The sequence below is a fragment of the Sitophilus oryzae genome, unplaced genomic scaffold, assembly GCF_002938485.1.
Source record: "Sitophilus oryzae breed Bouriz unplaced genomic scaffold, Soryzae_2.0 scaffold_1297_pilon_pilon, whole genome shotgun sequence".
In the NCBI taxonomy this organism is placed as follows: domain Eukaryota; kingdom Metazoa; phylum Arthropoda; class Insecta; order Coleoptera; family Curculionidae; genus Sitophilus; species Sitophilus oryzae.
The window spans coordinates 13,377,840-13,666,197 of NW_022145945.1; the positions used below are offsets into that span (position 1 = coordinate 13,377,840).

At 33.0% G+C, this 288,358-nt stretch overlaps 6 protein-coding genes across 12 annotated transcripts; 3 read left to right on the plus strand and 3 right to left on the minus strand.

Annotated features, from left to right (window-relative positions):
* Nucleotides 1-9,534: 9,534 nt before the first annotated feature.
* LOC115874826 (chymotrypsin inhibitor-like) lies at nucleotides 9,535-12,743 on the plus strand. The gene is made up of 2 exons (XM_030890124.1): nucleotides 9,535-9,732; nucleotides 12,469-12,743. The coding sequence occupies exons 1-2, from the start codon at nucleotides 9,669-9,671 to the stop codon at nucleotides 12,639-12,641; spliced, it is 237 nt and encodes a 78-aa protein (XP_030745984.1). The 5' UTR covers nucleotides 9,535-9,668; the 3' UTR covers nucleotides 12,642-12,743.
* Nucleotides 12,744-17,423: 4,680 nt separating this feature from the next.
* LOC115874455 (chymotrypsin inhibitor-like) lies at nucleotides 17,424-20,625 on the plus strand. Its single transcript, XM_030889609.1, has 2 exons — nucleotides 17,424-17,571; nucleotides 20,388-20,625. Exons 1-2 carry the CDS (start codon nucleotides 17,505-17,507, stop codon nucleotides 20,558-20,560), a joined length of 240 nt encoding a protein of 79 aa, XP_030745469.1. The 5' UTR covers nucleotides 17,424-17,504; the 3' UTR covers nucleotides 20,561-20,625.
* Nucleotides 20,626-22,399: 1,774 nt separating this feature from the next.
* LOC115874456 lies at nucleotides 22,400-23,564 on the minus strand. Its single transcript, XM_030889610.1, has 5 exons — nucleotides 23,291-23,564; nucleotides 23,044-23,231; nucleotides 22,857-22,989; nucleotides 22,635-22,795; nucleotides 22,400-22,560 (listed from the first exon to the last, which is right to left on the minus strand). The coding sequence occupies exons 1-5, from the start codon at nucleotides 23,423-23,425 to the stop codon at nucleotides 22,476-22,478; spliced, it is 702 nt and encodes a 233-aa protein (XP_030745470.1). The 5' UTR covers nucleotides 23,426-23,564; the 3' UTR covers nucleotides 22,400-22,475.
* A 265-nt stretch (nucleotides 23,565-23,829) lies between these two features.
* LOC115874827 (delta(3,5)-Delta(2,4)-dienoyl-CoA isomerase, mitochondrial) lies at nucleotides 23,830-27,815 on the plus strand. 4 transcript variants are annotated; one of them, XM_030890127.1, is made up of 7 exons: nucleotides 23,830-24,101; nucleotides 24,159-24,291; nucleotides 24,345-24,433; nucleotides 25,472-25,719; nucleotides 25,773-25,936; nucleotides 27,231-27,357; nucleotides 27,610-27,815. In XM_030890127.1, exons 1-7 carry the CDS (start codon nucleotides 24,038-24,040, stop codon nucleotides 27,706-27,708), a joined length of 924 nt encoding a protein of 307 aa, XP_030745987.1. In that variant the 5' UTR covers nucleotides 23,830-24,037; the 3' UTR covers nucleotides 27,709-27,815. The 4 variants fall into 4 exon arrangements, with proteins under 4 accessions (XP_030745987.1, XP_030745988.1, XP_030745986.1 ...); XM_030890128.1 differs by lacking the exons at nucleotides 25,472-25,719; nucleotides 25,773-25,936 and adding exons at nucleotides 24,488-24,735; nucleotides 24,788-24,951 and having other exon boundaries at nucleotides 23,834-24,013; XM_030890126.1 differs by lacking the exons at nucleotides 25,472-25,719; nucleotides 25,773-25,936; nucleotides 27,231-27,357 and adding exons at nucleotides 24,488-24,735; nucleotides 24,788-24,951; nucleotides 25,163-25,289 and having other exon boundaries at nucleotides 23,834-24,101; nucleotides 27,610-27,802.
* LOC115874828 (dynein regulatory complex protein 8-like) lies at nucleotides 27,274-38,966 on the minus strand. 2 transcript variants are annotated; one of them, XM_030890130.1, is made up of 5 exons: nucleotides 38,820-38,966; nucleotides 36,098-36,335; nucleotides 34,635-34,845; nucleotides 27,861-27,993; nucleotides 27,278-27,411 (listed from the first exon to the last, which is right to left on the minus strand). In XM_030890130.1, exons 1-4 carry the CDS (start codon nucleotides 38,848-38,850, stop codon nucleotides 27,868-27,870), a joined length of 606 nt encoding a protein of 201 aa, XP_030745990.1. In that variant the 5' UTR covers nucleotides 38,851-38,966; the 3' UTR covers nucleotides 27,278-27,411; nucleotides 27,861-27,867. The 2 variants fall into 2 exon arrangements, with proteins under 2 accessions (XP_030745991.1, XP_030745990.1); XM_030890131.1 differs by lacking the exon at nucleotides 27,861-27,993 and having other exon boundaries at nucleotides 27,274-27,411.
* Nucleotides 38,967-50,379: 11,413 nt separating this feature from the next.
* LOC115874829 (proton-coupled amino acid transporter-like protein CG1139) lies at nucleotides 50,380-197,018 on the minus strand. 3 transcript variants are annotated; one of them, XM_030890133.1, is made up of 5 exons: nucleotides 196,743-197,018; nucleotides 77,080-77,141; nucleotides 63,433-63,576; nucleotides 53,609-54,427; nucleotides 50,380-51,385 (listed from the first exon to the last, which is right to left on the minus strand). In XM_030890133.1, exons 1-5 carry the CDS (start codon nucleotides 196,770-196,772, stop codon nucleotides 50,974-50,976), a joined length of 1,467 nt encoding a protein of 488 aa, XP_030745993.1. In that variant the 5' UTR covers nucleotides 196,773-197,018; the 3' UTR covers nucleotides 50,380-50,973. The 3 variants fall into 3 exon arrangements, with proteins under 3 accessions (XP_030745993.1, XP_030745994.1, XP_030745992.1); XM_030890134.1 differs by lacking the exon at nucleotides 196,743-197,018 and adding an exon at nucleotides 154,187-154,259; XM_030890132.1 differs by lacking the exon at nucleotides 196,743-197,018 and adding an exon at nucleotides 112,457-112,768.
* Nucleotides 197,019-288,358: the final 91,340 nt, after the last annotated feature.

Here is a 288,358-nt window from a genome sequence, read left to right on the forward strand (position 1 = left end):
TATAATTTTCTTCCATGTACTTTTAACGTTTTAAATGAAATTTTGAGGGTAAAAGTTACTATAAAGGCGACATATTTTAAAGCTAAAAAAATGTCGATATATTTATCAGGGATGTGCATATGGGTTATCATTGGAATATTTTTCTAAAAAAAGCATGTACGCCACTGATTTTTTTTTCTCTTCTTAGCGAAATAGTGTAAGCGGATTAATGACGATTAAAAGTTGTCTCTTTATATTTTGTGGATTTCGGCCTCCTTTTGATTGTCTTGATCTCCTCCAATTTGTCTTAATCCAAGTCTAATAGCAACCTTTAAAAAAAATAATATCATTAACTTGCGAAAGTTTTAAATAAGTACTCATTGATTCCTCATCAAAAATATGAAAAAAAGTTCCTATAAACATGGGTATGGAAATGCATAGTTTTAGAGTTACAGGATAACTTTTTAAAATTAGGTTTTTTGTAATTATCTTAAATACCATTTATTTTTTTATTTAAAATTGCTGTAGGTTCGACTAATAGGTACCGTATGACCGAAAAAAAAAACGGCGTCAGCGATGGCTATTAAATGAAGATCGCTGTCATTTTATATGTAAATTTATATGGGCGGCATCGATCGTCATTTCCCAGCCAACTGGACGCCGTTTTTTCTCGATCATACGGTAGTAGCAATGTTTAATAATAAATTAGGCAAAATATATAATTTTATTTTTATTTCGTTGGGTCTGGTGCACGTTAAAGTGTACCCTATTATAATGGTACACGGGAAAACCGGAAAGCTTTTCGCACTAAGTAATGCCTAGCTATAGCCTGGTCACAAAAGCAGCTGTGGCTCCAATGGTAAGGCAGTCGTTTCAGGACCGAGGGGTTCCAGGATTCTCACAAATATAGAACTTTTTTATATTTTTTATAGCTGCCGATAATACACAATAAAATACGCCGTAGGCGTGTTTTGATTGCGTTGGCTAATCTCTGGGGTTAATTTTTTTTGTTTAGATTGCACGTTTAGAGTTTCGCGTGCACCGAAGTTTTTTTAGTACACGTTAACGTGCACCTAGATATAGCGTTTTTATTTTAATTTTATTAATTGTGATTAATAAAACTGCGTTTATCTCATCAAGGAGGCCGAATTCGACAAAATATCAAGAGATAGCTTTTAATTGGCATTAAATGGCATACACAATTTTGATATTAAAAAAAAGTCAGTGGCGCACATGTTTTTTTTTTGAAAAATATTCCATTGATAACCCATATGCACGTCCCTGGTGAATCTGTCGACACTTTTTTAGCATTAAAATGTGTAGCACTTATAGTAACTTTTACCCTCAAAATTTCATTCGAATCACTAAAAGTACTTGGAAGAAAATTATAATAAATCGAAAGATTATTTAAGACTTTAATACCCTGTAGCTAGACGGGTTGCATAAGTTTAGGGTTGTAAAACCCTAAAATTAAGAAAATTGGCGATGATCATGTTTTTTCCCTGGACAAATATTTACCTTATTAGTTAACTTCATTTAGAGGTAGGAACTGTGGGCAGGAATGCCATCAGTTAAACTCTTAGGGTACAAACATAGCCCACTATGTTTGCATCGCGGCGAGCATCGTATCGAGATCGAGATGCCTCACTATTATGTAGGTACCCTTAGATTGTTAAACTCAAGACTACAAGTCACTCTGTGACCTCACTGTATCATCCAAAATGTATGATGGATCATCATCATATATTATTATGTTACCATGTAGCATATTGGACATAATTATTTTATGTTATTAAAAGTATGCCACTGGTTTTTCCGAACACAAAAAAAAATTAAAAAAAACCATTATCACACTTCCATAAAATATTTATATTTTTGTAATAAATAAATTAGCCTTAAAGCGTCTGGTTAAAACGTTTATATTTTTGTATAACATAATGTATGCTAATTGGAAACAAATGAGCCACGATATTAAATTCTATTTTAGTCTTCGATAAAAATATGTTGTTTCGTTTTTAAAACAATAAAAATCTACCTTTCATTGCATTCATTTGAATCCATAAAAGATAATAATATTTACATAATACATAACTTACTATATTTTATATCAAAGGCCGTGAGTTGAATATTGAATATCTTTTGTAGATATATCATCCTTTTGTATTATAATCTGAGATTATAATGCATATTTAGAAGTACAGTAGGATCGAAAAAACGGCGTTCAGTTGGCTTGGAAATGACGATCGATGACATTCCCCTCTGTCTTCTAACTATTTTTCAGATAAGATCAAAAAATAACCGACATATTTTACTCTGAAAATTAAAAAAATATCGACGGTTGAAAGGAGAAACTGCTAATATGCCACTTTCGTAACTTCACAGAAGACTTGTTTGTCTGTTTTATTTTGAAACTCAGAGAAAAGAATTTATTCAAAATTTAAAATGTTTAATGCGCCAAACCATAGGATTATTAGGAAGCAAACCTAAGTTACATCGACGCAGAAAAATTCGCTGATTTCGATAACTCAATTTCCACAAAAGTGGCGTATTAGCCATTTCTCCTTTCAACCGTCGATATATATTTTTACTTAAATTTTTAGGAGGGGAGTTAGTCACCGCCACCTTACAGATCTACTGTGTTTTCCCCTTTCTTGAGTTATAACGAGTTATAACTCATCATACAGTCTCAAGGCTTTAACAAAAGCCAGTATCTGAGACGGCTCCACAGAGGCCAGCTCTCCATCCTTGACATCAGCCGTACCAAAGTTCATGGCACGAATGGTCGTCGTCTCGGCGCACTCAGTGATGAGGTGTTTGGTTTGGTTTCGTTTTTAGAAACCCCGTGACAATCCGAAGATTGTTTTTACTTAAATCAAGGAAAATCTTTGATTTTTCTCGGTCGTAGGTTCTGAGGAACTTTTTCGAGTGTCTTAGACCGTTGGAGGATACCCATTCCAAGTTGCGGTTGGAGTCTTCCAGATTCTTCAGTTCCGCTTTCAGTTGGTTTCCGCTTGGAAAACAGAACGGTTCTGGTCCGGTTAGTGGAGTGTTCGCTTCTTTCCTAGCTAGATCATTTGCTTTTTCATTCTATCCCTTGGTGAGCAGGCACCCAGAGTAGGGGTATACATTCTCCTAAATTTAGTTTGTTACCTATATATTTTAATGTTGCTATATTATCAAGATATTATGTTTTTTAACTAAAAATTAAAAAACAACCCATTTTTAGCCGACCATACCAATAGGTATGGTAGGCTATTAAATTCACTCAAAATGAGTTATTTGGGTCATAAATGACCTAAATACAAAATATTTTCATGGTGTCTGTCCGTCTGTAACACGATAACTCAAAAACCGCTGAACCGATTTTAACTAAATTTGGCACAAAAAATACTGTGGCACCTGAGAATCTGGGCATTGGTTTTGGTGGGGTGGGGGTTGGTAAGGGGTATGGGAGGGGTTAAAATTTAAAAAGCGTAACTCCAAAATTACAGTAGCTAGCGAAACGCGGTTTTCAAACTAAGATTTGGAATAATATTTGCAACAAAATTTGTAATAACATCAAAATCAGTCAAAGTCGCAGTTTTTGAGATATTAACATATTTTAGTATGGGCGGCTATACGTGCCTCCAGGCACCAATTTATTTTCGGAAAATAGAAAATTTTCAATTTTTGGGGGAGGGCTCATAGAATCCAGAAACATAGGCGTGTTTCTGTAGTCGAAATATACCACCCCTAAAATATTTGCACTAATTTAAGGTTCACCCTGATATCTTTTTCAATTATTATTATTATTATTAATTTTCTGCTTAAATAAACAATAATAAAGCGTTTTATTTTCACAGCGGTTACGATTTTTTGGAGATATTCACATTTTTCCATAAAAATAAAATCAAAATTAATTTGTAATTTTTAAAAAGTTGCGTTGGTGATGCATACGCAAAAATGAAAAAGAAAGCGCAAATTTTAAAATTGTTTTTAATAATACCAAATTTGATTCTGTAAGCCTTAAGTTCTTCCTCTAGGAGATGCGAGGCCTTGTCGTTTGTTGGAAGCTCCTAGTCAGGTGCTAGGAGGAATTCCCTCTAACACGTGAGCTGGGTCTAAGGGTAAGAACATAGTGAAGCGACGAGCATAGCGGCGAGCAAGCAGCGTGATACCTTAGATTAACAATAACGTGATACCGTGTCGAGCAAGCCTCGATGTGCTGAAACATAGTAGAGCGGTGAGGAATAGCGAGATACTTGTGCAAATGTATTATTTTCATTTACTTATTGATAATTTAAAATGTTAACAGTGGCTAAAATTCTGGGCAGTAGTGTCGCAAACATTTGGTTGATTCGAAACCAACAAATTATAAGGTGTAGTAAACATAAAATTTTCAAAAACCGGAGTTTGTTGCGAAATTGTTGCCACTTCATCTCATAACTTATCTAAAATGTACCGGTTATGGTGATTACTATCTTTTTGGTCCCATACAATCTTTCTTACAAACACTAAATCTATTAATTTTTGGGGATCCATCGTTTTCTACAGCGCAACAGAGCGACGAAAACAAAATTATTTGAATCGATCTCGCCGCTCGATCTAACCGCTCGAGCAGATCGTTTTCCTATGTTCACACGTACTTATCTTCACAGGTTTGTTTTGGGCGCGATGTCGCGCTGCTTGCTCGCCGCTATCCTCGTCGCTCCACTATGTTCTTAGCCTAACGAGCATCTCATTGTCTTGTCCCTGGCTATAGTGTCGTGGCCAGCGAATTGTATCAAGACGTAATACGATGCCGGATCGGACCATATGATGTGACAAAGAAAACTTATTGAAAAAGAAAATTTATACTCTTGATATCATGGGATGGGACTACCCTGTCCATTATACCCTCCACTGTCTGTGGTCATGTATCATGAGCAGAGGGTGTGGGGGTCTTAGCTTAACCGCCCGGGCCCAGACTAAGAGCAGACAACCTCACGAAAAACCTAAATCCTATGATGGCGTAACTAGGTCAAAGAGATGCATGGCTAGATAGAAGACTAGCCTCTACTGGTCTCAATCTTGGGACACCAGGGGACAACCCATTGTATTCTGGTCTCCCTTACTATACATGCGGGGATCTGTTGAAATGGACAGACTAGCCCTTGCGGTGTATCACCAGCTTTGCCAGAACTCCAGTGGGAGGACATCGAGTTGGCAAGTAATTTTGTTGGCATCAATTCGAGGGAGGAAGGCCATGGTCAGGTCCTCACAATAGGGATTGACCTCAAATCCAAGGAGGGAATAGAGAAAGAAAGATATATTCTCTATTATAGATCCGGGACTACATTGGTATGAGGTTTTAAGGTCGCAGGGATTAACCCCCTTCCATAACTACGTTCTACAAGCCTTAAGTTAAAAAATGTCTATACCTCTGTGGCGGATTCATCTCTCTAAAAAAGTACTATGGGTATTTCGCCACTGTAAGAAAATCTACAAAATAAAATAGTTATTTTTTGTAAACACTGCTGCGTTAATCCAACGGAGACTATTTGTCAGCAGTGGCTTACTAATAAACAAATTTGCCTAACGGACAAAAATATGTTTGACGTTTCGGGAAGTATATCTCTTTCCGCCAGCTTCAAACTTCATACTTTCTGTATAGTTATTTTTAATTTGTTTTTAATTACGTAATCGTAATTTATACGTTTTTACGTATACAATTTACGATTAACTTGATATAATGTTATTTTGACAGAACGTCAACGGCTTTTGTAGACGTATCTGTTTAAAAAAAACTAAAGTGTTCTCGAATAGATATTTTAAATAGTTGTTTTCTTTGTTCTTTGTATTTTTTTGCATCCGACGACGGAAAGAGATATACTTTCCGAAACGTTAAGCATTTTTTTGTCCCTTAGGCAAATTTATTAGTAATTGCCATTGCTGACAGTTAGTCTCCGTTGGATTAACGGAGCAGAGTTTACAAAAAATAACCATTTTATTTTGTAGATTTACTTACAGTGGCGAAATACCCATAGGACTTTTTTGAAAAGCCGTAAGTTAATTAACTCACTAAAATTTGGTGTGGGTCTCATGTTCAGAACCAGAGATACAGTACATACATCGAAATTATATTAACAGCTTTAATTTATCAGCCAATTTGTTCAACTATATAGGTACACTGAAGACTGAAGCGCCGCTAGTATACACAATTGCCTCTTCACAAAATAATAACAATAACAATGTCAATTTTCTTTATTCCACAATAGAGTTTAAAGAATTATTATTCCTGCTAAATAAACATGATTATTTTTTAATTCTTGGGAAAAAAGCAAGGAGCGTATTTTCCTCAACACAAAACAAATATTTACATTCTTTATTGAGACGACAGGTTCATTAATGTTATTGTTAATTCAATGCCATCTTGTCAATCCATGTAAAATACAGAGTCCCATGGTTGCTCACCTGTTTAGCAAATAATAATTATCAGACAAATATAACACCTACTGTTTATACTTATTCATTCAGTAGCGTATCACAAGGTTTTTTGTCTCTTTATTGTTATGTATCATGAATTTTATTTTATACGTCATTATAATTCAGCATTATAATCCAGTTATTGAATTATAAGTTGAATTTTTATTTTCGTTATACTTACTTGGCAGTTATTTATATACAGTTCTAAAAGTAGCTCTCACTTATTTCTGTCTTTCGCTTATATTCTCCACCTTACTCTTCGCAACTCTTATCCTTCTCAAGTCCTCTTCTACATTATTTTTTCATCTGGTTCTTGGTCTACCCCCTCCTTCTCTTTCCACCTATTTCACGTCTCATTATCATTCTCTTATCCTTCTCAAGTCCTCTTCTACATCCTTTTTCCATCTGGTTCTTGGGCTACCCCCTCCTTCTCTTTCCACCTATTTCACGTCTCATTATCATTCTAAGAACTCTGGATTCAGCCATTCTTTCAATTTGTCCCAACCATCTCAATCTTTGCGCTCTTACTACTCCTATTATACTTGGTGCCCGATATATAGTTAATGCTTTAATTCTTCATTTGTTCTTCTGGTCCATATGTTGTCTGGTCTACCTTCTTTCCTGCAAAAATCTTCCTCGGTATTTTTCTCTCCCAAATCTCTAGCCTCGAATTTTCCGTTGCATTGAACGTCCACGTTTCACATGCATACAGCACTATTATTGGTCGTATCATTTTTAAGCTTCTAGAGATGTTCTTACGCTTAATAATTTTCTGAAATGCGCTAACACATCGATTTTCTGACATTATTCTTGCCACAATTTCCTGAGTTACATTTGGTTTCCTTATAAATACCGGTTCCTAGATATGTGAATGTATCTACTTCCTCAAATTTGTATCGTTTCCCTCCCTCAGAATCTATTTCTAGACATCGTCCCTTCTCAAAATCCCTATCTGACCCACTCCATAAACTTTTTCGCCTCGTTTTCTTCTCATTAAACACTAAGCCTACTTTTTGCGCTTGATCTTCTATAGTTTTTTGGTCACCGAAATCAGCTCTTTCCGATCTCTTGCCAAGATAATTAAATCATCTGCAAAGACTAGGCATTGATATCTTTTTGTATACAGAAGGCCCTCTCTGTTTATTTCCGCATCTTTTATAACTTTTTCTAATACTACACTAAACAGTACTGGAGATAGTGGATCCCCCTGTCTTAATCCGTCCCTGATTATATATTTTTCCGTTGTTTTCTTGTTTACTTTGACTTCATTTAATGTCCTTGGAGTGCCAATTTTATCATCTTGGTCAGTTTCTGGATAACCCCTAATTCTGCCTGCTAGAAGTTATTACAATAAAATAATATTCTTGAAGTGGGTATGATCATATATAATTACATTATTTAAATGTATCAGTACAATAAAATAATAATAATTTTATTAATAAACCAATAATACTATATATTATCGAAAAATAATGGCGTCGCAGGTGTCTTTGAAATCACAATCGACGATAATTTTATATGGATCAACGCCTATTTGTCATTTATTAATAATTGACTAATAATTGAATTAAAAAAATAAAAAAAAATAATTCTAATATAAAATTTTTGTCTTCAACATGTTCCGGTCTTTCACATACGGAGCCATCAACAATGATTGAAATAGGTGGCTATTCTGATTTTTTTCTCTTTTGGTTGGCAATACATTTAAGAAGTTCGAATATTAATCGGCTGTTATTTTAGCGTTAAAACAAACTAAAAATTAAGTATGATTTATATTTTGACTATACAGGGTGTCCCAGAAATAAGTGCAAGCATTTTAAGGGGTGGTAGATCTTGATAAAAAAAACATATTTTCTCTTTACCGTTTTTCAAATAAATCCAAAATAACTTCGTTATTTTGGACTTCTTTTGAACTGACTATTTCCAATAAAAAAATGATTTTTTGCTGTAATTTTGAGAACCACTGGATCTTTTCTGGATTTTTTTTCTTGTAAATTTATTCTAATACCTATGTTGCCATATTATCAAGAAATAATGTTTTTTAACTAAAAACTAAAAAAAAATTCCAAAAAATTCTTCAAAAAATTTCGAATTTTCAAAATTTTTTCGCGAAAAGAACCTCATAGTCGTGTTTCTGGGGTTGAACTGTACTACCAGTTAAAATACTTGCACTTATTTCTGAGATACCCTGTATATAAAGTTTAAAGTCGTTTTCCATGATCATGCGAGATTAATCAAAACTAGATGAGAAATTAATGGGTTATTTAATCTGAAGGATTTCTAATTTAAGTATTGTATACGTGTATTAAAAAAAGTTAGTTTGTTATAAGGCTATTCACAGTTAAAATTTGAAATAGTAGTAAATACATCTGAAATTAGTAGTAAAAGTTCTACATATTTTTATAAATGTGAAAGGCAAATGTATCGATAATTGAAAACTTTCATCTGAAGTAAGTACACATAGACATTTTTTAAGTAAACATAGTTTAAATAGTGCAATTGTAACTAACTCTATCCATTAAAGGGGTAAACGATCATTTAAAATATGCACATCATAATAATGTATGAAGACACTCCTTTTATACATTTTAAGTGAAAAAAATTAAACTACAAAGGAAATGCATGGAAAGATTCGAGGTGTAACACGGACGCATAAGTAATAATAAAATATTAAATTGTAATAAATGAATAAAACGTTTCGAGAAGTCCCGGGAAGAAGCTAGTAACTTTATATTTTACACATAGATTTTTTTTCTTTAAATATTTCGTTATTTTTGAATACTAGAAAACAAACCCTTAAAATTTAACTAAATTTTATTGAGACATTTTTCCGTACAAGTAATCGATAAAGTCTAAAGACACATTAAGGCACTGATATATTGTGTCTCCGAGAACTTTTGACCTTATGAAGTGTGTATTTTTACTTAAAAAAGAGATATTTTTATTTATAAGTGTTTTGAGTGTCAACAAAACAAAACTTAAAAAAAACCGGAAGAGTATACCTAAATAAACTCCCAATAAAAATATAAATACAATTTTACCATTATTGTTTATTCAATGGTACACCACTGTTCTGTATAAACACACGCTTCGCATAAAAATTGAATATAAAAGAATAAAAAAATCCATCTCGGTGATCATATTCTAAGTAGATTAAAAACCGCATTTATCCGCAATAAGTAACTTAGTAGTAATTCATCAAGAAAATAGTTTGGGTAGTTCCACGAATCCACACAAAAATTACCATGAGAGTAGTACTAATTATTGCAATTACTATTGTGGTTCTGTTACACAATACAGACGCTGACGGTGAGTTATCGCTTTAATTTAAATAATATCTGTTTTTTTTAAATTTTTATGGGATGAATATGTGAACGATTACCACAGGGGAATAATATTGATCTCCCGATTAAACAATACAAATTTTTATACAAAAATTGTATTCAAGTGTTAAATGTTTGAATTAAAGAACATAAAGATTAAATTGTTTTAAAAATTTGCTTTTTTCGCAATTCTATAAGATTTGTCAGCATTCATGGGATACAGGGCAAAAAAATAGATTTTAACATTGCAAAAATTATAATGGAAGAGCCAAGAGTTTCTAAACGAAAAATAAAAAATGCTTTTTAATCCAATCTAATAGAATAAATAAATGTATTGCTCAGGCATCTGTAGAGGTAAAGCCTCGGTTTGCTACAAAGCTGTACCGCTAAAGAGCGGCTGTACCTTAGCGGCCGGTGCTGCCATTAGTGTACCTAGTAATTCATCCTAGGGGGGGGCTAAGGTTGAACCCAGGGGGGACATGGCTTTTTGTAAAAAAGTAAGAATAATAATATTAAAAAATAAATACATTTTTTGAATAAAACGGGTCCATGAATTTCTCTACCAACAAATTTGATAGACCTGGTAATCATCTCGTGTTTCTGTAGATTACTTTCAAAGAGAATACCTACAAATTTTATAAAAAAATAAAAATTAACACACGTTTTTTGAACAAAACATAATAATATTAACTAAACAAAACTAGAAAAAGTCATCTACATCATAAGAAAATAAAAATTAATATTTAACCCCAAGAGTCTTCATTCATTCATAATTCAAGTCATTCTTCCAGCAGTACCTGGCGAGGGCCCGGCACAAGAGAAGCAAGCCCTCCATCTCCGACATCAGTCGTACCTAAGGTTGTACCACAGTTTATGGTACGAATTGTTGTCGTCTCGGTGCACTCATTGATAAGGTGTTCTGGTGTTTCCCCATTTTTCCCCACAGAATCTGCATTCGCCGTTGTTCCGTTGTTTCTCAGCTTCAATTTACTGAGGGGTTCGCTGAGGAGATAGTATCCTGTTAGAAACCCCGTGACAATCCGAAGATTGTTTAAAACAAGGAAAATATTTTTCGAGTGTCTTACACCGTTGGAGGACTCCCATTACCTAACTGCCAGGTTACGAAAGGAGTTCTCCAGGACTTCCGCTTTAAGATGGTTTCCGCTTGGAAAGCAGAACGGTTCTGGTCCAGTTAATGGAGTTTCTAGCTAGATCGTTTGCTTTTCCATTGCCATTTCTATACCTTGGTGAGCGGGCACCCAGAGTAGGAGGACTTTATTTTCTTTACCTAATTTGTTCAGATTCTCTAGGCATTCTTTACCCAACTGCTGACTGATGGTTACTGAGTTGATCGCTTTTAGTGCTTCTAAATCCCTTTGTACAGAGTGGCCGCTTCAGAAAATACTGTGCCGTTTATTTTTTTTTGAGCGGAAAGCTTTGGAAGAAGATTATGCCGATTTGTAAGTACAAACACGCTTTTTAGCGGCGTAGCTCGCCGTCAAATTTATATGCTCATATTTGAAGTGAAACTTCTTCTTACTTCCGTCTGTCTGTCTGTTCGTTTGAGGACTCTATTTGGGTACCTACCTCTATTCACGTGCCGAGTTTGGTTCCAATCGACCCATAACTAAGAAAAATCCTGATGATTTCGTCCATTTAGAGGCATCGGTTCGAAACGTTGAGGGCGTCATCCCGTAGCCCGTCCCGAATTATGTCGAAATCAACCCACATTTTTCTTCAATATCAAATCCTTAGTCCTACCCTGATGAAGATGTAAACGAAACGTTTTATCCAAATTTGCAGGGTGGGACCGTGTGCACCGTCACTAACACAGCCTACCCACCAAATTTGATCGCGATCGAACGACATTAACTTTTGACGTTTCTTAAGTCAAAACTACTTGTTACAGTGACACGGTCAAGTTGGCCTTGGTGTATCGACATACCAAATTTTATTTAAATCGGACGATTTTTTGATTTGATTTATTGATGATGGGGTTTCGTAGTGCACGAAACGTTGTCAAAATATCATGAAGAAATGGGCTCATTCTCAAGACATTCCCCGTTTCAGCCCCCTAGCTCACATAGTGCCCGAATTACGACGCTTCTGTCGTGTCAAGGCCATGTCATGTCACGGCTTTGAATTTTTACTCCCAACGACGGCGACGTTTCACTTCAAAAATCGTATACAAAGTTCAAGCTTTTAGGTTTTATATCATTAAGTAATTGTCAGGTCATTATGTAAGTAGTCATTAAGTATTTGCTAATTTGAAGTTTGACTTCATGTAATGTAATTTTTACAAAACGTCAACGGTTTATAATAAACGTACCTATCTGCTAAAAAATATCATATTCTCATTGGTGTCAAATGCCATCTATACCTGTAGGTTCAGAATAGAGGCTCCCAAATATTTTTTCTCGTAGGCCTTCCAAAATTTTACTGGATTCGGTGGTAGCAGCGGTACCCAGGGGGTACTACATTTCTACCATATTCTCAAAACGCGTCAAAAAATGTAAATATTAGATCTGATCCTGTAGTGTTTTGTGACTAGAAAATAGTTAACTGAAACAGAAAGCTAAAAAATATAATTAGTTACCAATTTCTTGTAAAAAAATCACTTACTAATCTGATGGTTCTTTATGTCTAAACAGATTTGCATGTAGTACTTTTATTGAAATGATATTGTAATTTATGTAAATTAAACATTTTTTTCCTTTTTTAGAAAAAGAATGTGGAACCAATGAAGTGTTTTCCACATGCGCATCTGCCTGCCCGGAGACTTGTGGAAAGAAAGCGGAATTTTGTATATTGTCTTGCCAGCAAGAATGTGTTTGTAAGGAGGGCTATTTGAGGCATGCCTCAACAGGGAAATGTGTCAAACCGGATGAGTGTTAAAATATCAAAATTATGTTATATTTTTTATATTCTGATGTTAATTTTGTTACGTATCGACTTAATACAAAAGTAAAATAATAAAAAATATTGTATTTAATAGAATTGTTGTTTGTTGTTTACGGTCCTTGTGTGTCGATGCTGTAAGGCTACGGGCTCATATGCAGTGGCGGACTAAGTCTGTCGGGGGCCCGGGGCGGCGAAGCTAAATGTGGCCCCCGGTCTGTTCAGATAATTATATACTTCTAATGTACATTTTATAAATATTGAATGACGTTTATAGTGGTTGACAAAATTCAAGTATTTATACAGGGTGTCCCAGGCTGAGCCTGCATTAGAAGTTTCTAGAGAACTACAATATCTAGATACGAGATTTTGTGCATATCATTGTTTCACAACGATATCTATCGATTAAAAATATTTTCAATATGGCGGCACTTTCGGAAGTACTGGAAGTTGGCAGCAACTTTCTTATTTTAAATGGGTGACCCCATTTTTTATTACATACTTAAATTCTCTGTAAAACTTTATGAATTTTGGTATTAAACACTCTATATCTAACGTTAACCGTTTTTGAGAAAAAAAAATATTTCTGATTTTTGGAGGAAAAAAACTGCCTGTCAAAAATATGTACATTGGCGTAACTAGGGGGGTGCCCGGGAGTGCCGGGCCCCCCAAGATACTGCTGGGCACCCCCCAGAGTAATCTTGAATTATGACTCTTGGCTACGGATTAATTTTTATTTGCTTTTGATGTAGTAAAAATGAGGTTTTCTAGTTTTGTTTAGTTAATATTATTTTGTTGTGTTCAAAAAATGTGTTACGGGAACACGGCTTTGATAACCAAGTCTATGAAATTTATTGATAGAGTAATTCATGTAAAGGTTTTATTCAAAAAATGTGTTTTTTAAACTTATTCTTCATTTTTTAAAAAACAAAAGCCTTACAACTATACGCTAATGAATATGTATATAGCCTAAACGTCAAATTTAGTGATTGCCACCATATTGCCACAGCTACTGTACCATAAAGAGAAGACATGTGGCTATCTATGTCAAAAATTAAATTGTCCGAATGTCATATAATAATGGCCGCAACTGTCATGGAATTGAGTGATTAAAATATTATGATTAATCATTTTTCTCAAATGGAAATCCACTTTTTTTATTTCACTCAGACACTCACTCGACTGTTACTTTTTGACTATACATGTTCCTGTACCTAAAATAAATCGTTTTTAAGTTATTTAAGATTTAGCTTTAAAGCGTGTATTTTTCTAGATTTTAACCAGTAGCCTATGACAGTATATTATCGATCATCATTTCCAAGCTAACTTTGCGCTGTTTTTTTTTGATCGTACGGTATATTATTAAAAGATCAACTATTAGATATCACTAAAGAACGAAAATACGGAGATATATTTATATAAATACCCTGTTTAAACTTTTAAGCAGCAGTATTTATAATATAGGAAATTCAAATAATTCATTTTGTGACAGATGGAAATAAATTGTCTGACTGTTTGACACTTAATATGCCAAAGGAAGCTAGATAAAATCAAGAAAAATATACGTTTTGAAACTATATCTTAAATAACTTAAAAACGATTTATTTTAAATATAGGAATATAGGAATATGTCTAGTTAAAACGTAACGAATTGTAAAACCTTTTCACTAGTGAAATAAAAAAGTGGGTTTCCATTTGAAAAAAAGTTATGATAATTTTTAATCGCTCAATTCCATGACAGCTACCGCCATTATTATATGACATTTGAACAATTTAATTTTAGAAATAGATAGCCACATGTCTTTTCTTTATGTCATAGGGGCTGTGATAATCACTAAATTTGACTTTTAGGCTGTACAAATTTTTTTGACAGGTAGTTTTTTTCGTCCAAAAATTTTAAATATTTTTTTCTTAAAATTGCTTCCAGGGAAATACCGCGACAAAATATCGCGATTTTGTAAGTTCTCCAAGATCCGAGGGGCCTCTTTGCTGTCTCAGGCCCGTGGCCCCCGTATACTAAAGACTTCACTGCTCATCATCGGCAAAGAAGGGGAGAATACAAGTTATGCTGGGCATTGGTTGTAGTTTAAAATGTTTATTTAGTAAAAATAAGTAATGAAACCATTGAAAAATAACTTGAATAAAAAATTACTTATTAAGATTTGGAGGCCCCCTTAGATAGGAACTATCGAAAACAGGAAATTGCCATCCTATCCGATAGTCAAGCAGATTAGTCAAGCTCAACAAACTAGGCAACGAAAATAAAGTCCGCCTACTCTGGGTGCCTGCTCACCAAGGGATAGAAGGCAATGAAAAAGCAAATGATCTAGCTAGAAAAGGAGCGAATACTCCACTAACTGGACCAGAACCGTTCTGTTTTCCAAACGGGAACCAAGTGAAAGCGGAACTGAAGAATCTGGAAGACTCCATCCGTAACTTGGAATGGGTGTCCTCCAACGGTCTAAGACACTCGAAAAAGTTCCTTAGAACTTATGACCGAGAAAAATCAAAGGTTTTCCTTGATTTAAGTAAAAACAATCTTCGGATTGTCACGGGGTTTCTAACAGGACACTGTCTCCTCAACGAACACCTCAGTACGCTGAAACTGAGAAACAACGGCGAATGCAGATTTTGTGGGGAAAATGGGGAAACACCAGAACACCTTATCACTGAGTATGCCGAGACGACGACCATTCGTGCTATGAACCTTGGTACGTCTGATGTCGAGGATGGAGAGCTGGTCTCTGTGGAGCCGTCTCAGATACTGGCTTTTCTTAAAGCCCTGAGACTGTATGATGAGTTATAACTCGTTATAACTCAAGAAAGGGGAACACACAATAGATCTATAAGGTCGCGGTGATTAACTCCCCTCCTAAACATTCTACATTACTAGAAGAGGGGGCCCGGGACGGGCCGCCCCTTCCGCCCCCCCTTAGTCCGCCACTGCTCATATGCAATAATTTTAAAATTAAATAGTCTATAGAAAGAGTTGGTTCCAATATTATACAAAATTGTGTATCTGTGTCACATTTTATAAATTTAGCATACGTTTTCTTTTTCTACCTCAATGGGTACAGGGTGTCAAAAAAATAGTGTATCTAACTTCGGTGGGTGATTCTACAGATAAAAATAAAACAAAAAGTCCCTATGAATATATGCCCTAAAATACTTCCCGAAGAAATCACAGCCCAGAAAAGCTTAAATAAAAATCGGTGTAAATAATAATAATACAGGGTGTCCCAGAAATAAGTGTAAGTATTTTAACTGGTAGTATATTTCGGCCTCAGAAACACGCCTATGAGGTATTTTTTGCGAAAAAGAAAAATTTGAAAATTTGGAATTTTTTGATAATATGACAACATAGGTTACTACCTAAATTTACATGAAAGAAAATCCAGGAAAGATCCAGTGGTTCTCAAAATTTTAGCAAAAAATATTTTTTTTTGGCTTACTTGAAAAACGGTAAAGAGAAAAAATGTTTCTTTTGACAAGATCTACAACCCCTTAAAATACTTGCACTTATTTCTGGAACACCCTGTGTAGAGTAAAATTCCGTAACAGCCCTGAAAACGTACTTCCAATTATGGTATAGTACTACTGGTGGTACTTCTTTATCCTGTGGTAACAGTAATTTCAATAAATGAAAGGGCTAGGACTTCTTTTTATCTAAAAGTCTATCTCGTCATTTAGTTCTAAACAGTGAACGGTTTTCAAGATATTTGCGTTTAAATGTTCCGATGCATCGATTTTAGCATTAGCGAAATCAGAGGAGATTAATTTATTTAAAATTTCTTTATATTTTACCGTTTCACTAATACTAAAATCGCAATCTTTAAACGCATATACAGGGTGTTATTGAAATGGTGTAAAAAAACACCATATGGGGGGTGATAGTACTCCTAAAAATAGTAAAAAAAGTTCCTATAAGTATAGGACGGAAAATGCATATTAAGGGAGTTAGGGGCACTGAAAGGGTGGATTTAAAAAACGGTTGTTTTGAAATTGTAGGCTTAAAAAACGAGATAAAATTTCGAAAAAAAATGCTCTGCCATAAATTTTGACCCTAAATCAAATGGTGATACTGAAAAATTATTTGGAAAAGCGGACAGGGTAGTTTTTGCAAGGGTAGGGGATTGTTTTGTGAATAACTTTTTTGAGTTTATTTTTGCAACGTGGGTGCATTTTTTGAAAACTACATACTTTTTCCTACAAAAAAGGTACCCTTGTTGCACATCGCCCAGAGTGATGGTTTTCGAGAAAATTGAAGGCAAAGAGTTTGCTCTGATGGGTTGCTAACTCAACATAAACTTATGAAAGTTATGGCGGTTCAAAAGTAACCAAGTAGTTAATAAATAATTAATTGGAAAATCAAAATTTCATGATTTTTAAAACATCTTATTGCTATTTTATTTCTATTATATATATATTACAAAACTGCAAGACTTGCAAGAGTCTAGCAGCAAGACCAAGACCAAAACTGGACCCTCCAAGACAAAAACCAAGACCAAGACTATATACTCATTTCATTCATATTTTAGAAACAATAGTTTCAAATAGAATTTTTTTGGCTAATTTAAATAGCATTATTACTCATTCTAATTAAATTATTACTTATTTAACCCGCCACTGTCTTCGACCATTTTAATATCTTTGTCTTGACAAAGTTCGCTGTAAATAATATATATGGTAATAAACGATTTTCTGCATTAATTGATATACATATTAACACAACAACAAAATTCCCCTGGCCCACCTGCTATATATAGTACCGTTTTTTAGTTACCATCGTACCAGTTGATCGGTATACTTCAGCGAATAGTTGTTATTTGTCCATCAGGAGTGAATTTCATAAATACAATCATGAAAGCAATAGTGATCGCTACGATATTATGTTTGTCGGTTTTTGTGAGTTTAGCAAATTCTCAAGGTAAGTTAAACTTTTGGATAAAGTAGAATAAGCAATTTTTTGATTTTTCATATTCTTGTTTAATTTGAATAAACTTAATTTTTTGGTATAATTACACGCAATTATTAAAAAATACTTATTTAGCATTTTTTTTGTTTCATTTTTAAGTAGGTTAATTATTTTTTTAAATTATTTATGCAGTTCAGTGCAAATAAATAAAATACCTTTGTTTCAAATAACGGCATTTTCAGCAAATGTAACAATTTGGTAATTTTTGATACACTCAACGAGGATTTGCATCCTCAGTGAACAAGCCTCATATACAGGGTGGTCTGTATACAGTGTCACAGATGAAGTCCACATCACATGGAACTTTTCTCCGAAATTTATTGACTTTTTTTATTGACGGACTTATTTGAAAAACGGTAAAAAGAAAATATATTTCTTTTATCGAGATCTGCCAGCCGTGAAAATATTTGAACTTATTTAAGACTCACCCTGTATAAGTATTAATAAAGTTAAACCCAGTTTTAACCACTTTTCGGACATATGTACTTAATGATTTAACCAAAGTCTCTGTAAATAAGAAATAGAATGGCAACACCGCATAGTTTTCTAAATAAAAATAGTGTCCTATATGCATAATTTTATGCTGAATCTTTGGGTTGTATATTAAAAAACTTAAAGTTTTATCATTACTTTCTTATTGGACACCCTGTAACAACAACATATTTCTAAACTATATATGCATCTTTATAAGCCATGCAACATTTATATCAAGCTCTTTCTCATACCTTCGACATTAATGGGTCACCCTGTAGAAACTGGATTAAAAAAATTAAGATCTTAAAATAAAAAAAATGTTTGGTATATAGAGGGTGTCCCTCTTTTGGAATACTACTACTGCATTGTAGTAGTGTGTAGTTGTATGTAGTAGTACATATTTACTACTACTATTGCATATTTTTGGAATCAAAATATGTTAATTGGACACAATTTACCTCTACAGGGTTGTTCACCACATACGACACAGAATATTGTAGCTAAACGATCAGATTTTTATAAATTGTAAGTTTTGGGTTCGTTGAAGGACTCTTAGAGCTACAATTTAAAAATATTTTTACAAGATACAGAGTGTACCAAATAAGTAAAAAATATTATAGTTGTATTTTTTTAAATAGAACACCCTGTATATTATTCTATTTTTTGATTCTACGATTGAAATAAAGGTAAATTTGATTAAGGTTTATCACACTTAAACCTTACCGTTTTTTAAATACTTTTAATTTTATGAAATTGCAGAAAAAATTTTAAGGCTTCATTTCTCCAAGGGTATCAAAGTTTTTAATACTAAATATTTACTGACGATTATTTATTGATCAGATATTGTGTTGCAATAATAAAAATTTGACTACCAGAGTGTCCAAAAATGTATATTAAATAATTACTAGCTTTAAACGGCAATAACTTGTTTAATTTAAATAGAACACCCTATATATTTTAGGTGAATCAGATGCACAATATAATTGTCTATCAAATTATATTATACCATTTTTACCCATCTCTTCAAGTTTTCGTAGAAAATGCATTTTCTTATAATTTAGACCTCATTTATCACTATACCCATGGAATATTGACATTTCAGATTTTTTTAAAGCAACATATATGTACAAAATGTATTGCAAGCCCATTGGTATACAAAAAAAACTATTTAAATCTTTGTGAAAGAGTATACCAATTAAATATACATATCCATTATTTCCGACCAAAAGTTTTAGTTAAATTAATAAAGTATTCTAAATAAATGTGTGTGTGAATTTGGCTCAGAATCAATATAATAATAAGTTATGAAGATGAACGTTTCTGTTTTTATAAATAAGCATTCGTCAAAAAATGAAATAAAATATATAAAGTGTTACTTTTTACCACACTGTCTAAAACACACACAAAATTCAGTTTTTGAGTATTTGGAGCAAATATTATTAATCAACGTAAACAGTCAATTAACGTAGTTTGAATGCTGGGATCATATTAATTGGTCCTTGTTAACAAAAAATATTTAAACAGTTTTTTTTTATTTTTTAATGAAATAAGCGAACTATATCGACAATATTAGTATCTGTACTCTTTGAAAATTTGTTACATCTTTAAAAATAATCTAAAATGTCAATATTTCATGGGTATAGTGATAAATGAGGTCTAAATTATAAGAAAATGCATTTTCTACAAAAAATTGAAGAGATAGGTAAAAAATGGTATAATACAATTTGATAGACAATTACATTGTGCATGTGATTCATGTAAAATATATAGGGTGTTCCATTTAAATTAAACAAGTTATTGCCGTTTAAAGCTAGTAATTATTTTTTAAGTCAGCTTTGGAGGAAAAACATTTTTTTCTCAAAAAGTATGAGCGTTGGTGTTTTTTTACAAGAGATAAAAAATGTAGTAAATACTGGAAGAACCATTTACGAAAAAAAATCGGTGGTTGGTGGAAAATATTTCTACTAAGATATAGGGATGGGGGTAGTTTTCACCCTTCTCGTACCTTTCTTTGGTTTTTGTGAAAGTCAAATGTGTAAGCACTTAGCAAAACATAGGCACCACAAATCTCATTCAAATACGAGTAACGGTTCTTAAAATATCTTAAAACAATTGTTTATTTTTTTTAAGTTTGCTGCCCTCTAGCGGTCAAACGAAGCACTTTTGTATAGAGGTAAATTGTGTCCAAAGGACTTATTTTGATTCCAAAAATACGTAGTAGTTCTGTCCACTGAATATCGGGACATCCTGTATATCTCAATTCAGTAATAATTATGACAATATTATTTTTTCAGCATGTCGTGGACCTCATGAAGAATATCTAACATGCGGATCAAGCTGTCCGCCCTCATGTTCCAGAAGAAATCCAGGCGCGTGTATAGCAGTATGTAAAAAGGGTTGTTTCTGTAGACGAGGATATTTAAGACAAGACAGAACTGGTAGATGCGTTAGACCGTCGCAATGTTAAACCGAAATTATATTAAAACAAACAAAAATGTAAAAAATCATAATAAATATATATTTGGAACTTTACGATTCAAACTTATTTTCACTCTACGTAAATTACTAGTGAGTAAATGGATTTGGTTAGGAAAAGTTTCAAATAAAGTCATACTATATCTAAGTATGACTTTATTTGAAACTTTAGTTTCAGAGTTATAGTAGATCCTATAATATAGTAGATACATAGGTATTTATATACGATTTTTACGATTAATGCAAGTGTTTTATTTTAGAGAAAAATATACAGGGTGTCCGAATATTCCGTGGACATAGAACTACTATACGTATTTTTGGAATCAAAATAAGTTCATTGAACACAATTTACCTTTATACAAAAGTGCTTCGTTTGACCGATAGAAGGTATCAAACTTTAAAAAAATAAACACATTTTTTATATTTTAAGAACCGTTATTCCGATTTGAATGAGATTTTAGATGACTTTGTTTTGCTAAGTGCTTTAATAATTGACTTTCACAAAAATAAAAAAAAAGGACGGGAAGCGTGAAAACTATCCCCACCCCTACATACATTTTGGTATAAATATTATCCAAATCCACCAATGACAGAATTTCTTTTCGTAAAATGGCCTGGTTTGAGTTGGCTACTTTTTTTGTTTCTTGTAAAAAAACGTCACATCGCATATAGTTTTCGAGAAAAAAATTCTTGGAGAATTTATTTTTCGAAAGTAGACTTACAAAATATACAGATAGTTCCAATATTCCGTGGATATAGACGTATTTTTTTAATCAAAATAAGTTGACTGCACATAATTTACCTTTATACGAAAGTGCTTCGTTTGCCCGTTAGAGGGCATCAATAAGAAATAAACCCGAATGTTAATTAATTTAAAATTTGTTATTTTTTAAACTTTTTATGAAGCTTATTATCAAATATAATTTGTGATATAATATAAAATTCCATAATATTCGCCAACTAAATTATTAGAGCATAATAGATTTTATGCGCCTCCGTAGCTTTTTGTGACAAAAAACACTTTTTGGAAATCTGCTTCGGAAAAATAATTTTTTTCCTCAAAAAGGATGTGTGGTGACGTTATTTTTACAAGAGACAAAAAATGTAGCAATTACTAAAAAGACAATTTTAAGATTTATGTAGAGGTGGGGGTAGTTTTTACCCTTCCCGTATTTTTTCTTGATTTTTGTGAGAGTCAAATGTTAAAGCAGTTAGCAAAACATAGTCACCCAAAATCTCATTCAAATCGGAATAACGGTTTTTAAAATATCTTAAAAAGTGTTTTTATTTTTTTAAAGTTTGATGTCCTCTAGCGGACAAACGAAGCACTTTTGTATAGAGGTAAAGTGTATCCAATAAACTTATTTTGATTCCAAAAATATGTAGTAGTTCTATGTCCACGGAATATTGGGACACCCTGTATATACAGATAATATGAAAATCAGTAATTTGAAAAATAATATTAACATTTAAAAAACAGGTACTTACTGAATTCTGGTTGTCTTCACTAGAGGGTAATTATATTGATTTTTAAGCCATTTTATTGAGTTAACTTGCAGATTATCGTGATTTAAGTCAAAAATATAGACTCAAAGTCATAAAAACGACTTAAATAAAGTTATATTGATTAAAGTCTTTACAAAAATGACTTAACTTGAAATAAAATGATTTAAGTCAAGGACTTAAAACAAATCGTTTGAACTTTATATTGAAATTGACTTAATTGAAATTGAAGATTTAAAGCATTTTGATTTTAAAAATTACTTAAGATTTGAGTCTTTTTAAAATTTAAAACTGTACACCTGTACAAATATAATAAAATTATTATTTATCAAAATCTTAACAAGTAGTTTTATTTAGCACATAATCACACTAACATTCACTCCAACATATTTTATCTAAATGTACTATTCTGGTAGCATGTCAATACTGATTTCCTCCTCCATATTACTTGGAGATGTTTCCAGTTCTCCTATCATGTCATTTGACTCACTACAAATATAATAGATCATATCAATATCATTAAAAAAAAAAGTGGTGTTTATTTTTATTTTTTTTATTATTACCTATCTAATGAGGGCTCGTTGCTGAACATTTCTGTAGGAACAGTTGGAGGCGCCCTTTCTGGTACTAAATCCAAGAAACTCTGAGATTGCAAGTGCCTTTCTACTTCTTCAGGTGTCATGTGGCCATCCGAGAGAACATTGGTTGTAGGGACGTGCAGTTTCTAAAAAAATAATTTATTATCAATAATAATTATATTTAAAATAAAAGAAAATATTACTTACCATCGATTGATGAACTTGTTTATTTGAAGAGCGGGAATTGGCAGGTCTCCTCCTTTTCGCTGATGATACCGACTTCCCAGCACTAACATGCTGTGATGAATTATTGTGGGACGAACCGTCTGACACTTTTCTCCTGTAGAAATATCACAATACACAATTCCGTAAATAAACCTTATTATCAAATTACCTTTTTGGCGGTTCAACTTTTACTGCTGGCTGTTCATCTTCTGAAGACTCAGTTTCATCCGACTCGGAAGTTGAATGATCAATTTTCTCATGTAACAATAACCGATCCAGTAGAAACGATCTGTCTCTTGTCACTTGTAATAATTTTTTTTGGGCAGTGCGAAGGGCTTGCTGAAACGCCTCATTTTCCTATAAGAGTACATTTTAAAACTAAACTTACGAGTATTATATTAACTTTTATAACATACATAAATGAGGTTCTGAAATTTCCTCTTCAAAAATTTGTATTCCTTCTTGAATTTCGATTCTTCAAGAGCTTGTTCCTCTTCCTCAGCCTGTGCTGCTTCATTTGCAATGGATCTACAGTACCACCCATCTAGCATTTTTGCTTAAAAAACAATGGTAATTTATGTTCGACCAATATTTAGCGAATTAATTATTAAGCCTAAAAATAGGCAGATAAACAAATTATTATAATTACAAAACAAAAGAAATTAAACATTGAACTGTCAAAATTTCTAGGTTAATTTCTACTCAATGAAGATAGGTTTAAATACGAATTATATGTATATGATAATGAAGGCCACAGCTGCCAAGACTATTCGGCTGAAGCTTTAAATACAAATAATATATGATATTTAAGGCCACAGCTGCTAAGACTATCCGGCTGACTGATAGAAATATATTATATATGTTTTTGTAGAAGCATATTTTTGTAAGTTTTATATATGTTATTATGTGGTCAAGATTCAAAGTTCAAAGTTCATCGCAATTTTGTTTTGTTTTGCCTTTAATTTTTAATATTGATCTGTGATATTGATTAATATTAATTCACAAATACCTTTAACTTGAAATTTATTAACCAATAAAAAGGTATTTCGAATCATTGATAAAATATTTGTTTTACATTAATTATAAATGATAAAGACTCTGGTCAAAGGTTGATCAACTCTTTCCAGATTTATATTGGGGTAGGTTTATATTATTTAAACAAAATGGTTTTTCGGTTAGGCTATAGAAAATTTAGTTTAAAGATTGTACAAAATGTATTATACTCATGTAAGTCTTCAAACATTTATGCAAATATCTTAAAATATGAGTTTACAATTTTTTTAGCAAACATTTCCAAAATGTCCACGAATATTCCACAATTCGAACATTTGTCTGTTTCTGTTCCAAAGGAGTTTGTCTATCATGTAGAGCTAAATAGGACAGATAAATTAAATGCAATGAACAATGCTATGTTTAAGTATGTATTATTTCTTTTTCAATGCTTGTATTATCGTTTACATTTGTTTAAAGGGAAATAACAAGATGTTTTGAGACACTGAGTGATTCTGAAGACTGTAGGGTTGTAGTTTTAAGTGGATCAGGCAAAATATTTTGTGCAGGTAAATTATATAATTATTTTATACTAGGGGCATGAAAAAAATTGTTTATTGAAGGAATTGACTTAAAAGACTTTGCCCAAAACAGTTTACCAGCAGTAGCTCTAATCGAGGATCCTGCACGTAAAGCTAAACTTTTATATCAGCTCTGTACATTATATCAGAAAAGCATGTCATCTCTTGAGCACTGTAAAAAACCAGTAATTGCTGCTATTCATGGAGCTTGTATCGGAGGCGGTGTAGATTTGGTAACTGCTGCTGATGTACGACATTGTACAAAAGATGCCTATTTTGTTGTCAAAGAAGTAATCTTAATTTGGTAATAGAGAAATTATATATGATAATTAGTAATTTTAGGCAGATGTGGGCCTGGCTGCTGATATAGGTTCGTTACAAAGACTTCCTAAAGTTATTGGTTCAGATAGTTTGGCAAGAGAGTTGTGCTATACTTGTAGAAAGTTCCCAGCCGATGAGGCACTGACCAGTGGTTTGGTTTCAAAAGTTTATAATGATAAAGATACGTAAGTACATAGACCGGTACTTATATAATTAGTTTGCTGTTGAGTTTAAATGTTGTTTTTAACATATAAATAACTTAAAAATAAAGTTTAATTCACTTTAAATCAATATATATGTTATTTTTAAAATGAAAAAAGGCTTGCATACAATTAAAAAAAATCATCATAATGAAGAAATGGCAAAACACCAAATCCACTAGTTTTATTTTTCCAGGATGTTTGAATCTGTAATCAATATAGCAGAAGATATCGCAAAAAAGAGTCCTGTGGCTATCCAGACAACAAAAGCTAGCCTAGTATTTTCCAGAGATCATACTGTGGAAGAAGGTTTGGAGCATATTGTGCTGTATTTTTTACAAGTTTTGAGTTGTATTTTGAGGTTGAATAACAAGATGTTTTGAGACACTGAGTGATTCTGAAGACTGTAGGGTTGTAGTTTTAAGTGGATCAGGCAAAATATTTTGTGCAGGTAAATTATATAATTATTTTATACTAGGGGCATGAAAAAAATTGTTTATTGAAGGAATTGACTTAAAAGACTTTGCCCAGAACAGTTTACCAGCAGTAGCTCAAATTGAGGATCCTGCACGTAAGGCTAAACTTCTATATCAGCTCTGTACATTATATCAGAAAAGCATGTCATCTCTTGAGCACTGTAAAAAACCAGTTATTGCTGCTATTCATGGAGCTTGTATCGGAGGTGGTGTAGATTTGGTAACTGCTGCTGATGTACGGCATTGTACAAAAGATGCTTACTTTGTTGTCAAAGAAGTAATGTTAATTTGGTAATAGACAAATTATATATGATAATTAGTAATTTTTAGGCAGATGTGGGCCTGGCTGCTGATATAGGTTCGTTACAAAGACTTCCTAAAGTCATAGGTTCGGATAGTTTGGCAAAAGAGTTGTGCTATACTTGTAGAAAGTTTCCAGCCGATGAGGCAGTGACCAGTGGTTTGGTTTCAAAAGTTTACAATGATAAAGATACGTAAGTACATAGACCGGTACTTGTATAATTAGTTTCCTGTTAAGCTGAAATTTTAAAAGTAAAGTAATCAATATACAGGGTGGTCCGAACTGTATTCCGGAAACTTCGGCAGCATATTCTACAGATAAAAATAAGTAAAAAAGTTTGTATAAATGTATGTCCTAAAATGCTTAGTTTCAGAGATACAGGGTGTAGAAGTTTCATTTTTATTTCGATTTTTTATAAATAATTTCTGAAGTAACGTAAATATGTGGATGAAAATTGCTGCTTAGGAGTTTTTTGACATGAGTAATTTGATTTTGATGTCAATATGACTCCTACCTGTAACTCCTACTAGTAGAGAGCGCCACCTACATGTGTTTTAACTGTTTTGAAGCGTAATAACTTTTTGTCCGTACCTGTATAAAACTACTGAGTGAAAAAATATACATTTTCGTGATTTTTTACATAAAAAATATCTCTTCATAAAAATCGCTACTAGCAACCGTTCTTAAGATATTTAGAATGGAATGGTCAATACATGTCATTATTGACGAAAAATAACACGTTGAGTAGATATTGTAGTTATTTCACTGATATAATAAATTTGGGAAATTTTTATTTTTTTAAATTAATCATAAATTGTTATGCAAAAAATGATGATAAAACAGTTTCTGTTGAACTTTTGGCACAAAAACATTTCAAATTTATGATTTCAGTCTAATAACTATTTAGTTAACATGTTTAATTTATGTCAGTGATGACAGGTATTGATAATTTCTATTCCAAACATCTCGAAAACCACTACTCGTAGCGATTTTTACCAAGAGACCTTTTTCACGTAAAAAACGTCGTAAATGTATATTTTTTTACTCAGTAGTTTTATACAGGTACGGACGAAAAGTTATTGCTCTTCAAACCAGTTAAAAAATATGTAGGTGGCGCCCTCTACTAGTAGGAGTCATATTGACATTAAAATCAAATTCCTCATGTCAAAAAACTCCCAGACACCAATTTTCATTCAAATATTGACTTTACTTCAGAAATTATTTGGAAAAAATCGAAATAAAAATGAAACTTCTACACCCTGTATCTCCGAATCTAAGCATTTTAGGACATACATTTATACGTATCTACTACATACATTTATTTTTTTATCTGCAGAATATGCTGCCGAAGTTTCCGGAATACAGTTCAGACCACCTTGTATATGCTATTTTTAAAATGAAAAAAAGCTTGCATACAATTACAGAAAAAATCATCATAATAATAAAAAAATGGCAAAACACCGAATCCATTAGTTTTATTTTTCCAGGATGATTGAATCTGTAATCAATATAGCAGAAGATATTGCAAAAAAGAGTCCTGTGGCTATCCAGACAACAAAAGCTAGCCTAGTATTTTCCAGAGATCATACTGTGGAAGAAGGTTTGGAGCATATTGTAAGTGTATTTTTATGTTTTTTGAGTTGTATTTTGAGGTTGAATTTCATCAATCTGAAACAGACAAACAGTATGTTATAAAAGTGGAATGATCAACTTGCCTTTGGTTTTATAGTTAAAAAAGTTAAATATTCATAATTTAATTTTCCATAAGTATCGATTAACTGTCATTAAACAAAGTATAGTTAATCATAAAACTTTTTAATCATATTCTGGATAAGTAGGTAAAAAATAACTTTAAAAATATTATAGGCTCTTTTGAATCAATTGATGTTACAAAGCGAAGATTTGGCAACAGCCGCTACTGGACAGTTAATGAAAGATTCAAATATTCAGTTCTCCAAACTATAAGTATGTGATTAATTTTTATTTTTTTATATTATTGGTTATATAGGTACTCAAATGAATTTTATAAATAATATATTATACAGAACTATACATATATTTTAATAAAATTTGAAAAAAATATTGATTCATTTAATAAAAATACTAAATAGGTATACTTGGATGTTATAAGATATTAGCAGCATTTTTTAAATAGGAGGACATTCTACGGGTCACGATTACAGGTGGGGGTTTTTCAGCTTCTACCCTGTCAGCCAAGTTATAAACATTATGTTCGCCTTCAGGTTCATACTAGGAGAAGGAAAAGGTGAAAAAGGGATTGTACAGGGTGTAAATGGAATAACTGCCATTATATATTCTGGCAAAATTTGATATACAGGGTCCGGCATTAGTGCGTCGGGCATCTCTAGCTCCTAGAATAAAAAACTTGGGAATTTTGTTTGTACTGGGTTTGTACTTGAAAGTATGTATCAGGTGGCCAACTAAGAATGGACGCCGGCTGTATCTCAGAAACTACTTATCATATAACTTTGGGAAAAAAATTCTAATAAGCAAATCGACCAAGAGAAATCGCTGGAAATTATTTTCAAGTTCGAAAAATGCCCGCTAGGGGGCGTTTCGCCAATCAGAAAACAGGATTTTTCTTAAAAATATGCACGTGAACAGGTATTTTAAATATTGCTGTTGTAATCATCGAGAAATTTGTATTTTTTTTGATTTCCACAATTTTTATATTGCACTTTTGCATAAAAAAATAAATAGGAGGCTATATTTCTTTTTGAACAGTTAAATAAAGCACAAAATTTCCAAAATATCAGCGCAAACCGCAACTTTCTATCTTCTCTCTAACCGGAGATATTAAGAGAACAAATCATGTTAGGCTACCGCTTAGGATTATATGGTCTAAAAATTATAGTAGTAGGCTAGGAAACAAAAAATACGTACGAGGTAAATTGGTTACGTCAAAAAATCATAAACGTGTTTATGTAACATTATCATCCATCCATAAAATTTTTACGAATTTATTGGTTAATTATATGTAAGTAGTTCTCAGATTAAAATGTCTGAAAGTCGGATAATTAATAATTTTATTAAAATTTCTAGGAATTTTGTGCCGCCATATGGTCGAAAACTAGGGGTTTATTTCATGTAACGTCATTTAGTTATTAATCCAAGTTTGTCCTTGATTTCACTTGTTTTCGTGTTTTACTTGTTTTTTGTTATTTATTATTATATTATAAAGTTTATGTCGTTTGGGCCACTTTTCATATAGCATCGAACGAAGGTGCGAATCTTAACAATATGTACTACTGGTCCAAATCTTCCCTCGATGCACGTAGTTTAGCACCAAGACCGTTGGTCGGTAAATGTTTACGCAGGAATTCTAGGATGGCGAACGACTGGACTTTTTTAATTATCTGAATGAAATGAACTATTTATAATTTCAAAGAAATGAATTGCCAATTTTGTTAGGGGATCCATCATGATGAAATCGCATTTGTTGCAAATTCATCAGCATGAATGCAGTTGATGTAGTTGAGGCAGTGGTGCCGCTTATTTTGCTATGAATGTGTGGGGCTTCTTGGATACCACTTACTTTAATAGATAGAGAGATGCTGGAGAGGCATATTTCCATGGCTAACATGGATAAATAATAATTAAATGGTATTAAAATGAAATTAAAATATATGTTTTGATATTTTGACGTAACCAATTTACCTCTTTTTGTTTCCTAGCCTACTACGATAATTTTTAGGCCATATAGTCCTAAGCGGCAGCCTAACATGATTTATTCTCTTAATATCTCCGGTTAAAGAGAAGATAGAAAGTTGCGGTTTGCGCTGATATTTTGGAAATGTTGTGCTCTATTTAACTGTGCAAAGAGAAATATAGCCTCCTATTTAATTTTTTTACGCAAAAGTGCAATATCTGTTATGATGTCAAACAACGCCCTCTAGCTACCACGAAAAAAATTGTGAAAACAAAATTTATACTGAAGATCATTAAGGAAGAAAAGCTCTTTTAAACGAGCCCTAGTTTGTTTAAATCGCGTAACCTAAACCAGAGTTATCCTTATTTTAATAAAAGCAAGTTTAACCTTCCCTCACCACTTTATTTTATGAGATAGAGCAAAATACTCTATATAAAAATAAATACAAATTTCTCGATGATTACAACAGTAATATTTAAAATACCTGTTCACCTGCATATTTTTGAGAAAAATCCTGTTTTCTGATTGGCTATCAGAGAAACGCCCCCTAGCGGGCATTTTTCGAACTTGAAAATAATTTCCAGCGATTTCTCTTGGTCGATTTACTTATTAGAATTTTTTTCCCAAAGTTATACGATAAGTAGTTTCTGAGATACAGTCGGCGTCCATTCTTAGTTGGCCACCCGGTACTGGGATGTATCTCAGGAAAATGTTTTAATTTCTATAGATAGGGTGGCTCAAAAAAATGTGAGTGGATCGGGATGATTTTTTTTTAAATGGACCCCCTGTATATTATTGCATTTTTGGCTTCCTTTCAAATCACTTTACATAATTCTAAAATATAAGTAAATATATTTCGATAGTTTCAGAGATATTAATAAATAAAAGAAAAAATTCAGTCTTAAAAAAAAATATTAAAAATACAAGAACTGTCCTGAAATCAAGACTATATTAGATATGTACTGTAGATGGCCTGTACTTACTTTGCTATAAATATGGTAAATATCATAAATCATACAGGATCTTAAACATTCTACGCGAAGCTTTCGAAAATATAAAATAAGTTTTCTTCGTTTTTTTTTAATGGAACACCCTGTATATTATTTTTCAATAGATGGACAATTAAAAAATGAACAATTTTTGTATTTACAGTTATTTCCAAATTTTTACCATTTTTGCAGATATCCGCGGTTTTATATTTAATATGGTATTTTCCACAGTAAATTCAATTCAAAGCCACCCAATGATTTTTTGCTCGTATTTTACCGTTGAAAGAGCCATATGAAATAATACTGCGTGTATCTGCGAAACCATTAAAAATTTTAAAATACTTTAAATACCAAAAATGTTCATTTTTTAACTCAACAATTTTTTAACACTAATAAAAAAAAAAGAAAAAAAAAATATTTTAGAAAGTTTGGCGTTTGATTTAAGAATGCGATATTTATAGCAAAGTAAGTATAGACCATCTAAACCTAATATAGTTTTGATTTCAGGACAGATCTTGTGTTTGTAACAATCTGTAAAATCATTTTTAGAGAAGAAAGTATATATTTTTATTTATTTATTAAATCTTTCGGAGGTCGCGCTTTATTTGATACATGAAAGGTCGCGAGCGGACTCTGAGTCCGCATGCTGAATTCAAGAGGTTTTAAGCGTTGCTAGTGGTGTAAAGACATAAAATAATATGATAATCAAAATAACAATTATTTATTGACTTGCTTTATTACAAATAACAAACATAAAATATATAACATAAAACACGCAAAAAACAAATTAATAAATATTATTCAAATACAAAAATAATTTATAATAATGAAAAAATCCCCAGGTAGCAGAGGGTCGTCATAATGACGTTATTTTTTAGTCATAAGTAGTCGCAACTCGTCTGTGGTCTAGAAATGACGTCAAAATCACGTGAAAAAAAAGACGTCTTAAAGACGCCCCAAAAATGGCCTCATAATGACGTCATAAAATGGACTTCATTATTATATTTGAAGTTACAAATAACTGAAATTACTTACATTTAATAATAAAGTCGTTTAAGACATTTAACTCTAGATCATCATGATCATTATGATCTAGGGACCCACTAGGGATTTAACACGACAGAATTGTAAATAATATAAGGTCCTATAAGGTGCATATCAATCCGTATAACAGTGATTACAGAATATTTGTGTGTGCTCAAAACATACGAAATTGTGACACTAACAGTTGGACTGTTTTTCCGCCTATTACAATTCTGTAGTGCCGATCCTCTGTTAATACTGTATTCAGTGCTTCAGTATCTGAAATTTATTTTTCATTATCGGAATTTATTTTGGCCCTTGCTTTTCTATAATATCCACTTCTCGTTCTTCCTTTTCATTGTCATGTTCAGTAGTTAATTCGTTATCTTCGTTCAAACAGTCTTACATGAGCTGTTGCAATCTTTCTTGCAGAGTACATCTAAAAAATAATACTTATTTAATAAAAAAGTCGATTATTCACTTTTTTTTACCACAATTTGCTCGTTTTCGATTAAAACAAATCAGTGAAATAACTTACCTTATTCGACAGTATAAAATTATTGATGTAAAAATAGTATCACAAACGGCCGCGCGCGGACTGGCACTCCGCATATGAGTATAACAAAATACTAACTACCCTAAACGATGTGCAAATGTACACTTCTCATAAAATATGCTGAGACGGGAAGATACTAAGCAGCGCAGCATCTGATGTTTCCAGATTTCCGAATTATCTCTGAAATTACCGAAATATATTTACTTATATCTTAGGATTATGAAAAGTGATCTGAAACGAAGCCAAAAATGCAATAATATACAGGGTGTTTCATTTAAAAAAAAAGCATTCCAATCATCCCAATTCACTCACACTTTCTTGAGCGATCCTATAGAAGTTAAAATATTTTCCTGAATAGTGGAGTGCCCAGAGACTTTTACCTCGGAATTCAATTACTGTGAATGCATTAACGTGAAACCGTCTGTATTGTGTTTTCTAGATAAAATACTAAAATATTTACCCATTTTTTTCAGTTGCCTTTAATTTTTTATTTTAGTAAATTCTTATTTATTTCCTTCTTAATTTTTGAATTTTTTTAATTTGTTTTTTAAGTAAATTTATTGAAATAAATGAATCTAATGCATAAGCTATACCTATTCTGCTTATATTCTAATCATTGAAATTTTGATTGAAATCGAATTATACACGGTGGCGCGGCATACACGACGCGGTTTTTGCAAGGAGAACAAAAGTTTGTATTGAAGTTAAATTTTGTGAGCTTATGTAAGTCAATTTAAAGCATTTTCTAAAATTATATCGAGTTCTACAGGGTGCCTCAAAAAAAGTTACACATGAAAGTTGTGATTTTTGTTATGGAACACCCTGTATATTAATTGATTTTCGGATTCTGGTAAAAAAATAAAGGCGAGTTTCATTAGAAAAGTATAGGATTAAAATGTATAGTTTTTGAAATATATTCACCGGTAGGAAAAATGGACACAAAATTTTTCTAGTGGGCTGATTTTGATGATTTTTTAAGCATTGTGTAGCCAAATTATTTTATTCTCTTTCTAAATTAAACATGAAACTCCCCATCTGTTAATTATACGAGGGAAAACAAAATGTTGATATTTCTGTGAAAGTTTGAAACACCCTGTGGAATATGTTAAAACAGCAAGAAATTTTTTTTTAAATCATTTTGTCATTTAGATACATCCTTTCTCGATAGTTTGTTTTTTGGTTCATCTCATTAGCTTTAGTTTTATTGGAGATATTCGCTTTTGAAGAAGACACTAACATTTTTTCGTAATTTTGACATTAAGACTATGCCTTTGCTTTTGTTCCTAATCACGAAATCTAGTAAGTTCTGGTCCCGAAGCAGGCCTTCTTGACATCATGCTTCTTGCTTCATTTAGTCTTCTTCTTGAATAATTAAGGCCAGAAATGCAATAAATTGTCAGAGATTAATGGAGAATACGAAAAGACAATAATTACTGGCGGTATAAATGGACTCGATAAGGAGATCAGCACGAACATCAAGGATGGATAGAGTACGAAACGAGACAATTAGGGACAAAATGGATAGACAGAAACGAGACAATTAGGGACAAAATGGATAGACAGAAAACTATAGTAGAGGAAATAGAGATTGTCCAACTGAAGTGGTATGAACAAAAGTTGTGAGAAGGATAGACAACACGCAAACGGCACTAAACTGGCTTCCACAAAAGAGAAGGAAACAGGGAAGACCAAGGGAAAACTGGATGGAGGGTGTCAACAAGGCGATGAGCTCAAGGGATCTGCGTGACGGAGACTGGGATGAACGAAACCAATGGCTACTAGGTATCGCACAACGTCGAAGGACGTTTTAAAAGCGATTCTTATATTATATAGTCTTCTTCTTATAGTCCGTGAGTTAATATTTACGTTCCTTAGTAATTCATTATAAATTTAAAAAGCTCGCAAACGGCGCGGCGCCGGCGGTTTCTTAGCGATAAACTTACAATAAGTCAATCGTCTCGATTAGAAGTTCTTATACGAAAGTTCCTGGACGTCTAGATTGACGTCCCCATGGACGTGGTTATAATTAAAAAGTCACTCAGTATACTCTATGGTATTAAGGTATTTTTGGAACCGGAATTTTATAGCATATTCACTAAACTAAACAAATATAAAACATTTCATTTGAAAAACTAAAACTTGAGAGTTGAGAAAAAAAATATATTTGACTCACCCTGTATAGCTATAAAAAGATTTTTGAAATGTGAGCTACCATTAAACACATATTTTGTAAAAGGTTTGGAGTGAAAATCTCAAATAGACATCCTGATACAGAGCTTTTCCGGAAAACGGAGCCATATTGTATGTATGCATTTGTATATGTGTGTTTATTTAAATACTAAAGTGAAAGCAACGAATTTAAATGGGTAAACTTTGTAATATATATTATTAACAATACAATGCAAAAAGTTTTATATTCATAAAAATTCGTTCACAGTAAATGAATTCCGAGGTTTGTATCCCATAAAGGCTTAAACCACTCCACTAGAAATACATCCTCGTACATACTTTGGGTTTACACTTAAACAAAATTAATAGTTTTTTATTCTAGGAGCTACAGATGCCCGACGCACTATTGCCGAACCCTGAGGTTTTTCAGAATAGTGACTGTATTATTGACTGCCTAGCTATTATATGAGACATAAAATCTTACCATCAATTGATTGATGTAATACTCGTATGGTACTGTTTGAGTATGAGGATCAATAGCGATTTCGAGCATTTCGTCCAATTCATCCTGATTAAATGGTTCTCCGCCCTGTGTCATAAGGGTAGAAACGCATTCTTTTGTTAAGAAACCCCTTTGTTCGACATCTACTGTATGGAATGCTTTTAGTAGTTCCTCAGGACTGGCCGGCTCATATCTGTATCATTTTAAATTAGTAATTATGATGTTAATTGTTGTTAAATTTAGGATTAAAATGTAAAATTCGATTAAGGATAGTAAACGAATCAGGAAAATGGAATGAATCATTGGTAATCTAATGGTACGGCGAATGCCAGGGTTGCCACCCGTCCCGATATTGTCGAGACAGTCCCGATTTTGACCCAAAAGTCCCGCGTCCCCACGCAAAGCCCTAATGTCCCGATTTTTATTTGTTTAATAGCCACGTTTTTATTAACAGATTGATACTCTGTTTAATGAATATTTTCGATAATAAAGACTTGCGTAAATGAAATTTGCCAAAAAATGATATAAAAATTATAGATAAAAAAATAAAGTATTTTTAAAACTAGAGTAAATTATATGCCTTCATTGTGTAGGGTTTGATATTTATATTATATTTTCACGTATGATGTTGAAGTAGAAGTAGACAGACGCTAGAAATAGATGTTAAGCTGATTAGAACAGAACTACAAATCTTATTTAATTTTAATTATCGCATATTTTAACACTAGACGCTCGTTTCGCTAACCACAAATTTGAAGCTAACCATCAGTTTTCATCATCTGCTGATGATGCTAAGCTGGTTAACGAAACGCGCGTCCAGTGTTAAAAGTAAAGTGTTTAATGGAAATTATAGCGCACTTGTAGGGATTAAAGCCCGCTTGTGTATTCTAAATATGTTATATTTTAAAGTATTTTGATGTATTGTGGTGAATTAGTGTTTTATTTTGCAAAAAAATGTTCATTTAAAAATAATTAGATAAACTAATAAAAAAAAGATAATAAATTAATAAAGCCAATTATACAAATTATACATATGGAACTTTTGATTTTGTTTAGGTTTTGTTTTAGTTGTTTTAGATTTAATTGATTGTTTACTAATTTTGTTTTCAACTTTTCATTTTTTATTTTTACATAATTATTTATAAATTTCGAATAGTTTTTTAAGTTAACGTAAAAAGGCATAAAATATTGTTTCAAAATCCGATGGGAATATTAAATTTTACACTTAAGAAAAAAGGTTGCACTAGTGCTGTCCCGATTTTTTAAATACAAAAGGTGGCAAAGAATGCAGAACTAATACAAATTGTATTAATCAATATAATCGAATATTTCGAACAGTTATATTAGTTCCGTAGCCGATCCGCCATGTCATAATGTACTACTTTATTATAATGAATGTTAGGCAGTAAATAATTTTATGTAGTAAATTTAAAAAAGAAACATACTTGTGTTCAGTGATAATTTGTGAGATATACGGCAGGAATCTGGATAAGTGGATGCTGCCGGCCGTTTCTGGATCTTCCACGGCTACTATGATTTCTTGGACTTCTGCCTCGGTGGGACAACAACCCAAACCTCTCACTATGGTACCCACTTCTCTCACATCAACTGTTTTATTGCCAGCGTGATCAAATACCTCGAAAGCATCGGCTATGCGACGTTCTAAGTCGTTATTGATTGGTACTGGAATAGTTACAAGATGTTTAAAATCAATTAAATACGAACAACAATCAAAAGCGCCAAATGCCACACGCTTCTGGTCGGACCACTCATATGAGGAGCAGATTTTCTAAATGCATTTTGTCCACTTTTTAAAATTTTCAACCACAGTTGGTATTGCAAAGTATTATTGGTATCTTGAAGTGCTGTATATGTTCATTGGCGGTTGTCATGGCCAGATGAAGTGTTTTTTTTGTGTACTACAACTTACTATTATCACGGCATAATTCTTATATGTTTTTTATCAATTTTTCGATACTAGTTTTTGGGTAAGTTTCGATTGCAAAAAGCGTAGCTGTTTTTCTTTGTTTGTCAAAATTCGAAAATGGATAAAATGCATCTAGAAAGTCTGCTCCTTGAAGATATTCGTATTATTTTGTTTCTAGACGCTTTAAACGCTCGATTTCTGTATGTCCGTAGACTTAAGGTGTCATGATGTGCTAATAATGCGTTGAATAATATCTCAATAAGGTTTGGACTGCGCAGTCCAAATCTTGAGGTAAAACGGTATGTCTATGATGACTTTTAAGTTTCGCGTGCTTTTGGGAGTATAATTCTTTTTTCTCGAAGTTTTTGTAATTCTCTGTAAAAGTAAAAGTAGTCTTAAAGTAAAAGTTCTCTTAAAGTAAAAGTAAAAGTTAAGGTAAAAGTAATAAAGCAAAACTTCAATACGCTGGTGACTGTACTCTAGTTGCAAAAACGTTACCGCAATTAAAGAAATGCTGAACACATACAGGTTGTTAATTTGTTTATTACTCGCGGCAAGAGCTTTATGGTTGGAATATGGCAATCTCGGCCCACTCGTCGATAGCGACGCGACGGGACGAGTCGGCAGAAAACCCTATAAGTGCATGCGTTCTCAATAGACAGTGTTGCCATTCTGTTCCCCTATAAGTAACTGTCCAGTTAACAATCTGTATACCTGGGCATATGAGGCTTTGGGCCTTAAGTTCAACATTGCTAAAACTAAAATTATGTGCACTCACCCGGAAGATCATAACAATGCTATAAAAATCGGAGAAGAACTATTGGAATATGTCGCGGAATTCAATTACCTCGGCGTGCAGTTTGATTTCAGAAAAGGCCGATATCGACTGTGCAATGCAGCACAGGATTAGCAGCGCCTCAAGAGTATTCTGGAAATTAAAAGACAGGGTTTTCTATAATCATGGCTTGAGTACAAAAACGAAACTTGCAGTTTGCCGAGCAATAATGATCTCCACCATGTTATATGGAAGAGAAACCTGTGTTGCGAGACGAAGTTGCAACAGGGACCCAACTGTTAAGAATCATATGGTACCACCATGTCTCAACCGTATCGGTCCTTGAGAAAGCTAGCTGAGAAAGCGCTGAAGTCCTGATTACTAAATACAGCTGAAGATGGGCTGGTCATGTATGCAGGATGCAAGAAAATCGCTTACCGAAATCTCTCGTTCACTGTGAGCTTGCAGACGGTACGAGGAAACCATGTGGACAACTCAAAAGGTACAAGAATATTTTCCACGAAAAATTAAAAGGGATAAGCATGCAGAATCAGTGGGAGGAAGCAGCGCACAATAGAACCCAATGGAGAAGAATTGTAAACTCAGTAAACAACGACCACCAAAAAGTAAAGAGGCAACAAAGTAATGAGATTTTGGAATGTAAGTGCAGAAGAGAGATAACATCACGTATATATATATATATATATATATATATATATATATATATATATATATATATATATATATATATATATATATATATATATATATATATATATATATATATATATATATATATATATATATATATATATATATATATATATATATATCGGGCTTTTCAGTTGCAGAAAAGCTCATGAAAGAAAACGCCTTGCGTAACCATCTTCTGATGCATGTTAAATATTCGTCAGCTGGCAGTAAGTACTGAAGCAAAAACAAATTCTAATCTTTTGTTTAGTGTTTGCCGTAGTGATCAGCAAATGCAAGACCAAGACCAAACTCTCTTGGTCTTGCAGGGTCCAGTCTTGGTCTTGCTGCACGACTTGCAAGTCTTTGGGCCACTTTCTACATAGAGAATATTTAAATAAAAAGTATTTTTAGTAATTTAGCGCAAATGAAACTTTAAAGAAAGAAACTATTCGAATATTTGTCTGCAGAAAATTTGTATTTTTAAATATATTGAATCAGCATTTCTTCCTTTAACGTTTTATACATTAGTAGGGAAAACAGCATTTGTAATAAATTAAATCAATAACTTTGAACAAATAAGTAATTTCTTATGTCACATAAATGTGAAAATAGATGCAAGACCGTAAGAGTCTTGCATGCTTGGTTTTGGTTTTGTGGAAGTCGTGCACCGGTCTTGATTTTTGTGCAAAACCTAGACCAGTCTCGCTTGATTAAATTTATTCATACTTATGCATAGTAAAAGTAAAAAAAAAACGTAAATACTGAAAAATACCTGGAATCGCAAGCTCTTCGTCATCATCCATAATTTTGGAACAAATATAATATATTTAGTGATCCACAGTAGTGATCTAAACAATGTAAAAAGTAGAGTAGAGAGTATTTAATTTTGACGTGTTATTAAGCAACAAAATAGACAACATACCTGTACAAACCAGGTAGTAGAGTTGATTTTGTTAAAAACATTAGAATACAGTATGAGTTATTGTGGCGTTTAAAATCATATTGATTTATTTTGGTGTATATGTACAGGGTGGACCATTTTGGTTGTTTCTATAGGGTATCTAGAAAACCGTGAGAAATATTCAATTTTGATACTGCAGTCTCGGGTTCTTTTTTTGAAAAAATCACAATGGTCAACGGATCGTGGCTATCTTGATCGGTTTCGAAGCTACAGTGGGTTTCTCAAATTTTGTACTTTTTGAAGATGTTCGATAGTTTATTTATATCAGCAACTACGCAAAAATGAATTAAACAATGTAAAGGCACTTTTCTGTGTAGAATGCAGTAGAGTAGTCAGACTTTTTTTTTGAAAAAAATATTTTTTTTTAGATACTAACTATACTTATGTTTTTTTAATGACTCTGTATTTGATTTTAATGACTCTGTATTTGACTGTGATTGTATTGTTTTATTGTATTGTTTTAATGACCCTGCATTTAATGCGCTGAGGTTAATAGTTAACTTAACATCTTTTAAAAGCACCAAAATTTGGGAATTCCCCTGTAGCTTCGAAACCGATCAAAATAGCTACAATCCGTTTGCGCTCCGTGGCGTTTTTTAAAAAAAGAACCCGAGACTGCAGTATCAAAATTTGAATATTTCTCACGGTTTCCTAGATACCCTAACCCTATAGAAACAACTAAAATGGTCCACCCCATACAGTATGTCCCCGGATTGTCTTTACAGGAGGAAAACCTTTTTTATTATCGACATTTCTAGAAAAATGCATTCTTCCTAAAAACATTTACTTGTTCTAAAATGGTTAATCCCGTTTAAAATTTTTCAAATTTCCATACCGTTTAAAAGAAAACTAAAAAAACATGAAAATATGGGTGAATTTTTTAGTCCTAAAAGTCAAAACGCGCTGAAACGCGTATGGTAATAAAATTTAGATTTCATTCTTTGATAGATGGTTAGTATTAATTTTGATTTAACGTCATATTTTTTGCTATGTAACGCTCTATAACAATAAAATGAAATTCAATAAATTAATGTCTTGCCAACTCTAATATTTCCCAGTGTGGGAACTGTAGCGGCCGCAAGCTTTTCTACAGTGGCGATGGGTTGGGGTGAGGTGTAAGTTTTGAGCGCCACGTGATTACGCTACAGTCCAATCAGCATAAAAAAGAATACTTCTACAGTTACTCTAATCACGAATAGTAAGTGTCTAAATAATATTAGAAGCCAACAACAACAGGTTCAATAAAAGTTCTAATTTAGACAATTATGATTTATTTTAAATTATTAAAAATGATTTATTTTAAACTAAAATATTGATAATCTAGAAAAATACTTAGCAAACGCAAGAGCTTGGAGAAGCTATCAATAAAAAAAATATACACATTTTTTTTAATTTTCAAAGTAAAATAACTCTGTTATTTTGGACTTTTTTTGTTTAAAAATTGTTGGATTTTTTTTATTTAAAAAAAGGCAAAGAGAAAATATGTTTCTTTTATCGATATCTACCAGCTCAGAAAATATTTGCCCTTATTTAAGACTCACCCTATACTATACCGGGTGCGTCTCAAAAGTGGCTCACCCCCTATAACTTTTTATTTTTTCAGATAAAACAATGATATTTGGTACCCAAGTAGCAAATTGTATTTTATAAAGGTTGTATAAACAGCTATGTGATAATTTTTATAGGATACCTCAATTCATATAACGTGCTATATGACCGTAATATGATAGCTTTACAACCAAAAAAGGCCCATTTTTATACAACCGTTTAGTAGTATAGAAGTTCTATAAAAAGAGTATACAACTCTTATGCAACTATTTTACACTGCGTTATATGACTATTATAAAACTAGTTTTATTGTGTATTACGTGGTCACATCTAAGAAACAGAACAATAAAAACATTTGATTATTTAGCGAGATACAAGAGTATTTTATTTTTTACCGAAGAATATTAGAAGCAAATTATATTTTAAGCGTGTCGTAAAATGAATCAAGAGGATGTGGATTGTTAAAAAGGAGACTTTACTCGACAATGAAAATGGCGGGTAAAGCCAGAAGGTACAACAAATATGTAATATAAAAAATCATTAATAGGGTTTGAAAAGCAGGGACAATTTTAGTTGCGCCGAAAATTTTACTGGTAGATTATAGGTATGTATTTGGCAAAAAATTAAAGCGCTTTAATTTCGATTAAGGTTTACATATAAATTTAAACAATAAAATAAAATAAAATTTTCAAAAATTCTTGTTTTTAATTTAATTAAACACTATATTACTGTATGTGGGAATCTTATTACAAAATAGTTCTCAAAAATAACATTTTACAATGTATTTTGATGTTTTTAATTTTGCTTCATATAATGGCGGCTATAGGCCAACAAAAATTCTGCCTTAAACATGGCGAATTATAATGCAACCATTTTATTATAAATGAATCCCTTAAATAAGTCTTTGTTGTAAAATAAAACGGTATAGGATAAATATCTATCATTACGCAGAATTTCCAGGCACTATTTTGGACATATTGAGATTTGTGACAAATAGATGTTGCCAAATCTCATTTGATTAGTATTTAAACTAACAAACATGATCAGATTTTCATGGATTCATACACGCAATGCATTTCATGCGTGCCCGACGAGTGAGCGGCAACCTAAGGACTCGGAAAAACAACAATAAAACAATACAAACATTACTACAGTAAAACTTTTACATCAACGTGGCAACAATGCTTTGAAGAAGCCAGACAACCCGAGAGATTTTGGCTTTTGAGAACCCAGGGAATTCTCGGGATTATTTGCCGTAATTTCGAGGAGTTTTTTCTTACATGCTCTTTATTATATTAAACTACCACTGCGTTTGTTAACTTTTTTCCAACTTTGTCCAGAATTCATAATAACTGTGATTGATTATACTCTTACGTAGATATTACTTTTGCAACAACAACAATAACAAAATAAATAACTAGATATACCATTTAATTTAAAATGAGGCTATATTATACATTACCAGTTTTATAATGCCGATATTACAGCGAATTTATTTTGTTAATCACAATTTTATCATATAAGGCTATATAACTGGTGTTGTATACAGCACTGTAGTTTAACGCAATAAAACGTTATATCATACAACGTAATACAACTTTAATAAGAAAAGTTTAAGTAACTATTATATGATCTTGTGACTACTAGTTATATGAATATTATAGAACTCTTACATGGTGGGTATAAGAGTCTAATAAAATAATATGTTTGTTATCATATAGCATTATCTTATTAAGTGTTATATCATACTAAAAGAAATTATCGTTTAATGCGTTATAGGATACGTTGTAAAAACCACTAGAAAATAGTTTAATATGACAACTTTTATTAAAAAACAGAATGGTCGAAACCAAACGCTTAATAAAATCAAGCAGTCCTTAAGACAACGCTATTCGACTGTTATAAAATAATTCAATCCTTTTAGAATTTCTTTTTGCTACTTGGGTATGTTAGTATATCACATAAATTGGGATTGATTGACGTATTCAATTGTTTTCGGTCACATGACTACAACTTTTGATTTTTAAATGGCACCCTCGGTATTTTTTTACATTATTCGATAAAAAATGACACTCTGAATCGAATGGCATATCATATGTCAACTTTTGACATTTTGGCATATGGTTTATTTGAAATTATAACATGTGGTCCATAAAGACAATTTGACTCAAAATACCAAGTATGTGGTATCAAATTATTCGTAAAAAAATGCTTTTTCCAAATATGCTAATGAGCCACCCTCGTTCCATTTGAAAAAATTGAGATATGATTAAAAATACGATTTGGGCATCTTTTAATTGGCCAGGACAAGACACAAAATATTAGACGATCAAATCTATTTTTCCAAGGCTCCTTGATTAAAAATTTGGGTTTTAACACAGCCATGGCACTCTAAAATAGAATTTGTTTTTGAGTGACTATGTCAAAAATTGACATATGATATGTCATTCGATTCAGAGTGGCATTTTCTATCGAATAAAGTAAAAAAATACCCAGGGTGTCATTTAAAAATCAAAAGTTGTAGTCATTTCCGGTGAAACCGGAAGTGACCAAGAACAATTGAATACGTCAATAAATCCCCAATTTATGTTATATACTAACATATCAAATCTCGTTGTTTTATCTGAAAAAATAAAAAAGTTATAGGGGTGAGCCACTTTTGAGACGCACCCGGTATATATAAAGTAAAATGAGTTGTGCTTTGTTATATCTATGTATTTTGCTGAGGTTCTGAAGAAATTTAAAAACGTATAAAATTAAAATTATTAAATGTACCTTTAATGTATAAAATCTCATGGAAAATTAATACTATTTATTACCTTGAATATCTTCTCCGTCCATAGTCTGAATCAATCGTACTATATAGTGTAAATGTTTACTTTATATTTTTTTCATGATATAGGACAATGATCAAACATCACCATAGCGACGTAAGGTATATAGACTATTTCCTTTTAAACCACAGCTTATTAACTAGCAGCTGGTTATTTTAGTTTGCTTTTGAGTATAAGCTTAAATTTTCAAAGTAGGTAAGCAAAATATTCGCCAAAAATCATTGTAGGTCAATAATTGTTATAAATAGGTACTAAATGATTAAAAAGGTCCAGTTGGCTAGGAAATGACTATCGATGACAAAATACCGATCATTAGCCATCCTTGACGTAGTTTTTTTTCCGATCGTATTGTCTGTTTGTATCTTAACTTAAATAAAACACCTATACTCATATTTTGAGGGCACTATCTCTTCAAAAATTTAGTCCACTATTATAGGTATTATATTTCTTTATATTGACGACGCTTCAGTTTAAGTCAGCCAATAGTTTAATTTCTTTACTCATTTAAAATTTTGTAGTACCACATTTATTCGTATTTTTTCTTTTACTCTTATGGATAAATAATAATAATAATAAATAACGCTTTATTGTACAAAAAGCCAAAATAGCTTCATTGACAAAGCATTTACAAAACAAACAAAAGCACAAAAAATATACAAATAATAAAAAATATCATTCAATACAAATCAATTCAAAAAAATTTACGTCATTAAAATTACAAATAAAACATACATGGACGTTGCAGAATACAAAAAAAGGCGTATCAATAAAATTTTACAATAGGAAAATTGTAAATGGATATAATCATGTAAGAGTTATAATATATTAAATATTAAATACTAGACCTTTAACCAATGTGTGAGATGATCAAAATTTTAAAATTCAAAATTGTTCATGATTAAACATATATATCAACAAAAAAGTCGTTCACCGCATATCGGGCTCTCCTCAGTAAGTATGATTTAAGAGCTTTGCGAAATGCGGGAAAGATTGAAAGCGACTTGATATTCAAAGGCAGATGATTGTACATTTTTTGGCATTGTACAGTATTGAGCCTGTAACTAGTTCTGAGCTCGGGGTTGGCAAGATCGTGCTCCGCATTCCTAAGTGGATAGTTGTGAGATGGCCTTTCGGGAATAGCAGATATGTGCTTGCGGATTAAGCAAACGGATTCAAAAATGAATAAAGAAGAAAGAGTATTTTGAAATTTTTAAAGAAATTCTGGCATTCTCTTTTGAAGTTTGAAAATAGGATCAAATTTTTTTGCGCAGCTGGATCATGATCAGAGAAACCTGAGTGAAGGACTCTACAGTCAACGAATTCCGGGTCAAAAGACGACACGATATAGTCTATAGTACTAGAACCAGTTTTAGTTATTCGAGTTGGTGAGTCAATATGCATGAGTATACCAAAAGAATCAAAAATAAATAATGAAATTTATTTTGTTAATATTTATTTTTATATCATGTTACAAAATTTATTAGGTCGGTATTTTAAAAGGTTGGTTCTTGAGGGTCAACTTTAATGCTCTTTTTCTATTAAAGAGCTTCAACAAGTTGGGCAAAGAAAATAAAGTCCTCCTACTCTGGGTGCCTGCTCACCAAGGGATAGAAGGCAATGAAAAAGCGAATGATCTAGCTAGGAAAGGAGCGAACAGTCCACTAACTGGACCAGAACCGTTCTGTTTTCCAAGCGGAAACCAGCTGAAAGCGGAACTGAAGAATCCGGAAGACTCCAACCGCAACTTGGAATGAGTGTCCTCCAATGGTCTAAGACACTCGAAAAAGTTCCTCAGAACCTACGGCCGAGAAAAATCAAAGGTTTTCCTTGATTTAACTAAAAACAATCTTCGGATTGTCACGGGGTTTCTAACAGGACACTGTCTCCTCAACGAACACCTCAGTAGGCTGAAGCTGAGAAACAACGGCGAATGCAGATTCTGTGGGGAATATGGGGAAACACCAGAACACCTCATCACTGAGTGCGCCGAGACGACGACCATTCGTGCCATGAACTTTGGTACGGCTGAGTCAAGGATGGAGAGCTGGCCTCTATGGAGCTGTCTCAGATACTGGCTTTTGTTAAAGCCTTGAGACTGTATGATGAGTTATAACTCGTTATAGCTCAAGAAAGGGGAACACACAATAGATCTTTAAGGTCGCGGTGACTAACTCCCCTCCTAAACATTCTACATTCTCTATTAAAGAGCTTGTAAAAACTGAGGAGGGTCCCGCCTGGGACCCACTCTTAGTCAATAAAATACTAATACAATACAATGTGTACTACCAGTCATAGCCTATGCATGCGAAACCTGGACACTTAAAACAGACATTATAAGGAAACTGCAGGTCGCACAACGCTCAATGGAACGAAATATGTTGGAAATAACCAAAAAAGCCCGTAAAAGAATAGAGTGGATACGACAAAAGAACTCAGGTAATAGATGTCATCCACAGAATCAAATCCCTCAGGTGGCAATAGGCACGACATCTGGCAATAAGGACGGACAACAGGCAGACCACAAAAATTAAAACATGGTACCCACGAGGAATTAAGAGACCTAGAAGACCTACAGCATGGATAACTTGGGCCTACATAGCCAACAATAGACAACAATAGGCCCAATTACAAAAAGAGTATCCAAATGTTTGAGGGAGGCTACACTTTTTATTCTTAATCTAAGGGCTACACCATAATTGGAAATGGTTGAATAAGCTGAAAACTTTGAGCTGAAAATGATGATGATGTCATGATGAATTATACGTCATTCAATTATTTATTGGTATTGTTAGTTATTTGTTCAGGGAATATTATGAAATAAAACACCTTAAATTCAAAATTACCAATCTATTTCAGAATTTAAAAATATGTATTTTAATAACTATAACTAATAAATTTGCACTAGAGCGAAATACAAAAAATGTCACTATAAAATCTATTAGGATCCGTGTTCAGAAATTAGTGTCGTCAGGCAAAGATGTGTCTATATAACAAAAATATATTTTTTTAATACAATAAATGTACTAGGAGAAATTTGTTGAAAATGGAACCCTGTTACATCCTTATAAATTCGGACTGGGCGGTAGGTTTCCTATTTTTAAAGGAAACTCACGACCTAGTCCATGGAACTTGGTTTTATCCGATGCTTACACAGAAATATTAAAGTATGAGATTCTCAAGACTCAAGTTTCATTATATAGTTACATTTTCTCCTGTGGATTTTTTGAGTTATAATTATTATTCTAGTATAAAATTAAAATTATTAAAAAAATGTTATGCTTCGTCATTATCCTTTCAAGAGCATTTATTGTCAATAATTTCTAAAAACTAATTTAGATAAATAAATATATCAGATATTTTTATCCAGTTGTTAAGACTCAAACCAGTTATACAATATCTCTGAAACTAATAGTCTTTATATGACTCTGATTTAATGAGAAAAAAACAGCTGATATACTACTGAAAATTCTGTGTTCAGGTATACATTTTTTAAAGGAACATATCCAAAGTTTTCCATTGTCACATCAATCAAGGCCCTGCAAATAAGGCACCGTTTCATACATATAGTTCCTTTGGAACCAAATTCGTTTCAACTGTCGCGTCTCAAAAATTAGCTTTCGTCAGCAATAATACTGCTACTATTTATTGTATCTCAGGTTTTAGCGTAATGCGTTTAACAAACGAGACTAATAATAAATTAATGTTAATTTAAGCCACTTTGGAGCGATCAACCGTTGGTTATGGTTGACAGATAAGCAATGCTTTAAACGTCAGTTGTCTACCGATTGTTTGACAACTGACGTTTAAAGCATTGATTAACTGTCAACCGTAACCAACGGTTGTTTGCTGGAAATTGGCTTTAAAAATGAAACGGTTACGAAAGATATTAATAGAGACGCTACGATTTGAGCTTATTGTAGAAAAAATCCTAAACCTATAATCACAATCACATTAAAAAAAACTAAAATTATAATAATTATTATAGTAGGTAGTTTTTTTATGGCCAATGATATTCTCTCACTATCGAATATGATTCAGATGGAGTGTATAGGTAACATCGCCATTACTAAAATCTAAATTTACGGTACTAAAAATTTTTTAATATGGTCTAAAAACTTCCCCAAACGATTTTTGAACAAATACAATAACTTTTGAGATACCTACATAATGAGTTTTAGTAAAGATAGAGCTCATAAGTATCTTAATCTTTAAGTAAGATACAAAGATAGATTAAAATATTATGACTCTTTGTAACTCTTTAATTTTGTATAAAAACCAACTGTAGTGCTTAGAATAAAGAAACACAACGTGGAAAATCTGTAACTTTTTCTCTGAAAAATATAGTAAAATTGGCTATGTTTAAAAAAAAATAAATAGAAAAACACCAATAGTTTTGACCTATCATTTTAATAAAACTCACTATTAGTAGTCAGCAAAAGAAATTATTTGGAGAAGACTTTATATCTAGAATGTTTAACCATCGTTCAACGTTACGTCATATATTTTGTCGAACTCTCTCAATCACTTGCCAACCAGATGAAAGAGATTGGTGACGTCATTAAGGCATTTTGAAAATTACTGCATATTATTTTTAGTAATTATCATTGTCATTTGATTTAGGTTTATAATTTTATTGACGGACATCAATCAATGTCAAAATTAAAATTTGATTGTTGCTGTAAAACAAAATTCTATTTTTTTTATTGCAAAACGCCTCAAAGATTTAACCAAAATGAACGAGAGTTCATTGCTAAGCTTATAAATTATTTTTCTGGAGAAAGAGACGTTGATAGAACACTCTTGGCCCGTGGACACAAAAAAAGGTGTAATATTCCTATGTAAATTACAAATTGATAGCGTTTCTAAATAACACAGCGAGTTACTGATGCTTTAGAAATAGGAATTTCAACAGTCCAAAGGATTGGAATTAAAAAGATCCGAACTGATCGAGAGTTCAAGAAAACATGAATAAATACCGAAAAAAACGGAACTCGCTCAATCAATAATATAGGAACGTACTTAAAAATTTGAAACAATATGAACTGATCTCAGACACACGCTAAAACTCATATTTGACAAATAATGATGACGTAATGGTGAACGATGGCTGAACAGTCTTTACCTTTATTGGCTAAATATTGTTGTTTGTAAGTGCCTTTATTTAAACTGTTATACATTATTTATAACATTGCTATATGTGCGCTGTCATATTTTTAAAATTTTAATCAAAATATTCTTTTGAAAGATTGCTACATGAAAAAAGAATTCTGAATTAAATGTTTCTTTTTTCAAAGAAAATAAAAATATAATATACAAATTAAAAGTTATTATTTCTAATACTGTATGTACTATAGCAAAAAAAAAGCACTCAATATGAAAAACAAAACCGTTTGAATTAAGAAGTAATATTAAAAATTATTCTTAAATAAGTTAAAATAAATAAATAAAATGAGTTTGGAAATATATGGCGATGCTTCCTTACTAATAATAAATGAATTTTAATATACGTACTACGCAACGATCACTTGAGTGAAACAATAATAAAATTAAATCGAGCTGAATACCTATGTTGTTCTCTATCTCTACCGGTTTAAAAAAAGAGTCATCACAGATCAAACTACTGTTAGGGTAGTCCAAAACTGTCCTTAATTTTCTAAACGCATAGCCTATATTTATGTTTTGGTAAATTTTTGGCTTTAAAAACGTGTATTCGCTATGCTGCGTCCTTGTTTTTTTTTCGGAATATACAGGGAGACCCAACTCTTCTGAAACATCACAATATCAGGTTTTCTATTTCGGATTATTGCTTGGGTAAATATTAAAAATTTACATGCTGCTTGTTAAAAAAAGTTGTTATTTATTTATAATGTTAAACTTATTTTGCCCGCCCAGTAGTCTTGTCATAAAATTCCGATTCTAAGAGTGGGTTAATGTCATTTATTTTTTAAACTATATTTGTAATATAACCAATTCAGTGTGTAATATGATCAATTCAAATTTTGTGTGCTGTTTAAATATATTTTTCCTTCAAAAATTGTAAAGTTAACTACAGGGTGTACAGCGTCTACAGGGAATTGCACCCTTTTCAGTATTTAACTTTAGAATTGCTGAAATCAGGGCTACTTTCGTTTAGCTGAAATCAGTTATGTAAGAAATATTTGCTTATTTAGTATTTGGAAGCCTTTCAAAATAAAATGTCACGAAAATTTTGTTTGGATGAGGATTTGAAATGTAACATTGTAATACGGCAACACTGTAGTGTTGCCGCTTCATACTAAAAGTGGTAGCATCTTTGTTATTAAACGAAACACCCGGTATATTTTTATATTTTTCGAAACTACTTCCATATCTCAAAATTTTTCTGTTATACTGACCTATACCAATTTTTAATAGTTTTCGAGATAAAAAATAAAAGATGTATAAAATTGACAAATAGAAATAAATAATATTTTTACTCTCCCTGTGTAATATCCAATTGGCTTATTTAGACAGATCGAATACATCGACTTTCGTTAATTTATAACTAACTAAATTTCAGCTTTAAAATTCATGATTTTACCAATGCTTATTCACGACAATGTTTTTGTCAATTTTACACATGTATTATCTCAAAAACTGTTAGAGATAGCATAATAGAAAAATTATGAGATATGAAAATAGTTTTAAAAAGTGTAATAATATACTGGGTGTTCTATTTAAAATAAGAAAAACACTTTTCGAATGATGCGGCAACACTGTAATGCTGAAAATAATTTAGAAAGACGGAGCAGGTGTCTTTATGTAAAAATCTAAATTTTCAAAAAAATCTATATCTAAATCATCGCCGTAAATCACCCTATATGTTTTGATACTGTTTTATATAAGTGATTTCAGTTAAAAAAAGCTCACCCCACGTCTTAATTAACTACTTTCGAGCCTTCATTGATAAATACTATTTTTAATTTTATACATTAAAATTAATAATAATAATAATAATAGCTCCCGTATATAGAGTTTAACGCCTTGGGAGTAGCAAGGTACAGCTTGCCATGCTAGAGCCGTTCGGTATACAAGGAAGGTAATGTGGCTAATACTACGCTTCAACCGTCTATTATTACTATAGTTATATCTATATTACTATAGTTAATCCCAAGTACTCATTTAAGGCTTACTTAAGGAGTTGATCTAGGTACCCAAACTGTTTTTATTTTATTAAAAATAGTCGGCTGATTAAATGCCGCCTGTAGGATTCAAACTCACAACCTTTAGATTGGTAGACGAGAGTACTGTACTTCTACGGCACCGGACACCCTTAAATTAAAATTAATTTTATAAAAAATCTTGATTTTTCAAACAGAAATCTTGATATTGACTATTCGACGACCATAATTGGGCCACCCTGTACACCGGTACTTTTTGCTTTAATATCAAATCCGTCCGATCTCTCCTAAACGTGCGAGGAGTCGTCAAATCGTCACTTCCTAACGATTTGGATGGAAAAAGAACTTATCCAACGAAAACCCCGAAGCTGCCCCGCTTCTACCGAATCTCCACGACTCCCCGCGATTTCAACCCCGAATAGCGCTCCTATACAGGGTCCTCCCTCAGTACGAATCGATGATCTCGATGATGCTGACGTAGGTGCCGGTCACGAACCCTACCAAGCCGAACAGGATGAGGAACAGGTTCTTGTACAGCCTCCAGTTAAACCTGCCTAGGCCCGGGTTCTCGTAGAACGTGATCAGATCAATGGCTGCTGGGAAGATGAGTCCCAGCATCGATAAGCACACGGCACCGACCAGGGAGATGAAGGCGCCCAGGTTGGGGATGAGGATGGCCAGGATGACGGTGAGGATGACGAGGCAGATCCGGATGGTGTTGTTGGCCAGGGTCTGTTTGTTGGCGCTGAAGTTGTTCTTGACCGCTTTCCAGATGATCTCCATGGGTACGTAGAACTGGAGGGCGTAGGTGAAGAAGATGGCGACGGCGATCATGATTTTTACGGATTGGGCCAGGCTGCAATATTAAAGGAAGACAGTTAATATCTAGGAAGTTTTCAACAAAAGGTAAAAGGTAAGATTTAATGTCTCTTTTTGGATAAAAACAGAGGTTTATCTCGCTTATTTCTAAAGATATAACTATACAGGGCGGTGACAATTTTGATGCTCAACATTGGCATCTCAGAAACTCTCAGCAACGAGAGATAGGAATACGGTTAAATGTTGAACATTTGATTTTACATCTTGATTAGTTTCGGATTTATATAAAAAAAATTAAAATAATACGTTTATTTTAAATGATAATATCATCAGAACTATTGTATCTATTGCAACGTAAGTTGGTAGTTTTATATTTTTGACCTCGGTATGCCATTCGAGATTTCGCACAACAACAGTCAAGTTAAGGTTTTCTTACGGCTGCCATTTTGAAAATTTTTACTATTAGACAGAGCGAAAAAAGTCTATACGGTGGTATCTCATTTTTATTCATTATTATGTAAATTCACTAAAAAAAATGTCAAATATAAATGTCAAATCTGTACGCACAAAAATTGTATAGTAGAGTTCAATACAGGTCAATACAGAACCTCAAATTTTATTGTCAAGAATGCCAGCCCATACGTTCAAAGAATATATTATTTGTGGTCTGATTTCTCTTATTAAATGAGGATTTTTTTTGCATAATAATGTGAATTTTTTCTGTTAAATGTACCAGAATTTGTAAATAAAGATTCATCTTCTTCTTCTTTCAGTGCCTATCCTCAATGGATGTTGGTAATCATGTTGTCCATATAATCCTATTAACATCCGCCCTGAATAAATGTACGGTCGTCATTCCCGTCCTCTTTTATATTTTTCAGCCATGATGTTCGTCGGCGTCCCTGACCTCTTCTACTATCTATTTGGCCCTGCAGTATTAGTTGGATAAGTTGGTATTTATCATTACGCATCACATGCCCATGGTATGCCATTTTTCTCACTTTCACATTATGTATAATTTCTAGTTTCTTTTGCATTCTTTGGATCCAGGTGTTGCTTGTGACATGGTAAGTGTATGAAATCCTGAGCATGCGGCGATAGCACCACATTTCAAAGGCTTTCAAGCGTTTAGATGTAGCATCTGTCAAGGTCCAAGCTTTCACTCCATATGGAAGCGTGGAGAATACGTAGCACCTTAGAACCTGTGTTCTTATGGCAATATTCAGGTGCGTATTGCATAGGATCTTTCCAAGACGCAGTTAAAAACGGTTCTGGCTTTTTTTATGCGGCATCTGATCTCTCGTGAGTGATCCTATTCCTTGTTGAGGCTGCAGCCCAAATACTTGTTACTACATAAAGATTCATCCGTCTATAATATTTTTTTTAGAAAATAGGGGGCTTTTTGAACACTTTCCCGAAACCAATTGCAAAATTCTAATCTTCTCTTGTGATCACCAGTATGCAAAAAAATGTAACTTTGGTACACAATTAAAATTAAAGTTGTGATATTTATGTTTTTTGATAATTTTCCCCACAGAATCACTACTTATACAACACTCGCGACTTATTTTACGACTAGAAGTTTCCAGATTTATTTCAATCTGAGCTGGCACATTAATATCATTAAGCCTTTTAAAATATTGCCCTCTTGTTTTTTAAAGCTAACATCAACTGCTAAATTCCATGAAATCCTTGCGAAAATAGTACGATTAAGCTGTGTCTTAGATTTGTGTCAGGATACAATGTTCTATAACTTGCGCACGCCATATCGCAATTTCTATTATTTTTTAAGTAAACTTCATACATATCTCGTGTTTCCTCACTTGTGAACATATTGTTGACTGTTAATACACTTTACACTATCTACTGTACATTGTTGTATCGAGATTTGACACTTATAGGGCAAACAAAAATTAACTTGCTGTCATATGAAGTGTCAATTGGATTTCCAAGGCAGAGAATTTTTAAAAAATCTAAATTTTTTAGTGAATTTTCATAATAACGAATAAAAATTAAATACCACCGTATAGACTTTTTTTCGTTCTATCTAATAATATAAAAATTCAAAATGGCAGCCATAAGGAAACAAAAATTTGACTGTTGTGCGAAATTTCAAAGGCTTAGAATATTTCTGAAAACGGCATTTAATTTGCCGAGGTGAAAAATATAAACTGTCAACTTAGTTGCAATAGATACAATACTTCTGAAAATATTGTCATTATTTATAAAACCTTCAACTTTTAATAACACAAACACTTACACTTCATCTTGAGGTAAATTCAACGTAACACTGCCTTCAGTTTCATCTCCGTATTTCAAGAAACCGAAGAAACCTGTCGAGGCGTAAAGGACAACGACAAAGAACATTCCGGTGTTAAGAACTCCAGGGCAGCCGATGAAATGATGAGGGTTCTTCATGTTGTTTTCCAACGGCATCACTACACCGATACCTTCCAACGCGAAGATAGCCATTCCGAAGAAAGTAGGCAGCTTGGTCACACTTTCATAAGCCGGCTGCGAGTCAAGGCTTGGCAGATCAGAGAAGATGTAGTAGAAAGTGATTCCCATTCCTGTCGCGACTAGAACGTTAGCCATCATGGACAGAGGCGAAAGATATTTCAGGTTCTTGATGAGGTTAGTGAGAATGAGGAGTGGTAGTAAAGCAGCCATGTATATCCTCAAATCGTAATGCTGTTCTACAATAGTATAGTAGTCGACGACTTGCTTCAAGTTCTTGGCCACGAACATGACGTAGACGCAGCAACAACCGAGCAGGTCGATGACGAGGAACATGTTGATGCTGGCCTTGGCGAACTTGGCCCACGGCTTGAAGGCGGCCGGGCCTTCCGAGAAGGCGACTTCGGCCACTTCGGCGAACCCCAGGCTGGGGACGCGCGTTCTTCGGCTCAGTTCGTGCGCGCTTCTAACTAAGATGTGGACGCAGTAGGTGCAGATGGCGCCGATGGCGAAGGTGCAGATGAGACCGAGGAAGAGGCCGGCGTTGGCGAAGGCGAGCGGCATGGCGAGGATGCCGCTGCCCAGGCTGCCTTTGAGCAGGTGGATTAAGGTATCCCAGTCTCTGAAAATTAAGAAGAAAAAAAAATTAGATGAAGTGAAGATAAGCCCTACAATAGGATTGCCAACCGTCCTCTATTCCAGAGGACAGTCCTCTTTTCTCTCAAGTATTGAAAAAGTCCTCTCTCACCAAATTCACAATATAAAAAATTTCGTCTATCGCCAAAATGCTTAATAAAATTGTTAATTTGGTATAACAATATGTCTCGCTAGTCCCACTCCGTTCGTACGTAAAAGAAATATTTATGTACCTACAAGAAATATTTGTGGAAGCGACGCATTTTTAGCTTTTTTATGTTTACTTATTGTTAGCTTATATTTTGAAATATTTTTTTTAGAAAATTGATTTATTTTTACTTTATTTTACAATTAATTAAGTTTTGAGTGTAAATATTTTTGGGAAAGTAAGAAAGACCATCATAATATTATGGTATAATGTTTACATGACTTTTTCTTGATAACTTCAAAAATTGTTTGGCCTGTGGCACTTTTTTACCCTCTATTTTTTATTTTGAAAGTTGGCAACTCTACCCTACAATGAAGCACATTTTCTTAATTAATCTACAGGGTGGTCCGAACTGTATTCCGGAAACTTCGGTAACATATTTTGCAGATAAAAAGAAGTAAAAAAGTTCGTATAAATGTATGTCCTAAAGTGCTTCGTTTCAATGATACAGGATGTTGAAGTTTCATTTTTCTTTCGATTTTTTTTCAAATAATTTCTGAACTAACGTCAATATTTGGATAAAAAATGGTGTTTGGGTGTTTATTTACATGAAAAATTTGATTTCGGTGTCAATATGTCTCCTACTTGTAGGGGGCGCCACCTAAATGTGTTTTAACTGTTTTAAAGAGTAATAAGTTTTCATCCGTACCTGTATAAAACTACCAAATAAAAATATACATTTCCGCGACTTTTTACGTAAAAAAATGTCTCAATAAAACAGTTTCTGTTGAACTTTTGGCACAAAAAAATTTAAAATTTATGATTTCAGTTTAATAACTATTTAGTCAACATGTTTAATTTATGTCAGTGATGATAGGTATTGATCATTTCGATTCTAAATATCTCGAGAACCATTAGCGATTTACCAAGAGACATTTTTTAAGTAAAAAACGTCGTAAATGTATATTTTTCTACTAAATAGTTTTATACAGGTACGGACGAAAAGTTATTACTCTTCAAACCAGTTAAAAAAGGTGTAGGTGGCGCCCTCTACAAGTAAGAATCATATTGACATCAAAACCAAATTTTTCATGTCAAAAAACTCCCAGACACCAACTTTTATCCAAATATTGACGTTACTTCATAAATTATTTGGAAAAAATCGAAATAAAAAAGAAACTTCTATACACTTTGTATCTCAGAAACTAGGCATTTTAGTACATACATTTATACGAACTTTTTTACTCATTTTTATCTGCAGAATGGGCTGCCGATGTTTCCGGAATACAGTTCGGACCACCCTGTATATTAATATTAACTTAAGCTTTCCATAGATTGTTGATAAAACATAATAGGCTCGGAGTTAGCCTACATATGAATGGAATTATTGCAATACTTTTTGAACTTCGTTTGTTGTTTAATTATCACGAACTTATAAATTTTTTGTTATGCAAAAATTTTTGCATAAAAAAAAATATTTTTTTTTATTTGAACTCATCGACTCAGAAATTGGGAAATTTATTATTATTGTTTCCAATTTTCGGGAGCAGGATCCCGTTTATAGTAATCCCGGGATAAGAACCTATAATCCCGGGATCCTGGGATTGACTCTCAGAATGAGAAATTTAATCTAAGGAAATATTTAATAAAAATGCAGCTACATATAAAAAAAATAAAAAAGAGAAAAGGGCTTTATTAAAATAGAAAAAACAAAGTAACATTCAAGTTCAGTAATTAAAAAATACAATTCTTGTTGCAAAAAAATAAAACAAACACGGAAATATAACTTTTAGATATTGACGTTCTGCTTAATATGAATAAAACATGATCTTGGAAAGACTAAAGTCGAATTATTTGGTATTTAAATTTTTCGAGATTTTCGGGATCCCTGGATTTATTATTGGGATTTCGGGGATAAATATACACCGGGATTTTAAAAGTTACTACGGGTTTTTGCACTAAGTTACCAATGTCAACAAGGACGGACAACAAATCTTAAGATGTTACCATATCGACATGTTTGTAGCATGTTAGTCGACATGTCAATTGGGGAATTTTTATTGTGAACATTTATTGACATTGGGCTAATTTTTTTCAGGATTTGTTGAAGGAACTATTTGAAAAACCATAGTAACTTCGCCGGACAAAATAAACTTTCCAATTGCCCTGTCGGACGAATCAGAATCGTAGATTTCGTGACGAAAACTGTTTTCGAAAAATTTCGCAGAGGAAAAAAGTAGCAGATTCGTCATAATTAAGCAACACAGAAAGTTAAAAATGTATTTCAATAATTCTACTCATATATCATGTGAGATAGCCCTCAAATTATATTTTTAAAGCAACATAAAAAAACGTATGGTAGACTAAAATATGCTTTTTGAAACCCACCTTCTAATGTGTCTTATAAGAAAAGTTTTCAACCAACTGTTTTGCTTTTTGTCCTTTTTCTTGGTAACCATAGAATAATATAATCATAGGTAACATTATTGTTATGCTGTGATAATAATAATATGACAGTGGTAGTCCCTTCCCTATCAGTAGACAGGTTTTACTTATAAAAACAACGAACAGTAGATTAAGTGCATGAAATAAGATGATACCTAACTATTATATATTATGTTATAATTAATTCAATAAACATTATTGACAAGTAGGACTTCTTTCTTTGTTACGTGATTTCTTTATTAGTTAACTATTCTTTTTGTTTCAAAAGTATTAGAGGTGTTTATAAAATGGCAGAAAATTACATGCTATTCAACCTTACTGTCGCTAAAACTGTACAGATATATATTTTTAGGAAACTGTAGTATAGATATAATACGTATATTTTTAGGAAACTGTACGTCGCACAACGGCTCAATGAAACGAAATATGCTGGGAATAACCAAGGGAGTCCGTAAAAGAATAGAGTGGATACGATCAAATACACAGATAATATAGGTCATACACAGAGTCAAATCTCTCAAGTGCAAATGGGCAGGACACCTGGCAAGAAGAACGGACAACAGATGAACCACAAAAATTACAGCATGGTATCCACGAGGAATTAAAAAAGCTAGAAGAAGACCAAACCTGAGATGGGACCATGTAACTTGAGTTAAATAAATATGAGATAATCATAGGGTATGTGTCCTCGAGTCTAAAATTTGGTAATCTAATCAGAAGATATACTTGTAAGCCATTTAACGTACTTTATAGATACGAGCAAACACCATTTAGATGCAATTAACGTTACATAATTGTTGTAGTGATGACGTTTAAGCTCTTGATAATTTCTGTTCAAATAATTATATTGTTTTTTTTTAATATTTAAAAATTGTACTAGATACACTAAACAGTTAGTTTAACATCATAGTATTTTACTTATTGGATAATACATTTTTGCAAAAAAAGTTTTTTTGCATAGATGTCTAATTATGTTATTTGTTATTTAAACTAATTTTTTCTATAGACGTAAGAAGCAAAGGACTAATATAACCTTATAAAACGGGGTGAAAAAAAATGATTTTTTTTTATTTTAATCAGATTTTTTTTATTTTAATCAATTTTCTATTTAAATAAGTCCTAGCCTAAATGGCTAAATCTTTGTAACTCTACCCGATATTGACAATATTAACATTTCTACGGCGCGTGTCGTTTTTCCACATGGGTCACCGATATATTTTATTCTCTAAACTTTGCCGATGCCCCTATTTCCGCAAAAAAATCGGCCGCTTAGATCAAAGGGATTTTTTTGGAAATAGTCATGAGTGATGTCTTAAGTCGGAGAATAAAATTAGTACCATCTAATGTTCAAAGTGCAAAGTACTTATTGCAGAACAAATTGTCGGTAGAAATTTGGAATGAACTAGAAGATAAATTAGAGTAGGCGGAACTTAGCTTGATCAACATTCAGCTGTTTCAAAAAAGGTATAAAACAGCCTTGACTCCAGCTTATCTTTTGACATTCATTAGTCCTCGGGAATAAAAATACTAGCGTGTACCAGCGACTTCGTTCGCGTCGAATTAATCATTTGTAATGGTGATGATAAAGCAAAGCAAGAATTGCCATTACCATACAAACTGGATAAAATTTTCTCACATTTATGTCAGCATGAGAAAAAACAATATGGCGATATTATTATATAACTTGGTAATATTTGAGGGGTAGTTTCATCTCGTTGGAATTTGACTTTAGAAAAATCCGTTTGCCAAAAATAAGCTTTTTACGTCAAGCAGTTTAAGCAGAATCGTGGTTAAGAAATTACCCAACTTTTTGGAACACCCTGTATAATTTTTTAAAAAATTTCAAAATATGTAAAAAAAACAAATAAATTATGCTTGTCCAAGCGTTTTCCCGAAAGACTAACCGTTTTTTAAATAACAAATATTGTAATATTTGAGGGGCGTTTTCACCCTCTTGGAATTTGAGATTCGAGAAACCCCTCCTTATCGAACCCCTACACCCCACAGTCAAACCGTTTGCCAAAAATTAGCTTTAAACGTCAAGCAGTTTAAGCAGAATCGTGATTACTCAATGGTCATATTTTATGAAACGCCCTGTATAAATTTATAAAAAATTTTAAAATATGTAAAACAACAAAATAAAATATACGTGTTTAGGCGTTTTTTCGGAAACTTGACCGTTTTTTAAATAAAAAATATTGTAATATTTGAGGGGTGGTTTCACCCTCTTGGAACTGGAATTTCAAAAAATCCCTTCTTATCGAACCTCTACACCCTAGAATGAACCTGTACACCAAAATTGAGCTTCTTACGTTGAGTGGTTTGAGCAGGATCGTGATTAATCAGTATGTCAGTCACTTAAGGATTTTATATATTAGTATAGATCACCTGACATTAGCAAAAAACCTATAGAAGATATCGCAAATCACTAGAGTTTGCGAATGAAATGTATTCCAATACAGGATTTCTGGCATTTCACAATTTCAAAATAAATCTCTGCCATTTAGAATTATAATGGATTAACACAAAATAACTTTAAAAATCGGTCCAATATATTAATAGATGAGTAGATATTAGGGATATGTGTTGGTTGTAGTTGTAATTGTAAAAGATATTACATATATCAGTTCTAATTATTTTTCGATCTATTAAAGTATTTAAACATTACAACAGCAAGTGTAACTTTGTACTTATTTGATGAACAGATATAGGGTATATTTGACATAGGAATTCTTTTTTATAGCTTTATTAGGAAAAGTTTTTATAATTTTTACAGTTATCTTTCGATTTATCATAAGTTTTTAAAAGTCGATTTTTTTAATTTAAATTCATGATTAAAATAAAAAGAAACCGTTGATTTAAATCATTGCTCCCTGCTATGAACATAGACATAGACATAAATGTACAAAAAAATATGAATGTTTCACAGGATCTTTAATAAGCGATTATTAAAAATATAATAATTTTCACTAATTCCACAAAATAATATAATTTTACGAAAGCGTTTAGAGATATTTAATGATTTTATTACCAGTTTACAAATGAAATTAACCGTAAATACAATTTTGTAGTAAAATTCCATGATTTTTTCTTTCCAACTGCGCTAAATATAATGCTAAAATTGATAAAACCGCATGGAAATGCTCCTGAGTATACCTATACGCAAGTTTTTAATTTGTCTTATCTGACAAGAGTGACAGATGACAGGTAAAGATGCAAGACTAATCTTTCGATTTAACTGACATGTAAAGTGTAAGGTAAAACGTTATGTGTAGATGGGCCTTAATACTCTCTGTATAAACACAGTTTATATCAGGATGTATCTAATGTTTGATTAATATTTTCTCGGTACAAGATAAGGAAACTTAGATATGCGTCATTAGAAGTGTGTTAGCTATACGGCATATGGTAGAAATAGAATAAATAAATAGTCTAACGTGGTACTACTTCGCCGCTTTTTAAATTTATTCCACTACATTGAACTAAAGTTACAGACTACTGAACAAACATAGTGGCTACAAAATCGTTATTGAATGGGGTGTGTCGAAGGTTTGTTCATATACACCTAGAAAATATTAATAATCTATACTGAAATTAATTAAAAATCTAGGAGTTTATATTACAAAAAAAATGTATCTTATTGTACTTAAATTATTTTGTTTTAATAATTTATAGTTGTTATAATTTGAGTTATATTTAACTTTTTTTAAGAATTTCATGCATAACTGATATCTGAAATAATAGATTTGCTTTTGAATGGGCTGTGTTACTTAATGATATATAACATGACATCTTTATATTTTTATACTTATCGATTATCGATATGTGTTCTTTTCCTTCATAGGTTAAAATAATATGTTATAATAAGAAATTATTTATATGTAAGATGGTAGGCTCTATCGTATTTAAAATTTTGTTGTCGAACTTTTATTTTTAGCCTTAACTTTCAATTTCTCCATTCTCTATGGAGAATATCTGACCGATCTAAGATTCGCTGATGGCATAGTCCTAATTGCCAATAGTCCTGAAGAACACAAATTAACGGATTAAATACAGCAAGCAATAAAGTAGGTCTCAAAATAAATTTAGCAAAAACTAGAGTAATGTACAACGAACTGGTAGACAGAAAAAACATTTTACTAAATAACACAACACTGGAAATAGTAAAAGAATATATGTATATATTTGAGGCAACTAATACACAACTCTGGATCTCTGTTACTAGAAATTAACAGAAGAATTAAGTTAGCATGGCGTACTTATGGAAGAAACTCAATCATATTCAAATCTAGAATGCCACTTTATCTAAAGAAGAAAACATTAAACCAATGTGTACTACCAGTCATGACCTATGCATGCGAAACCTGGGGCGCTATTCTGTATAATCGTCGGTATCGGTAAGTTACCGACAGCTATCAGTACGTACGGCCAATGAGCGTCGTGTGGATTGTTGTTGTCATAGTTACCGATCGGTCCTATAGCAGATATCGCAAATTTGTACCGACGACTCTCGGTATCTCTACCGTGAGGTTGACAAGGGCACGGTAGAGATACCGATTTTCGTCGGTACAAATTTGCGATATCTGCCATAGGACCGATCAGTAACTATGACAACAACAATTAACACATTTTTACTATATATAAATACGTATCGAGAGCTGTCGTAACTTACCGATACCGACGATTTTACAGAATAGCGCCCCTGGACGCTTAAAACGGACATTATAAGGAAACTGCACGTCGTACAACGCTCAAGGGAACGAAATATGCTGGGAATAACCAAGAGAGACCGTAAAAGAATAGAGTAGATACGACAAAAGATCTAGGTAATAGATGTCATCCACAGAATCAAATCCCTCAAGTGGCAATGGGCAGGACACATGATAAGAAAGACGGATAACAGATGGATCACATAAATTACACATTCCCACGGGAAATCAAGAAACCTAGAGGAAGACCAAACCTGAGATTAGCAGGGATAACTTGGGCCCACATAGCCAGAATATAGATATGTGAGGGAGGTTACACCATAATTACAAATGGTTGAATAAGCTGAAAATGATGATTTTTTTTAATTTTAATTTTTTACATCTTTACAAATCTAAATATTTTAGATTTGAATGAAGGATACTTAAACCTCAATTACTTTGAAGAACATGGTAACCAAAATTGGTAATATTTAAGTGAAGTAAACCTTAGCTGAAGTTAGTCTGATAATCTGAAGGCCGAAGACCCCACTGCATTAATGCAATCAACGCCCATTGTATCAATGAATGCGCTTCTCGACCATCCGCCCCTTCACTGGGGAATAGGACAGAAACATGACTCTTAAAGATGGGAGATTCTATCGGGAGACCTCTACTCCCAATGAGTTTGGACCAAATAACCCCTCTTTATCACTACCACAAGCCATTCGAGGTGGATAAAATGGATCGAGGAATGTCGACAGATACAACATTCTGTTAAAGACCGCAGGCGGAACAGTAGTTGGAGTATCTAAGGAAAGACCAAGGGCAAGATTAGCCTTTTCCTTGGGTAAATACTCAACCATATTCCAGACAGAATATTCTTCAATGCGTGAAAGAAAATAACAGAAAAGCTTACCGAGCTATGCACATCAATATATGTCAGACTGTACTTAAGGCGCTTATGAACCCAAAAGTATCGTCGAGATTTGTTTGGGAATGCCTGTGTGAACTGGGAGCTCTGGCAGAAGGGAATAAAATTAAATTATTCTGGGTGCCGGGCCACACCTGCATCCAAGGCAACGAAGAAGCCGATAAAGTAGCAAGGCAAGGATCATCGGAACCCTATCCTGGTCGAGAGTCAGTACCGGGAATACCCTAATGTATAACCCGTAGAGCAGTAAAACTCTGGATCAGGGAAAAGCAGTATGTTCACTGGATAAGCAGACAGGGGCACAGGCGTAGCAAGGCCTTCATCCAAGGACCCAAAGACTATCGGATGGTAGATGGGTGAAGCTATTCTGGCAATCCTTGTACAAAATGGAGAGATAACATCGACAGCGATCATGAGCTATGAAATAAGCACTGATTTCATGATGGAGGTGGGAGGCTTATTGTACAGTCAGCTACAAGTAATATCTTTCTTTGAAACGAAAAATCAGATTGAATATCTAATAACACCAATTATTGTAGAGCAGAAAACGCAGCAATGAGAATGTTAAATTTGTGTAGCTTTCCAAAGTGCCAGAAAAAAATAAAGACAAAATCGTTGAAACATTTTTTGAAAGTTTTCGGAACATGGCGTTGCAGGGTTCAGCAAGGGGCAAATTTTGTATCTTTTCTGATTCACGAAACGTTGTACTGTGAATTTTTATATGGGACACCATGTATATATTAAAACAAAATCGGACTAATTAAAGATTATATACTTACGACGTGGGATGATCCACCTTCCTGTGCTGGAACGGATCATAATCTCCAGCTTCCGGGTCCTGCTTCCTGTTGTCAAATAGAGGAACAGTTGATCCATTTGCGGAGGCTGCTTGAACAGGTTCTCCAACTTTGTCCGCTTTATAACTGTAATTTGACAGAGATTAGACAGTACCTAACTTAAAAGACCCGGTTTACACGCACGTATGACTTTGGACATATTTTACTCTTAAAATTTATTTATTTAACTATATTCTTTTGATAAAACCTTATTTTTTAATTGAATATAATATTAATATATTCATTGCACATGTAGATGTAGGATATTGTCTCTGATTATTTGACAGTCAAATAAGTAACATACGATCAAAAAAAAATTGGTCAAGTGCAAGTCGGACTAGCGCACGAAGGGTTCCGTACCATTCATTATACATTAGACACTATATTATTATAAACTTTCTTTTCGATTTAGCTGAAATTTTGAATGCGCGTATAAGTAATTTAAAAAAAATGAAGAAACACATTACTAAAATTGTATTAATCAATAATAAATATGTAAAAAGTAAAAATAAATATGTAAAAATATGTAAAAATTTAAAAAAAAAACGATTAAAAAAAGTTGCCTTGACTAGGATTCGAACCTGCCTTACTACGGCTGCAACGTCATAGCAGCGTAAAGTCCTAACGCTTTAACCACGCGGCCACCGAGGACTTGAAAGATTCTATATAAAATTCTTACTTAAAAGATAATGTTTAGTGAAAGTACTTTTTTATTTATAAACATTTATTTAATTCTAGTTTTACTATTTGTTCTTCTAGCGGCAAGATAGATACATTATCTGTGAAAATTTCAACTGTATAGCAATAACGGTTCATAAGAGTAAGATACACCCTTGTTACAGACGGACGGACAGCGAAGCCTTAGTAATAGGGTGCACGTTTTTACCCACGTACGGAACCCTAAAAAAGTCTCAGAGTGTTTTTTGAAATGATAATCGATGATCATTTTTCTCCAGTCTTCTGTGTCATCAAAAATTGACATACAAACTAGGAAAACTGACTGAAAAAGTGTCCTCGTTTTAGTTAATTTAACTATTTTAAATTGGTATATAATATTTGAGAGAGATACAGTTTGTTCAACAAGAGAGTACCTGACAGTAACTGTTGTTGTCTGTCATTTTAATTCACAGGATAATTAATTTTCCTAACTCGTTGCACAGTCTTTTCAGTTGTTTCAATTTATTTTTCTATTATTTCCATCTATGTTATTGAAGAAAAAGATAGAATATTAACGTGGATTGAAAGAATTGATAATAACTAAACTCTCTTAAAATGTATTTCATTTGACATACTCATTTCGTTGTATAAAAAATTAAATTTTCATTATTAAGAAATTTTATTCTATACATTTTCTATACCTCTGATAGATAAGATTCACGGTACGTCAATTGTTTCAAAGGAGGAAGCCCTTCCTATCATGCTATTTCACCCTCATTGTTTTGTAAGAAGGGTTTGATTCATTCCTGAAAATATTGCCGAATTGCGTGTTGAATTGACGTAAAATTATGGCATTATTGTAAGAACTCCACTGCAAATAGAAAACAACAGTAAAAGAAAGAAACATTGAATGGGTATTTTAAAACAATCTAATAGAGTATTGGTATAAGTGACACAGATACCTTTATTTTTGAAGATATATTTAAAAAAAAATGACAAGCAGACAGTAGTATCGACTGACTAGTGAGAAAGAAAATATAGGAATTAGTGGGGTTGCAGTCATTAAAAAAATTACTTAATAGCTTATAATAATAATAATTACTTAATAATTTTTATGTAGTACCCTGTATATAGTATTATTTTTTTCGAGTTATTCTAAACTAATGTGGATATCAATATTTTGCTTCTGCAAATTCTTCCTGTTTTTATTTTCTTCCTTTACATTTTGTTAATCTGATACACTTTTTTCTGTAGTTTCTGCGCATGGTATTTCTTTTTAAAATGCAATTATTAATAAGTTATAAATTTATACATACAAATTTCCAGGTTAAAATTACAATAACAAATTTATTCATAGTCATTTCCGATGGTTGCTTAAAAAGTTTTATTTGAAATGAAATACGAGTTCAACAAAATGCACGAGTGCTTCTGCATTAATATATAGAATATTCATTGATATATAATTCTATTCAATTAAAGAATTATTGTAATTACTTTTTATGAAGCTTCGAGTAATCATCTGAACGTAATTCACTTTTCTTATTAAACATAATAAACTACTTAGCTTTAGTAGTGTTTACACTCACTACAGTTTGTTTTACTCAAAAGAATATAGTTAAAAAAGTACATTTTACATTACGTTACACAAATTATTTGAAATGTTTTAAATGTGATTGAATATGACAAGCCAAAATGTGGAAAAAGAAATATGCAGACAAATGCTGATGGAGCTAAAGCTTAATCTTTGCAAAAATATATTTACTTACATTAGAGCAGTGTAAACGGGGCCTTAAATATCGAGTTAGGATAGTGGGAGTAAGAGATGATTGAACAAAAATCAATAATATTGAACTAAACCTGAGTTTAGATAGGAATTGTTGGTTTGAAATGAAATTTCATGGAGAGGAATAGAAGTGAAATAAATTAGGCATTGTTCTTATAGTATCGAATTGGAAACACAAAACATATTAGAAAAAATTTATATTTCAAATAAAGGAAAGCATTCGAGAGTATTGTTTTTCAAATCTCAATCTCATACTAATTATACTGAAAAATATGATTTTATCCTTAATTTCTTAGTTATTAAAACGCTGCGAATGTGTATTATTGTTGTGGTGTCTGTTTATATTAGTACGTTTTAAAACAGGGTTCCTCAAACTTACAGCTTCACGTACCCCTATTATAATTCACAGAAAATTCACATTAACAACTAGCACACATCATGTTTGGAAAACCCTGTATTAATACATTGATTTTTTCAATTTAACTTTGTGGGTTGTTCACATTTAACTATATATACGTGAAATATAATTCAGTATACTTAGAATAACTTTATTGTATACCTAATGTTAGAAGAAATTTTAAAAAAATTACTTTTAATAGCTTTGGATGTAAGATTTGTAACATTTTTATGACCACCCTGTGGATCGCAAAAACGACGCCAAAGACGGCTGGGGAATGACAATCGGTGATACTTTTGGCGAGGTCAAGTCCTAGACTTCTTCTTTGTTTCTTAATGGCGCTTACTGCCAGTTGGCCTTAAGAAGGTTATCAATTATTTTTATTATTGAGTAAGAACTTCAGATTACAGTTGAGGGTTGGAACCTTTGGTGTTACACAGCAAAATAAAAACACTAAATCACCACAATACACCAAAACACTTTTACTTTTACACTGGACGCGCGTTTCGCTAACCATGTTAGCATCTTCAGCAGATGATTATAAACTAAAATAACTAACAGTTTATAATCATCTGCTGATGATGCTAACATGGTTAGCGAAACGCGCGTCCAGTGTAAAAGTAAAAGTGTTTTGGTGTATTGTGGTGATTTAGTGTTTTTATTAAGAACTTTAGCAAACATTATTTTTAAATGGTGTAATTGATTTTTTTGTAATATTTTTTCTAATATTTCTATAATTAGTGTTAATTTTTGACAAGTTTAATGTCAATTTTTAAAAAATGACATCCAGAGATTGACCTCGCTAAAATTATCATCCATTTTCATTCCCTAGGCGTCTTTGGCGCCGTTTTTTTTTCGGTCATACGGCAAATTAGGCGAAATTCGTAAAAAAAAAGATAAGTTCAATACAGAAAGCGATTATTAGAAAGGTACATATCAAAAAAATAAGCAAACCTAGGGATGATACAATTTAAATATCAGTTAGGAATACGCAAATTTGTATTATGCTTAGCAAAATATTTATCAGCAAAAAAAACTTTGCAAAAATACTATTTAAATACAATATTGACATTACTTTTGACATTATGTGTGTGATAGTTGTTTAAGACCTAATATAATTGTAATAATTCTTTTCAATCTGACATCATCCACATGACGGTTTGCTTAAGTAAATTTAGTTTGTTCGACAAGCAAGCAGTATTTATGGATTTTGTGAAGTTTAGGTTTATTTAATTTATTATACGTATACTATACGATACGATCCAAAAAAAAACCGGCGGCAAAGACGACTGGGGAATGACAATCGATGATAATATTGGCTAGGTCAAGCCCTACGCGTCATTACTTGGCCCGTACTCTTTGTTATTTTTTAATGGCGCTTACTGCTACTTGGCCTTAAGATGGTTGTAATTTGTTTTTATATTGAGAAAACCGAGTTTTAAATGATGCAGTTTATGAAATTGGAGAAAAATAAATTTTTGGAAATAGACTTGTGCGTCTGGAAACGTTCTATTCTTTTTTAATCTTTTTATAATTAGTATTAATTTTTGACAAGGTTTATGTCAATTTTTAGCCAATGACGTCTAGAGACTGAGCTCGTCAAAATTACTATCATTTATTATTTCCCAGCCGTCTTTGACGCCGTTTTTTTTTCTCGACCATACGGTAGCAATTAGATAGACAGCGGCATAAATTACAAAATATTGTAGATATAATATGAGTCTATAATAAGTGGAAGATTCAATCCCATTTTATTAACGCTAAAAGTTGGTTATATTAAACTGTGGTTAAGTACTTCCTTTATAGCCAGTTGTGTTTTTATCTCATTTTAAAACAGTATGTTGCAATTAACTAAAAAACAAAAGTTAATTTTGTATGTTAGGGTCCCTCTTTATTTACTTATTTTTTTGAATACAGTACCTTGTATTAAATTTGATTTGGAGAAAATCTTTTAAGGTTTAGCTAATGTTCGCTATTAAATATTTCAAATGATATTAGAAGAACAATGCCACCAAATCTTAGATTAAATATATGAAGATATAACAGCCCGACATCATAAATGTTTGAACATTTTGTCCGCATAATTAACACATCTTTTACCAACAAAAACGACTTTGTTTACAGAGCACAGCTTATTCAGTACCAGCCGGTCATCTTTGTGTGATCTTGAGTATCACATCATGGAAATCTCAACGAAGCTCAGAATCCGACTTGTTACACACCATAACATTATTGTTACAATCATCTAGGTAGATCCGCAGATTTCCATGAAAATAATTGCAAGCACAGCTTATTTGGTATCAGCTAGACATCTTCGTTTGTTATATTGAGTATCCGCGTTCATCTAGAATAGACGCATTCAGGTACACATGCCAGCAGTCAGAGTCAAAGTCTTTATTATTTTTTAAACAAAGCTTCAGTGGGGCTCATGCCTCTAAACTTGTTATATAGAGTGTCACAGTATATAGCGAGCTTTAATTTTTAAAGAAAATGTAAACTTAGATTAGGTAATTAGAAATAAAAAATGTATAGAAATGATGTCACCTCGATATATGGAAGAATTATACACTTAGATGCAATAAAAACGCAACAGAGAAAATTTTAGCCAAATTTAAAGTGTTATATTTGTTATTTTTAACCCTATTTTCATGATTCTTTTAGCAAACTGTATATAATTATATCAACTTTAATTCCTAAACTAAGCTTTTTATAAACTTTAGTATTTGGCATATTATACAAGGTTAATCGAAGGTTTTTTATCCTAACTTTAAAACACTCTGTGCAATAATTTCGTCTGTATAAATTTTCCTGAAATATAATTTTACTGTCAGAACCATGACTCCTGAGCATTTTGTTTGTTTATTCATGTCCAAGCTTGCTTTAGTTGAGTTTTAAGAGCGAAACGAACTGATCACCATCAATTTGCAATTTTTTCAATTATCATTACATTTTGATGTAATTTTTTAATATGACGAGATGGTTTTGGTGACCATTGTCGTAACGTCACATTATGCTGTATTGGATACTCTATAGTAATTTAAAAAAAAACGTTAAGGACTAACGATACAGTCCTGGTTTTAATAAACATTCATAACGATAAGAGAACTAACGATATTAAAGAAAATATCTGTCAAGTATACAAACAGAAAAAAAATTGTAAAAAATACCCTAAAATTTTGTATTGCCTCCCTTGGCTGCTACAATTGCCTGTATACGTCCGTTCATAGTATCATTGAGGCTGCACATGGCACATACCATATTGCGTTATGCTTTCCCATGCATTCTTCTTTAAGGACCAAGCGAAGTTCATTTAATCAAGATGGTACTGCTTCGCGACCTCTAAACTTCCTGCCAAGCATTTCCCAAACGTTGAACATGATAGGCAGTTCATAGTAGTATATAGTTCACAATAATCACCAAAGCCGCCTTGTCATATTGAAAAATAACTTCAAAAATAAATGATAATTGAAAAAATTGCAAATTGTTGGTGGCAAGTTCATTTCACTCCTAAAAATTAACCAAGGCATGTATTGACACGATCTAAAAAATAAAATACTCAGGAGACATGGTTCTGACCGTAAAATTAAATTTTAGGGAAATTTACACACGAAATTATTGCATAGGGTGTTTTAAAGTTAAGGTAAAAAACAACCCCTCGTTTAACCCTGTATAATATGCCAAATACTAAAGTTTATAAAAAACTGAGTTTACGAATTGGCATAATGAAGAAAGTTGGCATAATTATATAGAGCTTGCTAAAAAATTCATGAAAATAGAGCTAAAAATAACAAAAATATAACACTTTAAATTTGACCTTTTTTGACCTTTTTTTGCATCTGAGTGTATATAGTTTGCATCACACAAGCCAATATTTTTAACAGAGTAATTTTTCTTAGTGAATTTTTAATCTATCTCAAAGCGGAAACTATCGCCCAAATCAAATTTCACCTAATCCAATAAGTAAAAAATGTTCCATATGTAGGTACGCATATTTCCATGCAAATAATCGTAAGTCGACAGGCTGGTTATGAAAAAACTGCGATTTCGAGTATCGTCGATAAACGCTGATTCGTTAATAGACGAAGATCGATATTCGCGCCTGCGCTATAAAAAAAAGCGTTTGGTTTTTGGTTAGGTTGTAGCTGTATCTTTTCTATATTTAATCAAAGAAAAAAGGGACATATGCTGATGGAGAATGGAATTGAAGTGCAAAAAAAGGGCTAGGGCTAACAAAAATACTGAATCTTAGACGCTATTACAAAAAAAGTATGATCTGATTTTTTTTTCGTTTAATTTTTTTTTAGTTTAAACAAATAATATAATATATAGTAATAAAATAAAATTTGTGCAGTTGTACCGTAGACGCTCCAAAGGGAGAGAGAATTCCCGCAGCTCCCACTCAGCAGCATAACCTAGCTAGGCCTAGCTATGCCGCCGCAACAGCACACAACCACGAGGGCCGTACTTCTTATGAGGGCTCCGAAAACTAGACTTGATTGCCAATATTGATTGACTAAACTTATCAACAAAATATTATCAAAACAACACTATGACAACCATGTATAAACGCTTTGGCATCGTCGTATCTGCGCATGACGCAACGTATGGCAGACATCGTAAGAGAGGGGTGGGTAACCGACGTTGGTGACGTCAACGGTGTGCTAGGACTGTTAGATCAGACGAACACTGTCTCTAGCGATGGAAAATTAGTTATTATTACTTATGCAATTAGTTGGGAAACAGACTATTTGGCGTAACGAATGAGTTTTGACTTTATTTACACAAATAGATGTTTTCCAACAAAACTTTTTTTTAATTTTGACCAACTGACAATGTTAAGTATTTTATTTTACTATGAATGCCATCTAAAATACATTTTAACATTTGCTACAAAAGATTTTTAAAATGACAACAAATTTACTTGTCGCCATATTACGTAATTTTTAGCTATGCCTAATAGGTATAACGAAATTTTAAGTTTATGCTATATTTTTTTTTAATTGTAATAAATAACCTAACAAATTTCTTCTTTTTTATTTGTGTCAATGTAATGTCAAAATTAGGAAAAAATATTTTTATAATTATTCTGGTTTAGTAGTAGACTAAAGCTTGATTTTCATGCATCCGTTATCCGACGACATTAATTTTATTGGTTGAATTTAAAGATTTCGATTGGTAAGAAAATTACGCAGTTTTTAAATTTATTGCACTTTCATGCCTCCGTTTATCGGATATACGATTTCGCTGTTTACCTTTATTTCTATTAAGGTTAGATTAAATTTGTGATCATAGTATCAACGGATAACGGATGTATGAAAATCAATATATAGGATCCTATATCTCCTACGCGAAGCAAAGGGCTTCAGTGAAAGCTCTCCATCTGGTTCTGTTTTTGGCAGTTGTTTTGCTTCCTTCCATGTTGACCCTACTTGTTGAAGCTCATCCAGTATGGAACGTCTCCATCTTTGAGCAGGTCGTCCTTGCTTTCTTTTTCCTTGGGGATTCCACTCCAACGCTGATCTCGCTATATTACTATCAGGTTTCCGCAAAGTGTGACCTATCCAACCCCATTTTCTTTTGCGGATTTCAATGCCTACTTCTTGTTGGTTTGTAAGATGAAGCAGGTCGATGTTACGTATAGTGTCTAGCCAAAAGATTTTAAGTATTTTCCGCAAGCAGCGATTGATAAATACCAGTGGACGGTTGATGGATATTTTTGTCACTCTCCATGTCTCGCAGCCATATAATAAAACTGGTATGACGTTGTAATTGAATATTCTTAATTTTGTTTGTATGGAGAGTTGACGGGAGGTCCAAACTGATTTTAGTTGGCCAAAGGCTCGCTGCGCCTTCCTGATCCTGCTGACAATATCCGCGTCTGCGCCACCGTTTGCTGTTACAATACTTCCCAGGTAAGTAAACTCTTTTACATTCTCGACATGTTTGATTCCTACATTGAATGGAGTGTTGTTGTTTGTGTTAATGCGCATTGACTTTGTTTTGTCGATGTTTATGCTTAATCCTACTTTCTCTGCTTCTGTTTTTAGACGTCTGAGCATCACTTCCATGTCTTTGAAGGATTGCGTTGTGAGACAGATATCATCAGCATAATCAAGATCCGTCAGGTGCGATGTCAGAGTCCATTGTACTCCCCTAATATTTGCTGTGGCTTTAGTCAAAACGCTGTCGAGCACGATATTAAATAGAAGCGGCGATAATGTGCAACCCTGCTTTACTCCTGTCCCTAAGTTAAAACTGTCGCTGGTTCTACCGTTGTGCAGCACATTGCATTCTGTGTTTCTGTAGAGTTCCTTGATTATATTGATTAGTTCCAATCCAAATCAAACACCTTTTTCTTTTAGAGTTTTCCATACCATCGCATGGGGGATACTGTCAAAAGCTTTGACGAAATGTATGAATAATAAGAATAAAGGTGACCTAAATTCTATTGACTGCTCTATGATAATGCGCAATGTGTTAATATGGTCAATGCACGAGTGGTTCGGTCGGAAACCAGCTTGGTTCTCTCTGAGAGTTTAGAGAGGTCTCTCTATAGGAGTTTAATCTTAAATGAACTATAGAGGATATTATCTTTTGAATGGTGTTTAACAAAACAATACCTCTCCAGTTGTCACAGTTAGTGATATCTCCTTTTTTAGGGAGTTTAATAATGAGACCCTGTTTCCATTCATCTGGGATGATGTTAGATACCCAAGCTCTTGTAATTAGAGGATGCAGTATGTCTGCTGCTGTGCTAGTATATGCTTTGAGGAGGTCTGCAGGGACGCTGTTTGGGCCGGCTGCTTTATTGTTCTTAAGTGTTTTAATAGCTTTTTGTATTTCTGTTTTCGTTGGCGTGTCGCAGTTGATAGGCATTTCGATTGTTGGCTCCGGTTCCTCGTTGTCGAAATTTTGTTCACTTATTGGTCCAAGCAGGTTGCTGAAGTGTTCTTTCCATCTGTCAAGCTGTTCTTCAGAGGATGTTAGTGGTCTGCCGTCTTTGCTTTTAATAACTGTATTGAAGTTACTACGTTGTCCACTCAGGTGTTTTGTTATTTTGTACAGTTCCCTCATATTGCGTTGTTCTGCGGCTTTTTGTGCCTCGTTTGCTAGTTGTTCATGCCAAGCTCGTTTGTCCTTTCTGGCTAATCTCTTAACTGCTCTATTCGATACTTGATATTGTTGTCGTAAAGTAGTTTTGGTCTCGTGAGTTCAACTCACGAAACTCATGAAAATCAAGCTTAACACTAATTTACCATGATCACAGAAAACATAGTATATGTCATCTGTGATTGTGGTACGTCCTTATTATTCTGGATATGTTTCTACCTTAGAGAACAATAGTATTTGATTTCTGACAATACACACCTTGAAAAAAATAATCAGGAAAATAAAAACTGGTAGAAATATATTTGATATCAATTAAACTTTTAGTTACGTAATCGAGGGCGAGATTTTTAAATTCATTGTTGCCAACCATGGACATATTCAGTGCCGTGCTGACTAACTGGAATTTGAAAATTAAAATTTTTTCGCGCTGGTGATTCAGGTGGTAGCTCTGCTGTAAAAAATGTCAAGTTGCCGCATTTATTTATGTATTTTCGGACATTGTTATTCTTATTTGACACTTTAGTTTTGTATTACGAGTTTTTGGTTTAAATAAATAGTGTTGTGATACTTCAAGCTTTAGCTACTCATAGCGGTAAAAATTCATCGCAATGTAAATCATAGCTGTTTATATATTTATAGTTAATTTATTTTTGTTTCCTAAAATATTTTGATTAAAAGAAAATATTTAAAAGTGGGCGACGCTGTGCCGGTCAAGCTTAATCACGTGACTAAAAGTTTATTTGGTATGAACTGTAGATATTTAGTCCTTTGTGATGTTCTAAGCAGTAATGCAGATCTTAATATTTTTTTGATTATCGTGGTTATGAGTACAAACTCTTTCTATCCAGATTTCTAAATATTTATTACTTTTTATACTCTCCACTTTCCATATTTTGTATGATTATATTCGATATAGTCACATTATGTTCATTTGGTGACTATTATTAATCTAGTCTAAATAAAATATATTTTTAATTCAAATTTGTCATATTGACATGGAACATGGAGATGATCTAGGATACATTGTATTTAAAATTACAATCTTTGTAAATCTCCATAATTCCCGTAGTGTTCTTCTCTAGTTCTTTGCGAAATCAAAATTGTGTACAAACTACTATTAACTTCTTCAAGATTTCTGTTTTCTTTTGTTACAAGTGTCAATCTTACGAGACAAATATGTCAGTTACGAGACAAATGTGTCTCATAAGATCGATGGTTCGATAATCTAAGTATAGTTTATTGTATCTATTTTCCAAGTAATTATATAAAAAGTTGTCAGTAACTACTCTTTAGATATTTTTTTACTTGTGCAGATGATATAGAAGAAGTTCGATCAACAGCTATCTGCAGCGATTCATAATGTGGAAGGTGTGTGTATTGCATTACTGAATTTTAGTATTTTAGTATGTATATGTTATCGTTTTTAAAAACATTTTTCAAGGTCACTTCGCAATACAAAATTCTAGTATTATATGTATATTATCCATGTCTTGGTTCTTTTTTTTCTCAATATTAAGAGGCCGTCCTGTGCTGGAAACACTGCGACCTGTAAGGCCTGTTGTGTTTGTCCCCTTTCTATGTATGCACCCACTTTCCTATTCCTGTACCCTGCACGAACTTATGCTCCGATTCTAGACTTGTTTTCACATATAGAAAGTGTCGCTTGCAACCAACCTCTGTGCTCCGCTGTTTCAAGATCTTTAACGCAGAGTCTGCAGCAAAGAAGTCCTTGATAGAGGTTGAGCTGTCTCTTTAGTTTTCCTAACATATCCTCAAAAATTACTAATCAGATCAGCGTTTCTTTCAAGGCTGTAGACAATGTTTCAATTTTCAATTGAAAGTAAGCTACACAACTACGATGCTTTGGATAGTTATACCACTGTTATGTTATCAACTATACACTAAACCTGAGCATCTTAAGTTTTTATCCAATTTATACAGAAGCGATTTAAGTGTCAAAAACCAATTTTCCGGTAGATTATGTCACAAAGACTCCTGTATTGGTGTCCTTTAAAAAAGATTTTCAAGATGTTGGACCGTTAATACTGGAAATATTATCATTGTTCTGAATAAAAACAGTTTCACTAAATTTTCATTTCTAGTAGTAGACAACTTTAATCTCTGTCCATTGATTAACTTTTATGTTTTTGTCTATTGACTAATTTTAATATTATATTGTCTCTCTATATCGGAGAATATCTGTCTTTATTCATTATTCGGAACTTCTTGGAAAATGCACTACATTTTATGCATTTTTTCTAATATCATCATCATAATTTTCAAATTATTCGACCATTTACAATTAAGATATAGCCTTCCTCATATATTTAGATACTTTCTTTGTAGTTGGGCTCACTTTTGTCTGTTGTTGGCTATCCAGGTCCAAGTTTTCCCTGCTAATTTTCTAATATCATGGTCCCATCTCAAGTACGGTCTTCTTCTAGGTCTCTTAATCCTCACGGGTACCATGCTATAATTTTTGTGGTCCATCTGCTGTCCGTGCTTGCCAGGTATCCTGTCCATTGCCACTTGGGGGATTTGATTCTGTGGATGACATCTATTACCTGGGTCTTTGTCGTATCCACTCTATTCTCTTAAGGTATCTCTTGGTTATTCCCAGCAGATTTCGTTTCATTGAGCATTGTGCAACCTGCAGTTTCCTTTTTTTGCTAAAATATCGACTATATTTTCACTCACGTCTAAATATTTTAAAAATTCTTAAACTGACGTACTAAAATAAAACAAATGCTCTAGAGTAGAGGTGTCAAACTTGTGAAACATATTATCTTTAATTATTCTTTTAAAATGAAAGGTTAGGTTATTATCTACTTGTTAATGTGTGGTCTACGTGAATATTTGGCACATCTGCTCTAGATGAGTTAAATTTAATTATTATTAATTAATTTATATTTTCTATGTAAAGACAGTGTTCAATAATCAATTCACAAACCCGAAAAAGTCGGTCACCCATTTCTGTTATGATGTCTTTGAAAAAGACTAAACAAACTAACGCCATATTTTTGTTATATTAGTAACAACTATAGACAGTGCGGTAGAGTGGAACCAGTACGTGCCTGCATCTTACAGCTCACTTCACTCTATTCCGAACAAACATCAATATGAAGGAAATCTTAAAAAAACTTAAAGCCCAAGACAAATACAAAGAAAACGCCATGCCACGAAGCAATGATCAAGAATTCTTGAGAAATCAAGAAATGATATAGCAATTGTGCAAGGCTTCTTTTTTTCGTATTTCGAAGTTTACTCTAAGATCAGGTACGTAAAAGTTCCACCGTTTATTAAAATATAAGAAAATTAAGCACCCTAACAATAATACTAATTCGTATGCCAGCAGATATACATGGTTCTTTCAAAATAACAATATAAATTAAACAAATTATTAACAATTTTTTATTATCGGACAATAACTGAGAATCATTACCAATTATAGAGAAAAACAATATAAACAAATAACAGTAATATTGATTTTTTTTAATGAATAAACAAATTTATGTAAAAACTAATCTTACTGAAATACCTTCTCGTCTTTTGAAAAAAGAAGCATTGCTATGTTCGATGGATGAGTTTTTTGATAGGTTTTTATTTTGTGACAGAAGAAAAACATGGAACACCGTCTACTTACTTTGACATAATGACTACGTTTACACCGCCCGATTTTTCGTCTCTTTGGGCGATTAATTGGGCCTGAAACAGAAAAACAAGACATTAGAATTTAAATTAGACAAACACCTTTGTCCACTTGATTTAAATTATTTTAATCATTGATTTAAATAGAAAAAAATCAACTTGTTTAAAAACTTATGATAAATCGAAAGATACCTGTAAACATTATAAAAACTTTTCCTATAAAGCTATAAAAAAGTATTCCTATATCAAATATACCCGACATCGTCATCTACAGTTAAGTTACATTTGCTGTTGTAACGTTTAAATACTTATAGATCGAAAAATAATTATAAAAGGTCTAACATATAACACATATCCCTAATATATATTTATCTATTAAAATGTTGGACCGATTTTTGAAATTATTTCATGTGAATCCATTACACTTCTAAATGGCAGTGATTTATTTTGAAATTGTGAAGTGCCAGAATCCAGAATCCGGTATTCGAATACATTTCATTCGCAAACTCTAGTGCAGGACTGGTTTCTTCTGATGTCAGGTTTGGTTATATTTTTTTTATTCCCGAGCAGTAGCGTGTCGTGGATAAAAGGGAGGAGGGGGTGAAGACCTTAAGGGGCGCAATGATTATAATATAATATATAAAGGATCAAATAAATTACAAACTTTTTTTATATAATAGACTACATGAAAACTTTTTTTTTAATTATAAATTTGTTTATTAAAAAATTTAGTATACAACAAGTTATTTCAAACATGCAAGCGTCTTGTTTTAACCGATTTAAAAGAATCAATCATTTCGTCTATATTTAGATCCTGGGCTGTGTCTGCTTCAACACTGAGAAGTGATAAATAATTGGTTCTATCTTGTGTGCTGGTGCACCTCTGATAATTATTAATTCTTCCTAATCTACTGAAAGATCGTTCTGCACCAGCACTGTTGGTGGCTATAGTGTAAAAAATCCTCAGTAATGCACATAGAGATGGATATGAAGACTCTAGGTCATTGGAAATTAAAAGTGATAAATATTCGTCGGGTGCAAGTTTGTTGTCATCAGCATTAATTTCTTCTAAGAAACTGCAAAAATATTTTTATTCCTCAACTAAAGAATAATCCATAACAATCTATAAGACATTATAAATTGTCCTCATTGACGTCCATATCCCAATAAACAATTAAATTTTTGGCATATATTTAGGAAGTCTTCAAAACGAAGTTAAAATGTCTAAAGTACCATAAAACACTGATATCTTGAAATTATCTTCAGAATTTTGATGTAGGTAATCATTCTGGATTTCATCATAATTTTTTTCATTCTTCTTTGTCTTTTTGTGGAAAATGATGTTGACGTATTGCATTTATTTGCCAAAATAGTAGCCTGTTTTTTTTTAAATTTTCAAAATATTTTTCACTTCTTAATGATTTGAGATCTACAGTTACGGCAGTAATCATATGAGCATCTGTACATAAATTGATATTAACCTTTTGTAAGTGATTGGAGATTATATTAATTTTATTCAGCAATTCATTATAATCGATTATATTTCGGTTGGTGATTCCCCGAATTTACTTCTATTGCGACTGCTTTCCTCTTCTTCTTTGGCGGCGCCGGCGCAATGTTATGTCTAGCCATTGTATTTTTATTTATAGACAATGGTCTAGCGGTAGTTTCAAGTTTTAAACCCATATGAAAACTTTCGTACGTATTATACGCCTACTTCATTAGAGATTTAAATTATTACAAGCACTATGCAAGCATTATGTTATCTGTGATACAAGTAAACATTAAAAAACAAAAATAAAATGTGAGAAATATATACGTCATTTTTTGCCTTGAAGAGCTAAGGGTACGGTAGGGTACCGTTTGTTTTTGCGTTAAATTTAGTTTATCTATTTCTTTTTCAAAGGGCGCCAGGGGCGCCAAGCGCTTAGTTGCGGAGAGGGCATTCGCCCCCCCCCCCGGCCCCCTGGCCCCCTATACGACACGCCACTGTTCCCGAGGACTAATCAATGTCAAAAGATAAGCTAGAGTCAAGGCTGTTTTATACCTTTTTTGAAACAGCTCAATGTTGATCAAGCTAACTTCCGTCTTCCCTAACCAAATTAACTTTTTTCAATTATTAATTTTTTTCAAAATTCGATCTCTTTTTTTGAACATTTATTTAAATGTCAAAAGCAAAAGCCAAGAACAATCGACAACCCTGTAAGTATATTACAGATATTAATTCTACAATTTATTTATAATCCATTGGTTGTGTATATTGTGCAATGAGCTTTACTGAAATATGCATTTTATTTTTTTGCCTGCCACATAAATCCAGGTAATATATATTTTCGCTAATTTACTGGGTTGATTTATATCAATATTTCGGCCCACCTATATTTCGCTTGATTATAGAAAGCCAAAAGCTCGAGCATATGATTAGTCATCGTTTAGTAGGTTTGACTTTTAAGCCTAGAATAGGATAGGTTAAATAATGGACTATCACTCAGAGTAATAAAAAGTTCGTAATATTTAAGATTGTACCATCGAAAAAATAATTCATTTATCTCATAATTTTCGTATTTTTTGGTTTTAAAAATCAACACAAACACAACGATAAATTTTAGTGACATTTTGTAGAAAACTTACGATAACTTATTTCGATATGTCTTTTTACTGATCTGAGGAACTTCCGTACATAATTTTTAATTTTAGAGAGAGAGATATTAGTTTATCATATATAAGGATAATCATTGTAAATTTTGGTAAAACCTAAGTAAATATTTAGTTATAAAATTAAAGATACACATAACTATATGTATTACGTAAGAATTTGTCATAAAAACAATTGGATGATTCAAACAACATTACAAAAGGACTGAGATATATTTATCCACATATTTTATAGTTTAATCATATTATATGAATTGACATTTGTATAAAATTTACAAACATAGTGTCAGTTATAAAATTAGTTTTAGTGAAAATTTCTAGAATTAAAATATGCTGTAAACATTGCTTTAGTTGACGCTCTTTTAGTAACTTTTATACATGATTGTATTTGACATAATGCTTCGTTTCTATTGCATCAGGAGCTTTTGCACTAGGTAGTGTACACTTTTTATGTGTTGATTTATTACACAAATTTTTTTAATAAATAGCAAAACTATGATTTTCAAAGTACTAAAATTAAAAAAAAAGTTTTTTCTTTAGATAGAGCAGCATTCTAGATTTAAATATGATTGGGTTTCTTCCATAAGTACTTTATGCTAACTTAATTTTTTTGTTGACTTCTGGTGGTAGAGATCCTAAGTAGAACAAGTATCGTCCATAAAGTATCTAGGAGCCCTAGTTAACGACGCTTACGACCCCAAAACTGAAATTTTAGCGACGATCGAACAGGCCAGACGTACTTTTGCTTCCATGAAAACCCTCTTCTCCAGCCGAGAACTGCGCATACGTATGCTGCGTTGCTACATCTTTCCAGTATTTCTCTACGGCTCTGAGAGTTGGACACTCAATCAGACACTGGAAAACCGCATTAACGCTTTTGAGATGTACTTGTATCGCCGTATGCTGCGTGTATCTTGGATGGTTAGAGTGACAAACGAGGAGGTACTCAGGCGGATGGGCAAAGATAAAGAGCTCCTATCAACATTGAAGGAAAGGAAGTTACAGCACGTCAGTCACATCATGAGGGTTGATTGATACGAGGTGCTCAGACTGGTCATCGAGGGCAAAATTGAGGGCAGGAGATCAGTGGGAAGAAGGCAAAACTCCTGGCTTAAGGACCTGCGTCGTTGGTTCGGAAGAACATCGATCGAAATTTTCAGAGGTGCGGTTTCACGCACCATCATAGCCAGTTGGATCGCCAACCTCCCAAGGGAGACGGCGGCCTAAGAAGAAGAAGAAGAAGAGATCCTAAGCTTTTGTATTGGTTGTCCCAAATATATATATTCTTCTACTCTTTCCAGTATTGTGTTATTTGTTAGAACGCCTTTTCTTCAGACTAGTTTGTTGTACATTAATTTAGTTTTTGCTAAATTCATTTTAAGAGCCACTTTATTGCTGGCTGTATTTAGTTTATTAATTTGGACTTGTAGTTCTTCAGGACTATTAGATGGTTAAGATATTCTCCATCTATATTTAATCCTTAGCTGGTCTAGTCCAGTTGACGGAAGATTTCTTCTAATGTTGCTGTAAACAGCTTTGGGGATATCGCGTCTCCCCAGGAATTTGAGGTTGTGTGATATATCATTACTCTTCATTTGGCTTCTTTTTATATATTGGCGAGAGTTTCTATATGAGGCCTGTCAATACCTTGTTTCGCTAGGGCTTCTATTATTATTCTTAAGATTTATCGAGTCGAAGACCTTCCCAAAGTCTATAAAGGCCATGGCTAGTGGAAGTTCGTATTCTTTTGTTCGGCTGATAGTTTTTATAGTGTAAGTATGTGATCAATCGTGCTAAAGCCGCTTCTAAAGCCTGCTTGTTGTCGTGGTTTGAAGCGTCTAGCATGTTTTGTATTCTGTTGTTTATTATTTTTGTGAATATTTTGTATGTAACTAAATGGTAGTAGGCTATAGTTTCTGATGTCTTCTTCGCTGCCTTTCTTATGAATTAGAATTATATTGGCGCTATTCCAATCTTGTGGTATTTATGTACATGTAATAAAAAATAATGTTCACATACATACAAGAGAAAGTTTGTAGGAATGTAATAATAAGTTTGTTTCAATACAAGTTGTTTCTATTTATGCGGTGCATGTTTTCAAGGAATGTAACCCCCGCGTAATTCGGGAGACTCCTGTATTTCAATTTTAACACAAAAAATCGATTTCATTTGGACTTTTTGAAAAACACGGTATAAAATAACATTTTATTTTTGACATTTTTACAAAATAGAAACAGGAAATGGTGAAGTGGACAGTCGGCAAACGCCTGTAGCCGTCGCCTCGTATCCTAGATGAAAATACGAAAATTAGACGGAAAACAGAAATATAAATAGAACGAAAATCGGGGTCGACTACTTCGATTTATCGTGTTGATATCTGAAATGTGGGTTTTTCGTGAAAAATCCTTGTAACGAAATACATCAGCGAAAATCATTATAAGAATAACAACAAAAGAAAGGAAAACAGCAATAAAATAACAGCTTTTTACTAGGATTATGACCTTCGACTAGATCGAATTTGTATTGGTATAAGTTGAATAGAAAATATTTTTTCATTTTAGAGAAAAACACTCCTATAAATACACCGTGCTTTCTTTGCAGTATTGTATATCTCCGATATATCATTTAAGGAATTGTGTTATTATTGTTATCTTGATGGTCAAAGATATTCGTTCTAGAGGGTGCCTGGTACGCAAAACTAGAGCAACGTACAGCAAAGCAAAGCCTGTACAAAAATGCGACAATGATTAGAATAGTCATTGACGGAAACAGTACTGGAAGAATTGACAGCTCAGGGGTTTGGAAAAATTAAAAGGAAAATTCCACTCACCCAACTTCCAGTGGATGATCTTCCAATAACGTACAACTTTGAAAAACACCTCACTGTAGTATTGAACAATAAAAAGGATTGGAAGAGAGGAACATTTGCTTAGCAAATAAAAGACCATACATATACATATCTATTCATCAAATAAGCACAGTTAAAAAAATAATTGTAAAAGATCTAACATATAACACACACCCCTAATATCTATTCATCTATTAAAATGTTGGACCGATTTTTGAAGTTATTTCATGTGAATCCATTACACTTCTAAATGTCAGAAATTTATTTTGAAATTGTGGAGTGCCCGAAATCCGGCATTTGAATACATTTCATTCGCGAACTCTAGTGCAGGACTAGTTTCTTCTGATGTCAGGCTATATTGACTATATACAAAAGATAAGCCGAAGTGAAGGCTGTTTTATACCTTTGTTGAAACAGCTGAATGTTGATCAAGCTAACTTCCGCCTTCCCCAATTTATCTTCTAGTTCATTCCAAATTTCTACCGACATTTTGTTCTGCAATAAGTACTTTGCACTTTGAACATTATATGGTACTAAGTTTATTCTCGACTTAAGACAGTCATTATCTGCATATCGACATCATATTTCCAAAAAAATCCATTTGATCTAAGCGGTCGATTTTTTTTGCGGAAATAGGGGCATCGGCAAAGTTTACAGAATAAAATATATCGGTGATCGATGTGGAAAAACGATACCCGCCGTAGATATGTTAATATTGTCAATATCGGGCAGAGTTACAAAAATTTATCCTTTTAGGATAGGACTTTAAATAGAAAATTGATTAAAAACAAACAAATCTTTTTTTTGAATTTTAAAAAAAATCATGATTTTTTTGCACCCTGCCAATAAGTAGTTGGTCTTATTTTTGCTGGGGATAAGTAAAGGGCGCACAGTAAAACTGCGAGAGTATTGAAGTCATGATTACAAAGTCCCGCTTAAGATGGGCTGGTCACGTCTGCAGAATGCAAGAAAACCGCATACCAAAATCTCTGCTTTACGGTGAGCTTGTAGACGGTAAGAGGAGGCCGGGTGGACAACTCAAAAGGTACAAAGATATTTTCCACGAAAACGTAAAGGGGATTAACAAGCAGAATGAGTAGGAAAAATCAGCTCACAATAGAACGGAATGGAGAAGAATTGTAAACTCAGTTAACAACGACAACCAAAAAGTAAAGAGACAACAAAACAATGAGATTTTTGAATGTCCGGAGTGCGGTAGACAGATAACATCACGTATCGAGCTTTTCAGTCACAGAAAAGCTCATGAAAGAAAACGCCTTGCGTGACCATCTTCTGATGCGTGTCAAATACTTGTCAGCGAGTAATGGCAGTATGACAGTATGTATGGGGATAAGTAAATAAACATTTCTTTATTTATTTTTAAATTATTATCTATGAAAAATGAGATGTAAATAACAAACGTAAAAAATGCAAAATACCACAAGAATCTTGCATGGTGAGTCTTGGTCTTGCTTTTTGTGCTAGACTATGTGACTAGACTTTTGTGCTAGAAGTCCAAGACCGGTCTTATTATTAGCTTATTCCAAATTATTTTAAATATATTACAGACCAAATCAACTGACATAAAATATTATCTGGTTTTAGTGTTAAGTATTAGTTTAATTCATATAAACCTACACAAAAACTGTAAAGTATCTTATTTCACTGCATGTACCATATATAAATGATAAGGCGGCTGCTAAAAAAGGGATATGCCTTGAATGGCAAGACGAATGAATATCCCAAACCAGTTATGCAATTGGCCGCAAACGGCCTTTCACTTCGGTTTTTGCAAAAACAGTGGCGTAGGTATTGTAAATTATAAATTTTTCCGTACTAAATATGAAAAAAGGCAAAAAATAAAAGAAAAATGGAGAAAGTTGAAGTAATGATTCTTGTTCGTTAGTTAGACGTTTAGCTGATGAGCAAATATTTCATTTCCACCGAACTGAAAGAAAGTTTTCCTTTGTAGTTTTAAGCGAACGAGTCATTAACGCTGCCGTTGTTGTTTTATGGATGCTTCTTAGAAACTAATTAATATATCTGATTTCTATTTTCTTCAAGTACTATTTATTGCATTTTATTTAGTTTGTGAAAATACCGCATCGCAGATCTGAAAATAGATGTCTCTCGTTTTCCATTTTACTTTAAAGAAAAACTCGAATGAAACTTTAAAACTAAATTTCCGTTTCTACCTGGGATTCTAAAAAGTATTTTTTTAGTATTTTTTTGGTGTAAAAAGTTACGAAGCTATCTATTCATATAGGCCAGTCGCCAAGTATTAAAAAATAGCTTATGGCGGGAGCAAATCCGGACAAGCTAGAATAAATTTTATTTTGTTTAGTTTAGTGTAAGGAACCACGTGTTAAATTTGCACCACCCCCAAAGCCCGGATTTGGCAGCCATCTTGGAAAAAGTGGCTAAAATTCGGTTTATTTTTCATCATTTGTCAATAACTCGATTTCTATCAAATTAAGTGCAGAAAATGACCAAAATTCCAGAAGTCCAGACCAAAATTAAAGAAGAGGAAAAACTCTATAAAAAACGTTCTATGTACTTTTTCCGTGCGACAACCCGTTTCCAAGTTATCTCGGTTTAAACACGCTAAATATATTATAAGCAGTTATTATTTCCTCTATTCTAGGCAGTTTTTGTCTTTCCGAGAACCTTACTCTTTTTATTTCTCCACGCATTTAGTGGCTGCGACACCACATCCGCATTATACAGACAAGAAAAAATGAAATTCGCTAAAGTTTTACAGAATGAAAAAGAATTATTACAGACAGCTGTGCAAACTTTCAAAGCCCCAAACGCATCCCCAGAAGGTATAGAAAAAGCTGGAGAACGATTTCTTCTTCATCTATATGGATACAAAAAATGCGACTCATTAGATAAGTACAGATACCAGTGTTTCGTAAAATATATTACCAAAAGCTTACCAAACCTAGCATCATTACCACCGACCAAAGACGCAGCTCGCTTGCACTCCTTCCGTACGTAGCTATGGTATGGGAATGAAAAATCACCTCTAGATCGGAGATGGAAAAATTCAAAGAATGGGCTGATGCCCATTGCTACTTCCCAAGATGCAGCTCTCCAAGAATTATTAAATCTGATTTCATGTAAATGTGCCAAAGGTTGTAATACATCTTGTAGTTGCCACAAAGCAGGTTTGCGTTGCTCGGTAATGTGTGCACTTTGTCGGGCCAAATCATGTTCGAATAGTTTGGAGGTGGTAAAATGAGACGAAGATGAGTACGAGGACAATTTTCCTCTTGATAAAGATCAACGAAAAGAATATTCTCCACCTTATGAACCAGATCCGGAATATGATACAGATGTGGAAGACATTCAGAAAGATTATATTGAACAGCCAGTAACATAAAAAAAACGAAGGAACTCTGATGAACCTTCCACCTCAAAAGAAACCTATGTTGACGATATGTGGATTAGGCCTATTGGAAATGGGGACACCACTAAAAAAAACGCGCCGGGTACCTACTTTACCTCAAGGCAGCTCCCTGAGAGATAAGGCGGTTAAACTTGATTTTCCACCAGTCGCGCAACAATAAAAATTTAGTCCGTTATTGCGGTCATAATGCAAATTGCGTTCTTCCATTATGACCGCGACAGCAGGCTACTGTCAACCAGTAGCAAACAAGTTTTTAGGCTTTATGTATCGGGGGTGCCGCTCAAGGTGGTGTGGAAACAAGTACAGTTAACCCGGGATATATTGAACACGTACATTATATGAAACTTTAATTTTGTTTTCGTAAAATTCGATACTTTGGATAGTCGCACGAAAACAACCCATACAACGTTTTTATAGAGTTTTTCCTCTTCTTTAGTTTTAGTCTCTACATATTTTGCACTAAAGTTGATAGAAATCGAGTTATTGACAAATAATGAAAAATAAACCGAATTTTAGCCAATTTTTCCAAGATGGCGGCCAAAACCGGGCTTTACGGGGAGTGCAAATTTAATACGTGCTTATCGACACCAAAATAAACAAAATAAAACTTATTCCAGCTTGCCCGGATTTGCTCTCGCCATCGATGCACTTGCCGACTGGCCTATATGTACATTAATAAAAAGTGATCGTTAAATAAAAACATCGAGTATATTATTTATTTAATCCTCGTCTTCGCTGACGACAAAGTCTTAATTGCCAATAGTCCTGAAGAACTACAAGCACAAATTAAGAAACTAAATACAGCCAGCAATAAAGTGGATCTCAAAATAAATTTAGCAAAAACTAAAGTAATGTACAAAGAACTAGTAGAAAGAAAAGACGTTCTAATAAATAACACAACTCTGAAAATAATAGAATATATATACTTGGGACAACTAATACACAGCTCGGGATCTCTACTACCAGAAATCAACAGAAACATTAAGTTAACCTGGAGTACTTATGGAAGAAACTCAATCATATTCAAATCTAGAATGCCACTCTATCTAAAGAAGAAAACATTAGACCAATGTGTACTACCAGTCATGACCTATGCATGCAAAACCAGGACGCTTAAAATGGACATCATAAGGAATATGGAAGTCGCACAACGCTCAATGGAACGAAATTGGCTGGGAATAACCAAGAGAGACCGTAAAAGAATAGAGTGGATACAACAAAAGACCCAGGTAATAGATGTAATCCACAGAGTCAAATTCCTCAAATGGCAATGGGCAGGACACCTGACAAGAAGAACAGATGGATCACAAAAATTACAGCATGGTACCCACGAGGAATCGAGAGACCTAGAAGAAGACCGAACCTGAGATGGAACCATGATATTAGGAAATTAGCAGGGATAACTTGGGTCCGCATAGCTAACAATAGACAACAATGGGCTCAACTACAAAGAAAGTATCTAAATATTTGAGGGAGGCTGCACTATAATTAGAAATGGTTGAATAAGCTGAAAATGATGGTGATGATGAATCCTCGTCTACACATAGTGTTTTAATTTACTACCCGCTCAGTTATATCAAGCAAGAAAAACATCTTTAGCAATCCAAGGATGGAAATTTCCACAATATGGCAAAAACCTTTTGTGTATTGCTCTAGTAGCTCTATATAAGTTGCTCTAGTATATAAGCTCAGTAGTTTTGGTTTAGTATTCAGATTGGTTCATTGGTTCAAAACTAACAATCAAGTAAAACATTGTTGAAAAAAAAACGACGCGACGTTTGACTTGAGTTGAATTAAGACAGAATACCGTATAGACAGATGATGGGATCATTCAGTTTTACAACAAAACTGTCGTTTTGCCTACACTGAAAAATATATAGATAATATGGATATTACAGCATCTTTAATTAGCGAGTTTTAAAAACCCGATATTTTTCCATAGTTTCACAAAATACTGTAATTTTACAAAATTACTTAGTAATATTGAATTATTATTACCAAAAGAATACTTTCTTTTAATGAATTTTTACAAATAAACTAGCTATTATATACTCTATCTAAAAGATTCTGTAACTATAATTTGCAAATAATTTCATCACAAATACCGAAAAACAGCCTTTTTCAAGGAATGAATAAATCCCACAAAGGTATAGACATTAATGTTGCAACTAATTATAAAAAACAAAAACTTTAAAGTTAACTTCAATCTGAGTTTCAATAATTTTTGATCCCTATAGTTCATTTTCACAAGGTCCATATTCAGAAAATCAGCATTTTTTGTTTTTTACAATTTATTGTAAAGACATATTTATTGTTCATATCAAGTATGGAATTATTCTGTCTTACAGATGTCTTTCATACGCTGGTAGCAATAAACTATTCTTGGTACTGTATAGAATTTTTCCGAAACAATTTTTATTATTATGGTAACTTTATATCCATCCTTAATATGCGAATGTCATTAATAGTTGCGCAAACGTCAATATTATGGTCACACAATAAATAAATTTTCCGGACCCCTCTTAATTATGTTATTTTCGATCTTTAATGGTTTCTCCTATAACTTACAAGTTGTAAATATAGTTATTTTTATCCAGAAACATTGTTGGTTTCAGTATCAAACTTGATGATGAGATCTAATAGGCATTTTTATTTAAAATAGTTAAGTCAGGAGGTTTATCAAGAAATTTAGTATATTAGTATATAAAACAAATAATTTAGTATATAAAATAAAACATATTAGTATATAAAACAAAAATGTAAATTAATATATTTAAAATTATTGTAGAAACATACTAAAACGATGATTTGAAAAAAAGAGTCAATGAAAAAGACAAGTGATAACTTTTCATCTAACCCCAATGTCTATACTTTTTAAAAGGGGTTATTGAAATGTTTGTAATAACAGTAGCATCTTGATGTATATGGTTCGTTTGAAAGGTACATCAGAAAAACTGTACTTGAGAAAGAAAGTGTACAGAAGACAAGCAGATAACGTCCCATCCAATCTATTTATTTTACTAAAAAGTTTCTAATATTTTTTTAGTTAACTATGGATGGGTTTAAATATAAATCCGTCATGCGTCGTCTGTTGTTGTTTTAACCAGTTTTATTGGTTTATTTCAAAAATGACAGACCAGATTTCAATTTTATTGGTTTGACGGAACGATGAACGACAAAAGGACGCCGCGCCGGTGCGTATGAACTCGCTTTTAGGTTTTTGAGGCTTGTCAAAGTTTTGCTAAATTATAGGTTATAATTTTGTGTCAACCTATGTCAAATATCTGCGTTTTGGAAGATGATGCATTTTGATTCGTGTTATTACGTGTGTTTTGTGTCATTTGAAGTCAAGTGGAGAAAAAATCGAAGGAAAATTAACTGTAGACCCAGAGCACAGTTATATGTATAGTTAATAGGTTGCTGCCCAGGCAAAGTCTTATACACCAATAAAGTTACCATTTACCATCAATAAAGTTTGCATATCATCTCGTCGTAGATAAGTGCATCTCGTATATGGTAACAAGGATCGTACTAAACATATACTACTGGAGTAGCTGTAAAATTTCGACATCACACAATAGGTAAATAATGAATTTTAGTACTGCAGCAAATAATGTCAAAAGGTACTGGTTTAAACAAATTAAGATTAAAGTAAATTTGGTAAAATTTGGTAAGTGTTATTATTAATAAACTAGTTTGTTTTATTTATTCCTGTGGAATATTACAAATTTGTATTTGTACATAAGTTAAATTGATAAAAATTTAATAATAAATGCGGGAAGTTTCTTGAAGCTTGAAAGTAAGAAATAGTTATTTTTTATATTTTTTTGGTATGTTGTGTTTTGTTATTGTTTGTTTTGTATTGACACATACCGTTTTTTAAATAAAATAACTCGATTACATTTTTTCAGTTTTATAGTTTTTTTTCACAATATTTTGAAGTAATCACTTATCAGTCAAATTTTAAATATATTAATTTCCTGCTATGCGTTCCAGTTGTACCAACTCATTTCTTTGTAAAATAAAATAAACTACTTTGAAATTAAAATGACAGATACATCTATCACTGTCAAGGATCTTGTCGTTGGACAGACTATAGTCATTTCCGATGAAACAGGAAGTGAAGAAAACAATTGAATAAGTCAACTAATTCTGCGAGTTTTTGTTAAGCAATTGCAAATCTGAAAATAACTATATAAAAATAACCAAAAATCGCACGCAAGTTGAAACAGTACAAGAAAAGTTGCAGGACCTTATCAAAAATTCAACTTTTCCCGCATGTAAGTATAATTCCCAACTGTAAAACGGCCCTAAGAAAAATTATGGTTTATTGCAATATTTGCGGAGGTCATTGCATAAAATGCAGAACAAATTTCAATAATAGCTGATAAGCTTATTTTTTTATGTTGCATAAAAACACTCGAAAACAACAATGGCGTCTAGGTTTTAGCAACATAAACAATTACTTTATGTGTATCAACAAATTGCCTGAACCTGCTTTTTTATCAATTAATAAGACGCAAAATGTCACATTGTTGAACAAAAATATTTATATACACTACTAAGTACACACACGGGGGACCATATAAATTCGTATCAGTATTATGTATCTACGGTCTACTACTATTACCACAGATTACCTTTCCTGCCATAAACAATTGCAACTAGAATGGAATGTACTAACGGTACACCATTCTGTACATCGATGGTTTATTTTTGCTTACGGTTTAAATATTTGCGATAATGTTGTTTGGAGAGTGGTAAAATTAATCTAATTTTAACCAGAAGTTGTTTATTATTGTAACAAACACATATCATGTATTATTACAGTATAGAAAATAAACAAATGGCAGTTTTTTCTAAAGGTTTCCGCTTAGATAATTAACTAAATTTATATTTTTTGGTGTTTATTAATTTTCTCAAAATATCAGTAATAAAAAAGGTTTTCCTGATGATCAAGCTAACTTCCGCCTTCCCGAATTTATCTTCTAGTTCATTCCAAATTTCTACCGACATTTTGTTCTGTAATAAGTACTTTGCACTTTGAACATCTTTACTAATATAAATTCATATACAAGGCTAATATATAAAATCCTTAAGTGACTCACTGATTAATCACGATCCTGCTCAAACCACTCAACGTAAGAAGCTCAATTTTGGCATACAGGTTGATTCTAGGGTGTTAGATAGTTTGATAAGAAGGGGTTTTTCGAAATTCCAGTTCCAAGGGGGTGAAACCACCCCTCAAATATTATAGTATTTTTTATTTAAAAACCGGTGAGTTTTTCGGAAAAACTCTTAAACACGTATATTTTATTTTGTTGTTTTTTTAAGATTTTTTTAAAAAATTATACAGGGGGTGTTTCATAAAATATGACCATTGAGTAATCATGATTCTGCTTAAACTGGTTGACGTTTAAAGCTGATTTTTGGCAAACGGATTAACTGTGGGGTGTAGAGGTTCGATAACGAGGGGTTTCTCGATTGTTTTTTCTGATGCTGACATAAATGTGAGAAAATTTTATCCAGTTTGTATGTTAATGGAAATTCTTGCTTTATCATCACCATTACAAATGGCAGTTTTTTTTAAAGATTTCCGCTTAGATAATTAACTAAATTTTTACTTTTGGTGTTTATTAATTTTCTCAAAATGTCAGTAATAAAAAAGGTTTTCCTCTTGTAAAGACAATCCGGGGACATACTCTAGATTGAAATTTCAAATACATGACAATAGAATATTTTCTATAGAATAAAGTAAAAATACTGAGGGTGCCATTTAAAAATCAAAAGTTGTAGTCATTTCAGTACATACTAGATTTATTTTATGCGTCTACATATCCTTGATTTGACAAGAAATATTTTTTGTAGGTCAACTTCGGAAAAAAAATCTCAAAAAACTACTGCGAGGTGAAACTACAAGGATATTTTTGCGAAAAAAAAAATCTGTTGTAACAGAAATGGGAAAATATTTCGACAAGAATTTATATAGAGGTGGGGGTAGTTTTCATCCTTCCCCTATGTTTTCCGGATTTTTGTGAAAGTCAAATGTTAGAGCGCTTAGCAAAGTATAGATATTCCAAATCTCATTCAAATCGGAATATCGATTCTTAAAATATCTTAAAATGTGTGCTTATTTTTTAAAGTTTGATGCCCTTTAACGGACAAACGACGCACTTTTGTATAGAGGTTAATTATGGCCAATTATATATAATCCAAACTTATTTAGATTCCAAAAATACGTAGTAGTTCTATGTTCACGGAATATTGCGACACCCTGTATATCAGTGATATTGCAAATTATAGTTCTAGGAAAACATACTGCACATATTTTTTAAATGTCACTAATACATTTTCTAGGCAAATCATTCCTTTCAAAATGTAAGCAGTTTCTTTTGACCAGATCTAGGTATAACACCCGTCAAAATACCTGCACTACTTTTAGAACACACTCTGTATAACTGAATTCAAATAAATCGACCTTGAATCGATTGAACTCTAGCCTCAATAAGCGGTTTATTTTTTATGGTCCGAATTTGTTTTGTATACAGGGTGATCCACTGTCAATGATAAGTAATACCTTGAAATTGATATTTCTAACACTACATTTTTTAAAACTATTCTTAAATGAAACTATGTAAATCTATACGTTTTTTAAGAAATTATTTTTGCATATAAATTTTACTTTTTCACATGCCCTAGTAATCAAAACAATTTTGAATATTCCAATTTTGCTATTTTATAAAAGGCCTAACCATAAGGTATTTACCAGGATTTGGTATGCTTTACAACGAACGATTAAAATTGTTAAAAATGATTAATGGTCAAACAACCTATATAATATAATATAATTTTATATCTAAACTGTCAATTTTTTTATATGGTTAACTTAATGAAAAAAAAATATATTCTTTATGCTACTTCATGCTACTTTTACAAACCAAACCACACTTAAAATGTAACAGACAGTTTTTAAAGGAAAAAAATAATTATTCTAAACAGTTCTTGAATAAATACATAAAATAATAATTAAGTTAATTATTTTACACTAATAATATGATGAAATTATTGCCTTGCAGAAAATTTTCTTAAATTGGCAATAACATTTATATAACAAATTCTTGTAAATATTAATTATACAGGGTAAGTCTAAAATTGGTGAAAACATTTTCAGGGCTGGTAGATCTCGATAAAACCATATTTTCTCTTTGCCGTTTTTCAAGTCCAATTTAACCGAATTATTTTACTTTAAAAATGAATAAAAATAAAAATATTTTTGCCTAAATTTTGAGAACCACTGGATATTTTCTTGATTTTCTTTCTTGTATATTTATCTACAACCTATGTTGCCATATTATCAACAAATTCTGTCTTTTAACTTAAAATTCCAAAATTTCTTTAAAACAATTCTTTTTGCGAAAAAACCTGAAAAACGTTTCTGGGGTCGAAATGTACTACACCTAAAATATTTGCACTTAATTAAGACTCACCCTGTATAAAACGTTTGTTTTAAATTATAATTACTATCATACTGTATAACGATCGATTGTCGCAATCTTTCATAGCCATCGCTGACGCCGTTTTTTTTGATAATATCATATTTTTATTAATTTTCTAAATACCAATTTTATTAATTAAAACCTGTTAGAGATAGATCAAGAAAGTAGGTATTAAAATTTAAAAAAATATTATGCTTTAATACAGGTACTATTTACAAAAAGAAATGAAATATTACTCTTGTTAAAAATAGCAATACTGGTTAGAGGAATATCCATTACACAAATATTGAATCACCCTGTATATATCCGTCTGCCGAAATCCTATTAATAAACAAAAGTATGCTTTTTTTACTAGTCAATGGCACCGCTAACGCTGCGCTGTAGCTGCAGGATATAAAGGTTAAATAATATGACTCGTGTGAAGTTGGCACCCTTTTTTCAAAAAATGAACTGGAATTTGAGAGTTCTGGATAGATTTACAATAGTTCTATAGTTCTTGATAAGTTAGAAAAATAGTTCTGGTTAATTTCGGGAGATATGACATGGGGGTGCCAACTTCACGTAGCACCCTTTTTTTATTCTGGAACAGTTCTGATAGTGGAAATATATTCTAGAACAAGAGTTCTATAGTTCCTGACTATTGATCAAAATAGTTCTATTGTATTAACCAAGTTATGAACAAAAATAAAACGGCAGCCTGCGCAGTTTAAATCGATTTTCTAGGTAAAAATGCTTTAAAAAATAGTTCTGAATAGAGTTCTGAATAGCACCCCAAAAGTTCTATAAGATGTACTATTTGAATTTTTAAAAATACCAATAATTAAAAATTTCATTGATGCACGACTCTATAGATAGACATAAAAATCGACTTTAGGAAGGAAATGCAATGTTGAAAAACAGTTCTGGTTAGAGTTCTGAATAGCACCCCAAAAGTTCTATAAGATGTACTATTTGAATTTTTAAAAATACCAATAATTAAAAATTTCATTGATGCACGACTCTATAGATAGATATAAAAATCGACTTTACGAAGGAAATGCAATGTTGAAAAGCAGTTCTGAATAGCACCCCAAAAGTTCTATAAGATGTACTATTTGATTTTTTAAAAATACCAATAATTAAAAATTTCATTGATGCCCGACTCTATAGATAGACATAAAAATCGACTTTACGAAGGAATCGCAATGTTGAAAAACAGTTCTGGTTAGAGTTCTGAATACCACCCCAAAAGTTCTATAAGATGTACTATTTAATTTTCTAAAAATACCAATATTTAAAAATTTCATTGATGCACGACTCTATAGATAGACATAAAAATCGACTTTACGAAAGAAACGCAATGTTGAAAAACAGTTCCGGCTAGAGTTCTGAATAGCACCCAAAAGTTCTATAAGAGATACTATTTGATTTTTTAAAAATACCAATAATTAAAAATTTCATTGATGCCCGACTCTATAGATAGACATAAAAATCGACTTTACGAAGGAAATGCAATGTTGAAAAACAGTTCTGGTTAGAGTTCTGGATAGCACCCCAAAAGTTCTATAAGATGTACTATTTGATTTTCTAAAAATACCAATAATTAAAAATTTCATTGATCCACGACTCTATAGATAGACATAAAAATCGACTTTACGAAGGAAATGCAATGTTGAAAAACAGTTCTGGTTAGAGTTCTGGATAGCACCCCAAAAGTTCTATAAGATGTACTATTTGATTTTCTAAAAATACCAATAATTAAAAATTTCATTGATCCACGACTCTATAGATAGACATAAAAATCGACTTTACGAAGGAAATGCAATGTTGAAAAACAGTTCTGGTTAGAGTTCTGGATAGCACCCCAAAAGTTCTTAAGATGTACTATTTGAATTTTAAAAATACCAATAATTAAAAATTTCATTGATGCACGATTCTATAGATAGACATAAAATCGACTTTACGAAGGAAATGCAATGTTGAAAAACAGTTCTGGTTAGAGTTCTGGATAGCACCCCAAAAGTTCTATAAGATGTACTATTTGATTTTTTAAAAATACCAATAATTAAACATTTCATTGATCCACGACTCTATAGATAGACATAAAAATCGACTTTACGAAGAAAATGCAATGTTGAAAAACAGTTCTGGTTAGAGTTCTGAATAGCACCCCAAAAGTTCTATAAAATGTACCATTTCATTTTTTAAAAATACCAATAATTAAAAATTTCATTGATGCCCGACTCTATAGATAGACATAAAAATCGACTTTACGAAGGAAATGCAAAAAACAGTTCTGGCTAGAGTTCTGAATAGCACCCCAAAAGTTCTATAAGATGTACTATTTGATTTTTTAAAAATACCAATAATTAAAAATTTCATTGATCCACGACTCTATAGATAGACATAAAAATCGACTTTACGAAGGAAATGCAATGTTGAAAAACAGTTCTGGTTAGAGTTCTGGATAGCACCCCAAAAGTTCTATAAGATATTTGATTTTTTTAAAATACCCGTAATTAAAAATTTCATTGATGCCCGACTCTATAGATAGACATAAAAATCGACTCTACGAAGGAAATGCATGTTAGAAATTCAATATTTAAAGATGCATATTTTACATTTTAAAAAGGAACCAATAAATGATCCTTTTGCACTCGGTCGGCGGACCTTATCTTAATTTCTTCTGGGAAAAAGTTTTATGGCCTCTTGGCAATGGCTTTAAGGGTTTCGCCAGATGCGTGTGTTAGAAAGTAGTTAGTTGTTGTCTAGCATTTATAAGAGGAACTGTATCTTTTCACTAGTTTAAAATAAATTTAAGTTTTACTCTATTTTCTCGTGTTTAATTCTAATCACTGCCCCTGCAACTCTTGTTTTTTTTTCAACAATGCAATGTTGAAAAACAGTTCTGGTTAGAGTTCTGAATAGCACCCCAAAAGTTCTATAAGATGTACTATTTAATTTTTTAAAAATACCCGTAATTAAAAATTTCATTGATGCCCGACTCTATAGATAGACATAAAAATCGACTCTACGAAGGAAATGCAATGTTGAAAAACAGTTCTGGTTAGAGTTCTGAATAGCACCCCAAAGTTCTATAAGATGTACTATTTGATTTTTTTAAAATACCCGTAATTAAAAATTTCATTGATGCCCGACCCTATAGATAGACATAAAAATCTACTTTACGAAGGAAATGCAATGTTGAAAAACAATTCTGGCTAGAGTTCTGAATAGCACCCTAAAAGTTCTATAAGTTGTGCCAAATGATTTTTTTTAAATATTAATATTTAAAAATTTCATTGACTCCCGGCGTTATGCAGTATGTCCCCGGATTTGAGGAAAATGCATTTTTCATAAAGAGTTTTACTTGTTCTTAAATGGTTAATCCCGTTCATACTTTTCCAAATTTCCATACCGCTTTAGAAAAAATAAAAAAAAACATGGAAGTATTATTTAATTTGATCTAAGTCCTAAAAATCAAAAGGCATTTCTATGATAAATACTATAACTTCGACTAAATTCTTTGATAGATGGTTATTATAAATTTTAATTAACGTCATATTTTTTGCTCTTTTAAAATATCACACTTTTCGTAGTATTGTACTAAAAAAGATTTGTGCTTCTTTAACATTTCAAAACAGCAAAAAATATGGCTTTAATTAAAATTCTATGAATAACAATCAAAGAATGAAGATGAAATTATATTACCACAGAAACGCGTTTCGATTTTTAGGATTTTTCAACCATATTTTCATGTTTTCTTTAAATTTCTTTAAAACGGTATGGAAATTAGCAAAAGTATAAACAGAATTAACCGTTTTAGAACAAGCCAATATTTTTATGAAGAATGCATTTTTCTTTTTTCTCAAAATAGGTCTCATAGAGGTTGACTTTAAGAGCAAAAAATAATATTGAGTAATAGCAAAGTAATAGTCAGACTAGAGATTTTAATAACAGAAATTTTATAAAAAGATGGAATTACTTTGCATCTATAAAACTTACTTACTATATCGAAAATTTGGTTGGCTCTGATTGATTCTAAATTACGTGGCAATAAAACTGATTAAATGAATATTTATGTAACATGATATATTAATTTTTTCCTCCGTAATAGTTACGTTAGTTTTGTCACACTGGATATCGTTATTTGGTGTATGTGTAACTCGACACCCAAACAAAATACAAGGGCGAGTTGTTCAAGAAGTGGCCGATTCGTCCTAATAAAAACAAAGCCAGAGAATTTATTACAGAAAGGCTGCGTCTAAAAAATACCATGGCTTTAAAAATTATTGAGTCGTTATAAATAGAATATAAAGTATAGAAAGGTATTATACAAAGCGTTCTTTGTAAGAACGTAGGTATTTTTGTAAGGTTAAATTTGTGATTTAATTATTTTGCCCCTTTTGAGATTAAATTATATTTTATATAAATTTGAAGCTAATAAATACATGTAACTTTGCATTCGTACTATTTGTATTCTCTTGTTTTTCATATAAATATCAAAGAATCTCACAGAATTCTAACCAGAACTGTTTTTCAACTTTGCATTTCCTTCGTAAAGTCGACATTTATGTCTATCTATAGAGTCGTGCATCAATGAAATTTTTTATTATTGGTATTTTTAAAAATTCAAATAGTACATCTTATAGAACTTTTGGGGTGCTATTCAGAACTCTAACCAGAACTGTTTTTCAACATTGCATTTTCTTCGTAAAGTCGATTTTTATGTCTATCTATAGAGTCGTGGATCAATGAAATTTTTAATTATTGGTATTTTTAAAAATTCAAATAGTGCATCTTATAGAACTTTTGGGGTGCTATTCAGAACTCTAACCAGAACTGTTTTTCAACTTTGCATTTCCTTCGTAAAGTCGACATTTATGTCTATCTATAGAGTCGTGCATCAATGATATTTTTTATTATAGGTATTTTTAAAAAATCAAATAGTACATCTTATAGAACTTTTGGGGTGCTATTCAGAACTGTTTTTCAACATTGCATTTCCTTCGTAAAGTCGATTTTTATGTCTATCTATAGAGTCGAGCATCAATGAAATTTTTAATTATTGGTATTTTTAAAAAATCAAATAGTACATCTTATAGAACTTTTGGGGTGCTATTCAGAACTGTTTTTCAACATTGCATTTCCTTCGTAAAGTCGATTTTTATGTCTATCTATAGAGTCGAGCATCAATGAAATTTTTAATTATTGGTATTTTTAAAAAATCAAATAGTACATCTTATAGAACTTTTGGGGTGCTATTCAGAACTCTAACCAGAACTGTTTTTTGCATTTCCTTCGTAAAGTCGATTTTTATGTCTATCTATAGAGTCGGGCATCAATGATATTTTTTATTATTGGTATTTTAAAAATCAAATAGTACATCTTATAGAACTTTTTTGGGGTGCTATTCAGAACTCTAACCAGAACTGTTTTTCAACATTGCATTTCCTTCGTAAAGTCGACATTTATGTCTATCTATAGAGTCGTGCATCAATGATATTTTTATTATTGGTATTTTTTAAAAATCAAATAGTACATCTTATAGAACTTTTTGAGTGCTATTCAGAACTCTAACCAGAACTGTTTTTCAACATTGCATTTCCTTCGTAAAGTCGATTTTATGTCTATCTATAGAGTCGTGCATCAATGAAATTTTTAATTATTGGTATTTTTAAAAAATCAAATAGTACATCTTATAGAACTTTTGGGGTGCTATTCAGAACTCTAACCAGAACTGTTTTTCAACATTGCATTTCCTTCGTAAAGTCGATTTTTATGTCTATCTATAGAGTCGTGCATCAATGAAATTTTTAATTATTGGTATTTTTAAAAAATCAAATAGTACGTCTTATAGAACTTTTGGGGTGCTATCCAGAACTCTAACCAGAACTCTTTTTCAACATTGCATTTTCTTCGTAAAGTCGATTTTTATGTCTATCTATAGAGTCGTACATCAATGAAATGTTTAATTATTGGTATTTTTAAAAATTCAAATAGTACATCTTATAGAACTTTTGGGGTGCTATTCAGAACTCTAACCAGAACTGTTTTTCAACATTGCATTTCCTTCGTAAACTCGATTTTTATGTCAATCTATAGAGTCGTGGATCAATGAAATTTTTAATTATTGGTATTTTTAAAAAATCAAATAGTACATCTTATAGAACTTTTGGGGTGCTATCCAGAACTCTAACCAGAACTGTTTTTCAACATTGCATTTTCTTCGTAAAGTCGATTTTTATGTCTATCTATAGAGTCGTACATCAATGAAATGTTTAATTATTGGTATTTTTAAAAAATCAAATAGTGCATCTTATAGAACTTTTGGGGTGCTATTCAGAACTCTAACCAGAACTGTTTTTCAACATTGCATTTCCTTCGTAAAGTCGATTTTTATGTCTATCTATAGAGTCGTGGATCAATGAAATTTTTAATTATTGGTATTTTTAAAAATTCAAATAGTACATCTTATAGAACTTTTGGGGTGCTATTCAGAACTCTAACCAGAACTGTTTTTCAACTTTGCATTTCCTTCGTAAAGTCGACATTTATGTCTATCTATAGAGTCGTGCATCAATGATATTTTTTATTATTGGTATTTTTAAAAAATCAAATAGTACATCTTATAGAACTTTTGGGGTGCTATTCAGAACTCTAACCAGAACTGTTTTTCAACATTGCATTTCCTTCGTAAAGTCGATTTTTATGTCTATCTATAGAGTCGAGCATCAATGAAATTTTTAATTATTGGTATTTTTAAAAAATCAAATAGTACATCTTATAGAACTTTTGGGGTGCTATTCAGAACTCTAACCAGAACTGTTTTTCAACATTGCATTTCCTTCGTAAAGTCGATTTTTATGTCTATCTATAGAGTCGTGGATCAATGAAATTTTTAATTATTGGTATTTTTAAAAAATCAAATAGTACATCTTATAGAACTTTTGGGGTGCTATTCAGAACTCTAATCAGAACTGTTTTTCAACATTGCATTTCCTTCGTAAAGTCGATTTTTATGTCTATCTATAGAGTCGTGCATCAATGAAATTTTTAATTATTGGTATTTTTAAAAAAATCAAATAGTACATCTTATAGAACTTTTGGGGTGCTATTCAGAACTCTAACCAGAACTGTTTTTCAACATTGCATTTCCTTCGTAAAGTCGATTTTTATGTCTATCTATAGAGTCGTACATCAATGAAATGTTTAATTATTGGTATTTTTAAAAATTCAAATAGTACATCTTATAGAACTTTTGGGGTGCTATTCAGAACTCTAACCAGAACTGTTTTTCAACATTGCATTTCCTTCGTAAAGTCCATTTTTATGTCTATCTATAGAGTCGTGCATCAATGAAATTTTTAATTATTGGTATTTTTTAAAAATCAAATAGTACATCTTATAGAACTTTTGGGGTGCTATTCAGAACTCTATTCAGAACTATTTTTTAAATCATTTTTTTACCTAGAAAATCGATTTAAACTGCGCAGGCTGCCGTTTTATTTTTGTTCATAACTTGGTTAATACAATAGAACTATTTTGATCAATAGTCAGGAACTATAGAACTCTTGTTCTAGAATATATTTCCACTATCAGAACTGTTCCAGAATAAAAAAAGGGTGCTACGTGAAGTTGGCACCCCCATGTCATATCTCCCGAAATTAACCAGAACTATTTTTCTAACTTATCAAGAACTATAGAACTATTGTAAATCTATCCAGAACTCTCAAATTCCAGTTCATTTTTTGAAAAAAGGGTGCCAACTTCACACGAGTAATAATATGAATCATTAATATAGAAAAAGTAACGTTTTTTTTACACATTACTTAATATTATGATATTTATCTTTTTTATCTAAAACTAAGTTACTAGACTAGTCTACTATTCTGAGGCCTTTTGAATTACACCGAATACGATACTTTGATAGTAAATTTTATCCCTGATAAATAAAATAAAAATGAGTATTTGGAAAATTTTCCTAAGGATCATTTATATTTTTAAAAGATAAATATGTTTAAAAAATCTGCGTTACAAAACACGCTTGATCCACATTATGTTTTGCATCACCCATATTAAATTACATCAGAAACTCTAGAGCACAGATTAACATAGATTTATCGGTAAGATGGAGAAACTAAATAAAAAAAGGGGATGCATTCGGCACCTTTAAATATCCTATTTAAAGGGACCGAATACAAAGCGCATGTTTCAAAAAAGCTGTGTCACAGATTAAGTACTACTTCAATTAGGAATACATTTTTTACAAAAGGCAACAATGCATTCGAGAAAAAAAAACAAAGTTTGACAACACCATAGTCCTATTAAACGTTAAAGGATGAAGTAAGTGACACATCTGTAAGTTAATCTGTGTCTAGAGTTCCCTCTTCTTTTATTGAATATCTCTGTGTATACCATCAAAAATATATGCACTATCGTTTTCTTTAAGACATTTTTATTATCTAGAGGTTCCAAATCAAATTTGAATTATTAGAGAGTATACGTATTTTTTTCAGCTCCAAAAATAAAACTTTCTACCTACAATGCATTGCCTCATGGTTACCATATACACTTCGATTCAACTGCAGGTAAGGTAATTCCGGGAGAGTTGCACCAGCTAAGGGAATAATTTTTTAGGAAAGTGAGATTTATGATAGTATTTTTTTCAAAATTGGTAATGTATACTTGAGTATGTCTGGAAAGACATATGCCATATAGAATCCACAAATTTAAATAACAAAACGTCCAAACGACACTTAAGTAAAATAGTGTTTTTGGCCATCTCTCCCGATCATGCGGGTGAGATGCCCTATGAAAATGGGATTGATGCCCCAGTGCTAAAGATATTGAATATTGAATATTTGATGTCAAATTACCATTCTTAATTGATATAATTTTAAAAAAAATCTATAGTGTAGTGATATTTATGCGAATAACAACTAAATAAATAAATAAATAACCGTTAAAAGTGTTTTTATTAAAAATACTAGGAAAAAGACAAATATCGGTATTTTTTGGAAAAACGAGTTGCAGAAAAATGCAACATAAACTAGTTTCTTAGTTCTCGAACAAAAAATAAAACTTAATCATTCTTAAAACAAAACATGGGAACTAAATTAACAACACTCAATCAAAAAAATAAAACTAAATTCACAACTCTGAGTCAAAAAATAAAAACTCTTCTGGAAATCTCTCCAGCATAACATTCTTAATCTTACTTGTCAATAGGGGTACTATTGACTGCCAACTATGAAAAAATCTAGAAATCACGTTGTAATTGTTTCATTGCAGTTTTAGCCTTTTCTTTCCGTTTATCATCCCTCCCACAAATATTGCACTTAGGAATGTACATTGTGCATGTTTCGTGCATCCACTGAAAGCAATTTACGCACTGTACCCAGTCAACTTTTTCTTTGGTTTGAAAATAAGGTTCCAAACATTCAATACATTGCTCGTAATTGCTATCGGAACGTTTTTTCTTTATTGGTTGTTTTTTCTGTGGAAAAAGACTAGCCAAAGGAACATCATCAGAGGAGGACGATGAGCAGCTGCTTCCGCGACTACGTTTCTTTGTGCTGCCCTTGGGTTTCTTATCATTTGTGTGTCCTGTCAAAAATTGTTTTTCATTTCGAGGCTTCAAAATCTCAGCGGATTGTTTTCTTTTTTTGGTTTGTTTAGAAGATACTACAGGAATTGGACTAATATCTAATAAAAATTTCGACGGAGTTTCTTTACTTGTTCCTTCCTGTGATTCTGACGATGTACTGATTTTTAATTCTGGAGATTTGGAACGGGACTGTCGAGGCTCCGGCGATTCTGATGGTCTTGATGTTCCGGGTATTTCCAACGCGGATCGTTTTGAAGGCCCTGGTAACTGAGCGTGACTACTCGATGTACTTGGTAAGTTTGATATTATTGTAGAAGAATTTTTATTATCATCTGATACAACCATTTCGTCCGAAATGTTATAAAAATGATCCGGAATAGCTTCTGGGTTTAGGGGAAAAATACCAGTCGCCCTGAACCCTGAAAGTCCAATTTCCACCGAAGCTGATTTTCCAAATGCCTTTCCAATAATTTCGCCTGACTGAAGTCGAGTAATTCGTCTGCTGGGATGATTCAAGATCCATTGCCTAGATTCACGCTTTAGGTTGTGTTTTAAGGATTTGAAAAATGAGCGATCTAAGGGCTGCAACGCTTGGGTAGTATGACTAGGTAGACAGATTAATGTAATCTCGTTCTCTTCTGCGTAATCTATCATATCAAGGGAATTTCTATGCGACGAGTGTCCATCAAGAATCAAAACTGTTCTTCCTGGCGGTTTTTTTGGTACAAAATGTTCTTTAAGCCATCTCAAAAAGAGTACAGACGTTATGTATGAAGATTTTTGGTTCATAAAAACTTTTGATCCAGAAGGAAGGCCATCACCAAATTCCTTTTTCTCCCTTACTCCTTTATAAATTACTACTGGTGGAAGAAAGGTTCCCTCCGCGCTACAACAAGCAATGATTGATACATTCTCTCCCCTTTCACTAGAGATTATAGTATGCACGTCTTTGGCACCTTTGGTTGCGATAACGGTACCAGCCTCATTATTTATCTGATATCCGGTCTCATCCATGTTGAATATGTTTCCGGGCTTTTCAAACATGTTAAATTCGGTGAAGACAGTAGTTAAAATGTCAAAAAACTTTTTTGCTTCATTTCTATTCATACCCTCACTTCTAGCAAGTGACAAACCTTGAGATTTTCTAATGCTCAACTCTTTATTTCTGCACAGAAAAGATTCTAGCCAATCATAACCAGCCATTTGTGTCTCTCTATTGAATTTGTGGCGAATTCCTATTTTCTCGGCGAACTGGTATGCCAAACTTCGGATCGTGTCGCGATCAGGAGCAAATCCAACCTTTTCGAGTTTCTGAATATGGGTAACCAACCTTTTCTCATTTTCAGTGCCTAATATTCCCTGTGGACCAAGGGGAATAGCATGAACAATACCGGTTTGTCTTCGCCTTCGAAGAGTTCTTGAAGGAATGCCATAGTGACGGGCAGCTGCATTGATACCCATCTCGCCAGCTTTTATACTTCTAAGAGCTTCAACTAAGCTTTCTTGTGTCCATTGTCGTCTTTGAGGGCCGTCGATCTTACTTTTATATTTTGTCGGCATGACTAAAACTGCAAAAATTAATGTTAATTTTACTTTAATAAATAGGTGGGATAGATGCCCCGGTGCAACTCTCCTTTTATCCGGTAGAGACGCCTCGGGGCTTCTATCCTTTTGGTAGGGTATAGATGCCCCAGCCGCCATATTTGATATCGTTCGCAAACAACAAGTGGCTGTGGTTCAGACGTCACTACAGACACTGTTCGCCTGATATATCAACACAGACAGGACTTAAACCTAGTAAACTACATTTGACACACTTAATAACGCATGCATTTTATATATCACGAGTGATTTCTGTTGAAACCTACCTTAAATAGCGTAAGAATTCAAAACAGGCAGCCGGCGAAATGAACGTGACACAACATTATGATCTACTAACCATAATGGACGCGGAGGTAGCGTGGGGGCGCCACCTGTTAGTAAGAAGCAGAAATACGAATACTAGGGCATCTCTCCCGGTGGGTCAACTCACCCGGAATTACCTTATTCTAAAAATAGACTTTTTGGAACTATGTAGATACAAAAGACATTCATTTTCAATTGTCTCCATTAGGCGTATCGAACAACTTAATTTACATATAATTGCGATTCAGTCATTGAAAAACGTCAGTTAATCATGCATGAAAAACGGCGAAATATTCGAATACATTACCTAGCCCAATGTAGTAAGAAAAATAAAGAAATTATTAAATAAATAGTATAATATAATAGACGTATTAAATTATTTAAGAATTATTACAATACAAAAAATAGATTTTAGAGAAATCCCTGTTACAAAATCATTTATTACAGTCCTGTACATTTAAATTCTAATGTCGCTGCCCTGTGCTAAACGGCGAGCGTTTTTTCCTAGTTTCTTGATCGGATCACGTGATTTAAGGCTGGTTACATGCAAATTAGCACCGGTGACTAGCATTCGTCTATTTCAATTAAGTTTATTTATACCTGTCTGTGGACAGGACCGTCTTCAGGTTATCTCATAGCAAGTGTTAATTAGTTTAATTTTTTTTAATTGTTTAAATTCTGTTCAATAAGTTAGGTAGGATTTCGTCGACAGACGACATACAAAAGTCGACAGAAAATACAATTTAGGCTGTATTCTGTTGCAAAACCATGCGAACCAGACTGATAAACTACGGTAAAGAGCGGTTCCTAAATGGGTTTGATACGGAACAGTTTGGTAAAATACTGGAAATGCCAAATGTTGACGTTTTCTAAATTTCAATACCTTTATTATAAAATTTATTTTTTTATGCATTTTTAATGTATCTATTTTTCTTTTCAATGGAGTTTAATATTGAAAAGTACTTTATTAATGGACTCGTTAGGCAGCTCAATTGAAGATTTGCAGGTCCAGTATTAAAATAGATCAATAATAAATAAACAAATCTAATCAATATTTATATTTTTATAGCTTTATATCAAATAAACAAATCTAATCAATATTTACATTTTTATAGCATCAAAATCAAATTTCTCATCTCAAAAAACTCCCAGACACCAATTTTCATCCAAATATTGACGTTACTTCAGAAGTTATTTGGAAAAAATCGAAATAAAAATGAAACTTCTACATCCTGTATCTCCGAAACTAAGCATTTAAGAACATACATTTATACGAGCTCTTCTGCTTATTTTTATCTACAGAATATGCCGCCGAAGTTTCCGGAATACAGTTCGGACCACCCTGTATATGAATTATCGACATCATTTAGATAGAGGATAATTGAATTTCACTTTAAATTTAATTAATTATTTAGAAATATATTTTTCAATAATTTTAATTACTAATAACATTTATTGATAACGTAAAAAACACAACCATCAAATTATTGACTCTACCCTACATTATATTTTTACACGTCTTAAATAAAATTAGAACAGCAATAATGAACTGGAATTTAAGTCAGTCATATTAATTCCCTATCGCGATTCATTTAAGTTTGTTGACATGCTCCTTTCTTAATCTTTTTATTAAAAGGATCTCTATCAGTCATATCATTTTTTATCATATGGTGTATTGTCTAGATACGATTATAATTATAATAATGAATATTTGTGCAAATTATATAGATAAGTGATGAAATTATAAAATTACTTCTTAAATGGTTAAAAAGTAAATACAATTGTTAAATGTTTCCTTTTATTAAACAAGACGAAAAAACGATATTCTTGATTTAAGAACAAAAATCTATTTAAATTCAGGTCTTTCAACTTTATTCGACACTGAATGTTGTAATTATCAAGGTTATTGGAAAGTTTAACTATGTTACCGGAAGAAACTATATAATTTTGCATATTTAACCAATAATACAGGGTATTTCACAGTGACTGACAGAAATTTGAATGCATGTAAAAACTAGTAAGGTAGGGCAAAACAAAATCAAAAGTTTTGTACCACACATCTCGTCGCCTTTCTCACGAAGTTTATTACTAGGTAATTATTTTTTTCTAAAAATTGAGATCTTTTGCTGTAGATGTCGATGGTTCTCATGTAGATGTCGATGTAGATTGTATGTAAGAGAGGAAGTTAATCATAGCGACTTTACAGATCTATTGTATCCCCCTTTCTTGAGTTACAACTCATCGTACAGCCTCAAGGCTTTGACAAAAGCCAATATTTGAGACTGTTTTACATAGGTTAGTTCTCCATCTCCGTTATCAGTTGTACCAAAGTTTATGGCACGAATGGTTGTCGTCTGGGCGCACTCAGTGATGAGGTGATCTGGTGATTTTCCCCACAGAATTTGCATTCGCCGTTGTTTCTTAGCCTCAATCTCAGGTGTGCATTGAGTAGACAGAGTCATCACCATAGAATAACTAACTGAAAGAAATGAAAACTCCTATGTTAAAGCCAGGAAACACGCGCTCGACGCGATCCAAGCGGGCTACTGGCAGAACTAAAAGTTCGCGCCATATTTTATAAATGGACCTTTACTGCCAGTTCATAAGTTTTTTACTTATATTTGGTAATTTCAATCTAGATTATGAACTTATTTGTAACAAAACATTTTACAAAATAAAAATAATGTATTTTGATACAAATAAATTAATAATCTAGGTTGAAATTATCCCTGAAATTAGAATAAAACACGAAAAATTTGTAACTTGATTATTTTATTTTATAACATTGTTAATAAAATTACATATAACACATTCAACACTATACAAGTATATATAAAAGTTATCAGAATTTATACAATCAGTTATAAGTAATTATAAAAAAGGTTATAAATTATAAATAAATAATTCATTATATAAAAGACATATAGTTACCGTGAATATAATTTGGTATAACTTTAATCTCAACTTTAATGACCTATTCAAATAGAAACATCTTACAATTCACATTATATAATACACAAAGCCAAGGGACAAAATTGTTATTAAATCTATTCTCGATGACTCGAAGCATTTTTTTTTCAAATAAAACAGGACATATAGGGCTTATAAATAATACAAGGGTATAGAAAATATATAAATAAGTAAATACAAATATATTTTCAACCTAATGATTAATGATTATACTCGTTTAAATAAATAAATGATCTTTTTAAAATTACTTGTTTGTCTTTGCAAATTTGTATATTTAATATTTATCTAAAAGCGTACACTTACATAAATTACTGCACAACCTTTAAAATTAAGCTTTTAATATGTTATACAAATTCTTGATTCGATATAAATACACTTAAATAAAACTTTAAAATTAATGATCTTCCAAATTTCTGAGACAGCCATTTTGTTGAAAGAATTTGTTTTGATTATGAGAAATTTCATAAAAATTATCACAGGGATTAATTAATCTTATATATTGAAACTACTTGGCTTTTAAATTTAACAATCCTATCGTCCAAAATACTCTAAATTCGCAAAAATCCGTAAAATATTCCCATAAAAACAAATCACAATTCACTTCCACTTCACAGAAACTGACAGACATTGCCAAATATGGAATGACGTTTATTTTTCAATTTATTTTACTGATCTAACCGATCCGGTTCACTTAGAAATTAAATTTTTATTAAATTATTTAATTATAATTGTTTCTGGCGAAAGCAACTTCATATCAATGTTTATTCATAGGGTAACAAAGCACATCACTGTTAAATTATCAACATTTTATATAAATATTTATATTTTTCAACTACTCCAACTACTCCAATTACTCCACAGAGAATCAAACGAATTGTTAATTAAACTAAACTCTGTGGATGACTTGATAAAATCATGATGAAATTAAAGTCCCTAGATGAATATCTAGGGACTTTAGATGAAATTTCTACGCAGCGCCATCTATCCCTCTACTGGCAGAAACTCCGCCGTGTTTCCAAAATTCAAATGGCAGTTTCATCCGCCTGGTCATCACCATCATCATCATCAATCAGCCACTAAAGTACACTGCTGGACGTAGGCCTCCCTCGTTTGTTCCATAACTGTCTATCTTGAGCTATTTGCATCCAGTACTGTGGATACGCCTTAAGTCGTCAAGCTATCTGATTGGGGGACAGCCACTGTTCCTGAATGCATCATGTCTTCCATCCGAACCGTTCATTGTTTATCCTTGCAATGTGCCAAACCCAATTCCATTTTAAAGTAATTATTTTCTCTATGGCATCCATCGCTTTTGTTCTGTCTCCCGTACATCGATATTCGGTACTTTGTCTCTCAGAGATAGCCCCAATATTGATCTCTCAGTAGACAGAGTGTCCTGTTAAAAACCCTGTTACAATCCGCAGATTGTTCTGACTTAAATCAAGGAAAATCTCTTGATTTTTCTCGGTCGTAAGTCCTGAGAAATTTCTTCGAGTGTCTTAGACTTTGGGGGATTCCCACTCCAGGTTATGGATGGAGTTTTCCAGCTTCTTGAGTTCTGCTTTAAGTTGGTTTGCACTTGGGAAGCAAAGGTTCTGGTCCAGTTAGTGGAGATCCGAACCTTTTCTAGATAGATCTTTTGCTTTTTCATTACATTCTATCCCTTTGCGGGCGGGCACCCAGAGTAGGAGGACTTGATTTCCTTTACCTAGTTTGTTCAGCTTCTTTAATGTTCTTCGTGTAATTCTTTGATCTTTCAGAGATGCATGTCTCCATTACTAATAGTTGGAAAATATTAGCTGTAAAACTGACTACGTTGCTTTAAACTAATCCATTTTAGTACCACTTCGTTAGAAAGGCTACATATATAAATCTGATGGGATTAATGAACATGAAGCCATGTGCAGATCTTGCCAATCTTAAGAAGAAATGACAGGACACATTTTATGTTAGAGAGACAGTCTGGTAAATGAGCCGTTCTTTGTATTATGCAGTGATAAGCCTTTACATTTGATGAAGATCTATATGGAGTATTTAGTCTCTCATTATTTGATTGTAATCCAGAAATCAGAAGAGGACCTCAAAAGGTCTCCGTGCCACCTCAAAAATCTAATGTAAATCTCGCATGTATAAATAAAAGTTCCTTAATTTTTGTTTTTGAATCCGACCCTGTACAAAAATAAGCCTTCTGGGGCATTCCGATATACGAAAATAAATATCTAAATCTGTCCTGGAATGTAATAGATGGATTCATTCGTCCTATAGCGCTAGCTTTATATAACTTGGGTACACAAACTTAAATGGAATTAAATTAAACAAAATATTTTTCTATATTGGTTCGGTGTTAGTCGATAAACTTATTAACAATGCCGTGGCATGGCCTTGCATGCAATAAAATAGGAATAATAATTTTAAATGCAATTTAGCTCACTACCTGCTTTTTGCAATAATTTGGTACGAATTTTCGTCGCACTATTTCAGTAATTAATTTCGTTTTTAGACATTTTAGGTTTCATTTAAAATAAAATTAGTTTTTAAACCAACCAACCAAACCAAACCATACGATCGAAAAAAAAAACGACGTCAAATACGGTTGGGTAATCACAACCGATGATAATTTTGGCGAGGTCAAGCCCTAGACGTGACCCGTCTTGATTTTTCAATGGTGTTTACTGTCAGATGGCCTTAGGAAGATTATACTTTATTTCTATATTGAGTAAAAATTATTTTTAAATGATGTAGTTTAAAATTCGAGAAAAAATATCCTTTTTTAATTTTTAGCCGTCTCTGAATGAGTACTTGGGATTCACAATCCTAAGGTAATAATAGGCGGTTGAAACGTAGTGCTAGCCACATTACCATCCTTTTTAGCATGGCAAGCTGTACCTTGCTACTCCCAAGGCGCAGGCGTTAAACGCTTTATACGGGAGCTATTATTATTATTATTATTATAAAATAGCACATATTCTGTCATATTAATACTCTATTATATTTGTTAATATTAGAAGTAAGTATAAAACCCATTTTGTGATAAAGTTGATAAATAAGCGCCATCAATGTCAAATATTAGGATTATATGTATGATACCATATCGGATATTAAAAGTTGATAAGATAATGTAAAAACTGATACAAAAATCATAATACTTATTTAAAATGGATTTAACAGATAACATATTTCCTAGCATTATTTTATAATAAAATAATTTTAAAAAAGTGTTTTTAATAAAATTATTCAGTCCGTTCGGCTTAACGGACAGTGGATTTTTAAGAAGAAAAATCTACCAAAATACCGGTTTTAATAAGTAGTTTTAATGAAAAAAAATTGCGGAATATACAGTAAATTTTATCATATGCAAATAAAATTATGATACTATTTGACGCCTCCAATGAATTTTGACTGTTGACACGTTTGACTGTTTTACTATTAAGTTTTATATCTATCTTAATAGATGGTTATTTTCTCTTATCTATGATAGCTGCTGACTTAGGATGTTGCGAATACTTATATTTTCTTTATTTTTGTGCTTACAAAGTTTTGTTAAATGTTTGTGCTTAAATTAGGCCAATCCACGTCAGTATAAGGTAAAATTACTAATATCTGATGTTTTTAGTGAATAAAATGTCGGTAATATTGACTGTAAATGATTTTAAATCTGCACAGAATGTGATATTAATAAAGATATTGATACTTAAACGAAATATACTAGAAAAATCAAAATTTCAACAAATTCGGTACTGCGCGGCACGCCACTGTGCGGAGCTTTCGTCTGCTAAACGTCTGCAATAAAAAAATCTTCGCCCAGTACTTTTCCACTGGGGATGACGTCACCAGCACCAATACAACCATATAATCCTCCAGCTCGAGAGCGAGAGAGACCGTTAAAATTCCGTAAGTTCTCTAATAATAGTCGGCTTTCGTAGAATTTTCGAAAATTATACAGTGAGGGTAAGAAAATAAACTCCAGTTTTGAATCTCCCCGTATAGTTTTGATAATATTGTGATAATGCGATGATGTAATGTTACGTCAGATTTGATTTAAAATTTGTGGGAAACAAATGATTTCTGTAATATCTAGAAGATAATAAATAAAAAAATGTAGGCGATTTTTTTTTGGTAACTTGATATAGGTACTGTTTTTATAAATGAAAGTTGAGATAGTGGTTTGGGTTCGTGGGTTTTTAATTGCGGTTTGTGAATAAAACTAAAAATAATGTTCTAGGTCTGCTAATAAAGTTTATCTTTTTATATTTTTAATGAAAGTAAACCAAAAAACGACTTGCTAATGAGGCATTAAAGTTATTGTGAACATTGAACTGGTATTTTAAAATTCTGTAGAAATAACAGAGAATAATATTTTTTTTGTTTTAAATTCTATAACTAAAATAACGATCAGTTATTATTTTTTTTTCATTTTGAAAGAACACGAAAAACTGTTTTCATAAAAATGTCGCTTGCAGTTTTTTTCCTAAAAATCAACTAAAAAATTGATCCTACCTTATAAGGCTTGTGTAAAGCAGCGGAACTGTCGCTCTTTTTAACCATTTTGTCGATTTTTCTTTAGGGCTCGAAAGTAATCAAATAATCGTGTATCACAGAAATCACAGAGCGCGCGACAGAAACGTAACGTTGCTATCCAATTCAGAGACGGACTGAGAATAAAAGCGCGCCGCGCGCGAACCTATTCGACTTGGCCAAACTAGCGAGCGAAGGATCGCAGATGGCTTGGCAATTATTATTGGCCACCAACAACGCGAGGGGAAGGGAGAAAACACCAACGAAAAGCGTTCAAACCGAGAGTTTTTTGCGAACTGCCGTAATTCTGATATTTTCGGTAAATATATAGCCTCATCAGATTTTTTACACGTGACAATTGATGTTTTTACACGTGACAATTGCCCATTGCGTCACTTCCTAAAATGTGAGAAATATCGGAGATGATCGAGATTAAATCTCATCGATCACAATTGTATTTGAATCGTAATCGGGAAGGTATTTAAGAGGTTTAACACATATTCACATATATCTACCATTTTTAACTGAAAAAGAAATTGTTTGAAATAAAATCATTTTTTTAATACTCGAAAGTTTGAAGCACCTTATGGAATATGTTAAGACAGCAAGGAATTTAAAAACTATTTTATTATCTAGGTACATCGTTTCTGGATAATTTGTTTTTTAGTTCATCTTAATAGCTTTATTTTTGTTGGAAATATTCGCTTTTGAAGAATATACATCTCTCAATTCTACGATGGAAAACAAAATGTTGTTAATTTGGTGAAAGATTAGAACACCCTCTAGAATATGTTAAAAAGGCAAGGAGTTTAAAAATAATTTTATCATCTAGGTGCATGTTTTTTTTCGGGTTTTTCGGTACTGATTAATTTTAGTTCAATGGTAGTGCAGTTCATCAGTCAGAAAGCAAGGGATGGTTATTCAAAGTAAAAGGGATAAAAAATTGAGATTTTTAATGAAAATAATGTCAAATTATTAATATCAAATTAATCAGTCATGAGGAAATTAACATGAACACAAACATGAAGACAAGTAAAGAAAAAAGTATATAGGTAACATAAATTTCATATCAAACAACATAAACCAATTTAACTGAGTTTGAGATAAAAACCCTAAAATATTGAATTAAAAATGCAAATATCTATATTAAAACATAACATAATAATACATACATACTGCCATTACTCGCTGACGAGTATTCGACACGCATCAAAAGATGGTCACGCAAGGCCGTTTTCTTTAACTTAACATAATAAATATTATAGGAACTTCAAAAAAGAAAAGAAGCAAGAACAATAAGAAATAGCATCATTACTTATTTAGAAGAGTTTGATTTCGACCGCTAGAAAGTATCAAAGGACTTTCTCACGTAACAAAAAAATAATTTTTTAATTATTGTTACCGAGGCCTGGTTCTGTGATGGCCAAAAAGATCTGAACCCTATTTGGTAGTATTAATTAGAGTTTCCGGAACCGTACTAGAATATTTTCGTTCAATGATTGTGGAGTTCGTCAATTAGCAAGCATGGTTCTCAAAAGTAAAACCGATAAAAAATTGAGTTTCAATTGAAAGTAATATCAAATTATTAAGTCATGAGACAGTAAACATGAACACAAATAATGAACACAAGCAAAAAAAAACGAAAACACATAGGTAGCTTAAAAATTACATCAACCAACTTTTTCAATTAAACATGTAAGATGTAAATGCCTCTAAAAACATAACACAAAAATAATATACAGGGTTGTTCACCACATACGACACGGGGTATTGTAGCTAAACGATGAGATTTTTACAAATTGTAAGTTTTGGGTTCGATGAAGGACTATTAGAGCTACAATTTAAAAATAATTTTACAAGATACAGAGTGTCCCAAATAAGTAAAAAATATCAAAGTTGTATTTTTTTAAATGGAACACCCTGTATATTATTACATTTTAAGTTTCTACGATTAAAATAAAGGTAAATTTGATTAAGGTTTACTATACTTAAACCTTACCGTTTTTGAAATATTTTCAATTTTGTGAAATTGCAGTAAAAATTTTAAGGCTTCGTTTCTCCAAGGGTATCAAAGTTTTTAATACTAAATATTTACTGAAGTTTATTTACTGATCAGTTATTGTGTTGCAATAATAACAATAATACTACCTTATACAGAGTGTCTAAAAATTTATTTTAAACAATTATTAGCTTCAAACGGCAATAACTTGTTTAATTTAAAGGGACACCCTGTATATTTTACGAGAATCAGATGCACAATTTAATTGTCTATCAAATTATATTATACCATTTTTTACCTATCTTTTAAGTTTCCGTAGAAAATGCATTTTCTTGTAATTTAGAACTTATTTATCAATATACCCATGGACTATTGACATTTTAGATTATTTTTAAAGATGTACCAAATTTTTAAAGATACTAATATTGTCGATATAATTCGTTTATTTCATTAAAAAATAAAAAAACTGTTTAAATATTTGTTAAAGAGGATCAATTAATATGATTCCAGTATTCAAACTACATTAACTGACTGTTTGCGTTGATTAATAATAATTGCTCCAAATACTAAAAACTGAATTTTGTATGGGCATTAGACAGTGTGATAAAAGTAACACCTTAAAAATGATATTTCATTTTTTAATAAATGCTTATTTATAACAACAGAGACTTTAATTTGATAACTTATTATTATATTGATTTCTGACTCAAATCCACATTTATTTATAATAATTTATTAACTAACACAATTAAGTATGTAATTAATTAGTATATGGGCGGAAATAATGGTGTTATATTTAATTAATGGTATACTCTTTTATAAAGATTTAAATAGTTTTCTTTTTGCATACAAATGGGTTAGTAATATTATCGTTTTGCTAAAAACGATAATATTACTAGTCTGTACATTTTGTACATTTGTTGCTTTAAAAACAATCTAAAATGTCAATATTCCATGGATATATTGATAAATGAGGTCTAAATTATAAGAAAATGCATTTTCTACGAAAACTTGAAGGGATAGGTAAAAAATGGTATAATACAATTTGATAGACAATTCAATTGGGCATTCTATTTAAATTAAAGAAGTTATTGCCGTTTGAAGCTAATAATTATTTAAAATACATTTTTAGACACTCTGTATAAGGTAGTATTATTTTTATTATTGCAACACAATAACTGATCAATAAATAAACTTCATTAAATATTTAGTATTAAAAACATTGATACCCTTGAAGAAATGAAGCTTTAAAATTTTTACTGCAATTTCACAAAATTGAAAATATTTCAAAAATATATAACTCTATATAACTCTAATCAAATTTACCTTTATTTTAATCGTAGAAACTAAAAATGTAATAATATACAGGGTGTTCCATTTAAAAAAATACAACTTTGATATTTTTTATTTATTTGGGACACTCTGTATCTTGTAAAAATATTTTTAAATTGTAGCTCTAATAGTCCTTGAACGAAACCCAAACTTACAATTTGTAAAAATCTCATCGTTTAGCTACAATACTCCGTGTCGTATGTGGTGAACAACCCTGTATAATTGATACATTTAGCAATATTATACTAAATAATAAAATAACATATTTAATTGCTAATAAACCATTATAGAAATTTTAAAATAACTTCAGAAGTAAGAACAGTAAGTGATAGCATCACTAATACTTATTTAGATGAGTTTGATTTCGACCGCTAGAAAATATCAAAAGTTTTTCGCACGTAATAAAAAATATTTATTTAATTATTATTACCGAGTCCCGAAAGAACCAGGAATTAATAATTTCGAGTCTCGGTTCTTTTTTTTTGTTTCTCTATGTTAATTTATTGATCAGGTTGGATGTTAGATGTTGGATCCACTCATGGACACGTATAAAAGATGCAGTGGGGGACTAAGCCTGTCGGGGGCCCGGGGGCATATTCGGAATTCGCCGACACATTAGCCGCTCGGATTAGGTCGGGTACAGCGACGGACGGTTGATAAAGTTCCGACGTATTAGACTAGTCCCAACCCTCATGCGTCGGTGATTTACGAAAACGAAATACTTTTGTCTGCACATTGCGTTACAGTAGGTTATATATCGAGAACTGTTACTGAAAATGATACAAAAACAGACTTGAATAGAAATTATATTTAATACTAAAATTAAAACTATACAGTGTATTCCATTTAAAATAAGCAATATGATTTTCAAAAATTTCGTGAAGCAATTTTCAATTTGTCATTTTTAGTATAAAATTAAACTAAAATTTTGTTAGCTTAAAAAAATACTTTCTGTTAGATAAATATTAATGGCGAAATCATGGTGGATTACTCTGTATATTGTAGAAATTACTAAACAACTTGAGTCAAAGAAAAACATATTATCAAAAAAAAACATATGAATAGAAAAAAATTAAGACGTGTTTTCTTTTGGATTTATTACCTCCCAATCCCATATTTTTTAATTTTGTGTCTGAAAGAAATTGTTTGATATAGTTACTAATAATTTTACTGGACTGTCTATATTTCGGGAAGTTCTTTTGCGGCTTGGTTCCCTATTTTTCTTTTGTTTGTCATCAAAATGGTAGTGATAAAATCTCTTAAATGCTTATTAGACGTAGTCTTAGAGCCAATCTGAAAATGTTTTTGAAACTCTTTCAAAAAGATTTCTCTTCCAAACATTTAACAAGGCAGTTTTCCATTCTATAATAAAATAATAATAAACTAAAATATACTCGCTAACCAGTTTTAAGCTTCCATGTCGATATTACAATGATTGGAGCCTTAATAAAGGGTAAGTTAAGTTTTATGACTTATCGCAAGAACCGTATGATAAAAAAACAGCGTCTAGTTCGTTTGGAAATGACGATCAATGACATTCCCTATATAATTTTACATACAAAATGACAGCTATCTTTATTTCCAAGGCAGCTCTGACGCCATTTTTTTTTATCGTATTGTATATCTAGCATTCACATGAAAGCGCACAAGACTTTTGCGCAGAATAAACAAAAGCATTTTATCTATGCTATTACTATTTATTTTGTATTAACGATACATTAATTTATCGTTAACATTACTGTTATTATTTAATTTCTCTGCAAAAAGCAACATATCTAAAATTTGTTATTATCAGTAATCTGCAATCTTAGTTTATTGGAAGCTATCTCTTTATCAGGTACAGCTGGTAATGTCCTAAAATCCATGTTTTTGAATTAGCAATCTGCTCGAAATGTGCTAACCACTGGAAAACAATGAAAACCAACTACCTACAGACGATTACTTATTGATCATAAAAAATTACTAATACCCATTACAGATGCAGATCAAATTAATCCGATTTACAAATTTGCGAAGAAAGAAACAATATTTTGAGCGCATCGTAAATCGCCGACGTATTAGTCTAATACGTCGGTACTTTATGGGGATGTGTGGGATGGCGTAAAAAATCCTAATGTGAATTTTTCCTACTGCGCGAGATTTCTAATTCTCGCCCGACCTACTCGGTTCGGCCGTCATCGGCATGGATCGAAATCCTTGATATGTAAATTCTACATGAAATGAAGGGAAAAAACGTGTTAAATTTGTCAACGTCGCTCCTCGCAGTCGCTATCGAGAGTTGAGACTCGAAAAGTTAGAGGCTGGCCAGGTGCTCCATACGTTAAGTTAGAAAGTGATATAAAAATAAAATGTTATAATTATGCAGACGCATTGAGTATTGATAATATTTTTAATCGGAAACAAGAAATAATAATTAGTGGTGTGGTATGGGCGATTAACTGGAAATTAAATTAAACATTTTTATATAACTGATAACTCTTGTGAGGAAGGGTGAAGGGAAAAGAGACAGATGAAGCAGAAAAACCAACTAATTTTATTGGAAATTAAAACAAAATTGTAATTTTGACAGTTAATGTTTTTTTAGAACATTAGAACGTTATAGCACAAGCATCACGAAGGAGAAGCAGGAAACATACAAAGGTAAATATATTTTAAAAACATATTATGTGCAGTGACTTTCTAACATAATTAATTCTTTTCAGAATCAAGGTCCGTCATATACACAGCAAAATTTAAATAGTTATATATGTTTAGAGCTTTCAAAATTTAAGATATATGATGTCATGAGAGTGTGTATTATTGGTTGCCTATGGTATAATTAAATAAATAAGAGCTGAGAATTCTAATAATGGCAATAATCCCTAGAGTCAATTCAGAGGTTAACTATTCTCTGGGTTAACTGAAAAAAAAATGTTCTGGAGTCAAAGAGTATTTTATTTATAGAATTACCCAGAACATTTATTAAATTATATAATTATTAAATAATTTTGTATTTTAATTTAGAGACTCTAAGGAACGTTTTTAGGCTATTTTGATTTTACTGAAGAAGTTTAAGGTACTAAAAAAAAACATTTTCTCCAAACTCAACCTTTAGAACTTTAGAACAACCCCTTAAATGATATTGCAATTCAATTTTAAGACCTTAATAAGGAAATTTTTTCAAAATATTTCGAATTTATTCATGAACTTTAAGTCGGTCAAAATAAAGCATGGAAGTTGGTATTATATGAAATGGTTTATTATAAAATATAAATGTATGATAAAATAAAATAAATCAAACTGTAGTCCCTCTGGTATTCTAGTGACTGCGAACTGCGGGTGGCTGGTGAAAAACTGCTACTGAAGGTGAGCGTAGGTATATCTACACCTACCTATAAACAAAAAAATGTATGGGTAATGAATTTAACAACATCGTCAAATTAAAGATTGGGTAAAATACATTACATATTATTATTTAAAACAATATCTACCCAAAGTGAATATAATTTAAAATGTTAATAATCTTATTTTAATTATTGTCTAGGAAAGAAATGTGTCTTTTCCATTTTAAAAAAGGTACATACCAAGTACCTTTTTATTCTATTGTAACTATGGTAACTAACTAGACACCATTTTGCCACCGTTGCTGTTCGAACTACTAGAAATCACCTTCTTGGCCATAATCTGTAAAAATATATAGATAAAAATTTACGTTACGCATTATTCATTACGAATTAAAATTATAATTCATTTTAAATTAGTTGGGAGCCAACTACTGTCAAAACTATAACACCGAGACAGAGACCGAGGTACTTATTTTTACTTACCGCTAATATATTCCACTATTATTATTTTCACATCTATATCTTCATATAATTGCGGATCCAATCGGAGTGGGATTATCCAGCTGCCAGTACTTGTCCTCCACTTTGAGAGGATCTGAAAGTATTTTATTACAAATTAATTAATTACATTGCACTTAAATACATGCTAATCAAGTTATAAGTAAACCGAAACATTATGCATACTGAATATTTTGTTTTTTTTAATACATAACTACAAAAGATAAGCACAAATGAAATTTCCTACCTTCTGGCTTCCTTTTTAAATAATTCTTCCATTTTCAATTCACAATAATTCACTCCGTTCAGTAACGAACAATAATTCACTCTCTCTGATATACTTACGAAAAGATGAGAATACTGGCAACAGTGTTTTTTACTTTCCGAAGACGTTCGGACGCAATCGTAATATTAGGAAAAAGTAGAATTAGGAAATTCTTGGCGCTCCCTGTGTTATGCAGCACCCGAACTTTCCCGAGCGGCTAAAGGTGCGTATTCATTATCCGCACGAACGAACGAACGAACGAACGAACGAATGAAAGTGCGTATATTTAGACGGGGACCGAACGCATGCGGCCGTTCGTTCGGTCGTGCGCTCGACCATCCGCTTCGAGTCCGTACATCAAAGGCGTTCGCCTGCGTGCGCTTTCAGATTTAAGGTGCGTATTCATTATCCGAACGAACGAACGAACGAACGAACGAACGAATGAAAGTGCGGTATATTTAGACGGGGACCGAACGCATGCGGCCGTTCGTTCGTTCGTGCGCTCGACCATCCGCTTCGAGTCGGTACATCAAAGGTGTTTAGACGTCATGGTACAAAGAATACAAGGTATGATCGATAGCGGCTCCAATTTCGTTCGGTTCGCGCATACCACCTGTGACGTCACTAGGAAAATAATGAATAAATAAAAAATAAAGAAAGTTGACAGGAGATCTGCATTTTTGAGATTATGGTTAAGAATTGTTTATTTTTAAGACTTTTTAGTTCGTTTAATTTAATAATTACTAAAACCAGCAGTTCCAAAAATATATTTAAAAATAATATTTATCTATTAACATGGATTTGGACGATAATAGGTAAAAATACTAAATTTATTTCTATATTCGGTATAAAATTGTTTATTAGGTTTTTAGTTTGCGATGTTTATGGTAAATAATTTTCATTTTTATTGCCTCTGTCATTTAAAAAATGTTGGGAAGTTTATTGTTTCCCATCGAAAAGTAGAAAATGCCAATGCAGATGAACGTATTGTAATTGTGATAGAAGTAATTCCAAGGGTGAAGTTTATTATAATTAGTGGAAGTAATACCAAGGGTGAAGTTTATTATAATTAGTGACCTGTGCTTCTTTTTATATGTAGATGTTTCTGGTTTTGAGAATAAAACGGTTGAACCACACCCAAAATTTAAAGGAAGTATTTGCATACCCAGAATATGCCCATCAAGGGTTATATAGCTCAAATTTCCTTTAATGGTAGGCAATTATTCAATGCAAATTAACTTTTAAGCGACTGAAATATTAAATAGTTTACAATATGGTATATCACTAAAAATATATTACTTTTAGGTACAATTAGGGCCCGATACATTTCAAAAGTAGAATATTATTTTATATTAAATGAGGTATTGTACTAACAATCAATTTATATTAATAACGGAGATTAAAAAACAGAATAAATAGTTCTTTTTCTTATACTACAAAAATAAACTATAGAATACAACAGTATTTAAAAAAAAAATAAAAAGTGATGTTCCGGCCGAGATTCGAACTCCGGTCTCTCTTCCTAGCCCGACTCCTTATGCACTGCTCCATAGTAACTTGCTTAGCGATAATTCAATGACGGTATATAAACAAAAAAAAAACAGGTTTATAACAATATCTTGACGATTTGAACTGGCGCGCGAATGAAGAAATGCGTGCGGTCTTCTCGTGCGGTTCTATCGTGCGGTCCCCGTCCATACCACTAGCGTACGTTCGTTCGTTCGTTCGTTCGTTCGTGCGGATAATGAATACGCACCTTAATGTGTCGGCGAATTCCGAGTATGCGGCCCGGGGCGGCGAAGCTAAATGTGGCCCCGGTTTTTTTAGAGAATGATATACTTCTAATGCACATTTTGTAAAAACTGAATGACGTATGTATAATGGTTGACAAAATTCAAGTATTTATACAGGATGCCCAAAGCTGAGCCTGTGTTAGAAGTTTCTAGAGAACTACAATATCTATATACCAGATTTTGTGCATATCATTGTTTCACAATCGTTTTATCGATTAAAAATATTTTCAATTTAGCAACTTTCTTATTTTAGCCTTGATATTGACAGCAACTTTCTTATTTTAAATGGGTGACCCCATTTTTATTACATACTTAAATTTTCTGTAAAATTTTATGAATTTTGATATTAAACACTCTATACCTAACGTTAACCGTTTTTGAGAAAAAAATCTATAATTTTTGGAGGAAAAAAACTGCCTGTCAAAAATATGTATATAGCCTAAACGTCAAATTTAGTGATTGCAACAGCCACTATACCATAAAGAGAAGACATGTGGCTATCTATGTCAAAAATTAAATTGTCCGAATGTCATATAATAATGGCCGCAGCTGTCATGGAATTGAGCGATTAAAAAATTATCATAAATCATTTTTTTTTCAAATGGAAATCCACTTCTTTTCAGTAATATAATATGATAATTTTTTAATTGCTCCATTCTATGACAGCTACCGCCATTATTATATGATATTTGAACAATTTAATTTTTGAAATAGATAGCCACATGTATTCTCTTTATGTCACAGGGGCTGTGATAATCACTAAATTTGATTTTTAGGCTGTACACATTTTTTTGACAGGTAGTTTTTTTCGTCCACAAATTTTAAATATTTTTTTCTTAAAAATGCTTCCAGGGAAATACCACGACAAAATATCGCGATTTTGTAAGTCCTCCAAGATCCGAGGGGCCCCTTCGCTGTCTCAGGCCCGTGGCCCCCGTTATACTAAAGACTTCACTGCTCATCATCAGTAATGAAGCTAGAGTACAAGTTATGCTGTGCATTGGTTGTAATTTAAAATGTTTATTCCGTAAAAATAAATAATGAAACCATTGAAAAATAACTTAAAAGCTAAAATAAATAAATTCAGTCTCAAAATATATAAAAAATAATAATTATTCGATATTTAAAACAAAGAAAATTACCACTTGATTTAATTTCCTAAATAGAAAATGCCATTGACAATTACTGGGGCCTGATAATTGATAATTAAGTAAATATCTACTTCCATTTATACTGTTTTTAGTTGGCGTATGGTTTGCATACTCCACCTACAAACTGCTTTACAACTACTGAACACATATTGGCCTTGTTTGCCAGTTGAATAAAAAATTGCTTATTAAAATTCGGAGGCCCGCTAAAAGACAGGGCCCGGGGCGGACCGCCCCTTCCGCCCCCCCTCCCCCTTAGTCCACCACTGAAAAGATGGGCTAACCATATATCATATATCTGTTCCAGCAAAAGCCAGAATTGAATGATGACATGAATCTTAACATTTACTAGTAAAAGCTCACATTCGCTGATTTGCTAACACTAAGCCAGTAAGAAATTGGCAAATCAAGATATTCAAAGTAATCAGATTGGAGGACTATTTACTTGGAGGACCATTTTATGAAAAAAAAAAACAGCGGTTGGGTTGAAGAAAATATTTTCACTAAAATTTATGTAGGGGTGGGGGTAATTTTTACCCTTTCCGTACTTTTTATTGTTTTTTTTTGTGAAATCCAAATGTTAAAGTGCTCAGAAAAATATAGGCACCGGAAATCTCATTCAAATCGGTATATCGGTTTTTAAAATATCTTAAAAAATGTGCTTATTTTTTTAAGTTTGATGCCCTCTAACGGACAAACGAAGCACTTTTGTATAGAGGTAAATTGTGTCCACTGAACTTATTTCGATTCCAAAAATACGCAATAGCATGTAGCACGGAATATTGGGACACCCTGTATATTGATATTTTTAAACAATGTTTTTAAAGCTAGATAATTTCATATTGTAATGAATAGAATGGGCTCTTTCACTATATTTTGGAATTAGCATAATTGAATAAAGCAATTAATTCTAGAATTTTCTGCTATCTCACTTTCGAAAAATTTGAAGTCGTTTTTAAGACAATAAATAAAAACAAAAAGCCCAGAATAAAAATCCGCACTTTATTTTTAATACGTGACACCTGGCATGTTGAAAAGCGGCAACACGGCCGGGCCACCATGCTGACCCACCACCACCTCCAGACAAGGCTATTCAACCTTTTCCAATATGGCGGAGATAGAAGTGCTTTATTTGGCGCGTATTTTAAAACCTGTTCTATTTCCAAATAGACATTTTTCACACAAATGTCGGGTTAGATTACGTAATATTTCACTAATTTTTTAATATACAGGGAGTCTAAAGTTCTCTACATAAGTATGGAATTGTTACTGTGTATTATTACTTTTATGAAAACATCAGTTAGTTACTTTTTATAAAAAGGTCTGCTTTCTCAGAAAATAGGTAGGTAGTGTTAAAATATTCAAACTTGAGGTAGCATATATAGGGTGTTCAAAATCATCGGAAAAAGAAATAACCAGAAATATATGACAGAAAATAGCAATATAAACTAAATATTCAATTGCAAACACTTACCTACCATACTTTCGAATTTACTGCACGTTTGATAAATATATACTATTGTGGACAGTAGAGGAAGTTACTTGTCTTAGTAAATAAAAGCCTTGGTAAATGCTCTTGGAATTATAAACTAGACTGGCTTGGCTCAAAAAATATGGAATGTTTTTTCTATGTTTTGCAGCATTACACAAATGGGAATAAATTTAAACTATAATAGGTGAGGATAAGTAAAAAATATAATATGTGTTTCAAGATTTTATATAGAAAAAAAAACTTAATACCTTTTTGGGGGTTCGTAAGTAAAACTTAACGCTTAGCTTAGTTTTCTTCTCTTTACATAGGGCATTGTCTTTGTGGTAAAGATTGTGGTCATTCCTTTTTTTTGCATAGTTCTTCAATAAAATATTGGATATTCTGACCAAGATGGATTTAATAATAAATTCTGAAGTATGTGAGGGGCAATTGTGACCTAAAAAAAGACTTACATCCAAACCATTTATATTTTCAAATGTCAATGTTGTCAATATCTTTCTGTGATCTTTTTGATGTAAAAAGCTTGATTATTCTTCCAATATTTTACTTATAGTGAGAAAAAAAGAACTCACTAGGGTAACAGAGGCTTTGGCCTTTGGCCTTTTTGAGGCATATTTATTACCCGAGAACTACTAGTAGGAGTGAAATTATCTCTTTTAATAGCTGTAAACCATTTTTTACGAAGCTCGTCATTTTTGGGGAATATAAAAGCAGAAACCTTGGGACCCCCTCTATAATCCTCGTTACAATTTGGAACAGAGCATGTAAAATGTATGCTACAATAAAATGTTAATACCTACCCTTAATCCTATCTTTTGATTATTGTAAGTAACCATTATAAAGTACTATGCAGACTGGCGGTGAAGGATTTTTACTCATTTAGGTGTAATACCTTGATAAATACTTCTAGTTCTTACCTTAAAATAATTAATAATAGAGGAGTACGACAAGCACAAACGTTTGAAGTTCCCTATGCGGAATGTCTGGTTTAGATTTTTATTACACTGTTATTTTATCACAATTTTCTGATCACACCATGCACTGAATACTAAGAATTAAACAAACGTGTTGCAGAAGCACAACAAACTAGAGATCATTAATTATTTCTGGTGTGCAATCGGAACGAGAAACCACTACCGGCTTTTCAGGTTAAAGGTAAACAATTTAATAATGCACTGCCTTCGCCGCCATATTTGCCTTCCCATATCATGTTGATTGACCTTCAGTTGAGGTGGTGCTGGTCAAATCAAATCGCAATATTGCCAGTTGTTGGCTGGCGCACGAGCACGGTTCTGCAATGTGATTGGGCGTATTTTTCATACGTCATCAATTGGCACTTTAAAATTATTTCAAATTAAAGCAATTTTGAGGGCCTATAAAAAAATTATTCAATGTCATGGAACGATAAATATGTTTTTGGATAAATATACTGAAAATAGTCTTCTATTTCAGATTTTGTTCTTGAATTGGGTATTTTATTTTTGTGAAAGAGCCCATTTCATCGAAAATCATTTTTTACGCATCATGCTGTAATGACGACGCATTTTTCTGTCTTATTAAATCATATTGAAATGATTTAATATGTTGAAATATTTTAGTAGACAATACAATAATTTTTACGTATTATTTCGTATTTAATCAGGTGCTTTTAAGATAGTTAAAGTAGTTTCCTTGAACTTGTGTCAGTATTTTAAGGGGCACTTAATGCCTGGTAGTTTCTTTTGGAGATAGTGTCATTCAGATAATACATCTAATTGTAATGTTTGCCAAATATATTAGTATTAATTTTAGGAATCGCGTGATAGCTGTAAATGTTGAAAATAAATAAATACATTCGTATAGGAATCTGTAGTATCTAAGTATCAGTTTATGAGACGAGGTATTTATGTATATATAAAGATAACAATATTTTTTTTACAAATGAAGGGTACAGGAGAAAAGAGATCAGAGTCACAAATCAGAGACAGAAAAATGGAGATAAATGTCATTTTTTATGATATTGAGCGGAGTAAAAACTTCTTTGGATATGTCTATCTATCTTGCAAGTTATTATTATGAGTTATACTTGAGAGTATCATACAGTCCCAGGGCTATGACAAAAGCCAGTATCTGAGACGGCTTTACAGAGACTAGTTTTCCATCTCCGATATCAGTCATACCAAAATTTATGGCATGAATCGTCTCGGTGCACTCAGTAATGAGGTGTTTTGGTGTTTCCCCATTTTCACCGCAGAATCTCCATTCGCCGTTGTTACTTAGCTTCAATCATCTAATCTACTGAGTGTTCGTTAAGGAGACATTGTCCTGTTAAAAACCTCGTGACAATCCGAAGATTGTTCTTACTTAAATCAAGGAACATCTTTGATTTTTTCGGTTGTAAGTTCTAAGAAATTTCTTTAACTTTCTTAGACCCTTGGAGTCTTGGATGATTCCCATTCCAGGTTACGGATGGAGTCTTTCAGGTTCTTGAGTTCCGCTTTAAGTTGGTTTACACTTGAAAAGCATAACGGTTTTGGTCCATTTAATAGAGTGTTGGCAAAGTTTACAGAATAAAATATAAGTTCGGTCACTTAGCATCGGCACTTTGAAAATCGCGTATCAAAAGCCAGAAGCCGCCTCGTCCGATACGGCGGATTTCGATGAAAACAGGAGTGGAAGCCGGGGTAAATAGAAGCCGCATTTTTACCGATCGCAATGTGCGACAAGGTGCAGGGGATCGTGGGGTATTTCAAAAATACTTAATAGTAAATCTATAAATCAGTTTATTGGTGTATTACATATAAATATTTAGACATGGCAAGATAAAAAAAGATATAGCAAAAATAAAATAAATTTTAAAAACAAACACAAAAAATAAAGCTACACAATATCAACAGTAAATAATGTAAAAGTATATTACGTAACGAGTGTTTTGGAAAAAATAATATTACGCACAAGTGCAGTATTCCATGAGTGCGTAATATGGTTTTCCAACACGAATTACGTACACTATAAAATTCAAAGCTGAAACTATTAAATGTCAGCAACTTTTGATTTTTAAATGATATCCTCGGTATTTTTTTACGTTATTCGATAGAAAATGATACTCTGAGTAGAAAGACATATCATATGTCAGCTTTTAACAGTTTCACATATGATTTATTTGAAAGTGTAACACGCGGTTTATAACGACAATTTGACTCGAAATACCAAGTGTTTGGCATGAAATTATTCGTAAAAAAATACTTTTTCCAAATATACTAATGAACCACCCTCTTTCCATTTGAAAAAAAATAAGATATGGTTAAAAATACCATTTGGGCATCTTTTAACCGGCCAAGACAAGACATGGAAAACATTAGACGATCAAATCTATTTTTCCCAGAACTCCTCGATTAAAGTTTTCTTTTTAAAAGAGCTATGACACTCAATATTGAAATTTTAAAAGATTTTTTTAAAGCTAGAACGCCAAAAGTTGACATATGATTGTCATTTTTTATCGAATAAAGTAGAAAAATGCCGAGGTTCCGTTTAAAAATCAAAAGTTGTAGTCATTTTCGGTGAAACCGGAAGTGACCGAAAAAAATTGAAAACCTTAATCAATCCTAATTTAGGTCATATACTAACACACCAAATCTCGTTTTTTTATCTGAAAAAATAAAAAAGTTATAGGGATAAGCCACTTTTGAGACACACCCAGTATATGATTTTTCATGTAAAAAAATAAAGTGTTCTTGAATAATTCTAATTAGATATTTTAAATAATTTTTTTCCAGTGGCGAAAAACTCAATATTATTTTTAAGAAATAATAGAAATAATTATGCTTTTTTTATAATAAACTAATAAATAATTAACTAAGGCTAATGTGATCAGTAACACTTTGCAATGAAAATTAAATAACCACTTGAAAAATAATTCCATATGCATGCGAGACCACTCTGTAATAACGCCAAAATCAGAGTAATACGCCGAACGTGATCCGCCGTGTATGCTGGGTCCAAAGTCCACACACCAGTAATACACTGGGAAACACGTGCGTGAAGCGGCTTTTGATACCTGCCGCCGACACAAGTGACGGAACTTATATTTTATTCTGTAAACTTTGGTGTTGGCATCTTTTCTGGACAGATCATTTGCTTTTTCATTACCTTCTAGACCTTGGTGATTGGAGGGATGGCATCCAGACTTTTGTTTTCTTTGCGTACTTTGTTCAGATTCTCTATATGCTTCATAGTAACATAAGATATTTCCTTCTCGTCAATAGAAGCAAAATAAAAACAAAAAAAAAACAAAAAAAAATTAATCGATAAAAAAAAAATGATCGAAGTTAATTAAAAAAATTAATCAAAATGTAAATAGATATGCCGGGTCCAGACCAAGGCGACAAAAATTAAACACGTTTTTTGAGACAAAAACAAGACAAAACTTGCGACAAAACATGAGGAATTCTGACAAGACAAACTTCAGACAAATTGTCCACACCGCAAGGACAAAAGAACAACAAAGTCAAAAGTTTAGTTGTTGCGAATGAGTTTTATTAACTATGTGTGATTTCACTGGTCTCCTACTGTTGGCAGCACACGCCATCCACACAATCCACACTGCGCCGACAACTTGTCGTAAAATATACGAACAAAACATAGACACTTTGATCTTGACGACTCGAAACGGGGCATTGAAAAGTCTTCAAATTTTGAAACAAAACAAAAATGAGACAAAAATGTCGCAGACATGTATTGGATTTGTCGCTATTTTGTCGTAAAACATGAATGTTTCTGTCTTGTCGTTGTTTTGTCTGCTTGGTCTGGACCCGGTATTAGGATAGAAGCGTTAAGTATATTGTGTTGGTTAAGCAAATTTGTTTAAGAGTAAAAAGACATTGACGTTTGGATACCACTTTGGCATTTTACAAAAAGTACCTACCTTTTTATATTTCTGATTAGTAACAAAATACTCAAGTTTTTTTTTTCAAAAAATTAACCAGCCACAAAGGCGTAGATCATGCTAGAGGGAAAAGGTATAGACATTATTTAGAAAATATACTTCAATTATGAAGGTCCCAAATATGTAGCTATTTTATTTGACCTGACTGCCTTAAATTTAACGGAGCTACGGTATTCAACTAACCCGCTAGAGATAAGGGAGATAAGAATTAGCGTGATTCACATATTTACCCAGCAAAGCAACTAGGTCGGGAAAGTGGGAAAGTGTAACAATTGTTCATTCTTAAAACGTATAATCCTTTTCGAGAATTAGCTAAACTACCTAGTTTATTCAAAATATTTACGGTAGTACTGAATATAATTAGTAGTTTAGTAATTAAATAAACAAAATTATCAAGAAAATAACAATAAATATTAAATTATGTTTCAACAGTGTATGGAATAAGATAAAAATTATAGATCAAGAAGATCAATAATTGAACCAAAAAAATAACGCATAATTAAGATATTTATGATTCTGAACATTAGCGTCATAAAGGTATTATTTTTTCTGACGCGATTGACAATATTTAGCTTTTAAGCCCAAGCATAAAACAAATGCCTAAGAACAAAAGTACGAATATGTGTTATTTTCAAAAATGAGGGAATAAAGAACTGAAAACTTAACCTTATTCGCAATATTTATATAATAATATATTAATATGGTTGCATTATAAGTACAAACATTCACACAATTTAACGAGTATTGTAAAAATCGGCCATTTTTCTTGTTTGTTAAACTTACATTAAGTGCCAAATTCAACGAGTGTCATCAACTTCAATGTGTGTAAAAGTTACTATGGGTCGTCACTGGAATATCTAAGAAAAAATGTGCGCGACTGACTTTTTTATTTTGATATCAAAATTGTGTAGGCCGTTTAATGCCAATTAAAAGTTATCTCTTGATATTTTGTCGAATTCGGCCTCCTTGATGAGATAAACGCAATTTTATTAATTACAATTAATAAAATTAAAATAAAAATAAAATTAATAAATTACATATTTTACCTAATTATTATTAAATATCATTACTATTAGACTTCTCTTTTAGTTATTAACTCTAGAGTTATTATTACTATTAATCCAACCTACAGCAATTTCAAATAGAAATATAATGGTATTTAAGATAATTACAAGAAACCTAATTTTAAAAAGTTCTAACATCCTGAACTCTAAAACTATGCATATCCATACATTTATAAGAACTTTTTTTCATATTTTTTTAATGAGGAATCAATGAGTACTTATTTAAAACTTTCGCAAGATAATGATATTCATTTTTTTTTTTTATAGTTTGCTATTAGAGTTGGATCAAATTAATAAAATTGCGTTTATCTCATCAAGGAGGCTGAAATCGACAAAATATCAAGAGACAGCATTTAATTGGCATTAAACTGCTTATACTATTTCGCTAACAAGAGAAAAAATGTCAGTGGCGTACATGCTTTTTTTTTGAGAAAAATATTCCAGTGATAATCCATGCACGTCCCTGGTGAATATGTCGACACTTTTTTATGTTTAGAGTATGTTTTATAGTAAGTTTTACCCTCAAAATTTCAGAAATGCTAAAAGTATTTAAAAATATTAGACACCCTGTAGCTACGAAACAAAGCGGAATCGGAGCTGATATGAAAAATAAATCTTATTTTTTTTCCGTGAGGTCCACGCGAAATGGCACATGTTTTCAGAAACACCCTGTATTTAAAAAAATATTTCTGACGTTTGAAAAAAATAACATGTTCTATTTGGAGTAAAAATTTACTTTTTATTCCTCATCATTTTTATTCCTAATAAAACAATATAGTATTATTGTACTTACTTAATCAAATATTAAGGAAAAAGTATGATTCATAAATGAGTATACAATTACTTAAAACAGTAAAGTCCTTGAAATCATTTTAATTGATACATTAATTTAGATATTCAGATGAGTTTCTTTAGATTACTAATTAATCAGGTAGTTAAGCAAACGTTTCGCAATATTACTAGTTACTGTATACCGGGTATTTTTTCTAACTGGCAAAATAAAATTTAAAAAAACAGAAATTTCAGTTTTTCGCCATATTTCCGGAAATAACCAAGATAAATTCAGTTACTAAACGGATTATTTTTGGGCTCACTGACAAGCAACTTTGCCCGAATTTAAGTCACTGTGTATCTGTTACCGGTTCCGAGATCTCGCAATGGTGAGAGCCGAATTTAAAACACCCTGTATAGGAAAAACGAAAAATAAAAACGATTTCTCTAAAAGGAATTATTCGTTATTTTTAGTTGTTTAACCTCGACAAACAAGAAGTTTACTTTGACCAATTGTTAATATATTTTTTTTCAGCTCGCTATATTTGATTTAGCAACCTTAGTTTCATTTGGTTTTTACGTTGCAACTTCCGTAGTATCTGTTTAAGTGAGAGATATTTCGGAACATGGGCGCCGGACAGGGGGGGCAAGAGGGGGCATTTGCCCCCTCCTGGATTACTGAAACAATAAAAATAAAAGCTGTCTTCTTACATCCATCTGTAAAAAAATAATCATTATTTTAAAATTGTTAGGTGTTACCTGTAAAATAATAAAAAATGTGGTAATTATTGGGAAAATTGGAAATCGTCCGATTTTCACCAAAATTGGTATACACACTATTTTGAGGTCGTAGATTACGAATCTACTTTTTTCTTGGCTTTTCAGAAAAACGGAAAATTATTTCAACATTGAATTTTTCTTTATTTCGGCCCTATAAAGTAATAATTTCACTATATTTTCATTATATTATAGTTTATCTAAAAGCCACACTTGATTGGGGATAAAAAAGTGTCCAACATTTTACTGAAAAACACTTTTCTTAACAAAATAGCAAAGAAAATTGAGATGGAAGTTTGACATTTGATATATCCTTCTTTCTCTCTCCTATGTAATAAGAGAGACAAATATATTCTAGACCTAATCTAGAAATTTGAAAATTTACAACGTTGCCATATCTTCTATTTTTTGGGGTGATTAGGGATTTTAAATAAATTACCTATTATGAGATCGACAATAATTAAATATACACCTATATCGACAAAATTACGCGGAAGAGTTTTGATTGCATTGGTTTTAACTTCTTTGCGGAGGGGGTTAATCTTTTGCAATCAAAACTCTTTCGTGCAACTTCGTGGGTATAAATAGTCAGATCTCGTTGGTAAAATAGCAGTTATGGGAAGGACTGCTTCTGGCGACCGCCTTTCGTAATTCCAGAATGAGCGAAAAAAATACGCGAAATTTAGGTTTAGCATTGGCAACGTTGCTTTAAATGCCAGAAACACATAAGCTTACTTCGGGTTTCTCTTATTACCGATTCTGAACCGTCCTAGAACTGTGATGCGTATGCTCAGAGGGAAATATGAAGACATTATTTCATCTGCGCATGCGCTGCAGAGTTCTTTGTTCGGTTCAGAATCGGTAATAACAAGAACCCGAACAAAGCTATAACCTAACATTTTCAGATTGATTACAAATTTATTTTAGCAAATTTTCCTCTATTATGCATAGAATTGGTTAAAAAAGTAACAGAAAATAGCAAAAACATTATTGATTATAGTGATGGGCAAAACTGTTATTTTTAGATAACAGTTGAAACTGTTATAGTTATTTATAAAAAACAGCTTAAAATAACAGCTTAAAAATAACAGGTTTCTTTATTTTACTGCTAAATATCTGAAAGTATGAAGCGGTCACCGCCAGGCGTATTAACGCAGTTGCAAGTTGCAACAATGACGTGCTCGGCGGTAATATTTCCAGGGTGTCAAAACATTTCTAAATATCGATTGTTATCTAAAATACCTCTCTAAAAACGGTGGTTGTTTACAAATAAGCGCTGTTTACAAATTGCGATATATAAAAAGCCAAAATTCCGCCACCCGTCTATACCTATACATTCCGATCTACCTACGCCCTGCCCCTCGATCCGCGTAGATCCTGAATTGAGTAGCAGTGTACAGGGTGCATCTTACTCGACGGGCGAGAAGCTCTTAGTTATGATTTTACCATTTGCGGTCAAAAAATAACAATATAAGAAAATGTGTAGTATATTCTTCATAAGTAAACCAACTACACACTAGAGTTCGAATTTATTTTACACTTAAACTAGCGTGTACCCGCGACTTCGTTCGTGTCGAATTAATAATTTCTAATGGTGATGATAAAGCAAAACAAGAATTTCAATTAACATACAGACTGGATAACATTTTCTCACATGTGCCAAAAATAAGCTTTAAACGTCGAGCAGTTTAAACAGAATCGTGGTTAATCAATTACTCAGCTTTTTGGAACACCCTGTATGATTTTTGAAAAAATGTCAACATATGTAAAAAACAAAATAAATTATGCGTGTCCAGGCGTTTTCCCGAAAGACTAACCGTTTTTAAATAACAAATATTTTAATATTTGAGGGGCGTTTCACCTTGTTGGAATTTGAGATTCGAGAAACCCCTCCTTATCGAACCTCAACCCCACAGTCAATCCGTTTGCCAAAATCAGCTTTAAACGTCAAGCAGTTTAAGCAGAATAGTGATTACTCAATGGTCATATTTTATGAAACACCCTGTATATATTTTTTAAAAATCTGAATATATGTAAAACAACATAATAAAATATACGTGTTTTAAGAGTTTTTCCGAAAAACTCACCGGTTTTTAAATAAAAATATTCTAATATTTGAGGGTAGTTTCACCCCTTAGAATTCGAGTTTCGAAAAATCCCTTCTTATTGAACCTCTACACCCTGAAGTCAATCCGTTTTCCAAAAATCAGCTTTTTACGTCAAGGGCTTTAAGCAGGATCGTGATTAATCAATCACCAGATTTTTCAAAACACCCTGTATACATTTTTAAAAAATTAAAATATTATTCTGAAAATTTTTCAGAATAAATAAATACCTAAATATTGAAACTTAATAAGTAAGTACTGAAACATACAGCGCCATAATATCTCGACCTCCGCCCGTTATGCTCGTAACAGGTTGAAAAACAATGTACTATCTAAAATAACTGATGCGTTATATCTCCAAACTGTTTCGAACCTCCATCGACAATCGACCGATGCAGCAGCGTTCCTTTCCCACTCCGATTATCTCGACCACCGCCCTGTTATGCTCATAACAGGTTGAAAAACAACGTGTCTAAAATGACTGCTTCTCCAACCCGTTGCGAGCCTCCATCGACAATCGACCGATGCAGCAGCTTTCCTTTCCCACTCCTGTTATCTCGACCGCCAGGCGTTATGCCCGCAACTGTTTCAAAAAACCTGCTTCTTTTATATCCTATTATTTTTAAGCGGTATCTCGACCGAAGCAGCTACGTTCGCCGAACGCATTCCCCACTCCGTTGTCTCGCCGCCTGTATCGATGGTTGACGAAATAACATGTTTTCCATCCATACTAGTTGTTTTTTGGAATTGCTTCGAGCAGCATAGAATTTCGTGACGGTGCAGAGCGCCGACTTCGTTTTTCGTTTTACGAGCGGCCGATCTCTACCTGTCGTTATTTTATATCTGTTATTTTTTAGAAGTAGTAACGGTTGCGTTATGTTATTTATAAATAATTGTTATAAAATAACAGATAGTTAAATAACAACCCATCACTAATTGATTATTGAATACCTAACAAAATATATGCTAGAAAACCTTAAAAATATGAGAAATTAAGAAAAATTCGATATTGAAATTATTTTCCGTTTTTCTGAAAAACGGTAAGAGACCACCAAGAAAAAAGTTCAGATTCGTAATCTACGACTTCAAAATAGGGTGTATACCAATTTTGGTGAAAATCGGACGATTTCCAGTTTTCCAAATAATTACCAAAAATGTCAATTTTTTATTCATTTTTACCTTGCCCCCCCCTAAATTTCATTCTTCCGGCGCCCATGTTTCGGAATATGTATGTAATTTATAATTTATTGTGATCTAATAAAATATTCCATAAAATAATACAATTAATACAATATCTGCTATTTAAAGTAATACCTAAGTTTCATCATTACCGCAAATGTATATTGCAATATAATTGGTTGGCTGATAACATTCTTTCAAATAAAGTACATATTAGGTATATGAATTATATTTTAAAATATTTTTTCAGTAGAATTACGAATTAATACAGAACTAATAAAAGTAGATTGTTTTTTTTATCTTTTTTATCTTTACCGGAAATTTGTTTAATAATATTTATTAAATTATATTTGGATCATGACTGACAAAATTCAGAAATATTCGTTCATTCATTTCTTTCCTTTGAATAAAAGTATTAAGGAAGCAGTAGGTGTAATGATATCCATATATTCAGTGTTGTCAAGTTTCTGGAATAGAATTTCCCACGAACACGGTCAAAATTTCCCGTTTTTTTCTAAAAATTCCTGCGAGTTCTCAAATCCAATATAGTGTCGTGAACCCAATAGAGACATTATGTTTTTTTAACTGCAAATTTAAAAAATGGGCTACCAGGACTGGTAGATATCGATAAAAGAAACATATTTTCTTTTTAAATAAACCGAGATATTTTACTTTAAAAAAAGTCTGATTTTTTGCTTAAATTTTGAGAACCTCTGGATCTTTTCTGGGTTTTCTTTAAACCAATCAATAATTAATTATGAAATTCACTTAGAATTAAGTAATTTTTTCTTGCATTTTCAATTTTATTTACAAGTTCCACAATAATTAGGATACGTGAATTTGCCTTTGGTGTTTCTGTAGCATATCTTATGTTTTTGTTATTAAATGATTATTATAATTTTTCTATTTTTACTAGAAATATACAGGGCGTTTCAAAGAACATGTGCCATTTCTCGTGGGGAGATTCCTCACGTAAAAATATAATTTATTTTTCATATCAGCATAGGTCCGATTCTGTTTTGTTTACTTACACCACAAGTGACAGGGTGTTAAAGTTTTAAAATTTTTTCGATTTATTATAATCTTTTTCCAAGCACTTTTAGCATTTTGAATGAAATTTTGAGGGCTCTAAATGCGACATATTTTAAAGCTAAAAATGTGTCGACATATTCACCAGGGACGTGCACATGGGTTATCACTAGAATATTTTTCTAAAAAAAGCATGTACGCCACTGACCTGTTTCTCTTGTTAGCAAATTAGTGTAAGCAGTTTAATGCTGATTAAAAGTTGTCTCTTGATATTTTTTCGATTTCGGCTTCCTGGTTGAGATAAACGCAATTTTATATATTTTAGTATCATTAACTTGCCACAGTTTTAAATAAGTACTCATTGATTTCTCATCAAAATATATGAAAATAAGTTTCTATAAATATGGGTATGGAAATGCATGTTCTTAGAGTTACAGGATGTTAAAACTTTTTAAAATTAGGTTGGACTAAAGGATGCTTCACACTACACCGTAACGGGTCCGAGCAGTGCGTCGGTGAAGACACGGTCAAACATTGTCAAGTGTTCTTTACACATATACATTCATGCCAGGCCGAGCACGATCCGAGCTTCGCCGGAACTCGTCCGTGCCCCGTCCCAGAAATGTCGGCGTACATTTTTTTCTCGGATCCGGTCCGTTCGCGCCACGTTGCGGAAAGTATGAATGTATTTTTCCCGGTGCCCCGATTGCAATCTGCAGTTATGGTATAAACAAAGTACACTTTTTATCATGTATGTAGTAGGTAGTGAATCTTACAGCAGTATTTAATGACAGGGAATGCATAAAACTGGACAATGAAAGGATGTAATGAAAAAGATAGGTCCTTCATCTTGCCCTTTGAGCAGGTGTTGTTCTTTCTTCATCAACTGTAATTGGTACCAATTCCACTTGCGAGAACTTTGGCATTGTTATCAACTCGATGTAGCATAAACAGAAGGCCCGGACGTGGCTCGGTGTCTTCTTCACGAAACGCGCCCGGCTCGGCTACGGTCCGGTGTACCGTGAATCATCCTTAATAGTAATAATAACTAATAGTAATAATGTTTAATAATAAATTAGGTATAATCGAGGGTATAAATATAAAGCCGGGTTGTCACTGCGCGAAACTGTTTCGCGAAACTAGCCTCGCTTCGTGTATACCTCGTACTCACCCCGAAACTCGTTTCGCGAATGTGTTTCGAAGTGAGCTAAGTCAGTCGGTTTTCGTTCGCGCATAAAAAGAGCTCCGTCTTCCTTCGAAATGGATCAAGAAAGCAGCATATTGTCAGAGTACCTAAACTGACGAGTAGCGACAGTCCCGTTTTCAATTTTCTTTGCGGCTGCGCGAAATAAGTAGGTTATCTGTCATACGAAGAAGCGAAGTTGCCACTGTTGCCATTTATCAAATATCTCTATATACTTTATTTCAAGTATACCTCAGGCAACGAATCGTTTTTTTAGTTATTTATTAGGAGTAAGATATTTTATACATTCAAATTTAGAAATAAGGATAAAACAAAACAAGAAAGATATGTATAAAACTTTATAATTAATTCCACTTCAAATTGTGAGCAGTGTATACCATGTTTATAGGACCACTTCATAAGTTGAGCAGTTAAATACGTAGTCTATCTGTCAAACACGTCAAAAGAGAGAGAAAGAAAATTTGGTCCCACCAAATCAAAAGAGCCGACGGTTTCTGTCGCTACTCGGCGATCTATGTACTCTGATATTGTCTCGCGCAAACTGGCGGCTCACCACTTGTTTCCGCTTTGAGCACGAAACGTATGTTCGTTGTCCGAAACACACTCGCGAAACATTTTTTCCGTGAAACAGTATCGCGCAGTGACAACCCGGCATAATATATAATTTATTAATTTTATTTTTATTAATTGTGATTAATAAAATTGAGTTAATCTCATCAAGGAGGCTGAATTCGAGAAAATATCAAGAGATAACTTTTAATTGGCATTAAACGGCTTACACAATTTTGATATCAAAAGAAAAAAAGGCAGTGGCGCACATGTTTTTTTTTAAAAATATTTCAGTGATAACCCGTATGCACGTCCCTGACAAATTTATCGACACTTTTTTAGTATTAAAATATGTAGCACTCAAAATTTCATTGGTATCACCAAAAGTACTTGGAAGAAAGAAAATTATGATAAATCGAAAGATTATTAAATTAAGACTTTAACACCCTGTGGCTACATTTAACACCCTGCAGCTAAAAGATACATATATCATGAAAAGACGTCATGATATATGAATCATGTCATCAGGTCTTTAAGAATTGCAAAACTATCTGTGTTTTTTCTAACTCTGTTTTAAACAGTTAACAAATAAGAAACTAAATACAAAGTATCAGGTGCAAGAAAGCCAAGTCGATCTCGTTATTTATCAAATCAAATATAAATACAATAAATATTGTATTTATTTGCTGCAAACTTCATTGAATACAATATATGAATTGTTATAACATAACAGACTCATTATTATTAGTTAAACAAGGCGTAAACAAATCAATTGTAACTTGTAACCATGTCTTTTTTTATCCTGGTTATTGAATTGACACAAACGACATTTTAAACTTTAATCTCTACAAAGTGTTACTAGTTTAATCTTAAACGTATTGTGTTTGTGTATCTACTTTAACTATAGCATAACTTGACAAATAGATAAAAATACGATAACAAATAGATATGTAATTTCCCATAAGAATCTTTTTTATGTGATCATGCAAAACATGATTGATTTTAAAACATTTTAATTATATTGTATGATTTTTTTATTGCCAAATGTCAGTATTATAAACACATAAATACCACAGAATATTAGTATAGCAAGAAAAACTACTAAAATAATAATAATAAATTACCATTGTTTAAAAATAGATATTTTCTATTTTAATCATGAATAATTGCATGGTATGAAGGATAAATTACATACAATAAGTAAGCAATAAATAGCAGTAACAGATGTAGAGTAATGCAACAAGAACTGGCCTTTATTTTAATTTTTTTGACAGTTTAAATGAAGTACAGATGTTACATATTTTGAAAATATGTCAAGACCAAAAAGTCTAAATTTAATGTTTTATGACAATTTTACAAAACTATTTATGTCATGAAAAACAGGATCATCTCAAGGCAACTACTTTACAATAGTATATTACATCGGTATGTAATATTGAGTAGAGAGATTAACTAAATCTCGAGACAATAATGAAAATTTTCCTCCGAGGTTTGTATACTATTTTATTTACAACCACATCATTAATTAAAAAATAGGGACAGTATTTTATTTTGAAAAAAATATACGAAAATTTGTCGTTTTCTATTTTGGCATTTCCATATCTATATAGTTACCGGTACCAGTGGTTGTTACGGCGCAAATCTTAAACAGCAAAACAAACAACTAAGTGACAGTTTTGAACTTCTCGTTCGCTTTTTCGAATTTATATAACATAGAAAACCAGAATGTTGTCGGAAAGTTCTGATAATGAACACTGCTTTAATATTGGTACCCCACCAGAACTTACAGAAGCTGCAAAAAGAGCAGAAGCCAGTTTACTTCCAGAGAAAAGTAGGGAGCGATATGAAATATCATTGAAAGTATACGGAAAATGGTGTGCTGAAAGAAATGCTAAGAATATTGCTTCGGAGACAGTCTCGATGGCATATTTTAGCGGCATGGCAAGGCAGAAAAAGCCATCTACTCTTTGGGCTACGTACAGCATGATACGGACAATGCTAGAATTAAGGGAAAAGACTGACATCAAAATATCACAAACTCGTCGCTTTTTTAAAACGCCAGAATGTAGGTTTTAAGGCAAAGAAGTCTAGCATTTTTACCAGGCAAAACTTTCTCACGAAAGCACCTCAAGAATTCCTTCCTATTAAAGTAAGGCTATTTTTAAATGTTTTTTTTTCTGTTTTTAAATATTTCTTTTCATTGGTTGCGCTTATAGTAGGTGTGTCTGTCGCATATTGATATTTTAGAAAACAAAATTTGCATAGAAATTCCCGATACTTATAAGAGCAGATCATTTATGATAACTAACACAGGTTGGATAGAAATTGTGAAAGAATTTATGCAGTCACGAAAAAATATTGAAAATCTGAGATTTTTTGTTCAATATCGATTAGGAAAAACTCGAAATCAACCCTTTGGATACAATTCTATATCTAAATTTCCGTACAAAATTGCTAGCTGCTGGTAAATAGCGGAGCTGATATTTTACAGCTGAAGCGTCTAGGGGGATGGAAATCCAGTTCTGTGCATTCGATGCATCTGTAGCCAACCAAACTAAAACAGCAAATATGATATCTTCAACGACATCGTTGCCATCGTCTTCCTATAGCAATTCAAAGTATACTCTAGTACTGAGTATACTCTAGTACTTCAAACTCTTTACCATCTTTCGTTGACATTAGAAGACCTGGCACAAGTCAGGAGTTAAGTTTTTGCAGCAGTGAAACCTCAATGAGTGAAACACTTGATAAAGATATTACAAGAATATTTTGCTTAATGAAATGAGGCGAGAAATAAGAAAAACCGAGTGAGGGAGATGGGTGAGGGAAATGGAAGAGAGAAGAAATGTAGATAATTTGACACTTTCAAATTTTTTAAGTCAGTAATGTCAGTATTACATATGTGGCATAGACAAGCAAATAAAAAGAGACTGGCAAAGAGAGGGACAACGTTCCTGTAGCGCAACTCAGAACGCATAATTTCGTTCTATTTATGTTGATCTGCGCATTGCGTCTATTGGGTCCACTATCTCATTCTAATATAACAAGAGAGAAAGAAGTTGCCATATAAAACGTCATTTCTAAATAGAATTAGAACAATCGCCTTTCGTTTTCGTCATCATGACAACCAAGATGACAACATCATGAAAATTCGTCATGTTTGTTAATTTTTCTTTTCGTGATTTACCTTTTTTTCTAAACTCTCCATTTTATTGACTTATAAATATGGGTAGGGAACAAATTCCTTTGTTCCATATAGGTATTTATATTTTGTTACTTATAATTTTAGGTTATACTATTTGTTATTTTATTTGCTGCAGGAGCCAGTATCATCTATTTTTTATATGTATTGGTGCCCCCTTTCTCTGATAGATATGTTAAAGACACCCGGTAAAATAAAAGTAAGTAGTTATATTTATCATCTTATTAAGAAAAAAGTAGAAGCAGTAGTGTCAAAAATATTTTGAACCTCTCTTAGCTTAACAAATTAATACAATTAATTTTTTTCATTTTTTGGGTAGGGAGTTTATAGCTGGTTTATAGTAACCAGAAACTTTATTAATATACCTATTTTACTTTTGTTTTAGGATTAAAACTGGACTTGAAAATGGCTCAGGATCATGATTCTCGCAAAGTCTTCTTTGCTTGGATATTCACTTTGTTATTGCAATTAGGGAGTTTTTTCGAAAATGAGATTTTTAATGCCCTTTAAAAAAATTGGCCGATCGTTTCCTGCAACAGTCAGTTCTTCTGCATTTAAAATTGGTAGGTGGGTGGAATAAACAATGTTATTTTTTGTTATTATATTATAAAAAGTTTATTTATTTTTATGTATAAATAAATATGTTTATAAAACAGTAGAATTTTTGCTTTTTTTATAATTTCCCTTATAATAGTAGTATTCTTTTGTTCTGAAAGAAACTGCAAATTTTCACTTAAACTGATTTATTCCCTACACCACGTTCCCTTTAGGTGGTATAGGGAATAAATTAGTTTTTAAGTGAAAATTTTCAGTTTCAGAATGAAAGAATATTACTAATAATGGTTAATTTAAATTTCCCCCCAGCCAAAATGTGCGATAATGTCTTACGATACGTTTTATACCTAACTCTTTCTTTTTCATATAAAGCACACATAATAAAGAAAGATAGCAATAAAGACGTATGTCCTGCCATGGTCCTGCAAATTGGTTTCAAAATTATTATTCTGAGTTGCGCTACGGGAACGCGGTCCCACTCTTTACCATGGGATCTGTCAGTCTCTTTTTATTTGTTTGTCTATGATATGTGGTTGTAAATAAAGATATTTCTTGTATGATATTAATTAAAAAATACTAGTATTACGGAGAGAAGTATTTAAGATCGTAGCTTATTAGTGATTGTTGCTGTCCTAAACAAAATGCCCCTAAAGATCTGAACAGAACCCATAAAAAAAATTCCGAGATAAAAATAGATGTAGTGTCTCCAACAAGTCAGGAAAGATTTCGACAAATGACATCCAAAAATAACAGATAATACAAGGTTCGTTCCAACACAGCAGAGAACCTAAAATAACTTCGGACTTCTACTGCCTTTATTTATTTTGATTAACACAACGTTTCGGTCAAGCAGAGGCAGTCAATCGTGATGTTGTCCACTTAGAATGCCTGCATTGGTGCGTTTTATCATTGGTTGCCGTATCATAGATATTTCTGTATTAGGATTGCTAAAAATTGCTACAAAAACGGATTCTTTAAATTTACGTTTTTCCCAATAAGGTTCCCTGTAGAGAATCTGAACATAACATTCATATACACGATCGGCAACGATTGGGTTTGGGTGCAGATTTTCGTGTGTTTGAAGAGTACTACAGTCAATATGTTCAGTACAATAAAATGTAACGAACAAATAGAGAAGAGGAATAATTTTCCCAAGCCTATGAAGTAAAGAACCGGATTAAGTCTAAGAATTGCAGAATTGGTCTGAATCTTGCAGCAAGACCAAGACCAAGACTATATATTAGACTGCAAGACCAAGAGCAAGAGCAAAAAAATATTGGTCTTGTATTTGCTTATCACTAATCTTGAGTACTTTCGTTGGTCCAGCAAGGTTTGTGCATTTATATTATTAATCTGAGATAGGGGAGAATGCCCAACAGTGAGACAGGTCCAACAGTGAGACATTTAATCCCCTTCATTTAAAACGCGTCGAATCCAATTCCCCTTTCGCGAGTAAAACACTACCTGTATACCAACTATTTTGTATCAAATATGGAACCTGCAGTGTTGGGAGATATATGTCAACTGCACCCAATACAATTTCTGAAGCGAAAAGTAATTTGTGCGTTTTCTTCAGTCTGTAAGGCCAACACTTAGTTTTAAATAAATCCATTAGTGGAGAGGTAAGTGTAGAATGGTTTTTTAGAATATACCTCTAAGTTTTTTTGTTCAAGTAGTATTAGAATGAAATAAATTACAAAATGGCCGACTGGTGTTAATGTCCAGCAGTGAGACAAAATATATTTCTAAACAGTGAGACAGTGTCCGACAGACAGTGCACCCGTTAAGACTGGGACATAGGTACCTTTTGGGCACTCGTTGGCATTGTTGAACATGTCTATCATGTTATTGATTGTTATATAACAGATTTTTTCTTTATTTTACGTCGAAGTTACATTAACAACAAAAATCTATGAAACTCTTTTTTTTTATTTCGTTAGTTGATTAAGTTAATTATATTTTTAGCACTTGTGTTTATATTTTAAGTTCTTTATTGTTTAAGACAGCTCTACTTTGTTTTATGCCAAACGCAAATAAATACTCTTAACTATTTTTAAGTAATTAATAAACAGTTATTTGTTTAAAACTTCCTCTGTCTTACTGTTAGACCTTAGGGCCCAACAATGAGACAAATGTAATAATAACAATATTGTTAATTTTAAGACATGTTTTTGTCTCAATGAGAGTAGTTAATTAAACATGTTTAGGAGAGAGTGGTTGCCTTTAAAGTATACTAAAATAGTTTATTTTGATAAAACAATAAAATATTTTTACGGTCTTAAAAAAATGTGTCTCTTGGGCATTCTCCCCTACTGCTGCTGTTTTTTTTTACCAAAACAAGATTAAGACAAATCCATCAATTTCTACCTCTAGCATAGAACCCTGTACAGACATTTCCGACACACCTTGTATACCATGCGGTGCATCGGAACGCGGGACATGGAAATCCCATGTAAATTTTATATTATCTTTTTTGGAGAGGCGTTAAAGTTGTACTGTCGCCTAGAATTTCATTTATTTGGAATAAGCATATGAAAGTTATTTGCAAAAATCTACCTTCAAATGACTAAAAATTTATAATACGGCCCAGCGAAAGCTACAATTAAAATACCAGCAAAAAAAGATTTTGTCATTGTTAAATTCGATGTCACATTTTTTTTTGTTTACAAGAATTTCTGTGGTTTGAAAAAGGTGGTTAATTTTTTTCTGAATTGGAATGATTATCTACAAAAGAATTATTTGAAGTGAGAATAGTATTCGCGGTGTATGACTTGTTTGCTGTTCATTACTCGAGGCCTCGATCATACCACATACATCCACAACAATTTAACAAATAAAAGAAATATTTGTAACTAAAGCAACTTTATTAAATTATAGTAATTAATAAAATGTTTATATAATTTCCCATTCACAGCCAACAGGGGTGGACGGGCCATATGGGAAAACGAGAAAATTCCCGGTGAGCCGGTGGAAAGATGGGCCTGTGGGCTGGTCCCGATCAGAGCTCAAAAAAGTGACGTAAGATCCTTAGTGATCCATAACTAACTAATCAATTTGCTTCAGTATAATCGTCAGTTGCTTTTTAACATAAACACCAATTTGTAAAATAACTATTGTAAAATGTCTTTCTCTGGGACACTTATAATTTTAATAATCATCTGTTGTTTGTTCGGTTTGAAAATTTTTATTATACAAGGTGAGTCTATAAGTGCAAATATTTTCAGGGCTAGTAGATCTCAATAAAATAAACACAATATATTCTCTTTATCGAGTTTCAAATAAGTACAATCGAGTTATTAAAGTTTGGATATTTAAAAAAATAGATTTATTTTTAAAAAATTTTGAGCCACCTCAATTTTTCGGTATTTGCATCTCTTTTAGTGCCGTAATACCAGAGATTAAGAAACTATACCGTGGGAAAATTTGCGGTGAACAGGAAGTTCTAAAAAGTTTTCTCAAATATACAGGAAAATTTAAAAGAAAATGCTCGATTTTTAACATCTTTTTTTGCAAAAAAACCTCATAGACGTGTTCCTGGGGTCGAAATATACCACCCCTGAAAATATTTGCACTTATTAGAAAGTATACACCCGAAAAGCTAAAGGTAATGTATTTCACAGAGGATTGGGTCAGCTTAACTGAATCAATCAGGAAGTCTTAAAGTTTCTCAAAATTGTGACTCAAAATCGTAGCCTATTCAAGATCAAATTACCGATCGATAATGCAAATAAAGCAGTAGAACCCTGTAAAACAGCCATTTTGTAGTAAAAATACAGATGTCCGCCCCAATATTGGTCTTTACGAAAATTTTGATCAAGACAATTTATTTTTTTTTAAACCGGAGGCCAAAGAGCTTTTTCGCATGAGCGAAAAACACCCTTACTTATATATTAATAAATAAAATATGTTTCTTCGTTATGGTCATTTTGTTTTTGTGGATTTGGGCCGGTTGGCTGTTTTTCCCGGGCCAGTTTCCACTTCCCCATCCACCCCTGACAGCCAAACAATATGATTGTGAAATTCACGCCTCACAATAAAAAACTGTTAAGGGGAGAATCTTTAGCATTCCACAGAGGTGTCGTTTTCAGTCCATCTAAATTTTTGCATTTATTATGCTCATAAAAACGGTTTTGGAGTGTGCTAGACAGAAAGAAATCGTTCGGCGAAAGATCCTGTGGTCTTTTCCTACTGTATCCCCAATAAATGGGAGTCAATGTTTTTCTTTTCAGCAACATGAAAAATATTCAAGTCATTGTTATTCTCTTCCTGTCCAATTATTTTTGTCTTCAGACTTCCATGTGCTTAATACCTTAGTGTCGTTAGTTTCAAACCTCCGGTTTATTCTTTAAACTTTTGACTTATTCGGTATAGGCTTTCCGGAGACTGAGCTGCGAACATATCTAACCTAACCTAACACAGCGGGAATACGATTTCCAGCAAAATGCCTTTTAACCATATTAGCTTTTTCAGAAGTTGTGAAGTTCATAACTGAGGGGTTTCTGGCAAAAACCCCATTAGTCAAAAAATGGGTAAAATGAGTTAACGGCGCTACCCGACAGTTAATAATTTGTTAGTCATAACGTTCCTACCAAACGAATTCGGGAAAAGTGCTATAAGTCATACGGTATTTTTGCATACGATCAAAAATACCGTAATTCCGCAAGAACCAAACAAGTCACAAGTCTTAACGGCAAAAATCCCACTAATCCGCTACTTGTTGTGGTTTGGTTGTTTGTCGTTCGTACACTGATAAAAAAGATAGACTTGAACTAAAGTCGTCATCGTTCTTGAAAAAAAAAATTTAGAGGCAAGAGAATTTATTTTAGCGTAAAAGAAAATATTTTGCCCGAAGAAAAACTCTCTTAACTCAAGATAACTGGTTCTCTTGAAAAATTCGAAAATTTCTCTTGAATCTATTTTCATTCAGCCAAGTGCAAGTTACTTTGTTTTAAGATAATAACAAAAATACGCTAGGAAGTACTTCATTCAAGAAACATGGCCATTTTTCCAATAGCTAAATACTCTTTTGATGAAAAATTATGACACGCAAAGACGATGACGGAGGACGGTATAATTTGGTATAATATACAATCAGTCGGCAGTCCGATCAAGCGTACGTCGCATTTCATAGGTCGCACATCATAGTACGCACGGGTTTTGTTGCTTGGAATTTTGCATAATTTGATTTTTAAACGCATATTGTATAACTAATTAGTGATCGTTATTAACATGCATTTGTCAGTTTTTATGGACAAATTTTAGGATATGTGGATTATTTAAAGGAGTTTCTGAAAAAATGGAAATTAGAGCATTTATTTGCTATATTTGAAGGTAAGAGACATTTACCTAATGCACCTGTTTAGATAATGCATGCGTGACTAAAGATAGAATAAGAATATAGGAATATCGATTTTTTTATGCAAATAATTACAAAAAATTTAGAATTTCAAGTCGTCGTATTAAAAAATTCAAAATGTGACCAAAGCTTATAATGTTAATAATCTGTTTGTTTTACTTTGATTAATCGTGATGTAACATTTTTTTGTAATTTGTAGAGTGATGAACCACCCCAAAAAATACCAAGGAGTGAAGAAGCAGAAATAACTACTATCGAGGAAAATAATATCACTTTACTTACTACAGACCAGGAAAACCTAAATTTATCAGAAAATAATATACCTCGTAATATGGCTGTATATGCCTGAATATGATGTATAGACTTCTCTTAGATCAAAATAAATTTTAGTTGAGTCAATGGTATTCGCTATTCGTTTAAGAAAAGTGTCTCTTTAATCAAGAAATGTCGCTTGTCAATCAAGAATTTTTGCATGAATCAAAGAGACTATTGTTCTTGTAGCAAGAACTTCTTTGCGTATTAATTTTGGGTCAAGAGTGAAATACTTTGGACAGATATATTCTTCTATTCTCTAAAGTAATTTTTTAAAGCTTATGAAAAGATAGTTAATGCTTTGGGCAAAGAAACGTCGTTCTTGGCCCTATTGAAAAGCGCCAGTCTTTTGGGTCAAAGTCATATTCATTTCGACTGAGAGATTCTTTTTTTCAGTGTAATTCGTTCGTAATCGTTCGAACAGTTGCTAAGAGGACTTGGTTGTTTCCACGGTTTTTGCGAAAATTCCTGCAAAAGCCCCACAGGTCAAACAAATTCACGCCCTTCCTAACTTAAAAATAAGAAAAAAATAAGGAAAACTAGTTTTCTGTAATTTCAGATTGTAACCAGAGCTCACACAAAAAAAACGACAATTTAAATTGAAATGGGAGCAAGATATACGTTTTTTTTTAGTTTTTCCAAATTTCGAAATATCTCACTAATGGTTTCTTTTGCCAGAAACCCCTCAATTATTTTATACATAACATTAACATTGCTTTGTTTGGTTACCTTCGAAACACTCGACAAAGTTCCTCAGAACTTACGACCGACTAAAATCAAAGGCTTTCCTTGATTTAAGTAAAAACAATCTTCGGATTGTCACGGGGTTTCTAACAGGACACTGTCTCCTCAACGAACATCTCAGTAGGCTGAAGCTGAAAAACCACGACGAATGCAGATTCTGTGAGGAAAATGGGGAAACACCAGAACACCTTATCACTGAGTGCGCCGAGACGACGACCATTTGTGCCGTGAACTTTGGTACTGCTGATGTCAGTAGCGTGGCAAATTCTCGAGGGGCCCCCCTGCAAACTATGTTAGGGGCCCCCATAAGTATACTCAAAAATTCCTTCAAATACATCATTATTGTGATATATGCTTGAAACATATTTTTTAACAAGAGCCCCAATGTGATATTTTTTTTATATTTTGGTAATTGTTTCAACATTTATTTGTTTATTATTATAGTACTGTTAAAATACTTAAACTAGAAAACAAACATTTATGCTTCTAATTAATCAAAGTTTTATTAGAAAAAAAAACCACTCAACATTTAACTACTAATAAATAGAACACAAATGTGAACAAAAATTTTTAAATATTTATGATGTACCTTATGGTATATTAGAAAGTCTATTCCTTTTTCCTCGAACTTAACAAAAGGAAATTGTTTACGAGGCTGTCCAAATCTACCTCTTTTAATCGATCATTCTCAACTGACATTATGGCCAGTGAGCTTAGGCGATTTTCGGACATAGTAGACCTCGCAAAACTTTTTATTATTTTCAGCTCAGAAAAAGTTCTTTCTGGTTTCCATTACAGGGAGAACCAGAAACAACTGGAATACAGTGCAAATCTCAGATATACTGCTAATCAGTAATTGGGTTTTTTCAAAAATAAAATCAGAAAACTCTCTGATACTGTGAACTGAGGTTCAATATTCCAAGATTTCGCAATTGAAATTGATAGCTCATACACACTTTCAAAATTGTCCCTAAGATTTTATATTTTAACAAGAACTCCTGATTAGATCTGTGGCCAGTCCTATGTCAATATCATTTTTTTGTAAGCATTTTGAAAGCAAGTTAGTATTTTTCAATATTGTACCTTGGAAATTTAGTAAGAAAATAAATTCGAAATTTTCTATTTTATCTTGTAACATCTTGGCTCATCTCTTTCAGTACGATTTTTCAGTATTAACGTTAAATTCGATAAACACTTGACGACGGACAAAAAATTAGTTTTTATCCATAGTATGCTTTCGGCTCTTGACGACCATCTAGTTGGACATAATTTTTTTAAAGTTAAACCAACAGTTTTACTATTTTTTATTTCGCAGTTTAGGCTTTGCCAACGGGGTAGACTTTCACTTAAAAGTATATAAAGACTATGAACCGTGTCAAAAAAATTCTTATCTCGCTAATATTGCTCATAGAGTAATTTAAAATAAGTGTGCTTATGGAAAAACTCTACCGATATGATACTTTTAATCAAAAACCAAAACATGATAATCGCTGTGTGTTGTGTCGCCTAAACATATTTACAACTAAACCAAATTCCAAATTAACCCGTACAATAATTATTATTATTATACCTGTAGAGAATAATGTAATGTAAAATAATTGTTTTATATCAGCCTAATTATTGCTGAAAAAAGGATTGTCTGCTTAAATGTAATTTCAGTTTTCGGTTTATGAGGTGCGGTGGCCCCCAATTTACACGGGGCTTTCCCGCCCCGCGGCGTCCTCCGGGGCGTTCGCAACGCGCCTGGCTGATGTCAAGGACGGAGAGCTGCCCTATGTGGAGTCGTCTCAGATACTGGCTTTTATTAAAGCCCTGAGACTGTATGATGAGTTATAACTTGTTATAACTCAAGAAAGAGGAACACACAACAGATCTGTAAGGTCGCGGTGATTAACTCCCCTCCTAAACATTCTACATTGATAATGGCCGGTAATACATGTAACCAAAATGCTGTGTAAGTTAAAATAAATAAAAACTATAGTAGTCCGAAATCATTGTAGTATCATTCACCTTGTATATTCTTTTAACTACGCAAAATTCCCCTTTTAAGTTTTATTCTACAACAGTTGTTTGTGTAGGAGGAATCCCGTGACGTCACTGGCCTCCGAAGCCACCGGGACGGCCGGCGGCGTCGTCTGGTGTCCTGGCTCGAATCCAGGACATTTTGTTTATAAAGAGTTTTGGAATTGATTCGTCTCGATCTCATAACTATATTCAGATTGTTTTTTGACCTGCTTAGTACAAAGGCTACGGACGTGGGGCGTATAAATCAATTATTAATAGAACAAAAATTTGGAAGTATATATTCATGATATAAATCATTATCCAGAGACGTATTCAAATGATAGGACATAAGAATATATAAAATTGTCATTAAAAGCTTATACAGGGTGAGTCTTAAATAAGTGCAAATATTTTTAGGGCTGGTAGATCTCGATAAAAGAAACATATTTTCTCTTTACCATTTTTCAGATAAGTCCATAATAACCGAGTTATTTAAGTTTGAAGCCACCGTTGCCATATTTCGAATAAGCTCCTTCTAAATACTGAGTACGTCTGGCCATTTATATTATGATAGATATTACTACTGATTAATATTAATAACATTTGGTCACCAATAATTCCCGCCCAAACGTTGAAGTAATTTTACTGGCCATTGAGTATCGCTTTGAGTATAGTCCGGCCCAAACGATGAAGTCATTTCTATGGCTATTGAGTATCTCGTTGAGTATAGTCCCTCCCAAACGTTGAAGTTATTCTCTGGCTATTGAGTACAGATCTCCCTCATTCAGTGTTTGCTTTTTCTGTCCAATAAGGACAGTTTTGTCGATTTACCTGGTCCTTTGTTGAACAACCGAATTCAACCTGAAGTTGAATTATTAGAAAAAAAGTATGTTTTTGGGTTCATGGTAATATTGTCAAGTAAATGCATCATTTGCTCATAAAACTGTAGTTTCCTATCGCCATCCGTACAGTTCATTCCTGTACAATCTGCAATTTATACGGATGAAAATGTGTATGCTTAAGTACACGTATTACTGAATACTATCTACATAATTTTAGTTTCTATTGCAATTTATTGGGTCGGGTCGTCTGGTTGTTATATTTTTTTTGAATGTTCAACACAACATTGAGTTTAGCAATTTTGCTCAGCGTATTCTGTGATAATTGTGGAAAATCTGAATATTTTTCTCTGCAAATGAACAACTTCATTTTGCGTTCTTTGTTTGTCCGTGTATCCTATTAGTATTAGGATATCGATTCGATAAGAAGCCATCTCTTCTAATGTTTCTATTTCAGAATATTGAAATTATTATAGTATGGCAAAATTCGACAAAAGAGAAGGCTTCAAATGTAAACTGGTCCCTCCAGATAAAAACATAAAATTGTTTAACGTCCGATATTAACGTTATGCGATTTCGATGTTTTTTACCGAAAATCAACTATATTATTATTAATCAACTATTATTATTAATCAAACATATTTTTGACTTATTTGTTACTTTTGACATTTCTGTCAAATTTTTTATAGGTTTTTAATTGTGGCTTTTAATCAAATACGTTTATATTTACCTACATATTTGTAAAGGGACTGCCTTTGCAGCGCCTCAGAAGGTTCTGACCCTAGAAATGGCATTGATGAGTCTTGTTTGGCCATTTTTTCAACCAACAATTTTTTTTCCAACCCTACACAATGTATTTAGGCCACGCAATATCACATTAGTCTAGAATTGACCTTTGTGAGACCGAGTGCGTTTAAGCGCTGCTTGGCTGCCTGTGTAGATTATAATTGAACAGAGTGTCCCTGCATCTTCTACACTATAATCACAGATTATGTTATCTCTGCTATAATGAATTATTGATTACTGATTCTATCTACTGAGGTGTTCGCTGAGGAGACAGGGTCCTGTTAGAAACCCCGTGACAATCCGAAGATTGTTCTTACTTAAATTAAGAAAAATCAAAGATTTTCCTTAATTTAAGTAAGAACAATCTTCATTTTTTTTCTCGAGTGTCTTAGACTTTGGGGGGATTGCCATTCCAGGTTACGAATGAAGTCTTCCAGGTTTTTCAGTTCAGCTTTAAGTTCGTCTACACTTGGAAAGCAGAACGGTTTTGATCAAGTTAGTGGAGTGTTCGCGCCTTTTCTAGCTAGATGGTTTGCTTTGTCATTGCCTTCTATCCCCTGGTGAGCGGAGACCCAGAGTAGGAGGACTTTATTTTTTTGCCTCATTTGTTCAGCTTCTCTAGGCACGGTGCCAATTGGTTCGGATTATTTAGATTTTGGTCTAAATATTCCTATCCCCGTCCCTGCTTTAGTTTTTGGACCCATCAGTATACCATGTTATGGTATGGTGTTTTAGAATACTGAGCAAACGTTTCTCTCTTCTCTTCCAATCCTTTTTTTTGCTCAATCCTACAGTAAGGTGTTTCCCAAAGTTGTACATTCTTGGTACGTCATCCACTGCGAGTTGGAGGAGTAGAATTTTCTTTTTGAGGGTGTTCCAAGCACCTGACCTGAAAATTCTCCCAGTACTGTTTCCGTCAATTATCAGAGGTACACCATTTATTGAGCTTTTCTTCCTGGTTAGGCTTTAAAAATGTTAACATTATAATGAAAGACGACTAGCCGGTAATATTACTGTATTTTATTCTCTTTTCTCCAAAATATTGTTAATTACGCGTCTGCATATTTTGGACATTATCCAAAAACAGTTGTTTTGTGTACCTTACACTATCACGAAAATTTGTGACGCACCTAAATGTCTTACTGTGCCGTCATTAGTTTTTTTAGTTGGACGAAAATTTATGACGTATCTAGGAAATGGTTATTCGCTATATACACACGTAACCAAGTTCTGTGCCAAGTTTCACTCGTTAAATAAGTTGGGGGCGATATAAACAAAATAATAAATTTGTTGATCGGTTTACGATCAATTTGGGCGAAATTTTACAGCTTTTAGAATTCGGTAAAAATTTAGTCCCGTAGAATAGAGAATACGAAATAAACTTCAAAATATAATGGTATATTATGCTGAACAACGTCAACGATATACGTATCTCGCAATGTTAAATTTACCTATATGATCTTTAATGGCCTTTTTTAGAAATTAAATCTTAATAAAAAATTAATTAAAAAAACATATAAATTAAACTTGATGTCATCATCATCAATCACAGCTTATTCAACCATTTCCAATGGTGTAGCCTCCCTCACATATTTAAATACTCTTTTTGTAGTGGGGCCTATTGTTTAAATATTCGAAAAAAATGTGTAAAGAGTCGTATTCATTTTTTTTTGGAACTTGCTGTACATTACTTTAGTTTTGATAAATTCATTTTGAGATATTTATTTTTCAATATTTTCATGTTTTTCTTAATTTTCTCTAAAACAGTATGGAAATTTGGAAAAGTATAAACGGGATTAACTGTTTTAGAATAAGCAAAAAATTTGATAAGGAATGCATTTTTTTCAAAATGCCAACAATAAAAAAGTTTTTCCTCTTGTAAAGACAATCCGGGGACATACTGTATGTCGTCTGTCAAAATTGTCCATCCAATAGAGGGTATCTCTTCGAAAATGTCGATTTTTTCGAAACATCATTCAAGAATTAGATAATTGACTTTAATAATAGTTAATTTTATTTTAGTCCATGTTGTTTCATGCAGATGATATCTGACTAAACATATATCTCTAGAAAATATTCTTTGAATTTTATATACTGAGCGAGCCAAATAATCTGAATATTTGGCAATACATTTTTGGTCCAGTTTGGACCAAGTATTCATGAATAGCGTCATGGGCCTATTTATTAATTTTAAATGACTTATCAATTTTGGCATTTCATTGGCGTTAATTTTGTTTTGAATCTTTATTATTATAATATTTATATGTCGAAAATTTGTTATGTAAAAATTGATACATATATAATTTCTAAATGACATTGAATATTTTTCTAAGAAAAATATATTTCAGTTAGTAACAAACTCGTGCTAGACATTTTTAAATCTGTAGATAAGTGTTTTTGTCGCCAAATTTCCAAATAAAAATATTGTAAATCTTTTAGATTACCTATATTTATAAACGTACCTTCTAAAATCCTATTTAATAGAAAATCATTTGACTGTGAAAATCACGAGCAAATTCATATGACCACTTGTAACGAACTGATTATTTTTGTTACTAAGAGTAAAATAATTGCAGCAGAGGTTATTACTTTCTTAGTACTTAAGATGAGAAATATCTACAAGATTATTTCAAATAAATACCTTTTCAGAAAAGTAGGTTTGTAAACACTCGATAATATTATTTGATTCTGATTGAAAATTGGACACAACATCACTAGTCTAGGCTAGGTTAGATTGCTGGAGTTTGATCCCTCACTCGGAAGGGGAGGGATCGAACCTCCCTTGGACCCATTGCAATACTATACAACTGGCCGCTTCCTTTATAGCGTAAACCTCTGCTTGTAGAACATTACAGCCATCCGATAGCCTTAAAGAGAAGATGCCTATACCTGTGCCTCTTGAGGTCACGGAAGCAACTCTATAGACTGCTAACTTTTGTGTTCATTAACATTTGGTTGCTTTCCCAGACACCAATAGTCTATGATTGATAACAACAACGAAAAAGATCGTTGCCAAAAATGTAGGGAAGAAGCGGCGAAAAAGTTCTAGAAGAAAACCGTTGCTGAAAAGTGAGTGTTATAGAGATTTTACAGAAATATCTGAACAAGACTGGGATGATAAAGTTTTTTTCTAAAATTGACACAGTGAATGCTTATATGTCAGATGTACCGACGGGCACAGGTCTTATATTACCATGTAATGAGAATATTGAGTCTAGCAACAGATCTACTGCTGAAGCGATAAAAAGGTTTGGTGGAAAAAGTGGCCTGAAAGGACAGAAGAAAAAAACAGGAGAGGTTGCTATCATGACGCATACTGTAGGATTCCCTGATGAAGAAGGAAATATGAAATATCGAGCTACCGAAATCTTTTGTCCTATAATTAAAGATGGTAAGACTGATGAACCTAGGGATGAAATGGTATTTCGTTGTATACAAAATCTCAAGTCCCACGTTATTCAACGTAAGTTAACTAATCTTGCTATTCCTCAAATGCCAGGTATATGCGGACTAACCATATTCAGAATGCTAGAATTTTTATTCTCCAATACAGATGTTCAAATTAAAATGTATAAAGAGATGCCGGTCCAAAAACAAGGATATGACAAGATGGCACAAGGGAGAATATTCTCAAGAACAAATAGCACAAATTTATTTGCAGAAACGCGAGGCCACCAACGCGAGGCCTAAAATTGAATCCGTTGTTATCCACGGTGATGGATGTTCCTATGCAGACCTTTTAAAAACAGTGAAATCGGAAATAAATCCAAAAGAACTAGGCGTAGATATCAAGAACATAAGAAAAACAAAAAAGGTGACATTTTACTTACAATATAAAACGGTCGCAACAGGGTTGAGACTTTAAAAAGAGAAATCAGCGAAAAACTACCACAAATAAAATTATCCAAAATAGACGCACCCTACATATTAAAGGAATGATGAAATCACCACGCCCGAAGAAATAAAAGCAGCTGTCATAAAATTAATACCTGACTCGATCAGAGGCTTCGAAATTAAATCCATGAGACCTGCTTTTGGAGGCAAACAAACTGCTACGATTATAATGGAAGAAAATCATGCCAGAATTCTAATACAATTAGTAAACAGTCGGTTGGTCTACTTGTAAGATTGTGGAAAGGAAAAGCGAGAGCAAGTGCCAAAAGTGTGGAAAAGGTGGACATAAAGCAATTGAGTGCAAAAATAATCCATTCTGCCTTAATTGTAACGAAGAAGGACACCAAACCGGCAGCACCAAATGCGGGAAAGCTGAAAAGACGCCAGAGGTAATACAAAACCATGATCCGGGCCCTTCAAATCAATTTGAATAGAAGTCGACCAGCACATGACTTGGCTCTTGCCACAGCAAGAGAAATGAACATCAGCATCCTACTCGTTAGCGAACCTAATTTAAATGCCATCAAACAACGTAAAGATTGGATTTTTGATAATAAGTTAGACACAGCAATAAAAGTACTGGATAAAAAGTTAACAATAAAAAAGACAGGGCAAGGCAACGGATTCTCATACATTGTTACCAACATGACGGTAGTAATTAGCTGTTATCTGACGGGAAACACAAGTATAGCTATCCTAGAGCAATCGCTATTTGAAATCGAGAATGTCTCTCGGGCAAGCCTGTAATAATTGGAAGTGACTTCAATGCAAAGTCGCCCCAGTGGGGTATGTACAGGGTGGGTCAAATTCGACGCTTTTAAATGGAAACACCTTTTTTTTATAGGAGATAGACAAAAACTAATATCGGTGTCTGGAGCTCAATTTTTATCAAAAACATGATGCTGAAAACCGCATCTCGATATCTGTTACCGTTTCGGAGTTACTGGGTGTTTTTCAAAAATATGCATTTTATACAAATCGCTGTAACTTTTTTGCTATAGAAAATTTTGTATTTTTATGAAAATATTTCCAAAGCACCTTTTTACGTAGAATTTAATGGTTTAAGTATAACTTTTTTAAAATTAATAATTTAAGAATTATCAACAGAAAATTTGATTTTTTATATGGGACACCCTGTATATTTTTAATTTATTGAAAAGAATTTAAAATTACCTTTCCAAAAATATAACATACTTGATATTTTGCTTGATTCCTCTTTGAAATATAGAGTATATAAAAATTCGCCCACTTTAAATAAGTAGGCTTTGAACGGCACCGGCTGTAATGCAAAAAAATCTAGCTGTGAGCATCAAAAAAAACAAAAATAATACTTGCTATGAGAGATGCAGAATTTAAAATATATTTAACCAGCATCAACACATTTAAACTATATCTAATAATAATAAAAATAAATAGCAAACCAAGACATGAGATTTTGCTACAGGTGTTCGACATATCAACCGTCTTCTGTTATGGACAGACGGGGCAGTTTTTGAACATCTCTTGCGGAATTCATTAACTCAGTGGGAGTAAAAGATACCCTCTCATAACTGCTAAGTATTTCTAATTCTTGTCTAGATTCTACGGAAGAATAAGGAACCTTTATTCTTCCGCAAATATAGGATTAGATCCATGGGCACTAAGTCAGGCGGCCTCGACGGCCAACGGCTGGGATCTGGGTTAGCTATTCAATTATTATTGAAATTGGCTGCAAAAATTTGCTGATAACTTCAACGTTCAGAGGCGGTGCGTCGCGCGTCGTCTTGCTGGAAAAATATGTTTTCGAGTTCCATTAAGGGCATATCATCAATAGGGGTCCAAAGCCTACTAGTTAAAAGTGGGGAACTTTTAAAAATTCTGTATTTCGAAGGGGATTATAACAAAATATCAAGTGTGCTATATTTTTGGAAAGGTAATTTCAAATTCTTTTCAGTTAATTAAAAATATAGAGATCAATTTTTCTGTTGATAACTCTTAAATTATTAATGTTAAAAAAATTATACTTAAACGATTAAATTCTATGTAAAAAGGTGCGTTGGAAATGTTTTCATAGAAATACAAAATTTTCCATAACAAAAAAGTTACAACGATTTGTTAAAAATGCACATTTTTGAAAAACACCCCGTAACTCCGAAACGGTAACAGATATTGATATGCGGTTTTCACCATCATATTTTTGATGAAAATTGAGCTCCAGACACCGATATTAGTTTTCGTCTATCTCCTATAGAAAAGGGCGTTTCCATTTAAAAGCGTCGAATTTGACCCACCCTGTACAGACCAGAGAGGTCATGTAATCAGTGAATGGATAGCAGCTAACGGCCTGATTGTCGCAAACAAAGGCAAAAAACCTACTTTTCAGCGACAGTCATATCACTCTATCTTGGATCTGACAATTTCTACAGAAAACGTCAATATTATAAACGTGAAAGGGAAAACCTCGGCGATCATAACTACGTATTGTTTGAAATTGAGAGCACTCAAACCGTAAAAAATCGTAATGACATTTATAAAAAATGGCAGCATAGGAAAATAGACCAGAATACATTACAAGAAGCCATGAATGATATAGATCTGAGTGCCAATACCACCACGTTAAAGAGTTTCTATTTTAACCTAAATAAAAAATGTGACAAATCGATGCCAATGAAAAAACCCCGTAAGAGAGGTCCTCCTGCTTACTGGTGGAGCGAAGAAATCGCCAATCTCCGCACTACCTGTATTAAGAGAAAACCCGTTTATACTAGACAGTGCTCTGCCGATCTGATTATACGTAACAGGCTGTGGGAGGAATATCTGGAAATTAAGAAGATACTCAGAGACTCCATAAAAGAGGCGAAACGACAGAAGTGGAAAGCATTATGTGATACAATAAACTGGAACTTTTTGGAAACGGGTACAAAATTGCTATAAAGTGCATAAATGGGTTTCCTTCTAAATCAAAGCTGAGCGTTGAAGCAATGGCAGAGGAAGCTAAAAAACTATTCCCTGTTCATCCAAATGTGATATTTAACTGTGATATTAGAGATAGTTTTGTAGATTTTATTGTAAATGAATTGAAACAAGCCTGTGATAAATTAAAAAACTGAAAAGCCCCTGGACCTGGAAACGTGCCTGTCGAAGGTTTATAATCGCCTAGCAAGAGACTTGCTCTTTCCTCCCGAGTGGAAGAAAGCCGCACTGGTACTGATTCCTAAAAACTCTAACTCAGAAGACGGATCAGCGGCATACCGACCGATATGTCTTTTAGATATAGAAGGAAAACTATATGAACACCTTATCCTTATTAGACTAAATGAAGAACTCGATCGAATAGCCTCTTTCAGCGCGCCAATATGGTTTTCGAAAAGGTAGACAAACAATACATGAGATCGAACATGTACTTCTTATTGCCAGACAAGCCGCAGATTATGCACCAAATAATAGAAAATTATGCGCAGTAATTACTCTAGATGTACAAAATGCGTTCAACAGTGCTTCGTGGCAGATCATTCTGGACGAAATGCAGAAATGGGTTATAAGTTCCTCTCTGACTAACATGGTGGTATCTTATCTCCTAGAAGGACAATTTTAATTGAAGACGATTCTGCTAAAAGGCAGATTAATGTAACCGGTGGAGTGCTACAGGGGTCAGTACTTGACCCAACACTATGGAATATCCAGTACAACGACCTACTGGAAACAGTTATGCCCGAAGGAGTAACACTGCCGATGATGCGACGTAGCGATGGTGGTAACGGTCAAAAACGAAAAGATACTCATGAGTGTTGCTAATGCAGGACTACAAAGAGTGGCCAACTGGATCGAGCGCAAAGGTTTAAAACTAGCACCGAGTAAAACTGAAACGGTTTTATTAACCACCAAGAGGAAATTCCCTCATATATCATTTGAGCTTCTCGGTACAACAATTTCACCAAAGAATGCAATAAGATATCGTGGAGTTTGGCTTGATTCAAAGCTTACATTCGGCGAGCATATAAATTATAAATCAAGTTATACGAAAGGCGGAACGAACTTTGACCGCACTGATGCCTAATATAGGAGGGCCACTTGCTTCCAAACGTAGGATCCTAGCCTGTGTAGCACACTCTCAACTGTTATATGCCGCCCCAGTGTGGCACTTCGCAATATCAAAGGGATATATAAGGCAAAAACTTAAAGCTATACACCGTAAACTGAACCTCAAGATCTGCAGTGCATATAGAACCGTCTCCGCTGAAGCATTAAATGTCATATCCGGGGTGCATATCCGGGGTACTTGTAGAGGAGAGAAGAGAGAGATACAGAAGGATATCAAAACTGGAGGCAAGAAGCATACTGATGATTGAATGGCAAAAGGAGTGGGATCTAGATAGATATGGTAGATGGACACATGATCTCATACCAGACATTAATACCTGGTTAGACAGAAGCTTTGGAGAGACGGACTATTTCCTAATTCAGGCATTGACAGGGCACGGATGCTTTAACAACTATTTGCATAAAAGGGAGAGATCCACCTCAAATTTGTGTATGTATTGCAAGGAAGTGGACAGTATCGAACACATACTATTCCTCTGCAATGAATGGAAGCAGTTTAGAGAGTCATTCCAACGGGACAGTGGTGGACAAGTCTTTAATGCTAAAAATATGATGCAAGGGCTGCTAAGCGGTGAAACATCATGGAAAATTACATATAGATGCATTCGAGAAATAATAGAAACCAAAGGAAATAGAATGCGGGGCCTAACCGCATAGACAGCCTTCCAGCTGAAGTAATGCGCAAGCGGTTCCCAGCTGGATAGAGCGATGGAATGCGAGGAGGGTTTTTTAGTCGGTAGGAATCCGACACTACCCAACGGTGTCTTATGCAAGATTTTTCTCCTCATGACAACAAGTCGGCAGGCTGATTTGGAATAGGTTGTGGTGCCAGCAAAGACAATTTTGCATCAGCATTTAAAAAACCAATATAAACATTGGGCAAAAAATTATGTAATATAATTAAAAATTGAGCTTGACTGTCCTTAAAACCACTTTAAATCAAAAACATTTTAATAAGTGATATCTGAAAAAATAATATAGCACGCGTACCGACATAATGAAATATTTTTTTAGAATAAAATATGCACCTAGTAAACAATGAACTATCTAATCTAATATTTAACAGCTTAAAAAAGGTGTTTTTATGATTATATTTTAAAGTGCAAAAATTTCGCTTTATTTTTATGTGTATTACTATAATCCATTACTAAGCCCTTCAAATATTTTAGTTGGCCCAATTTATTTATTTTTTTATAATTATCATTATTGGTTCTTAGAATACAGATTTTCATTATTTTGTACCGATATCTCATGACTTGTAACTGTCTGGTTGTTACCTTAATGTTATTAAATATTGGAACTAATATTTAATGATATTTATGTCGTTTCTATGTAAGATTTTATCACACTGAAATGGATTTTTCGTATTTTTTTTTTATTTTTTAGCATTAATTACCATTTTTAGCGTTAATCAAAATTTTTTGGCGTTAATTTATTTTCTTAGTGTTAGTGTCTTCCAAAATATTTTTTCCTTCAATTGTTAAGTTGTTAATTAGTTTTTTATTATTAGGATTATTGTGTGCTAAAAAATATAGCTATAAGGAAGCTACAGGTCGCACAACGCCCAATGGAACAAAATATGCTGGGAATAACCAAGAAAGACCGTAAAAGAATAAAGTGTATAAGTCAAAATGACCCATTTAATAGATGTCATCAACAGAATGAAATCCCTCAACTGTGCCTCAACTGGCAACGGGCAGGACACCTGGCAAGAAAGACGGACAACAGATGGACCACAAAAATTGCAGCATGGTACCTACGAGGAATTTAGAGACCTAGAAGAAGACCAAACCTGTGATGGGATCATTTATGATGCCATCATGAAATCTTGGCAGAATTAAAGCGGTTTATTACATTACATTATTTACTATTAATGTTGTCAATACATAAAAATACTGTTAATACACGGAAGTGTGTTGTAATAATCAATATTATTTTAATATTTGTGGTCTTGTATATTAAAATATTCACTACCGCTTGTGTACGCTGACTGTGCCACTGCGTTAAAGTGCGTATACATATGGCGAGCACAACGCGAGCCGAGCGCGCCGTGTTGTGCCCGTTTTCGCCGCGAGCAACAAGAACAGCGAGATCATAGTCCAAGCCAGCAACGATCCATATGAAATGTAAATGGCTCGCGAGCACACAAAAAATATTCTTTTTTCAGTGTCAGTGCAGTTTCTGACTGAAAAAATTTTTGAAAAAAATTGCAGACCCACATCAACTGAGAAACGCATTGAAGATTTAAATTGTACCATTAGTTTTTTTAATTATGGTAAAAAAAAGTTGCTACAAGAAAAAAAAAGGGGTGTACTCTTTTTGTACTAATATGTATTTCAGATGGTATATAGTTGAATAAATGTCATTCTAAAAATAACCAGCCTATTTCTTTTGCGAAGCTCACCTTTTCCTGTTCCTACTGACTCTTTTTCCTTTTTCCTCTCTCTTCTATAAGTTGCCAACATGCTTATAATTTTTTTCTTGCATATTTCTTCAGGTTTGCCTATTAGAGTGGCGATTTCCTTCCAGGCATCTATTTTGTTTTTTTTTTAAATAATTTTCGTCTTTGCGGTCCCACAAAGTAGTATGCGTCCTATACAACTCAACTAATTGAAGCAAAATATCATCCGACTATGTAGGCTCCATGTTCGCCGATCAGACCAGAAGGACGAAGCTGCCACAACGCCGGCCAAATTATAATTGCGAGCTCGTTTGTGTTCGTAGCAAAAACCGACAAGAAGTGGATCGCGAAGATCACACTGTGAGCGGTTCGCGAGGCGCTCGCGGGAGTAGTACACATATGACGAACTGAGCTTGTGGCAGGCTCGGCTCGTGCTCGGCTCGCGTTGTGCTCGCCATATGTATACGCACCTTTAGAAAACAAAATAATTTTGACCGTTGGTGTAATGCAAAATGCAAACGCCTTTGTTCGGCGATTTCTACATCGCCTATTATCAGAATCGATGCTCGACGTACGGCAGTCTTCTGTCTCTGTCTGACTCATCGTGCGGTAGCGACGTGTATTGTATGAAGTCGTGGAGGCTCGGTAGGCTCGGAAGTTAAGAGGATAGTCCCGATATTTCATTTTCATAAGGGGATATATCACATTTCGTTAAGGTGATATTTTTCATATGATTCATTAAACGTAACATTTAAAACTTTTATATGAAAATTCAAAAAGCGTTTAAAATAAATTGGAAACGTCATTCAAAATGATATAACCGGTTGTATTTCAGAACACGCCACCACAGAAAAAAAGAATCCGAAATAAAAGAGTGCGTTATTTTATTCGGTGTAAGAAGACGATACAACAGATATTACAGAAAAGTCTAAATGTTTTTAACCCAGAGACAACATATTTACGAACTGGGTAAGGGTATTATGTAAATTTATGAGGGGGGGGGGGCAAATAGATGCAACTAAAATTTTGTCGCCTAGCCAGTCACACGGGTCACGAGTCGCTACTGTTCTGTTCTGGTGTATAGCGCTAATAATAAAATACAGCGAACAATTCAAACATGCCACCCTGTAGGTATATAAGGAACATTTACAAACATTCCTGTAGGGCAAATTAAGGAATGAACCCCAGCTTAATGGAAATTTTGTAGGAAATTAAGAGCTAATTTATTTTTCTAACAAAATAAATTCACGCGTCATTTCCCTGAATTCAATTTTAATCTATTTTGTTATTACAGATCTTACTTAATTTGTTCCTGTAATTTTAATCGAAATCTTTGTTTTTGAAATTTGCTTAACGCTAAACCCAGTAGCGGGCGTGGATAGTAACTTAAACAATAATCAAGATAAGCGATTAACTACAATTAATCTTAATCTAAACAAGTAAAACAATGTCTGGTTAGTTACAGCATTTATAACTCAAGAACGGCTGGTCCGATTTTAATGATCTCTGATTTGTTGGATTCGCTTCAATCCGGATAGCAAAAAAAATTGCGATGGACCACCCTTATGACTTAGGGGTATAAAAAATAGATAACAACCTATTCTCAGATCTACTGAATATACATACAAAAATTTCTCAAAATCGGTTAAGCCGTTTCGGAGAGTACGGTAACTAAAACTGTGACACGAGAATTTTATATATTAGATTGAAATATATAGAAAATAAAAGAAATGTTTTTAATAACATTTTACTTTTTCATTTCAAATATATAGGTAAGCAATAACTTCATCAATTTTTCTAGGAACCCCTGTATCGATGTTGGAAAATGAAAGGAAAACTTTTGAGACTTTTCGACGCCATGTGACGTCAACGTTTCCAACTTTTGAGAATGGAGAATGGAGTCAAGGCGTATCGATTTGCTTTGATATGATGCTAAAGCCGCTCAGAATATGAATGAATCAAAATAGAAAAACGAAATTATTAGAAGTGGTTCGTTACAGGGTAGGAGTGATAAATTTAATCTGCGATCTTGAACATTAATATAGAAAATATTCTATACTATTTGGTTTGATTTGGAAAATTAAAAAATACTTTAAAAGACGAAAACTATGTAGTTAATAGTTTAATTCTCGTCAATGGAAATTTAATTCTTTTCAATCAAGTATATTTTAATATGTATTGTACTCTGCATATGGCATCTCTGTATTTATCCAGTCTTATAGGTTTATTTCAAAAATGACAGGCCCTATTTCACCATGATTGGGAGTGACGGAACGATAAATGACGCAAGGATGCAGATGCGTATGAACTCAACTTAAGATTTTTGAGACTTGTCAAACTCTTCCTAAATTATAGATTATAATTTATGTCAAAATATGTCAAACAACCATCAAATAACTTGCTTTTTAAAAATCATAAACATTTGCAATTGTTTTTGCATTTTGGTTCGTGTCATTACGTGTGTTTTGTGTTTTTAAAGTTAAGTGAAGGAAATATCAAAGGAAAATTAAATGTAGACAAAGAGCACAGTTTATAATCGATGCCCAAAGAGTTGTATTAGCCGCCAAATAAAGTGTGCATACCATCTCGTATAGGTATATGGTACTAAAAACTGGAGTAGCTGTAAAGACATCACACGATAGGTATATAATAATAGATTTTAGTACTGTAATAAGGTCAAAAGATACTGGTTTAAAAAAATAAGATTAAAGTTAATTAATCAACTTTTAAGGTATAAAATTCAGTGTTTGTAAATAATATAGAAACTATTACTAAAAAAATATTGTTTTATTTATGTTGTGCTTATCACTCTATTTCTGTGCAATATTAAGACTTTTTTAGTATTGCTGTTGTAACACAAGGACTCGAACTCACTGACGACCAGGTCGCAACGGCTGGCCGGATGTATTGCGTTTTTAGCTGCGGCCAGATGAACGACCAGTTTCAACAGAGTTGTCAAATCTAACGATTTTTTACGTTTTACCAATTAGAAAATATTCTTTCAGAAATGTTAAAATATCCGGGTTAACTAGAAAGCGAAGTTGCTATTCACAACAAACAAAAAGCATTGTGTACGCGCGACCGACAAAAAGGGAGATATTCTGTTTCTTTTTTCTACTGACATGGCGCCCTTATCGACTATAGAAGTAAACATATTAGGGCCATCGTAAAAAAAGATCGTCAGACACTGGCTCTAAATATAAGCAGGTAGAAAGTTTAGCTTCCAGTTATTTCAATGTTTACAATATAACGAAGAATCTACAACAGTAATTACTTCTATTTTTATGAATGTTTAAGTTACTTTCTTAATTTTTTTTTCAAAATAATATACCTAGTAGAAATATAATCTAATGAACCCTGTTTGAAAAACGTTAAATTAAATATAATATTTAAAAGACAGTTATCCTCCTTGTTCTACAATACAACTAAAAAAATTAATTTAATAAAAAAAACAAGTGGTTGTAGAAAAACTTTAAATATTATTTTTTTTATTTTTTAACATCGAAACTCAAAGGTATAATAACAGGCATCATACCAACCATAAATAGAGTAGGTATGTCATATAAAAATGTTTTGAGTTTTTACTAGAATCGACCCTTGATAAAAAAAGGAATTAGATTTAAGTTTACCTTTGATCCAGTCTGTATACTATTTCTTTGGATTTTCTGCACGTGTGCAAAAACTACACTAAAACACTATATCTTATAGAAAATAAAATATTGTGCTTTGAATTTGAGGGATTTCATCTGAAAAATTATTAATTTGGAAGAAAACCGGCAACAAGCGGCAGAAAATAATAATATTTCCGTGCAGTCTTCTGGTCGCAACGACCAATGGACGGCCAGGACGTTAGTGTGCGCTATATCATTTGATTTAATGGTTTTAGAAGTAGCTGCGGCCTGGCCGGTGCGACCAGGGGTGCAACTTTGTTCATGTTTCAAAGCGATAGTAAGTAATTTTGTAGCTTGAGACACTATGTTCAGTAGCAACATCGATTCGTAGCGATATTCTGATTTCTCGCTTTGTGGCGAGGCAACAGTCTAGACCGTGCGAAAGAGTGTGATAGTGATACCATATTTTGCAGCATTTGAGCGACAATAGTTTTGCAGTGAACATAGTACCGATCTGACTTCGACATCGCTCCTAGACGATCGGTTGCTAACTTGAACAAAGTTGCACCCCTGGTCGTCAGTGTGTTCGAGCCCTCCTAAAGATTCTACTCCTATTTAAGTATTCACCTTATTATGCCATGAAAACATCTCTGTATTTGTCTCGCCAATGAAACAGATGGAAATATAAAAAATGGAGCAATTTCTTGTAACTGCGCAAAAAACTAATCCGGTCAGTGGCCTTATTTTTAAACAAATTTGCCTAACCAACAAAAATGCGAAAATACGATTTCAGGAGTATATATTACTACTACGAGACCACTTATGCTTTTTTAGTACAGACATTGCATAAAATCAAACTTAAAAATTACAATTATTTCCTGATTGTAGTTAGGTACTTAATGAAGTTACTTAGTGAGGACCAAAAGGCAAATATAGTTTTCAGGCAAAAAGATTTATGTTATGTAGTGTGACTAAAAATCAAGGATAATAGCCATACATTATTAATATCTACAAATACTTGAGTAGGGTTTACATAAAGGATTTTAGAAATTCCGGACAAGTAAACCCAGAAATCCGGACAAAATCCGGACGAAGAGAAACTATAAATTTATTTATGAACTTTTATAGGACTCAAATAATAGCCCAGAATCAAGAAAATATAAACCAAAAAAAAACATTCACTTTCCAGGAGTGCACCAAAAGCGAGAAATTTGAGCCCAAAGTATAGAAATGGGTACTTTCGAACATGCGTCGGTTAAGTAGAGTTGTAGCAGCGCAGAGACTAAAATATTTAATACGGGACACTTTAAAAATCCGGACATGTCCGGGTAAATCCAGACGTATGGAAACACTATACTTGAGCATAATACACACAAATGGAACATATTTGTTTGTATTTGTTGAATTAAAAAAGCTTCTTTAATTTTTCGTTTCGAGGTTTTCGTTTTTAAAGTCTAGTTCATGGCCTCCCATGAATGTTGACAATTTTAGAACTGCAAAAATCCTCCGTTTTTAAATAGTTTTTATGTTCTCTAATTCGAACATTTAAATGCCTAGATGCCTCAACAATAGTGTAGTGTCGGTTTGCTGTAAACATCTAAAATTAGTTTATTTTGAAACTTTCACACTAAAAATACATTTTTTTATTTTTTAGACTTATGTCTGAGTGGCGAAATACTCAAGACTTTTTTTCAAAGAAATGAACTCGTCACATGTTTAAACATTACATAAGGAATTAATGGTTTTGCTGAAATATTAATAAAAATTGATAACGTTCTAATGAATAATATTGCTTCACAATATCTTATTGCAAACGATATCATTAATTTATTTCGACTTTCCAGAAAAATAAAATTTTGAGTTTTCTTTTGACACAAGCCGCAGTTTTTCTAAAAAAATTGTGGAAATTCTATTGGGAATCTTATACTAGAATCAAAGATAGTATAGTTATAATACAATGTTTACTAAAACTGTAGATTATAGAGTATTATTTTTGTCAATACACACTTGAAAACCAAATATTATTGTATTTCTAACTAAAAAAACGATGCATCATATAAATTATGGATTTCGACAACGAAAATACTTTTTTAAAAAATTTTATTTTTCATAAAGTATGTTTAACAGATACAATGAATACAATGGTTAAGAACAGAATGACAATTTTAATGCGCTAGGTTATATTTATAAGTTCGGTTTCGCTCGCGTCTTCGTGGGAAAACCATGCTATTTCCTCTCACATAACTCCTCCCTTCTTAAATGGAAAATGTGAGGGGTGGCGAATCATTTTCAGGATGTTCCTCTCGGGGTTGCTTCTTTTTTTCTATCTTCTTTTTGTAGATAGACCATGTAATCCACATTAATTTGCTAACGTCAATTTATTCATTTAATGCTTAACTGCTTTACTATTTTAAATTTTATAATGGAATAAAAATATTATGGTCGTGTTTCTTTTAATAATAAAAAGCAGTTTGACAACGTCAGTTTTAGAAATATGCCGGCGTAGTACAACGTATTTCGAGGATGAATGGAAAATCCTAGATTCTCCTTTTGCAATGTTGCTATGCTGCCGATCAAGCTCCATATTCTTTATTTGCAGTATTATAGTATTTTTGCGTTATTTTGTGGACTTCTGTGGACATTATTTTGAAAATATGGTGCATTCATGTATTGTGTACAAGAGAGTGTATCATTTAAATCCAAATTTAACTTTTCACCGGTAAATACAAATAAGTAGGGTTAGGTATCTTACTATATCCTACTCTCTGTAGATCAGAGGCGTACCTAGACATAAAAATAGCAGATCTCTAAATTATATTTTTAGGTTTATTTTTTAAATCATATATTTATTATGTTTTTTAAATGATATATTTATTAATTAAATTATTTGTAGGAAAAAGGTACATGGTACATACTAATTACCAATAAGTTAATAACAATTTCTGTTTCCCTTTTAAGAAAGGGTATTGAATGTTAAAAATTAAATTTAAGTTCTATAAACCGCATGTAATTTATAAACAACATCTATTTTCGAAAAACCGTACTTTCTTATAAGAATAAATCTAATCTAGGTACCTACTTGGGTTTGACAAACCATTACCTACCTTTTGTGAAAATTTTATTGGGGTGTACCAAAGATGGAATTTTGTGGCCTTACTTTTTTTGTTGCCGTTATAATTTTATACGGCTTTTGTTTTAAAATTTGGTTGTTATAATGTAAATGGACATCTTTTGAGATACATATAATTAATGTTCTTATTACATGAATTTTATGACTTTCTTACATTTTATTGTATTGAAATTCTTTGCACATGCACTTTTTATTATTTATAAACGAATATCAATTTTCCTTCGCAAACAAGAGAAAAAAAAATTTTAAACTAAGAACCGTTTACTAAACAATCATCATTTTATTTTATTTATGATTTTGTAAAATTATCGCTAGACTTTTCTGATGACTGTGTATTATAATATCAAATAATTTTGTTTAGATAAACACATACCGTATGATCGAATAAAAACGGCATCCAGTTGGCTTGGAAATGACGATCGATGGCATTTCCTATATAAATTTACATATAAAATCTATCTATATAAAAATAAGATCTTCATTTCATAGCCATCGTTGACGCCGTTTTTATTCGATCATACGGTATAATATACATCTTATATTTTCAGTTCTGATTTACTGTGTTTGAAACATCCCTAAAATGAAAGTTAAGGTAAATAAATGTTGAATTTTCTTACTTCTTATTCCCTCATTAATGAACAATTGTGAACTAATAAAAATTATAAGGTACATTTTAAATTTTATTCACTGTTTTTTATTATAGTTGTAAAATTCATATATAATAAAGTTTTTATCAAAAATATGTGAACTCTACAAATATTGGTTTTTGGTAAAATATTGTGTTATTAGGTTAAAATAACTATTTTATTTTGTTATTGCTAATAGAGAGAATCTCATTCGCCGGAGACGAACAAGGTTTGGAACAAGATATTGAAACTGCATTTACTAATACACCTAAAATTTGATGTTTTATTTAATAAAATAAAGTAAAAAACGCTAATTAATTTTTTAATCGTTATTCTTATGTGAAAAGCCATCTTATAATAAAAAATTATGCCGGTTTATTTTATTTCACTATCCTCCCTCAACTTATTTTTTTTACAATGCGAGAAATATGTAAGATGTACGTTTTATTATTATTTTATTTTAATTTATTAAACAATTATTTTAATTTCCTTAAAATACTGTCGGTCGATCGGCACGCCACTGGAAATTGACCTCAAACGTCTAATCTTTGTACACAACTACATTGTTGCCATCGAGCAGATACCCCTATTTCCTTCTCTATCCATTCTCTCTTGCACTCGTTGATTTTCGCAAACCAATGTGTGATGAAGCTTTATAGCGTTTTATGAATGGATCATTGTATCTCCCGAGTTTAAATATTTTTGGGTAATACCTACATAAATGAAATCGCAGTACTAAGCCTTCTTAAGGAAATAGAGATTATTAAAGTATCAATTTTGATGGATAATCCAAGTAAAAAACTGGAAAATATTTACGATATTTTTTAATTAATCTGTATTTTGTAAAAAATAGTTTTAATATCTTAAAATGTCTGCGTTTTTCGACAATATAATAGAACATTCGAAATTCCTATCTAAAATATATCTAATCTATATTAATAATTAAAAAGTTTTGAATTTGATTCCAAAATCTGTTCAAAATCCGTTCCCATCCTCATTTAATTTTGGTATAGTAACAGGGCCCGAATTCTGTAACTTAGAAAACGCTAAGCGCATTTAGACGCTCGGCGTATATATTACGTTAATTTTCGCTTAGCGCGCATTTAATTACTGATTTGGGTATTCTCATCCGAGGCGCTTAGCGTCTTTAACCATTGCGCTAAAACGGCTACTTTAAAATTTTCATTCGGAATTCAAAAATTCGGATTTTGTGCGTATTCTCTTACTCCCTAGTGAAAATTATTTCTCGTTCTATAAATTCCTCAATAAGTAATTGATAATTTACGACTTGGCAGCTATAAATATTGTTCAAAACATCGAAAATGCTGAGAAGGGTCTTCAACATTTTCCTCGTATAATAAGAATAATGACATATCCATAGAAAAACAGGTTGACATAACATTGACATTTTTCATCGTTTTATTCACATTTGACTGTTCTCTGTTTTTTTCTCAGGTAAGATTTCGACAGACGATAACAGAAAAAAAGCAGATGACGTCCATACCAATATATTTATTTCTCTAAAAAAGTTTCTAATATTTTTTAAGCTAACTATGGTGGGGTTTATATCATAGTATCTATTAATCCGTCATGCGTCGTCTCTTGTTGTTTTTAACCAGTTTTATTGGTTTACTTCAAAAATGACAGATCATATTTTAATATTATTGGTTTGACGAAACGATGAACGACAAACGGACGCCGCGCGCCGTGGCGTATGAACTCGACGATGATTAAGATTTTGAGAGTTGTCTCTTTGCCAAATTATAAGTTATAATTTTGTGTCAAATTATGTCAAATAGAAATGATAAATATTTTGCATTTTGCATTTTGGACTGTCTTATTACATGTACTAGCGTGTACCAGCGACTTCGTTCGCGTCGAATTAATCATTTGTAATGGTGATGATAAAGCAAAGCAAGAATTTCCACTAACATACAAACTGGATAAAATTTTCTCACGTTTATGTCAGCATGAGAAAAAGCAATATGGCGATATTATTATATAACTTGGTAATATTTGAGGGGTAGTTTCATCTCGTTGGAATTTGACTTTCGAAAAATCCGTTTGCCAAAAATAAACTTTTTACGTCAAGCAGTTTAAGCAGAATCGTGGTTAACAACACCGTGTATGATTTTTTAAAAAATTTCAAAATATGTAAAAAACCAAATAAATTATGCTTGCCCAAGCGTTTTCCCGAAAAAGTAACCGTTTTTTAAATAACAAATATTGTAATATTTGAGGGGCGTTTTCACCCTCTTGGAATTTGAGATTCGAGAAACCCCTCCTTATCGAACCTCTACACCCCACAGTCAATCCCTTTGCCAAAAATCGGCTTTAAACGTCAAGCAGTTTAAAAGCAGAATCGTGATTACTCAATCGTCATATTTTATGAAACACCCTGTATAAATTTATAAAAAATCTTAAAATATGAAAATCAACAAAATAAAATATACGTGTTTAAGAGTTTCTCCGAAAAACTCACCGGTTTTAAAAAAAATATATATTCTAATATTTGAGGGATAGTTTCACCCCCTTAGAATTTGAGTTTCGAAAAATCCCTTCTTATCGAACCTCTACACCTTAAAGTCAATCTGTTTTCCAAAAATCAGCTTTTTACGTCAAGCGCTTTAAGCAGGATCGTGATTAATCAGTGGCCAGATTTTTCGAAACACCCTGTATACATTTTTAAAAAATCTTAAAATATGTAAAAAACAAAAACTTGACCGTTTTTTAAATAAAAAAATATTGTAATATTTGAGGGGTGGTTTCACCCTCTTGGAATTCGAATTTCGAAAAATCCCTTCTTATCGAACCTCTACACCATAGAATCAATCTGTATGCCAAAATTGAGCTTCTTACGTTGAGTGGTTTGAGCAGAATCGTGATTAATCAGTATGTCAGTTACTTAAGGATTTTATATATTAGTATAGATTTCGTGTTTTTTTAAATTAAGTGGAGGAAAACTCGAGGGAGAATTAAGTGTTGACCCAGACCATAGTTTACAGTTAATATTCGCTACCCAGAGAATCCAGAGATACAAATTAGCCATAAATAAAGTTTGTATACCATCTCGTATATGCTACCAAAAACAGGAGTGTCTGTAAAATAACGTCACACGATGGGTAAATAATACATTTTAGTACTTTAATTTTGTTTTAATAAAATAACTCGATTAGATTTTTTCAGTTTTATACATTTTTTTTCACAACATTTTGAATTAATCACTTGTAACTCAAATTTTAAATATTAATTTTCTGCTATGCGTTCCAACTTTATTTCTTTGTAAAATAAATTAAACTACTTTGAAATTAAAATGACAGACATCTATCACTATCAATGATTTTGTCGTTGGACAGACTATATTAGTAAACTATGAGATACTTGAGAAATTGCGATGCTGCAATAATTTTTGTGCTCAACGCGTATTCAGAAAACGATTCGCACGGCAACGAAAATACCAAAATGGACTGCTTGATGTTCCGCTAATCGAATACTTTCGCTTACCGCTTCGAAAGCGTAAAGTTTTCATGTCGAAGTTTCTAGAAAGGTACAAATTTCTGTGTTGGAACAAATCTAGCGATACCTTGTTATTTACACTTGTCATGTGTTACAAATGCGTAACTCCCCATTGCAATATTCTTTAACGATTAGTACGTATATCAGTCCATGTATCTTACACCAACTTTATATTTCATAGTACTTATGCCATTTACGATCTAGTATCTGCCTACGTACTTGCTATTTGCAATAAACGGTTATTTTAATGGAAACAGAGAACGACAAATCGTAAAGTTTTTTCCAATCATAAAACATTATTACATCGATAATAAAATAGCAACCGAGCTTAACATTGGCGTGAATGCTTGTCCATTGATAAAGCTTATCGTTCGTGGGGTCCAACCGGAAATAACCGGTTATTAATTTGAATGAGGTTGTTACACACGTGCGGATGTGATGGACAGGGTAGAGCTGAACAACTAATTGATCCATTAATTGTAAAAAATGTCTATACCTATGTGGCGGATTCATCTATCCAAAAAAATCCTTTATGGATTTTTCGCCACTGCACTGCAAGAAAAATCTACAAAATAAAATAGTTATTTTTGGTAAACACTTCTGGCGTTAAACCTGAACGGACGCTGCTTGTCAGAAGTTGTGTTTACAGTTATAAAAATTTGCCTAACAAAGAAAAAAATGCTTAACGTTTCGGAAAGTTTTCTCTTTTCGTCGTCGGAAGCAAAAAAAAATATAAAGAATCAAGAAAAAAAAACTATTTAAAATATTTAAATTGAACTATTCGAGAACACTTACTTTTTAAGAAAACCGAAAACTTTCCGAAACGTTAAGCATTTTTTTCTTTGTTAGGCAAATTTTTATAACTGTAAACACAACTTCTGACAAGCAGCGTCCGTTCAGGTTTAACGCCCAGAAGTGTTTACCAAAAATAACTATTTTATTTTGTAGATTTTTCTTGCAGTGCAGTGGCGAAAAACCCATAAAGGATTTTTTTGGATAATTGATCCATTATAATGTGCTACAGTTCTTCTCTTGTAACTTTTACCCATCCTGTATTAACATACGATCAACAAATTAGGCTCCTCCTACTCTGGGTGCCTGCTCACCAAGGGATAGAAGGCAATGAAAAAGCAAATGATCTAGCTAGAAAAGGAGCGAACACTCCACTAACTGGACCAGAACCGTTCTGTTTTCCAAACGGGAACCAACTGAAAGCGGAACTGAAGAATCTGGAAGACTCCATCCGTAACTTGGAATAGGTGTCCTCCAACGGTCTAAGACACTCGAAAAAGTTCCTCAGAACTTATGACCGAGAAAAATCACAGGTTTTCCCTGATTTAAGTAAAAACAATCTTCGGATTGTCACGGGGTTTCTAACAGGACACTGTCTCCTCAACGAACACCTCAGTAGGCTGAAACTGAGAATCAACGGCGAATGCAGATTTTGTGGGGAAAATGGGGAAACACCAGAACACCTTATCACTGAGTGCGCCGAGACGACGACCATTCGTGCCATGAACCTTGGTACGTCTGATGTCGAGGATGGAGAGCTGGCCTCTGTGGAGCCGTCTCAGATACTGGTTTTTGTTAAAGCCCTGAGACTGTATGATGAGTTATAACTCGTTATAACTCAAGAAAGGGGAACACACAATAGATCTATAAGGTCGCGGTGATTAACTCTCCTCCTAAACATTCTACATCTACATTCTAACATACGATCCTTATTACGGTTTCGTTAAAAGTTTTTGGAAATAACTAACTATAATCTCTAACGAGAGAATATCTGACAGTGAGAGTAAGGCGGTATTCCGTTGCAAAACCAGGCGAACCAGACCGGTTAACTACGGTAAAGACCGGTTCCTTAAAAATATCGGTTTAATACGGAACTGTTTGGTAAAATACTGGAAACGTCAAATGTTGACGTTTTCTAAATTTCAATACCTCTATTATAAATTTATCTTTTATGCATTTTTAATGTACCTACTCTCTGCTTTTACGTTTGCTTCTTCTTTTCAATGGAGTTTAATATTGAAAAGTACTTTATTAATAAACTGTTAAACTCGTTAGACAACTCAAGTGAAGATTTGCAGGTCCAATATTAAAACACATCAATAATAAATAAACAAATCTAATCAATATTTATATTTTTATAGCTTACAAAACATTCACGATTACTTGTTGTCTTGTTTTTCATATTTTTTTTAAATGTTCCTGACTTTAAGAAACAATGGCTGCGTGATAAGTTTAAATGGTTCTAAAAAGTCATTCTATTTAGTTAATGAAATTTATTTACCTTTACTGCCTACCTCCATTGCTTTTGGATGTAAATACAAAATATTATTACAAATTTTAGAAATTAAATGAGAATTTCACTCGAACTTCCAATATTTGCTTAATTTCTGTCACATAAATGACATTGATTGACAAACAAACACAGAAAAACCAGCCTTCTCGCGTTGGTTAGTTTGGCGACAGTTATAACCGAATTTTTCAGGAACCGTGTTCCGTAATAAGAAAACTTTCAGGAAACCGATAGAAACGGAACATAAAACCATAACCAAGGTAAGCAACGGAATACACCCGTAAGTCTTTCATTTTAATTCATAAAAAAAATAAAAATCGTATTTCTGTCATTGTTTGGATGTCGTCTGGTGATATTCTTTTCTGACTCAGTAGACAGACGGACTGACTTTACTTTAAAGGGCAATTAAAAACATTTGAAAAAGTGTTATGTATCTCTTTTGCCTTTATAAGATTTGTACTGCATACGTTACAAATGACATCAGAATTGGATTTGATCCTTTTTTAACAGAAGAAAGAACTTCGAGCATTTAATTATTTACTACAAACTAAAAGAATTTTGACTTCCATTGTCTTTATTTATTTTGCTTACACAACTTTTCTGTCAGAAATATTACTGACTGTTATCAACAACTGTGAACTAATCTAAATCCTAAAACTACTGAGTTTATACAGGGTGCTGCAAATTCGAGGTACGAGCATTGGTATCTCGGTAACCGTAATAGATACGAACATCGAACATGGCTAAATTGGGGCAAAGTTGCGCTTTAGGATGCTCACCAAGATGCCATCAAAATTTTTTTACACATTTCAAGGATTGCTGAGTTTTTTTGAAATCAATTTTATTTTTTCCTGTGATGAAAATAGAGCATTTTTTTAATAAATAATAATAAAATTTTATTAAAAAATCAAACGATGTCCTGCCTTGTGAGTCTCTATATGTAAAAGGAACATCGGAGAAGATCAGGCGAATAGCCAGTATAAAATTACAACTGTTTTTAAGTCTGGGACTACTCTAAGAAGTGTCATAACAAAAACAAAACCGGAATCATCAAAACAAGAGAAAGAGTGCATCTATCAGGTACCTTGCGAGTGCGGTGAGTCGTATATTGGAAAGACAAAACCTCCTCTGCTTGGCAAAAATTGGCAAATCTATATAAGGCAGTTGTTCACCAAAAGTTGTAAGTATCTTAAAAGCTATGATATCCACTGTCAGTATATATCAGAGTTTTTAACAAAAAAATCTATGCGTGTGGAACTGCTGAGACGTCATTAGTGAAAACTACACAATTTTTCATTTACATTTTCATAACATTCATAGTTAAATTTTATTAGATGATATTTATAAACTTAACTGAATATAAATACTACAGTATAAAAAATTAAACTCAAATATGTGTAGTAAAAAATAGATATAATTCAGTAAGTTTTGATATTCGGATACAGATCTCGAAAACATAGACATTAATCAAATCGAAATATGGCCTGACCTTTGGCATGACAACTTGTTTATTTTTTTTTGTTTTTCAGTTATTTCAGTATACAAGAGGTGTATATCTATAGTCGTTTTTATACTTTCTATCCAGAACGTGTTTAATAATAACTTTGAAGTTTGGTAATGTCATTAAAGAGTTAAAAATATATGAGTCAATGTACGAAGAGTCAATGTACGAAAAAGAATAGAAAAACAACGAAATAACACATAAACATCTTTTAAAACACGAAATACACTTATATTTTGAAATTTTCACCCACGCTAAGCCAATGAACACTGAATAACAAACAAAAATGTAATATACAAAATACCATCTGAATGTGAGAAATTTTATCTTCGTCGAACACCTAGATCTTTAAACGTTCGAATAAGAACATAAAGATTATTTAAAAAAAAGCGATTTTTGCAAATCCAACTTTTGTCAGCAATAATGGGCCACAGGGCAAAGTAGATTTTAACAATGCAAAAATTATAATGAAAAAATTGTTAGCCTCTAAATGAAAAAAAAAGCTTTTTAATATTATCTAAGGTAAATAAATGTGTTGCTCAGGCGTCTGCTGAGGTTAATTATGTAAACTTTGGCAGAGGTTAGTAATGTATAGCTGGGTATCGCTTCTCTGCTTTTTTATTCATTTATTTATTTATTTCAACTAGAAAATCACGTTACATAAATAAACATAACATAAGCAAAAACTAAAAAGACACAAAAAATCATGTACAGAAGGTTTGGTCACAAAGTTACCTCATTAATTAATTGTGTTCAGGTAGTAATTGTTAAATTGAAACTTAACTTCATGTAATGCCATTCTTGACAGTACGTCAACGATCTATAATAGACGTATGTATCTGCTAAAAACTAATCTGGTCTTGAATAGTTTTATTTGGAAATGTTAAGTACATAGTTCTTTATTTCCGTTTATTTGCTTTTGATATTTTTTGTCGGTTACGCAAATTTATTTTACTAATAAAAAAAAAGATCCTGACAAGCTGGTATTCGTTGGGATTCGTTCATTTTTAAATAATATATAACAACTTAATATTGATCAATTTTAATTCTTTAGGTTAGTTATTTAATTTAACTATTTTTTCCTGCCAGAAGCAACAGAGGCACAACTCAATTTAAGCACTCGATTAAGAAGGCGATTATCGTGAACTGGTAACACCCAATATCAAATTATTGCAATTTGTTAATTAGAATATAAGTCGTTAATTTCTTTCCTTGTTTTGTGGCTTTGGCGTCCAACGTGGGGCCAACGGTATAGTGTTTACAAAAATCACTTTTTTTATTTTGTAGGTTTCTATTCCAGTCTGATGATTGGTGCCGGATAAGCAAATAATAAAAATAATAAAAACATATTTAAAATGTCTAAATCTAAATATTACATTATATTATTTTATAAATGATTATTTATTTTTTATCTAATCTATTCTACACCTTGTAGTCACACATAATATCTAACTGCGATTGATTTTTTAATTAATTTCAATCTGTTACCAATTGTTAAAAGTCAAAAATAATTTTTTATATTTAGATTGGAATTATTATAACTTTGTCATCTATAACACCTTGATTGGACTAAAATAGCAGCTGAGACCTACGCAAGGAAATTTAACACATATCTTAATGGGTATTCAATGTTAATATATTGGGAAAATAATTGTTGAATATTTCAAAGAAAAAAAGCGGATGAGTTATATTTTTAGCACTTCGATGTTAATTTGGTACTAAGTATTTTGGTATAGTGTTTTAAAATGGTGTTTTATTTGACAAATAATGTTGTTAATTGATGACAGCTTGACGATTTGTACCCCCCTGTGGGATATGTGCCTGACGTCATGTTTGTGTAAATTTTTCTCATTAATACCGTATAATTAAAAATGGTAAAGATGTTTGAATCCATTTTTGCTTCTGATCATATCGGTGTGAGAAGTTGTGAAGCTATAAAATGTTGTTTCGGGAAAGTTGAATATCCGGGAAAGTTATTGAATGTTATTGCGCCCAACAACCACGTAATTACGCCCTCCTTTACGCGTTAACATTTTTTCGACAATTTTATTAACATTTGAAATTATCACAACACAACGACGCCCAGTTCGGGTTCTTTTTCGCTTAATTTTTACTACACGAAACAGCGTTACATCACACAAACCTGTATCTCGTACATGAGTTTTAAAGTTTTTATAACTGCACTATTAAAAACTAAAATACTTAAATAATATGATAAACCCACGATTTTAATATTATTTAAAGGCGATATGCGATGCAACAACGGGCGCCTCGAGCCCTGCGGTCGGCATTTTTAAAATCAACTGAAATGCACCAAGCATACTTACAACATACTTGCAACACATAATTATTTCCTGTGCTCAAACAGTGGGACTGCTGGTTTTCCGGAACAGTTACAGTGCAAAGTAAAAAAGTTGGCAAAAAATTGGTAATGGAATATACATTTTTCGATATTTTTTATAATATACAGGGTCACTTAGTCTGGGTGAAGTTTTTTACTTGAAATCACTTATAAAAAAACAACAAAACATCCAGTATATAGAAGCCTCCCCAAACATAAAATCATAAAAAATTCTTTGCGGAAATACATCATTCTCTTTTTTCTGACTTTAAAATAACTGAAATTAGTTACATGAAAATGTGTTCCTGCTTTTCATTCCAAACACTTTTCTTGTGTAGGTATGAACTTAACCTAGTAGATACTGTAATTTAGACATCAATACCCTGCCGAGAAAAAAGTGAAAATAAACAAAATGAACCAATAAACCAAACCAAACCAAAAGAAATCTAGAATGTAGAATGTTTAGGAGGGGAGTTAATAACCGCGACCTTACAGATCTATTGTGTGTTCCCCTTTCTTGAGTTATAACGAGTTATAACTCATCATACAGTCTCAGAGCTTTAACAAAAGCCAGTATCTGAGAGGGCTCCACAGAGGCCAGCTCTCCGACCTCCACATCAGCCGTACCAAAGTTTATGACACGAATGAATGGTCGTCGTCTCTGCGCACTCAGTGATAAGGTGTTCTGGTGTTCCCCCATTTTCCCCACAGAATCTGCATTGGCCGTTGTTTCTCAGCTTCAGCTTACTGAGGTGTTCGTTGAAGAGACAGTGTCCTGTTAGATACCCCGTGACAATCCGAAGATTGTGTTTACTTAAATCAAGGAAAACCTTTGATTTTTCTCGGTCGTAAGTTCTGAGAAACTTTTTTGAGTGTCTTAGACCGTTGGAGGACACCCATTCCAAGGTACGGATGGAGTCTTCCAGATTCTTCAGTTCCGCTTTCAGTTCTTCCTAGCTAGATCATTTGCTTTTTCATTGCCTTCTATCCCTTGGTGAGCAGGCACCCAGAGTAGGAGGATTTTATTTTCTTTGCCTAATTTGTTGAGCTTCTCTAGGCATTCTTTGACCAACTTCGAATTGATGGTTACTGAGTTGATCGCGTTTAGTGCTGCTTGACTATCGGATAGGATGGCAATTTTCTGTTTTCGATTGTTCCTATCTAAGATAAATTGTACGCATGTTTCGATAGCGTAAATTTCTGCCTGTAGGATACTAGGGAGGTGCCCATTGGTTCGGAGTATTTAGTTTTCGGCCCAAATACTCCTATCCCTGTCCCTGCTTTGGTTTTGGAAGCATCATTATACCACGTTATGGTATGTACTTTTATATGCCGAGTAAGGCGTTTCTTCCCTCCAATCCTTGTTATTACTCAATACTATATACAGTGAGGTGTTTCTCAAAGTTGTAAATTCTTGGGATGCCTGGGAGTTGGAGAAGTGGAATTTTCTTTTTGAGGGTGCTCCAAGCCCCTGACCTGAAAATTCTTCCAGTACTGTTTCCGTTAATGACCATTCTAATCATTGTCGCATTGGCATAACTACCGACGACAATGTGCAGTGGTGTTAGGTCTAGAGCGACCTCCATTGCTGCTGTTGGACATGTTCTCATGGCACCTGTGATCTGAAAAGAAATCTAACCAAAGCAATCAAAACAGACTTAACCTAAACCGCGTCTGTTTACGAATTCCAATTGCCGAGTACTTTTCAAATCCTGCTCTATTTTACAATATTTTAGCAATAAATGATAATGGTTCACTTCCCCAAGAAGTTTTTTTGCGTGTCTATGTTTAGAAAAATTTCTAGAACGAAAAGCAGAAACCTACTTTCATGTAAGTGGTTATTATAATTTATTATTTCTTACATAACTGACTTCAAGTAAACAAAAGTAGTCCTGATTTTAGCTATTCTAAAGTTGGAAAACTCGAAAAAGATGGATTAAAAAAAAACGAAATAGCTGCTCAAATCCTGGAAGGTAAACCAAGTACCAGTACTGGACACCTTGCAGCAACATTCCGGAGAAGAGTTTTAAGTGAAGAACAAGAACCCGAGACTTCCACGAGCAGAAATGAAAATAAAATTCAAAAGACTACTTGTAACGAAGTTTGTCCATAAATTAGGTACCTTAGTGGATTGTTCAAACTGCGATATTAAAATTAAAATGTAATTAAAATTAAAAAGTAATTAGAAACTACTAAAAATACTAATATTTGTGTGTAGTGTCATAGTCGGTGGTAATATTTATTTCTGAATTACTGTAAAAACTTTTTAATAAACATTTAAATAAGAATTTTAATACGATCGTAGAAGAAATGTTGTGTGCAACATGTGCAAAAAACATATTTGTTGCACTCAGCATATGTGTGCGACGCAAAATTCATGTGCCGTGCAAGAAATATGTCCTTTTTGCACCAGTTACACAAATAACTATTTGTTAATTCACTGTCCAGAAATAACATTTTCCTTTTATTTCTGCAATTTATTGTCGGTAACTAGATACATATTTTCAAACCTATTTTCAGCAAATTTATTTCAAATCAAACCAGTATACTTTCAATAACTGTTTCGCATTATTAGTTTCCAAACCGAATTAGCTTAAAGACCAATAAAATACGTCCAGTTTAAAGTCTACTTGGCAAGATGAGAAATTCACAGTCAGTTTGCACTGTCCACTTGAGAAAAAAACACAATAATAAATTAACGAACGTCCCGAATTAATGCTTTTACAATAAACAACAAATTTTTACTAGTATTCGTAAATTATTTAATTAGATTTGCGGAAATGTGAAAATTACGTTCGTACACAGTTGGACCACCTGCACAAGCGTCATTAGCGAAATAGTACGTTTTTTGTATATTTGTTTAAAAAAATAACAGTAAATATACTCGAAGTTCTCGAATAAAAAATATAGTTAGTAAACTTTGGTGTTGCCAAAAATATTAGAAGGTTTAACGCAGGTTTTATTAAGTTAATATTTGATTGTTGGATTTAACAAAACAATGATTCGATTTGCGTCTGTGAATGTTAGAACATTTATGAGATTTTGTACTCCTCGTTATTTGAAATATAAATTAGAAGAATATAATTGATTTATTTAAATTTATTTAAATTAAAAGATTATTAAAACTGTTCTTATACAGGGTCCGGCAATAGTGCGTCGGGCATCTGTAGCTCATAAAATAAAAAACTTGGGAATTTTGTTTAAGTGCGAACCTAAAGTATGTACTAGGATGTATTTCAAGAAAATATTTTGACTTCTATAGAGTGGCTCAAAAAAGTATGAGTGGATCGGGATGATTTTTTTAAATGGAACACCCTGTATATTATTGCATTTTTGGCTTCCTTTCAGATCATTTTACATAATCCTAAGACATGAGTAAATATATTTCGATAATTTCAGAGATATTAATAAATAAATAAAAATTATATATTTTTCAGCCTTTCTTAAAAAAATAATTAATAATACAAGAACTGTCCTGAAATCAAAACTATATTAGATATTTACTTTAGATAGTCTGTACTTACTTTGCTATAAATATGGAAATCGTAAATCATACAGGATGTTTAAAATTCTACGCCAAACTTTCTAAAATATAAAATAATTTTTCTTTGTTTTTTTAAATGGAATACCCTGTATATTATTTTTTCAATAGATGGAAAATTAAAAAATAAACATTTTTTGCATTTAGAGCATTTCAAAATATTTAACGGTTTTGCAGATATTCCAAGTTTTGTATCTCATATGGCATTTTCCACAGTAAATTTTTATCAAAGCCACCCAATGATTTTTCCCTCGTATTTTACCATTGAAAGCGCCATATGAAATAATACTGCGTGTATCCGGAAAAGTATTAAAAATTTTAAAATACTTTAAATACAAAAAATGTTCATTTTTTAATTCTCCATCAAATAAAAAAATAATATACAGGGTGTTCCATTTAAAAACGAAGAAAAGTTATTTTATATTTTTGAAAGTTTGCGTAAAATATTGAACATCCTGTGTGATTTACGATTACCATATTTATAACAAAGTAAGAACAGACTATCTAAAGTAAATATCTAATATAGTTTTGAGTTCAGAACAGTTCTTGTATTTTTAATATATTTTTTTAAGAAGGATTGAAAAATATATATTTTTGATTTATTTTTTAATATCTCTGAAACTATCGAAATAGATTTACTCATATCTTAGGATTATGTAAAGTGATCTGAAAGAAAGCCAAAAATGCAATAATATACAGGGTGTTCCATTTAAAAAAAATCATCCCGATCCACTCACACTTTTTTGAGCCACCCTATAGAAGTTAAAATATTTTCCCGAAATACATCTTCATACATACTTTAGGTTTTCACTTAAACAAAATTCCCAAGTCTTTTATTCTAGGAGCTACAGATGCCCGACGCACTATTGCCGGACCCTGTAGAATAAGTGTTCAGTCAATCAATGGCGTATTTAAGGGGGGGGGGGTCCAGTGATGAATTAAATGACATGCGAAAAAACTCTGAGCAGTATTTCAAAGCAATTCATGCAAATACCAAATTCATCTGTGAAAAGCTAGAAGTGACACTAATTATTCCTCGAATCACAAACCGTGAAACACATAGAGCTAATCCAAATTTAGATTCAAATAGACCTGAGGAGTATTACAGGATTACAGTTTTTAATTGTTTTTTGGACTCTTTTTTACTACAGTTAAAAGAGCGCTTTATTAACCACAAAAACGTATAAAAGGGCTTTAATTCCCCATTTGCTACATCCGCGAACTTAGAAAATCAGACTGACTTTCAAAATTTAGTGACAATTTATGAAACAGATCTGGCTACATGCAAAAAAGATGCTATATCTGAATATAACTTGTGGTATCGCAAAATAGCATCGTCCGAAGAAAGACCTTTAAATGCCATTTATTTTTAAATTGTGCTAAAAAAATTATTAATAATTGATGTAATTAATATGTCTTTCAGAATCCGAGGTCATTGATGAGTTGGCAAAAAAATCCTCCAAAAGTTATTTTTCTATAAGTTGTATTCTGTTTGTTCGCTTTTTTATTTTTATATCTGGTTTTATATTTGTATATCTAAGTTACTTTTTGTTATCAAAGATATTAATTACAGGTACTTTTTTAATCGTCATCATTTTTTTTCTATATTGGACCCCTCCAAAGCAAAAACCTAAATACGCCACTGCAGTCAATGTTAAATAGATGAAATTGAATATTATGTGTTGTTGTTTTATATAAAAAAAATTGTGTGTGCACTATGTGCGCATATTTAAAGTGAAAATTCTTACTAACAGCTATTAAATTGAAGAATTTGAAGTACATGTTTGAAAAAGTGTAGTTTGAAATGTTGAAAAAGTAATAAATTAAAAATTAATAAATAATTTGATTCCCTTTTACAACATTTGTATTAAAATGTCCGTCTGTTCGTTTGTCCGTCTGAGGACTCCATTCGGGTACCTCTATCCACGTGCCGAGTTTGGTTCCAATCGACCCATAATTAAGAAAAATCCTGATGATTTCGTCTATTTAGAGGCATCGGTTTGAAACGTCGAGGGCGTCATCTTGTAGCCCGTCCCCAATTCTGCCGAAATCGCCCAACATTTTTCTTCAATATAAAATCCTTAGTCCCACCCTGATGAAGACGTAAACGAAACGTCGTATCCAACGTTGCAGGGTGGGACCCTGTGCACTAGGGTTTCCGGAACCGGAGCTGTTTTTCGGAACCGGGAATTTCGATACCGCGCGTCTTAGGAACCAAAATTTCACTAATTTTTATTCAATGGTGATGCAGTTCGTTAATCAAAAAGCAAGGGATGGTTTTTCAAAGTAAAATGAAGAAAAAATTGAGATTTTTAATGAAAATAATATCAAATTATTAAGTCATCTGTCATGAGAAAATTCACATGAACACAAGTAAAGAAAAAAGTATAAGTAACGTATACAGGGTGTTTCCTACGATGTTCTCTATGGGTATCTCGGAAATTACTGGAGATAGAGAGTCGGTTAAATGGGGAAAGAATTGCAGTTTTGTGGGTTTATAAATATGCGCCTTTCATTCGGTAGTGTGTCATAATGAAAGTCATGTGGGAACCACTCTATTGATGCGCGAGTATCTACACGTTTTTCTTTATTTGAAAAATTCATATTTACAATTTTTGTTTATTTTAATTTAGAAAGTATGGATGTGACAGCTTCACATTTCTGAGAGTAACGGCAATTGAACTTGTTTCCATGGCTAACTAAGTGAAATTGTTTAAAAATGATAAGAATTGGCTATTACTCAGTAATTTTTCGAAGAAAAGATATTATAGCTTATATCCCTAAAAAGCTAAAAAAGGGCGCTTTTTATGAAGCCATGGCCAACTATGGTTTCTATTTAAAAAAACATATGTTTGTATCATATGTCAAAAATGACAGGCCTTAGAAAAAAGCGGAGGACACAATCTCTTGAAGGATGTGATTATCTACAACTTTTATCTGAAAACTTTTTGTCTAAAATAGCTTATAATGGAATTAGGGACAGTTTTTAAAATAGCCGAAATTTGTTTGTTTCGAAATATCTAGTAAGCCATGAACTTTTTCAAAAATCTGAAAGGCGCATATTTATGACCCCACAAAACTGCAATTCTTTCCCCATTTAACGGACTCTCTCCAGTAGTTTCCGAGATACCCATAGAGAACATCGTAGGAAACTCACCCTGTATATCACATCAAACAACATAAACCAACTTTACTGATTTGAAACAAAAGCCCTAAAATATTGAATTAAAAATGCAAATATCTCTTAAAGCAAAACATAATAAATATTATAGGAACTTTAATAGAGAAAAGAAGCAAGAGATATTTAAAAGAGTTTGATTTCGATCGCCAGAAAGTATCAAAGGACTTTCTCGGTAATAACAATTAAAAAAAACAATTAAAAAAAATATTTTTTTAATTGTTATTACCGAGTTCCGAAAGTACCGAAAGAACCGGGAATTAATAATTTCGAGGCCTGGTTCTGTGATGGCCAAAAAGATCTGAACCGTAATTGGTAGTATTAATTAGAGTTTCCGGAACCGTACCTACTAAAATATTTTCGTTCAATGATTGTGGAGTTCGTCAATTAGCAAGCAACGGATGGTTCTAAAAAGTAAAACCGATAAAAAATTGAGTTTCAAATGAAAAAATATCAAATTATTAAGTCATGAGAAAGTAAACATGAACACAAATAATAAACACAAGCGAAAAAAAAACACGAAAACACATAGGTAGCTTAAAAATTACATCAAACAACATCAACCAACTTAAGTGAATTTGAGACAAAAGCCCTAAAATATTGAATTAAACATGTAAATATATATTAAAACATAACATAGTAAATATTATAGGAACTTGAAAACAGAAAAGAAGCAAGAACAATAAAAAATAGCATCATCACTTATTTAGAAGAGTTTGATTTCGACCGCTAGAAAGTATCAAAAGTCTTTCGCAAGTAACAAAAAAATATGTTTTTAATTGTTATTACCGAGTCCCGAAATTACCGAATGAACCGGGAATTAATAATTTCGAGGCCCGGTTCTTTGATGTCTCAAAAGAACCGGGAATTCCTGGTACTTTCGGTATCGGGATTTCCCGGTTCTGAACCCTAGTGGGAACCGTCGCTCACATAGCCTACCCACCAAATTTTTTCTTACATCAAAACTCACAGTGACACGTGTCGTATACAGTCAAGTTGGCCTCGGTCGAATCTATCGACATATCAAATTTCATTTGAATCGGACGATTTTTTCTAAGCCGTAGGCTGTCACTGCTAGTGAGAAAAAAAGTGATAAGGATCATGCAAAAATTAGAAATCATTTGATTTAAAGCTAAGAAAAGCATTATAATAAACTCGATACTGTGCCTGGGTACAGTATACAAAATTGGTCTGGTGTGAAAATCCTCTGGTTGTGTGCTAGAAAGTAAATTGTCATGCATGTTTTCATCGATAGCTTTGTAGCTTCTGAATAACGGTCTAGGTAAAGCATTTAGTTCATTTGCTAGCTCAGAATTGGAATTATTAGAGTTAAGCAATTCGCATTTTCAGTGGAGGACATTGTAATTTAACAAAATTACTGTAAACCACTATAAATACGAATTGTTGGTTTAAGCGTTAACATTATTAGGCATTTGCATAAAAGTGTGTATTTTGGGGTGCAAGGGGTATTGAAGCGATACATATAGCCTAGCTTACCCAAAAGTCAACCTCACCTTCACGTGGTGCACCCTGTTTAAACAAACGAGGTTCTGACGACCGAGTATAGGCGGTATATCATTATACAACCCTCAGACCTACCACCTTTCTGGGGAAGAGGAGTAGTAAACTACTCCTAGCCGGCCGAGAACGTAGCATAAGGAAACTATCGTCACACTGTGCCATAGCCATTCCGTGCTACAGTTGCAGCCAAACTGTGCGGCAGCGTAACCGTCACAGTTTAACCTTTTTACGCAGCTTACACTCATCAAAGGTGGAACATTCGAGTAGGACAAAATCATCGTCCGGAGGTAAAATACCCCCTCGATCGGATCTCCGGGAGGGGGTGCCTACTCGAGCGTATCATCGGAGAACTAAACATCGTCAATGTTTCACGTTTACGGCGTGGAACGTCCGCACTCTACTGGACAGGACAAACTCCAATCGACCAGAGAGAAGAACAGCACTGGTCTCACAGGAACTCCACCGACTAAATATCGATATCGCGAAACCCGCTTTGCGGATGAAGGTAGTCTCACTGAGGAGCATTACACCTTCTTTTGGAAGGGTGACCCGGCAACACACAGGAGAATTCATGGCGTAGGCATTGCAATCAAAAACGAAATCGCCACTAAATTAACAGAGGTACCTATTGGTATCTCCGAACGTCTTATGACCCTAAGGTACCCCATATCAGACAAAACTTACGTCAACATCATAAGTGCCTACGGTCCTACCCTAGACGCTAAAATTGAGGATAAGGATAAATTTTACCAAGCTCTGCAAAATATACTCCAACAAATTCCAAAGCACGAACGAATCATTTTGCTAGGTGATTTTAATGCCCGTGTCGGCAAACAACAGGAAATATGGCCTGACGTATTGGGAAAACATGCAATGGGAAGTGTAAATAGCAATGGTGAACGCTTATTAACAACATGCACAGAGTATAATCTTTGCATCACCAATACGTGGTTCATGCTGAAGGACAAATTTAAAGGCACCTGGAAACATCCGTGATCAAGCCATTGGCACCAATTGGACCACGTAATCGTTCGAAGGACGCACCTAAAAGATGTCAGTCTCACAAAAGCCAGAGTAGATGCCGAATGCGGCACTGACCACCGACTTTTAATCTCAAAAATGAAAATCCAGTTAAAACCCAAACATCCACACTGTAAAAAGCAAACCTACATGACCAGATTGAACGTACGGGGTCTAGAGAACAACGATACCGCCGACGCCCTCCGGGAAGCCATCAAAGAATAACTTCCACCGATAACTGCAATCTCAATCGTGGATGCTGAACATGGCTGGACACAACTAAGAGATGCGATTCACAAAACCAGCGAAACAGTACTGGGAAAATCCAACAAAAAGAAACAACCAGACTGGTTTAACGAAAATCAATCGCTTATACAGATTTTGTTGGAACAAAAGCATAGAGCACATCAAGCCGTCACTGCAAATCCACACAATCCAAGACTAACAGACAACTTTAAGGCAGCCAACAACACGCTCCGAAGAAACCTGCGCCAACTAAGGATAACTGGTGGTCGCAAAAAGCTAGTCAGATTCAGGAGTATGCCACGCATCACGACTATCGAAAATTCTTCGAGGCTGTAAAAGAAGTATACGGTCCAACTAAGAAGGCAAGATGCCCAATTATGGCACAAAATGGCAAACTTCTAAAAGAGGAAGAGCAAACCAGAAACCGCTGGAAAGAGCATTACAGCCATATCCTTCACCAAGAAAACAACCCCAATATGGAAGCACTCAACATAATACCTCAGTATAACAGCCTCGATGTATTAGACATTCCAATAACAGAACAGGAAATAAAGGACTCCATAAAACAGCTTAAAAACAACAAATCAGCTGGTTGTGACGCGATTCCGGCGGAAATCTATAAGTGTGCAAGTAAAGAACTTATTGGTCATCTTAAGGCTCTCTTTGATGTCATATGGGAAAGCGGAGAGGTACCTCAGGACTTTTGCAACGCGAATATAGTGAATATATTTAAGAACAAAGGAAGTGCATCAGACTGCGGAAACTACCGAGAATTTCACTACTGGCTATCGGAGGAAAAATTCTTGCAAAAATTATGTCAAACCGCCTGCACCCACATATAGAAAAAATCCTCCCAGAATCGCAAACGGGTTTTCGCACCAACCGTGGTACCGTCGATTCCATATTCTCCATCCGGCAACTACAGGAAAAAGTAAAAGAGCAGCAGTCTAAACTTTACGTTGCATTCATCGCTCTAACAAAAGCCTTCAACTCTGTGAACAGAGATGCACTTTGGGCAATTATGAAAATGTTTGGAGTACCCATCAAATTTCTTACAGTGTGTAAAAGCCTCCATAACAGCAACAAATCAAGAGTGTCATATCATGGATCACTGAGCGATCCCTTCCTAACAAACACAGGCGTTAGGCAGGGATGTGTCTTAGCGCCTCTCCTATTCAATATATTCATGGCAGCGCTCTCCATTATAGTGGACAGCAAACTGCAGGAGAGAGGTTTGGGTATTAGATACAGATACGACAGCGGTCTGTTTAACATAAAAAGACTCAGGGCAAAAACACGTACAAAATTCATCACAGAACTTCAATACGCTGATGACTGTGCTCTAGTTGCTAATACGTTACAGCAATTGCAAGAAATGTTGAACACATATACATGGGCATACGAGGCCTTGGGACTTAAGCTGAATATCGATAAAACTAAAATCATGTGCACTCCCCCGGAAGATCACAACAATGCTATAAAAATCGGAGATGAACTGTTGGAATATGTAGCGGAATTCAATTACCTCGGCAGTTTGATTTCGGAAAGGGCCAATATCGACTCTGAAATTCAGCACAGGATTAGCAGCGCCTCAAGAGCATTCTGGAAGTTAAAAGACAGGGTTTTTTACAATCATGACTTGAGCACAAAAACGAAACTTGCGGTGTACCGAGCGATAATAATTCCCACCATGTTATATGGAAGCGAAACTTAGGTGCCGTACCGCCGACACATGAACGCATTAAACAAGTTGCAACAGAGACATCTTAGACAACTCTTAAGAATAAAATGGTTCCATCACGTCTCAAACGTATCGATCCTTGAAAAAGCTAACTGCGAGAGTATTGAAGTAATGATAACCAAGTCATGCTTAAGATGGGCTGGTCACGTATGCAGAATGCAAGAAAACCGCATACCAAAATCTCTGCTTTACGGTGAGCTTGTAGACGGTAAGAGGAGGCCGGGTGGACAACTCAAAAAGTTCAAGGATATTTTCCACGAAAACTTAAAGGGAATTAACAAGCAGAATGAGTGGGAGGAGGCAGCTCACAATAGAACGGAATGGAGAAAAATTGTAAAGTCAGTTAAGAGCGACAACCAAAAAGTAAAGAGGCAACAAAGCGATGAGATTTTTGAATGTCTGGAGTGCGGTAGAGAGATAACATCACGTATCAGGCTTTTCAGTCACAGAAAAGTTCATGAAAGAAAACGCCTTGCGTGACCATATTCTGATGCGTGTCAAATACTCGTCAGCGAGTAATGGCGGTATGTATGTATGTATTTTGAGTGGTATTCCACAAAATTTGCAGGCTATTTAGGGAACAGAAAATGGACATATTACAGAAATAAATTGAAAATAATATTTATATTAAAACAGCATTATATGTCACTTTTTCAAACATGAAGAAGTTTAATGAGCAAATATGCTCACATAGTGCACATACAATTTTTTTAATATAACCATATTAACAACATATCAAAGTATGCATTTGTTTTTTTTTTCGATTTTTTATGAATTCCCCAGAGGCCAGAGTTCAAAAGGGAATATTTTCGTACAAATTTGCATCCAATCTTACCGCCGCTAAGAATAATTTTTAGTAATTAGTATTAAGTATTTGTGAAGTGTAAATATAAATAGGTACATATTTTTGCATAACATTTTGCTTTAATTAAAATCTATATCGGTCGAACAATTGAACAACACTCCTACGTTTATCAAGTTAACATTTAAATCGTCAAAGCAGTTAAGATTTTACAACCTGTTGCACAGTAGTTTTCAAGGGCAGAAAAAATATCGCTGCAAAAAGTATTTCCGTTTGCCATTGAACTTAAAACCCCAACTACACATAAAGTTTTACATGTCAGTTTCGCATGTCAGGTAAAACGAAAGAGCGCTTAGAAAATATCACAAAACATCCCCCTTTAGAACTTTTTCTTTAACGGCCATAAGCGGGAGTAAAAGACCAACCGCCCGAACAAACACTAGAGGCGCCACCGGTCATCAATGGTGTAAAAATTGCGAAAATTTAATCATCTAATTTTGACACAATGGGTCGCGCTTAATTTTTTTAATTTTAATACAATATTCATTGTTTTCAAACTATATTATTAGACTTTGTTGTATTTTATGAATGTATAAATGTTTTCTTAGTATAAAGTTGCATTACCTATATTAATTTAAATTATATTACATACATATTTAAAATTCAAATATTATAACAATATATATATATATATATATATATATATATATATATATATATATATATATATATATATATATATATATGCTATATATATATATATATATATATATATATATATATATATATATATATATATATATATATATATATATATATATATATATATATATAGAGTCAGTCTAAAATGTCATCTTGATAACAAAAAGTAAGTTATTGTCAGAAATAGTCAAAATCATGTTAAAATTGTTAAAGTATTAAAGTTTACAAGTTATAATTAGATATTTTATATTATTTCAAAAACAAAAACATAATGGTACAGCGTAATGTTGATATGCAGGTCCAAAACAAAAGTGCCGTTATATTTTCAGTTTTCGTTGTCAACCGCGGAAGTTTCAGTGATTTTAGTGTTGTCGGATATTTTTATTTGTGAAATAGAAATATTGCGTTTGGATTGCAAAACTAAAAGAGGAAGTTTTATTGCAATGTAAGTAAGCGTTTGTCCATCTTACATTTTACTTTTTCATACCTACGACAAATATACATATTATATTGAATTGTCAGGTAAAACGAAAGAGCGCTTAGAAAATATCACAAAACATCCCCCTTTAGAACTTTTTCTTTAACGGTCATAAGCGGGAGTAAAAGACCAACCGCCCGAACAAACACTAGAGGCGCCACCGGTCATCAATGGTGTAAAAATTGCGAAAATTTAATCATCTAATTTTGACACAATGGGTCGCGCTTAATTTTTTTAATTTTAATACAATATTCATTGTTTTCAAACTATATTATTAGACTTTGTTGTATTTTATGAATGTATAAATGTTTTCTTAGTATAAAGTTGCATTACCTATATTAATTTAAATTATATTACATACATATTTAAAATTCAAATATTATGACAATATATATATATATATATATATATATATATATATATATATATATATATATATATATATATATATATATATATATATATATATATATATATATATATATATATATATATATATATATATATATATATATATATATATATATATATATATATATATATAAGTCAGTCTAAAATGTCATCTTGATAACAAAAAGTAAGTTATTGTCAGAAATAGTCAAAATCATGTTAAAATTGTTAAAGTATTAAAGTTTACAAGTTATAATTAGATATTTTATATTATTTCAAAAACAAAAACATAATGGTACAGCGTAATGTTGATATGCAGGTCCAAAACAAAAAGTGCCGTTATATTTTTCAGTTTTCGTTGTCAACCGCGGAAGTTTCAGTGATTTTAGTGTTGTCGGATATTTTTATTTGTGAAATAGAAATATTGCGTTTGGATTGCAAAACTAAAAGAGGAAGTTTTATTGCAATGTAAGTAAGCGTTTGTCCATCTTACATTTTACTTTTTCATACCTACGACAAATATACATATTATATTGAAATTTATAATTCGTTTTATTTAGAAAATGTTAGAAAACAAGCTTGTAATCCTGTAATTGACATAATTGTTATGTAATATATTCCATGTAATATATTACCTTGCAATTTAAAAAATATAATAAAAATATATACAGGCATTAATTGATATTTTTAGTGTGCGAACAAACACGAGAGGCGCTTTATTATTTACTTTCATTTCTTAACAGGACAGACGAAATTCTAAAGGGAGATGTTTTGTGGAAAATATACAAATGAATCTTCCAAAAAAATATGTATATACAGGGTGTCTCAGAAATAAGTGCAAGTATTTTAAGGGGTGGTATAGATCTCGATAAAAGAAACATATTTTCTCTTCATGGGTTTTCAAATAAGTCCAAAATAACGGAGTTATTTTACTTTGAAAATTTCCAAAAAAAAATATTTTTTGATAAAATTTTGAGAACCACTGGATATTTCCTGGATTTTCTTTCTTGTAAATTTAATCTAATACCTATGTTGCTATATTATGAAGAAATTAAGTTTTTTAACTAAAAACTAAAAAAAATTCCAAAATTTTTTTGAAAAAATTTCGAATTTTCAATTTTTTTTTGGCGAAAAAAAAACCTCTTAGGCGAGTTTCTGGGGTTGAATTATACTACCAGTTAAAATACTTACACTTATTTCTGGGACACCCTGTATAGATATTATTTACATAGAAGTCTTGGTTAAGGAAAAAGAGTTTTATGATGAAGGAAACTTTGACTGTTAAAAAGTTATAATGTAATTTTACGTAGTAATTGTTTATGTATCACAATAGAAGGCTTGGTCATAACATGTTTTAATTGTATTGTATTTCATTCAGAATTTTCAATTGTAATTTCCTAAAAGTATATATAGACTGTTGCATTTTATGTCTAAAAATAACCGGATTGTGGATGAAATTTTTGCATACAAACATGAATTAACTCTATGTTCTTATGTTATTTAAATATTGAAAAATAATACCAAGTGGCTCACCCATGTAATATTTTTATTTTTTCAGATAAAAAACGAGATTTGGTTTGTTAGTATAGGTATGACATAAATTAGGATTGATAGAAGTATTCAATTGTTTTTGGTCTTTTCTGTTTCACCGGAAATGACTACAACTTTTGATTTTTAGATGGCACCCTCGGTATTTTTTTACTTTATTCGATAAAAATGACCCTCTAAATAGAATGATATATCATATGTCAACTTTTGACATATTCGTATAATATGATAATTATAGCGACAATTTGACTCGAAATACCAAGTGTGTACCACTCGAAATACCAAGTATACCAAACCAAACCAAACCAAATTATTCGTCAAAAAATGCTTTTTTCAAATATGCTAATGAGCCACCTTTGTTTCATTTGGGCATTGACATTGGCCATTTTGGCATTGGCATTGGATTTTGGCATCTTTTAACCGGCCAGAACAAGACACGAAAAACACTAGACGATAAAAACTAGTTTTCCAAGACTTTTTGATTAAAAATTGTTTTTAACACAGCCATGCAACTGTAGATTGAAATTTAAAATGCGATTTGCTCTTAAGCGAAAATGTTAAGAGTTGACATATTATATGACATTCTATTGAGAGTGTAATTTTCTATCGAATAAAGTAGAAATATACCGAGGATACCATTTAAAAATCAAAAGTTGTCGTCATTTCTGGCGAAACAGGAACTGACCGAAAACAATTGAATATGTCAATCAATCCTAATTTATGTCATATACTAACATACCAAATCTCGTTTTTTTATCTGAAAAAATAAAAAAAATATAGGGGGTGAGCCACTTTCCAGATGCGCCGGGTATATGCCATTGTTGTTAGGTACCTTAAATAGTTCTACGACTTTAATTTTATCTGTTTAATATTATCGTATGATCGAAAAAAAGGCGTCAGCGATGGCTATGAAATGAAAATCTCTGTCATTCTATATGTAAATTTATATGGGAAATGTCATCGATCGTCGTTTCCCAGCCAGCTGAACGCCGTTTTTTTTTCGATCATACGGTATAAAACTGATCTATTTTTTGAATGAACATTTTACAATATGATATAGGTAGGTATGCACAGCATGGATAATGAAAGGTTAGTATTAAGTTGTTTATGTGATTCTCACAACTAAGAAGCAATTTTTAGAAATTCATCTCCTAAGGCAGTGAAGTTAAGGGTAAAAATTTGAACAAAACTTCGTTACCGCTAACTTTAGAAACATAAAAATTGGTAAAAAGGTTCTTTTAAAAGACATCATCTTATATTCATCCCCTTATAAAAAGTAAAATGGGGTATGAAAGTAAAATGGGGTATGAAAGTTTGTTTTATGAAAATTTCAAATTTCATCAAAGTAACGTCTATATTTGAATGAAAATTGGTGCATGTCAATATGACTCCTACTTGTGGGGGGTGCCACCTATATGTTATTGGTTTGAAAAGTAATAATATTTCGTTCATTCCTGTATTAAATAACTATCAAAAAATATATATTTCCACCGGTTTTCTCCATAAAAAAAGTTTTCTTGGTGAAAAGCGCTACGAGTAATGGTTCTCAGGATATTTGGAACCGAAATAACCAATACATGTAATTATCGACAAAAATTACACATGCTTACTAGATAGTTATTAGACTGAAATAATAAATTTTGTTCTTTTTTGTGCCAAAGGTTCAACAGAAACTGTTTTATCAAAAACTTTTCTAGAAAAACTTATGATTATTTAAAAAATAAGAAAAAGTCTCCAGATTTAGTATTTCAGTCAAATAACTATCTAATCATCATGTTTACTTTTTGTCAATGATAACGTGTCATTGCTTATTTCCATTTCAAATACCTTGAAAATGGTAAAGCGATTTTTCCCAAAGACATCTTTTTTAGGTAAAAATGGTGAAAATTGATATTTTTTTACTCGGTATTGTAATACAGGTACGCATGAAAAGTTATTACTCTTCAAAACGATTAAAAACCATACAGATAAAGCCACCTACAAGTAGAGTCATATTCACATCGAAATTGAATTTGTCATGTCAAAAATCACACAGATACCAATTTTCATCCAAATATCGACGTTAGTTCACAAATTATTTGAAGAAAATCGAAATAAAAATGAAACTTCTACACTCTTTATCTCCGTATTTTATGACATACATTTATAGAAAGTGTTTTATTTATTTTTATCTGCAGAATTTGCTCTCGAAGTTTCCCGAATACAATTCGGAACATCCTGTATATTATTTATTTGTTTCTGTATCAAAATATATAAAATAATTCACTCATTCATTTTCTTAAATGAGCGCGCAACTAAAATTTTAAATATTTACTTCGCCGAGCGCAATTGTGTGGAGGCAGTTATATTATGCTCTCTATTTAAGATGCAGTAAAATATTTCTAAAATCTAAACATCAATCACAAGCTGAACAGCAACTGAAGCATTTTTTCCCTGATGCAACTTTTACCTTTTGCCTGGGCATTTCCTTCAGTTCCATCGTTAGCGAGTCGCTTTCCGAAACCGGATCGCGCGACTATTCCAACCTCACTTTTCCAGAGCCCGCGCTGTCGGCTCCGGCCCAGAACCAAAACAAACGTCGACTAGCGCGGCCGCCCGGGGCGGAAAACAATCCCCAAAGTTGTCTCGGACGGGGAAAAGAACGAGGGAAAAGGAAATCCAGCCCGCGACTGGATCACGCACCGAACAACCGCACGCCGCCCAACGCGGACATTGCCAAACGACTAAATTTAAATGTCCACCGGCGCGTGTTGTGATTATTCTAAATCGTGTCCTCGCTAATATTAGACGGATGGATGTGTGGATGTAGGCTGGAATCGGAACGGCCTTACACCTTTATGCAATACGCCGCATCACTATTATTTCGGCGGTTGTTTTTAAGCGCGTTCCAAAGTTTTCCACAAAGTCGCATTCGATATCAAACTGTTTTTAAAAAGTGAATTTTGGTCCAGCTCCACTTCTACTACTGCTACTTTTACTACTTCCAGAACTACTGCTTAAAAAATTATATTGCAATGTTTGACAAGTATTCTTTCAGTTGTATTAGATAAATTTAATAATACTTTTTTGGAACGTAAGTAACTGTCTTAATTTTAAAGTGGGAATTAGTGATGTCTTCTTCTTCTTCCTGTGCTTTGTGCTTAGCCGCACGTTGGAGATTGTCTGTACTCTTCATACAATGTGTAGAGTGCCGTTTTTGGCTCTTCGAAATATGATGGCTGCGTCACTGATGTTACACCAATCTCGTATGTTTCTTAACCAGGAATGTTGTTTTCTTCCTGGGCCTCGCCATCCCTCTATTTTTCATTGTGGAATAAGTTTACGAATCTAATATTTGTCTCCTCTAAGGATATGGCCGTGGTAGGAAACTTTTCTTTCTTTAACTATATTAAGTATTTCTCATTCATAGCCTGCAGTTCTTAAAACTTCTTCGTTGGTGGCATGTGCGGTCCATGGCACACGTAAGAGTCTCCGAAGAGTCCACATTTCTAAAGTTTCAATGCGGTTCAGGGTTCTAGCCTTGAGAGACCACGTTTCTGCGCAGGATAGTAAAATGGGCCATATGTAGCATTTTACTACCCGTAGTCTGAGTGCTAGCGGGAGACTGCGTGCTAATAGGAAGTTTTTAAGTTTGAAAAATGTTGATTTTGCATAATTCCTTCTAAGTTTAACTTCTTCATTACAGTCCCATCGTTCATTGATCATGGCACCTAGATATTTAAATCATGGTACTCGCTCTATAATATTTCCATCCGCCGTAAATGCGGTGTTGATTATATATAGGCTGGCGTTCTATTACCATAAGTTTGGTTTCGGTAACGTTGATTTTAAGATCGAAACGATTTCCCATGTCCTCTATGTTATTCATTATTTGCTGGAGATCCTCCAAAGTTGGTGCTAGGATTGTCGTATCATCCGCATATCTTATATTGTTAATTGGAACTCCGTTAATCTTAATTCCTCTACTTTCCCTTTCTCGTTGAGTGATATCGTGATTTTTAAATGCCACTGTTAACTGATACCGTGATTTTTGAAGATCAGTAATTTAAGTGTGACGTTATCGCTAGTGATTGGATAACTCAAGCGAAAATTTGCTCGAATAACTGGTAGTGTCGTGTGTCAATGTCCTTTAATATTTACAAACACTGTTTGTACACAATCCGATTCTAAAAATTGCAGAATATAAATAGAACCAAATCTGCTATAGCAGTAATCGAGACAATATCGTATAGTATTTTTGAAGACAGTTGGAATACTGGGACTCTTAATTCGTTTATCCAGATGATGTTGGTAATGGCGCCCACAAAGACAGTCCCAAAATGAAGAGTTCCATCAGATTATAATTGAGTTCGGAAAAATTATAACTATAACTAAAGGCGGGTTCTCACTTGTCAGTTTCGCTGACGCAGTCTGACTGATTCAATGATACTGAACAAATAATGAACGTCAAGGTGGGTTCTCACTTGTCAGTTTCGCTGACGCAGTCTGACTGATTCAGTGATACTGAACAAACAATGAACGTCAGAACACATTTTCATGTTAAATGATCAGTACATTCGTACTTTCAGTTAAAGTGAAAACCAGTTCTACTTTTTTTCATTTTGACTGATCATTATCGAATAATGAATAGAAACTGAAGCGTGAGAACTACATTTTCGTGATTTGTGCAGTTTACAAGTTAAGTTAATTAATTCTTTTAATATAGTTTCACTAGCACCCCGTTTATTTCTTCGCAATATCCAGGACCTGACCACCTACGACGTTTTTTTTTTCTTTTCTGATTCACCAGAATATTCTGTAATTCATTTGCTAATTGTAAACAAACTTCGCGAACATCTGGTTTCAATTTTGTTTTAACCATTTTCATGTCTATACGAAATCACCACATTAGAATGTTTGGATCAACTGAATACTGAATGTAGCACAACATGAAACGTGTGAACACAATCGTTGTTTTTTATTTTTCATTGATAATGAATCAGTCAGACTGCGTCAGCGAAACTGACAAGTGAGAACCCGCCTTAAAGTTCAACGCAACTGAAAGTTCAAAATAAAAAATTCGGACACGCACGCTGTTACGCTATTGATATTGAAGAAGTCGTTAATTCAAATTGTTTCAGGTTTAAGGTCAAATCTGAACTGCGCTAATATTCCGGTCCAGTGCCACTTCTACTTCTACTACTACGTGTATCAGTATCGATTTACTACTACTGCCATTACTCGCTGAAGAGTATTTGACACGCATCAGAAGATGGTTACGCAAGGCGTTTTCTTTCATGAGCTTTTCTGTGACTGAAAAGCTCCGGATATTCAAAAATCTAATTGCTTTGTTGCTTCTTTACTTTTTGGTTGTCGCTGTTAACTGAGTTTACAATTCTTCTCCATTCCGTTCTATTGTGCGTTGTTTCCTCCCACTCATTCTGCATGTTTATCCCCTTTTAGTTTGCGTAGAAAATATCCTTGTACCTTCTGAGTTGTCCACCCGGTTTCCTCTTACCGTCTACAAACTCACCGTAAAGTAGAGATTTCGGGAGGCGGTTTTCTTGCATCCCGCATACGTGACCAGCCCATCTTAAGCGGGATTTTGTAATTATGACTGTGCTGAATTTCAATCCTGTGCTCAATTTTCTGAAATTAAACAGCCGCATGCCGAGAGGTAATTGAATTCCGCTACATATTCCAATAGTTCTTCCCCGATTTTTATAGAATTGTTGCGATCTTCCGGGGAAGTGCACATTATTTTAATTTTATCGATGTTCAGCTTAAGGTCCAAAGCCTCGTATGCCCCGGTATATGTGTTCAACATTCCTTGTAATTACTGTAAAGTTTTTGCAACTAGAGCGCAGTCATCAGCGTATTGAAGTTCTGTGATGAATTTTGTACGTGTTTTTGCTCTGAGTCTTTTTATGTTAAACAGATCGCCGTCGTATCTGTATCTAATACCCAATCCTCTTTTCTGCAGTTTGCTGTCCACTATAATGGTGCGTTTAGACTTGAGCACGCACGCAGTGATCCTCCGCGAATGCTCAAGTGTTAACGGCTGGGCGCGCACGCTCACTCTGAATCTGTCTGTGCGCGAGCAGCCGCGAACGTGAGCCGTCTGGTGTCGGTTTTTGGTCCGTGCTCAAAGGGATTTTATGTGTGCGCGAACGCTCAGTTTGCACCGGCAATTTGTTTTGTCTGCGTTCGTGCGTGCGTGTGTGATTTTTTTTCGTTTTCTTTATTAAAATTATGGAGTGGATCAATGAATCTTCGTTATTATTAATTGAAGAATATGAAAAGGTGCCTAAATTATGGGATGTTAAACATTCTTTGTATTATTAAAAAATAAAAAAAAAACGTATGGCAAGATCTTGTAAATAAAATTAATATTGAATATGTCGATATTAATGAAATTGCTATTCTAAAATTTGTATCTTTTGTTCGTAATTTTTGGTGTTATTAAATTTTGTAAATATTCAAAGTCGGGTCTGGTCATTCTTGTAAAATTTTTGAACTTATCGTAGCCCTCCTCAGACACTAAGTTGTTGCAGTAAATTATATCGATTTCTAAAAATTTGGGTTTGCCACCAGCGACGATGTTTTGGATTTTTCTCCTTTTTAATAATTAAGCTGTGACATAACAATGACTGCAGCCTCGACTATTTCTTGGTCGTCCATTATTTTTGCCAACACAACTCTGCTGTGCGCGCTGCGCACTCAAATGGATCACTTCATTCGTCGAAAAATAAGTTTTTAATTTGAACGGAGCAGAGAGGGCGAATGAATGCCGTGCGCGCACGCTCAGCTCGTGCGTGCTCAAGTCTAAACGCACCATAATGGAGAGCGCTGCCATGAATATGTTGAATAGGAGAAAGAAAAATCCCTGCCTAACTCCTGTATTTGTTAGGAAGGGATTGCTTAATGATCCATGATGTGTCGTTTTATGTCATATACTAACATACTAAATTTCATTTATTTATATAAAAAAATAAAAAATTATGGGGTGACTATTTAGAAACACCTGGTATTTTAATGTTATAAAACACAGTTATTCTGTATTCTGAATAGTACTGTAATACTATTAGACTGGCCAATGGTTATTTTACTTAACAAATCTGAAGACGCTGTTTTGGCACAAGCTTGAGATCAATGAACATTTCATTGAAACATATTTCAAAACCAAAACCATAAATATAGGTGTCTTTTGGGCACAATAATTAATACCCTTGTTTAATACCTATAAAATTCTGTGTATGAGTGATGAGTGCTACTAGTAAAAAGTACTTATAATAATAGAATATAGAAGATTGTAATGTGTAACATAACACCGAGTGACGAATCGCGGAGAATGAATGGGTCACCTTAAATAAGCGCTAAAGTTGACTCGATAACAAACAATTAGTTTGCAATTAATGTTTGAAATGATATAGCATTATTTATCGTTTTATACGGTGGAAATAATGTGGATGGTGTACAGGGTCAAGGTTTTAGTAGACAATGTTAACGTTAAAAACAAAATTTACTGGTGTGATTCAGAAGAGTTGCTAGGCTAAGTAGAAACTTTGTTTGCTATAGCTCGTATTTGCATTAAAATAATTATAATATTAAATGAATAAATAAAGTATCAAACATTTTTTTTTCAATTTTTCAAGTATGTATTTACAAAGGACTGAAATAACTCCTAAATAATGATAGGCAATAGTTAGCCAAAGAAGATAAAGCTATTTTACATGCATATTATAATTAACTTGCAATGCTCGTATGTAGATACCTAAGATGCAAGATTTTCAAACGATTTTAAACGTGTATCGTGTATTATACAGTTACCCTTTTTAAATTGATTCTTAAAAAATTTCGTACATTCATGACCTTCCGTGACTAATGCTAAGTAGTTTCAAGCACATAGAAGACTTATTTTGCTCCAAAATTATAATTTTAGGCTATATTTTGATGTAAATTTTTCTGAATAAAAATATAATGGAAACAAAAAAATATATAGCAACAAACTTATGCATAAAATATATAGCAACAAACTTAGGTGGAACGTCATGGGGGATTAATAGAGTTGACATAAATAAAATATTAGTGCCATTCTAATTTTATTTAAATTGTATTTTTAAATTGCTGGCCAATTTGCTGTATGATTTAGGCCAATAACGTTTCCGTTAAAACTATTGTCTAAATATTCCCGAACAGCCAGGGTACTATGTGCCGAGCAGCCATCCATTTGGTACCAAACTTCCTGATTTTCCCTAGCGGCATCATGTAAAGCAGGTAAAATATGATTTTCGAGTAGTTCCAAATAATATTCTGCATTTAAATTTCGCGTAAGAAATAATGGCCCGATAATATTGTGTCCGAATATCCCTGCCCAAACATTTACTTTCTGTGGATATTGCGTCCTTGTTTCGACAATCCTGTGTTGGTTTTCTTTGTTCCAATATCGATAATTTTGAATATTGGGCTCATTATTTAAGGTAAACGTGCATTCGTCAGTGAAACATAGGTTTTTTAAAAATTCCCCATCCGTGTTTCCTCTTTCCATCATATCAAAACAAAACGCCTGCCGCCGTATTTCGTCCCCATCTCGTAGCTCTTGGTGCTTTTCATATTTGAAGGAATAGTATTTATGTCGTTTCAAAATTCGAAACGCTGTAGTGTGATCTATTCCTATTTCATTCTCAAGCTTCCTTGTGCTGATCTTTCCATCGTTCTCTTCTACGCACAATAAAACTTCCAAGTCGGTATAATTTCTTGCGTCTTCTCTTTGTTCCTGCCTTGCTTCGCATCTGCAGTTATTTATTAGGGTACCTTTGGTCTCAAATCTCTGGATATTCCTTGCGATTGTAGATTTTCCAGGTATCGTACCAGGTATTCGGATACAGAGCAGCAAACATGTCCGACACCTTTTGATAACTATTTCCTAATTTATAATACCATTTAATCATCAATACTTTTTCTTCGGTAGTGTAATTCATGGCTAATATTTTCGATGTAGGTATGTTTTTAATAATAATAATAAAGCACTAAATAGATAAATTTCTGAAATGACAACTTCATTTGACAGTTATCTTTTACCTTGACTGGTGCTCATAAGTAAATACAGGGCCATAAGAAAGGAGAAATATTTAAAAAGAAATAGGCGATAACTCGTAAACGAGATAATCAAAAATATCTAAAGTTATTCTTTTGAATGTGGGTTTTAGTGCTCTTCAATAACTCTAAATAGAATTATTCTCTAAAATAATTAGGGAAGCCAATAATTGACCCCATTAAAATTTACATGGGATTTCCTATGTCCCGTCCGACGATGCAACACCCGGTACCTATACGAATACGGCCTCTTTAAAATTGCGCTTTTTTCCAATGGGATTCTTTGTGGATAACCTGGGCTTCCGATCATTTTATGTTGGATATACACCCGCAGGGGTGGATGGGCCCTATGAGAAAACGGGAAAATTCCCGGTGGGTCGGTGGATAAATGGACCGGTGGGCCGGTCCCTATCAGAGCTCAAAAAAAATTGGATTAGCCAAAATTAAATGGTTAATCTTCTAACTAAAGTGACGTAAGATCCTTAGTGACTCCATAACTATTATAACTAATAAATTTTCATCAGTAATTTTTTTAATTTTTGCAACCAATTTGTAAAATAACTATTGTAAAATGTCTTTCTCTGGGACACTTATCATTTTAATAATCATCTGTTGTTTGTTCAGTTTGAAAATTTTTATTATAGAAGGTGAGTCAAGTGCAAATATTTTCAGGGGTGGTAGATCTCAATAAAATAAACATAATATATTTTCTTTATCGAGTTTCAAATAAGTCAAATATAAGTTATTAAAGTTTGGAAATTTAAAAAATAGATTTAAAAAAAAATTGAGCCACCTCAATTTTTCGGTATTTGCATCTCTTTTAGTGCCGTAATATCAGAGATTAAGAAACTATACCGTGGGAAAATTTGCGGTGAACAGGAAGTTCTAAACAGTTTTCTAAAATATACAGGAAAATTTAAAAGAAAATACTCGATTTTTAACATCTTTTTTGCAAAAAAAGCTCATAGACGTGTTCCTGGGGTCGAAATATACAACCACTGAAAATATTTGCACTTATTTAGCACCCACCCTGTATGATTTTACCCAATATTCTTTTTTTAATAACTAATAAATATGACTGACTGGCAGCAAAAAAAATGATGAATAGCATTAGATAAATTTAAATAGTCTCGATCTAAATGTATACTACGAATACGATAGAGTAGATTGACAACTGGGGGCCTCGGGCCTCGGTGCAATATTTATCGAGCTCCTTTTTGTAAGAAGGTGGACGAATTTGACGCGAACTCTGCGGTTGACGAAGAAAACATATATGTATATGCTTGGCTTGAATTGGGGACGGACTAAAAGTCAAGTCTGAGAACTAAAAGCCAAGTCTAAATTGTTGTTTAAAATGTTGCTAAAATTAATTTGCTAAAAATTACTGAGAGAGCAGAGAAGAGTTAAATAAGGTTTAAACTAGATCAGATAATAAAATATTAATATGTCTCGAAAATCCAAATATTCTTATTATGGACTGTAACATTGATAACATTACATCAGAACACATTTATATCCAATGCCTAGGTATTGCCTAGGTTTTTTTCGTTTGCGTCATGGCATTATCATACAAGATGCCAAATGTACAAAAGTATAGAGGAAAATTTTCGTGATAAGAACTATACAGGTTATCCCAGAAATAAGTGCAAGTATTTTAAGGAGTGGTAGATCTCGATAAAAGAAACATATTTTCTCTTTACCGTTTTCCAAAATAACGAAGTTATTTTACTTTGAAAATTTGCAAAAAAATATTTTTTTGCTCAAATTTTGAGAACCACTGGATCTTTTCTGGATTTTCTTTCTTGTAAAACCTATGTTGCTATATTATCAAGAAATTCTGTTGTTTAACTAAAAACTAAAAAAATTTCCAAAACATTTTTCAAAAAATTCTTTTTTTGCGAAAAAAAACCTCATAGGCGTGTTTCTGGGGGGTTGAACTATACTACCAGTTAAAATACTTGCACTTATTTCTGGGACACCTTGTATTAATAAATAAGATATGTTTCTTCGTTATGATCATTTTGTTTTTGTGAATTTGGGCCGGTTGTCTGTTTTCCCGGGCTGGTTTCCACTTCCCCATCCACCCTGTACACCCGGCATAACAATAAAAACTAAAAAAATAAAATCCTTAAAAAAAAGTGTGGAAATTTTAATATTATGGCAACCACTCATAAAATGCTTCAATGATTGTGTTCTTAGTGAACAACCTCATGCTTTACTGCACCCAACTAATTCACGGCTGAATGCTCGTCTGTAGGATATAAGCTCAGTAGTTTTACGATTTCGATTAGTTTATACTTGATAATAATCAATGATATTTCTGACTGAAACGTTGTGTAACAAAATAAATAAAGACAATGGAAGTCCGAAATTCTTTTAGTTTCAATCCCTTATGTATGTCGATTTTTGACCGAGATCTACCGCACGCTGCACTACTAACTATTTTACCGTCTTTTTCTGGAATTCATAATAATGTTACTGTTAAATAAAGTTCTGACACGATATTCTTAGATTCAGAACTGTCAGGAACGGAGGTTCATGATGGAGAGTTTGGTTTGGTCGTCTCTAAACGTATGAATAAATGGATAGCATTATTATACTACTTTCTTAATTTTTTTATTCAAAAAATGAAACCCTCAACAGCTTCTTTTAGGAGTGAATTTCAGAACTGTCAAAAATATCGACAGAAGCGTAGTTGGAATCAATGAAGTCATAATTTAATCTTAAAAATATTCGAAAAAGCTCCAACTAAAATAATGTTTTAGAATTATTTCTGTAGTACGTACACAGTACGTATATGGTTCAGTAGTAAAACTATTTTTATATACCCCTTGATATGAATGATTTATATAGGGTTGACCGTTAAGAACAGAGTGCCTTTTCATTGAATTCTCGTAAGGCCCATTCTACTAAAAATAGGGTGTACCATTGAGGTACAAAAGAAAGGTGTTTTTTACCTGCATATGGTCCAAACGGTAATATGACAGGTTCAGACTTGTTAGGCGCCTAAGAGGGATCGGTACGGTAGGTAGGGTATATTTAGCTGTTTTAAATTACAAAGCTGAGATATTTATTGATGCTTCCGAATTTTAGATTATGTTTATAAATATACACATTATAGGCATGATACAAAGAAAACAAGGTATGATATAGCGCAGGTTTGGTCACTACGTCACAGGTGATAACGTCACCATTGGTCTGCAAGATCCGCGCGGCAATTTCAAATCGTCAAACTGATGACATAATAAATGTAAAAACTACTTTTCAAATATCAAGCTCAATGATTTGTCATAACTGTTGAGGTTATGTCCCAATTCTTCCCTATTTTAGGTCTTTTTTGACAATTGAACAATATGGATATTTTTTTGTGTGGCGTATGACGTCACAGGTGATATGTGCAAACTGAACGAAATTGGAACCGCTATCGATCATACCTTGTTTTCTTTGTATCATGCATCATACGTATATCATCTATTTCAGGCGTCAAATAACGCAAAACCCGACTTATCCATTTAAAAAAATGGCCTAATGACATATATTAATAGTGGACCCCGAAATCTACATAAACATAGTCCCAAACTGCAGCAAAAGTCGCATGTTCCTAAATAGAATTCACTACAAATTACGTTACTGCAGCAAAATCCGTCCTATCCACTTATATTTGCTTTTTATTGTCATTACTGTTGTAAATCCTGCATTTTTATAGGCTTTTTACATAAGTATAATATTGCTATTACTGTACTGACAATCCATTTCAAATTCTTACCTCATTTTAATAAAATAGCATATCTAATAAATCAAGTTAAGATGGAAATATCTTGCTGGAGCAAAACAGGCAATCATAGATAAATGAAACAAGCTTAGATTGGAAAGTGTCCATAAGGACAATGTAAACACTATTTGGCGCTATTCTTGCAACGATCGCGACCCGAAGCTTTTGATAATTTCGGATCTTAGCAAAAAAGCTTATTGTCAAATATTATTTGTCACACTGACAAAACATTTCACATTTTGGCTATCTATCTAGATAGACAATCTTGTCTATTATCGTTTATTACACTCGGTGTGACAAAAAAGATTTTTGTAAGTCAGATTAAGAAAAAAACTTTTTATTTCTCAGAAGATACGTAATGTGGTTTCATCATTCATTTCATAGTAAATACTATAAAGACTTTTTTACACAATTTGCAAAACCTTTGTGGTAGAAATTATGTAGGGGTGAGGCAAGGACTGTATATATTCTAAAGGACTATTCGATCGCGTCAAATCAAGGTCAAATCGCCGCTGTCGTAGTCGCCATGAAATGCTACGTCACGCAGGGACCAGCGCTCCACAGTGCGGCGGATGGTTATTCTAGCGGGACAAAATCTCAAGAGCAATGTTTGGGACTTAAAATCTAAGAACGTAGCAAATGGTCTAATATATAGCAACTATATGGTTAAATTTATTTATTTATTAACAACTTAATTTATTAATAAATAAATACAAGATAATAAAACTATGATTTTATTCGTACATGACACACAAAAACCGTATTGTAAACTATTGCCAAATACATAAAATTATGATATCAAAAAACTCTTTAGCAGTTTTTTTTTAATTAATTTGTAATCTTGTGACACCCTCTATAATTTATTTTAAAAAAATATATTTTATTTTGAAAATAATAAATAAGATTTTTAATTTTAATTTTAACACTCGGTAATTGTAAATTCATATATAGTAAGTATCTAAGACAATTTTTTAAACTCAGTGCCTTTTGATGGAGTTGTTTTGTTTTTATACTATCCGATTGAAATGAATCTTTTTGGGCATTCACCTGTTAAGCTTGAACTCCCTGTGACTGTGACTACCTGTGTTGGTAACTATTGGCAACTCAAAAGATCTACATCATTCAATATATCGATATTTGAAAAAAAAGTGAAAGTTTGATATCTGCAGAACAAAGGCACGAAGGATTTTAACAAATAATATACGTACAGCAGAAAAGTACATACCTTTGGAAATCTTCAACATAATTTGGCTTTGGAATAAAATGTATAAGCACTTGTAAATATTTTGGTTTCGTATGATTTCTGCCTTGCTGAGCAGAAAACGACCAAATTTAGTTGATAAAAATGTATCGAAATACAAAGAATATTCATGCATTTTTGTATCAGTTGGAATGTCTACTATTTATTCTTATCAGTACACATTTTTTGGCTTATTTCTAACCAAACGCTTTTGTCCCGCTAAATTTATCTTCCAACGCACTGTGCGCTCGTCCGTCAAATGCAAAAATAACTGTCACTGTCTAAAATCTTTAGCGCCAACTTCAACTCGGTCAGTAGATGACGTAAAAAAACTGACAGTGCAGGAAGATAGGAATCGAACTATCCTTATCTCTATATAGTATCCTTGGGGGTGAGGGTAGTTTTCACCCTTGTAGTACCTTTTGGTTTTTGTGAAAGTTAAATGTTAAAGCACCTAGCAAAACACAGACATTCCAAATGTCATTCAAATCTGAATATCGATTCTTAAAATATCTTAAAAGATATGTATAATTTTAATTTTTGATGGGAGGGGGGAGGAAACCCTCTACTGGAAAAATGATGCGCTTTTGTATAGAAATAAATTGTGCTCAATTAACTTATTTTAATTCCAAAAATACGTAGCAGTTCTATGCCTACAGAATATTGGGACACCCTGTATAAAAAAAAGTACCTAGTTTCACAACGTTACGGAAAAATTGAAATGTCAATGAAAATGTAATTAAAAAAATTTTAAGAATTGTGAATGCAGTATTAAAAATCCTATTGCATTATTATATTAGTAAATATATCTCTCCATCATTAAACTCTTTAGACTTACAAGAAAAAAATACAACTAGGTATATCAATTAGATTTTTGGCTCTTTTTTCAACATTTGATTTAGTGGTATATACAGGATGGCGCACCTCATTCGCCTCGATTGATTATTCGAAAACGGAAAGATGTAGAAACAAAATATTTTATGGGTATACGTGGGGAGACAAAGTGCACAATTTAAAATTATTGTGAAATATACAGGGTGTTTCAGAACTAAGATCCATACCAAAGTTATATTTTTTCTTATGGAACATCCAGTATTTTATTTCATTTTTGGATTCTTGAGCCCAAAAAAGGCGTTTATTATAAGGGTTAAATATGTTTAAATTTTTGGGTTTTTGAGATATTTAAATATATTTCAATTTGCATGCTCTAATAGAATAGATTATTAACACCCTGTGTATTACATTTCTGAATTAATTCTTGTGCTAAGTTAAAGGTAGAGAAATAAACTTTAGTGCAAAATGTTATTGCTTCCTTAAATTTATACAGGGGTTTAAAAAATTGCTGATCTATTTTAAGGATTTATTTTACATAAAAACTTTGTTATTTCAAATACAACACCCTGTATTTTTTTAAATAAATCGAAGCAGATTTAAATGCTCTTTGAAACTATATTAGGGTTTCCTATACCTATCTAGCTCAGATTTTGAATAAAAAACGATTTTTAAATAAAATTGCAATAAAGGTGGCTGGTGTCGCCATGGCAATTTTCTAGTGACACTAACTTTTTTAAAGTCGACAATAGTTTATGAACTTAAATTAAAATTATTTAAATTTATAGCAGTTTACTTTTATTTAATTTATCTTCAATAGTTTTATTATAAAATAATAAATAAATATTTATTTATTATTCTACTTGTAGATATATGGATTTTCTTTAAAAGAGCCAATTACGGCAAATTCATTTTCTTCACTTCCGATGACAGGTTTCTGCCTAATAAGTTTTTTATAAACCACATTACCAACTCTGCGATATAGGACAAGTAGTTTTTCAAAAAAACGCTTATCAGGAAGACTCCTATTTGGATATCTTTGAGCATAAGCCCTTGAGGCCAAAAAGCAATTTTCCTCACAAAATAAAATCACTAGTAATATATCCATTCGTTCCGCCAGCAGATACTGCTTTATTTTTCTTGATAAAATAGTGAATACTTACTTATATTAAACTATTGTAGGTAAATTTAAGTAAACTGTTATAAATTATAAATAATAATGTCCATAAACTAATGTCGACTTTAAAAATAGTTACTAACTCTCACTAGAAAATTGCCATGGCGACACCAGCCACCTTGATTGCAATTTTATTTAAAAATCGCTTTTTATTCAAAATCTGAGCCATATAGGTATAGGAAACCCTAATATAGTTTGAAAGAGCATTGAAATCTGCTTCGATTTGTTTAAAAAAATATAGGGTGTTGTATTTGAAATAATAGTTTTTATCTAAAATATATCCTTAAAATAGATCAGCAATTTTTGATACCCCTGTATAAATTTAAGGAAGCAATACCATTTTTCAGTAAAGTTTATTTCTCTACCTTTAAACATAGCACAAGAATTAATTCTGAAATGTAATGTACAGGGTGTTAATAATCTATTCTATTGTTGCATGCATATTTAAATATCTTTAAATATCTCAAAAACCAAAGATTTTAAACATATTTAAGCCTTATAATAAATGCCTTTTTTTGGGCTCAAGAATCCAAAAATGAAATAAAATACTGGGTGTTCCATAAGAAAAAATATAACTTTGGTATGGATCTTAGTTCTTAAACACCCTGTATATTTTAAAATAATTTTAAATTGTGCACATTGCCTCCCCACATATACCCATAGAATATTTTGTTTCTACATCTTCCCGTTTTCGTATAATCAACCGAGGCGAATGAGGTGCGCCACCCTGTATGTATATTTTTAAATAACTAAAAGAAGTCATAATAATATAGCTAAATTAAATAATTCACTACTGACTGATATTACTGATTATAAAATTGTAAAGTTTGAACTATTTAATTGCTTTCTATTACCCTATTACTGAGAAATATCTTTAGCCGGACGGTACTATAACGCAAAATATTCTTTGGCTTAAAGAAGGAAAAAAGGATAGGTACCATTCTAGAAACCAACAGGTTCAGACTTGTCAGATTCCAAATCAGATATAGGTACTTTAAAATTTTTAAACATTATACTGATCAGTAGCGTAACATAGAAATTTTACTGGACAATATGATAAAGAAAAAGTTTCAGAATAGATTAAAAAATCAAACCACACTTAACAGTAAAATAAGTTAAAAAAATATATACAGGGTGGTCCGAACTGTATTCCGGAAACTTCGGCAGCGTATTCTACAGATAAAAATAAGTAAAAAAGTTCGTATAAATGTATGTCCTCAGATGCTTAGTTTCGGAGATACAGGGTGTAGAAGTTCCATTTTTATTTCGAGAGAGAGAGAGAGAGAGAGAGAGAGAGAGAGAGAGAGAGAGAGATTTTTTCCCAATAATTTATGAAGTAACGTTAATATTTGGATGAAAATTGGTGTCAGGGAGTTTTTTGACATGAGAAATTTGATTTTGATGTCAATATGATTCCTACTAATAGAGGGCGCCACCTACATATTTTTTAACTGGTTTGAAGAATAATAACTTTTCGTCCGTACCTGTATAAAACTACTGAGTAAAAAAATATACATTTACGACGTTTTTTACGTAAAAAAGGTCTCTTGATAAAAATCGTTACAAGTAATTGTTTTCGAGATATTTGGAATCGAAATTATCAATACCTGTCATCATTGACATAAATTAAACATGTTGACTAAAATAGTTATTAGACTGAAATCATATATATGAAACGTTTTTGTGCCAAAAGTTCAAGAGAAACTGTTTTATCATCATTTTTTGCAGAAAAAATAAAAATTTCTCAAATTTATTATTTCAGTGAAATAACCATCTACCCAACGTGTTTTTTTTCGTCAATAATGACATGTATTGACTATTTCCATTCTAAATATCTTAAGAACGGTTGCTAGTAGCGATTTTTACAAAGAGAAATTTTTTACGTAAAAAATCACAAAGATTATAGATAGATTTAAAAACAGTTAAAACACATGTAGGTGGTGCCCTCTACTAGTAGGAGTGATATTGACATAAAAATAAAATTTTTCATGTCAAAAAACTCCTAGGCACCAATTTTGATCCAAATATTGACGTTACTTCAGAAATTACTTGGAAAAAATCGAAATAAAAATGAAACTTCTACACCCTGTATCTCAGAAACTAAGGATTTTAGGACATACATTTATACGAACTTTTTCACTTATTTTTATCAGCAGAATATGCTGCCGAAGTTTCCGAAATACAGTTCGGACCACCCTGTATATCTTCAATTGGATTATTGACACTGTATAGGGTGTCTTAAATACGAATCTCATTACTAGGATCTCGGAAATTAGAAGAAATACGAGGTCAATCAAAATGCTATCTTAAAAGTTTAAAAATATCTTCCTAATACTTTCTTTACAAGATTTTTGGAAAAAAAGAATATTCGCAATTGAATTTTTATTCTTTATGACTTTATTTAAATAGATATAAAAACTAAATTTTTCATTTCCATTGCCACTTTTTTTATTCAAGGTGATAGTGTAATTCTACTATCAAACCGACGATTCGCCTTTGAGCTCTTTTTTTAAATTCGGTCCTATTTTTTTATTGCGCCTATTGTTAAGCAGCGTCCAAGCTACTCGAACAAAATGTTCGCGAACATATATAATTAAACAAATACTAAGTGAAAATTGTGAGATAGGTAGATTTATAAATAATAAAGCCAACGAGTACAGCTAGCCTAGGCCTATAAAGGAGCGCGGAGCGCCGAACGGCTAGCTTGTAGAGATGGGCAAAAGTAACCGGTTTTTTGAATAACTGGTATTTTCCTCTAAAATAACCGGTTATTTAAAGGTAGTTTTTTTTCACCAATTAACCTAATAACCTTGCATTACGTTCAATAACCTATAGCCGGTTATTTTTTAAAAAATCGTACTTGTTTAAAACAAGTAACAATTAAATATTAGCTGTTTGAATCCTAAATTTCGAAGAAGCGAACGGCACGGATCTTCCCGATATTACGACGATAACGGGAGATCCCGCTCCCGCTCCCAAAACGAAAATATATGACATCAAACATCAAATGTCAAAATTAAATCAGGCATCAGGCGAACCCTGATGATAATAATCAAAACAACAGCCGAATGGCCCTGACAGGTCAGGCCGTAAAACAAAGTACTAATGGCATAGACTACTACTAGCCACCAGCTAGCCAAGTGATACGAACCTAACTTCAAATAGATTCTCTAAATTCTATATTTAAATTTTAACCCACTTTAACGGATTTTCAACGGTTCTTCAAAAGTTTTCCATGGTTTCGCCCAGTTTCACCCACGTTTCACCGTAAATATATTTTATTTGTAGTTTGAAGTCTCTCTTGAAGCTTAGACTAAAGAATACAAAATTGAAGTTCAAGTAATGAATGAAGATAATCTTTCATTATCTATTCATTCAGTCTCCTTATTTTTTTTTTGGTATTTGATTAAAATAACTTGGTTGTAGATTGTAGAACTTGTGAGTTGTGTGGTTTATTTGAACGTTAAGTAATTACTAGTTTTAATATCATATCCATGTCTACTCAAAAAAGTGAGGTTAGCATTTTTATTTAAATTCATTTTGTGCATATACATATTTACATTGCTACAATCTCTATTTAATCATGCGATTTAACTAAGTTTATTATCTAAATTTGAAGTAGACTTATGGAGTGTAGAGGTAAGTAAGCCTATAGGAAAACTAAATATTTAGTTTTGCTAGGTTAGGTTATTTGAATAACCGGTTAATTTGTGTCGGTTAATTTTGTCAAGTTATTATTTTTTAAAGATAATTCCGGTTAACCTATAACCGGTTTTTTACCAATAACCGCCCATCTCTACTAGCTTGTACGCCAGAGCGTGCGTCTGCCTATGCTAGAGCGCGCGCGTTCTTTTTCTGACGGGTGTCGGCAAATCAAAAGGAGCGAACGGCGTGCATTTCGGCGGACATTGTACCGGACACTTGGAAGGGTCTCATTTAATTTCGGGCGTCCATCTGTGATTTTTATTTTTTATCGAGTATTCGGCAATGGGAGACGCAGTTATTGACTGGGATCGTGAAAAACTTTTACAACTAATTTGTTTACACAAAGAAAAGATTTTATAATTTTAATTTTATTGTGGGTTGAGTGTGAATAGCTATGTAGCTAGACTTCGTCCATATAATTTCATTTTTGTTAATAAAGACCTTTATGATGATTTTTATTAAAAACCGGAATTATTATGGGATTCTGAAATTAAAAATTACTATTTAATAGGAAGTTTGACACCGGAAATGAAATTTTACCATTACATTTTTAGAAATAAATATACCGGGTGTTTCTGAAAAGTGGTTCACTTCTATAACTTTTTTAATTTTTTAGATAAATAACGAGATTTGGTATGTTAGTATAGGACATAAATCAGGATTTCGACGTTTTCATTTATTTTCGGTCACTACCTATTTCACCGGAAATGACAACAACTTTTGATTTAAATGGTAATTGGAAAAAGTACTTAGGATACGATCTAAAAACACAAAGTTGTAGTCATTTCCGGTGAAACAGGAAGCGACCGAAGGTAATTGAATACGTCAATCAATCCCGATTTATGTCATGTACTAACAAACCAAATTTCGTTGTATTATCTGAAAAAATAAAAAAGTAAAACAGTGAGCCCCTTTTGAGAAACACCTGGTAGAATCGGCTGAAACTGAATACAGGTCTTAAAAATATACTATAACGAATAATCTACCAAAAGACCCCTGTAACCCTCCGCTTGCTAAATATTGATTCTTCAACGACAAAAGTTCTTAAACTGTTTACCGGTTAATTTATTTAATAAAATGCTTGCACTCGAAATCCGCGCACTCGAAAAAACAGCGACTACCTAAACGCATCCTAGATCTACAGAGCAAACTGGTTGTCGCATTCTTCCCCGCATCTCAGTCCTCGGGACCGATGCGATGGGCTGTGCCATCATTTACGACCTACTGCTACGAGTATATAGTGTGAATTATATATGTTCGCGAACGTTTTGTTCGAGTAGCTTGGACGCGGCTTTAAGAGCTTCTAAGCTCTCATAACCAATGATGTATCGAGCTTTTCGAAAAATTCATATTAATGAAGTTTTTCATAATAAATCATGTGTTAGAGAGAGACAAAGAATAAATTTTAGTAAGATTTTACCAGGATATCGTTAATATGAACTTTTCGAATATATCATTGTTTTTTTTTACTTTTAGAACTTGAGACTTTTAAAAGCCCGTAATAAAAAATTCAGGGCCGAATAAACAAGGAACGTGGATGATGGCACCTCAAAGGCGAAACGTTGATTTGAAAATCTGTTAAAACAATGTTGTAGAACCAAAAAAGTGGTAATGAGAATGTGATATTTATTTTATTAAAATTATTTAAATAGAGTCATAAAAAAGAAAAATAAAATCTCGAATATTCCTCTTTTTCGAAAATTCTTCGGAATTTTTTAACTTTTAAGGTATGATTTTGATCAGTAGTAAATTAGCAAGTTTGCCTCCATTTAACTGACCTCGCATCTTTTCTAGTTTCTGAGACCCCATTGATGATACTGGTGTGAATTTGGTACAATTTTGACCTTTAAGGGTGTATTTACCTACTGAAGATGTTGAATTATCGATGGTCGATGTTCTCACAACGTCTGAATAATTAACTTAAAACCAAAGATATTTAAACTCAAAATATCTTTGCTTAAAACCGTTTTATAGATAGCAATTTGACAGGCATACAAGAAAACTTGCAGCAATTTTACTTGTCGCAATTAAGTTGGTTTATTAAGTCAGCAAATTTCATTTAAATCGGACTATTTTTTGATTTGATTCATTGATGATGGGTTTTCGTAGTGCACAAAACGTTGTAAAAAGATCACGAAAAGATGGGCCTCTTCAAGCCACATCTACATTCAGAGTTTTAGCCCCCTAGCTCAGATAGGGTCCGAGTTATGACGCCCCAGAGACCCATTAAATCGGACGATTTTTTCGCCATTGATGATAGGGTTTCGTACTGCACGAAACGTCGTCAAAATATCATGAAAATATTGTGCTCTTCGAGCCCCATCGGCATTCTGAGCTTCAGCCCCCTAGCTCACATAGAGCCCGAGTTTGCTCACATATAGAGCCCGAGAGACTCTCCAAAGAACCATCAACTTTCTCATTGGCTTACCACTTTTTCGATCGTTACCACCTTTCCTGCCGCTAGCTCGTGTGTCACGGCCTTGAAATTTTACTCCCAGTGCGCGTAAAGAAGTTTCACTTCAAAAACGTAAATTTACAGAACATCTTTAGCAATCCTAGTATGGAAATCTCCACGATGTAGAATGTAGAATGTTTAGGAGGGGAGTTAATCACCGCGATCTTATTAGATCTATTCCTTTCTTGAGTTATAATAAGTTATAACTCATCATACAATCTCAGGGCTTTAACAAAAGCCAGTGTCTAAGACGGCTTCACAGAGGCCAGCTCTCCATCCTCGATATCAACCGTTCTGCAGACAAATGTTCATGGCACGAATGGTCGTCGTCTCGCCGCACTCAGTGATAAGGTGTTCAGGTGTTTCCCCATTTTCCCCACAGAATCTGCATTCGCCGTTGTTTTTTAGATTCAGCTTACTGAGGTGTTCGTTGAGGAGACAGTGTCCTGTTAGAAACCCCGTGACAATCCGAAGATTGTTTTACTTAAATCTAGGAAAACCTTTGATTTTTCTCGGTCGTAAGTTAGTTAATCTCCACGATATCACGTACCAATACTTTTTCAGTGGCCGATCTTACGGTTGACTGCACCAATCTTTTTTACGGATGAATCTCTACGTATTTACGGCTTCGCTTTAAAAATAGGGGGGCCAATATTTGGTGTATATTCACTGGTTAAAATTTGCATGGGATTGCCTATTTCCCATATTTCCAACGGCGATGCACCATCCGGTGTATTAAATAGTAGGTTCATACGCCATTAGCATATTTTAAAAACAAAGTCAAACTAAAAAACTCAAATAGGAAATTTGATATAAAGCCATTTTAGGAACACTAGGTCACTCTATACAGGGTGCTACAAATTCGAGGTACGAGCATTGGTATCTCGGAAACTGTAATAGATACGAAGATGGTTAAATTGGGGTAAAGTTGCGTCTTGTGCTGTTCACCAAGATGCCATCAAAAAAGTTTCAAAAATTTCAAGGATTGCTGAGGTTTTTGGAAAAAACGGATTTTTTGAAAATTATTTTTATTTTTTCCTGTCGTTACTTTTTAGAAAATCAAAAGACTAATTGCACATTCTCATAGCCACTTTATTAGGGCTATCTGATAGTATTTTTAGATTTTCAAATTAGCTAATAATTTGTGATACAGAGACGAACTTATTTTTTTTTAAATACGGACCTGCATTTTTTATTTCAGATTTTGAAGGAACTCAATCTCCTGAGTATAATAATGTGCCACACTTTATATTTTTTTTTTGTTTTGGGTACCTTAACAGCAACAAAACTATTTAATTATTATTTAAAAAAGAAATCATGTCCGACTCTGTTTTTTAAATTATTTAATCTGATTATATTCAACGCAACAATATTAATCAGTGCTAATTAACATTGAATTAGGAAAATTGAGCCAATTGAAAGATTCAAATCAATATCTAATATCCAGATCAGCAATTTAAAGATATTATTTTTAACTTTTCTTATTGTGAATTTGAAATTGTCAGTGTACGATCTAATAATTTGCATAATATTAATCGTAATTATTATGAATAAATTAACTTCTACAAACTAGTTTCTAATGCTTTACATAGTCTACATGTTCGAAAGGGTTACCCCCCTCCTATTGCAAAAATTTATTTTTCGTTCAATTTTATTTATAGCTTTTGAATAGATCTTCTGATACTTTCGAAAGCATTTTGTACTTTTTATTGTAACTGCCGAGATGTGTTGATTTCATTTTTTTGTAAAATTTGGACCTGTCGAATTACTTGACGTCATCAGACGGTCCAGGTACGTCGCTGGCCATTATACTGCTCTACCATTTCCAATCAATCTTCCGGGGAAATGATTTGATTGTTTATATTACATTTTATTTATATTATTTTTTATTATTTTATTGCATTTGATTTTCCGTATCCAAACAACGTCACTGTTAAGTTTGAAAGCTTATGAATATTGTAACGATGAATATATTAAATATTTAAAAAAAACAGAGCCGGACTTGAAATTAGTTTAAATAAATTGTGTCCTAATTTCCAAAAAAAAAAAAAATATTAAGTGTGGCATATCATTGTACTCAGGAGAACGAGTTCTTTCAAAATCTGAAATAAAAAATGCAGGTCGGTATTTAAAAAAATTAAGTTGGGCTCTGTATCTCACAAATTATCAGATGATTTGTAAATCTCAAAATACTGTCAGATAGCCCTAATGAATTGGCTATGAGAATGTGCAATTAGTTTTTTGATTTTCTAAAAAGTATTGACAGGAAAAAATAAAATTGATTTTCAAAAATATCCGTTTTTTCTAAAAAACTCAGCAATCCTTGAAATTTTTAAAACTTTTTTGATGGCATCTTGGTGAACATCCCAAAGCGCAACTTTGCTCCAATTTAACCATGTTCGTATCTATTACGGTTACCGAGTTACCAATGCTCGTACCTCGAATTTGTAGCACCCTGTATATACAATCTGAGATAAACAGATTGATGGTAATTTGTGTGCAACAGGAGCAAAAATATCGACAAACAGCGAGCCGCTGAGTAATTAGAAGGAATTAATCCGAGAGTGAGATTGCTACTGTCGGCCAGCCGTTAATCAAGCCTAGATTACACACACCTTTTCCGACAGGAAGGAAACAAAACGAGTTTCGGTCTGACGCAGTAGCTGTTTGTTAGGCTTCCTGGATAAACAAACACATGTTTAATTGGGATTCGGCATAAATTGCGACTTAACCTTTGTGTTTCTAAAGGCCGTTTTACAGTTGGCAATTTTATTTACGCGCAAGAAAAGTTGCAGCAGTTTTTCCTACGACGTTTTGGTCTACTGACATTTTTGATATGTTGCTGTAAATTTTTGTGCATTGAAACTAAAAGAAAATCCGATTTCGGAATGTAAACTAAACTCCTTTATATATTAAAACTACTGAGACTTTTATGGACATCAAAATCTAATTTTTCATGTTAAAAAACTCCCAGACACCAGTTTTAATCCAAATATTGATGTTATTTCATAAATTGTTTGGAAAGATCGAAATAAAAATGAAACTTCTACATCCTGTATCTCCGAAACTAGGCATTTTTTATTTATGGGATATCCAGATGGGTCAAAAAAAGTCATCCTCAAGACATCCCTAGGCAAGCCTTTTTGGATTATTTGGAATATTTATAGGATAATACAAGGATGATGTTGGGAGCATTATAGAATATTTTTAGGACATTATATGAGGACTGTTATTTGACAATACTTACTTCATTCTTAGTTTATAGTAAAAACGTTCGCGATTTAGTTTTATTTAGCCACATTTTGACGTTATTCATTGGATATTTTTATTAACAGCTCTAAAATATACCTACATTTTATGACAATGAATTTTGCTTCAAAATTTAGAAGTTTATTTGTATGAGTTAAGAGCTTTCAATTTATACTGTACCATCGAAAAAAAAACGGCGTTCAATTGACTTGAAAAATACGATCGATGACATTCTCCATATAATTTTACATAGAAAATATCAGCAATCTTCATTTCCAAGCCACCTCTGACGCCGTTTTTTTCGATCGTATGGTATTATACCAGATTATACTACCCTTTATGGAGTCTAGCAGTTTATGTCTAGCAGTCTAGCAGCAACAGTTTACATCAAAGTAAGCACACAGGATACAGGTATAATTCCTAACACCACACATTCCAGAAACTCACAATTTAAACACAAAAATAGGATTTCTGTTCGAATAGATCAAACACGAAAATGGTTTTAGGGATAAAGAACAAGCGCTTTTCAACAAATTTTCACCTATAATTTTGTCACAAATTTTTCATTGTGAGACCCTGAGTCGTTCGTGGTTTTGCGACATTAGTTGAGGTTAGGATAGAATTTCTGCTAGAACAAGGCTAGAACCAGGCTAGAACTATGAGTATAAGAAAAAACTAAGTCAAACTCAACCAGTTTTGTTAGTTTCAGTCATTTTTAAGCCCATTCAATATCGACAAACGACCGAATTCACCTCGAATTTCACTAAATCGAAGAACTGAATAATACACGATAAAAAAAGCAAATTAAAAACCCACAAATCACACACAATGCACCAAAACACTTTCAGTTTTACACTGGACGCGCGTTTCGCTAACCATGTTAGCATCATCAGCAGATGATTATAAACTAAAGTACAATCTACAAGTTGAGCGTTTATATACTCGCTCGAGATACACGATGCAAAAACAAACAACTGTCGAGATGGATTGTGGGAAATTTTTTGCGCGGGCGTTTTAAATTCTCTGTATTACTGGAAGTGGCCAAGCTCATAAATATCCAGATTATCCAGAAGATACCAACAGGTTATTTTGTTGCCTTGACGTAATATATATATATATATATATATATATATATATATATATATATATATATATATATATATATCTATCTGTATGGTTTATTGCATTTTATGTAATATAAAAAGTAGTACATTATTTATTTTTCCTAAATATCTAGACGATATTGTTAGGACATTTTATTATCATGAGCATGTGTGGATATCTCAGCTGGATGTACATTAGATATACGACAGAGATATCCATAGGATATTCTATTCTGAGACATCTACAGGATTTCAGAATGTCTGGAGGATATCCTATAGATATCTTTATAAGATGATCTTATAATGGGACATTCCGACATTCTATGAATATCCTACGGATATTGTGTGTTATATGGGTCTGTAACGAAATAGCGATCGGTAGCGATGAAGAATACTGTCGCTTGCCGTTTAGTTTGTACGGCCAAGGTCAGTATTCTTCATCGCTACCGATCGCTAATTCGTTACAGAGTTCCAGCCCTGGATAGCTAAAGATTTAATTTAAATTTCTGCTCAAGTGAAGTTCCTCATAGATAACCCTGGATTTCAACCACTTTCCGTTATGGTGCTTGGACCACCGGCATGGTCTGCAATTGACTTCATTGTTGAACCTCTTTACGTAGTATATTTTTTTATGTTTGTAAGGTCGCACATTAAGAGGACGTTTGGGGACACATCTCCAATATACGACTCATCTTACTCAGAAGGTACCTGATAAATGCACTCTTTCTCTTGTTTTGATAATTTCAATTTTGTTTATGAAAAGAAGGTTTTTGAACTTTTCCCAGATTAAGAACAGTTTTAATTTTATACTGCTTGGCCTATTTGCCTGATCTTTTCCTATGCTTCTTTCAAATATGAAATCATCAAGAGAAACGGAGCATCTTCCTGAGACTGGCGCACCATCTTGTAATTGTATATAATCTTGTCAAGAGACTTGCAGAGTAACCATTCTGAAGCAAATCCGTTTTAGTATTACTTAGTTGTTTTGACTTACACTGCCATGACCGATGGGAAACCTGGACACTTAAAACGGATATTATAAGGAAAGTGCAGGTTGCATAACACTCAATGGAACGAAATATGCTGAGAAAATTCAAAAAAGATCGTAAAAGAATAGAGTGGATACGACATAAGACCCAGGTAATAGATCTCATCAACAGAATCAAATCCCTCGAGTGGCAGTGGGCAGGACACCTGGCAAGAAGGACGGACAACAGATGGATCACAAAAGTACAGCATGGTATCCACGAGAAATTAAAAAAGCTAGAAGTACCAAACCTGAGAGGGGACCATGATATTAGGAAATTAGCAAGGATAACTTGGGCCCGCATAGCCAACAATAGGTCCAGATGTAGAATGTTTAGAAGGGGAGTTAATCACCGCGACCTACAGGTTTATTGTGTGTTCCCATTTCTTGAGTTATAACTAGTTATAACTCATCATACAGTCTCAGGCCTTTGGCAAAAACCAGTATCTGAGACGGCTCCACAGAGGCCAGCTCTCCATCCTTGACATCAGCCGTTCCAAAGTTCATGGCACGAATGGTCGTCGTCTCGGCGCACTCAGTGATAAGGTGTTCTTGAGTTTCCCCACATAATCTGCATTCGCCGTTGTTTCTCAGGTTTAGCTTAATGAGGTGTTACTTTAGGAGCAGTGTCCTGTTAGAAACCCTGTGACTAACCGAAGATTGTTTTCACTTATCCCAAGGAAAACTTTTGATTTCTCTCGGTCGTAAGTTCTGAGGAACTTTTTCGAGTGTCTTAGACCGTTGGAGGACACCTATTCCAAGTTACGGATGGAGTCTTCCAGATTCTTCAGTTCCGCTTTCAGTTGGTTCCCATTTGGAAAACAGAACGGTTCTTGTCCAGTTAGTGGAGTGTACGCTCCTTTTCTAGCTATATTATTTGCTTTTTCATTGCCGTCTATCCCTTGCACCCCGTGAGCAGGCACCCAGAGTAGGAGGACTTTATTTTCTTTGCCTAATTCTAAATAATAATCTTTAACCAACTTAGAATTGATGATTACTGAGTTGATCGCGTTTAGTGCTGCTTGGTGCTGCTTGACTATCGGATAGGATGGCATTTTCCTGTTTTCGATAGTTTCTCTCTAAGATAAATTGTACGCATCTTTCGATAGCGTAAATTTCTGCCTGAAGGATATTATCCCTGTCTCTACTTTAGTTTTGTATAGCATCAATACACCACGTTATGGTATGGTCTTTTACATGCTGAGTAAGCGTTTCTTTCTTCCAATTCTTTTTATTACTCAATACTACAGTGAGGTGTTTCTCAAAGTTGTAAATTCTTGGTATGTCATCCACTGGGAGTTGGAGAAGTGGAGTTTTCTTTTTGAGGGTGTTCCAAGCTCCTGACCTGAAAATTCTCCCAGTATTGTTTCCGTCAATGACCATTCTCATCATTGTCGCATTGGCATGGCCACCGACGCCAATGTGCAGTGGTGTTAGGTCTAGAATGACCTCCATTTTTGCTGTTGGACATGCTCTACAGTCTCCGTACTTTGCACAGGTTTTGCCTTGCTCTACGTTGCTCTAGTTTTGTGTATCAAGTAACTGCTCCATAGGTAATCCTGGGTCTTACTAACATGGTATACATCCAGCGCAAAATGTTAGGCGCAGCCCCACCTATTTCCCGCCAGTCTTCTGCATACCATGCGAGTCTTTGTGGCTTTGCTAGTAATGTTTTTAATATGCCTGTTCCAGAAAAGTTTACTATCCAGGGTTATTCCCAGATATTTCACTTCCTGTGATGCAATATTTCCAACAATAGGCAACTACAAAGAGAGTCTCTAAATACGTGAGAGAGGTTACACTATAATTGGAAATGGCTAAATAAGCTGAGAATGATAATGATGATGATGACATAAATGTTTTAACTATATCTATGATGATGACATAAATGTTTTAACTATATCTATTTTGGTTGCTAATGGATCTATCGTTTCTATTGACAAGAACATCCAATCATCATCAAAGCCCAGTTGCTTTGAACTTCTTAATCACACTCCATTTAACACAACCACTTAATAATATTCGTGCAAAGTATCACATAAATGTAATTTTTTAAACGAAATTACCTTTTTTTTAATGTCGATAAATTTTCCAAGAAACTTTTTTTCTAGCTCCTCCCATTATTTCATCGAAACCGATCCATATATCGTTATTTGCATACACGTTACTTTGAAGACGGACGATTTGAATTGTAAATGTCCCAAGGTGAAACGTTACAAAATCAGTAGCTGCCGCCCGCTTTATTTGATAATTTTTCTCCTATTTTTTTTTGCAATGTCTGTCCGAGGCGTTAATGTGGTCGTTAAGACAACAATAATCTTCTTTATTTCTGCTTTCGGTGCGTCATAACTGTCTACTTTGCGAAAATGCTTTCGCAGCATCTATCAGTGGAGGTGACAGAATGGTTTTCATTTATATCGTCTTTCATTTACAAATAATTTAACTTAATTTTAGTTTTTTCTGTAATTTAATATATATTTTTTTCTAGTTGAGATGCCAGTTATGAGCGGCTGAAAATCCAGGAAAGATAAAATACCAAAGAAAACCATAAGATGACAAATTGTAGGCGACATCAGAACCAAACAATTAATGTGGTATAGTAGGTAAAAATGGAAGAGCACCAAATACCAAAGAAGTATTAAATTGGACCCCCAACGTAGAAGAAAAAGAGGAAGTCCATGCAAGAGCTGGTTTTTGGTTGGCAAAAGAAGTTTTTTTACAGAGGTTTGACAGGGGACGGATGGGAAAATAGAGAGAGGTGGTTATTGTCAGGAAATCGAAGTACAAATAAATTTGCTATTTCATTAAATTTTTGTTCCACTGCATCATTATTAGATCTATTGAGGTCCCCTTCCGATCTTTAGGTTACATTCTCCAGTCCTATCCAGTTGAAAAAGTTTAGCAACTTGGAGACTGAACACTGCATTTAGCTCTTTATCAATGGCCTATAATTGACTAATGCCTAATACAAAGAACCACACATTTGCCAAGCTGTTACACAGACATAAAATGTGATCCTGTCCTTTCTTTTTCATATCGACAAAATCTGCATATCTTTCGTCCGTCAATCCCATCAGCTTTAGATGTTTATTAAATTTACAATGCCCCTGTTGGTAGACCCACTAGACACTAGAGCTTTGACAGTCTTTCTGTCTTTGCTTATTAAGTCTGCAGTACATTTTATTTATGAACTTTCTTGCCTAACTTTGTTCTAGTGAATTTTTCCAAAATTTTAGATATTTGTTTTATGATTGCCTTTACAGCACCGCGGAAGGGTTATTGGTCTGTGAATTACATTGATGGGCCTTCTTTGGTCATTTTATCTGTCTTTTCGATATCTTTGTAAGCCTCGTGCCCTGGTACTCGTGCCTCATGCTCACACAATGCGTTTAGATCACGTACACAATCCCACACTAATGTAGACCTTCGTGGAAGGAGTGTCTTTAACGCTACTTGGCTGTGTGTGAAGATGAGCCTCCTGTCTTATTATTTCTTCTACACAATATAAATGTGCCATAATACGCCCGAATATTTTTTTATCCGCAAGCAGGATTACTAAAAAGAGGCTTATAAACTTGCTGAATTAAAAAGTGCATAAAAAAAGCCACAAACTCCCCAAAATATGCTGATACTTTTGGGTTGTTATAAGTAACCAAGGCTTATTTAGTTGTAGCTGGTCATCTTCGCTTATTTTTGACTATCCGCGCATGACCTACTGCACTTACTCTTACCACACATACCACCCACAAACAATGCTGCCATGGAGCTCAGAACCCGATTTGTTCATCATCATAATCATTTAGCTTATTCCGTCCACTGCTGAATAAAAGCCTCCCTCAACTCTGTCCTTCGACTAAGGTCGTCCTCACACACAATAGGTCTGTAAGTTCGCGGTGATTAACTCCCCTCTAACATTCTACATTATACAATAGGTTTATATAATGTAGAATTAGAAACGTATTTTCTATGACAAGGTCGTCTTCTGCTTCTATAAGCATCTTGTTTTGCTCCCAATTCCACAAGTCTCTTTGTCCACCGTCCATCTGTTATCCTAGCAACATGTCCTGCCCAATTCATTTAACAAAGTTTAGTCTTTAAGACAGTCATCCCTGATACCTATTCGATTTCGTATGGTATGATTGGGTATTTTATCCCTATGTGTAACTACTAACATGGACCTTTCCATTTTCCATTGCATAACCTGTATTCTATGTATGTTCCTTTTTGTCAAAGTAAGTGTTTCAGCAAGACACAGTGGTTAAAGACTTTTCTTTTTAAACATATTGGAATATCACATCTCAGTATAATATATGCTTTTTACCGAATGCCGCCCACGACAAACCTATTCTTCGTAGAATTTTGTGTATCTGATTATCCCTTCTAATATCGATATCATGTCCTAGGACGTGAGGACATGACAGGACCCGACTTGTTACATAACAAAAAATAAGCGAATATCTCCATCGATAAGTAGGTTTTCATGCAACTGATCGTAATCCGTAAAAGCTGATTATGAAAAGGTTGTGATACGCATACGTAGGGTAATATCACAGCTTCTCAATGTTAAAAGCTGTTTTTCACATATAGGTAAACTCCTGAAGCTTCATACTCACTATTTGTTGATCAGGTTCGTCGCTGCGATTTGTCAATGCGTCGCGCGTCGATGCAATGGATTGTGCGGCACTTTGGCAGAATATCGACGTTACAGATATTACTATTGTATGTATCACTTTCTTAAGGGTTATAACTGGTTATAACTCAGCATACAGTCTCAGGGATTTGCCAAAAGCCAGTATCTGAGACGGCCCACAGAGGCTAGTTCTCCATCTCTGATATCAGTCGTGTCAATGTTTATGGAATGGTTGCCGTCACAGCGCACTCAATGATGAGGTGTTCTGGTGTTTCCCCATTTTCCCCACAGAATCTGCATGCGCCGTTGTTTCTCATCTTCAGTTTACTGAGGTGTTCGTTGAGGAAACAGTGTCCTGTTAAAAATCCCGTGAAAATCCGAAGATTGTTCTTACTTAAATCAAGGAAAATCTTTGATTTTTCTCGATCGTAAGTTCTGAGAAATTTCTTCGAGTGTTTTAGACCGTTGGAGGATTCCCATTCCAGGTTACGGATGGAGTCTTCCAGGTTCTTGAGTTCCGCTTTCAGTTGGTTTCCACTTTGGAAGCAGAACGGTTCTGGTCTAGTTAGTGGAGTGTTCGCACTAGGGAATGCAATCCCGCAAATGCTGGATCCCGCAAATGCGGGATCCCTCTGAAATTCCGCGGGATCGAAGTTGCGGGATTTATCGTGCGGGATCCGCGGGATTGACACATTACTACTGGGTAACAGAATCGATCTCGATCAAGGTCAAACCCCTTCATTCCGGGCAGGTGGATGACACTTCTTATGGGAGAACTGGCAATGGTTGAAAACTTGACTACAAGGGATTTCTAGGAATCTTCCTTACCGATAAATTATTGACAAGAATGACAGATAAAACCTTAACGTTCTTTCAGTATTACAGTTCATCTCTTTTTCTTTCTAAAGTGTGCGTTGAAAGGAGACAAAAACAATTTTTGGTTACCCATAATTTGTTACTCGAACACCACTTTTCTCCTTGTCGGGTCGTTGACGTTGACTTGTCGCCATTTTATTTCTTTTGTTTACACGCTGCAGTTTGCTTTGTAAATTTAATACATAAATTATTTAGGCAAATATAGGTTTTTGATAAAACTCCTCGGACTAACGTGTAGGTAAGTGTTGATAAATAATTTTTTTTCATCTTAACATGCTCATTGTCATCCTCCTGATTTAGGTGACAGAAAAGGATCATCGGGTCACCGGATCATCAAACCAAAATGAATTTTATATTTTTTCATCCCAGGACCGATAATAAAATATATATTTTATGGATACCTTCCTAAATATCAACGAGATGAGCCATCGGAAGAAAGGGACCATAGTACAAAACAGAAAGGTGATTTTTTTTCTTTCCACTTAGGATATTGAAATTATTATATACTGTAGTCGTGTTCGGCATTATGCTCTGAGAAATATAGATAAACAAAGAAGAACAGATATAAAGCATCCCAGAGGAAAAGAGAGGCAATACCTGTACTCTCTCTCTGATATTTCTGAAAGTTACGGCAAAGTATTGTTGTAAATGTCATCTTTTTAATCGACCTGAAAACTTCGAGCAAAAAGATGACACTTTCAACAATACCCTGACAGATATCAGAGACGATACAGGTTTTTCCTCTCTTTTCCCCTGGAATACTTTTAATTTATTATTCTTTGTTTATCTAGATTTCTCAGAGCACTATGAACGAACTCAGCTTGTATGTTTGAAATAATCGTCCAGTTGGCTTAAAAATGATGATTATGATTTTGAAATTTTATGATTATGAAAATTGACTTTTTTTCGAAAAATATGCATTTTTAGTCATATGTATGGTCCTAAGTGGTACAAAAAGCTTTGTACATTCTGCATATGCCAAAAAATGTAAAGTGTATCTAAAAGCAGACAACTAACACAAGTTAAAAAAAAACTTCAACATCAGAATAATATTTTTATTTATAAAATAAGTAGATAAATTATAATAAAATTTAAATTTATTTATTATTAAATATATTTTTTGGACACCCTCTATAAATCGGTCCAAATTTCTGTACAGTTAGTTTAAGATACACGTTATATCAATATATTGTGGGCCTATACGAAATGTACAATGCCTTTTGTACCATTTAGGACCAAATGTATGACTATTGTTTACAGTCCCGCAATTTTGCGGATCCGCGGGATTGATTGCTTTAATCCCGCGGGTTTGCGGGATTGAGATTTTGGTACGGGAGTACATTCCCTAGTTCGCACGTTTTCTAGCTATAGATCCTTTGCTATTAGGTACCTATGCTATTTTAGCGATATTTTAAAGGTAATTTCACCATTAGGAAGGAGATAGCAGACATGTATTGTAGTGGATAGAACAAAAATCCCAAGACAAGTCTTTAAAAACAATTTATTATAAATTCTTTTATAAACCTTAATTTATTTATTTACATATTTGTAATTGATGAATCTAACTAAATTAACAATATAGTTAAAACAAAAAAAAAATTAATAGATTAAATATTAATCATTACAGTTTATCTTTAAAATTGAATGTATTAAACTTTCTTAATCTTAGAAATATTATTTTCGATTAATGGATTTAATTTTTATTTTAGATTAGTCAGTATATGTTATAATAGCTAATTGTGAAAACTTTTCTTTATAGATAAAACAAATATATAAGACATTTGATATTCATAATTTCTTGCGTTAAAAAGCTAAGAAGCACAAAACATTTGATATCATAAAATTTATAACGTTCTTAGATTAACGATTTAGGCTAAACTAATTCAAATATTTTACATTTTTATTTTTTAGGAAAGCTTAAGCTTAAAAATGCTTTACTCTTTAACTCCTCATCATAATTTATCAAAATTGTATATCTACCGATACCACACCAAGACAGAGAACACGATGAAGCCGTTCATTCCAGCGACAGACGTTTGCTCTATCCAGCGAAGGTAATGTTAAACACGCCGCCTGCTCTTTTTGCCACGTATTACTATGGAATGGAATAGTATAGAATGATATGGAAATTGAGCACTATTTGAAATTTGTTTAAATCCCTATATAAGTGACCAGGATACACTTATAGACACTAGAAAGACATGTACGTTAACTCCCGACTACAATCCAGCATTCACATGATGTCAGAAATGATCAGAAATTAAAAAACTCCATAAGTAAAATATTAACTAGGACGTTTATTGTCAGAATTAAATGAATGATAAACAAAGAAACGTCATAGTAAACGAGAAACAAATGGACAGTATGCTGATTCTGCAAGTTTAAAAGTCGTCGTTCTCGCGCCATTGACCTTCAGCGCATATGATATTTAAATAATGCATGGAAATGAAAAACAACAGAAAACCCTGACAACTAGGAACACATGGATTTTAGGCAAGAGTAGAAGCTGGTGTGTGCATTGCTTAGCTGAGAATAGAATCACCCCCAAGAAGGTTCATTGGATGGTCATCAGAAGATTTGCTCCCAAGAGTACAAGTGGTATCAAGGTTCTTTTTATTAATGTAAAGGGTTAAAGAGTACAAGAAAATTAATTGAATTAATATTTTAAGTTACAGTTCTACTAAATCTTGTTTTCATTATTATTATAACTATATTGCATTGCCTATATTACATATTATCTATGTTATCTATGAGTATTCAATTTTATTATTTATTTCGTGTAAAAATATTACACTATTTTTATTTGTTATTGCAATTTAATTATTATTATATTTAAACGTAATTTATTTTAATCTCATTATTTTAAAGCGATTTTTATGCGATCCTTTGCTATTTAGGTAGGAGAAATGTCAAGCAGAATACCTTTTGACCAATAAAATATACTTAGAGAAAATATATAAAAAATATAAACTTACTTTAGTGTCATTATGATACTTGGAGAACTCAACTCAACTGAACAGCATGACTTCTTCATTCGTTCCCCCCGAGAGCGCCCTCGACTCCCTTCTGATTTACTTTTTAATTATTCTCCCATATTCATATTTACAACAATAAGAATTAAACAAAGTTCACCTTCAGATCTTAGTCTGACGTCAACTTGTTCTAGTTTAATTCTTATTGTGCAAATACTATGTTTATTAAAATATATTCCATTTAATATATTGGGTGATTTATTTTAATGATAAATCTAAAATTCTTGCTCTTGACATTATTATTTAAGTAAACTTCCTTTTCTGTACCTTTCTGTATTTTTTCTTAATATGTCATTGGTCTCTCTTTTTGCAATGCTTATATAATTCTAATCTAGATGTAATTAGAATTTTAAACTTTAAAAACCTTGTAACTTTGAATATTAGTAGTTCCTGGTTTATTAATAATTTGCCCCTAAAACTATTAATTATTCTAATAGTTAACTAAGAAAATATTATAAATACACGTCTTGTTCTTTAAAAATACATTTAAATTAATTTTGAGCAACAAACTCATAATACGGATATATAAAATTTTAGATAATTATTTTTAAAAATAATATCTATCTACTAACTATATCTGTAGTATCCCAGAGTTATTTAGAATTAACTCTTGTAAAAAGTGAGAATACAATTCTTGTTGGTTCAGTTCTTCTAAATCTCAGCTGAGTTCTTCTAAGCCGAGAATATAAACGTGTTGGGTACGACCGACATTATAATTACCGAGTACGCCACTGAGGTGGTCTAACAGTACGTCTGCCAAAGAGGTAATGGAAAATTCCACTCGTTTTTAGGTGCACGAGACATATTCCTACAGAGCAACAGTCGTGTTGATGTATGGCACATGTATTATTCGCGATACAGGGTCGTACTCGGCCACTTTCACCCAGACGACCAAGGATCTTTTTTGCTAAGATATATATCAGCCTGTAGGTAACCACCGTTGCCAATTTAAACTATGCTGCTAAAAATAGTTTGACTTGTTAGATGGAATTTCTGTTATTCGATATATTTTATTAAATTATGTAATATGAGTTTAGTTAGATCTTGTAGAGTAATAGTCTCCGGTAACTATAGTTTATATTAAATAGTATGGTCTATAGTTTAGTGGAAGGTGTATTAGTATGGAGGGATTAAAATTATTGAAATAGTTAGCGATACAATGTTAGGGGATTTTTATGATTAGTAATGATGATAAATAGGCCAGTAAATGTAGCCGAGTATTATATGTAAAGGTGGAAAAAATTAGTAACCCACCAATCTCAACGGAAATATGTAGATAATGATCTCCTATTTAATCCCTCAAAAGTCCCATTCGGTCCCAGTGGGGGAAGTTTGAAAAAAAACCGCCGCCATTTTGGATTTTTTTGTTTTTTCAAATATTTCCGTTTGCGTAACTTTTTTCAAAAAAAGTAAAGATATGTTTTTTGTAGAGAATTAAATTTGGAATATTCTACCTTCAATGACTTTTTTTCTAAAATAAATAGTAATAGAGATAAAGAAATTTTTTACTACACGTTTTATAAATTTTCCAGTTTTTTTAAACCAATCAGCTATAATTTGCGTAAGCATTTTAGGACATTTTTTAAACAAAATCTGCTATGACGTCAACCTGAGCGTCATTTTAGCCTCAACTAAAATACAAAAGTTTGTGCAACTGATTTCGTAGCACTGACCACACTTTAAAGAATATGCAAGACCCAGTTTTCTACAAGAGCAATTTTTAGAGCACTGACTCTCTATGCGATTGCAAAAAATTAATTTAAGTAGGTCAGGAGACGCCACATCTTTTGTTGATTTAATAGATGTTAGATTGCATTTTTGATCTTTCTTCCATCCATATTGTAAAGGATCTAACTTGTTACCAATCCATTCTTGAATTTAAAAAATACAACTTATAACATTTCCTATAATAGATAGGTATATCTTTACAGTTACCTGAAAGTATGTCCTGAGTAAATGGAGTTTTGCAGAGTTTTCAGTTGAAGACAAATTAGATAAATTAAATTTAGTCTTAAGGAATTCTCAGATGATTCATAGTTTAATATAGCATGGACAGTAATACAGCTTTAAAAGATAATTTAATCCTGACTGAAACAAGTCAAAAATGTGCTTGTCGGTACTGAAAAAAGATGACGATCATTGTCAATATCTCGACGTATTTTTAGAGAAAAAATCCTAACAAAGACGACTTGATTGAATGATTGTTTCATTCAGACTTAAATTATCTTTTAAAGCTATATCACTGCTCAAGCTATATTAAACATATTAACCATCTAAGATACACTCTATACAATAGGATTACATCAAGACAAGCCCTTAAGACTACCTTTAATTTAGCTAATTTGCCTCTGAGTACTCTGCAAAACTCTATTTATTCAGGACATAAAGGACATACAGGACATACTTTTGGTAGTAGTAAAGATATATCTGTTATAGGAAATGTTAAAAGTTGTATTTTTTAGATTTAAGAATGGATTGGTAACAAGTTAGATCCTTTAGAACATGAATGGAAGAAAGATCAAAAAGGCAATCTGATTATTCAATCAACAGAAGATGTGGCGCCTCCTGATCTACTAAAATTAATACCGTATGATCGAATAAAAACGGCGTCAGCGATGGCTATGAAATGAAGATCACTGTCATTTTATATGAAAATTTATATGGGAAATGTCATCGATTGTCATTTCATAGCCAACTGGACGCCATTTTTTTTCGATCATACGGTATTTTGCAATTGCAAAGAGAGTCAGTACTCTAACAATTGCTCTTGTAGAAAACTGGTTCTTAAATGTTTCAAATGTTCACTTCAAAGTGTGGTCAATGCTACGGAATCAGTTGCACAAACTTTTGTATTTTAGTTGAGGACGAAAATGATGCTCAGGATGACGTTATAGCAGTTTTATTTAATAACTTTAATTTAATAATATTTTTTTAACAATAATTTTATTTAATAAATAATATTTAAACGTTATTTTTAATTGTTTTAATGCTTAAATTTATACTTGGTGTATTTATATTAACACTATACTGACTATACTGTTAAGGCAAAAATTATAGCTGATTGATTTAAAAAAACTGGAAAATTTATAAAACATATAGCCAAAATTGCTCTCTCTCTATTACTATTTATTTTAGAAAAAAAACAGATTGAAAGTAAAATATTCTAATTTTAATTCTCTATAAAAAAACATATCTATAGTTTTTTCGAAAAAAGTTATGCAAACGGAGATATTTGAAAAAAACAAAAAAATCCAAGATGGCAGCGGTTTTTTTCAAACTTCCCCCGCTGGGACCGAATGGGACTTTTGAGGGGTTAAATAGGAGATCATTATCTACACATTCCCGTTGAGATCGGTTGGTTACTAATTTTTTCCACCTCAACCTCCAGATTGACTGACCTAAAAATAAATCGATGAAAAATGTTTGGCAAATGATTGACGTTATTTGTTTTTTGCTTTTGTTTAATAATTTTTTCCTCAAAAATTATACGCGTTTTTTTTTCCAAGAGGCAAAAAAATGTATTACCTAAATATTAGAAGGGCCATGTTACGAAAAAAAAATCGGTTGTTGGTGGGGTTGGAAAATATTTATACTTAAATTTTTGATGATTTGACAATAATAATTTGACATTCACAAAAATCAATAAAAAGTACGAGAAGGGTAAAAACTAAAAAAATGATAATTTGACATTCACGAAAACTACCCCTACATAAATTTTAGTGCATTATCACGCACTTACCAAAACACAAAACATAGGCACCCCAAATCTCATTCACATCGGAATAACCGTTGTTAAAATATCTAAAAAATGTGTTTATTTTTTTAAAGTTTGATGCCCACATAAACAAACAAAACACTTTTGTACAGGGTGGCGCCTCTCATACGCCACGGAAGCTCCAATGAGAACGGTAGTTTATATCAAAATGAAATTTTGGCTGAATATGTAGGTTAACTGAAAGCATTTTATAAAAATATAGAGAATTATAGAAGCATATACCTAAAATCTAAGGATTTTGACATATTTCACATTTTGTGAAAATGAAGAGTAAATTTTAAATTTCGATAACAGCAACCTAAAATTTCGTTGACCTTGTTAGTTGGTGAATGCGCAGTGCATTCTCTCTGATGTAGGATAAGTTTGCATTTTCGGCAAATTTCCGAGAATTTTTTTTTGTTTTTACTGACACAAAATGATAACTAGTTGTTAAAGTTGGACTAATTAGACAACTATGTTAAAGTAACTCGGACATATCACAGCCACCTAGATTTTATCAAATAATAAAGATCTACTCAGATCAAATCATGTAAATGAAAATATCTAGGAAAATCTTTGAATTTAATATTTTGAAGAGACATGAATTCTTCATTGAATATCAGAATAATATACTGGGTGTTCTATTTAAATTTTAGAGAGTTACAAGCTTTTATAGGTGACCAAGGCTCAATATTAATTTTGTCTCACCCTGTATAACTTTTTGGATCATGTTTTAATTTGTTTTAAAGTACAATAGTTAATTTAACTACATATTTAGGCTATACCGGGTAAATTCCAATTTAGGTAGCTTTTATTGTCATTTAAAAATTGTTCTTTATTTCTAGAAAATGTTAAATATGTCAAAAACCTTACATTTTTCTCATATACTTTTCTTATAAAACTCACCTTTATTTTTTTCCCAGAATCCGTTACAAAAAACACAACTTTGATATGTAACTTTTTTTGGGGACACTCTGTAGAACTCTGTCGTTCTCCTTGGAGCCTCCGCGGCGTATAAGAGGCGCCACCCTGTATTGAGGCAAATTGTGTTCAATGTTCAATGAACTTATTTTGGTTCCAAAAATACTTAGTAGTTCTATGTCGACGGAATATTGGGGCACCCTGTATAATTTTTTTATTTAATATGACTTTAATACAATTTTAAACTACCATCCATACCATAATTTTCACTATTCTTTATCAAAAGTTTTAGTTGTCTGATGTAATTTAAAATAAAATTCAAATTTAAAATTTCAAACTGCCTTTTTTCGCAGAACGCTGAACTTTCAGCCAATTTTCAATTTCGATAATTTTTTTTTATTGGAATCGATAAAGGATTATTATTTTAGCAGTTTTGAAGATGGATAAAATTGTTAAAAATAACAAATCTGTCAAAGAATGACATCTGTGAGGGTCCGAAAGAAGGCTTTTTGAAAGAGTTTTGTTATTGAAATCAAAATAAAAACAAGTTTTTACCGGGTGCGTCTCAGAAGTGGCTCACCTCTATAACTTGTTTATTTTTTCAGATAAAAAAACGAGATTTAGTACGTTAGTATATGAGATAAATTAGGATTGATTGACGTATTCAATTCTTTTCGGCCATAGACTTAAAATAAAAAGTCTATGTTTTCGGTCAATTTCTGTTGTTGTTGTTGGTTTAAAAGCGAAAATGACTGCAACATTTGATTTTTAAATGGCACCCTCGGTATTTTTTTTACTTTTTCGATTGAAAATGACACTCTGAATAAAATGTCAACTTTTGACATTTTATCTTAAAATAAAATAGTATTTTAAATTTCAATCTAGAGTGCCATAGCTGTGTTAAAAACACTAATTCTTAATCAAGGAGCCTTGGAAAAATAGATTTGATCGTCTAATGTTTTTAGTGTCTTGACCTGGCCGGTTGTGTGGTATTTTTAATCATATAAAAAAAAATTCAAAATAAATTATTTCAAAATATAGCATATTTTGAAAAAGCATTTTTTTACAAATAATTTGGTACCACACACTTGATATCTCGAGTCAAATTGTCGTTATGAATCGCATTTCAAATAAACCATATTCGAAAATGTCAAAAGTTGCCATATGATATGTCATTCTATTCAGAGACAACTATTCAAGGTAACAAAATACCGAGGGTGCCATTTAAAAATCATTAAGAGACGTAGACATTTTCGGCGAAACATGAAGTGACCGAAAACAATTGAATACGTCAATCAGTTCTAACTTATGTCATATACTAACATACCAAATCTCGATTTTTTATCTAAAAAAATAAAAAAGTTATAGAGGTGAGGCACTTTTGAGACGCACCCGGTATATTCTTTGAAGCATTTTTCACGCCAATTTGCTTCTTAACTCGATTCAAAATCTTTAGATAGTTTATTTATTTTCAGGTTTTGTCGGTTTTTAAGTGCTATTTTTGCCAAAGAAAAACAATAATAAGTAGAATCTGAGAAATTCTCCGAATTTGTCTTACAAGTCCGCATTTATCACATTTTAGAACTCAGAGTAGTAAAAAATCATTAGATAAACACGACCGCGTCAGATAACGGCAAAGTGAGTTAATTGCTTAATAATATAACTTTTTTTTCTTTTTAGTATCTAATTTTCACAGTGCAATAATAGAACCTTGAGTTTCCCTAACATGATAAAAATTTCATGTTATAAGGACCTATATTTTCGACAAAATCTGACTGTTACTATTGACAAATGACTATATTATAAACAGATGCCTATAATTATATTTTTTATATTTTAGCTTTATTAAAATATATTATACAGGGTGTTTCAAAAAACATGTGCATCTCTCGTGGGGAGATTCGTCACATAAAAATAAGATTTGGTTAGGTTACATATCAACTTAGGTCCGATTCTGCTTTGTTTCGTAGCTACGGGGTGTTAAAGTCTTAATAATATTTCGATTTATTATAATTTTTTTCCAAGTACTTTTAGCGTTTTGAATAAAATTTTGAGGGTAAAAATTACTATAAAAACGACATATTTTAAAGCTATAAAAGTGTTGACATATTTACCAGGGACGTACACATATGGGTTATCACTGGAATATTTTTCTAAAAAAATGTGTACGCCACTGACTTTTTTTTTCTTGTTAGCGAAATAATGTAAGCAGTTTAATCAGATTAAAAGTTGTCTCTTGATATTTTGTCGATTTCGGCCTCCTTGATGAGATAAACACAATTTTATTAACTTGCCTTGATCCAAGATCCAAGTCTAATTGCAATCTTTAAAAAAATTTAATATCATTAAATTGCGAAAGTTTTAAATAAGTACTCATTGATTCATCAACAAAAAATATGAAAAAAGTTCTTATAAACATGGGGACGAAAATGCATAGTTTTAGAGTTACAGGTTGTTAAAATTTTTAAAATTAGCGTTTTAGTAATTATCTTAAATACCAATATTTTTCATTTGAAAATGCTGTAGGTTCGGCTAATAGTAATAATAACTAATAGTAATAATAGGTATTTAATAATAAATTAGGTAAAATATATAATTTATTAAATTTATTTTTATTTTAAATTTATTAATAATTGTGATTAATAAAATTGCGTTTATCTCATCAAGGAGGCCGAATTCGACAAAATATCAAGAGATAACTTTTAATTGGCATTAGACGGCCTACACAATATTGATATCAAAAGAAAAAAGTCAGTGGCGCACATGTTTTTTTTTGAAAAATATACCTATGATAACCCATATGCACGTCCCTGATGAATTTATCGACACTTTTTTAGCATTAAAATATGTAGCCTTTATAGTAGTTTTTACCCTCAAAATTTCATTCGAATCATTAAAAGTACTTGGAAGAAAACTATAATAAATCGAAAGATTATTTAGACTTTAACACCCTGTAGCTACGAAACAAAGCAGAATCGGACTTATGTATGAAAAATAAATCTTATTTTTGCGTGAGGAATCTCCCCACGAGAGATGGCACATGTTTTTTGAAACACCCTGTATATTGTTCTATAAATTTACATTTATTATGTGCTATTTACATAGGTAAGTTATAGGTAAACTAACATAAAAATAAAAGATTAAGTATGTTATTATGTGAAAGCACATTTTTACTTGAGAACTCTCTGAATGTACCTACTAATTTCGATCTAAAGATAATAATTACAGAAATTTACGAATTTCTGGAAATTTGTACAGTAAAATTTCAACGTAAGTATATTATTTACTGTCAGAAACAAAAAGGTAGAAAGTCTGATTCTAAGAGGAAAATTACCATACAAGTGCTGCCGCACCTATTACACAAGTGGGAGACATTAATGGAATACTGTAGGCTGTTAGATAATAGTTTATATACAGGGTGGTGCCAGTTTCAATATCCACCATTGTGCAACTTATAATTTCGCACTTATTATTAGTTATTTCTGACATCGAAAAAAGCAAAAAAATATATTCTTTAAAAAAAGAAATATTGTGAATTTTATCTCACAACGCGTACTGTGTAAGTGAGCATTGAAATTGTTATCATCCTGTATATTTCTTAATTTGTTTTCCGATGTGTAAGTAATATTAAATAAATACAGAATATTAACGATTGAAGTTAAGAATAGGTGATGAATTGTTTAATAAATTGTGTACAGTGTATAAGTTTGCATTAAAATTTACTTATAGAGAATTGTAGCTACTATTGATTAATGGATGTTTAGATTAATAGATAGAAGCTTTGTTTATTAGAATAATATTATATTTTAATAGAAATATTTAAAACTCTTTAAAAAATTTCCTCAATTTTTCTTCTATTTTTTTAATTTAATTTTGCAAATCTTACAAAATCTTGCTACTTAATAATCTGTATCAAAAACAAATCCTTTTGAAGAATTAAAAAAATTGTGTGTGCACTATGTGCGCATATTTGAAGTGAATAAACTTCTCCTTAATTCTGTTTGTCTCTCTGTCCGTCTGTCCGTCTGAGGACTCCAGTCCAGAGTTTGGTTCCAATCCATAATTAAGAAAAATCCTGATGATTTCGTCCATTTAGAGGCATCGGTTCGAAACGTCGAGGGCGTGATCTTGTAGCCCGTCCCTAATTATGCCGAAATCGAACCAAATTTTTCTTCAATATCAAATTCCACCTGAGGGTTCAGTCATTGGGGTCAAAAAAGGGGCCTGTTTGGAAAGAAGTCCGAAAGTTTTGATACTTTGCGGGTTTATAGGTTTTGGGGTCCCTAACTAAAATTCATAAAATGCACATTTCCAGACTTGCCGCCGGCGCCGCCATTTTGCCAAGATGGCGCCCAAAATCGGTATTTTGTGAATATCTCAAAAACTATGCGTTTTTCGCGAAAATTTGATGAGAGCAAAAATAAAGAGAATAAAATTTCCTATAAAAAATGTTTTATGAAAATTTTTACTAAAGTCAACCGTTTAGGCATAAAATCCCTGGAAATTTTACAATTTTGCGCAAAATATGATATATTATGTATAGTCGATTTTCCGAAATCAAATGTCGATTAGGGTTCACTAAAACTAGTTTTAGTTTAGTTTCTTCAATTTTGTCATAAAACAGTGGCGTATCATTAATTCGCTCATTAATTTATGAATAATTAATTGTCGTGCTGGACAGCATTCATGGCGAACTTACCACCAGGTTCAGCATTGGTCTGGTTGTATCAAAGATGCCGTAGAATGGGGTTGGAAGAAAACAAAAACAGGCATTACTCCAGTCACAACGTTGAAAGATCCAGCTCCAAAATCCGTATTGGCATTTTATCCTGTAAATGCAAAACCAACAACTATGGTAAAGCCTGCGGATGCAGAAAAGCAGGATTAAAATGTTTAATCATTTGTGCATACTCCAATGGGAAATCCTGTGACAACGTCACTGAAGTGTCACTCGACGAATCCGATAAAGAGGAGTTGGACTTGCCTGTAGATATTCCTCTTGCGGCTGAATATGAAGAGTTGGACGTATTGAGAGACACGATCGACTTTGACATCAATGAGCCAGATCCGTCGGGCTTGTGCAGATAAGTTAAAGTTATTAATTTATCTAGTGGAGTAGGCCTCCGGAGAGACGACGTTAAAATAAACGCGCCATATACTTTACCTCTTGAGTGGTGTGGAAACAAGTACACATTTTCAATAATTAAAATTAATTATTCATAAATTAATGAGCGAATTAATGATACGCCACTGTTTTATGACAAAATTGAACCCTAATCGACATTTGATTTCGGAAAATCGACTATATATAATATATCATATTTTACGCAAAATTGTAAAATTTCCAGGGATTTTGTGCCTAAACGGTGGACTTTAGCGAAAATTTTCATAAAAACTTTTTTATAGAAAATTTTATTCTCTTTAATTTTTGCGAAAAACGCATAGTTTTCGAGATATTCACAAAATACCGATTTTGAGCGCCATCTTGCCAAGATGGCGGCGCCGGTGGCAAGTCCGGAAATGTGCATTTTATGAATTTTAGTTAGAGACCCCAAAACCTATAAACTTGCAAAGTTGCAAAACTTCCGGACTTGTTTCCAAGCTTTTTGCTCCCCAATTTGCTCCCCAATGACTGAACTACGACTTTGACGTCAAAACTACTCTCTTACGTCACAATGACACATGTCGTACACGGTCAAGTTGGTCTTGGTCCAATCTATCGACATACCAAATTTCATTAAGTCGGATGATTTTTGTAAGTTGATTTATTAAATATGGGGTTTCGTAGTGAATATAACGTCAAAATATCAGGAAAGTTCTTCGAGCCCCATCTACATTCCGAGTTTCAGCCCCCTAGCTCCCATAGGGCGCTTCAAGATCGTTACCACTTTTCCTCTCGCGTCTCGTGTGTCACGGCCTTCAATTTTTACTCCCATCGCGCGTCAAGAAGTTTCACTTTGGAAAAAAAATCCAAATTTAGATCAAAAATCTGCCAAGAAATTAAAATTAATCAAAAAATGATAAGAAGTGAATTGAAATTGCAATGAAGTTGTTCTCGACTTTAGCTACCAAAAAGTTATCAAATCTTACTCTTTTAAATAATAGGGAAAAAACTATTTTTTATTAATGAAAATAACTCTTTACTCATATACCTACTTATTTGTTATTATTTTGATTTATTATATTATGTAACTAAAGTGAAATGGTGTTTTATTAATTTCTGATATCGTCCCATTGCTGCTAAAAGTCACTAACTTACTTTTTGTTACTACCGAGAAAAACGCGTCTAAAGATGAATTGCATTGCATAAAGATGTTATAGTTAGTAACTATTCGGTATCAAAATAAAACATAAATAGCCAGAAATCGTAGCTAATGACTTTTTCAATCGATTCTCCGCTTCAAATTATAGTTAGTGATTGAATTTTTGGATGTTCGGAAAATGTTAGTTAGTAACTTTTGGCAGCAATAGGACGATATATTGTTAAAACACAGATACCTTATTGTGAAATATTTTTAACAATCTAAATATTTTTGTACTTAAACGATGACCACAATGAATAAAACCAATGAAATGGGAAAAGTTTATATTCATTCACCTGCTAGTTCAAATATAATATCTACTGTAAAAAAGAGCGTAAAGTAAAAACAAATCAGTTTGGCAGCATTGTGATAGCACGTTTCGAACATTATGATTATTCAAGCCTCCGGCATCATCAAATATTCATGCAGATCTCATTCAGGAAATATATGCTAAGTAGTTCTTTCTATTTGCAATATTCAATGGCTTGGAATAGGAATGGCTTAAAAATGCTCACAAGAATGTGTAACAACTGTTATGTTAAATTAATTTAATGGGCTTGAATGGATGGTCGATGGCGTTTTATTCTGATAAACAGGATGAGAATTGATTAAATATTAATTTACAGGATTTGAGATTCAGTAAAAAAATAACATAATTATTTATAAATAACAGTTCGAATATGTGTTAATATAATACCTAGTTAATATTTTTTTAAAAGTTCTCTGCCGAAGGCACATATTATTTACTAACCTAGTTCTTATGGTAATATTATTACCATAACCAATATATTTTTTCTTTTATATTTTTTAATTAAAAAATTTAGCTGGTATATATTTTATTCCGTCAACTGTACTGGACCAACAAAGGATTAAAAATAGATGGAGACTATCTTAACCATCTAAGATTCGCTGATGACATAGTCCTAATTGCTAATAGTCCTGAAGAACTACAAGCACAAATTAACGAACTAAATACAGCCAGCAATAAAGTGGGTCTCAAAATGAATTTAGCAAAAACGAAAGTTGGGGGTGGTCAAATTCGACAGGGTGGGTCAAATTCGACGCTTTTAAATGGAAACATCCTTTTCTATAGGAGATAGACAAAAACTAATATCGGTGTCTGGAGCTCAATTTTTGTCAAAAATATGATGGTGAAAACCGCATATCGATATCTGTTACCGTTTCAAAGTTACGGGGTGTTTTTCAAAAATATGCATTTTTAACAAATCGCTGTAACTTTTTTGCTATGGAAAATTTTGTATTTTTATGAAAACATTTCCAAAGCACCTTTTTATGTAGAATTTAATGGTTTAAATATATTTTTTTTTAAAATTAATAATTTAAGAATTATCAACAGAAAATTTTATTTTTTATATGGGACACCCTGTATATTTTTAATTTATTGAAAAGAATTTAAAATTACCTTTCCAAAAATATAACACACTTGATATTTTGCTCGATTCCTCTTCGAGATATAGAGTATATAAAAATTCGCCCGTTTTAAATAAGTAGGCTTTGAACGGCACCGGCTGTAATGCAAAAAAAGTCTAGCTGTGAGCATCAATTAAAACGAAAATAATATTTGTTATGAGAGATGCAGAATTTTATAACAAATTAAAATTTTTATTTATTTAACCAACATCAACACATTTAAACTATATCTAATAACAATAAAAATAAATAGCAAACCAAGACATGAGATTTTGCTACAGGTGTTCGACATATCGGCCGTCTTCTGTTATGGATAGATGGGGCAGTTTTTGAAAATTTCTCGCGGAACTCATTAACTCAGTGGGGGTGAAAGATACCCTCTCATAACTGCTAAGTATTTCTAATTCTTGTCTCGATTATACGGAAGAATAAGGAACCTTTATTCTTCCGCAAATATATCCATAGGATTAGATCCATGAGCACTAAGTCAGGCGGCCTCGACGGCCAACGGCTGGGATCTTGGTTAGCTATTGAATTATTCTTGAAATTGGCTGCAAAAATTTGCTGACAACTTCAGCGTTCAGAGGCGGTGCGTCGTCTTGCTGGAAAAATATATTTTCGAGTTCCATTAAGGGTATATCATCAATAAGGGGTCCAAAGCCTACTAGTTAAAAGTGGCGAATAATTCTGTATTTCGAAGGGGATTATAACAACATATCAAGTGTGCTATATTTTTGAAAAGGTAATTTTAAATTCTTTTCAGTTAATGAAAAATGTAGAGGGTGTCCCAAATAAAAAATCAATATTTCTGTTGATAATTCTTAAATTATTAATTTTAAGAAAATTATACTTAAACCATTAAATTCTACGTAAAAAGGTGCTTTGGAAATGTTTTCACAAAAATACAAAATTTTCCATAGCAAAAAAGTTACAGCGATTTGTTAAAAATGCATATTTTTGAAAAACACCTCGTAACTCCGAAACGGTAACAGACATCGATATGCGGTTTTCACCATCATGTTTTTGACAAAAATTGAGCTCCAGACACCGATATTAGTTTTTGTCTATCTCCTATAGAAAAGGGTGTTTCCATTTAAAAGCCTCGAATTTGACCCACCCTGTACAACGAACTAGTGGACAGAAAAGACGTTCTAATAAATAACACAATATTGGAAATAATGGAAAAATATATACTCGTACATTTGGGACAACTAATACACAGCTAGGGATCTCTACTACCAGAAATCAACAGAAGAATTAAGTAATCATGGAGTACTTATGGAAGAAACTCAATCATTTTCAAATCTAGAATGCCACTTTATCTAAACAAGAAAAAAATTGACCAATGTGTACTACCTGTCCTTAACTTATGCATGCGAAACCTGTACACTTAAAACTGCATTATAAGGAAACTGCAAGTCGCACAACGCTCAATGGAACGAAATATGTTGGGAATAACCAAGAGAGATCGTAAAAGAATAGAGTGGATATGACAAAAAACTCAGATAATAGATGTCATCCCTCAAGTGACAATGGGCAGGACACTTAGCAACAAGGACGGACAACAGATGGACTACAAAAATGACAGCATGGTACCCAGATTAGAAAATTAGTACAACAATAGGTCCTATTTTAGTAATATCAATTTTAGATATACAAGGTTGTTCACCACATACGACACGGAGTATAGTAGCTAAACGATTGGATTTTTACAAATTGTAAGTTTTGGGTTCGTTGAAGGACTATTAGAGCTACAATTTAAAATTATTTTTACAAGATACAGACTGTCCCTAATAAATAAAAAATAACAAAGTTGTATTTTTTTAAATGGAACACCCTGTATATTATTACATTTTTAGTTTCTACGATTAAAATAAAGGTTAATTTGATAAAGGTTTATTACACTTAAATCTTACCGTTTTTGAAATATTTTCAATTTTGTGAAATTGCAGTCAAAATTTTAAGGCTTCATTTCTCCAAAGGTATTAAAGTTTTCAATACTAAATATTTACTGAAGTTTATTTATTGATCAGTTATTGTGTTGCAATAATAAAAATTATACTACCTTATACAAAACTAGAGCAACGTACAGCAAGGCAAAACCTGTACAAAGTACAGAGACTGGCACGTATCTGCATCACAGGTGCCATGAGAACATGTCCAACAGCAGCAATGGAGGTCATTTTAGACCTAACACCACTGCACATTGTCGTCGGTAGTTATGCCAATGCGACAATGATTAGAATGGTTACTGACGGAAACAGTACTGGGAGAATTTTCAGGTCAGGGGCTTGGAACACCCTCAAAAAGAAAATTCCACTTCTCCAACTCCCAGTGGATGACATACCAAGAATTTACAACTTTGAGAAACACCTCACTGTAGTATTGAGTAATAAAAAGGATTGGAAGAAAGAGACGCTTACTCAGCGTCAGCATATAAAAGACCATACCATCATGTGGTATACGGATGCTCCCAAAACCAAAGCAGGGACAGGGATAGGAGTATTTGGACCGAAAACTGAATACTCCGAACCAATGGGCACCTACCCCAGTATCCTTCAGGCAGAAATTTCCGCTATCGAAAGATGCGTACAATTTATCTTAGATAGGAACTATCGAAAACAGGAAATTGCCATCCTATCCGATAGTCAAGCAGCACTTAACGCGATCAACTCAGTAACCATCAATTCGAAGTTGGTCAAAGAATGCCTGGAGAAGCTCAACAAATTAGGCAAAGAAAATAAAGTCCTCCTACTCTAGGTGCCTGCTCACAAAGGGATAGAAGGCAATGAAAAAGCAAATGATCTAGCTAGAAAAGGAGCGAACACTCCACTAACTGGACCAGAACCGTTCTGTTTTCCAAACGGGAACCAACTGAAAGCGGAACTGAAGAATCTGGAAGACTCCATCCGTAACTTGGAATGGGTGTCCTCCAACGGTCTAAGACACTCGAAAAAGTTCCTTAGAACTTATGACCGAGAAAAATCAAAGGTTTTCCTTGATTTAAGTAAAAACAATCTTCGGATTGTCACGGGGTTTCTAACAGGACACTATCTCCTCAACGAACACCTCAGTAGGCTGAAATTGAGAAACAACGGCGAATGCAGATTTTGTGGGGAAAATGGGGAAACACCAGAACACCTTATCACTGAGTTCGCCGAGACGACGACCATTCGTGCCATGAACTTTGGTACGTCTGATGTCGAGGATGGAGAGCTGGCCTCTGTGGAGCCGTCTCAGATACCGGCTTTTCTTAAAGCCCTGAGACTGTATGATGAGTTATAACTCGTTATAACTCAAGAAAGTGGAACACACAATAGATCTATAAGGTTGCGGTGATTAACTCCCCTCCTAAACATTCTACATTCTACTACTTTATACAGAAATTTTATTTTGAATAATTACTAGCTTTAAACGGCAATAACTTGTTTAATTTATATAGAACACCCTGTACATTTTATGAGACCCAGATACACAATTTAATTTTCTATCAAATTGTATTACACTATTTTTTACCTATCGCTTCAAGTTTCCGTAGAAAATGCATTTCCTTGTAATTTTATATTCATTTATCAATATACCCATGGAATACTGACATTTTAAATTATTTTTAAAGATGTACAAAATTTTTAAAGAGTACAGATACTAATATTGTCAATATAGTTTATTTATTTCATTAAAAAATAAAAAAAGCTCTTTAAATATTTGTTAAAGAGGACCAATTAATATGATTCCAGTATTCAAACTACATTAATTGACTGTTTGCGTTGATTAATAATAATTGGTCCAAATACTAAAAAACTTAATTTTTTATGTGTATTAGACAGTGTGGTAAAAAATAACACTTTAAAAATGATATTTCATTTTTTGACAAATGCTTATTTATAACAACAGAGACATCCATTTTTGTAACTTATTATTATATTGATTTCTGATTCCAAATCCACATTTATTCAGAATAATTTATTAACGAACATAATTAAGTATGTAATTAATGAGTATTTGGGCGAAAATAATGGTGGTATATTTAATTAATGGTATATTCTTTTATAAAGATTTAAATAGTTTTCTTTTTGCATACAAATGGGCTAGTAATATTATCAATTTGCTAAAAACGATAATATTACAAGCCTGTACATTTTGTACATTTGTTGCTTTAAAAACAATCTAAAATCTCAATATTCCATGGGTATATTGTTAAATGAGCTCTAAATTATAAGAAAATGCATTTTCTACGAAAACTTGAAGGGATGAGGAAAAAGTGGTATAATACAATTTGATAGACAATTAAATTATGCATCTGATTCTCCTAAAATATACAGGGTGTTCCATTTAAATTAAACAAGTTATTGCCGTTTAAAGCTAGTAATTATTTAAAATGAAATTTTAGACCCTCTGTATAAGGTAGTATAATTTTTATTATTGTAACATAATAACTGATCAATAAATAAACTTCAGTAAATATTTAGTATTAAAAACTTTGTTACCCTTGGAGAAATGAAGCCTTAAAATTTTGATTGCAATTTCACAAAATTGAAAATATTTCAAGAACGGTAAGGTTTAAGTGTAATAAACCTTAATCAAATTTACCTTTATTTTAATCGTAGAAACTAAAAATGTAAAAATATAGAGGGTATTCCATTTAAAAAACTACAACTTTGATATCTTTTATTTATTTGGGACACTCTGTATCTTGTAAAAATATTTTTAAATTGTAGCTCTAATAGTCTTTCAACCAACCCAAAAGTTACAATTTGTAAAAATCTAATCATTTAGCTACAATACTCCGTGTCGTATGTGGCGAAAAACCATGTATATTTATATAAGACAAGAATTTGTTGTAAATGTTCAAAATGTATTTGTATAATTAAAGAAAAATATATTTCACATATGTATTTTATCAAATTTTGTTTTAAAGAAATTTTATTCCATAAACGTAGTCCTATTTAAAAACATATCATAATGTGTTTTTTTATGAGACACATTTTACCACAGATATTCGATTGATAGTTTAAGCTCATTTTTGTTCTGACATCTATATTAGCTATAGTGTTTTTAATTTCTCTCCTGGTAAGTATTTCATTTATCTTATGTAAAAAGAGTTTATTTAATTATAAATAATTTAATTATAAATAATTTAATTATAAATAATGATATGTAAATAATACGTAAAGAACGTACAGATAAGTCTACGGGCTGTAAGAAGAATGTTAAACGAAGCAAATCTTATGTCAAGTAGGCCTGCTTCGGGAACACAACAGATCTGTTGACTAGGACCAAAACCAAAGGCATGGTTTTAATGCAGAAATTACGGAAAAATGTTAGAGTCATCTTCAAAAGCGAATATCTCCAAAAAAAAGTTATTTAGATGAACAAAAAAGCAAACTACCTAGAAAGGATGTATCTAGACGATAAAATGATTTTTAAATACCTACCAAACAATTCTTTTCCCTCATATAATTGACAGATTGCAATTTTCTTTTTTAATTTAGAAAGAGGTAATAAAAAGACAAATAGTTTAGCTACATATTGCTTAAAAAATCATCAAAATTGGCCCACTAGCACAAAATATATTAAACTTTAAAATACATCAAAATTTTAAGGTGCCCGTTTTTCGTGTCGGTGAGTGTAGTTTACCTGACATTGAGAATTTTTTCTATTTTATTTTTTTTAAATTTGACACTCATTTTATTTCTGTAGCTTTGAGGTATTATGTATTTTGTTTACTACTTCGGCACAAACAAATTATTTATTATTAACGTAATACCGTTTGCATACGTAATTGGACTTATGTAACGTAACAAGTGGCGGGGACCAAAAATAGAAACGGTTAGAGATAAATTTAGCCGACCCCAATAAGACCCTACTAAAAAACAATTCGTCTTAATTTGGATCAATCGCGCGCTCGAACGGTTGGCGCAATCAGGGAGCGCGAATTTTGACTATTGAGGGCCGCTCTCCGGTCGAATATGTGCGTACGTAGGGTCAATTTTATCATTGACGTTCAAGTGGATAATCGGGCAGTTTTACGATTATTTTTTTGCCCTTGAATACCGACACCCATAAATGAATGATACAATTTCTCTTAATAATCTCGGATTCAGTAATAGTAATACTTATACATCTTTTATGCCGTGCTGGCAATTGTTACTTTTGAGGCGGTATTTACATATGTGGAAATAAATCGCATAGGGATCTTATTAACTCGGAGTGAGAGAAATGCGACGGTGTGCTGTTTCGGCGTTGCCGGTACGCCTTTCCCTATCAAGTAAAGTTCCCTTCAATAAATCAAACTAGATAAAATCATTAGATATGTTTCTAAACATCTGAAATTATAAGAATATCGTTAGGGTGTCCATTTTTTTATAACAAGAAAACGTCAGTAATCGCGATAATTTAAAAACTCTACTTTTTAACACAACAAGCCATAACTTATGAACCACTTTAGATATTGAAACTTTTTTTTATTGTGAAGATCGGATCTTTGACAATATGTGTAAATAAGAAAAATTGGTTAAGGTTGTTTTATTTTTTCATTTAAAAATTTTAAACAAGCCATCCATTTACTTATAGTGCATAGCAATTTTCAGCAATCGTGTAACTTTTTTACTTATAAAGATTTTCACATACTGTCTGCGAAGAAAATATAGCTGAAATATTAAGAAAGTTTTTGAAAAAACTACAATCAATTATTTCTAATAGATTTCGAGATATCGATTTCTTCTAATAAGTTCTAATAGCGCGACCACTGTCGAACACAAACTTAATTCCACTTATTTTAACCGAAAATGTTTGTAAATTGCACTTAAAAATTTTCAAGCTATAGGTAGGGAAAATTACAACGATTCGTTAGCAAATAAACAAAGTATCACGAGACATAATTAAATCGTGAGGCTGAACGCATGATGTACACCTTTCCCTAAAACTTTAATACTGACAGAGGTACTGATTGATTGGGTTGACTGGTCGACTGCGACAAATCTGCTATAATATTCCTTTCCACGTCTCTTAGCAATGCGCACAGTTTCTCGGTTTATTTCATTATGGTTGGCAACGTGTTTATTGTTCTCTCTTTGTTCAGTACATTATAAACTCATTGTACTCTTCTTACATACGGAAATCTCGACCCAAAACTAACCTTTGCCAGCCCTTAGTATACAACAAAAAAAAACCTTGCCAACATATTTGCTGCATGTAAAAATAAGTAAAAGTGTTCGTAAATTCATGCCCAAAAATGCTTCATTTTAGAGGTACACAGGAAGAAGTTTTATTTTTATTTCGATTTTTTCTAAGTAGTTTCCAATCTAACGTCGATTGGATAAAAAATTGTGTTCGATTTCGATGTTAGTATGACTCCTACCTTTTTCTTCTTTTTTTTTCTTCCCAGTGGGAAGAAAAAGGTATCAAAATATATGGACAATACTTGAATCACCTAAGATATGCGGATGATATCGCCTTAATAACAGAAAAGAAACAAGAACTGGTAGAAATGCTGGAAGAACTGAATACAGCAGCTAGAAGAATAGGCCTAAATATGAACTGCACTAAAACTAAAATCATAACAAACACAGATGAAAACATAACAATCAGAATAAACCAAGAGAAAAATAGAACAAGTTGAAGAGTATATATATCTGGGTCAAATGATTAAACTGAAAAAAGAAAACTAACAGCTGAAATAAAGAGACGAGTATGGGGCTAATGCCTAGTTTGATTATTGTTACTAAATTGCACTCATATCAAATGGTTTAATCAGATTTTGTTGCCTTTTCTAATAGGACAAATACCTATGCTTTTCTATTTATACATGTGTATTGAAAATTACCTGGTTTAATTTTAGTATTTACTAATCTAAGAAGAAAAATATTACGTTTGCTCGTAACGAGTTTTACCAAGAGACCATTTTTAGAAAACCGTAGAAAACGCCGAAAATGTAAATTTTTCCTTCAGTAGTGTAATAGAGGTATACAGACGAAAAGTTATTGCTCTTCGAAACCGTTAAAAAATATGTAGGTGGTGCCCCCTATCTGTAGGAGTCATCTATCTATTCAGCCTCTTCCGTCCATCGTTGGACATAGGCCTTCCCCAATCTCTTCCACTCTTCCCTCTCTGTCGCCGTGCTCATCCATCTTGTGCCTGCATGTTTCCTCAGATCGTCCGCCCATCTCATCTGGGGTCTTCGTCTACTTCTTCTATTCTCCCAGGGCCTCCAGTTTACGATGCACTTGTTCCATCGATCATCCTTCTGTCTGACATTCTGATCCACTCATTCCTTTTTCTATCTGCCAGCCTTATATGTAGCATTTGTCTTTCCATAGATCTTTGAGATTTTGTTACCTTATCCATATTTGATTTTGTCAGTATCCAGGTCTGGGATCCGTAAGTAAGTACAGGGAGTACACATTGATTATATGCTTTGGTTTTGAGGTACTGTGGATATCTTTTGTTTTTTAATATGTAACTTAATTTTCCAAATGCTGCCCAGGCCAGTCTTACTCGTCTCTTTATTTCAGCTGTTAGGTTTTCTTTTTTCAGTTTAATCATTTGTCCCAGATATATATACTCTTCAACTTGTTCTATTTTTCTCTTGGTTTATTCTGATTGTTATGTTTTCATCTGTGTTTGTTATGATTTTAGTTTTAGTGCAGTTCATATTTAGGCCTATTCTTCTAGCTGCTGTATTCAGTTCTTCCAGCATTTCTACCAGTTCTTGTTTCTTTTCTGTTATTAGGGCGATATCATCCGCATATCTTAGGTGATTCAAGTATTGTCCATATATTTTGATACCTTTTTCTTCCCACTCGGAAGAAAAAAAAGAAGAAAAAGGTAGGAGTCATACTAACATCGAAATCGAACACAATTTTTTATCCAATCGACGTTAGATTGGAAACTACTTAGAAAAAATCGAAATAAAAATAAAACTTCTTCCTGTGTACCTCTAAAATGAAGCATTTTTGGGCATGAATTTACGAACACTTTTACTTATTTTTACATGCAGCAAATATGTTGGCAAGGTTTTTTTTTGTTGTATACTAAGGGCTGGCAAAGGTTAGTTTTGGGTCGAGATTTCCGTATGTAAGAAGAGTACAATGAGTTTATAATGTACTGAACAAAGAGAGAACAATAAACACGTTGCCAACCATAATGAAATAAACCGAGAAACTGTGCGCATTGCTAAGAGACGTGGAAAGGAATATTATAGCAGATTTGTCGCAGTCGACCAGTCAACCCAATCAGTACCTCTGTCAGTATTAAAGTTTTAGGGAAAGGTGTACATCATGCGTTCAGCTTCACGATTTAATTATGTCTCGTGATACTTTGTTTATTTGCTAACGAATCGTTGTAATTTTCCCTACCTATAGCTTGAAAATTTTTAAGTGCAATTTACAAACATTTTCGGTTAAAATAAGTGGAATTAAGTTTGTGTTCGACAGTGGTCGCGCTATTAGAACTTATTAGAAGAAATCGATATCTCGAAATCTATTAGAAATAATTGATTGTAGTTTTTTCAAAAACTTTCTTAATATTTCAGCTATATTTTCTTCGCAGACAGTATGTGAAAATCTTTATAAGTAAAAAAGTTACACGATTGCTGAAAATTGCTATGCACTATAAGTAAATGGATGGCTTGTTTAAAATTTTTGAATAAAAAAATAAAACAACCTTAACCAATTTTTCTTATTTACACATATTGTCAAAGATCCGATCTTCACAATAAAAAAAAGTTTCAATATCTAAAGTAGTTCTTAAGTTATGGCTTGTTGTGTTAAAAAGTAGAGTTTTTAAATTATCGCGATTACTGACGTTTTCTTGTTATAAAAAAATGGACACCCTAACGATATTCTTATAATTTCAGATGTTTAGAAACATATCTAATGATTTTATCTAGTTTGATTTATTGAAGGGAACTTTACTTGATAGGGAAAGGCGTACCGGCAACGCCGAAACAGCACACCGTCGCATTTCTCTCACTCCGAGTTAATAAGATCCCTATGCGATTTATTTCCACATATGTAAATACCGCCTCAAAAGTAACAATTGCCAGCACGGCATAAAAGATGTATAAGTATTACTATTACTGAATCCGAGATTATTAAGAGAAATTGTATCATTCATTTATGGGTGTCGGTATTCAAGGGCAAAAAAATAATCGTAAAACTGCCCGATTATCCACTTGAACGTCAATGATAAAATTGACCCTACGTACGCACATATTCGACCGGAGAGCGGCCCTCAATAGTCAAAATTCGCGCTCCCTGATTGCGCCAACCGTTCGAGCGCGCGATTGATCCAAATTAAGACGAATTGTTTTTTAGTAGGGTCTTATTGGGGTCGGCTAAATTTATCTCTAACCGTTTCTATTTTTGGTCCCCGCCACTTGTTACGTTACATAAGTCCAATTACGTATGCAAACGGTATTACGTTAATAATAAATAATTTGTTTGTGCCGAAGTAGTAAACAAAATACATAATACCTCAAAGCTACAGAAATAAAATCAGTGTCAAATTTAAAAAAATAAAATAGAAAAAATTCTCATTGTCAGGTAAACTACACTCACCGACACGAATAACGGGCACCTTAAAATTTTGATGCATTTTAAAGTTTAATATATTTTGTTCTAGTGGGCCAATTTTGATGATTTTTTAAGCAATATGTAGCTAAATTATTTGTCTTTTTATTACCTCTTTCTAAATTAAAAAAGAAAATTTCCATCTGTCAATTATATGAGGGAAAATAAATGTTTGGTAGGTATTTAAAAATCATTTTATCGTCTAGATACATCCTTTCTAGGTAGTTTGCTTTTTTGTTCATCTAAATAACTTTTTTTTGGAGATAGTCGCTTTTGAAGATGACTCTAACATTTTTTCGTAATTTCTGCATTAAAACCATGCCTTTGGTTTTGGTCCTAGTCAACATATCTGTTGTGTTCCCGAAGCAGGTCTACTTGACATAAGATTTCCTTCGTTTAACATTCTTCTTACAGCCCGTAGACTTATCTGTACGTTCTTTAGGTGCAATTCATTATAAATTTTAAAAGCTGACAATCGGCGGTTTCTTAGTGGTAAACTTACAATATATAAGTCAACTGTCTCGATTCGAAGTCCCCATACGAAGGTTCCTGGATGTCTAGAACATGAACTTCTCTCGAGGAAGCTACTGCACTACTATACTACTGAAGCTACTACTGTGTACTTCGTGCACACCTAAATCTGATAGCGACATAATTTTGATCTCTATGATCTTCAATTAAAGCACAACTATAGTGGCTATAACTTCTGAAAAAAAAAACATCTCTGCTAGAGTAACTGCCCAACAGCCAACAGGTAATAATAATCTGATTTTTCAGTAACAGTGATATTCTGCGGTGATGAGATTCCTCTCTCGGGGGAGGTCAAGTATCTAGGAATCACGCTTGATACCAAACTGACCTGGAACCGACATTTGGAAAATGTCACAAGGAGGGCGGTGACTACACTAGCGGTAGTCACACGCCTTCATGGAAAAATCTGCGGCCTCATACCACAGATGGTGCACTGGCTGTACACTGGAGTGGTGAGGCCTTCAGTAAAATATGCATCCTTGGTATGGTGGCCTAAGGTAATACAACAAACAACAATGCTCAGCCTCAGCAAGGTGCAAAGACTTGCTTGTCTGAGCATAACAGGGGCGATGAAATCAACGCCCACTGCATCAATGGAGGCGCTTCTGGACCTTCCGCCTCTTCGCATAGTGATCCAGGCGGAGGCAAAGATGGGACTCTATCGACAGCAAAGTGTCTTGTCTCTGGGAAATAGGACAGAAACGGGACACTCAAAGATGGGAAATCCTATCGGAGGACCTCTACTCCAAATGAGATCGGACCAAATGACCCCTCTTTATCACTACCACAAACCATTCGAGGTGAACAAAATGTATCGAGGAATGTGGACAGATATAACATTCCTTCAGGACGGACTAACCTGGTACACAGACGGGTCAAAGATCGCTGAAGGAACAGGAGCTGGAGTATTTGGGGAAAGACCAAGGGTAACGTATTCCAGACAGAAATCTTCGCCATTCTACAATGTGCGAGAGAAAATAATAGAAGAGCTTATTCAGATAAGCTCATCAATATATGCTCAGACAGTCAGGCGGCACTTGGGGCGCTTTCATAAGCGCCCTTTCTTCACCCCGATACCTTTGGGCTCATGCCCAAAGGTATCGTCGAGACTCGTCTGGGAATGCCTAGGTACTGGAAGCTCTGGCTCGAAGGAACAGAATTAAATTATTCTGGGTGCCGGGCCACAGCGGCATCCAAGGCAACGAAAAAGCCGATGAGCTACCTAGGCAAGGATCATCGGCATCTTAACTTGGTCTAGAGCCAGTACTGGGAATACCCAAATGTATGGCCCGTAGTACACTAAAACTCTGGATCAGGGAAAAGCAGAATGTCCACTGGAAAAACAGACAGGGGCACAGGCACAGCAAGGCTTTTATCCAAGGACCTAGCTCTAAAACGCAAAAGAACTGCTAATGCTTAGGAGGAATAAATTGCGGATTACAACAGACCTCTTGACAGGGCATATGGCTGTCAAGTGTTACCTGAACAAGCTCAACCTGTATCAAGGAAGTCTTTGCTGCAGACTCTGCGATAAAGATCCTGAAACAGCGGAGCACATAATATGTCACTGCGAGGCTCTGGATCGCAAGCGACACTTTTTATTTGGGAAAGCTAGGCTAGAACCGGAGAAACTATGCTCCCATCCCATCAAGGACCTGCATAAGTTAGTGCAGGGCACAGGGATAGGAGAATGGGTGCAGATATAGAAAGGGGACAAACACAATAGGCCTCACAGGTCGCAGTGTTTCCGGCAGAGGACGGCCCCTTATTGTGAAAAAAACAGTGATATTACATAAATTATAAACACTAAGCAAAGGCATGGTTTTAATGTAAAAATTACGAAAAAATGTTAGTGCTATCTTCAAAATTGAATATCTCCAAAAAAATAAAGCTATTGAGATGAATCAAAAAATAAACTAACAAGAAAGCATGCACCTAAATGATAAAATTATTTTCAAATTTCTTGCTTTTTTAATATATTTCACAGGGCGTTCCAAACTTTTACCATAATAACAATATTTTGTGTTTCCTCGTAGAATTGACAGATGGGAACTTTCAATTTTAATTTAAAAAGGCATACTAAACAATCAAATAATTTAGCTGCAAATTGCTTAAAAGATCATCAAAATCGGTCCACTACAACACAATATATAGCATTTAAAAGTAAAGATAAAGTAAAGATTTCAGTTAACGTCAGTAGCGTGCCGTGGGTAAAAGGGCGGGGTGGGCGAGCTATGTTGAGGTTGCGATTTCACTAGGGCACGTCATTCAGTCAGAGCTAAGGGCGGAGGGGGCAATACATCAAAATTTTTAGGTGCTCGTTTTTCGTACCGTGAGTGTATATTAATTTTAAATTATATTAGACACAGGAAATAAAGGAAAAACTAATAAGTTAAAGACAAGAGCTATATGGAAGGTTCGGTCTCCAAGATGCTAACCTTTTTGAAAAAGATAGGACTGGGAATATGTAATCAGAGGTCAGAAGCGGATCACAATAGATCTGAATAGGTAATCAGAAGCCGATTACCACCTCAGAAATCTAATCTACTTTAAGCTATGTATATTACAGTGAAAGTCAAAAATCCCGTAAATGTTATAGGCCTATATTCCCAAGAAGCATTTTTTGTTTTATAAGTGTGTTAGGAAACTTCCCAACACCATATTATACAACCTAAACGCATCTAGAATGGTTGTCGTGAGTTATTGGTAACCATTATATAACACTTATATGCCCTAAACGGTCCATTTTATAACTGTTCCTATGGTAACCCTTAATACTCAAGGTGTGCAACCAAAGTCCTGAAAACTTTCTCAACACCTTTATATATCCTATCGAGTTACCGCTATAAAACTGAAAAAGGGGATATAATAGTTATATAGTAGTGTTGAGAAGGTTCCCAGAGACTACCTCCATAGAAATATCGCGCATGCGCGTTTTTTGAAAATATACTTGTTTCTTTCTGACTAACTACTTTAATATTTGCCTCTTTTTTTAACATAAAAAGCAGATATAGTCTTATTGCTCCAAGTTGTCAGAGGCATGTAATTCAGACCAGAAACAAAAAAGACAAAATGACGCCATCCCTGTCATAGCCTAGAAAAGCGTTTGCGTTATGCAAATTACTTTATAGAAATTACTGGCTTAATAACATCTATTGTGCCTATCCAGAGTACTAAATACATATACGATATTAAATTTACTGTGTGAAAATCAATTTTACCTCCAAAAAACACATGCCCCCAAAAGCCCCCAAAGGCAGAATTATTTAATAGATTTTTTTATAAACAAAAAAAATTTGGTAAAATTTTTGTAATGAAAGTCAAATTTATTAATATAAATAATAGAACATACGATTTTTTTAATACATAGAAATAACTGGCAACTGGTCAAAATATAGTTTTGTACCAGTTTTTAACGTTATCTTAGAAATACTCATTGAAGCCAAAAATGAAGCATCAATAATAATGGCGTCCATTATATTTAAAGTGCTATATATTACTTTACGGTCTATAATATACTCATCAACCATTATATAAATTTGGTTACTTAAGGTTGCGTAAATGAGTTTGGGTTATTTAAAACACCAATTTTAGTGTTTTATACAACTAAAGGTGATACAAATCACCATTATAAATGCCGGGGTATTTATGGCTACTTTTAGTCACCCAGAAAACCTTTATGTAACCCGAGGTATCGACTGTAGCGACTCCCTGCGAACGAAGTTTGACATTACAGCAATTGTGCAATTGTGACAGAAAATGTGCAGAAAACAAAACATAACCTCATAAAATTGAAATAATACTGTTTTGGTTCAATTTAATCTATATTTAAAGTGGTAGGAGTTTTCAAAAGAGTTCTAGGGTCCTTTGGTACTTTGGTAGAACAGTTATGAATGAATTGACTATAGAAAAAAGCTCTTTAAGTGCAGAATGTGTAATGTTAAAGCGCAAAGCTCATTCTCTTATGTTATGCATTCTATAATGCCTTAACCAGGCATCTTCCTGTTCCTGATCGTTTTGGCAACTTTCTGTTGGAAATATCTCAGGTTGATCCTGATCTCTGCTTGTGGATGGTAAATTTGCATGTTGGCTTTCAATATTGGTAGATGTAGTTTGAATGAGGTTTGGATTATTCCTATTTTTTTTAAACTCTGAAGAACCTTTCTTTTGAACGTAGATGTATTTTTGTGTTTTGTCCAGTTTATTTTTTTATTATTTATTATAATACCGAATTGCTTTGCTTGCTAATATATTATTTGTTTTGATTATATTAAAAATTTGAGGTAATGTCATTAGGTTTGATATTCGGCAACTACAGGTTATATAAAGCATGCAACCATTTGAAAGGTGCAAAAAAACGATTTGAGGGAACAATTATATAACTTGTAGTGTTATTGGTTACATAATGGTTCTTAATAACACCTTTAATTATATAGTGTATATCTTGCGTACTTATCTAACACCTAATACCAGAAGTTATATAAAATAGATGTGAACACCTTTATAAAACCTTACTATAAAACCTTTAGTAACAAGAACCTCTAGTTTTATAAGGAAAGTGATAAACAACATTTTAAGGTTACTATTAGTGATAAGTAACCAACGCTACACTTATTTAAATCAAAACACTGTAAGATACCAATGAGACATTTATTAAACCTTTATATAACTAACCTTGAGAATATATAACCTAAAGGAACTTAAAATGTTACTTGGGTTGTTAACAAATCAGTGAATGTGAGCTTTTACTAGCAATTGTTAAGATTCACTGATTTGCGGCTATTACTGTAACATATATACAAATTAAATTTTGGTTTGAGGTTTAACGGCTTATAAGAATACGTCACTATATTCGCCAGAGAAATTCTAAGAAATGATTTATCATTGGCACATCATTAAACAGTTGGACGAATACTCAATTGAAAAACCAAATAGCAATATTATTGCTTATTTATACGATTACACGTCCCGGCTTAGAGTAGTAATAAAACATAGAAGAGTTAATATCATAAACACTAAATAAATTTAAGAAAAAAATAGTGTTTATGGGCCACATAAAATCCGAAATACAAAATGATTTAAAGAAGAGTATTTTTTAGCTTAAGCCGAGTACAAATAGTGTTACACATTAATGTGTCTTGTTTTTTAATTCTGGGTGCAATTTTTTCCAATAAAAAATTAAAATGGATTAAGTCCTAAATCTTAACATTTCTTCTAATCGCTAGGATCCAACTATAGCTTAGTTATTAAATTATTATTAGATGCACCATAAGTAGATCTGTAGCTAATCCATTTTCTGACCCATAGTCTTCTTTTACGTCTAGTTTTTTTACTCAGCATGTTTTCTCTTAATTTTATTGCCAACATTTTGGAAGTAAGGCCTTACAGACAGTCGCCTTTTTGATCAAGTATGTAGCTGAAGCTTTTTGAAATGTATAAACTCAGAATATGCTTTGAAATCAGTTGAATTTCTGTGACATGATCAATTGACTTGACTAGTAAAAACGCGCCTTGAGTCTTGGCAAAAGATCGAATGTCCTCAATATAATAGCTACCGTATAATCGAAAAAAAAACGGCGTTAGCGATGGCTATGAAATGAAGATCGCTGTAGTTTTATATGTCAATCACATGTTATGTTAATGTGTTTTTCAGAACTTATCACTGCATAAAAAAATGAGCAATGAAAATAAAACACATCGGAAATTTTTAAGCTATAGATTGACAAATATAGTGGTTTCAATTTTAAAACTATATATTTTTTTAAACTGTTATCATCTAAAAATGTAGTTGATGGAATATTTGCCAATTTCTATACTGTGAATTATTTATCATTGACGGCATCTACGATACGAATTAACGTTCAAAAGGGGAATTCCAAAGTATTATCAATCACTTTTATATATTTACGTATTTTTTCAAGTACCATACGACCCAAAGAAAAACAACGTCAGAGTTGTCTTGGAAATTAACATGGATTTTATTTAACGCACTATGTATGAGTCAAATAAAAAAAGCGATCTGATACATCGATTTCTTGTCATGGAACAGTGGCAAATATCAATTTTCTTATTTTAAGTATAGTACCCTGTATATATTATCAAATTCTTGGATGCTTCGGAAAAATCTAGACATATTTTTTTATTAAGTTTTATACCTATCTTCTACTGTTTCGGAAATATTAATATAGGTAATTGTTCTATTAGCTATGTTAAGCCGCGTCCACGCTACTAGAACAAAACGTTCGCGAACATATAAAATTCACACTATATACTCGTAGCAGCAGGTCGTAAACGACGGCAGTAAAAAAAAAACAATGATATATTCGAAAAGTTCATATTAACGATATCCTGGTAAAATCTTACTAAAATTTATTCTTTGTCTCTCTCTAACAAATGATTTATTATGAAAAACTTCATTAATATGAATTTTCCGAAAAGCTCGATACATCATTGGTTATGAGAGCTTAGAAGCTCTTAAAGCCGCGTCCAAGCTACTCGAACAAAACGTTCGCGAACATATATAATTCACACTATATACTTGTAGCAGCAGGTCGTAAACGATGGCACAGCCCATCGCATCGGTCCCGAGGACTGAGGTGCGGGGAAGAATGCGACAACCAGTTTGCTCTATAGATCTAGGATGCGTTTAGGTAGTCGCTGTTTTTTCGAGTGCCCGGATTTCGAGTGCAAGTATTTTATTAAATAAATTAACCGGTAAACAGTTTAAGAACTTTTGTCGTTGAAGAATCAATATTTAGCAGGCGGAGGGTCACAGGGTTCTTTTGGTAGATTATTCGTTGTAGTGTATTTTTAAGACCTGTATTCATTTTCAGCCGATTCTACCAGGTGTTTCTCAAAAGGGGTTCACTTTTTTACTTTTTTATTTTTTCAGATAATACAACGAAATTTGGTTTGTTACTATATGACATAAATCGGGATTGATTGACGTATTCAATTACCTTCGGCCGCTTCCTGTTTCACCGGAAATGACTACAACTTTGTATTTTTAGATTGTATCCTAAGTACTTTTTTTACTTTATTTGATAGAAAATGGCATTCTGAATAGAATGACAGACCATACGTCAATTTTAGACAATTTCAATTAAATAAAAATAGCATTTTAAATTTCAATCTAGAGTGCCAAGACTGAGTTAAAACTATTAATTTGTAATCAAAGAACTTTGAAAACATATATTTGCTCGTGTAATTTTTTTTCGTATCCTTTCATGACCGCTTAAAAGATGCCCAAATCGTATTTTTAATGATAACTCAAATTTTTCAAATGATACGAGGCTGACTCAGCACTAGCATTTAGAAAAAGCATTTTTTACGAATAATTTGGTACCACATACTTGGTATTTGGAGTAAAATTGTCGTTACGTTTATTTATGGCCAATTTTAAATTGAAAATGTCAAAAGTTGACATATAATATATCATTCTATTTAGAATGTCATTTTATATCATATACGGTAAAAAAATACCGAGGGTACCATTTAAATCAAAAGTTGTTGTCATTTCCGGTGAAATAGGTAGTGACCGAAAATAAATGAAACCGTCGATCAATCCTGATTTATGTCCTATACTAACATACCAAATCTCGTTTTTTATCTAAAAAATTAAAAAAGTTATAGAAGTGAACCACACTTTTCAGAAACACCCGGTATATTTATTTCTAAAAATGTAAAGGTAAAATTTCATTTCCGGTGTCAAACTTCCTATTAAGTAGTAATTTTTAATTTCAGAATCCCATAATAATTCCGGTTTTTAATAAAAATAATCATAAAGGTCTTTATTAACAAAAATAAAATTATATAGACTAAGTCTAGCTACATAGCTATTCACACTCAACCCACAATAAAATTAAAGTTATAAAATCTTTTCTTTGTGTTAACAAATTAGTTGTAAATGTTTTTCACGATCCCAGTCAATAACTGCGTCTCCCATTGTCGAATACTCGGTAAAAATAAAAATTACAGATGAACGCCCGAAATTAAATGAGACCCTTCCAAGTGTCCGGTACAATGTCCGCCGAAATGCACGCCGTTCGCTCCTTTTGATTTACCGACAACCGTCGGAAAAAGAACGCGCGCGCTCTAGCATAGGCAGACGTACGCTCTGGCGTACAAGCTAGCCGTTCGGCGCTCCGCGCTCCTTAATAGGCCTAGGCTGGCTGTACTTGTTGGCTTTATTATTTATAAATCTACCTATCTCACAATTTTCACTTAGTATCTGTTTAATTATATATGTTCGCGAACATTTTGTTAGAGTAGCTTGGACACGGCTTTATATTCGTTTGAATATCTTTAAATGACACAGGGGAAAGTCACCTATACGGTACTAGCCCCTAAATCGTAGGTACTTCCTGAATATCAGGTTTAAAATTGCAGTGCACCTTGCAGTATATTTAGTAACCCCAAAAATACGTCCAGTAAAACCCATGTGATCATTTTCAGGTAGCAGGAGTGCTTGAAGAAATAATACATATCAAATATTTTTTGGAGTTGTCCTAAAATATTTGGACGACTTATAGTAAGTAATATTGTGCAGCCTTGAAGGAATGTAATTGAAGATGTTTATTTTTTTCTCTATCTGGAGAATAGTTTCTTACATTTCACATGGTTAAACATCACTTACTTCTAGAAAGAATTTCTAAGAAGAATTCTTCTAAGAAAATTATTTTCAACGATGTTGCCTAAATAATACCTCCAGTATATTGGTATTATATATATACTTCCAGTATATTGGCAACAATACCTCTCGGTATTGTTGCTCAATTTGTACCAGTACCATTTAGAAATGTAGCAGATTTAATAGAGGCGTCTCAGAAAGGAGTGTCATAATAGTCTGTAAGTATACAGGAATGTTCACGCAGATGCTGATATCAGGTACGAGATGACCTCCAAAGTGAAAAATGACAGTCTATCTATCGTATGGCTAAACATCACAACAAAACATGGACACATAATTATTGTACAAGTAAAGAGCAGGAAATAAGTATGTGTACAAACAATAATAATAGTCTGACAAAGTCTAAAATGTACAAAAAAATATACATATAACAAGTATCACAAGTTTGTCTGCCGGTGTTGCAGTCGCATTCTGGGGTAGCTGACTTTCCCCATTTAAACATAGAATCGGCACACCTCCCATCATTTGTCCTTATTCGGTTCAACACAGACCATATTTTACGTGGCATGTCAAAGCCTAGTGAGTTCTGAGTTATAGCCGGCATATTCCCGGCGTGGTCTGGTAACTTCGTTAATTTAAAACCGTCCCGATGTAAGCTGCTTGCGGTTGTTAATGTTGGACGTCTTGAACGAAGCCTGTTCCTATCCAGGTCATGGACATGCAAATGTATCGGCAATGGCGGCATGTTAGTAATTTTAGTGTATTCTCTCAGAGCCTATTTTACCATAAGGCCCATAAGGCCCATAAGGCCCGAGCCTTGCGCCCGGTGGTCTGGGGGGCCCGTTAAAGGTTGTAAAATATTCATAATTTCTTGAATTTTGGAATTTTATTGGAAAAGAGGGCCCGAATTTTTGCTTGGGCCTTGGGGCCCGACCAGATGAAAAATAGGCCCTGTATTCTCTAAAAAAGTGCATACTGCCTGCGTATATGTGCTGGAGAAATATTTCTTAGAATAGGAAGCCATTGGGTGGGAGCTGATTTTATTGTTCCTCATATAATACGCATTGTATTGTTCAATTAGACGTCCACCTTTCCCGTGTGAAAACTATTGAGCTACACCGGGGCACAATACTCAGCAGTAGAGTAAACCAAACCCAGCGCAGAGGAGCGCAAGGTACTCGCGGATGACCCCCACGTGGTGCCGCATAATTTATGGAGGATATTATTCCGAGTGTTGAGCTTAGCTGCAGTTTGTGTTAGGTGCTTCTTAAAGGACAAGGTCCTATCTAGTGTAATGCCTAATTATTTCGGGGTATTGTTGTGGGAGAGCCAGTTACCTTCAAACCTTATTTTAAGTTCCTGGTTTGCTAATTTATTATTAAGATGGAAAGAACTAACTTCCGTCTTCATCGTGCTCGCTTGCAACCTCCACTTGCGGAAGTAGTTTCCCAGGAAAGGCAGGTCTTCCGTAAGAACAGCCTCTGTCTCCTCAAGGTTTTTATCTCTTGTAGCTATCGCCCAATCATCCGCATACCCAAATTTTCTAGTTGAAGTAGCAGGCATATCAGCGATATATAAATTTAACAGCAATGGAGCTAAGACAGAACCTTGTGGCAATCCGTTATTAAGTTTCATCTTTTTGCTTTCTTTCTCTCCCACTTTTACCTGAAAGAGTCTATTTCGGAGTAGAATGGAAATGACAGTAACTTTTAGTCACCGTGATTAACCTTGACCGGGACAGCGCTGTCCTCTTTTACATATTTTCTTTTAATCAAAATATTTTAGGAAACAAAAATAAATTAATTATAAATATATAAACAGTTATTATTTACATGAACAAAACTCACTTTCTTAACAGCACTTAGGGGACATAAAGGGCTATTAATACCGCTTTTTCGATTTATTACTTAAATTATTAAAATATTCTAATAAAGTTGCATGGAGTTTTTTACAGCTATTAAGCTATCTTGTACACTTGGCACTAAAAGGGGTTCTAAAAAGAACAATGTTCGAGGTCAAGGTCCGCTAGTAAACATTTTTAAGCTTAAAGTATCACAACACTATTTATTTAAACCAAAAACTCGTAATACAAAACTAAAGTGTCAAAACGAATAACAATGTCAAGTAATAAATAAATAAATGTGGCAATTTGGCATTTTTTACAGCAGAGCTACCACCTGAAACCCCAGCAGGAAATTTAGATTCCAGTTAGTTAGGCCGGCGCCGAATATATCCATGGTTGGCCCCAACAATGAATTTAAAAATCGCGCCCTCTATATCTATGCAAATTATATGTAGATATGTTCATATAAGATGGTAAGTACGATATGAGAAGCTTAGTGGTACGACTTCGGCAACCGGTTTCCTGAATCGTATTTGCAACGTTTAAAAAAATGATATTTCTGCTGAAATAATGCTAATAAAAATCTGAGAAAATATATTAGAGATGAAACCAAGTGTGAAACTAAATATTGACAATAATCGTAACCACCCAGTCCGAAAAAATTGGTAAATATTAGACAGTTAAAGCACGGCCAAAGACGTAGACGTAAACGTATCGTTTGACATGTACGCTTGCGCAGTGAGAAATTCACTTGCGTTTACGGATATGTGATACGTATCTTTACGTGCCTTTACGTACGTACAAAACGCAAACGTATCGAGCCGAAGGAGTTTCGATTTTCACCCGAATGATGCCGAACGTACAAATTTACAAACAACTCGTTTCTACAACTGGCTAGTAATTAAGTTATTTCATAAATTTTGGGGCCAGTGTCACAGAACTGGGCCTATTTTATTACAATAAATTAGTATGAAAATATTAAGCATCATAATAAAGTCATTTTGGAATCTATTTAATTAAATGCTAGTTCTTATAGCCAAAATCCATATGAGGATTCTAAAAGATGGAATCTAATAAATAATCATAGAACTGTGTCTGTTTTCCAATATTTTTTATTACTAAGAGCATTTTAAGTTGTAAGGACTACTTTCTGTAATAAAATAATTTCCATTTATAATTTTCTTCATTTTTCGATATTACTTTTATAAATTTAATGTGGAATCAATGGAATAATAGATATCCATTTTCAATTTTAAAATTAAATAAATTGTTAAAATTACAAAATAATTTAGAATTACCATGTACCATTTGCGTTACATACGTCAAAATACTTGCCTTTAACTCTTGTTTACACGACAACGCAACGGCAGTCGTAACGTAAGGCCGGGTCCACATAATATGTAGCATCTTGGTGTATCATATCTCCGTCGCGTTGCACCAACATGTATCATGATCGCTAGTTTGGACGCCGAATTAACGCGATCATATGGTACACCTTTGTGATACCGTATCTGATACATGCCAATCCGAATTTTGGCGCCTATCTTAACACTGCGTATCGGATACACATATCACGATCTGTCATTTGGACGTGTTTTGATACAGTATAACGATACAATTGACTTGATACGTCGTGACCCGTCTTGAGGCGGTTTTTCTCCGATCATCAAAGGGGCATCGAGGGTTCGCTGACAAGAACTGATGAACATGATACGACGATACAAGGTGATTTGTTGTACCGTCCACATACACTGATACTCACGCTTGTACGCTGATACGTATGAATTTTATAAGTATGGACGCTTACTTTGGCACGATATGCATATTCAGTCGACAGAGCCCAAATAAACGTCCACGCTTACGATACAAGCTCTTGATACGTGATACATGATCCTGATACAACAGAGTGCTACATATGTGGACCCGGCTTAAGTTTCTGCATTACGTGTCGAGAGATACGTATACGTATTGTGCCTTGCTTTAACTGTCTATTTTAACTTTTGTGTAAAGCGTTAGGTTCTTAGGTGTACCTCGGCTACTGTCTAGCTACTGTGTATTAAATGACATTTGTGTATTATATTGAGAGCATCTTCTTCATTGTGGTGTATGTATTATGCGTATAACTTGTGTTTTTATTAAAGCACTCAATATATTTTCTTCCTAATTTTTTTTGTTACTCTGAGCAACAGCAGCTGTTTGATACGATTTTAAATTAAGTATCATCAATTAGCTCAGTTATCTATGGTATAATTGGCGCTACCAAATATTTAGTTGACTTTTGACTTGCCGACGGAGTTCCCAAAATTCTCTCGCCGATTAAATTGATGAATTAGGTATTATTACGCGGAAAATTGATCTGACGTTTAGATACATAATAACCGGTATTATCCGCTATAACTAAGTTGTCCAATCGAAATACATAAGTAAATATATAAATCTTACAAATTGTCTCAGATTTTTCCCATTGTTATTCTAGAGATAAATTAAACAAATTTATCACACATTGAGAATATTATAATTAATATCATTACCGGAAATAGAATATACACGGTGATAATCTGAAAAATAGAACTCAGAAATGTTCTCTTAAGCCCTCCTGTGGACCTTCTGTAAACTTTGGTAATAATCATTAAATAATGTACACTCATTACTGTTGGGGGTTGGAACCTTTGGTGTTACACAGCAAAATAAAACACTAAATCACCACAATACACCAAAACACTTTTACTTTTACACTGGACGCGCGTTTCGCTAACCACGTTAGCATCATCAGCCGATGATTAAAAAGTTTAATCATCTGCTGAATCATAAGTTTTTTTTATTTGATTTAGTGTTTTATTTTGCAATACACACTCAGATGCAAAAAAAACGCAACGGATAAAATTTTGGTCAAATTTTTTAAAGTGTTATATTTTTGTTATTTTTAGCCCTGTTTTCATGATTTTTTTTTAACAAACTGTATATAATTATATCAACTTTAATTCGTAAACTAAGCTAAACTAATTTTACGGTCAGAACCATGACTCCTAAGCATTTTGCTTTTTTATTCATGCCAATATATGCTTTGGTTAATTTTTAAGAGCGAAATGAACTGATCACGATCAATTTGCAATTTTTTCAATAATTATTTATCATTAATTTTTTATGTAATTCTCTAATATGACGCTTTATACTAAATTAAAAAAAAACGTTAACGATTGTTAACGACTAACGATACAGTCCTGATTTTAATAAACATTCATAACGATAACAGAACTAACGATATTAAAGAAATATCTGTAATACTCAAGTACACAAACAGAAAAAAATTGTACCCTAATACTTTTATACTGTCTCATACTGTCATTGAGGCTGCAAATATATTGCTTTCCCATTCTTCTTTAAGAACCAAGCGAAGTTCATTCTTCGCTTGTTCATTCGCTTTGTCATATTGTTAAATAACTTTTAAAAGAAATGATAATTGAAAAAATTGCAAATTGTTGGTGGCAAGTTCATTTCGCTTTTCTAGACTGTCTTCCGTCTTTTAACCTTAATTCAGATTCACAAGAAAAACGGACCATTTTTTTGTCTACAAACAAGGTTTTACTTGATACGTTTTGACTGAACAGGCAAGACTGACAGGTAAAACGATATGTGTAGGCGGTGCCTTACTGCTAATATAGAAAAATACTGTCAGTGATTTGTAAAAAGTGGCTATTATAAATCTAATAAAATATGCATTTCCACTGTATTCCGACAAACAATAAACAAGTCATAGCTATAAAATTGTTAGTTACCTCCCATAAAGAGAAATAAATTCATGCATTTTTATCGTGATTTTTATTATATGTACATATTAGTTTATTAACTTCAAAAGTATTATTAGGTATTTTCGCTCTATGACTAAATTTATTTCAAAAATGTTTTACGCGGTCATTATTAGAAATGTTTTTTTTTTCATAACTAGGTATCAGGATTAATTATTTTTAGATTATATTTAGATATTATAATTGATATAATTGCAATTTATGTATATTAGTTTCCTTATTTATTATGTTTACATCAGGTAGGAGTAGGATATTATATAGCTAGATAAAATATGGGAAGGAAATAAAACTATACAACAATACTAATATTATCAAATATTTGCAATGCTATAAAATATCGTATAAAATATATATCACCAATAAAATTAGATATTATTAAATAAAACAGAGAATAGAAAAGAAAAAAATGTAACTATACAGGGTGCCTCTTAAATTGATGCAAGTATTTTAACTGATTTTTTGCAATAAAAATGTTGAAAATTTTACATTTTTTTACATTTTCTAGTATATTAGTTTAATTTACTAGTATTTACTAATATTACTTTTTACTTTTCTAGTAAAATTACTTTTTAGTTTATTCTCCTGAAATTTCTCGACCATGTATGAAGCCCTCTAATATTGCGACCTCTTACGTTATCCACATTCTGCATATTTATATGCAGAAATATGACTTTTAAAACAAATAATACTTATACAGGGTCAGTCTTAAATAAGTGCAAATATTTTCAGTGCTGGTAACGCTTTCCAAATAAGTCCAAAATAACCTAGATATGTTACTTTGAAAATGTCCCGAAAATGGATTATTCGTTTAAATTTTGAGAACCACTGCACTGGATCTTTTCTGTTTATTTTTTCTTGTAAATTTAATCTACTATCTATGTTGCCATATTATAATGTGTCAAGTTGCAAAACCTGTTTTATCCCAAAAACGTTGTTTCAAGATAATATACAAAAGCTGTTTTAGCAAAAGTTTGAAGTGTTATTTTTCAAAAAAAAAAACGTGTCCATTGAGTGGAATCATTGGTTTGTATCTCGTTTTTCTAGAAATAAAAATTAATATTTAATTTTTAAAGAGAAAAAAAATAAACATAATTCGGATAAGGGTTTTGTTGCAGTATGATGCATATTGCGGGTTTTGCTATAGCAAAATATTTGCATCCTAACTTGATTTATTAGATATGCTATTTTGTTAAAATTAGGTAAGGATTTGAAATGGATAAGATGTCAGTAGTAATATTATACTTGTGTAAAAAGTCTATGGAAAAGGCGGGATTTGCGGGCAATAACGTAGTTTGTAGTGAATGTTATATAGGAATAGGCGCCTTTGGCTGCAGTTTGGGACATTTTTTGCTGCAGTTTGAGGCATTAGGATATTTTTTTAAATATATAAAGCGGGTTTTGCAATTTGACCCTTCAGATACACTATACAGGGACGCTTTTATGTATGGAAACGGTCGATTAATAGGTAAAATATAGGAGGTACCGCAAAAAGTTAAATACAAAAGTTATAGGATTTTTAAATATCTATTAGCAAGTAATACATTTAAGTATACAGGGTCGTTCATAAAGTCGTGGCACATGAAAGTGTCATTTTTTTAAATAGAACCCCCGTATATTAATACATATTTCAATTCTTCCTTCAATTCTAAGCAAAAATCGAAATAACACAATGTACTTCTTCAAACCAACCGTTTCCGAGTTATTAGACAGTTTTCGAAACGCTTAAAAAGTACCACCGGTAGCCGCAAATTGACAAGAATGACATACGAAATGTCATTTAACGTATATTTCTAACGTCACTCCCCGCTATCTTACGTACGATAGACATAAGAAAAACGATAACGTTACGCATGCGCAGAAGTTGTAAATTTGTCTCCATCTTTTTCTCTCCGAAACTGGTTCATTTCATTTGACATTTGATTATGACATTGTAAGTGATGTAAGTAGGTATCAGCAACAAAAGAAATAGCAAAAGTTGATTGCTTCTTACTTATATTTGTATTATACTAAACAGTAAATTAAGCTTACTTGGGACAAATCAAAGTTAAGAACAAACTATTTTATAAAAAAAAGGAACAATTAGGTTAGGGTTAGGTATGTCGTACGTCAAGCGACGATGACGTAGAGGTGACGTTTAACTTAACGTTAACAGCAAGCGGGTCGTCGAACGATTCCGAAAACACTTTTACGGAATCTGTCAAATAGCGGCAAAGTTAAAGTATACGCCTATGTTAAGCGTCGAAACGAACACAACATCGAAAACTGTCTATTATTGACTTTTGAAAATATCACTTAAACAATTCGATATAATTAATTTCGATGCGTTTGGTTTGAAGGGTTTGATTTAATGATGCCATTCTGCCGAAACTGTGATACTGTTGTAATTGTTTTTAAATTCCTATTAGCTACTAGTAAATTTGCGTATACAGGGTCGGTCATAAAGTTGTGTCACATCAAAATTTATTTTTTAATGAAACCTCCTCTATATTATTGCATATTTCAATTCTTCTTTTAATTTTAAGCAATAATCGTAATACACAGTGTACATAAATTGAAGAGTTGAATGTTAAACGAAAATTTTGTAATTTCCACACTTGATATACTCTCATTTTATACATCTATAAATGCTAACTTGAGAACTAATGTCAAATATTATTAAGTATCACAGTTTCGGCAGAATGACATTGTTAAATGAAACTGAACATATCGAAATTAATTAAATCAAATTGTTTAAGTAATATTTTCAAAAGTCAATAACTCGGAAACGGTCGGTTTGAGGTACATTGTGTGTATTTTGACTGTTGCTTAGAATTGAAGGAAGAACCGAAATATGATACAGGGGGTTACATTTAAAAAAATGAAACTTTGATGTGCCACGACTTTATGACCGACCCTGTATATTTAAATTTATTACCCGCTAATAGATATTTATAAACCCTATAACTTTTATATTTAACTTTTTGCGATACCAATATTTTACCTAATAATCGACCGTTTCCATACATAACAGCGATCCTGTATATTTTGTTTAACTAAAAATTTAAAAAAAATCCATTTTTTTTAAATAGATTTTTTTAAACATTTTTTTTTCGCAAAAAAAATCAGAGACATGTTTCTAGGTTCGAAATATACGACTTCTGAAAATATTTGCATTTATTGAAGACTCACCCTGTATAAACAATAAACACTATTTCGTAGGTGTATTGATGAGAAACAAAGCCATACTTTTAATGCTAAAATTGCTTGTAATTGGTCCAGTCTTCTTCAAATGGAAATATGTCAAATAAAAAAAAACTATTGAGATAATCAAAAAACAAATTATTATCAAGAAAAGATGCACCCTGATGATAAGGTGGATTTCTTTTTTACTGTACCAAACCAAACTACAATATTCTTTGACCAAACCCACCCAGAGAGTGTTTCAAACTTTTAACAAAATAACAACATTTTGTTTTTCTTCGTATAATAGTCAGATAGAGACTTGAATTTTTAATCGAAATGAAGCTAAGAACTCAACTCATATAATTTAGCTACAAATTGCTTTAAAATACATGAAACTTTTAAGGTGTCCTTTTTTCATGCCAGTCATTGTCACATTCCTAATTGGCATCACTAAAAATTGTGAAATGTGTGTAATAATTTTTAAGTGTTTGTAACATTTTTTATAAGAATATTTAGAGAGAACTTCCCTTATTCTCAAAAATTAGATCCGCGACTAATATAAATATTTATACAGAAAACTATTTTACCTTGTACACTTTTTCTTGGTGAACACTATTAAATATAGAGATCACTACAATAAAATAGAACCTACACCACTTCAAAGTTACTAAGTACCCAACTGAATCGTACATAACCATACAGTAATACATATTTACTTAATTGTTTGAAAATGTAGGTAATTCATGGTCTAACTGGCTAGATTAGGACATGTCTAGTTTGATAAAAAAAATAGTAATGCTTGCAGCTGTCTCAATCAATATAGCCACTGCGTTGCTAATTTAAAACAATTATGCGTGCATGCGTTTAGTCTAGCGAACATCTTTTATAATTACAATGTATAGCAAATTGGCAGATCTTCAACTATCTGGGAAAGATTGTATATACTTGTTAACCTACATTTCAATAGTTTAAAAAGAGATCTATAATCAACACAGATCATAGAAATCGCTCTCACCTGAATTTATTTGTAAATTTAACAAAGAGGTAATATTTAAACATGTTTGGATGCTCGACGATTTCTATAAAGATAGTGTTAAATTTGTGAAATAAATTAGTGAAGTTGTTGAAGATATAAATATTATTTATATGAATATTATAATATTTATATATAAATATTGCATGATTTATAAAGTGCGTAACCTAAAAATAGTTTTTTGTATACACGGTGTCCCATAAAAAGTTATGATAAATATTTTTTTCAAATTGCAACCCCAAATTGATACCACACACTTCGTATTTCGAGCCAAATTGTCATTATGAACCGTATGTTATTATTTCAAATAAACCATATGCGAAAATGTCAAAAGTTGATATATGATATGTCATTCTATTCAGAATGTCATTTTCTATGAAATAAAGTAAAAAAATACCGAGGGTGCTATTTAAAAATCTAAAGTTGTAGTCATTACCGGTGAAACCGAAAGTGACCGAAAACAATTAAATATGTCAATCAATCCTAGATAATGTCATATACTAACATACCAAATCTCGTTGTTTTATCTGAAAAAATAAAAAAAGTTATAGGGGTGAGCCACTTTTGACACGCACCCGGTATATTAGCGATATTATTATCAAAATTTGATTTTCCAGTTTCTAGATAGTTATATTAGCTTCAGGGTGGGTCAAATTCGACGCTTTTAAATGGAAACACCCTTTTCTATAGGAGATAGACGAAAACTAATATCTGTGTCTGGAGCTCAATTTTCATCAAAAACATATGATGGTCAAAACTACAGATCAATATCTGTTACCGTTTCGGAATTACGGGGTGTTTTTCAAAAATGTGCATTTTTAACAAATCGCTGTAACTTTTGCTATGGAAAATTTTGTATTTCTATGAAAACATTTCCAAAACACCTCTTTACGTAGAATTTAATGGTTTAAGTATATATTTTTTTAAATTAATAATTTAAGAGTTATCAACAGAAAAATTGATTTTTTATTTGATATACCCTCTATATTTATAATTAACTGAAAAGAATTTAAAATTACCTTTCCAAAAATATAGCACACTTGCTATTTAGTTATAATCCCCTTCAAAATACAGAATTTTTAAAAGTTCGCCAGTTTTAACTAGATAGGCTTTGGACCCCTTATTGATGATATGCCCTTAATGGAACTCGAAAACATTTTTTTCCAGCAAGACGACGCACCGTCTCTGAACGCTGAAGTTATCACCAAATTTTTGCAGCCAATTTCAAGAATAATTAAATAGCTATCCAAGATCCCAGCCGTTAGCCGCCGAGGCCGCCTGACTTAGTGCCCATGGATCTATGGAGGAAAAATAAAGGATCTAGATCTATTGAGGAATCAAGATCTATTTATATTGAGGATTAAGATCTATTGAGGAAAAATAAAGGTTCCTTATTCTTCCGTATAATCTAGACAAGAATTAGAAATACTTAGCAGTTATGAGAGGGTATCTTTCACCCCCACTGAGTTAATGAATTCCGCGAGAAATGTTCAAAAACTGCCCCGTCTGTTCATAACAGAAGACGGTCGATATGTCGAACACCTGTAGCAAAATCTCATGTCTTGATTTGCTATTTATTTTTATTGTTATTAGATATAGTTTAAATGTGTTGATGTTGGTTAAATATATTTTAAATTGTTATAAAATTCTGCATCTCTCATAGCAAATATTATTTTCGTTTTAATTGATGCTCACAGCTAGAATTTTTTTGCATTACAGCCGGTGCCGTTCAAAGCCTACTTATTTAAAGCGATTTTATAGAGAATAATTATATTAATAAATATTGTATGTAATATGTAAGAAAAATAAAGAAAAATACCCATTCTTAATATTTTATCACTATCGGTTTCATCTATACACATTGACATTACCTACTTTATTATCTTATCTAAAAACTTACACTACAGAATCGATAACAATAATGAATAGAGTATACTTTTAAATCATTCTATTGCAAAATTAGATAGTAAAAGTTCCATGAAATTGCAAAATCAAACACGAATTCACCACAATACACCAAAACACTTAACTTGTGCCCTGGGTGCGTGTTTCCCTAACACTGTTAGCATCATCAGCAGATGACTAAAACTAATTTGTTTTGATTATACAGTGCAAAATAAAGTATTTTGGTGTATTGTGGTGAATTAGTGTTTGATTTTGCTGTTGCAACACCAAAGGTTCCAACCCCCTACTGTAATCTTCCGTGATACTAACAGGAATGTATAATTTGGAGAAGACATTTTTATTTTAGACATTTTTATTTTAGACATTTCTAAATAAATTATAGTTATGTAAAAATCCATTTCACATGTTATTTATAACGAGTTTTTTTCTCTATAAAATTTGTTCAAGCTGAACGTTTGCGTAGGATTTGGCTATTACCCATACAAATAAAAATATATGTCCAAAACCTATAAAAGCAACAGCGGTTGTATATCAATATTAATTCATATTTTTGGCTGAAATTTTACTTTAATATGCGATTAATATTTATGTATTTTTTTTAAATGGATGTGCCAAAAAGCCCATTCGCTGCCACTGCTCTAATTGACTTGCAGGATGGAAACTACGCAGTTTGCGATATTGCCCCATAATTTGGCATAGCGGCGCCTACTTCCTTACAACTTCTAGTTCAGGTATAAAGGGAACCCTACACTACACAGTAAATAAGCTGGTTTAAGCGTATGGAAAGTCCAGCAATTCTTATAATTGAATGAAAATTATGTTTGAGCAGGCGTATTCAGTTCAAGATTTACTAGTTTTTCCAACGAGTCAAACAACTGCCACTGTCATATATTTACTTGTTAGACAAACTTTATATCTATTACCGCAGATCTTTTCAAAGACAAGCGACAATGACAGCTGATTGAAAGGTAAAGTATGGGTAAAGTTCTTGTCAAACGTTGATGAAATACTTTGCATAAAAATATTAAAAAAGGAGCACATCAATATGGTGGATCCAGATTATGGAGTGTAGAGATGAGGAGAAATATCTCTTATGGGACTTTATTTGAAAAAGTGGTCACAAAAATGGGAAGAATAAGGGTTCACCAAATGACCACAGTGGCGCTAATGACGCATAAATCTAAAAAATGAAAAGTAACCAAGAGAATAAAAGTAATGTAACCAAACATTACCCAAAAAAACGTTGTTTTTATTTTTTAGAATATAAAACAATTATTTTTAAATATCTATTAGAGGCCCAGTCTATTGCTGCTGAATAAAAATCGATAATTTATTACGTGTAACATGAAAATTAAATTTGTATTTTTTTGAAACCCGCGCCTTCACGTCAAATCTCTTTAGAATCATTTCCTGTTCTAAAAATTTTTGGCGCATAGGATTTTAAATTTTAGATTTTTGCTACAGCAGCGCCATCTTAAGTCCTCCCTTTTTTATGACCCATTTTTTAATGCACGAACATATTTCTCCTTGCCTCTACACTGCGTACACCACATGGCTGACTTAAATTCTGGTTTATCAGTGACATTTTAATTTTACTTAAACCTATATAAAAATATAATGCATGGTAGACTCAGTAAGTTGGATTTGGTTTATGTTGTTAATAAATAATAATATTATATATTTCCTATATATGTTATATATTCCCTAGAGCTATCGCACGCTGCACAAATATCTATTTTATAGTTTTTTTCTGCAATTCGGCAGTAACGTCACTAAGTTCTGGCTCAATATTCTCCTAGATTTACTACTTCTGAACAGTAGCAACAAAAACAAATTGTAGAATAGAAAATAAATAACATAAGAAAAGTCCTACAAATCAGCAACTTTTCAAATAAATTCAAATGTGTCAATAGAAACGTCGAACAAAACTGTCAAGCAGGGAAGTTCATAGTATTGCATTATACTCATTCCTTCATTTTTTATTAAAATAATGTTTTAATAAACAATTTTGTGTCTCCTGTTATAGTGCTTTTATTCGAACACATGGTAGTATACTACATTCATCTCTCTGTAACTCTGTTTCTCAGAACCATTGTCTAATTATCTCGTATCATTGGCTCCAGTTAAATTGTGTTTTTAGATCCAGTTCCTCAGAAGGGGAGCAAGGAAGGAGCCTCCACGTGTGTATTTTCTCAGCAGCCAAACAATAAGCTAGAAAATGCCGGCGCTCCCTGGTAACGATGCCCGCAAGGACATCGGCCAATCCTTCCACCACCGGAACCCAATGCAGGGAGCTAAGAACAGAAACAAAAGGCACTTCTCAGAGCCATCTCTGACAATTGCTAGCCTGAACGTCGAAGGACTTACCCGGAACAAACAAGACCTGATCTCCCAACTATGCCAAATTTACAAATGGGACATATTATGCTTACAGGAAACGCATAGAGATGAACAAACGCACAGGCCTAAAATAGAAGGAATGCGACTCGCTATCGAGGCACCACACAACAAATACGGCAGTGCAATCTTCGTCAAGCCCGACACTAACTTAACCTCCACAGGCAAAACTGTAATGAATGGAACTGAGATTCTCACCATAGAATGCGAACCTTCACGGTTACATCAGTCCACAAACCCCCAGGTGAAGAAACCGAACTTAATATGCCAGGAAAATTCGGAAGCCAAAAAACCCAATTTATCATAGGCAACTTGAACTGCCATAGTATTAACTGGGATTATACAGAAACCGATGCGAACGGCTCAATCTTGGAGGAATGGATGGAAACAAGAAACTTCCAACCTGGAAGCGAGGGTACAACCCAGATAACTGCTTTATCAGCAGTAACATCCAAGACTGTTGTGTCAAAAATGTCTATGAAGCTATCCCCAAAACCCAACACAGACCTATAGGCATCCAGGTTTTCTCGGCTGTGAGATCTGCCACTGTACCCTTTCGTAGAAGATTCAACTTCAGAAAGGCTAAATGGACGGACTTTACCGAGGAATTGGATAAGGCAATCAAAAAGGTCGACGCTACACCTAATCACTACACGGACTTTGTGGACACCCTGCGCAAATATCAAGAAAACATATTCCAAGAGGTTGTAGACAAAACTGTATCCCAGGGCTGACTAGTAACACGAAGGACATACTAACCAAATATGAAGAGCTATATTCCAAGGACCCCTTTAGTGATGAAACAATAACATGCGGAACAACTCTGATGACCACACTTAGCGAGATAAGACAAAAAAAAGTGGATAGAGTTCCTAGAAAGGATGGACATGAAACACAGCAGTAAGATAGCATGGAACCTTATCAAGAAACTTGATGGTGACCCCAAACAAACCCAAGAACAATCCAAAGTAACAGCCAATCAAGTAGCCCACCAACTCCTCCTAAATGGAAAGCCAACGACAAAAGGTCAGAAAGCACGACTGCATCGAGATATCCGCAGTGAAAATAGATATTTTGGTTCTCCTTTTACAATAAAGGAACTCAACGATGGCATAAACACGCTGAAAAACGGAAAAGCTGCCGGAGTCGATGATATGTGCGTCGAACAAATCAAACATTTTGGGCCAGACACAAAGAATGGCTCTTACAACTCTTCAACCACTGCCGAGAGAGAATTTCAGGATACCAAAGCTATGGAAAAGTCAAAAGTAGTTGCGCTCCTAAAACTAGGGAAAGATCCCAACTCTGCGAACAGCTACAGACCAATCTCGCTGCTGTGTCATCTATTTAAACTATATGAAAGACTGATTCTAAACCGAATTAGCAACGTCGTCGATTCAAAAATCATACCCCAACAGGCTGGCTTCAGACCTGGTAAATCATGCACCAATCAAGTCTTAGCGCTCACAGAGCCTATAGAAAAGGGATAAGAAAACAAAGCAATTACGGGGCTGGTCCTTGTCGACCTAACCGCTGCCTATGACACCGTCAACCACCGCAGAATGCTATCAAAAGTATATAACACAAAGGAGACTACCAATTAATGAAGATAATATAATCACTCCAGCAAAACCGTCAGTTCTATGTCACCCTTGAAGGGAAAAAAGCCGCTGGAGATACCAAAGAAACGGCCTAGCCCAGGGAAGCGTGCTGGCTTCGATTTTGTTTAATATCTACACCAACGACCAACCAGCACCGGAAGACACAAATCACTTTGTATACGCTGATGACCTGGGCATTACGGCTCAAGGAAGAACCTTTGAAGAGGTTGAAGCAAGGTTAGAGAGCGCTTTAAACGCCATGTCTGCCTACTATGACCTGAACTCCTTAAAACCAAATCCTTCCAAAACACAGGTCTGTGCATTCCACCTTCACACACGACTAGCAAACCGCAAACTTAAGGTCGCTTGGAACGGAGAGACCCTTGAACACACAAATAAACCTGTGTGCCTTGGAGTCACACTCGACAGATCTCTAACCTACAAACATCACTGCGAAAAAAACCGTCAAAAAGTGGCTGCGAGGAACAATATATTAAGAAAACTAACCCACAGTAAGTGGGGCGCTAAACCTGATGTCCTAAGAACGACGGCACAAGCGCTATGTTTCTCCACAGCCGAATACGCCTGCCCTGTCTGGTCAAGATCGGCGCATGCCAAAAAGGTCGATGTAAGCCTCAACGAAACTTGTAGACTTGTGACAGGGTGCATGAAGGCTGCTCCGCTGGATAAACTGTACCAAGCAGCAGGTTTTCACAGTCCTAACTCACGTAGGGAGGCACATGAATTCAGCGAGAAGTTTAAAAAAAACATTCGACAATCGTAATCCACTTTTCGGGCAATACCAAAAATCTAAAAGACTAAAATCCAGACGACGATTTCTCAGCAGCCCCCTGGATGAACCACCCACAAACTATCCTCTGTCAGAAAGCCTGCCCAGTGGTGCCTCGTTCAACTTTAAAACCTGGAGAATGTTGAACCGCATAAGAACAGGAGTTGCTCCGGTAAAAACCAATCTGATCAGATGGGGCCTTGCGCAACCAAATGACGTCAAATGCGACTGTGGGATGGTACAAGATATGGAACACCTTCTAAAGTGCGTTAATTGTCCTGCACATTGTAACTCCGACGATTTATGGCAAAGCAAACCCGAAGCATTGGGCGTGGCTCAATATTGGGCCGAGAAAATATAGAATGTTCCGGACACGAAAAAGTAAAGAAAGAAGCAAAATTCAGCTTTAAGAATTATAGTTCTAATTCTGAACTTATAACCTTCGCTATAAATGATTTATGACGTAAATGTATGTAACATGACACGTAAAAACGGCACAAAGATGAAGTTGAAATGTAATCAAAGCAAAAACGAAAAGACCTTGGCCTTAATATGTAATTACACAAATGTGGTCAAATTGAATTTTCAAAGCTGAAAACAAACGTATATGATTTTTCAGTTCTTAGTTGAGTCATATATACATCAATAGATAGAAATATCATATGATCGAAAAAAAAACTGTGTGAGCGATGACTATGAATAAATTAAAAAAAATAATATGAGAAATGTCATCGATGCTCACGTCCAAGCCAACTGGACGCCGTTTTTTCCGATCATACGGTACCATTTTAATAAATAATTGGTAACTTAGCATTTTTCTCTTTAGATCTGGTTTCTATTATCTGATCGAAAAAAACGGCGTCCAGTTGGCTTGGAAATGACGATCGATGACATTCTCCATATAATTTTACATTAGTCATTTACACAAATGACAGCGATCTTCATTTCATAATCATCGCTGACGCCGTTTTTTTTCGATCATACGGTATTTATTTGGGTACTTTTGTTTTGTTTAGTAAGGTTTGTCTGTTTACATTTTTTTCTAAGATCGAAACACTATAGTTAAAATCTACTAATCTGTAAAAAACAGTTCAAAACTCACACACCTTAAACTATATTTTATACAGGGTGCTACAAATTCGAGGTTCGAGCATTGGTATCTCTGTAATTGTAATAGAAACGAACATGGTCAAATTAGGGTAAAGTTGTGCTTTGGAATGTTCACCAAGATGCCATCAAAAAAGTTTTAAAAATTTCAAGGATTGCTGAGTTTTTTAGAACAAAAGAATTTTTTTGAAAATCAATTTTATTTATTCCTGTCGTTACTTCTCAGAATAAAAAAAAAACTAATTGCACATTCCCATAACCAGTTTATTCGGGCTATCTGATAATATTTTTAGATTTTCAAATTAGCTGATAATTTGTGAGATACAGAGGCCAAATTATTTTTTTAAATACGGAACTGCATTTTTTACTTCAGGTTTTGAAAGAACTTGGTCTCCTCGATGAGATAACCGCAATTTTATTAATTAGCTTTGATCCAAGATCCTATATAGTCTAATAGCAACCTTTAAAAAAATTATATCATTAACTGGCGAATGTTTTAAATAAGTACTCATTGATTCCTCGTCAAAAACTATGAAAAAAGTTCCTATAAACATGTGTATCGAAATGCATAGTTTTAAAATTACAAAATGTTAAGAGTCTCTTACTTATAGGATACCTAATCTGTGATCTGTGCTATTATGCTGTACTGTTCGGGTCACTCTTAGGGGTCGGGTAAAGTGAGTGTGTGGCCGAATGAAATATCTATTATACTTTAGGAATCTGCCAAAGGCTTAGCCCGATCCGATCCTATCGTGTTTAAGCTCCGCGCGCACTGAATAGGTATCGGCGAGAGCGAGCGACACGTAATTTTCAGTTTACGTTGAAATAAATGTAAGCCCGCGCACCGCATCGGATCGGTGCGATCGGTGCGCTTAGAGCTATCGGCGCCGTTCGCGGTACCCGACGCCATCAGGCGAAATCAGAGAATGCATGGGAAGGGGACGAATAGTCTACGCCGAGCGACTGTTTAGTGGAGCGGTTTTTAAACATGTCCGATGAATTATTAATCGAAAGTGTACGAGACCATATCATACTTAATATGCGGTTTCTGATAAAAATTTCTTACAAGCACGTAACCTATATTGTTTACTACACTTATTCAATAACTGAATTAGAAAACCTTCCGATTAAACCCATTTATTTCTTATCTCGTTTTGATTATCTCACAGGAAAATCGAATTTAAATATCGTCAAAAACTTATCATATTATTTAATTTTTGGTTTGTTTTGCCGTTAGTAATAACAGCTGATAAATAGTCATCCTATGTTGATCGCTCCATACAAGGTACAAATAGAGAAAATAATATTTATGTTTGAATAAAATATTTGTATACATATATCTACCGTATGATAGAAAAAAACCGCGTCCAGTTGGATGGGAAATGACGATTGATGACAATTCCTATATAAATTTACATATAAAATGGCACCGACCTCCATTTCATGGTCATCGCTGATGTCGTTCCTTACGTACCGATAATACGGTACTATAAAAACTATTTATATTTTTTTTTTCAATTTTCTTTGACTTTTTTATTATATTTTAATTTTTTAAAATCTTGGTTTTAAGTCAGTAGTGAATAAGACGAAACTTGTGTTTACATTTTTTTTAATGATTGACGTTTCGACCAATTTTAATTTGGGCTTCTTCAGAATCTATAATATACAATACAATTTTATCACTAACAATGTGTTTAATATATAATTTTTTCTTACCATTAACGTAGAACATTATTTACACGTATATTATAGATTCTGAAGAAGACCGAATTAAAATTGGTCGAAACGTCAATCATTAAACAAAATGTAAACACAAGTTTCGTTTTATTTACTACTGACTTAAAACAAAGATTTTAAAAACTTAAAATAAAAGCTATATATTTAATAATCTAATGTTTGTAATGACACTTATTTAGATTAAAAAACTAAAAATAGAAGTTTTATTTGACTATTTTTCATATCTAGCTTTGTTTTTAAAGAACAAATTAAACCCTTTTGGGTTATACCAAATTTGTTAAAATCGGTCAAAAAGCTAAGAGTCATGTAGTATATTTTATCCCCATCTTCCACTCTATTTCACTAATTTTATGTGGTTTGTTAAGATCTAAATATATTAATGTGTGTTTGGTTAATATCTAAATAATATCAATTTCCATCATAAAGCATAAAATATAAAAAGTTGCATAAAATTATAAATAGTAACAATACTTTATAATTTTTTGAAATGCCGAATGAATTTGACTAAATTTGAATAAACCTCTCCTCGTCTATGCTCAAATTTATGCTGGTGACGTACTCTCGACCGTCGATCGTGCGACTCCAGTGCGCGGCTACAACCGACTTTCCGACCGGTCGTGCCGATCGCGCCGCTCGCGCCTCTCGCGCCGCTGGCTCTCGCTGATACCTATTCAGTGCGCGCGGAGCCTTAGGGAGGGCGCGCACTGCATCGGATCGGACCGACCAGTAAAAGCGACTGCGACCATCGTACAAATAGACGGCGCCGGCGTCCACTAAAATATTTCGGCCTGTAGAGGCCAGATTCCTACCTCTACCTATCTACGATAGTCGAGTCACCGCCTTCGCCGTTTCTCGCCGGACTGGTACCGATTCAGTGCGCGTACACCTTTAAGTCACACCTAAAATTCCGAACACCCGTGATTAATAAATTTGGGTTTATCTTATCAAGGAGATCGAAATCGACAAAATAACAAGATATAACTTTTAATTCGCATTAAACAGCCTATACAATTTTGCTATTAAAAGATAAAAGTTTTTTTCGAAAAATATTCCAGTGATAACCCATATGCACGTCCCTGCAAAAAAATGACTATTCTTGCAAAAAAATTACTGTCCCTGCAAAAAAATGACTGACTTCTATCCCCTTGTAGATACGAAACAAAGCAGAATTGGACCTATTATGATATGAAAAATAAATCTTATTCTTGCAGAGAATCTCCCCAGGTAGTAGCATATGTTTTTTGAAACACCCTGTATCCGTACCCCATTCGTGACGCTCCTGCTTGTCTATTTGATATACCATTACCCTCGAATAAAAAGAAACATAAACAGTTATTCGTCGAAAAGCAGTAACCTCAGGCAACAATTACTTTATTTTGCAACTATTAACGTCAACAAAGTGCAGCGAAACTGGACGTGAACGATGACCTTTACGCAATCTAATAAACTTGTTACAAGAAGCGAATAGCGGCGGCGAACCCATCAAACGAAAGCGTTGCGAAACCGGACCGAACCGGTTTTTTCGTTTCTATTGCTAAAAATAATCGCCATGAACAATAGATCAACAATCTATTTAGTCGGTCACAGCGATGGTTATTGAATATTGTTAATAAATAACGTATAAAAAAGTGCTGTATGATAGTTTGTACCGAGTGAGTCAAGTAAAAAAAACTTTCAATTTAAATTATTAATTCTAGAATTGAAGGCATTATTTATTGTTTTAATAATATATGTATATTTTTAGTTATTTTAATGTTTGGGGACTGTAATATGTGCGAATATTGTTATAAATCAAAAAAAGAATAAGAATTGGGAAGATACGCAACCTAATGGGCGAATTCGTGAAAAGGCTGATTTGATTTCCTCTTACGTCTCAAATGTTGTACGGTGGAGACACCAATCGTTCTGCTGTCAATGCTAAAACACTTCTTATTTTCTCTAATTCGTCCAGCGAAGGCATATCGAAGACTGTGTGGATATGAAAGCGACAGTGTTGCCATATTAAAATGAATAATATCTGTAATACGTTTGACGAAAATACCTTTAGATGAAAAATCCGCGTTTATGTATTGAAAATTTATTCGTGTTAACCGTAGAATAAACAACAAAAATAAAACATTCTTTTATAGGTACTGAAAAAGTCGTTTAGTTGGCTTGGAAATGACGATTATTAACATTTATTATAATATTTTATATGAAATAACAACGATCTTTATTTCCAAGCCAACTCTGACGCGGTTTTTTGTTTAATCATATAATGTTATATTAAATTGTTTAGTGATAGAAAATTCGTATTACTAACGTACTGTAACCACAATCCGCAAATCTACGGATTAATCAGTAGTTCTGGCAACACTGTCTGCGGCAACCGCTCACTCTGTCGAATGAAAGCAGAACTACGGTACAGTATTCTTCATCCGCTGGGCTGTAAAAGACTATCAGCGCGCAGCGGCGCGGAACTAAACTAAATCTCGGAATTCTCGGCCAGGCTGACGGTAACGCCAGCTACATCTCGGGCAGGTTTGTGCCACAAAATCGCCCATAAGGTTGCGCATCTTCTTATTTCTTCAATCAACGATTATACGTATATTTTTCGTTATTTGAATATTTGGGAACAATAGGATACGAGTATATGTGAATCAAGTTAGGATGGAATATATATGGGAGAAACTCACAATGATATTCAAATCTAAAATTTCTGTCACTTTATCCAAAGAAAAAAACATTCGATTAATGTGTACTACTAGTCATAACATATGCAAGCAACAAATCTGGATACTTAAAACCTATACCAGAAGGAAACTGCATGTCTCACAACGCTTTCTATAACGAAATATGAAAGGAGTAAAAAAGAAAGACCATAAAAAATAGAGTGGATACAACTAAAGACCCAAGAAATAGATGCCATTTACAGAACCAATTCCCTCAAGTGGCAATAGGCAAGGCACCTGGCAAGAAATGGACCACAAAAATAAGAGAATGATACTCACGAGGAATTAAGTGACCTGAAAGAAGATCAAACCTAAGGTGATCCTATGATATTAAGAAATTAGCAGGGATAACTTTTACTCACATCCTCCTCCTCCTTCCTATTACTCTATAATAGTATGGTGATTATCGTCTTCATTTGGTCCACCTGGTCTAGGACGATTTCAGTTCACTTTTCCCTCCATAATTAGTTTTTCTAGACCATTGGTGTTCCTGGATATGTAGCTAAAGTATCTTAAATATGATTGATTTATTGACAGTCTAGATTCGATATTCACCTGTTTGAGAATTGAAATGTTTGTACTGTGAGCTGTGTACGGTATTCGCAGCATCCGTCTAATGGGAAATGGAGAAAATTAGGGCTCTTGCCTAGTAGTCTTAGATTGTTGCTAATTGAAATGGCTGAATCTTTTTTATTGAAAGTAAAGTAAAGATTTCAGTTAACGTCTCCTTTTTGCTGCCAGGGCTAATCTGGACGGGGTCTACTTTGTTTACGCGGAATCCGAACCGCGGTCCTCGGCCATATCATGGTCAATGGCCTACCGACTTAGGAAGTGTCTAAATTAACTCTTACTCACCAGATATCCGATCTCATCCGGCCTCGAACCGGCGTGAATGAGCAGTGTGTATCAATAGATTTTACACTTTTCCTTTGGACAACAGCACGATACAGAGTTTCGAACCGGTCACCCGTCCATCCACCAGTATCGCCCTACGTCGCTTAACTTGGGTGTTCTAATGGGAACCGGTTTTTTTCAACGTAGCTAGGCCGTTGCTCCTTTTTTATAGAGTTTGGTCATGGAATTGCATGCTATACACAGTCTTCTCTTGATTTCTGCATCACATCCTTCTTTGTTTGTCATATCAAAGATGGACCACAAAAATTGCAGCATGGTACCCACGAGGAATTAAGAAAACAAGAAGAAGACCAAAGCTAAGATGGGACAATAACATATGCCATATGGTAACAAGCAGGAATAATTTGGGCCCGCATAACCAACAATAAACAAAAATAGGCCCAATTACAAAGAGATTATTTAGATATGTAAGGGATGCTACACCATAATTGAATATGGTTGAATAAGCTGAAAATGATGATGATAATGATAAGGATGAAATATAATGGAATTCAATGCAACCCAGTCAATGCAGATGTTTTTGAGTATTCTGGGATAAAGGCATTTTTTATATTACATTCTGCGCTTATAACACACATCTATAATGAGCCCTTCTTCATAATCTTGGTGGATGTTTATAGAAACTTACATGTTTTTGAGATAATTTTAAGTCGGTATCGACCGGTGGATTATTTTCATTAGTAATATGAGACTAAATTTTTAAAAAATGTTTCTTCACGCATCTCTTCTGACTTCTAAGATCTGCGCTAAACCTTAAACCGTTGTCATTTTAATTTTAGGTCCACTCTTTAAGTCTTGGGTGAAGTCAACTTGAGAAAAGCATCGGAAATAATATGTTTACTTCCTGTACATAATCGCTAACCTGAAAACTCAGACTCCAAACCTGGACGACCTATTTTTGCTATACTACCATATTGGTCTTTCTTAGATAGTTCTCAAAAGGGTTAATAAAAATAATATACTCTGATTATTTTTATGAACATTGTTAAACGGTTGAGGGTGCCGGTTAAATACACTATTTTTTGACACCCTGTATCTAAGAATTTACGACCGAGAAAAATCAAAGGTTTTCCTTGATTTAAGTAAAAACAATCTTCGGATTGTCACGGGGTTTCTAACAGGACACTGTCTCCTAAACGAACACCTTAGTAGGCTGAAGATGAGAAACTACAGCGAATGCAGATTCTGTGGGAAAAATGGGGAAACACCAGAACTCCTTATCACTGAGTGCGCCGAGACGACGCGCGACAACCATTCGTGCCATAAACTTTGGTACAGCTGATGTCGAGGATGAAGAGCTGGCCTCTGTGGAGCCGTTTTAGATGCTGACTTTTGTTAAAGCCCTGAGACTGTATGATGAGTTATAACTCGTTATAACTCAAGAAAGAGGAACACACAATAGATTTTTGAGGTCGCGGTGATTAACTCCCCTCCTAAACATTCTACATTCTGACACCCTGTATATTACATAAAAACGAATCGTTTAAAGATGGAAAAAAACGCAGATGTATTTGTGACGAAACAAGCTACAATTTGTAAAAACAATATCGAAACTGACTGGAGTGTTGGAGATATATGGTTTTTGGACGAAGGGACGCGAGGAAGAAACGAAGTGAAGTAGCGAAGTGTGAGTATGGGGCTTAAGTGTTTTAGGAGCATTTCATCCACCCAAGAATGTTTTATTTTTTCTTTTCTTCATTCTTTTATTCTTCTTGATGTCCCTTCTCAAGATTAGCGATAACGACAGCGAATGCTTTTCGTCTTTCTGCTGTTTTTTTCTGGTGTTATAGAATAGTGTTATAGAATTTTCTAGTGAATAATTAAAAACTTTTAAAAGATACTGTAGGCTGCTATACGAGTCTCCACTACTCCACTTGCCAAGAAACGTAAAGTCAAGGCTCAGCTTACTCTTGACGATATTCTTATTCTAATTTCTTTTATCTTTTTCGTAATTTTGGGTGTAATTAAATTTAGTAAATATCTAAAGTCGGCTCGGGTCATTCTCGTAAAGTTTTTGAACTGATTATAGCCCACCTCTGCTGACATAGCTCTCCTTTGTAACAAAAATTGATCGGTATGAGACAACTCTGCTGTGCGCGCACAAGTGGACGAGGACCACTTCATTCGTCGAAAAATAAGTTCTTAATTTAAACGGAACTGAGAGCGCGAACGAATGCTATGCGCGTACGCTCAGCTTGTGCGTGTTGAAGACTAAACGCACCTTTATGTTTGTCATCCATTGTCTTCTGCCTGGACCTCGCTTTCCTTCAATTTTACCTCTGATGATAAGATGTAATAGATTGTATTTGTCGTTCCCGACGACCATTCGTGCCATGAACTTTAGTATGGCTGATGTCGAGGAAGGAGAGCTGGCCTCTGTGGAGCCGTCTCAGATACTGGCTTTTGTTAAATCTCTCTCTCACTCTCTCTCTCTCTCTCTCTCTCTCTTTTTTGGTTTATGCGATGTAATACGGAGTCATTTCACATCTGCTCCGTCCAAGATATCTTCAGCATCCGACGAAATAACCACAATTTCAAAGGCTTCAATCTTCCTCATTGTAGTCACTTTCAGAGTCCAGGATTCACTACTTACTTATTTCACTGATATTTATAAAAAAAATCCTTTGCTTCGGGTATAGAAACCGACACGTCGGTACTACTCGAGACAAAACGACCGGGGTACTTCCACCCGAGACAAAACGAAATTGAACAAGACAACAGGAAACAAACGTAAGTCGTCAAACAAT

Coding starts and splice junctions, on each gene's coding strand:
- LOC115874456 (XM_030889610.1), bottom strand. CDS start 23,425: ATGCTAGATGGGTGGTACTGTAGATCCATTGCAAATGAAGCAGCACAG. Junction 22,990..23,043: donor AAAGTTGAACCGCCAAAAAG/GTAATTTGATAA, acceptor ATATTTCTACAG/GAGAAAAGTGTCAGACGGTT. Junction 22,561..22,634: donor AACGAGCCCTCATTAGATAG/GTAATAATAAAA, acceptor TTATATTTGTAG/TGAGTCAAATGACATGATAG.
- LOC115874455 (XM_030889609.1), top strand. CDS start 17,505: ATGAAAGCAATAGTGATCGCTACGATATTATGTTTGTCGGTTTTTGTG. Junction 17,572..20,387: donor GAGTTTAGCAAATTCTCAAG/GTAAGTTAAACT, acceptor TTATTTTTTCAG/CATGTCGTGGACCTCATGAA.
- LOC115874828 (XM_030890130.1), bottom strand. CDS start 38,850: ATGGATGATGACGAAGAGCTTGCGATTCCAG. Junction 36,336..38,819: donor CGAAGAGCTTGCGATTCCAG/GTATTTTTCAGT, acceptor TAACTATTCCAG/TACCAATCAATAACGACTTA. Junction 27,994..34,634: donor ATTACATCAATCAATTGATG/GTAAGATTTTAT, acceptor TCCTTCTCCTAG/TATGAACCTGAAGGCGAACA.
- LOC115874829 (XM_030890132.1), bottom strand. CDS start 112,504: ATGGTTAAAAAGAGCGACAGTTCCGCTGCTTTACACAAGCCTTATAAG. Junction 77,142..112,456: donor CTTTACACAAGCCTTATAAG/GTAGGATCAATT, acceptor TTTCTGTTTCAG/GCCCAATTAATCGCCCAAAG. Junction 63,577..77,079: donor AACGTAGTCATTATGTCAAA/GTAAGTAGACGG, acceptor GTCAAATTACAG/TTATAAAGCGGACAAAGTTG.
- LOC115874826 (XM_030890124.1), top strand. CDS start 9,669: ATGAGAGTAGTACTAATTATTGCAATTACTATTGTGGTTCTGTTACAC. Junction 9,733..12,468: donor ACACAATACAGACGCTGACG/GTGAGTTATCGC, acceptor TTCCTTTTTTAG/AAAAAGAATGTGGAACCAAT.
- LOC115874827 (XM_030890127.1), top strand. CDS start 24,038: ATGGTTTTTCGGTTAGGCTATAGAAAATTTAGTTTAAAGATTGTACAA. Junction 24,292..24,344: donor ATGAACAATGCTATGTTTAA/GTATGTATTATT, acceptor ATTTGTTTAAAG/GGAAATAACAAGATGTTTTG. Junction 24,434..25,471: donor AGGCAAAATATTTTGTGCAG/GTAAATTATATA, acceptor TGTTTATTGAAG/GAATTGACTTAAAAGACTTT.